Source organism: Cyprinus carpio, chromosome B11 (assembly GCF_018340385.1).
Source record: "Cyprinus carpio isolate SPL01 chromosome B11, ASM1834038v1, whole genome shotgun sequence".
Lineage (NCBI taxonomy): Eukaryota > Metazoa > Chordata > Actinopteri > Cypriniformes > Cyprinidae > Cyprinus > Cyprinus carpio.
This window is the reverse complement of record NC_056607.1, coordinates 16,261,966-16,517,795: the sequence shown is the minus strand read 5'-3', so window position 1 is coordinate 16,517,795 and position 255,830 is coordinate 16,261,966. Positions and strand designations below refer to the sequence as shown.

General features: G+C 37.1%; 4 protein-coding genes and 2 long non-coding RNA genes across 13 annotated transcripts; 1 reads left to right on the top strand and 5 right to left on the bottom strand.

Moving 5' to 3' along the window:
• Positions 1–4,778: 4,778 nt before the first annotated feature.
• On the bottom strand, positions 4,779–34,170 carry LOC122138927. The gene is made up of 6 exons (XR_006155905.1): positions 33,929–34,170; positions 33,546–33,830; positions 32,959–33,108; positions 27,156–32,590; positions 5,621–5,712; positions 4,779–5,538 (listed from the first exon to the last, which is right to left on the bottom strand). It is a non-coding gene; the product is annotated as an uncharacterized LOC122138927 (long non-coding RNA).
• Positions 34,171–48,942: 14,772 nt separating this feature from the next.
• On the top strand, positions 48,943–91,049 carry LOC109060889 (leucine-rich repeat neuronal protein 2-like). Its single transcript, XM_042734228.1, has 2 exons — positions 48,943–49,380; positions 86,851–91,049. The coding sequence occupies exon 2, from the start codon at positions 87,164–87,166 to the stop codon at positions 89,321–89,323; it is 2,160 nt and encodes a 719-aa protein (XP_042590162.1). The 5' UTR covers positions 48,943–49,380; positions 86,851–87,163; the 3' UTR covers positions 89,324–91,049.
• LOC122138926 lies at positions 77,973–82,113 on the bottom strand. The gene is made up of 3 exons (XR_006155904.1): positions 81,901–82,113; positions 80,862–80,946; positions 77,973–78,750 (listed from the first exon to the last, which is right to left on the bottom strand). It is a non-coding gene; the product is annotated as an uncharacterized LOC122138926 (long non-coding RNA).
• Positions 91,050–95,384: 4,335 nt separating the features above from the next.
• Positions 95,385–104,383, bottom strand: LOC109060890 (MDM4 regulator of p53). 3 transcript variants are annotated; one of them, XM_042734225.1, is made up of 11 exons: positions 104,228–104,383; positions 103,520–103,617; positions 102,806–102,880; positions 102,567–102,700; positions 101,078–101,127; positions 100,536–100,600; positions 99,204–99,309; positions 98,935–99,095; positions 98,607–98,795; positions 98,452–98,520; positions 95,385–97,626 (listed from the first exon to the last, which is right to left on the bottom strand). In XM_042734225.1, the coding sequence occupies exons 1-11, from the start codon at positions 104,358–104,360 to the stop codon at positions 97,060–97,062; spliced, it is 1,647 nt and encodes a 548-aa protein (XP_042590159.1). In that variant the 5' UTR covers positions 104,361–104,383; the 3' UTR covers positions 95,385–97,059. The 3 variants fall into 3 exon arrangements, with proteins under 3 accessions (XP_042590159.1, XP_042590160.1, XP_042590161.1); XM_042734226.1 differs by having other exon boundaries at positions 98,607–98,780; XM_042734227.1 differs by having other exon boundaries at positions 104,031–104,352.
• Positions 104,384–105,122: 739 nt separating this feature from the next.
• On the bottom strand, positions 105,123–224,964 carry LOC109060853 (plasma membrane calcium-transporting ATPase 2-like). 5 transcript variants are annotated; one of them, XM_042734221.1, is made up of 22 exons: positions 186,365–187,052; positions 153,906–154,390; positions 141,327–141,524; positions 139,927–140,184; positions 139,322–139,447; positions 138,182–138,307; positions 136,993–137,028; positions 134,050–134,229; positions 133,119–133,333; positions 132,709–132,951; positions 131,389–131,633; positions 130,778–131,006; positions 128,287–128,466; positions 128,119–128,206; positions 127,826–127,932; positions 126,843–127,034; positions 126,054–126,267; positions 124,923–125,134; positions 123,979–124,086; positions 122,371–122,553; positions 119,423–119,624; positions 105,123–111,307 (listed from the first exon to the last, which is right to left on the bottom strand). In XM_042734221.1, exons 2-22 carry the CDS (start codon positions 154,099–154,101, stop codon positions 111,303–111,305), a joined length of 3,543 nt encoding a protein of 1,180 aa, XP_042590155.1. In that variant the 5' UTR covers positions 154,102–154,390; positions 186,365–187,052; the 3' UTR covers positions 105,123–111,302. The 5 variants fall into 5 exon arrangements, with proteins under 5 accessions (XP_042590155.1, XP_042590154.1, XP_042590158.1 ...); XM_042734220.1 differs by lacking the exons at positions 119,423–119,624; positions 186,365–187,052 and adding an exon at positions 224,830–224,964; XM_042734224.1 differs by lacking the exon at positions 136,993–137,028.
• A 14,054-nt stretch (positions 224,965–239,018) lies between these two features.
• LOC109060871 (epiphycan-like) lies at positions 239,019–243,709 on the bottom strand. 2 transcript variants are annotated; one of them, XM_042734218.1, is made up of 7 exons: positions 243,539–243,709; positions 242,579–242,740; positions 241,805–241,976; positions 241,532–241,690; positions 241,143–241,345; positions 240,423–240,518; positions 239,019–240,336 (listed from the first exon to the last, which is right to left on the bottom strand). In XM_042734218.1, exons 1-7 carry the CDS (start codon positions 243,563–243,565, stop codon positions 240,166–240,168), a joined length of 990 nt encoding a protein of 329 aa, XP_042590152.1. In that variant the 5' UTR covers positions 243,566–243,709; the 3' UTR covers positions 239,019–240,165. The 2 variants fall into 2 exon arrangements, with proteins under 2 accessions (XP_042590152.1, XP_018933575.1); XM_019078030.2 differs by having other exon boundaries at positions 241,805–241,970; positions 243,539–243,706.
• Positions 243,710–255,830: the final 12,121 nt, after the last annotated feature.

Genomic DNA, 255,830 nt, shown 5'->3' with positions numbered 1-255,830 from the left:
CACCGTAGAGTTCTGACCTTTACCCGAGTACAAACAAACAAACAAAAAGACAAAAAAAATTGTTTTTTTGAATGCTTGTGTAATTCCTCATCCTCACCATTTCATTATTGTGAGGACCATACATACAAATCCATGTGAGGAAGGATGTTCTTGTTTAATGCTTGAGAAAAAGAATTTAATTGATTCTATTAAACAAACAACAAATATTGCTGTAGGGACACAGATAGCTTCACACTGTTCTGACCACATTTTTTTTTCACATGAAGAATGGAACAATAATCCACTAAGCTCATTAGTTTAAAATAAGCTCAGATAATAACACGTTTTTTTTTTTTTGTTGGTTTTTTTTTTGTATAAAGTACTCAAGTTACATCATCATTCACTCCTCTCTCATTTGCTAGTCATTTTTCGACCTAGGACTTTATCTATTAGGTAAGGACAGCGGGAAGTTTTTTTTTTTTTTTTAGTTAAATGTCTGTATTTTTTGGAAGTGTTCTGACATTTTGACACATTCCAACTGTGTGTATAATTTTGAAAATAGAAATAAGCACAAATCCTGCAGTAAACTCTCGGCCTGTAGCTCATTGGTATTTTCGCTCGGCTCTGAATCGCCTAAGGCACAGTTGAAGGGAAAACACATTAAAGGCCTTTTAAAGTAGCTTTTTGAATTCTATATGTTCTTTTTTTCCCTCTTGGTAAGCTGATGTGCTGATAGATACACACAGACATTTTTGAAGTCAGTTATACTGTATCTTTTATAAGCTATATAATACAGTATTGAAAGCTCTACAACAGCATAGGGGCAATATCAAAAACTACAGCATGGTGTTGTTGTCTCTGGTCTGTTTTCCCCGCAGTCAGACCTCCAGGCCAATCAAACCCAAGGCCTCTCATTCGCCGAAGCCTTGAAGTGCTTTACCGTTTCCATGGCAACATCTGCCTGTTTGGTAAATGGAAGACGGCGCCTAATTTTTCTTGCAATTAAGAGTTGAACTGCTGTACACAAAAGCCCTGCAGGCTTAGTTGTGAACTCATACCTCAAAGGACTCACGTTGTGGTTCACTGCTGCGGTTAGTCGACCAGACTTACACTGGATCAACACTAAAAGAAAAATCCACTTCATTTGGCTGTTCAACAGCAGCAGCAGCAGGTGAACATACAATGGAATGTGACAGTAAATGTGGAAGAAAGAAAGGTAGAATAATTTGAGCAGGTATGATTTTGAGTCTTGTTTGTACATGGTGAGAGTTTGTGTGTGCCGTGGCTCCCCCGCAGTCGTAAAAGAACCTGCCAGCCATCCGGTCTCTCCAGGGTCCCGTTATCAGTGGGAGAAAGCATCAGTCTGAATAAGTCAGCCTGCTGATTGGGCTTGTGGGACTGCTGTCCAGAACAGTTTTCTGCAACTGGTGCATAGATGAACACAAACAGTGCATTAAGTGTTATTGTGTATTTTTATCCCCCCGGAAAGGAACATTTTTATTCAACAAGGATACATTTCATTAGTCAAAAGTGACTTTTTTTTTTTTTTTTTTTAGTTAGCCTTTTTTATTGTAGTCTGTTTTTTTTTTAGCTAATAAAAATAACAAAACTGATAAATGTATTTAAAATGTACAGAAACAGCTGTGCAGAGATGTTTGCAAAAGCTGATATTGCAGGTTGGATACCAGCCGAATGTTGGCTGCGACCCAATTACACAGTTACGATATCACCTAACCATTCTATTACAGATAGATCAGAAGCCAGGCACTTGTAATTGTCAACATCTGAAAACAAATTAAAAACTATTCAAAATTCAATGGATGCCTGTGTGTCATTTATGTGCACTACCATTTCAACGTTTGGTGTCAGATTAGTACATAAAAAAAAAAAAAAAAAAAAAATTATGCTTTTGTGCTCACCAAGGCTGTTTAATAAAAATACAGAAAAAAAAAAAAAAAACAATACTATGAAATATTATAACAATTTATATTGTAATAAAACTGTTTTCTATTAGAATATATTCCCCTATAAAATATATTCCTGTTGGCAAAGCTAAATCTTCAGTATCATTATTCCAGTCTTCAGTGTCACATGATCCTTTCAAAAATCATTCCAATATGCTGATTTAATGGTCAAGAAACATCTTATTATCAATGCTGAAAACAGTTGTTGGCTTAAATTTTTTCTTGTGCATGCACGCACGCACACACACACACACACACACACACACACACAGAGACACTGTGTGGGTGTGTGTGTATATATATATATCTATATATATATATATGTATATATGTATATATGTATATATATATATATATATATATATATATTATATATATATATATAGATATATATTAGGGCTGTCAGTCTAATTCAATCTAATTAATTACATGGTGCAGCGATTAATGAATCTGATTAATTGCAAACTAAATTTGGCTGTGAAAATATCCACAAAAGATTATTTAGAGCTATTATTGTGTTATGTGAAAGTATCAAGTAGACATTACAAATAGTAGCTTTAGAGGTAACACTTTACAATAAGGGTACATGAATAATCATGTACTAATGCCTAAATGAATACTTAATTAATCAAATACTAATGATTATTAAAAGTGTTAAATAAACATGAATTAATGAAGAGCTATTATTAAATACAAGTGGAGTGGTATGGATTCCAGCATGAATAACGACAGCCTTAATTACTTGTTAGTACATGTTTGATAGTTAATGCATTAACATTTATGGGTAAACTAAATCAAGAAATGTTAAGCAAAATAAGAAGTTGGAGAGGGAACTGTTTTCGGTCCTGGCATTTCTTTAGGAAATGTTCTGTTCTTTGTGGGTTTTGAGTTTTTATTTTTATTTAGCTGATTATAAGTCACAGCAGGGTGAGTTTAAATGGAAAGAGAACAACACAAAACAGACAAAATCAGTCATAAAGCTGAAGATGTCAAAAGCTCAACTTATGATATTAAATTATTTAAATTAATTTAAAAGCCAGATCATTTCATATTCTTTATTAAAGAGGCTGTTTGATTTAGTTTACCCATAAATGTTAATTAATGCATTAACTATCAAAAATGTACTAACAATCAAGGCTGTCGTTATTCACGCGTGAATTCATACGACTCCAGTTGTAGTTAAATATAACTCTTCATTAATTCATGATTAGTTAACACTTTTAATAATCATTAGTATTTGATGAATTAAGCATTAATTTAGACATTAGTACGATTATTCATGTACCCTTATTGCAAAGTGTTACAGCTTTAGAAATAAATATTTTATTTGATTCAACATAAAACAACGGCCTAACATAAACTATGGAACATAAAAGAAGACAATTAGAGAAACATATCAGTATTTTTCACTGGTAATCAAAGCAGCTTAAATAACTTAAAACAATCTACACATAAACAAATAAATACCATACCTGTGCCCTTCAGCAAGTATAAGAAATACACAGAAATCGAATAAAGTTCAATCAAAACACTTAAGTTAAATTCAAAATTAAATATAGATGAATCCTTAAAGCTTCAAAAGATATTGATTTCCTCTTTTTTCCTTTTGTTCTTTGATTAACAGACATCACAGCAGCTGGGTTTTTAGGTTATTTGGCTGCTATTACTTTAAGAGCTGCCGCTGCTAAAGTGCAATTCACCTGCACTAACGCGCTAATTTTGACAGCAAATGTAATGCAAATATAAATGTAAATGTAAAATAAAACTATATATATATATTATAATACTTCATTTATTTCATTTTATTATCTAATGCATTAATAAAAATATAGTAACTAAGCTGGTTTGATCTGCTGATAACTGATTTGTTGCTAGTTCAAAATGGTCTTCCAGTTTGCACCAGATACTAATCAGTTTAGACATTCTAGAACCCAGTTTCGAAACTCTATCATCTTAAACTTAATCAACAGGCCAAGAGTGAAAAAAGCAGTGATGGATTAGAGTCCTAGTTGCAGAATAAAGCAGTAGGGCTGGTTGCACGTGTCACTAGCCACGGATAGTTGCTAGGCTACTGTGCTGGCAGAGGCCTGAGGCCTGCAGTGCTTCTGTAGATGGGAGGAGTTGACCTGTAAACTCTGGGTGATGATGAGCTGGTTGCCTGCTTTATTGCATTACAGAAAAACAGGCTGCAAAGAATCATTTCAAGAGTGATTCTAGTTTCTACAGTTGTTTTAGTCTGTTTCATTGTTAAAGAGGAATATAGGCCTCTTTTTTCTCATTCCACTTATGAATAAACAGGAAATATTCTATCATGTTTTTTGATGTAAAAATAAAGAGAAAACCCAAATAATGCTTTATTTAGTGGGCAAAAACACATACCCCTTACTTCAAAGATGATGAAAATCGGATTCATCTGATATACTGAATAATTTATCTGCTTATGTGTATCTGCTTGATTATATGCTTAAGGAAAAATTTCACATCACTGAAAGGATTTTACACTGATGCCACATTCATATAAAACAGGTTATAGCCAGTGTAATATATATATATACACACACACACACATACATACATATACAGTACATAGTTTCCACTAAAATATTAAGAAGCACGACTGTTTCCAATGTTTCAACAGCAAATCAGAATATTACAATTATTTATCAAAGATCATGTGAAACTGAAGACTGGAATAATGATGCTGAAAATTCAGCTTTGCCACCACAGGAATATGTTTGTGTCTGTTTATGAAGCAGCCAGTAACTGCTTGGAAAATAAAGACCAGCACAGTCTTTCAAATTCAATCCTCTGAGTTCCAAAAAAAAAAAAAAAAAAAAAAAAAAAAAAAAGTCACACAGGTTTGGAATGACAAGAGGGTGAGTAAATGATGAGAGGATTTTCATCTTCACACTCTTATCATGTGTCAAACAAGAACAGACAAAATAGATAAATAGATTTTAAAATACCTAAGATGGTAGATGAACGATGTTGACCCTTTTTTGAAGAAAGATATTAACTGTTTCCAAAAAAGCCAAAGTACCAAATGATATCTGAAGATGTAACAAAGGGAACTCCATGGACACTGAACTGAGCCTCAGACATCCCAAGAACAGAGAAAAAATGTTTTATAGACATTTACTTGCACAGTTGGAGGTTCAACGGACATGCAGTACCAAATATAATGCCCAGGGGGAGCTGGCATTCAAAGTACAAAGTGATTCAATCATTCTAGCCAATGCAATGGTGCAACATGTATTTGTGATATGCCTTATTTCACAGCTAGATCAAGACGAAGCACTATGGATAAACAAATGTGACTGCCATTTTACAGAGTAGCACAACTTCATCCACATCCTTGTTGATCAAGGAACAACAAGGTTCCAAATTCTCACAAATCAGATTTAAGTGAAAAGTTCAAAGTTGAGGAGTTCACAGCATTGCTCTTGGAGCATAAAAAAAAAAAAGACAAAACCAGCAAAACATTACTTTTAACTTCCAATGTTCTCTCAGTGTCACCTGATTGCACAAGTGACTTGTGCATGAAGCAACAGGACTTCTTTTTCAATTTCCCGGAAAATGGCATTACGCAATAGACCTGCAAAGACAAACCCAACACGGAGGTCTTAGATTGACTAAAAAAAACACTGTTTACTGCAATTGTCCTTCCTTATACTCACCCCTATAGCCATTTAGAAAAACACATCCTGCTATTGGACTGCAGCAGCCCCTCCACCTGAGAAAGATTCTCTGCAATTGCCATGGAAACTGTCTGAAAAGAAACCATCAGCATTAATACCTGTTGCCATTTTCTCTCCCTGCTACATCTACTGTACATCCACATAATGGTCAAAACGGCAACAACAACAACAAACTCGCATTGGCAGGCAAAAGCTCCAGGCAGCTGCTGCACGCCAAACATATTACACATATTAGGATCTGCGTATGTGAGGGGGTGGGCCCTGCTTTAACACGATAAGCAAATGCTCCGATGCTGGTGGTACATCCATGCTGGTAAATCCAATAAATGTTCTTAATAGGGTAAAAGAGAACTACGTTATCTTGCTTGAAATTGGGAGCAGGCAAAATTATTCCCAAATGTTTTGATCATTATGCGAACACATAATATATCTACAGTATGCTTGTGGCATGCAGCTACTTCCCGAGAAGATATAGTTCAGGGTTTCACCGCCTCATCTCCCTAATAATGTGAAACATTCATCTAATGCTAAAGACAGAACTAGCCCAATCCTCCTCCAACAGCAGCTTTTATTTTATTATGATGGAAATGCACCTCACTGGAATTGGTTATTGGTTATTACTTTAACTGTTTACTTACTACATGGCACTCTGGAATACTTGATTCTGATTGGTCAGTTGTGGCATTCAGTGGTCATTGCAATGCTCTATCAAATTACTGGAACTTGCACTGGTTTCATGTCTCTCGTAGTGTATCACACCATGGACGTGCTCCCTCTTGTTTCATACAAATGCAGTTGATGGTATCTTGCACCTCATTTATCATAGAAAAAATATATACTGTAATAAAGCTGCTGTAGACTATTTTTGAGTACACTATTTTGATAGTCCACTTTAGACACTCCACTAATGGCTGAAATATACTATCTGAACAGATTTTTACAACATTAGGCATCATACACTTACCGACTCTGTAAATAGTGACAGAGGACAACTGGCCATCATACACTAAATGCTGTTTTATAACAAAGTTCGGGAGGAACAGTCGCAGTTCATTAACCTGATTAACACAAGTGGAGACCAATCAGTAATCAACTCACGCCAAGGTATAAATAACAGCAGAACCTACCTCTGGTTCATTGACAGGTTTCAGCATCCCTCCTCCACCCCCCATTTCTCCTCACTTATAGATCCATCTACTCTTACCACAACCGGGGGGAGTACTCTGGGTTCGGGCCACATCCCGAGCTCGGAGCCCTCCACCCGGACAGCACGCCAAATACGCATAAACTTACAGTATTAATATACGTAGATGTGAACTCGTGAAATGATTGAGGATCACAAACTTCCAGACTGTTAAGCTGTTCTGATCACAACAAACTCAAGGAGAAACTAGAAGAACTTGTTGCTAGAAGACACATGGCAAATGAAAACAATATGTGTTTTAGAATCAGAGTCTGAAGCTAAAAAAAATCTGAGTCGGTGACCATTATACACTACAGGATTTTCTATCAAATCTGTCAACTCAATTCTGTAGATTGGCTCTGACTTAGCATCAGCTTCTCAAGACAGTAAATCGGTGGAAAATTGGAGCAAAAATCATGTAGTGTATTCCAGCCTTAAAGGAATAGTTCACCCAAAAATGAAATTTTTGTCATCATTTACTGAACCTCGTGTCATTCCAAACATGTATAAGTATCTTTCTTATGTTATGTAACACAAAAGCAGAAATTATGAAGAACCAAACAGTTGTTGGTCCCAATTGACTTCCATAGTAAGGAAAGAAATGCTATGGAAGTCAATTGGGACCATCAACTGTTTGGTTACCAGCATTCTTCAAAATATCTTCTTAAATGATGACAGTTTTCAGTTTTTTTTTGGGGTCTACTTACACTCTAACTATGTTGACTATATTCATATCCATGTACAGTATTTATTTGTTTTGGGAGTAGTAGAGTAATAATTAAAACAACGTACAGACAGTACAAACAAAATTCAGGGTGTTCAGGACCATGATATGGAGCTGTTAATGACCGACTGACTGTACATGATCCCTGACATATTAAATCCTATAGGGCAGTGTTTAATATTTAGCATGTCCTTATCACATCCTTTATCAACTGATTTTAAGCAACTCAGTATGTAGGGACATATCCTTATCACTTATCTACACTCTCACAAAAATGTGCACAAACTGTACTTTTAGGGGTGCAACAGTTTGTCAGTGGGGCAGTACTCTTAAAGGGACATCTTTTGGCCTTATTTACCCCAACAGGTTTAAAGTAATATCTTTAGGGAACATATTACTACTCTGAGATACTAATATGTCCCTTTCAGACAAAGTTGTCCCTTCAAGGGTATCGTCTTAGTGACAAGCTCTTTTTTCTTACTTTCGGCCTGAAAGGCTGAAAAATATAAGGACACTTTTTTTTTTTTTTTTTTTTACACAGAACTTGCCCAGGACAATTAGTATTTAAAGGATTTATGTGCTCATAGGATTTTTTTTAACCTACATTATCTCATGTATTGCCTTCATTCTGTTTTTGAAATGCTAATAGATGGTAATTATTAAAATCAGCTAGTGGTTTGGGGCAATTTCAGAGCTCAGTGTGTGCAAGCATTTTGGCTTGGCGTGATATTACAAATGAGTGTTTTTGGACACAAGTACAAATGTCTCTGTATAGGTCAGTGATGAAAGGTCTGATCGATGGTGTCCACATGTCTCATCATCAAGGCTAAACTGACCAAAATTCCCACAGCTTAATAGCATACACAAATGCCATAATTTTCATTTGGGTATTCCAGTAGTGTAATATTTTTTTCATAGAAACCATCTCATAATGTGTTAAGGGTCCACAGATCTATTTGTTATGATCTGAGCTTTCAGTTCTCAGTAGCACTTTCATTTTCCAGCAAATGTGAGGTAGCTGCTTAAATTAAATGAACAGAATGCAGATGGTTTCATGAGAATACAAAATGACCTCTCTGCGTCCATCATGTTTATGAAAAATAAGCATTTGATTCACTCAATTATTTGAATATTTTAGGTTAGTAACCTTCCCTGCAAACCATCGGCTGTATCATTCTGATATTGCGCAAGCACAGCTGTTGAAGGGTCTGATTTGTCAGACAGAACTCTTGACTATATGGTTTCCTCGTGTGCGTAAAAAAATTCTAATTTTAAAAAAAATATAATTAGTTGGTGCTTAGGTGGGGAACCACAGTTCAAATCCAGCTGGTGTCATTAAAAAATAAATAAATAAATAAATAAATAAATAAATAAACTCCAGATGTTATCTACTTCCACAGTGCTCTTTTCTATTCTTTCAACTTCCTAATAATCCATCTGCTCAATTGATGATTTTTGAAAAAATGGGAAATGAAGGCTTGGGCTAAATGTCATCTGCATATTTTATCTAAAATTAAATTGATGTAAATTAATAAATATATGATAGACTATTTAAATAAAAAAATGTAGTCAATAAATAAAATAAATACAATTTTTAACTAATAAATGCTGTCAAACAATATAGTTTCATATTTTAAATAGTTTATTTTAGTTATTAAAATTATAAAAAAAAAAAAAAAAAAAAAATTCTCTATGACATCCATTTTGTAGTGCATTTTTTATTCATGCCTTTTTTATACCAAAAAACAGATTACTGTGCCAGTTTGTGTGGAACGCCATCTATCAAATGGAGGCTTGATCAGGTATATGGATCGATTCAATTCACTTCCATGCCCTTGTTTCAGTGACCTCCATGATCAAGAGCTTTGTAGTGTAGCAAACTCCATAATACTGTGAGCAGCTGTAGCTTCAAACACTTTATCATATCAGCTAAATTACACAGCAAAATTACTGGGTATCCAAAAAAACAAAAACAAAAAAAAAAACAAGTGCAGCCAATGTTGTAATGTTTTGTAAATACAGAAAATATATTCTCTTTGCCTACTGTGGAAAAAAGCACTGTTTGTATGAATGACATAAAAAAAAAAAAAAAAAAAAAAAAAACATTTTTAACTTATTGGGGTCCAAAAGACAACTAGTAAACTGCTTTTATTTTGAATTTAGATATTTTTTTAATGTATTAATAATAACAACATGATTGAAGATTTTTATTTATTTATTTTTTTATGTTGAAAAATTTACATGGATTTAAAATAATAATTTTGCTTTGACAACCGCAGTAAGTGACCTTCAGTGGAAGGCAAGAATATCTGACCTTCTGTAAAAAAGTTGTTATTGTCAACTAAAATTAAAACTAAAACTAAATTGTTTTTGTAAATTTAAATAAAGCTGAAATAAAATATAAAAATTAGATGAAAATTATTTTAGTTAACACTTCTTATTTTTATGTTATTTTTTAAAATGACTAAAACAACAACTGAGGAAATAAAATTAACGCTATATAGAAATACATTTTTAAAAAATAATTAAACGCCAAATGACTACAACTAAACCTGAAATTAAATTTTACACACACACACACACACACACACACACACACACACACACACACACACACACACACACACACACACACACACACACACACACACACACACACACACACACACACACACACACACACACACACACACACACACACATATAAAAGCTAATTAAAACATTAATGCTAAAATAATATTAAAATAACACTGGTCAGTATGTATTTGATTAGTGACCTAAAAATCTTATCTTAAACATGTCTTAGTAGTATTACATAATAACATTTCATTGTTTCACATTTTCAGTAAAAGCCTGACTGAGACTTTGAAGCCGACTGCATATATGTCTAACCAAGATGGATGGTGAATCTCATGAGCAAGAGCCAAGGCAGTGTCTCAACTACCCTAAATCTTTCTCTGTCCCCCTCACATCACCCCTTCCACACCAAGCAGCTTCAAGTCTGTCTATGGTGTGTGAATTAAAGAGACAAGGTAGAAAGGGACCATTTGAAGTTGATACATGTTGCTCTTGTGGAAACGCCACCCTTTTGCAATTTAGCATAGAAAAAAAAAAGAAAGAGAGAGGAATAGCAGTACAAAAAGCAGAATACATTTCCATTTAATCTGTCGATATAGAGTCATCTCTCCAGGGGAGCCTTTGATCTGAGATGCAAAGCTTTATTTCACTGTCAGTAGGTACTGTGTAATGCTGTCTGGATAGTTTGCAGTGAGATTCAGACAGGACACACACAGGAAACTAAAACTTTTTTTTTAAATACTCTTCCAAAATCCAAATAAAAAAGTCCTGTGACTTTATTTTAGAACAATACTAGATTCTAAAAATACCCATTTACATTAACAGGCAATACTGTACCAGCATGAGTCACCAAAAGCCTGTCAAGTAAACTGGCGATGGAAGATTGCCAGACTTTTTGTCTGTTTTTATCTGTGTTGTTTACACTTACAGTAATGGTGGTGGATGCTGCACATTGGTGGTGCTTGAGGGGAGACCCCCTGATATGATTGTATAGCGCTTTGGGTGTACAACAATACACAATAAAGAGCTATATAAATCCATCATTCATTCATTCAGTAATTAAATTAAATTAAAATTAAAAACACTTGGTCATCATCCAGTGTGAGGCTCAACAATATTGTGGTGTACTGTTGTACATGCTGCACTTATGTTAAATAGTTACCCAATGTTTATGTTAAATAGTTCACCCATGATTTTATCAGCAGTTTGAACACTCATTCTGATGGCACCCATTCACTGCAGAGGATCCACTGGTGAGCAAGTGATGTAATGCTACACTTCTAAAAATCTGTTCTGATGAAGAAACAAACTCATCTATATCTTGCATGGCCGGAGGGTAGTAAATTTTCAGTGAATTTTAATTTTGGGGTAAACTATTCCTTCAGTCTTGATGCTTTTGTCAGTCTTAAAGGCATGCTCAACTAGATATTTTACAAACTGTGATTGGTATCACCAAATAAACATGTTCATTCTACTAATCTAACATTATTTTATTGAACGAAGCCACATATATGGATCCACAGCGGCATTTCCTATCCTGATAGCATCTGTGACTCTGGCCATTGTTCAGTCATCTATTAATCCATTATGCACTGAGGAGCTGGTGATTGAACTTTTAACAAGGTCTGAAATCACCCAACTAAAGCCATAGCGAATTCCATCAAAAACGTAAATTGTCCTGAGAGTGGGAATATGCTATTTGTGAATGAGACATCTACCACAGTAATCTAAGCAGACACAATTGGAAATTGAATCGTAAATTAACAAGATGGTTTAGAGGCGCACAGCTTTCCAATGCATGTTGAAGCAACAAACAGCAATACATTAGAAACAGAAACAAATAAAACTCCATCGACCTGAAATCTTAAAAAAAAAAAAAAAAACTGTTTGTAGCAACTAACAGAAATAAAATGTAATAACTATGAAAAGCAGACAACTCTAAGCAGATATGAATAATAAATGTTGTTTTTTAAATTACATAAACGTATAATCATTATATATTATTAGTATATATTATAATAAATATTAAAGCACATATGAAGTATTAAAAATACATTCTATAAATGTTATGCCATTGAATATATTAATTTCATTGTTTAAATACAATAAAATTAAACCATTAATTTTATGAATTAAATATTACATGAACCTAAAAGGATGCAGCTTGTTCATGCATAAAATGTCTATACATTTTAGATATTTGTAATAACTTGTCTGTGGTAAGGTTGGAGCCCCATTATCTAGCATGGTTTTAGTATGAATATAAAACAAGGTAGCAGGAGGCAGCTGATAATTCTTTATGAAATTTGATGTATTCAGAAAATGGCCTTAATCAAGTCATTGTACTAGTTGTGCGTAAATTCTCATTCCTGAATTCTGAGAGGAGAATCTGCAGATTATTAATGAAGTGGTTCACGTATTGGTCACAGTATAACTCATGCATTAAATCACAATGTAAGCAATGATTCATGGCTAACATAATGGCATGAAAATTACCCACAAATCTATGTAATAGAAGAAGCACACTCTAAACGCTTTGCATGGGCTCTGTGGTAAATCAGAACGTGATATGTGAAATCTCTTCTCTTGCCTGGGGCATGAATAACAAGCCTTTTTCTTGACCCAGAATGTGGATGCTTATACAATATATATAAATGCCAACATGAAGAAAAAGATGCATGAAAATTATTAAAGTAGCACTGTCTGTACAGGAACAGCATCATGAAGCAATAAGTCATCCTCAACACAAACTGTCTGTTTTAAAGCTGAAGTTTAAAACAATATCTGATCCACAGCTATGCAGGTGTGCAACCATAAACTGGATGCTCCTGAGAACACTATAGTAATTTAACAATTTTAAACAGTTCAGTAAAGTTATAATACATTTATAATCATGCTTGCCTTCATTTTTGGGGGTAAACAGTATCTTGTATCCAAAGTTAAAAAGTACAATAGGTACAATAGGTTACAATAGATTATTATGTACAGTAATAATATAGTAACTTCTTTTTGATTGTGCTCTTTCACTAATGTTTTATTCCTAGAGGAAGTCACAATGAATTAATCAGTGTCTTAAAGGCATCTGTGGTTCTGTTCGTTTGCCACTGTACTGGATTGGTGTTGGATTTACAATAATAGTAGCATGTGCTACCATATGTTCACATATGTCTTTTACAATGTTTACTTGATAATCAGACATGTTCAGATGTAACAGACGGTGGTGACTGAAAACCATTAGCGGTCAAAGAAAGTGCTAAACTGTGCCATTTACAGCCAAGGGGAAAAAAAAAAGTGTTAGACGTGTTATGTAAGGACCTTTATCACTGGATAACTGAAGAAGAGTTTTTCCCAACATTGGAAAATCATTATGTTTGTTGTTCCCATTGCTATTTAACATTTAGTGTTATGGATTTTAACAACTACGTTCTATATTCAGGCAGAGATGGAATGGTATATCTTTATTTTTTGGTATGTTACAATAAATGGTCACAGATGGTCTAATTAAAAACGTATTAAACTGATCAGATATTCAGTTATTAAGATCCTAACAACAAGCAAGTACTTGCGCCTTGTCACATATCTACAGCCAAAGAAGTTCTAAATTAAATAAAAGTTAACATGAAAAAATATATTATCAATAAAATATAATAAAAAAGGTAATTCTTTATTTTAAAAAAAAACTTATATTTTAATGTATCTTACAGATACACTGACCTATATGTAAAATATGCAATATTAGTATTATTATTACTACTATTATTATATGTAATAATCATAATAATATTTTGTCATTATGTCATCTTGCCCTCCTCTATCATCTATTTTTGGTGTCAATCCTTTACCATGTCTGTCCCTGAATACAAAATAAACAAACAAAATAAATGTATATTATAAATTACTATAATATAAATTATTTTTTTTCTACACTAAATATTGCACTACAAGTTAGTATGCACTATATTTCTACTACATACATAATGTAGTGTGCAGCAGCATAATACACAATGACACATTTGTTAGTATCCATTATTTGTTAGTATCCATCATCTATAAAGGCCTTAAATGCTGTTTACTTACTGCACATTGTTGAGCAAACAAAACATTAACACAAATAAGCTGCCGCATGCACTGATGGGATGAGAAAGCATCATATCTGAAGGCCTGCCTGAAGCTTAATGTTTCACATGCTCTTATTAATTCATTTATGTTCTAAGTGCATTAAATTAGTAAAACCAAATACTCTAACTTTGTAATATGCTATCTAGATGTGGTGTAGGACAAATTAGTCAGAAAACAATGTGATATTGTGGTACATATTGTACCGCTTTGAAAGCACCTAGTAATAACCGATCCAAACTTTCAGTTTAAACTCATACGTTCTAGTCTCATAAAACAGAGGATTTTCCCCTCAAGGAAGTTCAAATTAAAGGCTCAGGTGAATTAGTACTGAACTATGTGTGATGTTAGCACTTCTTCTCATGTTCGTCAGCTCTGCTTTCACATCCCCCACAATATATAGTTATTCTTCTGGCATGTGCATTTGTATTCTGTGACTGTCTGTTTATGATGGCGTATCCTGGCAACCGTGGGCTGGCTGGCACCAGGAGAGCAGTGTGCTGGCAGAGGCGGCTCTACTGCAGCACAAGCAGAGAGGAGAGCACTTACCTGCACATGAGGTGCTGTTAAATACGCCAAAGTGTGCAACCGAGCTAGGGCTCTGTTTGCACATGGGTATGTTTAGCACATAGCCTGCACAAAGGTGACACACTGACTCTGGCATACAGTGCGAATGGAAAATGTGGCACTGGTGACAGCAGATGTGCAAATCTGGACCAATTTGCATCTCAATTCAACATGTTGAAGTGTGCTTTAAAGTATTTAACCAAGCACACATAATGTATGCACATTAACATGTTTGTAACTTTAAAGTTCAAGACTACATTTCCAAAAGTGGATTTTCTGCATCAATAACTTCAAAAAAAAGTTATGAAAGAAAAATAATATGAAATATTTAGGATTCTGCACAATTTCATAATTTGTAATACAAAGTGCAACATTAAAATGTAACTATTTGTAATTTTACTGTATACATTATTGTATAATAAAATGTAATACAATATTCATCACAAATTTAAATTCAATTAAAATGTAAACAAATTAAATTCAATCTATTTTAAATAAGCATTAAATAGTTAACAGGGTAGTTCAGATGTCTCCTAGTTGTAATGTTTTTTAAACAGTTTTTTTTCTTTTGTAATTGTTTATTATATTAACACAATACTTAATATAACATTAACACAATCATTTAAAACAAATGTATTCACATCAAATTATAGGCTTAATTCACTCCAGAATGACAATTTCCTGATAATTTACTCACCGCTATGTCATCCAAGATGTTCATGTCTTTCTTTCTTCAGTCGAAAAGAAATTATGGTTTTTAAAGAAAAGATTCCAGGATTTTTCTCCATATAGTGGACTTCAGTGGGAGCCAATGGGTTGAAGGTCCAAACTGCAGCTTCAAAGGGCTTTACACGATCTCAGCTGAGTAATAAGGGTCTTGTCTAGTGAAATGACCGGTCATTTTCTAAAAAAAGAAATAAAAATGTACATACTTTTTCACCTCTTCTTGCACCTGGTCTGCGTTGCGTGTCCACGACTTCACGCTTTATATAATCACAATGGAAAGGTCACGTTTTTTTTCCCTAGTAGAAGAAATATTTTAGGTTTCAAAAGATTTAAACATCCAGGATATACACATGAATGGACCATTTTAAACAATAAGTTGATACAAATACATTAATATGTGTCATTCAACATTTTCAACATACAACTTTTGATTGGTCCTCCTTCTCCACACTTGTAAACACTGGGTCAGTACTTCCGCCCACATCAAGTGTTACCTTTCCAATGTGACTAAGTAAAGCAAGACAAGCATTTGTGGTTAAAAAGTATAATTATTATTATTATTATTATTATTATTATTATTATTATTATTATTATTATTAATATTATTATTATTTTAAATGACTGATCATTTCATGAGATAAGACCCTTATTCCTCTGCTGGGATCGTGTAAAGCCTTTTGAAGCTGCACTGAAACTGCAATTTGGACCTTCAACCCTCTGGCTCCCACTGAAGTTCACTATATGGAGAAAAATCCTCCAATGTTTTCCTCAAAAAACTAACTTCTTTTTGACTGAAGAAAGAAAGACATAACCATCTTGGATGACACGGGGATGAGTAAATTATCAGGAAATTTTCATTCTTGAGTGAACTAATCCTTTAACTATATTATTGCAATGAGTTTTAATAATAGGGACAATTAATTGCAATTAATTACAGTAATCTAAAAGTAAATCTACACATGAATTTAGTACATTAATTTTGAATGTATTTTTTAAATATAAAATCCTTACCATATCTATTCACTGCATGTGCCCTCATTTAATAACCAACAATCCTACAGGGAGAATCTCTGCCCATGTCCTCATTCTTCTCCAATTAAAAAAAGCATTAACCACTGCAACCCAGTCACAGCCATAATTGTAGGGGTTTTACAAGAGCTTTACAGTCTGCATCCCCCAGGTAATGTGCAGCATGATGGTAACAGGACCAAACTACAAACTGAACTACAAACTGAACGGATGCATGAGCTAAAAGTGACGGACATGAGCTGGAATAAAAAATCTCAGAGAGCTATAGGCACCATGTACACTAAAATATTTATTGTGGTTTTTAATTTTATGCTTTAAGCTTTTTTTTATGCACTAAAAATCTTTTTATCTGCACTGTTTGTTCACTCTATCTGCCATGTGCCTTGCACTGCTTTTATTTAACCTTATTTTTATTTTATTTTTTCTATTATGTCTTTTTTACATTCCCTTATTGTATAGTTTTATCTTATATTTTATATTTGATCTAGATTTTTAGGCTCTACTGTTAGTGTTATCTGTATGCACCAGGGGTCTGAGAGTAACACAATTTCGATTCTCTGTATGTATGTACTGTACATGTGGAAGAATTGACAATAAAGCAGACTTGACTTGACTTGACTTGACGACTAATTTTGCTTCTTAAAATAATCATTTAAATATTCACTACAAAAAATTGTCTGTTTGGTTCCACACATTACAAATAGTTCTTTTAGCAGTGAATATAACTTAGAGCTATACAAAGCAGCCATATTAAATCTTATGCAGTTAATACTAACAAGCTTAAAATAACTTTTGAAAAATAAATAACAATAGCTACATAAAGTATGGGGTTACTGGGAAGAGGCGACTCATCATTATACTGACATTTTTCAGCAATTGCTCTATAATTATACCAACATATAGCATAATCTGCATGTATAGTAGCCCACTTTCAACCTGAGCACAGGTTCCACTCTTCACCACATTCTTAACCCCAAAATCTCCAACATAACAGATACTCTAAACCCCAACAGAATGTAAAATATGAACAACTGATTTTGCTCAAAAAATAACACATAACAAAAAAACTAAAACACAAACATTCTTTTTGGCAAAGTACAACAGAAATCTGGCAGAGATTTTATTTTTGTTAGCGAATTGTATTCAGTGCCGGCCTGGCTTTCATAAACAAGTGAATTTACAATTGAACAAAGCACAGAACAATGTGAACTTGCTTTAATGTTTTTCTTCTATTACCCTTTCCAATGATGTTTGTTTCTTTAGAGTGGTGCAAAAATGTAATTTTATTTTTTACTAAACTCTCATTTCTATCTCAAATCCTCTCTTAAATTACAATATTTTTGTGAAGGGTAGTTATATTTTAGCTGTTTCATGAGTTATTTTGTGTTTCGGAATTATTTTACAGATTTTTTCAGCTGAAAAGCACAAACACAGACACTCACACAATGCAATTTAATCAAAGAAAACTGCTTAAAAATGGGCTTTTATAGTAATTTTTCAGAGCTGTAATATGTGTAGATTCTAAAACAAGCCGTTTTGTCAATTGTGACAACATGCCCAACCTCATTTAGTAGATCATATATAGAACTAGTAGACCTTTTAATTATTAAAGACTCGCAGTCTAGTCTAGACAAGGCACCACACACATATTCCCCAAAGAAATTACAAAACAGATAAAGACCTGTGACATCTCTCAAACAGCTGTCTCTGTCGGAGAGACCAGAACATGTCAGATACTTCATCTCACCAAGTTCATGAAATGTCAGAACAACCTCCACTTCCAAAATGTAATCTCAGAATCTTGGTATTCTCTCAGCAATCTGTCAATCACAGCCATTGTGCCTGACAATGTCTCTTGTGTGCATCTGTACCTTGAAATCTTTCCCATCTTCAGACAGTAACCTCATGCCCCTCGTAACCTCAACAATATATGTTGGCATTGTTTCCTCAAAGAGTTTAATTTACCTTCTGATTCTCTGTCAGTTCACTTTATTAAGGGGACAAAAAAGAAAAGGCAAGGATACATTTATTGACCAGTCGTCTACCACTTCACAATATAACCACCTATCCAGCTCAATGCAGAGAGAAACAGTGATCCCTGTCTGAACCTCTCAAATTCAAACAAATGCACTTTTCAAATCTGCACATATTATACGTGAATGCAAACAAGGTCAATGGGTCTTGTCATTTCGTATGAAAAATTCCAAGAGTCATATACGACCAACATACTTGACAAGTGACCCAGAAGAGTTCCCATCTGCCTTTATTAATCTACTGGAAAGTAACGTGGTATTTCAGTGCTTTACATCAAAATCCTTATACAGTGCTGTGAAAAAGTTTTGGCCTCCTTTCTGTATTTTTTATTTATTTATTTTTTTGCATATTTGTCACACTTGAAAGATTCAGATCATCAAACAAATTTTAGATAAATGCAAGTAAATACAAAATGCAGTTTTTAAATGATGATTTAATTTATCAAGGGAAAAAAGCTGTCCAAACCTACCTGGCCCTATATGAAAAATTAATTACCCCCTCTTGTTAAATGATGAAAGAACTGTGATTAACCACATTATTTTAGAAGGCTGAGTTAAATTTCACTAGCCACACCCAGGCCTGATTACTGCCAGACATGTCGAATCAAGAAATCACTTAAAAAGAATCTGTCCGACAAAGTGAAGCATGCTTAAAGATCTCAAAAAGCTGCACATCATGCTGCGATCTAAAGCAATTCAAGAACAGATGAGAAACAAAGTAATTGACATGTATCAGTCTCATACTCAAGCTCCTACTCAAACTCAAGCACACTTGGGTTATGCAACAGAACAATGATCCCAAACACACCAGCAAGTCTACCTCTGAATGGCTCAAGAAAAACAAAATTAAGATTTTGGAGTGGCCATGTCAAAGTCCTGACATAAATCCAATTGAGATGGCATGACCTTAAACAGTCCTTTCATGCTCGAAAACCCTCCAATGTGGCTGAATTAAAACAACTCTGCAAAGAAGAGTGGGCCAAAATTCCTCCACAGCAATGTGAAAGATTCATTGCCATTTATAGCAAACGCTTGATTGCAGTTGTTGATGCCAAGGGTGGCACAAGCAGTTATTAGATTTAGGGGGCAATTACTTTTTCACGTAGGGCCAGGCAGGTTTGGACAGCTTTTTTCCCTTAATAAATGAAATCATTATTTCAAAACTGCATTTTGTATTTACTCTGGTTATCTTTGTGTAGTATTAAAATTTGTTTGATGATCTGAATCATTCAAGTCTGAAAAATGTAAAAAACAGGAGGGGGCAAAAACTTTTTCACAGCACTGTAGCTGCACTTTTACTAAACATCCAGCTATCAAGGTTAGTAAACCAAAGAATGCACCTAGCTAATTTCCTCAAAAAATGACCTGTATTAAGCATCTCACCATTCTTAAACCTGCTATAATATAAAGCTGGTTCAATCACCAAGCATCTAAACTTAGGTATTTTACCACTGTAGGGTATCTGCTTTTTTTCTGAGGTATTCTGAGGTGAAAATCTCTTTTAGTGTAGCTATATTTCATTAATTGATGTTATATAAGCCGTCACCAATAAAGCTGCTTTGTGTCGGTCTGCTTAATCCCTGCTGGCTTCCCATCATAACCCAAAAAGAAATTGTAATTGAAATCAGATCATGGAGCCCGTGGGCATATATGTCTTTAAGAGAACCCCACTGTCCTTGTCCCGTCTAAAAGCTAAAGGAGGTTAGAGCCAAGCTTATCTTCTGAGGTAAATAAGAATTTGTTTCAATTCAAGATAAAGCAAAAGTCAGCATGAAAGTTTCTGAAGTCTTCTGTTTCTCTGTTACATTTAAGGAACACTGACAGACTTCAGCCTTAAGTGTTTCAAAATGTGAGTTTTTTGAGAGGATAAGATAGGGATACGATTAATTATTTAGGCAAATAACTCTACCCCTGTGAATTCAAATCCAACTATTGGTGATCTTTCAAAAGGTTTTTTTCGAAACGCCATTAAAATTCCCTTTAAAATAAATCTGAACCAAAGAAAGGTACATTTTTCAGAACTATCTTATAAATACTGTACATGTATGAAAGCTTTACTGAATGTCATGATGAAATTAAAACCAGTACATTTCAGAGTTATAGTTAATTTCATAGGATGAATTTAACAACAATCACTCAAAATCTTGGACAAGCCTATTAATTTGTCTAATTATTACTGTGCAATATTTTACTGCGCAAATAATCCAAAATCATCAAAAATATAAAAACCACAACAGAAGCGCACAAATTATGTAGTGGGAAAAAAAAACAACTTCACAATGTACATTCTGTAATAAAATAATAATCTAATTAAAATATTCATAAGCATGTTTGTCTACAACACTATAATGAATTTAAGCATCAGCTTTAAAAGTTCAAAACGTTTTGTAAGATCATGATTATTCAAACTTGTTAGTCTACTGGTGACTGGTAGTATATATTCTTGTCTCATAGCAGTGCTGAGGTGACTCGATTATAACAGGGACAGACCTGTGGGAGGTTGTAACAACCATGTAAACATCGATATGTGGCTTGCTCAACGGCACACTGGTAATAAAGCAGGATTTTGAAAAAAGTAACTCTGACCACACCTAAAACCTCTACTCATGGTTACAAATAAAAAATAAAGTCTTAGGAGTCTTGCATCACTTGCTCATCCTCTGCAGTGAATGGAAATCATGAGATTGAGAGCCCAAACAGCTGATTAAAAACATCACAATAATCCACACTTGTATTTAATCAGACGGTCTGAGGTTTAAAAATGTACTGATGTATTTGTTTCTTAACAACACAACTTTTTGCTTCACGGGAGTCATGTGGATCACTTGTGGATTATCTGTGATGTTTTTAATCAGCTGTTTGGACTCTCATTCTGATGGCACCCATTCACTACAAAGGATTCATTGATGAGCAAGTGCCGTAAAGCTAAATTTCTTCAAATCTGTTCTAATGAGGAAACAAAATCATCTAGATCTTGTATGTGCTGAGGATGAGGAAATTGTAATTTTTGGGTGAACTGTTCCTTCAACAAAGTTCAGCAAGCAGCAGATTATTCTTGTTGAGGTATGGACTGAAATATAAAAATTAACTCCACACAGAAGGGGGAAACAGTAACATTAACAAACCACAAAGATAAAAGCGAGTAAAGAGAGGCAAGCAGACCATAAGATTTGTCCAGCGTGTCTGCAGGGCATGTCAAAAACTACAGAAAAGAAGAATGATGGCTCATATAGACATGGGAGGTGTCTTTCTGGCACACAGGCATATATTTTAAACATGTGCCATTTGCTCAAACATGTCAATCGCAAGTGTGTCTTTTGCAATATACATGCAATATGGAAACATACCCGTCAGGCACAGAATGCTGCTGAATAATGTACCATCAGAGACATGCATGCTTTAATTTAAACACTACACTTCTTCCCTTGATGTACAGTACAATACAGTGACCGGCTTTGCCAATTTTTTTTCTCATCAACCAAAGGAAACTGGAAACTCCACGCAAGATGTAAGAACTAATTTACAATCGCCCATGGAAATTGAAGAAGAAAATTAGCATGATTCATAGAAAAAGTGCATTTTTGTTACTAAACCACCAGTTATTTAAAGTTAAAGTTTAGCTTAGTCAGGTCACCCGTAGGCACATCCCGTCCTAGTAAAATGCAAAAATAGCTAGACAAATTATTAAAACTATGAATTATTTGGCTTGCCATAAAATATTTCTAAGTGTCCTAGCAACAAGATCCTATAGGTAAGCGTTTCATTTATAATGTGGCTAACCAGCATTCAGGTCAAACCTGAATGCTCGAGGATAACAAAGCTCTATATAAAATATGATTATACATAAACATTTCTCAACATTTCTTTTAAAGAAAACAGGTATGTATATAAACCCATATCAGGTATAGCAAAAATTTATACATAAAACTTTTCTCAACATTACTTTTAAAGAAAACAGGTATGTATATCAACCCGTATCAAGTATGGCAAAAAATTGTATATCAATGACAACAAATTAGTATACAACCACAAATCATTTGTGACCTAAAATTAAATTAGCTTGAGTTGGGATGCAGATGTAAATTTATGTTTATTATCAAAAACAGTAGCATCTTTAAAAATTGTAACAACCTCATTTTTATATGATAAAATTAAATTATTCTGACTGTTTGACTGTTTGTTTTATTAAGATTAACCATTGGTCTTCAATAGTAGCATACATTTAGAATATGATACCCACAGTTAATCCACACATATAGCACCTCAGTACCATGGTAAAATGTATCTATCTAGTCTAAATATGCAAAAATGCTGATCGAAAAAAATATTGTAATTATATTCCTCCTTTAATACATTTAATACATTAATAATATAATAACATGTGATATGAATAGCCCACATTTCTGCCATATTACCATTGTGCAGTTAGTGTTATTACAGTAAATTGATAGTAAATGATTGTGATTTGTACACTGAAAAGCCTTCTGACTGTATTGTTGAGCAGTGTTTCTCCTGTTTCATCTGGCTTTAAACTAATTTAAATTACCGAGTCATTTGTGTTCTTTACTGAAATCAAGCGCTTCACACAGCTCTTTTTAGTGCTCGTGCGACCAAGACTGATCAGCGAGTAAACACATCTGCTCCAGTAGGCTTTCGTCCCACTGCAATTTGTACTTTGAACTGAGCGGATAAACGGTCTGTGTGGCAATGGTAACTGTGTTTCATTACACTTTTGGTGCATAAACATTATATTGAACATTTATCAAACTCTTGTTATCATTTTATCTAGGAAAATTTTATCGCGATAATTACCGTTGTAATTTTATCACCCAGCCCTACTGGAACCTGAAAGTTAGAAACTCGTAAGTGTAAGTTTACTCAGAATTCAGAGGAAATAAAGTCAAAATTGTAAGATACATAGATAATAATAAACATAATACATAATAAACCCAGACACTACTGACAGCATGATCAAGAATACATGGAAAACTGGACATGATTTCCTCTGTGGTTATTTTACTGCAAGCGATAACTGAGACACTAGATATCACAAGTTTCTTATGAAACATGTATGAGTGCGTCAGTGGTGTGATTTGAGAGCCATGAAAGTATTACAGAAAATGTACAGAATTTGAACATCTTTTATTGCTATAACATGCATATGATGCTGCAAAAACAGTCAAACTTGCCCATGTAGAAGAAAAAACAAAAAAGATAAATCAATGCAGTAGAATCAAAATGTATTGTGTGACCAATCAGAATTTAGTATTTTAAAAAGCCACACAATAAATACATGCCACAGCAAACAGCCTCCTCCTCCCAGTATGCAAATCATATGACCTGCCCTTCAACTCGATATGTCAAAGGAAGACCACCATAAACTCTGTGCAGACAAGCAGACAACATGTCTGTTCCATTATGGGAATACGAGGTTCAATTGCCTCATACACCCTCTCCCTCACCTGTTACTAATCCGTTTGTCTGCATTAATTAGGCATTCCCATTCCCCACATTCATGAGCTGTCAAATGAATCAACTATGGTGTCACAGAAAGCAAAGTAAGCTGGGTTGACATCAGGTACAAAAGTGTTCTTTAATTTCTCTGGATCTAATTACAGCACATTGCTTGCTACACTTACAAACTGTAGTTTAATAATACCTAGAAAATTATCCAAACGAGATTAAATTTACAATGATAACATGAGCTTAAGCAACTGATTCTTTGCCCTTTCTCCCATTTGAAATCAATTCAAGCTTCATAACACAAGCGATCCCGCTAGCATAAAGGTGGTGCACAAACAATATTTTGTGTGTGGGCTGCACTTCAGCATTAGCACAGACCAAAGCTTCAGTCCTTAACAAACCTCCCTCTTTGGAAGTTTGTCCAACCTTCCTCTCGAGAACACTATGTTCAAATACATCGCAATTGAACATGCCAATCAAATGAAGGGAAATCATGCAGTGTGATTCTGTAGTTATATGTCAACCCATGTACAGCTTCCTCTGTGTCATTTTCCATGAGCACATGCATTATGCTCTATTCTACTCAGCCTCCTGAAACTGCAGTGGCTACCTAGCAACCCGTTGCTATTAGATACTGCTGGGCCAGTCACCATGGCAGCAGATTCTCACTCATTTTCTTTTCCTTTGCACTGTAAACCCTTGCTCTCTCTTCTATGAAATGAAAAATGAACAGTGCGTGTGTGTGAAATGGGGATATTCTGCGAAATCATGTGGGCATTCGTTGCTAAAATACTGACATTCAGCATGTGTATGATGAGGCCCCTGTGATGCTCCACACAGTCAACTAAAGTGATACTGCAGTGTGTGAGTATGGACACTGTATAATCCTCAACCATTACTCTGTTCCTTTCCAAAATTACATTTCCAACTGGAATCTCCAACAAATATAACACATTTTAAATGATAGGGCTGGGTTTTGACACAAATTTCTCAATTCGATTCAATTCAATATCAATTATTCTGGATATATATCAGGTACAGTACATGCTAAATTTACGAATGAGTATGAATGCTGGAAAATATACATGAGAGTCAGTTGGTATTGAAGGTTAAAATTAACTGATTTATATACAAATACCCAAATTACACTCAGGTAAGTTTTTAAAATAACAGTTAGCTACAATTACATAATTATATTTCTACTGCAAATCATTTTTTGAAATATAAACATTTGAATGGTGGCTGTCATAAAAACATGCTGGATTTATTCAAACATAAATTAAACACCGAAGAGTAGTAGAAGTTATATAACAATTATGTATCAAGAATATATTATATGGTTCTGTTCGTTAACTTAAAACAGGCTAGACTAATTGATTTTGGTATATTTTCGTAAAAATGAGAATTGAATTAAAATCGAGAAATGTATATTTTTCACTCACCCCTTGTAAGTGATCATATACAAACTTACTGTATATACCAGCTGAATTCTAGAGTGGCAGGTCCTGTGAGATGCTTTACTAATTCCCTGAGAAATTAAGATGACATGAATAGCATAATATGATCTCTGTGAACTTATTAAGTTAATCTCAGTCTCCATTCAGTAACAATATTCCCCAAAAGTAAGTTCTGTCAATATTTATGTCCAAGTCTTGTGTTAAATCATTGTAATTGCATTAACTATCACTAAATTGCATTAAAATCAACACTCCTTGGAAAAAAAACCCCACTTTTTTTGCAAAACTCCAAAGACGTTCCTATACATACACTGCAGTTTCCAAAAAAAATAAAAATAAGACTGGTGGCAGTAAAACACCAAAAACTTATATTTCTTTTTAAAGAAATGATGATTAAACAAGCAAAAGACTTTTTGCATGGCTCCTTGCAAAATACTGTTATGGCCAGAAAACACTTCTAGCAAAGTGCATGATTTGTAAATGAATACATTTAGATATTTTCATTACATAACCAGCTCCATATATGTGAATTTTCTAACATAGTAAAATTGCTCTGCAACTCACCTGGTACAGAGCACCCAGTCACATGTCTCATGAAACACCAGTCATGATAAAAGAGCTCAGAGACTTGTAGAAGCAAGCTACAATGCATTTTTATCTCATGCTTGCTTTTGTTAAACATTATCAGTTAGGTTTAGGGTAGGGATTAGTCTAGGAGGTACATTATTATTACTTTTTAGTGCCACTCACCAGACATTTAATTTCCAAACTGTTGCAATATATACAGCAACTAACAATAACATATTGCCAGATTCACATTCATAGGTTTTGAATAAAACTAAATACACCTTTAGTGCCAGAACTAGAATTTTAAAAGCCTAAATAAGCTGCAGTGAACAATCAGAACAATTCGATATATAACACAACAGACAAATACACATATGACCACACATCAAACTGCAATGAGTCACTGAAGCACAATTACAGTTTATAATCACGCCTCATTAATAACACAATATATGGACCTTGTCATTATAATAAGAAAAACACATTTTATGCCCATTGTGTGCTTGAACATTAATACACAAAAAAGTAATGCTATTAGGGAAAGGACAGCTGATTATGATGTTTATGAATACAGAAAATTATCCATTATCCTGGGGTAATTTCTTCTGAATTGTAAATAACACATTATCTAATATTTGGTACGATATAAAGGACAACAGTCCTGTTAAAAAAAACAGATCCCCTAAGAATGGGGAAATTAATTAAAAAAAAAAAGTTTGAACAAATTTCTGTTTGTAAGCCAATTTTTGGGTGCCTTTAGGCAGTGAAAAAAGGATATAATGTATAGCACTCTAACTAATTAAAAAGTTTATAATGTTTATCAAAGTGATATTCCACCCCAAAAAATAACACATTTTGTCATAATTTAGCATATAAATTTTCTTTAGTTGATATGCACCAATAAGACCGGCAATTTTGTTTACTGGAAACAATTAGCCTTGATATTCTGCTAAACATTTTCTTGTGTGGTCTATGGAAGGGAACAAAGGTCATACAAGTTGATGAGAATGAGCGAATTAAATATTTGGGTTAAGTATTCCCTTAAAATTTGCAGATGCTTGAGCTGAATTACCTATATTTGGCTCAGTCAGTGGTGCACCCCAAACAGGTGTGTGGATCCTACATCCTGGCCCTTCTCTTCACTTGCTGGCAATGTCAGCTTGACCACATGGAGGTCACTAATGCACAGATGGTCAAATGGGTAGAGGTCTGTTGTTTTTCTTCTCTGGCATCCCCCCTGGAGGACAAATATAGAGTCAGCTTCATCCAAATTCAACGATTTTGAATGGAGCCCTGAAGGTTTAACACCAAATTCTCAGCCAAATGCCCTCTTCTGTCCCTAACCCTTTGCTGGCCAACAATCTTCTCTGTCCTCCCCATTACCTCACAGTTTGGAAATGTAGTCCCCTACAGTGACAGCTGCTGACAAATTTGACTGCCACTGACAGCGTCAAGGTCAGAAACAGCACTCTGATGCTGCCCCAGGTGAGGGCTCCGTGCACTGCCATATGATTGACAGAGTTCATGGGCAGGTTAAAAGTTATTTTTCATTCTCTGTGTAGACTTCTCCCAAATGAAGGTAAAAACATCTACTGTATCTACAGCAGATTGACAAAAAGATGTCTTTTAAATGACAGAAGCTTAGTTAGAAGTTATAACCTGTGTGTAGTAGCTGATGAAGCTAATCTTTCATTCAGTTTCACTGCAGAGAAAGACACAGGGGAGGACTGAAACTCAACATATCTTCTCTCTAATTTAACCCTAATTTGATTGGTTCTCTGTGCTTTGCTGGAAATCAACTCCTCTGGCACCTAGCCACTCTCATCAAACCTTTGACTACATCTCAAATGCACATCTGGGCTCCTCCTAACAGGAACACAATTAAGCAATGGTATACTCATCTATCAGTCTGCTAACATTCCCTGATGAGCAGTTTTGTTGCTTGTTTCTTTTTCGTTTCTTCCGGCAAGGAATAACACTATACTGGACCCTCTCTCACACACTCTTTAGCCCATAGTGTTTGATTGCTATTGTTTGTTGTGCTCGGAATCTTTCCAAGCTTAAACGAGGCATTACAGAGAAGCTTGTGTCCCCTTCGCCCTTTGTACAAAAACAACTTTTCATGTATTTCCTTTTCAGCTCGAGTTCTAAAGATCAGTTTTCACTGTAAAAATTTTGGAAGAGAACTTGCGTAGAATGGTGTTTGCAAAATCTGTCGCTTTAATTCAACAGATGAGTGATCGCTAGGGTGTTGGTTGCTAACTGGCCAAAATCAAAAGTCTGTGATACTACAGTCCTTACATTTGGCTTGGGTCCCTCTTTCTAGTTGAAGCAGGTTTTTTTATTTGTCTGCTGGGCAAAAACTTTAATCACTTACAAGAGAAATGGCCTACCTCAAGCTGCATGTTGTGAGGTAAAAAACAGTGCAATTACACACTGAAATGTGATAAATTAAGGTGAGAAGTTTGTTCAAATCCCTAAAGTATTATGCCTTAGCAAACAACACTAATAACAACATTAAAGTACATTTACATTTATTTATTTAAAACACGCTTTTATCCGAAGAGACTTGCAAATAGGGAAGCAATTTGTCGTAAGAGCCAATAATACACAATGCCAAGTTTAAAGTACAGTGTAAGCTAGATTAGTGCACAAACTAAAGCACAAACACATTTTTAATTAATATGTGTTTGTTTTTTGCAATGAGTAATAATAAACATAAAATAATAAATAATTTAAAAGAAATATTACAAGGTGGAATTTTCTATAAGAACACATTCTAGCTTATAAATGCAGCTATATGTGTCGTCTTCTAGTCATCTCTGTCAAGAAAACAAATAATTCATAAAGAATCTCTTTCCTGTTGTAAAACAAGGTCGGCAGATACATCTAGCTGCTTTTCCAAAAAAAAAAAAAAAAAAAAAAAAACAGTCTCATCTCTGGCTGACTGAGAGTGTTAGCCTTCGTCTGCTTGAAATCATATCAGAAACGGATTAAGCTGTCGCTCTGTTTACCTGACTGCGGACAACAATCCCAGCAGCACTGGTAAATGGAACCAAAGTCACGTCTTAAAGAACAGCTTGCTTGCACTATACAAGGTACTCTGGCTTGTAAACTAGATCAAAACATCATGACTGATTAAGGATGAACAAAGCTCCTTCATCTACCAAAAATGCATTTGGGAGTCTACAGCAGCAGCGGGCATTCCCACGTGACAGGACGCAAAGATAAAATGTATTTCAGTCATATTTTTATAGTTTTTACCTATTCTCAGGAATTTGTTGTTGGGTAAAAGCTTCCAGTAATTGTCCACCGAGGATGTTGGCTTCACATTAGATCCCTCCCTATTTCCTTTGGAGTGAAAGTGCTCTGAGCCTATGGGATAATGGGACTGAAGTATTATGGTATCATGTTACCTGAAAAGATGGCAGAGAGCCTCAGATCTTTCCCAATTCAGGCTTCCTGCGGTGCAGTCTGCCAGCATCTCCTGTCACCTGCCTTCTTTTCTACTTTTTCCTCTCTATTTCAGTCAAAAAGCTTGATAGGTAGCCTTCTTCAAAGGCATCTCATCATTTCCACCTCAACTCTAACTTCTTTGACAGGTATAGAATGATGACTAGCCCTAATTCCTCAAAGCTCAAGAGTTCGCCTTTTTATATGAGAGAACCTGCAAAGGTGATGGGATGCTCTGCCTGAAGTGACACTAGCTCCCGTAGTAGGATATGCTCCTGTGTAGATTCTCACTGGACAAACTGTCAGTTTGGAAGTAAATGATCCATTTTGTGTCAAATTGTAGAGGCAATGTGACTTTCTGTGAGAGAGGTCCAGGGAATCACTTTGGGACAGTGAAAAAACCCAGGTAAGTCAACTGCAGGGAGACCAAATGACAAGTTTCAGAAGAATGACACCAGTGTTGTGAAGCCTCGGTCTTCAATCCCCACTCTTTTCCACTGCTCAGGTCACGGCAAGAGTTTTGGCCCCGTCAACTCAATGAGACAGGGGCCACTGCAGGCCTTATAAATGAATTCCTCTCACCTCACAAAAACAAAGATAAAGATCCAATTTTCTCTGCAATATCCTGTTCCACAAGGGGTTTTCTTTGAAATATGATCAGGGATTCAATTAAAACCAGAGTGCAAAACCATGACAACTTGCCAGAAACAAAGTACATGGCCCAGAGATGCTGAATATTAAATGCAAACGTACTGTGAAACTGGTCTGATCAAAGAAAGTGATATGTTATACATTGAATCTTTTATTGAAAAGGGCCATTAAAGATTTGGGAATAGAAACCGGACACTTGTTGATTTATGTCTCCGATTAATGATTCAAACATTCTTTACAATAAAGAAATGTGCACTTATGAAGAGCAGAAATCTCTTTCAAGAACTTCCAGATGCAATTAGCTGTGTCTTGAACACAAAGTGCTTAACGTCGGCAGAGAGAGACGGAGGGAAAAGAAAGGAAAAGCACAGCCAAAGGGAAACGAAGGGGAAACAGAGATAACTCATTCTCTCATTTGAAAAAGGAACACTCCCCTAGTGTTGCCATGGAGACATGTCCTCTCAGATCCTCGTCGACATAGTTCTCGGCCTCAGTGCTTTCTAGCCTCCAGGATCGGTGTTGGTGGGGGCAGGGGCACTGCCATCCTGAATGAATCAGGCTAATGAAGGAGAAAGTCATTAGAGATACAGAATGCACAACAGAAGTCAGTATCCTGGCCCTTGTTGCCTCAGGGACGACACACATTCAGAAGGATAGAGTTTACGGTATATTCTTGAGCAGGAGCCAGGTGCTTCAAACGTCCTCACATCAACAGTTGGACCAACGGCATACAGCAGATGACCTGGTTTAGATGTTTGACGATTTCTTTGTGACTACATCTATTCATCTATTCACGTTTTGGACAACATTAGCATAAATCCTTTAGTAACTTGCACATGCTACTGAAGATCAACCTTAATTGTTTGCTTCTTGGTCAGCAATACTTTACTGAGTGTATGCAGATTAAATAGTACACAGCTTTTAAAAGCAGCTTTACAGAAATTCATGAGGTTACTGTTTGTAATACCTAAATATCTAATTCTCCACATTAAGCATTTCAGAACTACACTGTTGCTCATAAGTATGGTAGCAGAGATTTTTTATTTAGAAAGAAATCAAGTTTTATTCAGCAAGGACACTTTAAACCGATCAAAAGTAAAGAGTGTGTTACAAAACATTTCTATTTCAAATGCTGTTCCTTTGAGTTTTCTATTTGAAGAATTGTATTTCAATATAGTGAAAAATATTACTTTATATAAACACCTGTTTTCAATTCTGAAAATAATAAATGTTTCTTGAGCACCAACTCAGCATATTAGAATGATTTCTGAAGACCGGAGTAATGGCTGCTGAAAGTTCAGCTTTGCCATCACAGAAATAAATATAATTATAAAATATATTACAATAGGACCCAACCCAAACTTTTGAATGGTAGAGTAAACTCTAACATACTCATTCATATACTTTAATTTTTATACTTTTACTTTTGGGCAAATGTAAACATTGCAAACTGTTCTGTGTTTAATCAGTTATTTTCAATTAATTTAAATGCATAGTAGTACTTTGAGAAGCTGCTTTTATGAGCAACCCTGCATGTAGACAGGAAAGAAACAGATCGAAGTATCCTTTATGTCACTTACATCTGTGCTTCCCCACTCTTCAAAAAGCACCAGCCACGACTAGTTTGCTGATATAAAGTGCAAAAGATGGAGTTTAAAGAAAGCTGTTCCACTGCAATTAAGGGAACTTTAACTACGATCAAAGAATAAGAAATGTACAAAATTCAAAATTAGGTTTTACAGACTGCTACATGATTAGGGCTGGATGGAAGGAACATGACTACTGCAACCCTCAAGATCAAGAGAAATTAAACAATAACAGCATGGCTCATTAACACCACCTAAAGAGCCAGAGACATAAGCATTTTAAATGTGTCTATCTCTTTCTTGTCAGATAAAAAAAAAAAAAAACAGCTGAAAAGAGCAGACAACGGCACAATTTTTTTTTGTCTTTTGACTGAATGTCAACATGCTTTTAAACATGCTCGGTGACACAGAAGACCAAGGTAAAACAAAGGATGGATTCTTGTTTTATTCATTTTTAAGAGAATTGTTCTATCACTCTCTTTTTTTGAAAGCTTCTAGTCCTGTATTTCCTACAGGGCAAATTGAATGACTGGCCCCGCAGACCTTTCAATAGGGGTCAGACACGTCCAAAATGGGAATCAGTACCTCCCCATGGTTCATCAAAGGGAGCGTAAAATACAAATGGAGGGTGAAAACAGCGAGAGAAAGTGAGAAAGAACTGTGAGAGATATGTATCGCTGGCTGAAGTGGATTCAGCGGTGAGATAGTGAAAGCGAACAAACCTTTCAGATGGAAATTAGGGCACACCATACAAACCAAGGCCAAGCACAGCCTGTGCATCGTCACCATGGCAATCCACTGCGAAACAGAGAGGGACCTGTGAAATAGAACCACAAAGAATCTCAGAGGGCCGGTCTCATCGTTTAAAAACTCAAAGTCATTTTACTTATTCAAAAGCTTGAGGCAGTGTAGGAGTCATGGAGCTGCCGTACTGAATAATCAAGGAAACTGAATAATTCTGCATATGTAGCTTAGAAATGGCTGTAAATCCATTTCCTCCTTGTTGTTTATTAGGTTGCAAGCCACATAAAAGAAACCTGTCATTTCAAGACACATCAAATAATGCACAGCACTTTTTTTCCCCTGTGAACTCATGCATTGAGAGAGACTGGAGGTAAAACTCTGAATAGACAGCATCTCCGCTGCCTTCGCTAATGCATTTCATTTCCCATTCTTTCGTCTTACCCTCTTTCTCCTATTCTGCAATGTCCCACTGAGTTCAGTGACCCTAAAGAGAAATCAATATGCTTTCTTGTCATGTCAGTGAAGCCATCTCCTCTGGTGCTGTTTCTCTCTCCTTCTGTTTTCCTTCTTGACACACTTGATGTGCTTTCCCTGTAGTTATAAAAAAAAAGAAGACCAAAAAACATAAATGGAAGGCTTGCGGCTTCAACAGCATTAAATAAGTAGCCTCGCGTCTCCCTTGTACCTGTCCAATAAAATGCATCCTTTTACTTTTACCTAAACTTACATTAGGAATTTGTACATCTTTACAAGTGATACATGACTCAAATTGATATGTATTTCTGGTGCTTTATTTTCTTATGAAAAAGAGAAATAATAGCTGAAATGACCAGGATTACCTATCTTTATTTGTAATATTATTCACTTGACTATGACTTTACAATTAGTTGCAGCACTCTGTCATGACATTTATCTGGCTATTGTCTGTATTACTGATTTATTAAGCCATTATGCATTTTAATAGATAACACACACAAAATGAAAATGATCTGACCAAACACCATGATACGAGAGAGATTAAATCTTACCGTATTATTAAATGGTCCATTAAAGACATGGGAGTGAAAACCGGACTGATTTACGGCTTGAGTCAGATCAGTACTCACAGTCAAAATAAAGAAATATGTGATCACAAAAGAGACATCATAATTATTAATTTGATTATAACGATGATGTTAATATTCTCTCACCATTATGCAGCATTTTCCCATCTGTCAAGAAGTGGAGCACGCAAGTAGATTCGCATCTTTCTCGGAGAATTTTGGCTGTATTCAAATTGCGCTGCAGTTAATTTCCAGCTCACTGTTTGACTTCTGAATGTGATACAAATAGGAGAAAGAAAGTTTGTGCAATTCTGTAGTTCAAAAGACTGTCAACAATGGCATGCGAATGGCTGAGAGCATAAACATACAGCACACAGTGGAGATCCCAGGGGTTGTCAAAGCTTGACTTCAAAAAGGCGAACCATGGAAAGTGAGAATCTCTGGGAACAAAGTGAATGCTACAGCCTCCATGTGGAGAAGGTTCGGGTATACTGTCATTCAAGGTAAAGTGACAGAGAAATGTTTGCAGTGGTTGCAGACATGAACCGCTCAAATGGTTGAGATTTGGTACTGCTCTCTTGGAGACTGTGTGAATAATTCAAAGCCTCTGGGGATGCCAATCCACAAGAGGAGCTCGGGGGGAAGTCACTGTACTGCTCCACCTGCTAAGTCTACAGGTAACACAACAGGGAAAGGCAGCCTGAAAACACTAAAATCTTCAGCAATGAGAGTTTTTAATATACTCTGAAAAAGCATGGATGCTCCAAAGGATTTGAATGAAAAATACCACTGAACCGTGAATACAAACAGTGGGATCCAAAGTCTGTCATTTTAAACCTTAAAATTATGCCAAATTTAGGGTTTGGGAACAATAAACATTATAACATTAAAAATTAAAGAATATTTAATATACACAGATGCTTTAAAATCATGACACGATCATCACATCACACAAAATGCTGTGTGACAATTTGGCAAAAAGAACCCACCTCTATCTAATACATCCTAAAGAGCTAAACTAGTGCGAAAGATAGTCGTGCTATATAGGTTGAATTCTCTGTTGCGCTCCGCTGTGCTCATCTGGAAATCAAAAGCTCAGAATACCAAGGGAATGACCTGTGTCAAAGAGGCAAAGAATGAAATCATCAAAATGGAAGCAGAAGCCAGCTACACTGTACTGACATCTTCCCTTGAGAGACAGGTTGGATTCCTGCAGGACATGTTCCATCTGATGAAAGGCTGATCTTTGTCCCAGAGAACACTGATTGAGTGTGGTATGTGTGCTTGGTTCTTGAGTCTGATTCACCCTCAACGCTACAGTCATTACAGTCAAGCACAGGAGAAAGCAGCCATCCACTAATTGGTTTGATTCATGCAAAGGCACTTGCGAGGTGATCTGAGTTGAGCTAACAAATTTCTAATGTCTTAAAATCAGACAGAGTGTAATAATTTACGTCCTTTGTGAAGATGGCAAATGAAAAAAATGACAGCAGACTCCTCAAGGGGCTTTCTGAGAAATAAAATCACCATAAACTGTCAACTACATAAAAATAGGATTGCTAAAATTGAGCAGGGTTTTTTTTCCACCTTTTTCCTGTCAAGCCAATACTGTAGTTAAGCAAGTTTGTCATGCAGACTATAGCAGGTGCTAGAAGCAGAAAGCAAGCTATCGCCTGAAGTTACGCACAATTAATAAATGACAGAATTATACATACACATGTGTATTTATGCTTCCAAGACCTGCCTGGTGATTCAGATCGCCTGAGGGGAAAAAAACATCCCAGAAACCTTGAACAGCCTTGCTCTTGGATGAGCCATCTATGTTTGTGAAAACAGCCACATGCTGAATTTCACATGGCAAAGCATTACTTGTTGTGAAAAAGGCAGTCAATTAAGTCAGATATTAATACAACCATAAAATCTTAGTTTAATGCATACTGCTAGAAATTCTTCAATATTTTGATACTGTTTTCAAGATTGTTCCTCAATATGTCCCTCTAAATCACAAGGGTATTTTAATTTCACCTTGAGTATCTATATAACCCCAATTAAAACCAAAAGAGCTGTTAAAGTTCTGGCTTGATTTTAAATTAATTAATGTTAAGCGGCAAAATAAGAAACTTTTCCAAGAGGCTAATTAGTTCTCTTAATGGTCAAATTAAATAATTAGTGTGAACAATAGGGAATATTACAGAGAATAAATTTTAAAAGCAGTCCTTGAGTTTAGAAATGAGTGTTTGAAAGCACGTGGAGGTCAGTTGGAGTCTCGCTGCCAGTTTTTGGATCATTTGAAATGGTAAGTGTAAAACAGTCTGACTCCAGGCAAGAACTGAAAGGAATGATGGCTAAAATGGGAAGGATTAGATTAAACCTCCAGAGATGATTCGTGGGCTTAATTCTTCTCTAAATCCTTGAAGTTTACAATTTGTGTGGTGCAGGAGAGGTAGATCTCTCTAATGAGGTTGGCACTGGTAGTCAAGGGTTGGCGTTTGGAATGCCGTTTGGTTCCAGACGTGGGCGCATCATTTGTACGTATCTGAGATCAAAGCACATGTATGTGCTGACAGTGTTCTCAAAGCATCTTAATTAAGGCAGTGATGCACGCTGGGACTCCTCATAATTCACGCCAACGCAAAATTCCCTTGGATGCGAAAAAAAAAAACAATGAGGAGTTCTCACAGGTTTGCCAGTTCCTACCACAACATAAGGAGCTGAAACAACGTTCCTCATCTGAGAAATAACTTCTAAAAAGACAAAAACAAACAAAGAAAAGCTTTTTAAACATGGAAAGCGTTAGCAAAGATTGTCTTGGGACGCAATCCCGTATGATCCATCAAAACTGTGAAATCTTTGAAACATGAGATGCGCTTGGCTAGATATTGCTGTAGTTAATGACTGCTGGTTCATTACAAATGACTTGAGGAGGAAAAGGAAGTGAGACTGAGGCAGAAAACCCTTTTATTGACACACACGTCTGTTGGGGGTTGCTAAAGGTTCTCAACATAATGGATCTTCTGCTGTGATTTCTGGTGGGAGAGAAAAATTGTTCTTATCTTTTCCAAACTGCTCACAGTTGCTCGCTAGTCAGGCAGTTTCCTCATGGCTTTTGACTGGTGAAAAGTTTTTCAAGCCAAAATAATCTCTGTCCAGATACAGTAGCATCAAAAGATGAAGATTTCTCTGCAGACATATTTGTGAAGCTGCCCTAAACCAATTCTAGCTAAGCTTCCATTGTCAGCACGTATTTACATCACTTTCTTTACCAAACAGAGTGTGAATAGTGAGGGAAGTCTTCAAACAGCCAGACAGACTGATGGATGAGAAGAGAAATGCGTTCGTCAAAAACATTCTTGCACTTTTCCAAACCTTAAAGTAATTCTGAAGCCCCTTTCTGTTTCAAAACTCTTTTGCTTTATACTGTCATTGTGTCAGTCATTCTTTACTAGGAAGCTTTGTAATAACTTCCTGTTGGATCAAAAAGGGCAGCATCAGAGAGCTGTATGACTGCAATCTGCTCTGAGCTCAGCTCCACTGCTCATGATAACAATAGAAAGCAAGAATGAGGATTTGCAAATGTGTCAGATGCGTCTGTTAAAAGTATCAACTCCTAATCTTTTCTGCTGCTCATTTTGGTTTCCGGCTAATCCTCCCAATATTACACATTTCTGGATTTTGATAAATGCCAAAAAATGTTTTTTAATGTTTCAATTTTTTAAATGCAATATTTAAATGCCATTATCCGCTAATATCTGCTACGAAAAAAATATTTATGGAGATTTTCCGCACACTGGTATTCTGCAGCTATTCTAAATGTTTTAAGGAAACTTTGACATATTCTGAACTTTTCCATTTTTTTGTAAATGTAATTAAACATACATGTAATTTTGTAGTTTTCTTTCTTATGTTGAAGTATTCTTATTGGAAAATGATGTTTGCTTGCAAAACAAAACAAAAAACAAAACAAAACAAAACAATGGCCATTGCTTACATTAAAGTTTTTTTTTTTTGGTCCAGGCACTCCCAGTGAGCTTTAGGTAGGTCTGTGGTCAGCTGAAAAAAAAAAATAATAAATTCATAAAATTTATTAAAAAAATAAGGAAAAAAGCAAATACATATGCATTTTATTAAATGCTTAAATGTAGCTTCAGGAATGGGGTCCTTTGCAAGGGGACCATCATATTGTCAATCTATAGGGTATCTGACACAAATCTGTGTAGTGCAGGATTCAATTTTCCATAAAGAGAAAAAGTTTACATTTTTATATGTACAGTATACGCTAAAAGTTAATTCTGTAAACTAGCTCATATATACATGGGTTCAAAGGTAGAATACATGGACTAACCAAACAAACTCTGATTTTGATTTAACTTCTGCTTTTATGTAAAAAAAAACAAAAACAAACAAACAAACAAACAAAAAAATTGGCAAATGTGAAAGTGCCTGAGCTCTGTCCTGTGGCAAACCACCCTTATTACTAAAGTACATCCAGAAACATTTTCACTCTTAATCTAGGTCCAGGGATTAGTTTTTACCCCACACATTCCATAATGATTAAAGGGCAAATGTATATAGGGCAGAAGAGAGATAAAGAAAAAGAAAGAGACTAAGACAGCCATTCTGAAGTAAAAGGAGGGATTATCAATGTCAGACCTTTAAAAAGTGAGACTGAGGATTATTTCACCTTCTCATGGAGGAATGCATAATTCATGTGGTCCTGAATCCTCAATGAGTGTTAGTGGCTTCCTCCACATTTCTTCTATATCATCTCATTCTGTTCTTTCGCTCCTTCTGGACTGGTGATTTTTCCCCCAGTGTTAAAGAAGGCTGCTTTATCTGCTTGTCTGCAAGGAACATTTTAATGTCTGTTGAGCCTGAATTCCCCCTACTGCCCATCAGCTTATATCTTAAAACTTCTACAAATTTTACAGTTCTTGCTTCACTGCCCTAGCTTCTTGATTCTGTAAAATATTTTACAGCATTTTTTAATTTGCACTTTCCTGTACAGATCAAAGCAGAAGGTTTGATGCATATCATAAATCCTCATGGCTAAATGAAAATATTGCAACATCAAATTTCTTAAGGAAATGCAGAGGAAAAAACTGAGAATGTCGACCTGTTACAAAGGGGGCCCACTTAGTTAATCTATAGCAAACTTTTTGATGGCAAGGTCCCCAGGATGTCTTATTCTAAAATATAAAGGGAGTCATACATTTCCATTAAAAGACCCATTAAATATCATAGATATGTCTATATTATGAATATTATCTGATATTTTCTATTAAGTTTCTATCTTTATTATAACTATCATTTCTCTACCCATCTTTTCTCTATATCATGGTATATTTATTTCTACCTGATGGTAAAGCAGAACAACATGCCTTTTTAAATGGAATCTTTATGTTTAGCATAAACAGATGGATAGTATGATGCAAACTGTCCGTCATCTTCCCAGTATCATGCCTATCACATCAATTTTGCTTCTAAATAATTAAACAGTTAGTGTCAGCGCTTTGTGTATTATCCTTTCTTGTTTCCCTGTGACATTTCCTGACATCCTGGCATTCTAAAGCTGGAGATTTCCCAGTGAGACTGCTAACTGCTCACCATAGCATCAGCTTCAATGGGAATCGTATACAGGTTCCTGTCCAACATGTCACTTGTAATCTACCAAACAGTATCAGTATCAGGAACACAACAACAACAAAATAAAATAAAATGAATTAAAAAAAATAAATAAATAAAAAAACAACACAAATGATGTAAATTAATAATGTGTGGTGCAATGTTATCTACAGATTACATTAATGGTAAACCACCTACAACTGTATACTTTATATTTACATCTATAACTTTCAGATGGAAAGTTCTCTCCAGACAACTCAGGCTGAATCTTTTGCATGGCCCACTTGTGTTTCTGCAAGGTTGTTTTTTTTTTTTCTTTTCATTTTTTCCTCCTGAAGAGAAGTTTGTCTTCAGTATTTATTGTGTAGTATATTTGGAGTTGCATATTTTTCTAAATTGAAAGAGGCATTACATATCAGGGACAAAAAAAAAAACAAACAAAAAAAACCGCTGCAATCATTTGTCACTTGCCTTATGTAAATGAGAAAGTGGATGAGAGAGTGAGAGAATTAACATTATGTATCCTGTGGATATAACTGATCTTCAAACAGTAAGATTCATTTGAAATTCTGATTTGGGTTCTATTTTTAGGCAGGGCTGTGATGAGCGCCAAATAATGGCAGATCCAGCTGTTCAGTCTTTTTTGTCCCTTTTACATCTGGGTCCCTCAAGGCTGAGGCCCAATGGCATCACTATAAGTTTTGTCATTAATCCATGATGCAATACATGCTCATCACAAATCTGGAGTTTGTCCAAAATGTCTTTTTTTTTTCTTTTTTTTTTTTCTTAACTGCTCTTATCTCCTCATGCTGCCTGAGGGCTGGGGTTTAATCTTACAAAAAGAATCAATAAATAATAGAGTTGTACATTTACTGTGTTTGGTTAAATAATTATGTGTTAATAAATCACAAGCAACAAGCAAGACATGACGCAACAGCAAAGTCAAGTCCATCTTCATGCGTACATTTTTTAAAAAAAAGCACAGCCTAAAAACAATAAAGCAAATTTTGTGAACAGCCCCCAAGTCTAAAGGTTAGGGATATGTTTATGATATGGAATTAAAACAAATGTTAATGACTCCTAAATCCACATTTCTCTAAAATGAACCCCATTTGAGATCTTTTCTCAGCAAATATTTATACAAAGTAAGAATGTAATCACCCAAAAATGAAAGTAGCTCACCCTCTGGCTATCCAAGATGTAGATGAGTTTTTTCTTCTTCTTCACTGGAACAGATTTGAAGAAATGTAGCATTACATCACTTGCTAACCAATGGATCCTCTGTGGTGAATGGGTGCCATCAGAATTAGAGTCCAAACAGCTGATAAAAAATTCACAAGAATCAAGTAATCCAAACAACTTCAGTCCATCAATTAACATCTTGTGAAGTGAAAAGCTGTGTGTTTGTAAGATAGAAATCTATCATCAACTTTAAACCACTGCTTCTGATGAAAATAGTTCATATTACATAATAAGAGTCACCTGTTCTCCTCTTACATCAAAATCCACCAGCATATTTTTTTAGAACCGTTTTTGACTGTTTTCACTTGTAAACAGTGCTTGGTATGTGCATATTTCTCCTCTGATTTAGACAAGATGACTTGTGGATAACTTACATTACTTGAGGGATTTATGTAATATTTTTATCAGTTTTTGAACTCTTATTTTGACGGCACCCATTCACTGCAGAGAATCCATTGGTGAACAAGTGGTGTAATGCTAAATTTCTCCAAATCTGTTCTAATGGATAAACAAACTCATCTACATCTTGGATAGCCTGATGGTGAACTATTCATTTAATGTGATTAATTGATCAGCATATATAATTAATTTAAATAAAATAATCAATTTATTGACAGCCCTGATGAATAAATATAAAAAAACTTAATTTGAACTTTTTGTACAGTCATATTCTAGCAAAATCTGCTTCATCATATTGTCCCATATCAGAAATAAAAAGCTGTTTCTGTTCTTTCAGATAAAGGCAAATACCACAGCATTTGCAAAATTACAGAGAGGTGACCTTGTCAGTGTATCTTCTTTCTGTTATTTGTACTCAATCTCTTGAGGTTGTGTAATAAGTGATATTTTTGGCATATTTGGGCTACTTCACACAAGTGCCTCAGAAAACTTACTTCAGTGTAAGAGCACTCTACAATACAGTGCGTATCCTTGTCAGAGAAGAAAATACTATCCAGTCGCATGAACATGAAGAGCTGTGGTCCATTTTTAAGAGCAGAAAAACTGTAGAATTATGAATCACCAAGTGCCAGCATTGATACGTCATGTTTTAAACATCAGGACTTGGTAGAGAAACAACAGATACAAGCCACGTGCAGATAACATAAAAGCAGTTGGAACCAGATCTTGGCCAATTAAACAGTAGGAGGTGGGACTGTGTGGGAGCAGAGTATGATGGAAGGGGTGGGTTTGGGGATGTCAAGGCTACAAAATTACCCTCATTAGTCTAGTGAATGGGTCAACAGGGAAAGGCCCTCTTCAAAGGGATTTTAAACCGCAGAGGAAGAACTGAAGGACGGAACGCAACTCACACATCCAGGGCTTCTCGACATCCAACACGCTGCTAATTGCAGCCAAACTCCTGATGTGTTTTGATGATAATATTTCTCTTAGTTACCTATTTGGGTCCCAAGGCTGTATTCGGTTTCTGCATAGGCTTGATTTTGAGCTGCTCGGTCTGATGGTGTGTTGAAAGAGTGAATCCTGCGGGTGCCTTCCAGCCTCTGAAATACACAAAATGGCTTAACTGAGAGTTTTCTTTCTCTTATATCTCTCTCATTCACACATGCTACTGCGGAAGAGAATATAATGTCCACTGACACACATTCTTTTTGGAGAAGGAGGCTGAAACGACAGACCTACAGTTCGGAAAGGACTAATGTAATTAATGGAGCTTGCTGGGCTAGGCTGGCGTGGGACTGATCCAGCTGCAGTATGTGTCACCGGGCAATTAATTCACTTGACAGGTCCTCCCAAAAACTGCAAAAGGTCAGGAGCCCAGATCTGGACCTTAGCTAGCAATAAAGCCTTGAAAAAGCCATGTAAAGTTTCTCACCCAAGGTCTCAGAAAGTTCATACGCTGTTAACCTGCTGTGTAGGACATTTCAAAGTTTTTAATGTCAGGGCCAGTTTTTAATCTAGAGGTCAGACGAGGGAAATATAATTTAAATAAAGGATAAATAGAAAATCATACTGGCAGACGTCTCACTTTTTTGGTCCAATGTAGCCTAAATTCATATTTATTTGACACTATTACAAAGAAAAAGATATGTAATATAATTTACCTCACTTGAGATTGTCAGTAAGCTAGTATCATTTATTAAAACCCAGTCACATCAAAGTCTCATCAAGTTGCATTTTAAACATGTTTGCTTCAAAATACTTTTACATAACAGTAACAAGAATATTTAGTCTTTTATTTATTTAACTGTTGCTCAACTATTTTGTTTATATTCACCTTATTAGCACCAGCAAAAATGGCTGCCACTGCTCCAGGTGTGTGTTCACTACTGTGTGTATGCACTTGGATGGGTTAAATCCAATACAATTTCCGAGTAAGGGTCACCATACTTGGCCACACTTAACTTCACGTAAAAACTTTCATTCCGGAAGTGAATTAATCAATAATGACTCACTCTTTGAGAAAGCCATTGGATGCGGACGTGCCTTGATGCCTTCCTACCTTGGAATGCATACTCCGTAGGCAACATTTTTCAGCTTTTGGACACAGCAATAGACAGTGAACGAATTTGGAATAGCACAGTGATATACTACTCTCAGCAGGTTGATTGAATGAATCAATGACTCACTAGCTTATACTTGTTTTGTTCCTGAAGGAATCAGCGGTTGTGATTCAATCGCATGAGTGAAAGATTCGAATGACTCACTCATAAAGACACTTGTCACCACCTGGCTACTAGAATAATGATGTAACCTGCATGTAATGATATGATTGTACAATCTTTTGATACCTGTTATATAATGTCCTTTATCTAAACCTGCTATTAATAATATATTAAGTTAATACTGCTAAGTTTGCTGTTGCCCTTCTGTGAAGAAGATTATCTCCTTATGTGCCAAACACCCATGTACTCAAGGGTCCTTTTGACATCTCTTGACCTAAACTAACCCATTATTTTGACATCAAGAAAACAGCACGTCTCAGGGGAGGCAAAATCTACCCTTGTGTCTGTTCTTTCTGAGTCTGCTGTAAAGATCGACCTCATAGTTGCCGCACTCAAGCGCTTGTAAACATGTAAATAATTTATGGATAATGGCTCTCAATTTACTGATATGGATGTAGAGACAACCACATTTTGTGCCTATGGGATTCAGGGAATGCGCATAAGGCTGCCTTTGTTCTTCTTTTGTGCAAACATACATTCTGTGCATACCCTGCCCTGAACAAATTTAGCATGGCACAAACATTTAGCATAAAACAAAATAGCATATTCACACAAAGCAAATGTCATCCATCTTATTCACATCACCACACTTCAAAAAGATCGGCAATACAATGGGAAAGTGATGAAACACTGATGTGATCTCCTAATATAGAGAAAGAAACAATAATTGTAAATTCAGACGAAAAAAACAAAGTGTGCCCACGCAAGTAAGGAAGCGAGGAAGAATAGTCTGAAAAAAGGCAAAAATAAAGCAAACCACATTTTAAAAATAAATACAGACAGCACCAACAAAATAAACTGTATTGTCAGGTGCAATAATTATTAGGGCTGTCAAGAGATTAAATCTGTGCCAATTAATTAATCAATCTAATTGCAAATTAATCGCACATCAATTTTGGCTGAGAAATTACCTCCCAAAAGATAATTTCAAAAGTCATTACTGTGTTAGATGAGAAAAGCAATGAGCTACCAAAAAAAAAAAAAAAAAAAAAGTCTTTAGAAATAAATATTTTAATTTCAACAATGCTTAATAATGATAATAATAGTGATTAATAGTATTGTAATAATAATGTTTTTTTTAATGAATATTAAAATAAGAAGTTATTAAAAAAAATATATAATAAAAAAGAAATAGGCTATAATAGGCTACTAAAACCACCAGTATGTGGAGACAAGTCTTAATGAATGTCCTTCAGTTACCGATTCATTTAAACGATAATTATACATATGCGACAGGCAGGTTCTGTCATGTTTAATCCACATCTGCTATGTATATAAAGGTCTATGCATGTGATGTTTATTACACATGGCCAATTTTGAGAACATTCAAGAAATATTTTGATGAATTATGATATTTCTGTTGATTATTACACAATCACATTTGTAATATGCTTATAGGCTTTTTACAGATCACTCTCAACCTTTTTTTGTGTAATGCTTATTGTAGGTGAGGCTAGATAACACCTAGATTCACAGGAGCAAATTACTATCACATTTTCACAAACGGCTGACAAAATCTAACCCTTGAGCTACTGTAGCACAGCATGAGTATGTGTGAAATCCTGAACTGCCTAAAAATGCTGTGATACATATGGTAACTGCACCGTGTGCATATTCTGACCAGGTATGCAAAAAACAAAACAAAAATGCATTGTCAGAAAAATGTTAACAGTATAATATTCCAAAGAACACTTGAGCCATTTTTTTATCATCACCATTAGCTGGCCATAAATGTGGTTTTACTTTCACAGTTTCACAGAGCTTACGGAATGCATGTAATTTTGCATGCAATTCATCGCTGAGGCTACTTTTGGAAGGATTCTAAAGTGCTGTCTGTGAAAGAGTGCATGGCCTGCTGACATGCCTTGGGGCAGCAGATGAGCCCTGCAAAACGACAGTGTATGAGACGGTGGCAAGATCAGTAGAGCTGTGAGCCAAATCGGACAAATAGAGCAGTCTGGGGTAGAGGAGCTTGTTGTCACTTATATTTCTCAAGGTTGTTTTATTTTTTAAATTGGTTTATATGTAGGCATATACATTATGAACTGAACTATAAAACAGCTACTGAACATTTCTGAACAGCTACTGCCTAGAAAATGAGTATGTATACACCCCATTTAAAAGTCTGAGGTCAATAAGATTTTTATTCATTCATTAATTTTTTTTTATACTTTTTGTATTCAGCATGAACTGAACTGAACATGAACTGATCAAAGATGACATTAAATACATTAGTGTTACACAACACTGGTATTTCAAATGTTGTTCTTTTGCACTTTCTATTCATCAAAGAATCCAATTATTTTAAATTGTAATAGGAATATTTTTTCACAATATCACTTACATATGAAAAAAGCTCCAAAACCAAAACCAAAACCACCCAATTACCTCAAATAATTCTACTTTCTGTGTCAGATCATTTAGAATTTTTCAAGACATAGAGAAACATCCCAAAATCTGAAGTGTGAAAAGAGTGTGAATGACTTTCAGTTGCAGACATCTGTGAATGTTTATACACAATAACAAGTCTTTAACGAGTATATTGATTCAGCTTTGCCAGGATCAAAATATCATCTTTGCAATGTAGCAAGAAGGTTGCAGTATCCGGCTGAAAGTCTTTTTTTAAGAAACCGAGAGCATCTTCCTCACAGTATGATCAGCATCAGCAGCCATAACCTAGGATGCATCTTCAGTGAGAGAAGGAAAAGCAATCTGAACTGGGCCATGAGTAAAATGAGATGGCTCTTTTATCTTAGTCACAGAACCTAACCGATACCCCAACCCAACATCACTCAACCCAGCACTCAGTCAAGGAGGATGATTGGAGAAAAAGCAGCTTTATCCATCATGCAGAAGTTGCGGGCTCTCCAGCCACCGGCATCTCTGATGCATGAGTTCTGTCTCTGCCACGCTTGTCCTTCCAACCCAGAAGAAAATTTAAAATCAAAAGTCAACAGAGGGAGCAGATTTGAATCCAGACACTTTCACTATGGTGTCATGCCTGTAAAGGCAGAGAAAAATTATGGAAATGTTTAGCCACAAACAAATATACACATTTGTTAATGTTCCCATCACTAAACCTTTCTTCAAAAACTCTCTAATTTAATTTTTGTCAGTGCTTAATAGTGAACTTTTTTTTTCTTTTTGTATGCAGCTAACCATTTGCAACAGTCCAGTACAAATAATTGATCATGTGATATAAAACTGAACCCGAGAGTTTGGAATTATGTAGTTCATGAATATATACACTGTAAAACTAAATAAATAATAATAAAAAAATAAACAATTCAAGCTGTAAATAAAACCAAAATTATTGGAGTATGTTTTTCAAGAAAATACCATTTCAGTCTTTCTACTTCAAAGTTTTACATTTAATGTGTTAGTTGCTGTTTCTTTGTAATTAATTGTGATTTTACTTGAAATTTCTAAGTGAAAATTGTTTTTACAACACTTTATGTTTACAGAAAAAAAAACATTATGACCAGTCCGTATGTAAAAAAGCATTGCATATTTTGAAAATGTTCACTGCTACATAAAAAGGCCCGTCTTCCCATAGCTTACTGAGACTGTTAGCCATTGTTGTGCAAATGACCCATGTTCTCTTCTCTGTCATGTCAGCTATTTTGAAATGTGCCCATGCGAAGCAAAGGTCAACTTGACTATTAAGAAAAACAGCATTTCAAAGATGTGCTCAGTCCCACTTTTTAATTGTATGTCTGAAAAATTGCCTGCTTTGCTTCCTTAGGGCACCATATCTATCACATTTAATGTCTGCCATGGCTTTCTGCCCTGTCATTGTCATCTCAGCTTGTCATATACGACGCTCTGTTGATTGTTTTTATGTGATATATATCCAAGCGCTGAAATTGGCACAGACTGGAACCTCAATCTGCTGTTCATGCTACGTCCGTAAGAGCTTTGATTACTAAGCCCACTGTGTTGTTACAAGTTTTGAAATTACATGCTCGAGATGATAGCAATGGAAAATGGGAGCCACGAGGATCGCAGACAGCAGTTTAGCCTCATTGGCCCCCAGAAATCATTTTCTCCTGTACAGAATCATGATCAGCCGCTTGACCACTTCTAAAATGTAATAGCAAAAAGGCCAGGCCAGTAGCACTTGTCAAATAATAACTGGTTTGAGCAGCATCTGCGCAAGCAACAAGCAGACATATGGTTATAGGAGAGCCCTGGGTTAAAACTCATCCACTTCAAGAGCTTGGCCCTGGATCCACTGCCATTCAATTTCCACGCCCTTCAGTCTTCAGACTCACGCTTCATATTACACCCTCCACCACCTCGTTCTCTTTTCTTTGCCTGCCTCCTCTCATCCATTCAAATAGACATCAGAATAATGATGGCAAGGCATGGGTTATCGATCAAACACTCACACTCAAACAGGCACAGGACAAATCATTGTGCCATTTTGGCCACAGAAAGGGACTTAGTGAACTGTGATCCCTCCCGCGCTCTGATCCGGCCCTCCCGGGTGATGTGTCCTCACGGAGACGAGCATTTGGCTGCTCCACATGCCCCTGAGCTGTACGGCTGTTTAATTGATGTCAAAGCTGGTCGTGTGAGCATTTTCTACAGCGCGGATCCAAGCGTCGTGTCACGGAACCGCATAATGGATATTCCTGTAGACATGCCATAGACACATCCATTCATCATGCCAGAGATGGCAATAAAAAATTCATTATCACAAGAAAACTTGCGAAATGCTTATAAATTGAGAAAGGCTCCGCTCTATCGCTATCTCATTGAAATTTAATACAGCATGCCTGGTGAAAATATTGTGTAGCACTGACTACGTATGGCTCATATAGACTAACGCAGTGCCTGGATTTAAAACTTAATCATACAGTTGGTCGGCATGCCTTTATACTGATAGAACAGTATCTTGAAAAGGAAAATTCATTAAGACTTGCTTCGAATGTTGACTTGACAAAGTCTTACCTAAAAGAAAAAAAAAGGGAAAAAAAATCTTAAATGTTTAATGGGTCTACAGGACTTTTTGTGATTTTGGAATTCTGCACTGGAAAAAAACATAGGCTACATTTGATCATTAAAAATGTTACAGCACAAGTGAAGTCCGAAATTCTCCAAAAAAGTCTGAAAAATAAAAATAAATACGACCTTATGTTGTGTCAATCACATTTACACACTGCCTCCGAAACTTTAGTTCATCATAAAAAAAATCCGATCAGGTTCAATTTTCTGCATTTTCACATCCGTAGCAAGCATTTTGATAGGAAAGGATGAAGAATCAGGAAAAAAAAATGAAAAAAAAAAACGCATATTAAAACTTTGGCCAGATGTGAGTTGTTCCGAATTTAATTGAGAATGCATTTAAAAATTCAAATTCTACACTATTTTCAACTAGGAAGTAATTTTGACCTTAAATTTTGCCTGACTGATGGGCAGAGATAAAAATTAACCCCAACCCCCACCTTAAGTGAGGCATGAGCTAATCGTTTGAAAACACACAAATGGGATAGTACAGAAACACCAATTAAAAAGCTCTAACCCAGTGGTGCTTAATTCAATATGGCCATTAAATATGTCGTCCATTGTCCACGTAAAACAGGAACTGTCTGCAAGGCCTATGAAAGCATTCCATTAACTAAACAAAATCAAAGTCAGGCCTTCACATACTAGGGTTGCTGCAAGGCAGGAGCCCATCTTACTGTATAGCTGCACTTTTGACTTAGCAAGTGACTATACTGCTATACAGCTGAGTTACATGATAAAGTGACAAGAAAATAAAAGGTTTCATATACTGTTCTGACTGTGAGAAAGAAATGAAGGAGAGACAAAAAATAGAGCAGTCTGCAGTGGGGTTGGGGGCAAGAATGGGAGACTTCTAAAAGGAGGAGGTGGGGCTATGGTAAGGGCAGAGAGAGAGAGAGAGAAAGAGAGAGAGAGATCTGCCTGCCTCCACTTAGTCTCTTGCTCAAGTACGCAAGCCACTGACATCAACAGCCACACACAGACAAAAGAGAGAGAGAGAGAGAGATCGGAGAACACACAGATCCGTTCTCTGTAGATCGCCTACACAGTGTCAGAAATAGAGCTGAGTTTAAGGCAGGTGCGTACAAAGCGTCTACAAGAGACCCTGAGCGGTGAGCTAATACACAATCTAAGAGAGGATACAGGTTGATTGACTAACGTCAAGAAGGAAAACGAGAAAAAACGTGACGACAACAAAAAGGAAAGAAGAAAAAGAGGAAGAAGAGATCGAGATGTACATTGAAATGGCCCATCTATCAACGGTAGGGAAGTTTATCATTTTCTCCCAAGACCGAAATTTTTACGCGTTGCATTTGAACGCGCACTGCAGATGCTTTTCTAGTGGTGTTGACACAAGAAAGGGCAGAAAATTATTCCAGCAGAGAACAACCTGTCAGGAATCAACCTAAGCAGGTTAATTCTTCGATATTTAAGAATTAATCGAGTGGTGCTGTGTCACAAGATCTGGTGTCGATAGTTTGAAACGCGGCTCAAGTTGTGCGTTGCACTGACAGGTCGAGACTTTTCCACGCTGCATGGCAGTTATGGTCAGCATGCAGAGCACATCGGGATAGAGTTGCACTGACTCACACATTAGCTTGGCCGAGGAGAGAGAGAGAGCGAGCGAGAGAGAGACGCTTCATGTCGCATTGAAATTCCACAGCCAGAGCTTTGCGAAAATAAGGATAACGCAGTGTGCGTGCGCGTTTGTGTGAATGTGGGGGCACGCATCTGTCATTTCATTGAAGTGATCAGCATCCAGAAACTCTCCCTCCCTCTCTTCCTCTCTCCTCCTCTTCCTCCTCCCTGCTGTTGCTATCCGTGGCCGTGCCGCTGTCGCAGTTGAATTTGCAGAAGCTAGCGTGCGCGCGCTGCTTCTCCACAGCGAGCCTATTGTTGTTGTCCTCCTCCACACTCTTTCCCCTGAGGAGTGTCAGCTAACGGTGCTAATCCTTCTCTGCCTCTTCATGTGTGGGGAGGAAGCGTGCGCGTGTGGGTGTCATCCTGGAAGATTGGACCAACACACGTGAGAGTGTTGGCAGGTGTCCGGTGCATTATGCGGCTCCGAGAGAGAGAGAGAGAGAGAGAGAGAGAGAGAGAGAGAGAGCGCAATGAGGACAGATTGGGTGTGATAAATACATTAGATGATGCTCATATGTATTTTGTAAGAATGTCTGTGTGGCTGTTGCTTGTTTGTGGATAAATATAGAGTTCAACTAAACCAGTTACTAGGGACCGCTAAGGAAACGCACACGTTTTTAAAGCTAAGGTGAAGAGCAGATCACAACCTGTTTTAGGCTAGCTACTCTTCAAAGGAGAAATGGAGCCAAAAAAGTTGGAAAGGAGGGTTTGAAAAAGAAAAGGACCGAGGGACTTAGTGACGTCAGCCGAAAAGGAAAGTATTTTCAGTTTCAGAGGCAAGTTTGCTACATGCTTTAAAATATTATGTAATTTGAAAAAAAAAAAAAAAAAAAAAAAAAAAAAAAAAAAACTTCCAATGATTTGTGCAAACTGAGACCAGGAACGTGCATTAACAAAAGCTGACGTTGACTTAAATAACTAGTTTTTTTTTTTGTTTGTTTGTTTTTGTTTTTTTAATTTTATATTAGTCTAATATTTTCGTCCCCTAAAGATACACATTTCCCCGTGACTCCAAAAATAAATAACTAAATAAATGAATAAAATAGCCCTAAATGAGTTTTGGACATGGGATGTTGATGAGAGTGAATCACGATCCAATTTGCGATGAAAAATATTCTGACAGCTCATAAAAATGCACCCAGACATCAATGAATAAATTCTTAATAAGTCGTACCAAGAAATTAAACACATGACTTGTCAACTGACAACTAGACTGGAAAGATAATTGCATAGTTTGTTTATCGCAATGTTGATTAGCCCTCAGTGCTGTGTATGGGCATGATTACTGAATGCAAATATACTCTTTTTCTTGCATGAGGGAACTCTACGGTCTCTGACAGTGCATCACTGTAAACATTATTATCTTTACAGTTCCTCATCATTTAGTGGCTTATATAGTTCCTAACTACTCAAGATGTCCTTTTTATGAGGCAAACTTAACCCAACCCAATAGAGTGTGTTTACCTACAACAATAAATTTCGACGCATGGCTTTTTAAATTTAATTCAATGAAAAATACCATGACCCTTGAATTGCTCCTAATTAATGATTTAGCTAGACTGACAGTCCCAATGTGCTCTATATGCAGTAGATAGTAAATTATGTTCTTTCTTTTTTTAGTTTAAGTTCTTTTGCTCGTTCTGAAATCTCATTTGTTAAACTCACATCCACTCTGAATCTTCAGATGTCTTGATTTCATAATGCTTACAGCTACTGTTCTCTAAGTCAGCCTTTATCATGCTTAACATCTCATCTAGATCCAAAGGCAATCTAAATGAGATGCAATTTATTTGAGCTCAGCTCATACTCTCAGTCTCCACGAGAAAATAAAAAAATAAAATAAAAATGGATCCAAAGTGGATTCAAACAGTGAGTCTAAAGCTAAATAATGTACAAGTAGCAAGAAAAAAGTGAGAGTTGCCTATTAAAATACCAATCACTCACATGAGCTATGATTCATTCAATTAGTCTCAAACTCACGAGTAACTAATTTGAATGAAGCTGGTTTATTGAATTGGTTGGAGTGGTTCCTTTATGAGTTACTGACTGGCCAAGAAATGATGCTTTGATAAATCAAGGAATATATTTAAAACAAAAAAGCTATTAATCCATTTATTCATATATTTTTCTTTCTATACACATATGATCATATCATACAAAAGATATGATTCTAAAGAAAATATGTTCAGTTACTCTTCGAGAACAAACTGTAATCACAAACACTCCTACTTGACATGTTCCCTACTGATTCCACCTATAGAATAACACACTTGACCACTGCTGTCTGCTCATATTTGCCTTTTAAAGAGTCCATTCCAATGTTTTTCAATGGTGACAGCAGCATAAGTCCAGACCTACAGAACAGTGTCAACAACCACTTCACGTTGAGCATAAGACAAGACCCCCCGCCGCAACCGAAGGGCGAAACGCTGCCCACCTCTGCTTTCTAAAAATAAAAACACTAGGGGCTGACTGTACAGCTGCAAACAATTAAAGGTTTACCTTGCAAAAACAATGCTCTAGCTCCTCTGCCTGCTATCCCACCGCTTTGTGCTGGCTTTGAGGCTTGTGTGGTCTTTTAGCAGGAGTTTTGTGATCTTGTAGGTCTTTGAATGTCTTCATCCTGCAGGTAAGTGTGAGCTTGTTTGTCATAAACATCTGTTAAATCCTCCTTGTGTTAGCATCGCTAATGAGGCGAAGGGTGTGACAGAACAGATGCTTCTGAGTGTGAGAAAGAGATACAGAGGCGAGACTGTGGAAGGAAGGGAGAGAATGAAAGGGTGAGTGATGGGAGAAAATTTATGCAGCACATCCCTCCGTCCCCCTACAGATGAGTCTTCAGTGAGGGCAGATGTTTCTATCATTAAGAAGTTGAGACAGGAGAGGTGCTGCTTAGCAGATATATCTGCTGTTGCAAAGACATGCCCATTTGACTATAACGGCAGGGTCGATTATGTTTATTGATCTGCCACAAAGGAAACAGTCTTGTGCTATTTACCACATGCAATTGGCTCTCGTTCCATATGGTTGACAATGACATGCAAGAGCCTCAAACCAAATTAAGACTTGTGCGTGTGACGTCTTGTTTAACTTATCATCATTCCATGAATGTCCCTGCCATCTAGCTGCAGTAATCCCCTTTTATTATCATGGATTGGCCTGTGAACAATTTGAGATAATCCCTGTTAAACTGGCCTTAATAAAAAATTATAGCAACAAAAGGCAATGGAATTGATGTGAAGAGTCTTGGGGGGGGAGGGACTCCTAAAAAAGAAATATAAAGTTTATATGTTGTACATGATGACAGAATGGAAATTTTCCCAGGGTTGGGAATCAAGAACTTTTCAGAACTGGAAAAAAAGTTTTTTAAAACAATACCGGAAATGAATTATTTTTACAATCTTCAATCTGTTATCTAATGGTTACTGAATGTCAGAAATTATTCATATATATATATATATATATATATATATATATATATATATATATATATATATATATATATATATATATATATATATATATATATATATATGAAAGAAAAAAGATAGTATTTTAGTTTTGAGTTTGTATATAGACATTTATAATGTTCCAGAAGATTTCTTCTTCAAATAAATGTTTATCTATTCAAAAAAAAAAAAAAAAATTCTGTTCATCAAAGAAATCTGGAAAAAAGTATCACATTTAGCACAAAACAATCTATATTCACCTTGGCCATCACAGGAATAGGCTAAATTGCATTATAAAATATATTCAAATGAAAAACAGTTGTTTTATATCATCAAAATATTCACAATGCTTCTGATATTTTTATTTTAACTGTATTTGTATCAAATAAATGCAGGCTTGGTGAGCATAACAGACGTCTTTAAAAACCTTTTAAACCAACCTTTTAAATAGTAATTTATAGTCTATATATTTATTATTATAGTACTAATGGGTTGTTCCATATTTTTGGGGTAATGTACTAAATTTATGGATTTAATAATGAATGGAATGATTAAGTGATCAGAATAGATTTTTTAGTATAATTCCCAACCATAATGACATGCACACAAGGTCTGTCCACATTCAAGTTGATTCCCAGTTGCTTTTTATGTGCATAATCTCACAGCAGGCTAGACATTCATCTTAAACTACCCCTCTCCATTCCTCTTCCCTATTCTCTCTCTATCTAAAAAGCAGGCTTGACTCGGTCATCCATGGGAAAGGGCTCACTCCTGACCACTGGAAAACAGCAGTACAGCAAATGAGCCACGTGTATATGTGCGGATGTGCACAAATGTGAGTGAGCATATGCGTAATAGGGTCAAAAGGGCTGCTGGACTTCACCTCTTGTGCTCGCTGAAGAGGGCAGATGAACTCAGGGCAGGAAAGATCACAGACATCTGTCTCAAAGAGAAAGAAAAAATTGCACTGTCACAACACAGACCATCACCGCACATGCACCCAGACTCACTGCTCTGTCTGTGCACTGCATTTCTGTAAGCACATATACAAACAAATCAGCGAAAGGAGCTAAGAAATCAAATTGAATCAAAGTGAAAGCCAGGACCGGGATGTGATGTCTCTTCTGTGTAGCTCATATGAATTCATGGCCTTACAGGCACCCTACATAAAGACAAATAAGAGCAAGTATGTTGTGCATCATATCTGCATAGGCATATAGTACGCACTGCTGTCAGAAATGAATATGTTTTGTGCTGAGAGTGGTACGGATACGTCTGAAGAAGGAGGAGAAGACAGAGCACTGCTCACAAGCCTCAAGGGCATATCTGTGAATAAGCAAACACATCAGTCTGCCATCTTGCAGCGTGATGATGAACGCAAACAGTGACAGTAAAACAAACTGAAGAGATTTATCAAACAGTCGGCCATTAACATTTCATTTTGTAGCTCAACACAACAATGTTTTTTTGTACACTGTAGACTTACCAGAAAAGAGCAAAACCTTAGGTCTGTTAAACTATTCTTCATCTGACCGTTTTCTTTTTTCTTTTTTGACACCTGAAATGAAAATGGTCATTAAATATTGCTCTTTTAGTATGTATATTTACAAGTATTTGATGGTTTCAATATATATTTGAATAATAAAGCATGATTTTAATACACTTTTTTTTATTAGGACAGTAAATCATTGTTTTTAGGGAAATTTAAAAGATATTTTTTTTGTGTGTTTGATGTTAACACACCCATTACACTGACTTAAAGGCATGAATGTAATTTTAGAGAAAGCACAAAATAAGAAAAAACACAAAATAGCAATGACACATCACTCTGGTTGAAAAACTTTGATTTGACAATGAGTTTTTAATCTTATCCTGTACTGCAGCAAGCTATAAAGATTTTGAGCTGTTCTGTAGAAAATTGTTTACTCTCACTGCTGGTTGAATCAAATCTTTTATGACTTCAGTTTTCTACTCACAATGCTTGTTGTCTGATTCACACTGTCATTTGTGAGTGTTACATCTGAACTCATTTGGACATACAGAAAAATGAATTCGCCTGTACAAATGAGAGAAAAGAATGTTAAGTTTGTGAGAACATACTTTAGCAATGTGGTTCAGAACAGAGAACACCAAAAAGACACGCTGATGAGTGATAAGAGATTATTATTATTTTTTTTAAGAAATTTGTGTCTTTCTTAATGAGGAAGTCAAAAGAACTTTCTTCAATAACCACATTATGCACACTTTCCCCTAAATTCTTAAATATATCCTTGCTTGCCTATAGCAATAGAACAGTTCATTAAAAAGGCATGCCGCTAGAAAAAAAATACAAAAATAGTTTGCTTTGTCCTGCAAAATTTCTTCCTGTCTTCTCAAGCGAGCTCGGTTATGAATACTAAGGCATCTTTTCTCATTAATTGCTCTCACAGCCAGCTTAGCCGGGGTCATCGCTGCATTTTTGACTCAGTCCAATTAATAATAATCACAGCATCAGACTGGCTGAGCGAGAAGATTGCACTGTCAGAGCAACTGATCATCTTGGAAATTCATTAACAAAAGAAAGAAAAAAGGAAAGAAAGACAAAAGTGGGACTCTGAGTGGATATGGCAACCTGGTTTTATTTTTTGGCTTTCAGCTTTCAAAATGTTTGGACAATTTGTCATTAACATTCATTAAGGTGCCGGTTCCAGAAACAAACCAGGACTTAAATGAACAGATGGACTTTTCCTTGTAGAATGGCCTAACATGGACGAGTAAGACAGACTGGCTGCTGTCTGCTCCAACGGCTCAAGGCATTTGTGAAATATCAGAAGGTATGCAGCTGAATTATTTATTAGGTACCCCAGTATATTAAATTAAAAGGAAGTGACTCATAAACAGAGGACAACATGATAGCAGATCAAGGCTTATGCAAAGCAGAGCTCAAGACAATGATTTTTTTTTTGTCTACTGCTGGCTCGGTCAGACATGATGTGGTCTGCTTGCCATGCAAATATATTTTCTAGCCCTAGTAAAAATGCTGGCGTTTATGGCATTTATTGAAAAACAAACAAATTAATAAATAAACTTTGACATGATTTAGTGACATACTGTATGCAAATCATCACACATCCTGTAAGTGGCCTGAAACCATCACACACCATCAGGCCATCCTTTCATTGTTGAGCAATGACGGCCTCCATAGAGAGCATATTTCTTAACATCCACTGGTGAACAGATATGCATGTATTTGCATCCCTTCATGGCAAGTAGTCACTTCAAAATTCAGCAATTTAAAGAAAAAAAAAAATGTATAAGCATAAAACAGTTTACTTGTACAGACTTACCCTAAATAAAACATATGACTTTCTGCCTATATATACAGGCGCATAATAATGACAATATTTGTACATGGCATCCTGCCAGGTGCATGACTATCCAGAGCTGCTATTTTAGTCTACGTCTTACTCAAGCATAATGTTCACATCCCCTCCTATTTTTGAGCCAAAGTGGAAAACATGCATGTTTATTACCACATTCAGACAAGCCCTCGCCCAACCATAGAAATGCAATTATTCCCACAAGCCAAGGCCATTTAAGTCATAATGGTCACACTGATATCCATAAATTGGATGGCCAGTCTTACTTCGGCATGCTGAGTTTTCCATTACTGTGTTAGTCACATTTCAAAGTTGCCATGCGTATTATGATATCAGAATTTGAAGGGTTTTTTTCCCCCTCGTGAACCATTGCTTCTCTTAATTTCCTGATAAGAAACATAATTGTAGTATTTACTATAAATTCCTCCATAGTAGGTGACATTTAGCAGGAAAATTACTGCAAAATACTCTGAAAATTAATATTTCATAAAATGTATAACTGAAATGTTGTGACATTTACATAAGAAGCTCATCTTAACATACACCATGCTGATCTTATAGTGTCTTTAAATTGACAAAAAAGCCCACCACCTGCCTCCAGATATTATTATATAAAACGATAACACTCTGTACCCAATCAGACTGTAACTGAATATTAATTCTAAAACCGGTTTTGCCAGAAGACATGCTTAAGACACACAAATACAGCGAGAGACAGGATTTAAGCTGCACTGACGGCCCCAAGGTAGGCAGTCAGCTAAATTTATCCACCGCAAAAATGTTCACACCAGAATGAAAACCAAGTGGACAGTGCTAAACGCCTCCCTAGACAGCAGACAGTTATACTTAGGTCTCCCAGAACTTGGGGCCACACGCTCTCACCTTCATGCACATGCTGTCCTCTCACTTTGAGGGTGGCATTTCTTTCTGAGAACGATACAAATCTTTCTTATAAAGATGAGTAATTCCCATTATTGCAAGCAGGAGCGCAGTGTGACCCTCTGCAGAGTGTCAGTGGGAATAAAACGCTTAATGAGTGACACAAATTGAATGTTGTTCCTCTCGGTGCAGGAAGGTGGAGGAAATTGAGGCAAACCTAATGAGCAGTCCGATCCCTGCAGCGACACCTGACATCGATGGCTGGTGACAGGTCACACGGCGAGCGGAGAAGAGCAGGGAGGGGACACCTTGCCCCCATTTCACCCGGCGCCATGTGACATGATCCATCCTGCCACGGGCCATCTGCGCCCAGTGAGAGACTAAGTGGCTCTCCTCCCTGCATCTCCCAAAGGAATGGATGTCTTTAATCACTACCATCAGCATCATTGCACGCACATACTTGTGTGCTCGCACAACACCTCATCCCCTTGTGGCCAAAGAGCATGGATGAAATGGAAGAGATGGGTCGCTGTGCATTCAGTGAGACTTCTACGTGCAAGAGCAGTAGCACTTGTTTGTTAGCCGAATGCATGTTTACGTCCCCACAGACCAACAGACGCATGCCCATTAAGCTTCTGGCCCAAAAGTGTAAACAAACTTACGTAACTCTGTTTGTGCATGATTGAACAAATGCAGATATGGACTTTACAAGGGAGTGCAGAAGCTAACATCTGCATTTCATTTTTCATCAAATATTTAGGTGAATCATCCAGCTTTAATATCCTCGACTGCCTTATAAGATGACACAGTGGCCACTGATCTAAGGCCATCACTCCTTTACCTAAAAGAAAAAATATATATATTTTTTATCCAGCAAGGATGCACTGAATTGTTCAAAAGTGACAGTAACAAATTTTACATTGTTACAAAAAATGTTGAGAATTCGTCATTTTGAAAAATTTAACATGGTTTCACGTTTCTCATTTTCAACATTAATGATAATAAGAAATGACTCTAAAGCACCAAATCAATATAATTCAATATTAAATAAATAAATAATTATTCTTCTTATTTTTAAAACTGCACAGAATTTAGCATAAAAATGGAAACAGCACACTCAAACAACATGAATGGTATCACGATAATACTTACTGTGATACTTCAGCTGTTTTTGTACCGCAAGACAAAATCAAAGTATCATGACAAGCCTATTGGCAGCTAAAAGAATTAACAAACAGAATAATGATTTAATGTCCAAAGGCACAGGGGACTTTAAAAATTTTATCATGACTTTTCCTATTCTGTGGAGTTTCAGTTTTAATCAAAAAGTGTTGATTTTACAGTTCTCCACAGAGGAAAGTGGAGCAGTCCTATAAAGGGAGATACTGCGATACATCTGTGGTTGCAAAGCGTGCTGGTGTTGATAGGTAGCACATTGATTAAAATGACATGCCTGATGCTGATGTCCCCATATTTTACACTCCCACCTTCCTCCACTTCCATTTAATTTCATGTGCCATCCTTTGCCTCTGAGCGCGCTACCCTTATCTGATTCATTGAGCCATTTAAACGAGAAATTAAATTATATTCTTCAATACGCTTGTTTCCCAAAGAAAAGTTATGGCCAGGCCATTTATTAAAAGGAGACAGTTCCCTTCTTAAACTTCCTCTGATTTACGGAGACTCATTGCCGATAAAAAGCCCAAAATTGGATCAGCGTATTCCCACACTTCGCAAAACCTTTATTTTCTCCTTGAATGTTGAGATGATAGAAAAAGCCCTCAAAACACAGCAGGGTTCTGTAATAAGTCTGATTACATACAGGAAGTAATTGGAAGGATCTGGATGGATCCACACACTAATGCAAACTAATTTGTCATTTGGGGATTGTGCCAAGATAATTTCCCAAACACCTTTCTGCAATTAGAGTGAAGATGCAGAACAGTCAGACTAAAGGAAGAAGGAAAGAAAGAAGACTCTACATGTAAGCTGATGCGATACTGGTTAGCATTTTGTTTGTAGGGGGCACGACCCACAAATTTTACTGAATGCTTGTACACCATGAGGCTGTCGGCAGAGATCTAACCAGCTTTTATTGATGTGTAGACAAATACAAGCAGGGTCAGGGCTGGAGCATTTTACTGTCGTCTTTATGGGTGGACATGTGAAAGGATTGAGGAGCTGGGAACTTTAATGGCCTATCGTGTAAAAGGCAAGTGTTGAGTAAAATAAAGAAATACATACTCACAGGTTTGTCAATTGAAATGAGCCATACATTCGGAAAAATGAGAAAACAAGCTAAATACTAACCAAAGACTTTTAGAGACTTAGCATTAGCATTCCTGCTAGGCTAACGTATACAGCCACTGAAGTACCTTTTACTAGCAAGATAATGCAAATGTATTCTGGATATAAGTCTCAAAAACAATAGCAAAAACCAAGTACTTCTAGCATTAGCATTCCTGCTAGGCTAGCTCATAAAGCCGCTGAAGTAAATAACAAACTTTTCCTAAGCAAGATATGCAAATGTGTTCTGGAAATAACTCTGAAAAACAATGTAGCCTGTGTCTGCATGTATTTATTAATGAAAACAAATACTTCAGAAGAGTTAGCATTAGCATTCATGCTAGGCTAACGCAAAAAGCTGCTGAATAAAGGTTGTGTCCCAAATGACGCACTATACACTATGCACTCATACACTGTATGAGTGTATGAATGTACTTATGCACTATGTACTCAACCATGTAGTGTATGAATAATATAAGGTTATTTTGTTCATAATCGGAGTCTGATAGCCCCTCCCCCTTCGTTACGTAATTAAAGCTGCGACAGTTGAGTGCATGAAGTGTCCAACATTCCACACTTTGTTTTTATTTATTTATTTTTTTCAGTTTTTTTTTTTTAAGTGCATTATCCAGGTGTTTAAAATGCTATTTTTCTTTTTTGTAATTTTCAGTGTGAATGCACTACTCACACTACGGGATTTGGGACACACCTAAAGTAAACTTTTCCTAGCAAGCTACACAAATGTATTCTGGAAATAACCCGGGTTATTGAGGCCTCAAAAACTTCATGCGTACATTTTAGCGATTTATAAAAAAAAACAAAAAAAAAAACACAAGCCCAATGGCGATATAAAATGATATGGCAACAGAAAAATGCATTAAAATTAAAATAAGCATAATTGTATCCCAATTTGTCTGTTTAAAATAAAGCTTTTAGTCATACTGACAAAATGTGCACTCATGCCATTCATGTAGGACCATACGGCGGGAAAGATTTGGTCTCACTGCATATTTAAAAGCAGCTCCCTCAAGCTTAGCACACTAATGGCTATTTAGGTCTGCTACTTCTTTCTTTACCAGCAGTCGGGGAGGAGGACAAACACACTGACACGTATGTAGCTCTGTAAGCCACCATGATGAGAAAGCAACTCCTGTCTCGAATCCAACACTTTTCTCTCTCCCTCTTTATCATGTTCTAATCCAGCATCTTCATGTGATTCTTGCTGCCTCTTATTCACAGAAGTGGTTTAGAGATTAAACACCCTCCCACTCCTATTAATATTCATAGCACCCCGTCCTCTAAGAAAGAGGCACTTTGTTAAATGGTATAAATAATTTTAGTACTTCAACTGATTTCAGTTAGTTTCTACATTTCTAATTTTCATACAGGTTCTGTTCATACTAGTTTTTCATGTAACATATTATATTTTTGTTTAATTTCAGCTTTATTTCAATTATTGTTTTTCATAGTTAACAACACTGTTTTTGACCTTGTATCCAGAAATTAAAATTGTAATTATTTTTTGTCATAACTTTGACAGAATTCATTGAATTGATATTAAATGGACAATGCACGTAAGCACATGTAAATGTGCCAGATTTAGCAATAAAGGTTAATTTTATTCTTTCATATCATGCTTTGCATTAATTGTTGTAAAAAATGAATTGTTAATTATTAAGCCAATTTAATTACCAAAACATTTGATCAAAAATAATGATTTTCAGTTTTTATTTTTAATAGTTTATAGTTAACAATAACAACACTGAGGTCTTAGACTTTCCTGATTGTATCAAACAATTGCAATTAATTGAATAGATATTATCCTTTACAATTATTATTGTAAAAACATTTTTTTTTTTTGTTAATTTATTTTAATTACCAAAACATATTTAATGGTCTTAAACAAATAACTATTGTCTCAATTATTAGACAAATAATCAGCTTTTTCAGAATGCCAACAGCCCCTTTCACTGACTAACTGGTGGTAATAATAATAATAAGAAGAAGATTCAATAGTATGTCAAATAAACCCTTTTTATTTGTACCCTAATCGTGTAAAGTGCCAGGAACATACATGTATAGATCTAAGCTTGCCATTTACATTTCTGACTTGAGACCTCATCAAAAATTCCTATGAAGGCCATGGTTAAAAGCAGATGTAATGGCAAATTCCCATATGTCTACTGTTATAAGTATTACTAATCGGTGAGGTTCTGGCAGGTCAGTACGAGTTTGCGGTGGGTCAGTGCCCAAGGTTTTCTTCGCCTAAAACACACATATACTGGACTGGTGTCCTCTTTAAATCCAGGAACTGCATCCATAATATATGAGGAAGCAGTAAGCACAGAAAATGAGCTATGGGCTTTTACGTTAAAAGTTTTAACCATTTTTTTTTTAAAGTTTAAGTTTTCTAGGAGCTGGTGGAATTGGTTCAATAAAGTGAGAAATAGGTCAGCAGATTGTTCGACTGTCATTTCTGCCAGCAGTTATTCAGCAGGGGGATTAAATGGGAAAACAGATTTGAAAAATCACATATACTACAGCACTTTGCATATTAGTAATGCTGGTTAATCTATGTGGCACACAATATGCACACACAAGAAAAACAGGGCAGATGCTGTGAGATAGGAAATATTACCATCAGATTACTCCACTTTGTAACATTATTTAGTCAGCGATCTTATGAACGTTCGGCCTTCTCCCATCATGCCTCCACGAAGCCCCTCTGTGAGCTAACATTTCTATAAACCTTCCTTTTGGCATGTTTTGTACTATGGCCAATGGAAAGTAGTCAAATGTCCCTTTGCATAATAGCTGATCAGAGGATGGAGAAGCATCTGAGTGACAGCTTTGACATTTCTAGAGAGCACTGCGAGAGAAAGAAAGACAGATGCAGATAGAGTGAGTGAGTGAGAGAGAGGGAGCCCTCAGGTGCCCCCTCTCACCGAGCACTGGAGAGGAACATTTGCATTTAATTGAATGCTGCGGACATAAAGCGGCCTCACCCCCATTCACCTCCCCTTTTTTCTTTGCCATCTTCATTTCCATGTGGAGTCCCACTCAAATCGCACTGAATAAATCTCCAATGCTTACCATTAGCAGGTGGCACAGAGAGCTATAAGCATTAGAGTCAGGGAGAACTCCTCTAGCACGAATGCTGCTTAGCACAACAGATGAACATTGACTAGGGTTTGGCTATCATTACCAAATGACAGCATCAAAAATGTGATTGAGCGAACGGAAGGTTTAATAACACAGAAAGCGATTTTGTTTAGTAGATGCATAACAAATCTGATTTTACTGGTTAGTTTGGGATCACTTTGGCGTAGTGTATGCTTCCTAAACAAACATTTATACACAAAACCTCAAACTCAAAATCTATTTTAGAAATTGGCAATCTCTTTTTTAATTATTCTTTTAATTTATATGGTGGAAAATAGTGGATAAAGTAAATGGAAAATAGGAATAGGGAGCAAAAAATATATAAAATATATAACATTTATAATGAATATAATTACTACTTATATATTGTTTATGCTTGTCAAAGCTAAATTTATTATTAATGTGCATTTATAACATTACATTGTGTTCAGTATAAATAACTGAAACCATTCTAATACTCATTTTAATTATTATAATTATTTTAAAATATGTGTTATTCATTTAATGTAATTATTACAATTATTATACCATAATTATTATTAGGAAACATTTATTATCATTATAAATGTTGAAAACAGTTGCTGTGATTTTTATAGAAACCATGATACATTTTGGGGACTCTTTCAAAAGAACAACATTTATATGGAATAGAAATCTTTTTAACATTATAAATGTCTTAACTGTCCCTTTTATTCAAGTCACACATTCTTGCTTAATAAAAGTATTAATTAATTTCTGAACTTCTGAATGGTAATGTACAAAAATAAATAAATAAATTATATAAACACCAGTAAAAGTGCAGCAAAACCAACTTGCAAAATCCATCTTGTGATTGATAAAATGCGATCTATAAACGTTTACCATCATAACCAATTTGAAGCTGCTGTTAAGCATGTTCTGGATAAAACAAGTTATTTTTACTGAAAGCCCGCAATCTTGCTCTAATCGATGTGAATTTGCAGAAGGTAGAGTTTGGTTTAAATCATAGTGTTTTCTGAGTCACATTCTCTAAAAGCACTACCCTCCAAAACTCACCCTCTGTGCAGAATGAAGGAATGAAGCACATTGAAGAAACAAATTGTCACCTCTTGCACTCTGTTTAGTGAATCTTCTGACATGGTGATCAATTTGCCCAAGTTAAAAAAAAAAGAGAGCAGAAATTACACTGTGAGGAATCCCAGAGACCTTGGCCAGCCTATTACAGAAATGCCATCGATCCCTGTTTCTCTTCTGAGGCACAAGCCATGAGGATGGTCCTTCTGGATGGGTATAGATTTTTCTCCACTGGTTTTTCCTTCTTTTCCTCCAAAAGATGGGATTAAAGGCAATGAGAAAGGACAGGCAAGCTGGCTCACTGGAGGCCGGCCCGTTACAAGGTCTGATAAACAGTGCCATTACACACTGTCGGCCAAGTCACACTTACAGAACTAATAGTGTGGAAATAGACACCCATATTCCTACAGCTTTTATGTTATTCAAAAGATACATTTCGCAGCATGACTGCGGACAGCAGGTCAGTCGTAGGTGAGACATCTGCGGGTGGCATACCACCCTTACTTCAATTAGATCTGCCCTCATTATCATTATCTGCAGCACCACTGAACTGTGAATAGCACTGATCCAAGTCCAGGTCCAGCTTCCCTGCTTAAAACTGGAGTCCGTTCCAAAAGAAACAATAAAAATTAAATCATTGTAAATTAGGGTTAAGGATGCACTTGCTTCAGGCGAGTGCGTCACATCTATCCTTGAATAAAGGAATGCATAATGTATTATAATGAATTTTAACATTTTTAAAGCAAATGCACTCGTTGAATAAAGACCAAAGTGTATTTTTCTTTCTATACTATGGCATATCCAAGTTGAGTGTTGTTCTGGATGGTTCTGGGCTAATATAACCCCTGGGCGTTAACCATTTTACAGAAAGATCAGTGACACATCAATGTCGTAAGATGTTACATTACGGATCATTAATCATCAGTACCTCTTAATTCAGAACGGTCTTTGAAACAACGATTATTACATGGCAGTGGATACGTTCCAGGAAGCAGTCCAGTATCTTTCAAAATAACTTCTGATTCAGGTTTATTTCATGCTATGAGTGGTAGTAAACAGGGAGATACTATTGGTAACCAGCATCAAATCAGCATTTTAGAATGATTTCTGACCATTTAGTAAATGCAGGGCGCGTGTTTAATTCCAGAGTACATTTTAAAATATGTTGCCACTCAAATGCAAAAAGTCATATTAGTTTTAAAATGTTTTATCTTTTTAAACCATTGTGTGTGGTGGCAGTTAAGACTAATCTCCTTTCTTCCAGAGAATGTCAGCTCATTACTGGGCAGTCATGGTAAAATGTAATGCTGTCAAATGTTGGAGGCTTCAGACAGGACCATGTGCGGCAATCCAGCAGCCTTCTGTGTAATTTCAGCATGATGCGGGAAGGATTTGATTCATCTTGTCGAGAACTGCATTGGTTGAACATTTCTGCTGCAAAGCCCAACATGCAGTAATGATTAATAATTGTGTTTAATTAGCCTTTGACGGTTAGACCTCATATCTTGGTGAGTTGATAAACACGCTTGCTCTGGCCCAGACAGATTTCTTCATTAATCTTCCATGGACCATGTTGTGTGAGCCAGGTGACGGCTGGCAAGTCGGAAATGTGTGTATGTGATATGCTGCAGTGGCAGACTTACCTCAACAGTGTCACGGCAAGGTGAAGCTCTTCTCTCTTTCATGCTGGAGTTACTCAGTCTCAGGACCATTCCTTTGCCATTTGATCTTTACAACAAAGCAGCCAAAAGCTCCTGCAGACCTGTCACCTGAAACGAACCACAATGACATTTTTAAAACCCACAGTGGTGTTGTGACATCCCATGTGGCCTCCTACCATGCTTCCAATTTTCAGCTCCAAACACCTTAAACAGAATTGATCAATAACGTTATTTGTGATTACATAAATTTTATCTGTAATATTTCATGTGATTTGCAACAGTGCTATAAGCGATTTTAGTTTTATGTTTGAGTTGTCCTGAATACTTCCATTCGGGCATTGAGTTGAGCCAGCTTAGAACCCCAAAGTGATTTGGGGACAAATAAAATTATTGATCACTTCTGTTAAAGGTGTTTAGAGCTTGAAAATAGAGAGCAACAGTCTGGTTATTTTAGATGATAACGTATAAACCTTTAAGGTAAAATGACTTGTTAAACGGCGGTGTTTGCTTTTGCTGAAGCCAACAAACTATTATTTCACATTATCTTAACAGAGAAATTCCTGGTGAAAATGACATTACCTATGATTCTACACCAATCAGTAAATGTGGCAAAAGAACTCTTCAGTGCCCACCCACTCAAATGCTACTCCAACTACTACCCAAAAATGACAATTCTGTAATTAGTTACTCACCCTCATGTCGTTCTAAACCCATAAGAGCTTCATTCATCTTCAGAACACAAATTAAGATATTTTTGAAGAAATCTGAGAGCCTCCATAGACAGCAAGGGTACTACCACATTCTAGGTGGTATTCACATTCTCTCTCTAAAAAAAAAAAAGAAGAAAAGAAAAAAAAATATCTTAGAAAAAATTACATAATAGAATAAAAATTAAATAATATAAAAAAAACCAAATACCTCACAAACATCCATCTACCAACCAAACCACCATAACACAACCCACCCGCTATAATGCAATCCTACATTACATACAGTAGGCCTACCGCAGTCATTTTACTGTTTATACAGGCCGATCATTATAGTCAATAGTATATATTTTTGTGCTGCATTACAAAACGTATATCAGCATTGGCCTTTCATATTCATGCCCAGGCCTGCTGAGTCTGGATTAAATCTTTTAATCACCACTTACGCTCTTTTATCTCCACAGTTAGCCAACAGCATAGCTGACAACAGCATACAATCAAGCATCGAGGCAATGCAGTACAACTGCTCTTCCTCCCAAAACCAATCAACATGCTCTCAAACCCTCACTACATCTCATGAAAGTGAATTACTGCACTTTACTCAAAGATTAATTCAATCATCGTCATTAATTCAAATATGTTTAATAAATTGTTGGCTGTAGGCTTCTTAGCCTGTGTTCCTTGGAGACTTATCAATATTACAAGCTCCAAGAAATGAAAACTCTCCGAAGGTTTGCTGTTTTGCTCAAGAAAATCCAATTGCATCTTCTAAAAAGCTATCGGTCGCTAATAGGATCAGCTCATTCGAAGATGTCACAGATCAATTTAGACCTCATTAAATGCTATTACGGTGCATGCTGGTTTATGTATTCGATGCGTTCCACAGAAATACATCAGAAGTGCCCAAATCACAGCTGGTCTTTACATAAGTAATGTATGCATGTCAGCTTTGTGTCATCGTAACACTTCTGCTGGATATTTGGTAAAATGACAGTCACCATGTTTTGGGGCGAGGCCAGAGGGTCCTCGTGCTTTGTTAATTCTGGCAACTCAAAGCTTAATTGGGCCGTGTGGTCATAGCTGGCCTGCATGTCAGATTACTGCATGCTTGTCAGAGGAGATCCAAATGACGATGTGCCACGGTCTTGTGGTCATGCGTGCCGAGGTCGTACTTACAAAAGGGGGTGCAAGTCATCTCATTTGCTGCTTCAGCTCTGATTAATAGATGTTACATGATAAGCAAAGACATCTCATTTCTGATGAAGCAGATGCATTTTGATGGGAATGCAGTAATGAATAGGCTTGCTGGCTTTCTGTGGTGCCATCTGTTCTCATTGAATGATACCCTAAATCAATATAAGGCCTATACAGTGTTTACTGGTAAGAATAAGCATTGCAGAAGAGACTTCTGGGGACTGAGAGAGAGGGAGAGAGTGGATACACCCAAGTCCATGGCTCTGTCATCTCTCTAATAGCCTCGTCCTTGTGTAGATAGATGACTGCAGCTGAGCAGTGGGTTTTTACTACTGCACTCCTGTTTTTGTTTTTTTATTCTCACTTTCTGAGTGTGGGGGGGGGGGGGGGGGGGTCTGATTTATAACCCTCTCTCTCATCTTCACAATCTCTTCTCAACTTCAGGCCATCCCTTTCCCTTTCCTCATTTGTCTGTTTCTGAGTCTTATAAACAGCATGTCTTGATACACCACATTGAGGGTCACATCGGGCTACTTTGTCATATATAATGTGACATGTTGACCTTAAAGGGACAGTTCACCCAAAAAGAAAATGGGGATCTGGGCTGTTGAGCTCAAAACAGCACCATAAAATGACAAAACCGCACCAGACAAGTGGTCCATATGACTTGTGCTGTACGTCTTCTGAAGCCATGCGATTGCTTTGTGTGGCTAATAGGCTAATATTTATGACATTATTCACAAAAAAAAATACAAATAAATAAAAAATACAAATAAAAAATATTTTTTGGATCTGCATCCATTCCAGTAAAGAAGAAAGATATCTATGGATACAATTTCTGTAAAAAAAAAAAAATAATAATAGTAATAAAATAAAAAAGAGGTATATTTTGACTATCTCACGATTGAGATTTTATTTTATTTCAACTTTACAGTACATCTCATATTTGTAACTATAATTATCGTAATTGCAACTTAATATCTTTATAATTTCACAAATCCAAATTCATTTCTCGCAGTCATAACATTATAATTCACAATTCAACCTCATGTTTAATATTTCCCAATACTTTATATTTCACAAATGCAACTTTATTTCTCACAGTCATCACATTATAATTCACAATGCAACCTTATGTTTCATATTTCCCAATCTTGCGATGTGACTTTATATCTCACAAATGCAGCTTATTTCACATTTCCCAGATGTCACTTTTTATCTTGTGCTGTGACTGTATCTCACAAACACAACTTTATTTCTTACTTTATAACTCAAAATGTGACTTTATATTTCACAGCTGCTACGTCATATCTCACAGTGTGACCTTTTCTCTTATTTTAAACTTTAACAAGCTTTAGCGAAAAGGTGTAAGAGCTACAGTGGACAGGAAAAATGACTTCATTTTGGGTCTGTTCCTAACACAAAATGATCGTATGGCTTCAGAAGATCTTGAATATGAAGCACAAGTTGTATTTCCACAGATATTTGTAAATGTATAGTGTTTATATAGCAGGGTATAGTATTGAAAGTAAACCGAGAATGCAAAGCTCATTAATTTCAGATCAAACACGAGCTGACATGCATGCACACAGAGGATCCATGTCTACACAGAGCTGTAAACACACCTCAGAAAGCCCCACTGGGTGATAGCGATGGCTTCATGCCATCTCTTTCTGCTTGCCCCACCCTCCCCTCTCTATCCTCCCACTTCACCTCTCCTTCACCTTGAGGGATGAAATCTCTCTAAGCCTTGCATTGGATTTTCTGGTTGATGCAAATTGAATTTTGGCCCAGTTAGGCCAACGGGGCAGCACTTACAGCCAGCAGTACTTCTCTTAACAGCGAGAGTGATCTTGCGGCCTTGGCAAGGTAACAGACAGGAAATGACACCTTTGCTAATTCATCTCCTCTGCTACTCCTGGGGCAGCCAAAGCCATTGAGCATCTGTCTGCAAATGAATGGAGAAATATTGGAACTTGTTAAATTAATAAATGTTTAAGCATTTGTGCCGTTTTGGGGAGTAACTTAATAAAAATAGTGATTAATAACTAAAGGGATAGTTCACCCCAAAATGAAAATTCTGTCATAATTTACTCAAACTCATTTTTGTCCAGAAAAACAGATACAATATGTAACAATATGTAAATTGTATCTAAGAAAGAAAATTCATGGCTGTTTAGCACCACACGTACACATTTATGTGTTAGAAATAAATGTCTCAGTTCTGCTTAGTTTACTGTTCTATCGCTTTAGTTTCACATATATAGAGGGTGTGTTTATTCAGCAGCTAATGGGTGCTATAAATCATTTCATTGATGAAATGCAATTACCACGTACGTCCAAAGCTATTTGAAAGCCCCAAATGGAAGTAAATGCATGATTTCTTGTGGCTGTGACAAGCAATGTTTAGAGCATAGCTGAAGATGAATGGTATTGATGCTATGATTTATTGCAAAGCAATTTCGGCCCACAATGTACCTGCCAGCATGTCTTTAGGCCGAGTCATCACTATTTCAGAGGGGATACTGTGCATCACTTCAGCACCAAGCAAGAAGGTATATACTGTGAAGGGAAGAACATGAATTCATAATTGCCCCTGAAATCTACTGAATCACCTAACAGCCAGCAGCAACAAAAGTGCAACAGAACTGTCAGAGAGAGCTCGCATTTATGCTGGCATCCGCAGATTTTTGGAAACGCAAAAAAAAATGATCAAAATGAAAGCTGCATGTCAGGCAAGGGCCAGGAAATAATTTACTGTATGTGAAGCAGAAAAGTGCACCTCTTTTTCAACCTCGGAGTGCCTGTTTTAGTTTTCATGACAATTTTCTAACTTCTTTCTGACTGTTAAAATTAAACAGACTGTGCCTTTAAGAAACAACCCCTTCTTATGTGAAATGAGAAACTGCACTTTTACTTATGAGACATGGGTTTGTCAAGTCCAATATAGCTTTAACTGCTCCATTCTTTAAAAAGCCTGTAAAACATTGTGACAGATTTGCACAATATGCCCGATTTTACCTATTTCTACTTATTTAACAGTAGTTCCTCATTACCTCACTATTATTGGACTATTGTTAATTTTGTTAGCCTTTTTTAATTTAGTCTTTAGTCTTTGTTTAGTTCCCAGATTGCAAAAACAGCAGGTAGAAAATGTATCCTTTTAACAGAGAAGCTTTGGTTTGTAGATTTGTACTCCTGATATCTGGCAACCACACACATGAAAGCTCTTGTAGTAGAGGCTTGTACAGCAGTCCTTAATATGTTGTCTCCTTTTTTTTTTTTTTTTTATTTGATGAAAATAAAAAGAGCCTTTGGTATGGTTTTTATTTCTTAAAATACATTTTAGTCTTGTCTTTTATCTTTAAGTATATTGCATGTTGGTAGAGTAACTGGTATTGTTTATTGACCTTATTGTCGTCTCGTCATTGTCTCCTTTTAGTCATGGAAAAAAAGCTTGTCAACTAAATTTTTCATCAAAGTTTTGAAATTAACACTAGATCGAGCCGGCAAGATTCAGAACATTATTCTTTACATGTCAGCAACACCTATTCAAATGTATTCTGCATTACACCAGAAAGTACAAAGTCAAAGTTTTTGCAGCTTATTTTTTTCATTCACGTTTTGAGTTCTGAAATTTACAGAATAATTTTAATAGTACAATGAATCTTATCTCAAAAGACTTCCTCATAATATGACTTCTTTAATTTTTGTGTATATGAAATAAACCAAACTTGCATATTCACACAATGTTTAGAATCTGCACTACATTGCAGCTTTTCACATGGCACTGAAAAGGACCTAATACTGTTCATGAAAAACGGCAGTAAATAGTGTTCTGAAAAGCAAACAATGAGCCTTTTACCAAATTTATGTATGACTTGATAAATGCAATAAAAGCATCATGAATTGACAACACATCTTTAAAGCTTAGATCCAGTCGCATTTATTGCGCTTTTTATGCGCTTAATTAAACAACACTCGACTCAAAAGGGACACAACAAATGCATTTTCAAAGAACAGAATAATGTTCCAGGTCTTTTATCAACCATTATCATATACACTTAAGTATGCAGAGCAGACGAAAGCTCATTAGCAACATACGTAATTAAATCGCTCGGTTATAGACGTTAACTACCCCAAGGCTAGCATAGGCTTTTGTCACCTTTAGCTGCCAGTCGCTGAAGTTACTTAGTGCAGGCGCCGTGAAATACCACACAGCATCACAAGCTATCTAATGCATAATGAAAACCAACCAAGGGGGTAAATCAAATAAATATAAGCGTGAAAAAACTAAGTGGTTTTACTCACAAGTGACACTTCTAGTTACTATGAGCCTGCTATTGTTAGAATACTGCGGGATCCACTGCAGAATACATTAAAAAGACAAAATGCAGCTCCTATTTCCTTGTACTTGGTCTGCCTATAATTCGCCATGCTCTGTGTTACTTCAAACTGTCCTATTGAGCGAGGCACATTGTTGCCGTTCTACACACAAACACGCTGTTAAAGGGCTGAGAGAAAAGTAAATGGAAGCCAGTCCCCCACACTGGTATTATTATTGATTTTTCAAACAATCTGTGAACAGATCGACCCCCATGGGTTGACACTGCTTTTATGTGCTACCTCTAATTAACATTATAGCACATAGGCTGCTATCTGGAGAGCCCTGGATTAAAAGAGCAGCTTCAGCAAGCTAACTTAATTCATCCTTGGCTGGGGCAAAGGGTTGTCAGATCTTCTGGTTCCTCTCTGACCCTCAGTCTTTTACCAGGGGGGTCGGACCGCTATCTGTCAGGCTTCTCAATCGATGACCCATTTGCAGATCACTCTGCAGTGAGCTAAGCGAAGGTTATTTACTGGAGAGCTCCAAGAACCAATCTAATTAACAAAGGCACATCTTCACTAAACGCAACAGCCAAAAGCATTAACATTTAGAAACATTTGCCACGTTGAGGCTTTTTCCTTTATCTGTGCTGAATCTTTTCCTCTGCAACTTCAATATCGACAGTCAAAAAGAAAGGGAAAAGAAAAAACCTACAATGCATGGCTGATTCACAATTTGCATTCTAAGGAGGCAAATGCCCAACTTCCAAAAACAAACAATATTTTTTGCATTTTATTTAAATATTTAATAAAACTTAAAGCATTTAATTCAATATTTACTGTATAAGTCACAAAAAAAATAATATTCAGAAATAAAACACACACACACATATATTTTATTAATTTATTATATATATATATATATATATATATATATATATATATATATATATATATATATATATATATAATAGGGTGGATACCAGTGTTATTAGTATCTTTAAGAATATATTTATTTCAAAATCATTTAAATTAATATTTTAAAATAAATATAAAAAAAAATATTACCTCAACACCAATCTTAAATATTTTTGTACATCAAGTTAAACTAAATAAAACAACTAGCAACTAGCTGAAATCATGTTTTTTCCCCTATTTTATTTCCAAACCGATCTCGCGACAATTTGTACATATTTTACGAGGTAGCTAATTCTGGCTCGTATGAATTTGTACGTTTCGTGAAAAATCATACATATTTTACGAGGTGGCAAATTCATAGGAATTCATGCGAATCACCACACCTAACCTACCCCTCACAGAAAATGTATAAAATCAAACGACTGAGGTCATACTAATTAGCCACCTTGTAAAATCCGTACGAACTGGTCATGAGATACCGCTGTTATTTCAAGTAACGGAAATGTTTTCACACTATGCAGGATGGATAGTTTGTGATTTCAGACAGCTGAGATAACTTAAAAACAAATTGAAAATAACTACTTGAATGAGCAGCATTCTTCCGTTATGGCCAATGATCATAAAACATCTGCTTGATGACTGACAATATGGCTTCTTGTCTCAAATGTGAGTCTTCAGTCTAGCATCTTGTCTATCTTCCCCTTAAGGCAGCCCAGAGAGAATTGAGCCTTTAAGCATTACCAAAGAAGGCTGATATATGGCTTTGTTTCAATTATCTTAGGTGATGGGATAACACACACCCTTGGTCTCGGAGGACGCATAGAAACAGAGACTGCCAGGAGGGCAGCAAGCAAACACAGACACGGACTGATGAAGAGATTTTCTCAGGGCATAAGGAGGATTCAGTTTCAGTTCACAGTGATTTTAGATTTATGAGAGAGAAAAACTCAGCTCTGGCCAACAGAAACAAAACGAATTAACCAATAATAGACGACAACATAAGGTGGGGTCTAGATTGTCATTGTAATGTTCTGAAGATGCATCGGAAATAAAGAAAGCGATAAATGAGTGCAAATTTCCAATCGCACAATAGCTGATGTTTTGTGATGCTGTCGCAGTTCTCTGAGATTCTATCCCCCGTTGTAAATGAAAGCTGTCTCCTCTGAAGCTAATTAAAAGTTTATTAGTGATAGCGCGTGTCTGCTGTGCGTCAGTGCCTGGAGGTGAGAGAGGACCATATTGCATGCTGGGATTATTGCCACATCACTCCGTAGCCTACTCCAAATGGGCACTGAAAAAGAAAAGGGCGTCATTTACTGGAGGGAAAGTACAGAGGGTAAGGAAGGGGTCACCAGCCTCCAAGCACTAGTAACACGTCATCTAAACTTGGGGTATTCTACAGGCCCACATACGCTGCTTTAATGAGCCTCAACATGTTACATCCTACTATAAATTAGTAATGGCTCATAAAGATCGACTATCATTATCACTTCATTATTTTAGCACTATTTCTATTATGGTATTTATGAACATTTACGGGGAAGTCGTGGCCTAATGGTTAGAGAGTCGGACTCCCAATCGAAGGGTTGTGAGTTCGAGTCTCGAGCCGGAAGGAATTGTAGGTGGGGGGAGTGCATGTACAGTTCTCTCTCCACCTTCAATACCATGACTTAGGTGCCCTTGAGCAAGGCACCGAACCCCCAACTGCTCCCCGGGCGCCGCAGCATAAATGGCTGCCCACTGCTCCGGGTGTGTGTTCACAGTGTGTGTGTGTGTTCACTGCTCTGTGTGTGTGCACTTCGGATGGGTTAAATGCAGAGCACGAATTCTGAGTATGGGTCACCATACTTGGCTGAATGTCACGTCACTATCACTATCACTACTATCACTAACATTTGAATGAGCTTTTATTATTGAAATTAGCTTTTTAATATTTTCAATTTTCATTTTATTTTTATTTTATGTGCTTTTCACATTTTTAAGCTATATTTTAATTTCAGTTTTACTTTTAATAACATATTATATTAATTTCAGTTAGTTGCCAAAGCAACAAATCTTTAAAAAAAAACAAAGTTTTTCATCTAATTTATTTTATTTCAGTTTATTTTTTAACAACAGTTTTTTAATAGTTTTAGTTAACACTAACAACACTGATATATATATATATACTGAATTAATAAAACAATACAACTGAATATTAGAATTAATATACATTTAGGAAATTAATGTACATTTACTACTTAGCCACAAAAAATTATAATATCATATCACAAACTTACACAATTAGATGCTAAGCACTTCATATGCAAATATATTATGCATATATGTGACTGAAACTTACTGAACGTATTATTATGAAATGAACAAAGTCTGTCTTGTATAGGGAAAGAATGACCATCTTTAAATCAAGCCAGATTCTAAAATGAACAACGACACTGTATATTAATGGCACACAATATATAATGAACAAATAATCCTCACGGGACAAGGCACATTAAAACAGTATGTTCTAGAATACATAATAAGCTGCAAGAAAACAACAGCATTGACTGACTTTGCTTAAGCGGATAGATAAAAATGTGAATAATCATCCACAAATTTCATAAGCATGAACTTTATCAATTTAAAGCTTCATTTAAAGAATTTATCTCGGAATTACAATGATATAATTGTGAGATATCCGAGGCGGCTCTTGTGACACATTGGGTATTTTGATAGTCATTAAAGTTGATTAAATTCAATGCATTTATTATTAGATCAATGCACCACAAATTTGCTGAAGAACGACATCCTGAAAAAAACATTACCCCAGAAGCGTCGAGGACTCTTACGGCTCTTGAAAACATGTTTCAGTCATGGACTGTGATATCCAGAATGAGCCAAGCGTCTCATATGTCTTCATCCAAAGTGGTCTTCTCCAAGCCAGTTTTGCCTTGTACCCACATTGTGTTTCCACACACACTGCCAGGGAAATCACAGCCACTGGCATGTATGCACAGGCAGTCTATAGCTGGCCAGAAAAAAAAAAATAAATAAATAAACAGTCCTAACATGATACAAACTAAGAGTTTGAAATGTAGACTGCTGTATTTTAGAGTGCAGGTGAAATATATTGGGTGGTTTTCAGTCATTGTTGTAAAACCAAGACAGATGCACATAAACTCTCACACGCATCCTGAAGGGTTTGAAAGATTGTGTAGGTCAGTAAATGGCTGACTGGGGCTCATTGCACAGCAGCGGAGGAGTTTGGCTCTCCTTGGCCTGCAGGAGGTTTTAGTTAATCAAACTTAAACCCCTGCACCGAGACCATTGGTTTTGCTGGGCTGAGACTGAACTCTGTAAGGAGCTTTAGTGTATCCATCAGCACAATGGAGAAAACGGGTCATCCATCAGTGTCAGCCTCGATCGATGGCCGTGGCTTCTGGAAGCACCATCTGATTTTATTACCAAAATGAAAATAAATACGGAAACAAAGAGCGCAAAGTGGGCTTGTGAAGTTGTGGATGAAGGGATATAAGCTTAACTGCATATATATAAGTAAAGCTCGTAGGTGGTGATGAAGTTGAGACCTCAGCAATAATTCGGTCAAGCTAAACGACTGCCAAAACAACCATGCAGGCAAAACAAAGAAGGGTGAAGCACTCTTAAAATGAGGCAATCTACAATGCTGCTACGCTTGTAAGGGAAAAATAAATACTTACCCGGTAACTTGCAAAAAAAACAACAACAACAAAAAAACAATCGATCAGTCTCGTTCATTGCTGACCCTCACAGAAAAAAAGCTCCAGCAGGTTAATATTATTCTGCATATTTGATGCATGTTTTGCCTCTGGTGCAATGACATTGTGTAGCCTAGATTTAGAGATTGAATTACGTCAGGTGGGAAGGCAGAAGCCAAAACACACAGAGAATCAGTTGTAAAGTAATGCAGTAGCAGGGAATTTAAAAAAAAAAAAAAGCAAAAACTGCTGAAATTTAATATAAAACTGTCGGGTGTTTTGTGTGTGTGTTTGTCTGAGAAATGTGGGGACTGAAGCTTTGTGGTGGAATGACCCAGCAAGCACAAAAAATTATTTTTTTTTTTCTTTTTTTTTTTCTTCACAGTATTTCACAATGTTGCGCTTTGGTTGCAGTGAGATTGCATTGCAGTACAGTGTTTTTTTAAATGCTCCAGAATACAAAAAAAAAGGATGTAAGCAAAACATGACATCCTGTTTACCTATTTGGATCATCAAAAACGAAGTAAACTTCAGCTATGAAAAGTTACATTTCAGAAAAGTATTATAAATAACTCCGTACAAGTGTTAAACATTTCACTATTTCTGAGACTGAAAGTGACTTTTCCAACTGTCACACAAGATATAATATTCAAGTTTCTCACTTGTGAAACTAAAATAAAATTAACACAAAATATGAAAGTAATGTCTTAACATTTTAGTGTTTTTACAAGTTTCAGGATTTAATGTAGAGTAAAAAAAAATAAAAATTAATGACAAAAAGATTGAATAAATGAAGCAGTGGTGAGCATGAAATTTTCTCTTTCTTTTACTAATATTGTTTTATATTTTTGGTAAATAGGCTACTTTAGTTGGACTTGGTAAAGAGGTACATTACATATTTCAAAAGCACCACCCCATTAAAAACGTTCCTGCACCATTATGATTTTTGTTTTTGTTTTTTATATTAAGGACATACAATAAAATGTATGGAGTTTGCTTGCTGGGAAGACAGATCTAGTGGAGGGTGCTTCCTTGACGTCTTGCAGTCCACAGAAAGCCGTGTTTAAACTCACAGCAGGCTCATGTTAATACGGCAGGCGACGGTTTGCACATTTCCTGGATTTAAAGCACCAAAGGAGAGCGTTTCTGTTTCGTCTTTTTCTGAGTGTGACAGCAACAGTAGGGAAGGGATTGTAGGTAAAGAGGAAGAGAGTCTACCAGCATGAAGTAAAGATAATCCGTACCCCTTCTCTCAGTTCTGACCTCTCTGAAGCTGATAGGGAACGTGGATGTGCGGCAGAGCCCTGCTGCCTGTGGTCACCGACTGTAGGTCCCAGACTGACGATGGGAGATGGATGACTCTTTCTGTGCAGCACACGATCACATACGCATGTACTGTACACAATAGTACACAAATACTGATAACGTAACTGCAACAAACCATGTAAACACACAGAAAACACACACCAAATAGACTGTTTCTCTTTTTAAAATGGACTCACAAAGTTACAGCAAATTAAAGTTCTGTCATCATTTACTCAACCTGTATGACCTTATTTCTTCTTTGGAACTCAAATTTGAATAATATCTTGGCCCCTGAGGAATATCCATCATCGGTTCTTTGCTTGTCAAATGGCGAGTAAATGATGACAAATTCAAATTTTGAGGTGAAGTATCCCTTTAAGCAATTACCTTCCAAGATCAATGTTTTCCTCCTCCTTGCCCTAGTTTTCACAGATAAAAAGGGCAGATTGCAGGCAAACATGTCTCGGATGATAGTCTGATTAAGTTCCCTCTAAGCTAAGCCACGGCAGGAAGATGAGGAGACTGGGGCAGACAGAGGCAGAGATAGCAGTGAAGGCCTCCCAGGAGCGGACAATGACATTGATGCTTAAAGCCAAGTGCTAATGAAGATGAATGTAAGGACCACAGGCAAGCCTCTGTCAATATTATTGAGGGCGGTATGACAGAAGGTCACTCTGAGCATGAGTCATCCTCTCACCAGCAGGGGACCAGCCAGAAGACTTAACCAGCATAGCTAGTTTCAGAGGACGCTTGAGGTAGCACAAGGATAGCCTCTCATTCTAAACAATCTGCAAACAGCCCAGACTGATCCCTTTAAAGCAATGAAAGTGTCACATTCGGTGAGGTTTGGTAACGGCTGTTTAATTGTGCTGCGCATTCGATTGTATCAGCCACGTTGTGTTTGTTCATTTAATTTGTCCCCTTCTGTACGCTGGAGATGGATTTATCCTTTCCTCACGGTTTTGCCTTTGTCCTGGGGAAAACAAAAAGAACGAGAGAAATTATGGAGATTTAATATAAATACTAACAAATAATAAGTGAAATCACTGAAGCTTACATGATGCATATTGCTGTAGTGTATATGATTCTGTTTTTTGACGTGAACATATACACTACCGTTCAAAGGTTTGGGGTCAGTAAGTCTTTTTTTATTACTGCTTTTATTCAGAAATTAAACTGACTGTAAACACATTTATAATTTTTTTAAATAATTCCTGTTCTTTTGAACTTACTATTCATCAGAGAATACTGAAAAAAACAATTTATAATTTTTTTTTTAGTGTTGCATATCCTGTTTACTCAGAATATGTCCGATTATGAACAAACCTGTAAACACATTTTAAATGCTGTAAACGGAAAAAATGTGCTGTCTCATAATGACCATAACAACATGTTTATCTGAAAATTACAGAAATGTGAATAAAAAAAACAAGACATTTATAAATACGCTTAAAAATGATTTTAAATAACTGCTGCTCTTTTGAATTGTTATTCATCAGAGAATCTTGAAAAATTAAAAAAAAAAAAAAAAGATCACAGTTTCTACAAAAATATTTAGCAGCAATATTCTGTCTTGCTACTTCAAATCAGTGGATGTTTATTATAAATGGGGGCATTTTTGCAAATTTACTGGAATGGAAAACTGACTACCACTGACTAGAGGTTTAATGTAATGAATTTTTTTTTTTTTTTTTTTGAGTCAGTACACCCATTAAATGGTGATTGAACACTGTTCTGGTTCTCTACAGCTTAATTTAACCCCTGATTTATCCTTTATATATACATTTCACTTTATTTGGCATATCTATCTGTCTCTCGATAACACTACAGACACACTGAAGGAAATGAGATCAGAGTCATTAACACATTTTCAAAAATACACAGTGCATCAGGTTGCAACTATTCACATTTGGCAAGAGTTACTGTAATCAAAATTAAATAAATAACCAAGAAGTACAGAAATGCTGATCAAGAATGTGCATCTAGTATTCATATTCAGGAATCACTGCAGGGCTTTCCTGAAATATAAAAGATGAAATACAAGAGATGTATAAAGAGCTGATGTTTACTCCATGTGTGAAAGACTTTCCCATTAATGAAAAACCTCAGGCCAAAATTCTTTTGAAACGGAAATAAATACTTATATCTTTGAACTAGAACGAGATGAGAAGAGTTATAACCCATGTTTCATCAACCAGAAAATTACAGAAAAAATTTCAGTCTTACATTTTTGAAGTGACAGTACTTTTGATAGGATAAACTGTCTAATTTTTGCCTGAAATCTTTTTGTTCTAAAAAAGTTGCAGGGAGGAAAAAAGTGTTTGATAAGCCCTACTGTCATTCTGCATCTCCATCCAAGATTTCTGCCTCTTTTATGCTTGGAAACTAGTGGTTCCTCTGATGAAAAATGGCAGTTTAGGTTGTCAGTTATCTGTCATCACACATTGTTAGGTATGAAGTACAGAATAAAATCTGTCCTTCACAACATCTTAATGTTTCAGCAAGGTAGACAACTACATGTGGATAGAGCTGATAGATTATGTATTGTGTGGTTACTGCTTAATTAGTTTACTGTTTAACTTAAAATCAACATTTAAAAAAATGACAAAGGGAGCACTGTCAGTATTCATTGAATTGGTCAAAGGTGACAGTAAAGACATTTATAATGTTAGAACATATTTTTATTTCAAATAAATACTACCTATTCATAAAAGACTCCTGAAAAGAAAAAAAAAAAGTGTAACAACACTTTGAAATCTACAATTTTATAATGGGGACTCCGATTCATAAATGTTCCCTGATAAGCAAAATCCATGCCCTGTGAACAGGTTTTAAATGCTATAAATGATGGACAAAATGTGCTAACTGTCTCATAATGACTATAATAACATGTTTATCTACAAGCAAAATGTTAGGAAAAAAAAAACAAGACAATATCTATAAATATGCTCATAAAAAAAAAAAAAAAAAAAATTAAAAAAAAAATAACATCAGTATGTGTTCAAATGTTTTGCAGTATTTCATCAGTCGGCTGTGTGAAGGAGCAAACCTGTTATGCAGAGCTCCTTCAACTTTCACACTGACCTTGTGAAACACGGAGGCAGATCTCCATGGCAACTCTGCAGAGAGCACTGCAATAGCTCCTTCCAAGAAATAAATGATGGTGGCTCTGCAGAGGGTAACAACAGAAAGAGAGAGAGACAGAGAAAAAAAATATCAACTTTTTTTTATTAGCAAAACGCATAAGATGCATTTAAACACACAACACACAAAACACAAACGGCTGGTCTAGTTTGCAGATTCTTTCACTCTGTAAAGGGTGAACAGCTTCTTGTCCCACTCTGAAAAAAAGCAGCTAGTCGCTGCCGCAGCACTCATCTAATTATTACAAAGGTCAATATTCCTCAGGAAGGTGAATGAGAATATACGACACTCTCCTGAGACGCAGGCGGGGGATGCTGCGGTAAGAATGGAATAATTCTTGTTCATATCCTAGTTTGCATCCATTTGTCATATAAAAACTGCTTCATAAAGAGCAATGTGATGGACATATGGGTATTCATATTATATAAAATACAGGTAATATGCAGCACTGTCAGTTGGTTTTAATTGATGGAAAGTGGGACTGTCAGACACTTATAATATCTATTTAACCTGTCGCATATAAAATGTGGAGAATTTTTTTTTTTGTGTGTGTGATTTGATGAGCAAACCAGTATAATCTGAAATGTGTGCAATTCTTTAAAGCTTTTAAGGACGAATTTTTAATTCACTCTCTAAATGACTCCATCATGTTCCATCAGGTGCATTGTAATTACACAAAGAGGCTTATGAAACACTATTAGGGGTTGTTCGCACAGGACGAGCTCTTGCTTTCAAAAGCTGCTGAAACTGAACAAATGCATCATGGTCAAAGACATCCATGTAGTATATAGTAAAAAAATAAAAAAAATAAAAAAATTGGCCCACTCATTTCTCTTCAAAAGCAGGTGGCTTCGGGAGCCTCCTCCCAAGTTGTGGGTCTTATCAGAGTGTCTTTTTTATTTATTAAAAAAAAAAGGCAGTGAGGACCCTTTCAGGCTGTGAAGTTCCTTTGAAATCATGATAATACAAGAGTGCTCACCCTTCCATTCCCTGGAGGAATTGCCCAAAGCCTTGCAGACTCACGCCAGGCAAAGATAACAAGATGAAAATCCCCAATCAGATTCCATCTGTGGCAATGGCGGATTAGCCTGGCTTTGAGTCACCACAACACCAAGTCGCTGTTTATGAGGCAGCAGCCAACGTTGGACGGCCTGGGGTAAATGCAATGCTGGCACACTCAAGGGCCCTTCATGTTTTGTATCAGCCTCTTCTGAGAAGAAAGAGGAATATTCAATTAACTTGTGCGGTTGCAGCTTCAGGTGTTGTTCCCCTTGTTATTATTCAAAAGCTTTCTTCTTTGTCTCAAGGGTTAGTAAAACCAGGTGTGGATCTCACTTTTTGGCATAAACCAAGCTTGCGTATGCATAAATAATGTGTGTGCGCATGCACGTACCTAGAAAACAAACAACTCTTGCAAAGACTGGGACAAATAAGGATTACTTGCAAACAAACACAAACAGATGCTCAAAAAGCAGTGGTTTTGGATAATATTGAAAATCTGGTCAATTTTGAACAGGACATTAGCATAGATGATATTTTAAGTCCACACCTCTTTTGTCATGGCAGATTTTGTCCCTACCATTTTATGAATTTATGATTTTGTTATCTAATACGTAGCAAGCATCTCCAATTGTGGAGCAGGTTTCATTATGTCAGTGTCGCTTATGAGTAGTGATATGGTGGTGGAATTTATTATTTTTTTAATGCTGTTTGGTTGTTATTAGGCGAGGAAAGTAACAGCAGCAATATGTTCTATCGAGCACACACCTGTCAGACTCCAATCAATCTTTTCCAATTCCCTCTGCAAAAAATAAAAATAGAATAAAAAAAAATAAAACACAAATGTGTTCAGCTGCATTATCAGATTTTTACAATGAAAGGTTCTATTAGGGCCAATTACACCATGTCTACAACTAAAGTCTGTCTACACTGGACATGATAAAGTGACCGTTGTGAACCATTTGTACTTTGTTTCAGTACGTCATAAATAGAACGAGGCATCAGCTACTGTCAGTGATTTGTCATCTCGCATCACTAATTATAATAAATTGTACTGTCTTTTGTTGCGTCGCGCCTCTTGCGTCTGGTGTAGACACTGTGTTAGGACCCGAATCCTCACAGTCAAAATGAAAATGTTACTAACAGACCGAAATGAGCATTTATCTAGTGTTAGGTATAAGAAAGCATCTATCTTCTGATCTATTAAAACAGTAATAATCATGTTACATATGCATCACCTAATTTATGAATAACACAACATTCATGACTTAAGTAATTTTGTGATGTCATAACCAGCATGTCTGTGCCCTTTACTCTTTTTAAAATGAGATGCTGATAGACTTCAGGTAAAGTGAGGGCCACTGGAAGCTAGAGGGGTCAAACTGAAGTTTTGAAAAGCAGAGAGACACAGTATGTGTGGCAGTAGAGTCAGGTTGTGCTGTCAGAGCTTGATATTAGAGTTGGCAGAACATAGGCTGGCAAGGTCAGTGCAGGCGAAAGCAGAGGGAGACAGACAGTTAAGTCATTTCACTGAATTCCAATGTTACAGACACACACTTACAGAAAAACACACAAGATGACAAGCTACTATTTTAAAGGTATTTTCTATCTAAAAGGGGCTGCTAATACAAGGATAACAGTGGCTACCACTGCAACGTGAAACATTGTAATTGACGTTCAGTGGCCTTAATAAGTATTTGGACATTTAAGCCACACTTATGCACTGTATAGAAGTCATTGCACTGCACAATAAAATACAAAAGCAAGTGGCTTTTATTTCTGAGCAATATATCAAAAGTAATTAAAAAAATAATTAAGAAAGAATGTTTGAGAAAACCATTATTTGTTTGCAGATGCCATTTGGTTTTTTATATTTTGTATCTAATGTAATTGCACGTGCAGTGTTATAATGACTTGCGTGTCCAAATGTATGCAAATACATCTGAGGGTCAGGAGTTTGTGGTAAGGTATTCTTTTTGAGTCTTTTCAAATTATTTCAGACTTTCGGGTCCATCGACTCTTCATAGTGGTTTCTGTATTCAGGTAAAAGATAAGAGGTCCTTTACATCCTTTCATTACAATCCCATAACAATTTATGGATTCTACATTGATTCAGATATTCCTTTTTATTTCATAACCTGAAGCATGCTTCATAAATTATGAATACTGCCAGTCAATTCAGTCAATTGATGAAAGATTAATGAGCATGCACTATTTTTTATTTTTCTAAAAAAAATGTCTTGAATAAGAAAACCATGGTAATACAAGAGGACAAACATTTTTTGTGATGGTATGGGTTATCTACTGGACTATAATGAGACAAAAGCATGCAAAAGCAAAGGAATTAAATAAATAATGCAGGTGTGAAGTTATTGCTGTGGCACAGAATAAACAAACATATATACTGTTCGACCCAAAACAGCCGTTAATGCAATGTGTAAACCCACCTTTGAGGACCGGGTAATCATTTCCAGGTGTGTGTAACCACAAAGAATTATTCATAGAGCCTGGCAAATCGGCCTTACTGCTATAGTGCAAACAGACCTTTTTTTTCTTTTCCACTCACCGTTAAGCTCTGAAATGAGTCGTTGAAGGAGAGGACAGGAGGAGCTTTGGCACAGAGATCCAGGCATCAGCATGCAGCCAGAGGTGGCTTGTACACTCCCCGATCAGCGTTCATGCCGTGAATGAACATCAGGCCCGTAAGGAAACTGACAGTGGCAAATTCAGTTAATCCCTGCAATCTGCAAAGCAAATCAAGAACATAAATTGTGATTAAATTGAAAACAAAGCACTGTTTTATTTTTGCATGAAAAGAACTTGACAAGAAAAAAGCTTTTGTAGGGATGCATTTGTCAAGGGTAGTGACAGGATACCATGTTTTACGGGTTAAATCACAGGCTGGTGTCAAAATAGTCTTTCAGCAAGTCTTTCCATTATATTCTTTGTTGCCAAGATAGTAGCTTGTACAATCCATTGTTAAGGTCAAGAAAAGAAGATTATTTTGAACAGGAAGCTTTCAGAGTGCCATAGAAGCATGTGTCAGATCAATTCACATTTGTGCAGGATTTTTAATTAATCAAAAACATACAGCTACAACTACGATAGTTTCAGTCACAAACAAATTATTCTTTTGAGCTAGTCCTTTTAATTAATCACTGAGTAATTAACATTGGAATAAATCAGTCATATCCTTTAAGGAATGAACTCCATTTCAGAGAATCAGTTATGATTATTATATATAAGCAAAATGGAAATTATAACTGAAATATGCCCAAACGAAACAGAATCAATAAGCTTGTGGCACCAAATTGAACTGAATAAGGAAAACTATCAATACCCAGCCCTAATGGCAGCTAAGAGATGAAAACGCATTTATTTAGAGACGAAAAATGCAAGATGGGACCACTTGCTGCCTGGCACCACAACAGCTGTTTCCTTTAGGAGGTAAATGAAGGTGCTCATCATTGGCCTCCTGCACTTATTTTGTCTTGCCTTGTGTGTTTCTTTCTGCTCAAAGTGAGAGCAAAATTCAGTCAGAAAAAAATATTAGTTGGTGAACCTCAGCAAATGCATTATTCAGTATGCACAAGTGAGCAGCCCACATGCAAACGTCTCCATTCACCTCACATTAGGGGCACTCAAGGCACCCTCACAACTCATTACGACGCAGACAGGGAACCGACAGTATGCAACACATCCCAGGACCAGCTGGGCCAAGGTAACAGGGTGCAGCATGAGGGCAAAGCTTCTGCTTGAGAAGGTGACTCTTTGAAAATGATCTTGAAGGTGAAGTGCACATGCTGATGGCTGGGAGGGGAGAGCTCAGGGCTGTGCTCACATGGGCCTGTTGATAGCTATGGATCGTTCTTCTATCCCTCCATGCCAGTGTGCATATATGTGAGAGGAAGTATAAATAGTCTCTGAACCGGCAGGTAGACCCCTGGGGGACAAAAGAGAGACAGAGAGAACATTAGAACTAATTGGGCATTCAGGAGAAGGATGGATTACCATGGCAGAGCTTTGAAGAAGGGAGGAAAAGGGCGGATGCTACAATCAGAGCAAGTACTCCTGTCATTCTACTTTTTCGATGTAGTGTCTAATTGAAACATGAGCACTGCATCGCTGCTGTGATGTTGTCTAGACTGATGTGATCTCATAAACCCAATGAAGCAAAATACAGCATGGTGTGCCATGTAGGTAGAACATATACTAATAAAAAGAACTAAACCAGACCATGAAGCATTGCAATTTATATAATAATACTGCATTAACTCCCAAACTGGTGTTCTGAAAGTTAAGTATGAAAAAGGGTTCAACTCCTCTCAAAAAGTATAGAAGCTCTAAATCCAAAGTAGACAGCTGAAAGATTTCCTCTACGCACCGTGTCACAAAGTTTAAACAAAGTAGGTTAGACCACAGTCAGAGTTTCCTCCCTTAATGCATTTTTATGTCCCCTCTGAGTTCACGTCTTGTGAATTTAGCCAAAAACATGTCATATTTTCTCCATTCCTTACAAGCCCCCAGCATATGAGTAATGCCAGGTCCCTGATTATTTGCAGAGCTAAATCCTAAGCCATGAATTAGACTCACTACATTTCAGCCTGCATTTCTCATATTTCCACAGTAGTCATTTTGCTTCATGTACGAGACCTGAAGTGAAATTTGGCTGGAATGTCCTAGAACAAATTTAGAGGAGCTCTTTACAAGAGAAATATACAAGCTGAGATGCATGCAAAGTGTTTTGGTTATTGAAAATGACAATTGTGAACAAAGTTGTTGGAAACAAAGTGAGACAGAATCAATAAAGCAGTAGTCATCATACACAGCATGCATTGATCTAACAAAAGAAGTTAAGAAATTTCATGATATAATTCTTGGGTAATCTCTCCTGTGACTAAGTGTTGGAATTTTTTTTTTCCTTTTCCAGGTGTGCCCCTAAACCAATCATAAAACCTACTCTACTGTGCTAGGATGTAAGATCAATGGAGTGAGACTGAAGAGAATTACATCCATCCGAAGACAGAAAAGGGATTTTGAGATACTCGTGCGACTGCTTCACAAGACAGGATATGAAGAAACAGAGCATGCTTCATCTTTGAGACAAATTCTTTTTCAAAATTCAACTAAACCCTTTGTTCTCCTGTCACATGAACTTAAGAGATAAGTGAGAGAGTGATATTAATAACGGACTGAATAGTCTACATCCCAGTGAATCTGCATCAAATTATATCAGTTTAATTATGAAAATGGGACAGATTGCAATATTTCTTCTGCACACGCATCTGCTGCTTGGAGTTGGAAGCTCCCTGGTCACTCAGTCCATGCCCTGGAGAGTGCCCTGCCCTCACCAGTGTGTCTGCCAAATCAAGCCCTGGTACTCTCCCCAGTCTGTGTATAGAGAGGCTCCTACAGTAGACTGCAATGACCTGCTACTTATCCAGCTGCCCACTTCCCTCCCTCAAGAGACACAAACCCTCCGGCTGCAAAGTAACCTCATCAGTTCTGTCGACCAGAGTGAACTCCAGGGCCTTGTCAATCTGACAGAGTTGGATCTCTCCCATAACAGCTTTACCAGTACTCGCAACGTGAGGATAACTGACCTGCCAGCTCTTCTCAGCCTACACATGGAGGAAAACCAGCTGAGACACCTCCCAGAAGCAGCTTTCTTTGGTCTCCCTAGCTTGCAGGAGTTGTACCTCAATCACAACAGGCTTCGAAGCATCTCCCCTGGGGCCTTCAAGGGTCTGGATAAACTTCTAAGACTTCATCTCAACTCTAATCGATTGGTTATAATTGATCGTCGCTGGTTCCATGCTTTGCCACAATTGGAGGTTCTCATGATTGGTGGAAACCCTGTGGACACTATTCAGGACCTAAATTTTAAACCGCTGAGCTCTTTGCGCAGTCTAGTCCTGGCAGGCATGGGCTTGCGTGAGATCTCAGAGCGAGCTTTAGAGGGGCTTCAAAATTTGGAGAGCATTAGCTTTTATGATAACCATCTAATAAAAGTTCCAAAAGCGGCATTGCAAAAGTTGCCAGGTCTAAAGTTCCTTGACTTGAACAAGAATCCCATTCAGCTAGTGCAGAAGGGAGACTTTCGAAATATGCTTCACCTGAAAGAGCTTGGCTTAAACAACATGGAAGAGCTGATCTCTATTGAGCACTCAGCAATGGAAAACTTGCCTGAACTGACCAAACTGGAGATCACAAACAATCCTCGACTCTCCTATATCCACCCTCAGGCCTTCCAAAAGTTGTCAAGTATGGAAAGTCTAATGCTGAACAGTAATGCCTTGAGTGCCCTGCATAGCCAGACAGTAAGGTCACTGCCCAGCCTTCAGGAAATCAGCTTGCACACCAATCCCATTCGCTGTGACTGCCTGATCCGCTGGGTGGGAGCCGACAATGACAAGCCGGTCCGTTTCATTGAGCCTCAATCCACATTCTGCTCTGAGCCTCCTGAGCTGAAAGCCAGACGAGTTAAAGAAGTCTCATTCAGAGAGATGGCAGACAGCTGCCTGCCCTTGATTGCCCCAAGCACATTCCCCTCTTACATTGAAGTCAAACATGGAGACAACATAGCTTTGCACTGTCGGGCACTGGCAGAGCCAGAGCCAAGTATCTACTGGGTCATTCCCCAAGGTGTGAGACTGACTCCATCCAGCAGCTACGGGCGTTATCAGGTCCTCACAGAAGGCACGTTAGAGATTTTTGGAGTCACTGCTGAAGAGGCCGGTTTCTACACTTGTGTCGCGCAGAACCTAGTGGGAGCTGATACTAGAAGTTTGACTCTACAGGTGGAGGGAGGTGACCTGCTTCGTGCAAGTACTCAAAAGACAGAGGACAGCTTTGAAGTTCAGGATGTCAAAGAAAGGTATGCCTTACTAACCTGGCAAGCAAGCCGTAACGTCCCTGCTGCACATTTATCATGGGTATCCAACGGCAGTCTGGATGCCCATCATAGGCACAGCACTCGAATTTTAGCTGGCACCAGGAAATTCAACCTCACCCATCTGCAACCAGGCACTCATTACAAAGTTTGTCTACACATGGGGCCAAATGACACCTCATGTGTCCATCTAAGGACCAAGGAGGTATCCATGCCAGATCCTTTACCAGACCTAACCCCAGCAGTCCTGCTGGCAGTTTCAGCTCTGCTCCTTTTATTTGCGGCCAGAGCATGTCATGGGGGAGCCTCATTTGGTTGGAAAGACCACATGCTGGAGCTTGAGAAACCCCACACCACCATTCTGACCCAGGAGGCGAAGGCTTTCATGACTCCTACAGTACTAGTAAAGCACCTGAATCCAGACAAAGTCCTATCAGACAGCAAAGGGGAAGTCCTCAGAAATGCTTCACTGGGGCAAGATGCTCGGGGGCTAACAAAAGAGGCATGCTGAGCAGAATAAAGAGTTCAAGAAGGATGGACAAGAAAAAAAAATCCCTGGAGTATAAGTTTCACAAAGCTCACTTTACCAATCTGACAGTCAAAACTACTGAACGTCTGAAACATACAAAATTAAACATTTAAGTGGCAGACCCGCTTCACATAACAGCGACCCCAGTTTCAAAGTATAGTATAAAAACAAAACAAAAAAAGAAAGAAATTAAAAAAAGATATTTGTATTTATTTTATAACAAAAAACATTCATCAAATATATGTATATTAAAAGCATTTGTTCATATATCCACATACAGTATATCAAACTAGGACACTAAAGCTGTGCTGCCAATCATAAATAACAGTTCATATAGAGTCTGTTTATATGCAACCTCCCAACTTTATGAGTCTGTGTCACAACAGGCTAAATGGTTGTAGAAAGATAAGCACTTATATATTTTTAATACTGAAGAAGAGACTGACTTGACACAGGAAAGCAAAGAACACAAATATCAAGGAAGCCTCTAAAGAACTCAAGAAGACAGAATCGAAGTCTTCTGAAAGGCATTCTGCAGGCTGCGGGCAACAATTCACTTTTTGTTTTTGTGGTGAAAAACCAAACTGACTATCTCAAAGCAAGCATTATGAAAAGAGCTGATATAAAGGGAGGTGTCTTAAATGTTGTATAACTAATGTTGTATGTACTCTCTTTAACAGTGTGTTAAATTGTGCTTTGTACAAGGACCCCAAAAGAGATTGCTCCAAAGTTAAGACCATCCCAGAAAAATTTAATGTTTTTGCGCATAAAAGAAAAATCTTTTTCTTCCTCAAAAATGGATCGATCTATATATCTGACAGGGGCCACAAACTTATGACCTAAAATGCTCAGAATGGGATGTTTGCCTATTTTGGTCCCCTTGTTCCTGAAATATGACAGACCCTTGCTTCGAAAAACAACTCAAGTGAACAGACGTTCTAGTCTTGATGGACGTACTGCCTAGACATATGTGTCGGCCTCTTTGTTCAGACATGTCAAAAAGAAGAGAGGGTCATGGAGAAAGCATGTGGAAAAGCCCCATGATGCCATCCTTTCCAGCAAAGACGGCAAACATTTGGTGACAGGAAAGAGGTTCACGTCTACATGCACACTGTTTTGTACAAAGTGAGCACGTCAGAGCTCCCATCTATTTCAGTACTGATGAAAAGTGCGGGTCCTGTTGGGCTGCTAATGGGACATACTTCATGGAAAGAAAGTTTGTCACGTGAATATTCAGTGAACAGCACATGAGCTCTGCTCTGACTGCTGGACAGCTACACTAATGAGAGACATAACCAGTGAAAGAGGGGTCAGAGGGCACCGGTGTGCCCCTCTTTTATCCGGGAAAGGAAATAAAGCAGCATTGGTGATTGTTAACTGTTCTCTTATATTCTCAACTATGGGGAAATCCATTTTTTAAAGGCTGTCATTTTACGCTAATTTGTGTGCTTCGATTTTTATTTTTATTTTTTAAGTTTGTGGTTGATGTGCCCTCCTGTTTCAGTGATTCTCTCTCTTTAACTTGACTGTCTTGTCCTCAAATTGTTTTTCTTTAATTATTGTTTGTTGCTCATTGGTCTTTTCCCCACCCCAAAGCTGTACATACGTCAATCTGAATTTCCTATTCAACATACCACTTTCTGAAATAATTTAGATGACTGTGTGTTAAATTCTATTTTGAGCTATTATTAAAACATTTTGGACTGATCTCAAGGTTTGATCGATTGCAGGACACCAAGTGTGTTTACATGCACTTTGAAAATTTGATTTCAGTCGGTCTTAAGCAATAATTCGTCTTATTTTAAAATGTCATATAAACATTTTCTAAATGAAAAAAAGTACCAGTCTGGTTTTTGCAAAATCTCAAGACAACATAATTTGCTCAGCATGTATACACCTTAATCAGACTACAAATTAGCCTCAGCATTTTGCACTTAATCCAAAACACAGTGAGCGATAAGCATTTAATCTCTCAAACGCATTGTGGACAATTTTTCACTGTGCATGTAAACATTCGTAATGGTATGGGCGTCATATATTACCCACAATGCATATAAACTGTAATTCATGCTCTTCCTTAATCGGGTTCTTGAGTTATGTTTCCTTCTGTTGTTATGTTATTGGTCCAAAAGGGGCATAATTTCATAGAACTGCCTTGCAACATATCCTCCAATTATAATGGAAACAAATATTCATCCTTTTGAAATGGAATCACCACAACGAGTTACTCCAGTTTCTAGAGATTTGAAAAACAGCCCTCGGCTTCTTAAATTTGCTAAGAAAAGAGCCTCAGGCTGGTGATGCTCTTCCTTTCAGCAGCAAATGGTATATCCATCCCCCAGTACTCCCCCTCCAGTGCCCTCCTTACATACTTCACAATTAAAGAGCCTGTTGTCTAAAAACAGTAACTTTGAGAGAGTGATTGGTGCCTGAAGAGAAAAAAAGAGAGAGAGAGAGAGAGACACGCATGTTTGGAAGGGGGCAGTGAATTGAAGGCAACATAATAGTGTTATGCTTCTCCACGGAAATCATACATAATTGTGAACAACTATAATTGCAGATTACAGTTATTTTAAGGAATATCGAAAGTGGGACGGCAGGGTTCTGTTTCATAACACTTAATGCCATCCTTCACACTCAAGTGGACCCTCTCAAATCTATCAAGCTTGGAAATGCCAAACTATAAGGCTCAATGCACCACTGAACCGTAACTTTGCCGTTTAATGGAGGGGGAAAAAAACATTTTTTACAGTGCAAGATCAAAGGAATATTACAACCAAGCAAGCTCAACTACAACACTACTGCAGCATCTATAGTCAAAGTGCATAAATGGTAGGTTTGCTGAATAACGATTTAATAAATGACCTTCTCGATTCAATTTTCTGATCAATGAGAGATAGAAGTACACTTGATTTCATTGCCTCAAGCTTGAAAATGGTTTATTTGGTTTCAGCCCAAATCAAAAAAACATAATTCACTATTAAATGGTACACTAGTCATCTGATATAATGTGACATTTGACTATTATTGGCTCAATCATTAAGATTGATTTAACTTGATTTTACTGAAATAAAAATACCACACTGACAAAAGGAAATGTTCCACTGAAAGAAATATAGAGTCCCTGTGATGCACAAGCTTATGGGTTTACATTATTGAAAAAAATTGCCTTAATGAGGATACAGCTGCTTTATAATTGGGCATTCTGTCCAAAAACTTCACAGTTGAGGAAACATTACTCACTTATTGACAAACCAGCGGGCACTGCTAGTTAAATAATCATGAAGCAGAAGCACCATCAAAGCACCCAGGCGCTGCCTGAAAATGACTGTCCATCAATCTCTGCTCTTCTTTAAACAGGATAGTTGCACAAAAAATATTAACAACAGAGTAGATATAATTACTTAGAAAAAAAATATATATATATTATTTTAACGGTTTAAGTTTCACTTTTTGTACATTAAATAAAAAAGTATAATTATTAAAATTTAAAATAATGGTTTCCTGTTTTACTATATTTTAAAATTGTATGTATTCCTGTGATAAAAAGCTGAGCCATTACTCCAGTGTCACATGATCCTTCAGAAATCATTCTTATATGATTATTTGTTGCTCAAACAGTTCTTATCAGATAAAAGCAGTTGTGTTGCTTATTATTATTGTGGACACTTTTTTTTTTTTTTTTTTGGATTAGATATTACAGAAATAATGACTAGAACAGCATTTATTTGAAATCAAATTTTGATCAATTTAATGTATACCTGATGAAAATAATAATTTATTTAAAAAAAGAAAAAGAAAAAACCTAACCCCAATTTTTAAGCAGTATTGTATAAACAATACCAGCCCATGACAGCAAACTGGCTTATGGCAATACATCTTTCAATAGTGCACACACCATTCACCTAAAACTTTTTTCGATGCAATTCAGACTACATACAGTGAAAAATACATACTAACCTCAGTCGTTCAAGACAAGACCAGCAGGAATTTAAACACTTTAAACATCCTGTTGCTCTCTTTTTCCATTCCTTAAAAGCGTTCCCATTTTTAAAGCCAGGAAGCAGTTTTGTGGAACGATGATAGAAAAATTGATTGTGAAATCTATTTAGTGTGGCTATCGATTTCCCCATAAGGGGAAGGAAGGCAGACCGTGTGAGTAAGATAATGGAATATGGAACAGGGGAGCAAGAGCCCAGAAATGGGAAGTGACACTGGTTAATGGAGTAGAACTGGGCTGTTTTAGGTGGGGTATGAGAGTGTGTGCACATACATCCGTGTGAGAGGTCCCCACAGCTACGATAACACTCCACAGTTTGCTCTGCATTTCAACTCATCCATTTTAAAATGACAGCTGATGCAAAAAATAAAATATGGTCATTATTAATGCAATCTAATGTCGTTCCAAATCAGTCAGCTGTCATTTACACAAAGAAAACAAAATGAGCTTTTATTTCAATCACAGTTTTTATCTGGGAAAACTGGTGTTTTAAGCAACACAACTATTTTCAGCAATGATAATAAGAAATGTAACCTGAGGATCAAATACTATATAATATATTTAAGGATCATGTCACACGAAGAATGGCTGCAGAAAATTTAATTGAATGACATTTTACAATATATTAAAATTAATTAAATATATGCAGTCTTGGTGAGCATATTGGCCCCTAAGTTTTAGCAACATATGTGAAAGGTGGATTCTTACCACCTGCAGGAGCATTGTTGTAAAATCACCAAACATCTTACAATTCCTGTTCCACATCATTGGACAGACACAGATATTGGAAAGGAAGGAAAGTCGGTCTGGAAGAAAGGCTCAGAGCAGTGAAAACGCACACAATATTGATGAAACAATGAGCAGCTAGACAGTACTGAACACATCACTGCTACAAAAGTGACTGTCACTTCATTTAAAATCATTCACAGTTATTTAAATAGCCTGGCCATAACTACTGTATAATAAGTGAAAACAATGAGCTGTCATTCCTCCTGTGTGACGGGTCTATGACTCATTGTACATGCAGAGCTAAGCTGTGCCATTAGCAGTCAATGCATCAAGCTATTTCAGGATTTCTAATAAGTATTTATCATTGGGGGAATCTTACTTAATGAAATTCACATTGTCTCTGCATACATGACAGCAATGGATGACTATTTCAGCCTAGCTGCACCAAAAAAAAAAAAAAAAACCTTGCAAAAGCCTGAAAATGACGGCAACCTGGACACGTGGTCAAATCATTCCTTCATGCATTGTCAATACCAGTTTCTCAATCAACACATCTTTCTTAGAGCTACATATTGTAAACAAAGGTGGAGAAGTACAAATAAACCGTAGAAAGACACAAACTGTGTTTTCTTCATCATGAGATCAAAAACCATGACAAATGCAGAGAGCATGTAAAACTGAAGCTTGAAACACTGAGGGCATTTAATGGTCTCGTCCTTCGACGAGGACATTGAGCTGTTTATGTGTGAACCTCTCAGTGACCAGCTACTGTCAGTTTAACAGATCTAACCTGATGGTAGGCCCATTACGGCGAAGATCTGAGATGGTGAGAGATTAGAGGTGTGATTAGAGGAAGAACCCAATTATCCCTCAGCATGAGACTTACCCCTAGAGATACTTCCGTTATTGATTTCCAATTACATCACTGCGTCTTCCATTGGACAAGCCTGATAGACAGAAACAAGCAGAATTTCATGTAGACTTCACATTATCACAGAGACACATTAAGCACATGAACAATGGATTCAATATGCATTATGAACAAACTGGCTTTTATATGTTGAGAATAAACTATTTAAAGAAAGGAGGGTTATTCAAAAGATTGAAAGACCATAGTCAAAGGCAGCAAAGCAAAGAGATTTCAAATTATTCTGAAGAACTGAAAGGCTGTTACTGCCTCCTTGTGGTAGAAAAAAAGTTTTTTTTTCTTTGGTAACACGAAATGACAGTAACAACTGGTGCAAAAGTCATTGATTTAGCCTCTGAAATAAATTGTCAAAATAAACTGTGAAAATACTGCAAAGAAGCTGCAAGTAAAACTGAAAAACAGCATTTATTCCCATTGGTTACATTACTTATTTTACAGTTAAAAACAAACAAAAATGACTGTTCAAATTAAATCTGAGCAGAAAACAGGTTTGGATAAAACAAGCAAACAAACAAAGCAACCAAATAGACTTCATTATATAACTGCATTGGCTTAAGATTAATTTGTTTTCAATTCCATACTATGAGGCATATAATGGCAGTGAAACAGCAGTGTTTGTACCACACACACACAAAAAAAAAAACTTCCAAGATAAATTTAGATTGACATCCTCAAAAAGTTAAATAACAGCATTTATTAGAAAAAAGCAAAGCTAGTCCTATTGGTTTACGGTGTGTGAAAGCTCTTTCAACGTCTAATGGCTGAGGACAATAGATTTCCTTTTCAAAGAGTCCTCAATTGCTGCGCTTCATACACAACAGAGACTGAATCCACTTTGTTATGGAAACAACACAGTGCTAAGAAAAGCAGAGGACAAATACCCTAAAATCCCATACAACTCTGGTAAATTTTACTTAACACTGCCAAAATACAGATGACCATTTTAAGACAAAAAAAAAAAAAAAAAAAAAAAACACAATGGCAGTATGGTAGACTTTGTTTTTAAAATACATTTCCATAAACGCCACTTCATGTGGCAGTTCCTTAACCTTCATAAAACAGGCACGTGTGAAAATGAGAGACAAAATCCTGAACAGACAGAGCACAATTGTCCTCAAATCATAGATGAGATCTGTTCAGGTATAGAAAAACAAACAATGGAAGGAAAGAACTGAGCACCTTCAGCAACCAAAAGAAGAGTTAGGAAGTGAAAACCATGGCCATTGGCCTAACTACTCTTTTCTATTGTAGCTCCCATATATGAAAAGTTTAATACTTCAGATCTGTAATACAATTGGATTTCTTCACTACAGCACAGGAATGACATGTGACTGGTCATCCCATTTGATGTCATCAACCAAAACTAAGTTTATAAATAAATAAATATTCCCATATAATCTGCTTAAAGCACCTGTGTAAAGAAAAACCGTTCACCAGGTGTACTAAATATCATGCAGGAGTGATTCCTAGAGCTTTAGTCTTTAAGTGCCTGAAATCTGCAAGAGGGAAAAAAGAAAAATTATATTCTATTCTTTTACAAAAAAAAAAAAAAAGTTAAACCAAAGTCAAGTCAAGTACATTGAAAGCACTATAGCACACTGTCTGGTCAGTTTAAAGTAGTAAAAGTTAGGATTTGAATTATTCAAGCAGGCACAAATACTGAAGCCATGCATTTCTCCTGGGTCTAATAATATTTTTGACCCATGATTCACACCTTCCCACTCTCGGTAGTAAATCAAGGCAGCTAATCCTCTCTTTCACCTTACAGATGCTAAGCAGATGCAAAGAGATCATGTTTTGTTAAGCTAACAAAACAAGGGCGAACCAACAATACGAGGTCAGTTTCTTTAAATTACATTCTGTACATTATATATACTTGATTTGTACTATACAACATAAATCATCATTATACATACACTGTACTATTACACTGATACACCGTGCTTTCATTTTAGCCCAGAAATGGTTTGTCAGTCTCCCTGCCTTCTTCCATATAAGGGGACATTTTTAAAACTAGTAAGTGTGCGTTTATAACACGTGCATGGCTTTAAGATGTTTTGGTCATGCTATGAAGGTTTTAATGACCTTCTGTATAACCTGGCCACAGCCTGGGCAAGGAGCATGAAATTTGTGCAGCCTGCGGGCACAAGGGAAACAGGTGATCAAGTGAGCTGTGCGGCCGTGGATGATGTTGCCGTTTCGCGGTCGCACTCGGCACAGCTTGCAGGGTTCCAGTATGGCCTCTGGTTGGCATTCTGTCTCCATGTCCAGCGTGTCCTGGCTGTCTCCCTCTGAGCTCTCCTGTAAGTGGTGGTGAACCTGGGAAGGACCCTTTCCTTTAGATGAAGAGGTGGATGATGGGGGGATGTTTCTAACGACATGGTGCGAGGGGAGGACGACGGGGTCAGACACAGTCCTAAGGCAGTCAGGCATGTCGATTCCATCATCATCCTCCTCGTCTTCATCCCTCTCCGGACGTGAACTGCAGGCGGGGATGTCTGGCACGGAGATTGAGTGCACAAGACGAGGACAATCCTTGTACCAGTCTTTCCGCAGAGCCCAACAGCGCATACAGTACCTTTGAAGAGGGGTGTTAAATTTGCGGCACTCTGAACACTGCCACGCATCCTGCCAAAAGAAGAGGTCATTTAAATAAGACATGCCTTCCATGTACGTATAACTATTTTAGAACATAAACAATCATATAAAGATCACAAATATACACAAAGAGTTATTTAAATCTCACCCTTTAAATATTAAATTCATTGTACAAAACTGTTCGAAATTTGGGAGGAGTTGGACAGAAAAGATTTCTTAAAGGGAAAGTTCACCCAAAAATGAAAATTGTGTCATTAATTACTCACCCTCATGTCGTTCCAAACCCGTAAGACCTTTGTTCATCTTCGGAACACAAATTAAGATTTTTGATGAATTCCGAGAACTCTCTGACCCTCCCATAGACAGCAAGGATACATCCACGATCAAAGTCCAGAAACGTAGCAAGGGCATCATTAAAATAATCCATGTGACAGCATTTAACACCATTGACATTGCTGAATAAAGTTGTTATTTTTGTTTTGTTTGCGCAGAAAAAGGATTTTGTAGCTTAGTAAAATTAAGGTTGAACCACTGATGTCACATGGATTATTTTAACAATGTCCTTGCTACGTTTCTGGACCTTGATCGTGGTAGGACCCTTGCTGTCTATGAGAGAATCAGAGAGCTCTCGGAATTCATCAAAAATATCTTAATTTGTGTTCCGAAGATGAACCAAGGATCTTATGTGTTTGGAACTACATGAGGGTGAGTAATTAATGACACAATTTTCATTTTTGGGTAAAATATTCCCTTAAGTAGGTAGGTCAATATCATCATTGGCCATTTAAAAATAATTTAAAACCGGCTGATCACTAATAAAGAACAGCAATAGTACTATTTTTCTTATACGTATACCTGTGTGGAGATCTCAGTATCAGTGTCATCACTTAAACACTGAGAGTCATCATCCCGATCTTCTTGCATCTGAAAGTGAAAATGAATTGCATTTAGCTGATGATGAAGACTCAATGTTAAAAACGAAACAGTCAATAAAGAAAAAACAACATTACCTTCCTGTCATCTTTACTATCTTTCCGGGTCTCCTCTTCTTCATGTGGGGACTCAGCATCACTTCCCTGCTCCAGCACTGCCTCCTTCATCTCCACACTAACTTGCTCGCTCTCTGCCTCGTTCAGGAACCAAAGATCATCTGTGGTGTCAGAAACAATGGCCGTGTCCTCGTCCTGTCCGGGAGAGAGCTGTTTCCTCAGTCTAGTTGTGTGACAGTCTTACTACAATGACTAAACTCCAATAAGACTGAGGTTTTTTTTTTTTATTCTTGTATTTCTTCATGAAAATAACCATATTAATTATGTTCTGGTTATCGTGCCCTCTTACTTGATTGGTGTGAATATCTGTTGAACCGTTGCTCCGGCGACTGTAATTACTTCGCAGGTTACCCAGAAACCACCAGGGCAACCCAGAAAGGTCCCACTCTTCCAGAGTAACGTCCAGTTTTGGCCGTTTGCAAGCAGACCTGGGCAAGCCATCTGAGGAGTCTGTAAGATCAATATCTGATCTTAAATTACATATTACAATGGAAAAATTGATGGATAAAGATAATATTGATTACATTATCTAAAGTGTGTTTGGTGGTTCATGCTGACCTTCATCAGGATCGCGTGGCCTGCGTTGCGAGCAGCTCTGCGTTGCACCAGTGCTGGAACTACCAGCAATGAGAGCCTGTCCAGAGCTAATCAACCCACTGGAAACCTACACGGTAAGGGAAAAAAGGGAATCAGCACACAGTAATGACATGACACTCGGTAGGACAACAGTTCCTTCACAGCAGACGCCCGTGGGTGTGGCAACAAAAGGCCAAGTTCTCACAAGTTGTGGGAGGGGAAAAAATAGGAAATTTCTAAAAAGGTTGCTTAGAATGAGTCACAAATGATGGCGATATTAGACACCGCTGCAGCTGTAAGTGCAAATAAAGTAGCAACAATCAAGTAGACACCTTGTATCTAAATGACATTTCACCAATAATACTAGTAATGCGTAATTACTAGTAAAAAAAAAAAGAAAAAGAAAAAAGCCAATCCAAAATAACACCTTTTAAAGTTCATATTATTATAAATCACTCAAAGCCTTTCTATTTACATTCTAGCACAAATTAGCACAAACACATGACGGTACCAGGCACCTCCTCCCAGACTGCTTTTCCCAACTCCACCTAACTTCATTCCGCCAACTCACAACCGTAAACCGTCATGCCAATGGTGTTAAATGTGGATGGGCGTATGACAGAGGAGAAAGGGGAGAAAAGGGCCTGTGAACTGAGAAGGAAGCTGCAGTCCTTCCGAAAGAACCAACGACGCAGAGAAGGAAACTCTGAGCGACAAACAGAGACAGGTACTCTGTCCCCCAGCAGCCAGGCCCATGCTGGTGGCTTCTCCAGAAGGACCACCAGACCAAGCCGGCCGTGGGGAAGTACAGAGACGGTGCCACTCTGTACAGATAAGGCTGGCGGAGACAGCTGCCGCCCTCCCCTTCGTGGCAAACGGGCTACTGATCATGATGCAATTCTACACACAAAAAATGCATTGTAGCAAAAATCTGAGCAACTACAATGGTAAGGAAAAGATGTGAAAGCTTGAGAAGACAATTATGGGCATTAAAGTAACACTGATTAGAGCACACATTAAAAAAAATAGAAAAAGCTGACAAATGTAAAAGGCTGTAAGTATTGTATGCTTAAAAAGCACCCATATAATGACCTAAATCATTAAAAAAAAAAAAGTACAATACATTTTGACCTCAAAATGCCCTGCATAAAGCACTTTTGTCAGCCTTTCATTTACAAAGAAATCACAAGTAACAGAATTAATCAATAAATTAGATTTATCATGATCAGGATTTATTTGATTTTTTGATCAATTGTTTGCCATGAAGAGGAGTAGTGGACACTGTTTCTCCTCTGCACCATGCTTTAGTTTTACCTGACCAGGATCTTCACTTGGAGACTCATTAGAATCCTTGCCGACTGAAAGATTCTTTGCTGCATCTGTATTTCAAATAAGACACAGTAACAAAACAAACAAAAGAAAAAAACCTGCCTTTTATACACCAAGCACACCTCAAGCACACTCGGCCCAAACGTAATGCCTGAATCTGTGGTGGAAAATGGTGTTTCTAATAAATATTAATATTAATTTTATTATTTAATCTTTTATTTAACCTTGTCACGTATTTAATATGAACTCAAGATTCTGTATGAAGATTGCACAGTACACTAACCTGATAATACAATGACAAAGTTTGCGGGAAAAACATAAAAAAAAAAGGTTTTACATACCCACTGTAGCACACACATCACATTCAGACACACACACACACACCTCAAAAAGAAAGGTGGGGCTAATCAAAATAAAAGAAAGCAAGAGAGTAAAAGGGCTAAATGACAGCATGACAAGTCATTCAAGATCATTCAAAATATGCATCTTTGGGAGATCAAATTCAACAACAAGAAGAATAGACTTACCCGAATTATTCAAAATAAACAAATTCCTCTTCAACATCTCGTACACAGGGCTATGAAAGGCAGAAAAGAAAGACGTAAATACCTGATATAAATACCATATATATGTTTATTATCTCAAGGTATTCAGAGTTAGCTGTTAATGGGGTAATTCACCCCAAAAAAAAGACCACTCTGTTACCATTTATTCACTCTCATGTTGTTCTAAACTTGCATGACTTTCTCTCTTCTACCGAAAATAAAAGAAGGTATTTTGAAGAATATTGGTTTTGGTGACAACTGACTTCCACTGTATGGATATTTGTCCAAACTAGTTATGGGCGATATGGGCTTTAAAATGTATCATGATAATTTCTGATATTTATTGCGATAACGATTTCAAAGACGATAATTTAGGGAATCCTGTTTTTTTTTTTTTTTTTTTAGAGAAAAGTATTATATTTCCTATTTTTACCCAAAATAGGGTGTTGTGAGCAGTACACACGACTGTTTAATTCATACTGGAAGCCGGAGGGCGCCCTTGCGCAGAAACTCCACATATGCATAGCAGAAGTAATGCTCCAAAATAAAATGCAGATAGAGAAATCTTTACTGAGGAAACCTGAAGACAATAAACATGCGATTGCACAAAATACATGGTCTGTGTTCTTCAAGCAATCTTGGGTATTTGTAAAGTGTATTTATAATGCAATGGTAATCGACACAGCCTTTATCACTGTACATAATGCTATAAAATAGTATGATTTCTGCCTTATTCTGAAACGAAAGCACATCTGATCTCAAAAATAATTTATTTCAAACACTCGACTATGTTATGAAGTTAATATGGAGAAAAAGCATGTCAATGAATAATATATCTTTGTTGGACAGCAGGTTTATAAACGACTCATACACATGTAAAACTGTACTGCACATGTGCTACTGTAGTACATTTATTCAAGGCTCAGACCGATTTTTGTCGCATTGTACAGCATTATCCAAACCTGTTCCAGATTGTAGAAGGAGCTGCTCAATTTCACGTCCACCTTCCTTCACATCACTCCACACAGTCGCACACAGAAATATGTCAACAACTAGATTTTATCATTAGTATCACGGGAAGACTAATTCTTATCGTGGGGAGAATTTTTACCGGTATATCGCAAACGATAAGATATCGCCCATACCTAGTCCAAACATTCTTTTATGTTCCACAGTAGTCGTCAAACAGGTTTGGGTCAACATGAGAGTGAGAAAATGAATGTCAGCGCCCCCTTGTGTCAATTTGGAAACATACTAATAAATTATCAGTTGATAATGTACATATTCAGCTGTATTTGACTGCAATTTAAGTAAACGTGTGCGTTTGTGTGTGTGTGTAATTTATATTGGACATCAGCCAAACAACTAGCTGTCTAGATATTGCCAACAACTGAAAAACCAGACACAAATGAGAGACAACTTTCTGTTTTCTCTGCCATTTAAATCTCCTTTCTGGTAGTTATGAGCTCACCTGGGGTTCTTAACAGAAAAGCTCCCCACTTCCAGTAGCTCTCCAAGTGGGTCATCTTGACAGTGGACAATGTGCTGTCTCTGTTTGTCATACAGCTCCTTCATCATGATGTACTGACCCAGGTAGTGTATGACCTAATTAAAAACACTGCCATTATTAAATGTACCATATAAAACTGTTTAAAATCTTATCCAAAGCATGAGTCAATAAGCAGAGGTCAGCTCATAATCACTCCTCACCTCCTTCAGGGTAAACACCTCCTCCTGAGCACCTGCTACTCTCAGGATCTGCAGCAGAGGAGCTCTGGGGTGGACCTGCGGAATAAAAAAACCCAGCTATGAACTCTTGTTCATGATCTTGAAAGTGTATAAAGTAAATGTAAGAATAACTTGGTAGTAATATTTTAAAATAAACTTTTACTGACTGGTATACTGAATTATCCATACATATTTATTTATTTGAAAAAATCATGTTAAAATGTAAATACCAAATATGATATAACAGGCTTGTGATGAATGTTTATTTGTTCATCACTCAATAAACATTATATTGCATTATATGTTTGCCCCCACAATTAAAATGATTTAAATAGCATTTTAAGTCATATTATTAGAAAGACAGAGACAACGGATAATAAAATGCATTTTATATGTACAAGCTATCAGAATTTCATCTTACTAACTGAATCCCCCCAAATTGTATATTTTTACTCAGTTTAGGCCAGTTTGTTTTTTTTAATAGTGAGTAAGAACTACTAACTTACTACCTAGGCCTGACGTATCAAAATAAGACGCAAAACACGTTCATCAATTTTTTTAGAAATACATTTTGTCAACAACAAATATTTTTCTTTTTATCGTTTCATATGTCAGGCTTTACAGGGGTAAATTAACTATATGAAAACTTAAGAATGAGAGTTAATATATAATAAAAATGCATTATCTATTGCTCACCTGAGTCCCTTCCCCTGGAAGAGTCCTGCATGAAGAGCTTGACCCCGTTAACTGAGATGATGATGATGACGACAATGAGGTCATGATTGACTGAAGAACTGTCAAAAAACATATTTATATTCAGAACAACGCCAACGTCTGTTTTATTTAACGTTAGAAAACATATTTATATTCAGAACAACGCCAACGTCTGTTTTATTTAGCGTTATACCAACAAAGTGCTGACTTTCAAAACCTAGTGAGCTGTCTACCTAGACAGCATTTCTGGGCATCATAGATTGACAGCTCGATAGAAACGAAATGCATGTTAATAATATATATACAGTGCACTCGAGTGTTAAATATGATAAATAAGGAGGAAAAAAAGATAAATAAAGCTAATTTTTTTATTTATTTTTTTCTCGAGGGCGTCATAATGTAACTTAGCCATCAGCTAACTACAAAAAAACAATCATTTCTACACCATTTCGCGCGCACAGGACACGTTGGAGACGAAAATGACTTTACTTACCATTATCCCACTTCTTGCATTTGTATAATAAGGTAAACTGTGATAGTTGGCTGGATTAATTTCAATTCTCCGAGGTTGAAACAAGGATGCTAGGCTAACGTGCGCGAGCTATCAGCGTGCTACATTAATAAGCAAACTAGTCGTTATTGTTTAAACTAGACCTGGCGCGATCGTGCTGGTAGTACATTCACACTCACCGTGATATCTGTGAACGATTACATAGTTTCCAGTTTTTAAAGAATCGGAATTATTTTGCGTAAAGAAAGGGAGAGGTTTGGGGTTTTTTGAACAGTTGCAGTCAGTTGAAGTTGACGTGGTGTATGTCGTCATCGGGGTTGCCAGATCTTACGCATTTCCCTTTTTTGTGTCTAACGGGGGCGCTATAACGACCTTCACTGCAAATCCCATTAACCATCCTCATAAATAAATAAAAGTCTGGTGTATGTATAAAGCAGTGTTGGGAAGGTTACTTTTGAAATGTAATAGGTTACGCATTACAAATTACCCTATTTAAAATCCTTTCAAAATTAAGATGATAATATTTTAATTTTAAATCACAACCACCACAAAAAACTCCATTAACTTTGAGATCTCTGAGGTTAAATACAGATTTAAAATTATAAAATTATAAGATATAGTTATGATACAGTTTTTTTTTTATTTTTTTTACTCGGGGTTAATGTTAAAAAATAAAGCATATAAATAAACCCAAATAGGAAATAAAACAATTATTAAATAAGCATGTTTCCTAATGTGTCGTAAACTCCAGAAATATTAGTGTCTCATATTTTAAAGCAGTCAGCGCAGTTTGGTAAAGAAATCAATCAACATTTTAAAAAGTAAATGCACATTGTTATTTAGGTGGGGATTTCCTCATTTTTTTTTAATACTACTACTACATTATACATATTGGCTACACATAGGCCTACAATATATTTCTTATGAGCATTGTGAAGAAGTCAGCCAAAAGACTAAATATATCACATCATGCCACCTTTGCCTAGCTTTCTTCTTTTAACAAACTGAATGTTATCCAAAGAAAAAAAAAAAAAAAAAAACAAGAAATCACAAGAAACCAGGACATGAGCCTCATTGTATTTCAAATTCTAATGGCTTTATTTATATATATAGATTTGTATATATGTATATATAGTTTATATAATAACTTTGACTTCAATTGCTTGATTATCCTTTTTTTTTTCTTCATTTTTGTTCTGTTAGATTTAAACGACAGGACATAAAGAACAAGGCATTCCACATAATCATATATTACAAAAAATAAAGAAAACTTGAATGTGTGCACATTACACACATACATTACATAGATAATACACTTGTGTTAGTATAAATAATGAAATATGGGCATGACTGAATTCACTTCGACAAAAGAAAGCAAGCGTACAGAGAGAGGAAAAGAGAGAGAGAGCATTGTTATGACAGCTAAGAGAATAAATAATTCATATTTTAATCCAATGAATCTGTTGCATAGTTCGAAGCAAGCAGGACTGACATTTCTGCATGATAATGATTCTCACAACAGCTAAATGAAAGAAGGGCTCAACAAAATCTGGATCTTTTTCACCAATTAAAACACACACTGACTGAAGACACTGTTCGTGACTGTCAGATCAAGAATCAAGACCTTCTCCTCTAGCACACACACACACACTTTGGTGTCTGAATCCAAAACACATACTAAGCTATTTACTCCAAATGTGCATTGCCAATTAATGAAATGGCAATTTAGCTGAATATGGTGATTTTTCCCATTCATGTAGCAAGAAGATTGACACAGCTGGGTCAACTTTACATGAATTTAGCATTGATCAAAATGAGCTCAATGCACACTTTGACAACGGAAAACAAACCAAGTAAGTGTACACTACTTTCCGACAAGAATATTTTGAGTCAACTTCTCATCATTAGACACAGATTCGGTAACAGGTTATCCTCCTACTGTCACCTTATAGCCCTTAAAACTACATTACATTAGGTGAGCACATATTCTCTGGCATCTTAAAGAGACTGTAAACACATACATGACACTGGGATACACTGGGCTTTTTAGATTCACCAGTCGACATTTTCAATTCAATTATGCAAAATAAATGCAAAATATATTCACTTTCAGTTGGAATCAATTAAGGCCTCCACACTTTTCCAAAACCCATGATCAAAGACACAGTTTTCTCATTTTTAATCAATTACTCAGGACTAAATCAATCAGACACAGTGGTGCAGGTTGTCCATTGGCACTTCTGTGATCCTAGAGATGTAAAAAAAAATTACAAAACACTACATTTCTGTATCTGTAAAGTGACTGTAAACAGATTTTTTTCCCAACATTTTATCCTTCACTAAGCAAAGCCCTTGTCCTTCAAAGAGATTGTGTTCTGTAAAAGTAACAGAGAAACCTAATTTGAATAGCTTAAGTTATTAATGATATGATTCTGCTTGTGATGAGACTAAATGGTAATGATGTGTTTTAATCTTCCAAGGTGGGGTGGAGGGTGATTACCATAGAAGAACCATTTCTGGGTTTCCTGAAAAACCTTTCAATGAAGAGTTCTCAAAAGAACCATTTTCTTCCGTAGAGGCCACTCACACAGAATGCGTTTTAGCTTTGAAAAATGTGAGACACATGCAGTGGAACGGTGAAAATGAAAGGTTGAACTTACTTTAACTTGAGCACTGCATTTTTATAACACCATCTAGCAAGTTTACATACAAGAACAATGGGATTTAGTGCGGTGGAATGGACACATTCTATGTGAACGGCCTCTTAGTGTGAAGAACATTTTAATAATCCAAAGAAAATTTTGTGATATGGAAAGGTTCCATGGATGTTATTGAACCATATGCCAATGACCTAATTTTAAGAGTGTATTTCACATGCATTAATAACAATGATAATAATAATAATAAAAAGACAACTGCGTTTTTGGATTGAAGACTACAGATTCATTGGCTAATGGAAATAACTAAACCTAACTTGTATGAGTTTATTAAACAATGCTCTCTCTCTCTCAAAACCCTCAAATAGAGGAAAAGAGTAGGAATAAAGAGTAAAGGGAATCAGTGCATTTCAGGAAAGTGAGATGGGAACTCAAGTACGACTGTTGCCTACCTTGAAAACTTAAATCCTTCAGCTTTACTGCGCTAGCGTCTTTCATCTTTGATGGATCATGCATGGATGAGAGGGAGCTGTCTGGATGGAGTCGGTAACCCACACAATAAGGTGATGGAACATCAAAGCTCGTACCACTCTGCAATTAAGCAGTTCAATCGACAGCCACTGCTTATGGCTATAAAAGTAACGAAACAAAGCCAGAGCGAAGCGTAACTGGTAAAAAGACCAGAGATCGTTCAAGCCCATACTCTGGCAGTCATTCCCCAATTCCCACGCCCTAGTAATTAGGAAATTAAATGGAGTAGTGCTCTCTCGTGATGTCTAGACAAGAAACGAGATGCTTTCATCTCCTCGGTATGGAACGTTCTTCTCTGAAACAGCATCGAGTCAGTGTGTGTTTCCTTTGCAGAGTCTACTGATGTGCGAGTGTGCGTGCGTGCAAGTGTTTGTGTGTCACATTCATTCTGGAAACAAGTAAACATTTGGGGACGCCTCATTCCATATGTAATCATGCAGAACATTGAACACATATATTGAACAATTACAATTTTTTTCCAATGCAGTTTTTTTTTTCCCAAGTACAACATGGTTTAAGCTACACAGGACACTAAAAATACCAATCGCACCAGGTTGTACATATTGCTTTGAACCACCAATTTGTTTATAAGTAATGCATGCCACATCGATGATATTATGTTTATACAAAAATAACACCAGTATATATTACTGTTTCATATGAATTACAGAAATCAGATGTTCTATTGACTGCTTTCCCCGCAGCCAAATACAATTTTCATTTCACTCAACATCAGATGTAAATGGACTAAGTATATGCAAAATAAGTGGTTATAACTTAACGTTATATTCCAGTTTTAAAACAATTTTATTTACAGCTGTGGTGTGTTATTTCCTTCTGTCCCCAACCAAGCAAACAAGAATTGTCAGACAACTTCAGTAGAGTAGTAATGCGTTAAAATTCAAAGTTATTGCACGACACCTTGAAGCGATTCTCAGTTTATACAATGCAAGAAAAAAAAGAGAGAAAAACATGTGCAATAACAGAAATTGTTCTAAAGAGCTATTAAAGGGAACCAGAAAAGAAAATGAAAGACAATGGCTTTGATCATTTCCCCCTATTTTCTGCATCCATTCTGATCAAGTAATGAAAAAAATAGAGGTGAGTGGGGCATATTTTAGATCCTCATGGGAAAGAAATATTCAAATATTGATGAAATCCAATTATAAGTTATTCCAAATGAACAAGATCAAAGACATAAATCTGTACAAAGCAACACTTTGGCAGAATTTATATAAAGCTCTAACTGGAAACCGTTCGACTGCTTCCACATCAAGTCAAATACATTTGTACTTTCATTTAACAAACAGTATGTATGCTTCATTTATATCCAGAGCTGTGTATAACAAATGGTTTCACAAAGACAAAAAGTTAAATGATGTACGTACTGTACTGTAATAATCTCTATTTCCCATAGCTGACACTTTGCCACTTTAATGGGTGATACAGAAGTCTCACAGAAAATAAATTATGCTTCATCAGTCTAAAAGAAAATAGAAATTGAGTTCGAAAAACCTCAAAACCTTTAACATTTCCCACTGTAGTCCAACATTCTAATTAGGTGGCAAATCATAATATTTTACACACATCTATCTGGGGCTGCAGGTTTGGAGAACGCTTTTCAGGATAAGGCCATTAAATGCTCACTCTTCTGTTGACAACTCGACCAGACCCCTTGACTTTACAGTAAACACTTAACTATATATATATATATATATATATATATATATATATATATATATATATATATATATATATATATATATATATATATATATATATATATATAAACTGCAATATGTACTCAACTGCTTATTTTGCTCATTTGTCATGTCACCAAACTCTCTGGCCTATACACCTATATTTATATATTTTCCCAAAATATTAAAAAGTACTTAATATAAAAATACAGAACAATTGTAAAAAAGGAAACAAAACTGAGTTTTATATGAAATTCATGCATGCATCTGAACAATAACATACCATGTTCCACTTAAGCGAAATAACAAAAACTACCAGTAGGGGGAAGTGCAGCATCAGCCGACTTCTGTGGAACCTTTCCGTAAACATTAAAGTGGTCCATCTAGGTTTTTTTTTTTTTCCTTTTGTCTTTAGGCAGTGACTCTCTGTGTGTTTTTCGAATTTGGTTGGAAATACAAAATAAACTGCAAAAACAATGGAATATAAAAGAACAATCTATAAAATATGGCTCTGAGCAAGTAGAAAAAGGTGTAATTTGAGGAATCCATCAAACCTAGACTGGTATGAGCGGAAGGTCGGTCTATGGCAGTAGTATGTTTCGGCTAATAAAAAGCACATGTCGTTGTGGCTGCACTCTTATGAAAACAGTCCAATCTAGTTTGTCATCCAGGTTTCAACAGAGCTCACAGGGTCCAACAGAGGCCCTTGCTGCATGCTATTGTGTGTTAAAGTGTTTTCTTTCTTTCTTTTTCTTTCTTTTTTTTTTTTAAATAGCAAAAGCATGCTTACTACGTGCAGTATCCTTACCCTCGCAGGCTAAGTTCAGGGATGGGATTTTGGAGCTCTACCAGTGCCGTCTGAGTAACTTGGAGCTTATGTTGAGCACAGCCTGATGTTAGATAACAAGGAGAACACCTAACTGCAGAGCTGAGGTGAGAAAAAGACTGGATTTGAAAGTACACACATACAGAATCACCTCTATCGCATTTTTTTTCTAAAGAGGATACAAGAAAAAGAAAATCCTATTCATTAGTTGTTATATCCCATAAATGTTAGTAATACAATTCCCATTCCCATACAATCAGACACAGATGAACCTAAAGACAGATACATGCACACTATGATGAGGTGCTGTACCTTCGATAAAGTACTTGGTCAATTAGCTGGGCATTTGTTTTGAGGCATATGAGCATTAACAAGAGACTAGAGATGCCCACTGGGTGTGATTTCGCTGAGATGATGTGTAGGATGACCCTCCCTGCCCCCTTAAGAGCCAATCAGGTATTCTTAACTCAGCTATCCAATAAGTTTATTATAGGCTTTTATTCTGCTAACGTTCACTATAGCAGCCTTACATCTGTACATATAAAGTGATAGAACACCCAAAATGAGCCTAACAGCATCGTATTAACAATGTCTGAACACATGACATGAATGTAGTGTCTGAACCACTTAAAACGTCCAATAGAGCATAAAATCATTTTAAAAACTAAAACAACATGGGTAGCTTCACTGCCATGTTTTTCAAACCACCTTAAAACAGAGCAAATTGAGAGAGAGAATAAAGAGAGAGAAATCTATTCAAATAGCAACTGAGTGCATGAATATAATCGGCTGTATCAGCCCAAAAAAAAAAAAAAAAAAAAAAAAAAAAAAAAACCCGAGACAAAAAAAAAAAAAAAACACCAGAGTATGTAACAGAGTCCTGGGACAAATAACAAAAATGATTACAGCATTACACAAGACCAGAGATGTTGACAATATAAAAATGAGAAAAATCACAACTGTAGAAGAGAGAAAAATGCCAGTGACAGGCTGAAAGAGGGCGTTTGCCGCAGCGTCGCCCTCTAGTGTGTAAGTTAGGCCATGCGTCACATGGGCTGCAGCACAGCCACATGTACTTACAGAGCACTGCTGCTGCTGCCGACACAGTGCAAGTCGAGAGGGGCAGAGGGGTGGGGAGGAGAGGAGAGGAGAAAGGGATCGTAGTTGCCTCAATGGCCGCTGTAGGTGCTGCTGTCTCTCAGATGTGCATCAGCAGGGCTCCACCGGAGGAGTGGTGCACAGGTTTTAAAAACAAAACAAACAAAACAAAAAATCAGATTTTGGGGCAGAAGAACAATGGGAGGTTCACACTGAGAATTCATGGCTGTGAAGAGAGTGGCCTGGGGGCTCGCCGCCACCTTTTCTGGAAGAGGAGGGGAGCTGATCAATCTCTACACAGTCCTCGTCTATCGTGGGGACGCGGGGTTCCTCCTCGGAGAGGGGTACAAACTCAGGGTGGGACATGAAGTTATGGATGGAGCTTCTTGATTCTGGCTTCTCTAGGCCCTCGTATAGGGAGCTACGGAATGCGTTCACCACCTTAATCTGCAGCGAGGAGTTGGAAGACAAAAAGAGAAGAAGGAATTAGTGGGATCATATTGGCATGGGGTCCGCTTCAGAGTGGGATGCGCTGGATCTGGAGGGGAACAAAAATATGCTGGTTCATTTCATTTCAACAATAGCACTCAAGCTCCTTATGAGATATCAAACAAACAAATAAAAACCAACACAAAAACAACAGCACAGACAGTTGAATAGAGAAACGGGGATAAAATGGATACAAACCATGACTGTGATGCAATTTCCTATTTGGGGCAAGTGAATGAGGAAATCAGGCATAAGTGGGACACATCCATATCAATCACAAGCTTCAAAACAATACAAACAAAATGACCACAATCACAGAACCACTGCAAGACGAGACGGACATGCAACCAATGTTTGTTCAATAAGCTATTTAGGAGCCAAAAATGGCAGATGTTCAGCATCGCTTTTGGGTTTATGAAAGCTTGTCAGTAGGGGTGGGCGATACAGCTGTCGGAACGCTACACTGGTAGAAATAGTCAACTGCAGAAATAGAGTATTGTGTAAAATGCTGCCACATGGTAAAAAGAAATGTGCCAAATCACATTACATTCAGGAAGGAACGATGGGAAGTTACTGTTTCTAACTCAAGATTTCCTACAAATGTTTGTCTTAAACCATGGCAAGAAACAATCAGACTGTGTGAATTTTAATACAGTGAATATTAAATGACAGCTAGATTAATTGACTATTTATAGCCAATAAGTGCCACTAAAAAGGATGCTACACTTCATCCAAAATGTCAAACTGGGTTTATAAAAAGTTTACTTCAGAACTGCTTTTAGCTGTTTTTTGTTTGCATTAATAAAAGCAATGCCGAGGAGACTTCAAAGGGATAGTTCACCCAAAACTGAAAATTTGATGTTTATTTGCTTACCCCCAGGGCATCCAAGATGTACTGTAGGTGATTTTTTTTTTCAGTAGAACACAAACCAAGATTTTTAACTTAAACCATTGCAGTCTATCACTCTTATAAAGTGGATGGGAATCACGGCTAAAACATACAATAAAACAAACCAAAAAAAAAAAAACACAAACAAAACCACATTAAACCCTGTGGCTCGTGACGATACATTGATGTGTAAAGAGACAAAACGATCGGTCTGTGCAAGAAACTGAACAGTACTTAAATACTTTTATTTTTTTATTTACCTCTGATTCACGCAATGTCCAAACTGTTAGAACTCTCCTGAGCGCGTCCTCAGCAGCAGGCGCGTGAGGCGTAGTCTTCTTGCTTTATGGCGGATCGCAGACTTATAAGTGCATTACTGCCACCTATCTATCAAATGGACCATTGACACTCCTAATTGAGATTGTAGATAGAGTGTCAATGGTCCATTTGAGAGATAGGTGGCGGTAATGCACTTATAAGTCTGCGATCCGCCATAAAGCAAGACGACGACAACGACGCCTCAGCGCCTGCTGCTGAGAATGCGCATAGGAGGACGCGCTCAGGAGAGTTCTAACAGTTCGGACATTGCATGAATCAGAGGTAAAAAAAACAATATTAATACTGTTTAGTTTCTTGCACAGACCGATCATTTTGTGTCTTTACACATCATTGTATCATCACGAGCCGCAGGGTTTAAATTTGGTTTTGTTTGTGTATGATTTTTTTGTTGGTTTTATTGTATGTTTAAGCCATGATTCCCATCCACTTACATTATAAGAGTGATAGACTGCAATGGTTTGAGTTAAAAATCTTGGTTTGTGTTCTACTGAAGAAACAAAATCACCTACAGTACATCTTGGATGCCCTGGGGGTAAGCAGATAAACATAAAATTTTCATTTTTGGGTGAACTATCCCTTTAATAGATTTTTAATTGATTAATTACTTGTTGCATCACAATGGGCATTAAAATGTGGCTCAACTCACCTAAAAGTGTGCATTTTTAACAGAGGGCAACTGCCAGGAAAAATATCCCATTTATTTTCTTCACAGGGAAACTGATTTTGAACAATCACTTCTGAACTATTAAAGACAAATCTAACTTTTAATCCATCATCAAACAATAATTCAAAACTTTTTTTTTTTTTTTAAATAATCATGTTTAACATGGTAGTTGCTGGTCAAAACTACACTACTTGTGATTATGCAAAAAAAGTAACAAAGTCAGGTGCTGTATTCTTTCAAATGAATATTTTGCAAAAGAAAAAAACAAAATATCTATTGTTTTACATACAATCAATATCTTTAAGTCAGTTGTTTTATTGTTTATTGTTGTTTTACAAACCTACAGCATGGCTTTAGAAGAAGTCTCATGGACTACTGTCATGGTGCTTTTTAATTTCATTTTTTGTTTTTACGCCCTCCCCTACCAGCAGGAGTTCTGTTTTTGTAAAAGAGAGAGGTAAGAGCAGTGAAGGGGTGAAATCAAGAGGGCACGGAGAAGAGAAGAACTGTCAGGAGGTGGAGAGAGAACAGAGAAGATGCTGTCAAATAAGTGAAACAAACACGCATGTACACATATAATAAAAGCGCAGTTCCGATTCCTGGTTTTAATGCTTCATAAAAGCACTTGCTAATGAGTATGATGGTTCTAAAAGTCTATAGACTTAATATGCAGACCAATAGAGAGTATGTCAGCGAACTTTTGTGAGGTATGCTGCTTTGCATGAATGCCAACAGAACAGTTTGTCAGGTCATTTTGTGGTAATGAGTTTTGACAGGCCATTGTGCGTGCATAAGAGGAATCCTTGCTCAGCATTGTACAGTCAAGTTACCATTACCTTTGCTTAAGGATGTCATTTATTTTGATATGCATTTTGTGGGAAACAACATGGACATTTTTTTTAAAATGTTTACTAAAAAACAGTAAAATGGATTTTTTTTTCTCCCCAAAATATAAACTATTAAGAATACAAGTAGACAGAGCATTAAAATGCATAGCATGTGCATTCTGGGTCTGTCAGAGACTCTCTGCACTGTGTGGTAAAACGTCAGAATCTAATCTTGCTCTATTGCAATTTTTATGGCTTCAACCTTGAGAACAACCATAAAGACAGATGTGAATTGGAGTAACTTGTTTCACGAGGGTCTGGAGGATTTTCCCCTTGGTAACAAACAAGTCTGAAGAACCCTCTGACCTACCAGCTCAGCCAATCAACAATGGCTTGGTCTGTTCAATCCTTGTTTATTTCTCAGGTTTACATTCTAGTACCATGCAGCTATGTCAGTTATGATTTTTACCCTGAATGTCTAAGTTACTAAATTCCATCAGCCTGTGAAAAATGCAGGAACAGCAGGCTGAAGTCATTTGTGAAGCATCTACACTCTCTCCTCATAAATTCTCACAGACCTCGTCTTGAATCACTAATTTGGATAACTAAAAAGATGACTGTAGACCTAAAATTATATTCCTATGATTCAAAACTATAAGTGCTCACTTGTATGGTGGCAATAATAATTGGTTTTATTTACAACAAGATCATTACAGCAATAAATGTGAATCTTGAGGATTCCTCAGAAAAGTAACTTATTTCTGGTGTAGCGAATGCACATATGAGCCCTACACCCTTCCGAGTGCTCCCCATAGTGAGTAGGGGTCATAATGATTCTTTTTCCTATGAAATTCGCCCTCTTTTTCTCTTCTCCAGCTCTCACTCTCTCTCATTTTAACACCAGGCCTCTCCCTCTTTTCACAAGTGCTTTCACACACTCACTCACACTCTTCTCTTTGTCTTTCTCTCTTCTTCGTTTGTAGCCCCATTCTCACACTCATGCTTTCAGCCCCCTCATCACATCTTGTGTCTTCTTCTCTGACACCTTATACTCTGTCTCCATCTCTTTTCATTGATATTCTGGAAGGAACTATGAGTCATGGGCTGTTTTTTCCTGCTTTCCTTATTTAGGTTGCATCAGTAGTGCTTTTTGCATTACACATCTGAAAGTGTGTGTTCACGCTCAAGGCAGATATAGGGTCAGAGGGTTCATTTCACCATGGATGGGAGCAATCCAAATATAAAGACAGCTGGTAGGAAATAAAAGGTTCAATTAGGTTCAATCATTTTTAAAATAACCATGTGAAATTGGACAGATGCATTCCAGCTATATCCTGCCAAGCAGTGCATTAAAATGTTAACTGGGTTTTCTACAGAACCGGGAAGTGTTCAGAGGGGTTTTTAGTGTCGATATGCAGTAGCTAGGACGTTGGTAGGTGGTAGGCTCAAATCAGATTATATGAGAATTACAAAATATGTAATTAAATAGTAGTAGTATTGCGTGCACATACAGTATGGTTATAATACTAGCCATAATAACTGGGAATTACTGTAAATTTTCAATATATTATTATTTTTGCAATTAAAAAAAACTATACAGTTTTAATTTAAATAAACCTGAAATTTAATAAAATAATAATATTTTATAAATGAATAAAAATAGAAGTAGATATAGATATATTAAAGAGGTGGTTCACTGTTTGTTTTCTAGGCTTGATTGTGTTTATAAGGTCCAGTCTAACATGTGTTAATGCTTCGTTTAAAAAAAATATATATATTTTTCACATAATTTACCTTTATTCCACACTGCTCTGTCCCGAGAAACACGCTGATCATTTCCTGCTTTAATGAAGCCCCCCCCCTCAGAAATAGGCGATGGGCTCTGATTGGTTAGCTAGCCCAGTGTGTTGTGATTGGCTAAACCACTTCTAGTGCGCGTCTAAACGTCCCACCCCTCAGCTCAGCGGCATGTGCTCCGGTTGTATTGTAAACAACGGCGTTGTTAATATCACTTATCAGTTTGAGCCCGATTGAGAAGCAGAGGATATTATTGAAGAGGATCGTGCAGAACCTGTGCAAGTACAGCTTTTAATGGTAGGCCTAAGTTTTTTGTTTGTTGTCTCATACTTTTAGATACACTGTTATTTGTAAATGCTTCTGCTTATGTTAGCTTTTAATATACGGTTTTATCCTGATTAAAGCTTTATTAGAGTACAGCAACTGCCCGCACATCCGCATTTAACGCTTCTCACAGCTATGTGAAAATAAGTGTATAATTAGAACCGTTCATTGTTGGAGCTGAGCTGAGGTTTGTTACATCACGAACCGGGAAGTTACTTGTTGTAGTCTCTATGAGCCGTTTTTGTAGGCATTAAACTGACAGAATTTTAAAAGACATATCTTTGTTTGCATTGAACTTTCAGCTTTGTAAATTTGCAGATATCGTGTATGTTCAAACAGCAACATTACACACTAACTAACGTTAAAAAAGTGAAATCACAATCAACCACCCCTTTAAAAATGTTGCCTTGTCAATGAAATAGAATGTTTAAGTTGAACCAATTCAATACATTTACTGTTTATTAAAAAACTAAAATAAAATAAACTCAATCAACCTAACTAGCATGTAAAACAACCTAAATAATAAACAAAAAAATGAACTTAAAAAAATTTTTTTTTATACATTACTTTTAATAAAAACTATAATAGCATACAAAGAAAACTAAAATAACGCAGAGTAACTGAACGCTTAATCCCAGGTAAGATCTCGAATAGGTCTAAAAACCTCCTATTTACTTCTATCACATGCACCATTTGCCAACAGCCTTTTTAAAGGGTCCTCAGTTGCTCTCTTTTATTTGCAACAATCCTTTATGCGGCATCCCCTTCAATGGTGTAAAAAACACCATTTGGAATTCGTCCAGAGACAGGCAGAGAGTCAGAAGGGAAGAGTTGTAACGTGACTGAAGTACAAAGCATGAGAGTGGAAAAAACAGGAAGGACCGTGAATGGCCTGCATCTGTCTCTCTGTCGGCCGGTTCATCAGACAGTGAACGTGCCGTGCAGGTCAAAAACATAAAAGGTTGTGCGGAGATGCATCAAAATTGTGCATCAACACACAGACTTTACCTGGGCGGGCCGCCCAAGTATATTTGGTAACATGTTTTTGCTTTTTGTTATTTTTATCCTCTCACACTTTTTTTTTTTTTTTCTGTCCGAGATGATGAAACCATCCCGCAATCGATTAGAGGCCGTTCACGTCGCATCTAAAAATGCATAAAAAACGCCAGCCTCGTTCTCCATGAAGACGAAGAAGTTTAAGTTGAGGATAAATGGATATCCAACACCTGCTTTAACTCTACTACTAGATATATTTAGGGAGCTGAGAAATAATAATAATAAAAAACCTGTACAGCTATGATCAGCTGTTCGTCAATCTTGGCTGAGGTTTCGATCTCTATTTGAGTGTCTACATTTAAAATAACGTGCTTGAGCGTGCAAAAGATGAAGCTCCTATGTGTTCGGTGTGCGTGAGAACGGTTTACTCCCACTGACAGTCCCACATGCGCTGCAGAGACCCACAGAGACGTGGTGGATGTTTCACAGACAAACACCAGGTATGTTTGTGTGCCTGTGCATTTGTGTGATCATGTTTGTTCCACACTGCATTTATAAGAGCAGTTAGGCACATCCAGAAAAACGAATGGATCTTTATGGGTCTCTGCTGGATGTATGTGGTAATTTCACTTTTTTTTTTTCTAAAACTGTATTTTGATTTTTCTGTAACCAGCAGATGGCAGAATTCTGCCCCAAAACTTAGATCAATATCCAGAAACAACCAATTTTGATCATCATTAAAGTGTTTGTTTTTTCCATACAAATTAAATATTTCTAATGCATGCTAATGGTGGACTTGACAAATTTTGAGGTAAATGGATAAAAAGTACTTAATATCCCCCTAAACACAGCATAATCTGTATCAAAATGAATTTCAATAAATAAAAATATTGTTCAAAGTCACACAGTATGTGTTGTTTGTCACATGTAGTAGACCATGTTTGTGCTATGGGTAATAGGAGGATTTCCACCCGGCTACCACTGCAAGTATATTTCAAACCTGTGGGAAGCACTGCAAGGTCATCAAAAAGAAATGACTGTCCAGAGTAGCACACTGTGTCCTTTGGCATTTAACCACACTCTGTTCTAGCATAGGGATAAGCTCTTTTGAGTAATTTGATGCCTGCACTAAAAATAGTTTTCAGGCTTCAACTGATCATATATTCAGATCTAATGCTTCATTCCAACTAGGTGTGACATGACGAGTTTCAGGTCTCAAGTAATTTTTCAAATAATCACTGACAGCTAAATGCTGAGCAAAGTGGCAAAATCGTAACCAGAGCATATTTGATGTACAAAGTACATCTATTTAGAGCTGTACTGTATTCTTTTTCAAAATAAATTATAGAAAAGTGTGCACATCCGACCCAAATTGCAGGAAACATAAAATATCCGCACACTGACTTTATTGCTCCAACTACGATAAATAACACCAAACAGCAGAATTTATGAAACAAGCAGAAAAATTTCTGTGTAAAATGCTTGTAAAACATTTGCATAAATTGGTGCAATGAATTGTCACAGATTACTTAATAGAAAGACACAGATTTTAATTCTGATTGTATTTAATAAATGTGGCCAAATGTGTTGATATTTACTAGGTTTTGGCCAATCAGATATCACTGTCTGTGGTACTAGACAGCAAAACGCATCAAAAATTGTAATTAGCGTCCATCAAAATGTCTTGATGCATGCCATTGTTGATGTTCACAACTTTTACATGGAAGATTTTTTTTTTATTGGTATATCATTTTACCCTTCATTGTGTCAGGGGTAGTTAGGACACAGTGCTACTGTAAACTGGGTATGGATAAAACAAAACAGAATAAAGGAAAATAAAATAAAAATGATTTCTCCTAATGAAAGAAACTAAATAAATGATTTCGCCATCCTGAAAAAAATAAAAAATAATTGTCCTTGCGCTGATAACTTGCATGCAGACATCAACAAGGCTGTCTGCATTCAAATCACACACAATGCACTAGTTCAGGCATTGGAAGAAATGCAAAGTGAATGAGAAAGAGACAGAAATAATGAGCAGAAGGAGCTTTAGTTGGGAAATTATGAGGACAGACTAAAAAAAAAAAGAATGAAAATGAGGAAGAGAGATAGGAAAAGCAGTCTAAAAAAAGGTGGTTACTGATTTACTGCAGGATAACAGGCAGGTCATGAAAGCATTCAGCATTGCCATCATGCAACAGCACTGCTAGTTTGCCGGTGTGTTATGTGGCACTCACTGCCTGTAGTAGAAGAGGAAGCAGGGGCGGGCGCCCCAGAAGCCGCAGCAGAGTTGGCGGACAGGGAGGAAGAGGAAATCCCTACATGGGTGGGGCTAGAAACAGTTTTTGCGTCGTTGTGCTGGCTGACCACGGAGGGCTGGCGACGCAGGGCCCCAGGCACCGCCGTTTGGCCCGTCTGGAATGTATAAACCACATCCATCTGCAAAGAACAGGGACAGGACGAGGGGGGGGACAGAGGAAGAAAAGGAAACAGAGAAAGAAAGAGACCAAGGGGCCAAAAGGAGTGGTTAGAGCAGATAAATTTGTTATTTGAAAGAGAAAGAGAGAACATCCCCTCATCCCACAAATAAAAAGTTCGGTTAGTACTGAGTGAGTCTGGCAGGAGAAGGGCTGGCACAGGAAGATAAAAAGGAAAGTTTTATGTGGAGAACTATTTTTTTTCCAGGAGAAAGGAAATGCTGTGAATGTGTCCATGAAAAGAAAGGGAGCACAAAGGAAACTAGCTCTATGAAGTACTGATGAGTCTGAATCGTACGTGTGCCAATTATTTCTTTCTTTGTGTACCACTAACCATGCATGACAGATAAAATAGAAATCCATGAGGATTTTAAAAGTGGGGTGGTAGGGCGTTGGGCGAGGGGGAGAGATAAGAAGCTAATTAGTTGAGTAGTGTTTTTGCGGTCAGTTCAACAGCTCGTGATCAGGAATAAGAGCGAAGGGGAGGGAGGAGGGAAGGAGGAGGAGGATGAGAAGACTGTTCGGCCTCTTTTTCATTTGGGCTTGGAGGGAAGTCTGGTAGAATTAGCAGGGACGGTGATCTGAAACCACAGGGGGTCCGGACGTATCCAGGGCACATACACATTAAAACTCTCCCTCCCCTTTACACATTACTGCCCAATTATCTTACTTGGAAGACAAAAGAAGATTAAACAATGAAAATGAAAGTACACTATTTAATTCAGGCTAATATGGGAATATTAGAATAGTTTAGAATAATTTAAAATAAATTGGAATAAAGAAAGTTGGATAAAAAAAATACTCAAGTACTTGTCTTGTCTAGTAAAAATCTATGTAAAAATACATTATAAACATTTTTAAATAATTTATTTAAAAGGTTCATGCCATTGGCAAATAGCTTTTTTTCCTTGTGTTACGCATTAAACTCAAACAAATAAATAAAAAGAATATTTTAAGGATGTTTGAAAAAAATATTTTAAAATCATAAAATTAAATATGATTATTTTTGCATTGTAACAAAAATTAACTTGTTTTTGTTTATTTACTGATATGCTATAAGTGATCCCAGACTATTGCATAATGCACTACTAAAAAGATAAATTAAAACAGATGTTTTGTCTGTTATCTTCAAAACAACTTTTGCAACAACAAGTTAATTAGAGGCGATTAGACAAAGGGATAACCAAATGTTTTCAACATCACTTTGTAGGCTGTTCATTTCACTTCACATTCACTTCAAATCTTATTTTTTTCACTAACACATCAACATATTGATCTTTTACTCCAAAATATTGATTCCTAACACCCAAATGATATGATGAGAGCTGTAACAAAGAATTGAAAAAGAACAAGAACAAAAGAGAAAAAGATGATCCCATCTGGCAACATAAATTCTCCATGACTTGGCACATTGCTGAAAGGCAAATTACACATTTCTTAACGATACAAAATGAAAACAAAACTAAAACGAATGTGTTGTTTTCAGAAGTGACAGGAAGCAAATCTACAGGGATAAATCAGTGCCTGTGGAACACACTGACAATCTTTGGTGGGTGGTTTACCATAGTGTTTGCAATAGACCATTCTTAATAGGCACAGAACGTCCTCGCAGAAAGATCGCCCACCAACACACAGACACTCCTGGAGGATCCAGATAAATACATCTGTGAACCCTCTCACTGAATCCACTCATTGTTTGTGAGCTGCAACACTGTCATGTATGAAGGCAATGGTAAGTGAAAGGAGGTCCTCCCACACGGCCTCCGTCTACAGAGCTTAAAAAAAAAAAGTCTGTTCCCAGTCGTTTCTTCTGTTGAAAGCGAGTAAATGTTGCTGTACAGTCCCCAGTTATCTCTAGGCAGGTTGTGCATATAGTCAGAGAGACATGGGCTGCCCCACTGGCATTTCAAGAGTGTCATCTCCAGGGCATATACTGCTTTTCAACCTGGAAGACCTAAGCAGCTCACAAGTTTTTGCTTAGTCTTAAGGGAGATGCTTTTCCACAAATGAACCCATGGAGATGCTTGAAGGCCACTAGGGTGATGTCTACACAAAAACAGCCACCGGCAATCTAGAGTGTTCACTAATAATGGCGCTTTCAGCAACGTACATGCTGTTTGGAGCTGTAAAAAAAGTATTTGTTGTTCCAAACAAATTAAAAGCAAACCAATGAAATACTAGAAAGGATTGCATCACATTTGTTTTATGCAGGTCAGAAAATTCTGATGATAACAGATTGAATACATTACCCCCACAGATCATATTCTTTTATTTAGCTAAACAAATAATTTACTCTAAGTTTTTCAAATCTATTGCTGTATATATCATTTATAAAATATTACAATAGGAATAAAAATATAATTCCGATTGATTATAAATTGAGGATCGATACAAAATTGCTTGACACTTTGCTTTTTTCTTACTTTTTTTTTTTAAACAAATTATGGTTCTATTTAAAGTGTAGAAACAAAGTGGCAAAGCAACTGTTAAACATTAACAATGGATCAAAATAGATTAAAAATATCAGTAAACCACACATTTATTCAGTGAGCTGCCAAAGATCAAAGACATTTTCTCCAAAAAACATCTACAGTGGCAGAGTTGTTAAGAGTCACTGCTCTTGTATTTCAGCCATTTCTTATCTCTCCTGGCACACCTGCTGGAAGAGACAGGAAGGAACGAGGAAGAAGCAGCAAAGAAAAGCTTACCTGAGTCTGGATGCGGTTGAGACCTCTGAACCATAGGATCTGTCCCCTGCGCAGCTCCATCTCAGCAAGGTCAATTTCATCCGCACCTTCGGTTAGCACCTCTTGGGAGATGTCCCCTTTGGGGATGCCGTGGCCAGCCTCTTTCAGGAACTTGAGGCGGTGTGTGGGGATGGCAGAGATGAACTGGAGAATGAGAAGAGAGGGGGGGAAATAGGGTCAAGTGATGGCAACTGTAGCTCATCTAATAGTCATTAGCACAGCGGCTGTGATTATGGATGGCTTTCTGAGAACAGGATGCTGAGAATGTGGTGAATAAATGCAAAGATATTATGAATCATTATGGCATTTGACCGCAAGTTCTTTGTAAGTTAAAAAGCAAAAAGTCCCTTTAGTGATAACATGAAGCTTGCTTGATTAACCGCCAAAATGTTCCCCAGTTCTGGGATTAAACTATTCACCAAGACATTGATATATTACTGTTCAAAAGTCTGGTGTCATTTGTGGATATTATATTTTTATACAAGCAAGGATTCATGAAACTGATGAAGGGACTTACATTGTTACAAAAGATTTGTATTTCAATACACTGAGTCTAGATGCTAGAAAGGGAAGGAATAAATAAAGAGAAAGAGACTTTTTTTTTTAATTTAGGATACATTTTTATGATATCCTTATCGTTTCTGTGCCAGATAAATACTGTTCTGATTAGAAATAATATTTCAAAAGACATCCATTTAATTTCACACATTTAAGCCACCCATAGCTTACATGTAGATAAGTACTACTTATTAGTAACTTTTCTGGTAGCTTAATACTTTATTTGAAAGAGTTGTAATTTAACCTCTTTAATTTTTAAAGCTACAGTTTCAAAGGGACCTCCCAACATAAACACACACACAAGCCAGTCTCAACCACCCATGGGAGTTATTTCTGCACATCACTGAGACAACTTAATACGTAGTGGATAGAATGCACGCTGTTTCTCCTCCATGTTTAAGTTCCCAGCATCTGGTTTGTGAGGCTGCACGTTGTGTGTACATGCACAAACAAATGCTCGCATGCACAAACACCAGCTGAGAAACCCAGTAGGAAATGGCTTATGTGTGATGCAACTGCCAGAAGGAGCAGACGGCTTGCAGCTCTAAAGGCTTTATCCGTACTTGATAACTTCCCCAGCCTTTTGATGACCCTAACATGATGCATACTGAGTTTTAAATGTACCGTAAGCATGGATGTATGGAGGCAGAGGACCGACCTTGTGCTGCCGGGTTGATGAAAAAGCTCACAGCTCTCAGTCCTTTTTCTGAGCTGAACTTTGAGATGGCGGCAACTGCTCTCTGGAATTGTGTCTGCCAGCCTCCCTAGTTCCCTCCCACAGGTTTGAAATCGTACACAGCTTCACCTCCCCCTCCCCTGCCCTCCCAGTGGGATTGAAGAGAGAACTAAAGATGTTCCACATCACCCACGCATGTGCATTCTGCCATGATGTTTTCATTATTTCACCACTTCGAAGCTTGTAGATCTCTCTCTTGTGCTCATCTAACTAACTCGTTGTTTTGAGGTACTGATTAGTGATGAACAATGACATACTGTAAGGATTTGCCTTACCTGGCCCCAGAGCAGCTCACCAACTCCTATGAAGATACACCAGAGCCACTGATCGATGGTGAGGGCCGTGCAAGAGAACGGCTTCCCTCCAAACTGCACTATGATTATCTGTAACAAGGTGTATTCCATTAGTCCAGCTATACTGCAAAGAAATAAGCCACAAGAGACTGTTACAGCAATTTCAACATGGTTAAGGGGTGTTGTCTGGGCTACTTTAAAACAGTGTAGCTGTAGCGTAAATAGCTGCAAAAAATGGCCTCGGGTGGATTAGTACTTTTATAATACAGTAGCAACAGCAACCTGATAAATGATGGACAATCCAAAAAAAAAATAAAAAAATTTTTTTATGCATTTAAAGTTCATTAAATTAGATCACTATTATCTAACATAAAATTAACATTGCTTGAAAAGTATCTATCAGTGGCTGGTTGCATAAACTACGCAGACAAGTACTACAAGTTAGTAATAATGGTTTCTATTGTCTTTAATTCAGTTACGTAAAAACGGATTTGTCTAATTTGAACACAAAAAGTAAGATTGATTATCAGACAATTATCAGTTCAGTGTTTATGTAACCTAATCCTATAATGCATCAAATGTCTGTATCTTGAGGGTGACAAACAGCAACTTTACAAGACCATTTGTTGGGGATTTTTTATTTATTTATTTTTTAAATTCAAAGGCTTTGTCCCTGTTTTGTAGCCTATTTGTGGAAAAGCATCTAAACTTATCTAAGCAGCAACTTAGCACATTAATAAACTATTCAGTCGACATGCAGTCACGATTGCACATACGAACATTTTCTTTTTACAGTTTTTGAAAAAGTCAAAACTATCCCATTTTATAAAGATTATATAGTCATATACTTCATAAAGACATTGTGAGAGATGACACTTTGATAATTTTATGTAATGTATATTGCTACATTTTTTTTCTTTTTATACCTGCAGAGCAAAGGTTCCCAGAACAACGCTGCAGAAAATGGGGTTCCTGTAAATTCCCTCAAACACGTTCCTTTCTCCGTGGATCTTGCGGGCATTAATCTCATTGAAAAGCTGCATCATTACGAAGACGTTGAAGATTATGGTGTAGTGTTCAGATGGCGGGGAGTGCAGAGGAGCATTGCGGCCACTATCAATGTTGAAGAACTTCTCACCTTTAGGCAAAGAAAAATGGTGTCCATAAATAAGTGATGTGAAAGTTTAATATCCATTTCAAAATGTCACAGTATTGCATGTCAGGAGGAACACTGATCTCAATAAATACACGCTACTGTTAATTTAAAAAAAAAAGTGTAATGTCCCCTGAGACAGAGTATTCAAACTCTGCTGAATGGGGTCTTCTGTGCAGGTGTTCCTTAACCCAGGGGAACTGTAAATTTGTGATAAACAGTTGTACAACACGGGAACATGGTTCTTCACTTTGACATGCTTCAGGTAGTCTGTGATTTCATCTATTGCACTGTAGGGAGCAAAGACTAGGATTTACAGATATTTGGCCTAACACTGTCTTCTCTGTGAAAATTTTAATTGTGATGGAGATCTTTAACTCTTAAAATGGGGAAAAAAAATCCAGAAACCAAGGCAGTGAGCTTTTAGCTTTAATTATGGCAAGGACAACATTTAACATCAAAGCCTACGAAGTTGCAATAATGGTCTAAAATTTTAACTTTATTCACAAATGTAAATTTTATTAAAATAATATTTCAATTTTGCCAATAAGAACTATCTACAAGTCGTGTCAAGAGAGACAAACCCTCAGATCCATTGAGATTCAATACAAAAGGTTTTTGAAGGTTTCCCCTAAAATATCTAATACTGACATCTCATGTTAAAACTTTCGGGTGCTTGAGGCAAATTCTAATGCTTTGAATATTGCAAATATAAATACTAGTTGCTAAGCAACCATACATCCCATACACAAAATGCATTTAGCCACAGTCCTTTCCCACATGCAAAGTTTGATGAGTTTTCACTATAGTTCAAAGTGCCATTCAAATTTAATAATGATTATAATTATTATTATTATTGAACCAAATACATTTGGACTTCATCATGAATTCAGAATCCTCTTACCAGCAAAGAGAAGAGTAAATGTGATGACAAGTTGGTAAACAGCATGACCCAAGATGTTCTTCATCATAGTCCTGGAAATGAGTGGCTTGTCTCGTCCGTAAGGTCTCCTCAGCAGGAGCGCTTCTGTTGGGGGTTCCGTTGCCAGAGCCAAAGAAGCCAGCGTGTCCATAATCAGATTAACCCACAACATCTGAACAGCTTTAAGTGGAGAGTCCTGCAGACAAAACAAACCGAAGTGAGACTCCACAGAAAGGACATTACTACAGTATTGTCATACTTAATGTAGTTAGGCAGGGACACAATAAGTCTGGCCGGCCCCATATTATCCAAAGCCTGGCACCAGCACTAAATGGCCTCAGAATGTTTCTGTAAATACACAATAAAATACTTGGCTTGTAGAGTTCTGTTATTATGGCACATGAACTGTCTCCCACAATGCCATGCTTAACCACCAAACCCAGGAATTTATTTTTGTCTTCTGTAGTGGTTATTTCTCGAAGACTACATATACTAAAGTCTGAATATTTAACTTAAAGAGGACACAGTATTCACAGTTCTTTTTTTTTTAACCTGTAGCGTCTTTCCTGAATTTTGAATTTGATAAATGACCTGATGTGCTCTACATAGGACAAAATAAGTGTCTGAAATATCAAAATAATAAAAATATGAAAATTATTAGTAGATATCCTCCCCTCAAGATTTATTTTTTATTTCAAAACACTAAACAATTATATAACATAAACCTAAACGCTGGGTCCCAGAGGGTTAAGTCAAATGATGCAAATTTACCTGTGTGATGCAGGCTCCAGTGAAAGCAACAATCACAGCCACCACATTGACAGTCAACTGAAACTGCAGAAACTTGGAGATACTGTCGTAGACATTACGCCCCCACATCACAGCTTTGACAATACTGGTGAAGTTGTCATCGGTAAGAATGATGTCAGAGGCCTCCTTTGCAACATCTGTACCTGCAATACCCTGTAAGACAAAGACAGCAACTGCTTTTTAGAATGCCTTCATAAATATCAGAGCAGTCTACTTCATGAATAACTGCAGATGCAGGTTCATTCTTGAGAATGGAATGGTTCTTGTTAAAATGAAAGTTGAAAGAAAGAGAAAAACTCAAAAGAATATTAATTGGGCCTTTTCTTGGCTTAGGATTTGTTTCATATAAAGACATTTAAGCTGAATGAATTTTCAGAGAAACGACCAAAGTGGCAGTTATGTGGGTGCAAACAGCACAGTAAATTGACCCAAATTAAACCATGTTTTTTGACAGCTTCAGGGTGTCTATTTCTGAAATAATTTACTATGCCTGCCTTCATCCTAACCTAACGTCCTTCACTCGGCGGTTAGCACAACTGCAGCAACTACAGCTTTTGAAGCAGACACTCTTAGACTTAGACGATATATAATTCACTACATATAAAATGCATTTCTAAAAGCACATTAATTATATCATTGCTTAAGTTGTGGAGTCATCGGAGCAACAAGCAGGGGTCAACCACTTATCAGCTAGTACAGCATGTAGCGATGATGCCCTGAGGCATTCTGGCTTGGTGCAGAGCAAGAGATACTGGCCAGGGATTAGCACGCAACCTCTGTGGTTAAAGCAATTTATGCTACATTAGACAAAAACCATCAAAACTAAGTGGTCTAAAACAGACGATCAAAAATTGAGAGTATATGCACAATATGCTTGGATAAAACCACTATTTGCAAGAAAAGCATCAGTGGTATGATTATTTGGGGGGGGGGGCATGATTTACCATAGCAAAGCCAACATCTGCTTTTTTAAGGGCAGGACCGTCATTAGTGCCATCTCCAGTCACAGCCACCACCTGTCTTGTTTCTCCAACTGTGCTATCAATGATGCCTAAAAGACAACAACACACAAACTAACCACAAGATACGTGACATAGGGATCATAACAATTTGAGAAGACAGCAGATCCCCTCCAGTGGGGATTCAAACACTTTGTTTAATAATTATAGCTTAAACTGTGATGTTATCAGTGAAAGAGCAGACTAGAAGCTCACCCAACCATTGGTAAAGATCTTACCTTTAACCAGAGTGTGTTTGTCTGTTGGGGAGGAACGAGCCAGAACACGCAATTTTGGCCAGACCTTGTCCAGACGCTCCTGTTCGACCTAAAGATTAAGGCAACGCTGGAATAAGCACTTTCCATGTTGACTTGGACATCTGCAGATAAAGCTCTGTCGCTCTTTACCTCTCCTTTGTCATTGCGAATCTGTTGGTTGAAGTCTTTGCCCTCCAGGCAGAGAAAGTCCTCTCCAGGCTGCAGGATTCCACATTTGGTGGCAATGGCACGGGCTGTGTTGATGTTGTCTCCGGTGACCATACGGACAGTGATGCCTGCTCGCTGACATTTAGAGATAGCCTCAGGAACCTGCACATGGGAGGAAAAGAAGGACCATTATTTGGCTTCATACAAAGCATGTTGAGCAGCCTAACAAACACTACCATATCCACTCTGGTGTTGAATCTGGAGATAAACAGATTTGATAAATGGGAAAATATATAAATAAATAAAATACAGATCAATGCAAAATAGTCTGGATGGGCTTGGATCAAGCTATGTCAGAAAATCCATACCAAAGGATTTAGCAATAACTTATCAAGAATCCAATAATTTTCTCCCCAGTTGTTCGACAATGGCAAAATCTACAATAAACAGCTAATAATGTAATTCTCCCCATTTTAGTCATGTAATAAAAAAAAAAAAAAAAAAAAAAAAAAAAAAAATGCTCTTTTTTTGTATTATAGGCACTAAAATTATTACATTAATGTTTTCTGGACTATGTACAGTAAAATCATGTGTTGACTATACTCTTTGTATTAATGTTTTTCACTTCATCTTAACTTGGTGCATGAAAAAAAAAAACGCATGACTAGCGTAGTCTGATTCATGAACAAACGATTTTGAGCAGATTCTTGTAGTGAATCGTTTAAAAGACTCATCAGGAGCAGTTGTTTATTAAATTAATATCTCACTCATTAACACACCATCTGACGTCGTCACATTAAAAAAACACTGTAATGAATCATATTTAATGAGTGTTTTTATATACTAACAAGCAAGACAAATGTCTTCCTAAGTGTCATTGCTGGCCTCAGATCAGTGAGAGATGAGGACACTGCAATCACTCTTGGCGTGGCATCCTATCAGCTCGTGGTGTGTGTTAAGTGGTAAGGGGTAGCAAGACGACTTAACACATGAAGGGGCTGGATCCAGAGGTTTTGTGTGTGTATGCTGGAGTCCTATGTAATTATCCGCACTCAGTCTTGCGATGAATCACACCATACCCGTAATTAGAACCAATAAGCTCATTTATTTATAGATAATTAAAAACCTCCCAGTGTTTCCATGGACAGAGATGCTACACAAGTGATGCATGTAAAAACATGATGTATGATTCAGAGAAACTAGTGTGTGCATTAAAAAAAACTCTAGACCTGACTCTTGCCTTGCCTGTGACAGTAGAAATAAACTTAATCTACAGATGGCTATGATCATAACTTCAAGAGTCATTTTCAATAGGACAAAAAAATTCAAGCCCATCTTATTACTCCTACATGGCTCCATGACTTTCAAAAGCTTTTCCATTTCAAAGCTGTAAATGGGCTAGTGCCACAATCATGCCTTAACATAATATTGCCCTCGTCATCAATATTGCTTTTTTATCAGCTCAAAGTGAGTTTATTGTTAGAGAAGCAACTATGAAAGTCAGACAGACTCTAGTATTTAAGACTGGGTTAAAAACAGAGCGTCTGACTGTATTGTAAATGGAAAGAGGATGACAACTGATTCAGCAAGCAGCAACAGTTCTACACACCAATTATTTCCATGAATTTAAATTTCCAGGGCTTTTTCAGTTGGTTTATGATTACTCAATAAGGACTTTTAAATATAATCTAATATAAAATCACAAAATCAGTTTCTACATGATGAAATATTTACGATCACAGCAACTGGAAAGAAATTTCCAAAAGTTTTTGTTAACTTACATGACTCTATGACTTGTGACTTTTTCATGGTAAATTCCCTAAAAATCCCAGGCTAAAATTTACCAGCTATTCTTTTTGTTCCCCTTGATCCACTCATAATGATGCTTAGCCAACACGCTCAACAGAAAAAAAATAACCATACAGTCGTGGACATATAGAAAGGATGATTTTTAATCACACTGTGATTTATGATCACTGATAAAAATGGATCGTACCACTCAAAAAACTCCTGCAGGAATCATTTTAACCTAAATATCAGTCATGCATTCCATTATAAAATTATATATGCTACCTAATTGGAGGGAAGCTGACGTCAATGCTGCACTGATCCAATATCATAATCAAAAACAGCACAATCACCTGTCATGTACTTATTTTATCACCTTTAGTGGATTTAGGTCAGTTTATCCCTCCACCAGTGACGCTATTCCTGTCCACACTTTCACATAGTGCTTGACACTCTACAAATAATCCATCATCATCATATGATAATCACGGTCAATACAATTTCATTACATGAAATATGGCAGGCTGCCCCAGTCGCGACAAGCCACCCCCTAATGCTTGTCGTGTCTCATTATGAACGGAGGCCTGAAGTATACAAATCTCCAGCCCATGTGAAGCATGTAATTTTGGCACTATGGACAAACGCAATAGTATTAGCAAAGAGCAAACTGGACAATTTCGCTCACCTCATGACGAACAGGGTCTTCAATGCCCACAACGCAGATGCAGGTCAGGTCATTCAGAATGTCAGCCTCGTTGTCCCAGTCTGGCTCTGTCGTGAAGTCCCTCATGGCTATGCAAATGGTCCTTAACCCGTCACAGGCCATTGGCTCGATCACTTTCCGCACCATCTCATCCCGATCTTTGGCCTTGAAGACACGTGACTGGCCTGAAGCATCAATGATATGGGAACACCTGACAGAAAAGAGAAGAGTTTAAGAACCACTCAAAACTACAATTACTACATTTTGCTTTAAAGGAGAAAGATGCAACAAAGGAGAAAACAGGAGAAATGGAGAAAAGGATCATATCATTTTTTTCTATAATCTTATTCCCTTCACCTCTATTTATTTATTTATTTTTTTGCTGTTGTGCTTTTAAGAATCACACCCTTAATGCTTCAGGTTTGTGACATTAGAAAACCAATTAAAATCAGGACTTATTCTTACTGCAGTCTTTTCGTATTGAAAGTTATATTTTCCTAGTATATCAAACTCCATCTCTAAACAAAGGTGAAGTAAAATTGTATTTCTTATGATATGACCCCTTTAAGAGCTTGAGAATTCATTTAGCATACTTGCGCAGGACAATCTCAGAGGCGCCTTTGCTGTACATTCGGAAACCGGGACCATTGGTGTTCTTTAGAACGGTACTCATGCTCTTTCGGGAGGAGTTGAACGTGTAAACCTTATAAAGATTTTCCTCAGGAACTTCATCTCTAATAGGCTGATAGTCTCTCTTCAGGTCCAACACCAGACCAAGAAGGGCACACTCTGTCTTATTACCCACATGCCTTGGCAGACCTCCCTCCTTCTCTGAAGGCTATGGGAAAGAAAGATGGATTGTAAATAACAGGTAAGAAAAGTTCAAAAATTGTATATTAGATATTGTCAGTCAAAAAAAAAGTGAGGTAAACGGATTTGATTACATGACATGGCAATTATTTTATCAAATTAATTGCATTTAATCTCACACTTTGATATTTTCTGAGACAAAATCCCCTAATTTAAATAACTGAATCATTGTGGCAGAAGAGTAAAGCACTGAATAGACATAACAAAAATGGCTGCAGAAGTTCATATATTGTTTGAACAAGTTTTTCTCTGCCTGACTACACAATTTCGCTAACGGTTTGAGTTGTCCATCTGTTTGATGAAGCCTAGGTAGTTCACACTACTGTCATTTTAGGAGTTTTCATTTTAACTTTAATTTTTAGTAATGTCATATGCTCTTGTCATTTTTTTTTATTTATTTATTTTATTGTCTACAGTTAATTTATTATTTCAGTTTTAGGCCAGTTTTTGTTCATTTCAAGTAAATTTAATGCTTCAACAAAGTTAGTCAAAGGGCAACATTTCTCATTTTTGTGAAGTGTTTCATTGAATATATTAACATTTTATTTCATTTCAGCTTAAGTTAACAAAAATGATTTTAATATAGTAATCAACATCTGAAGTGGATCAAAACCTTTCATTAAAGTTGTCCTAAAACCAAAACAATACCCGTTCTTGTCTTAGGGCATCTTTGAATTACTTTTTTGATCCACTTCAAATGTTGACTATTGTAGTTTCAGTTAACGGTAATAACCCTGGTTCAGAATTGTTGCTCTATGTACACATGCAGACAACACACTAAGTAGTACAACTTGCTTCACAATACATCAAGTCCCCTGCGTTTGGTTCCATTCTGCTAAGCTCTGTCTAGCTGTCTAAACTCAAGAAAATGCCTTATGTGAATGACTCTTTAGTCATTTTGTGCTGTTTGCTCTTGGTAAGTGTGTTTGGGCTGGGGCTGACTGTGGACTTCTAATTTGACAACCCTATAATTAATAAATAAACAGAAAACAAAACAGATCATTTATTCATCTGTATCTCATTTGCGTACGGCTAATTCTTACCAGGATCTTGGTAGTGTAGGCTGAGTTTATGGAGATGCTGTTCACCAGTAGCTCTAGAGTCTCTGAATTAATGGCCTCTGGTTCAGGAATGCTTTTATAGTGTGTGTCACCCATGTAAGCCTGCACCACTGTCATGCGATTCATAGTCAGTGTTCCAGTTTTGTCAGAGCAGATGGCTGTGGCATTACCCATGGTCTCACAGGCATCCAGGTGCCTCACCAGGTTGTTGTCTTTCATCATTTTCTGTTGAGGAAAGCAGGAATTAATGTCGTTATACTTGAAGAAAGGAGTGTGCTTTAGCCCTCAAACATAGATTAGTACAAATGTAAAGAATTTATATCCACTTGAACCCCATCAAGACATCAACAAATTATAGGTTTGAGTTGGCAAACTAACCCAGAGGCCCTCACCTTGACAGAATAAGCCAGGGAGATAGTGACAGCTAGAGGCAGCCCCTCAGGCACGGCTACCACAAGCACGGTCACACCAATAATTAAAAACTTCACAAAGTATTGAATGTAGATTGGAGTGCACTCTGCCGTCCACTCACGGCCCTGGACACCGAACGTCTCAATGACAAAGTACAGGATGAGGATGATGACGGTCATCGAAGACATGATGAGACCTGCCGGAGGAGAGGGGGTTTCAAAATCAATATGGCACAGATGGAAACAAAACTTCCTGACTTGAGTTCATAAGAACAACAGCTGTGGCCTGATGTGCTCCATCTGAATGTTATTTGATTGGGTAACTCTAGGAAGTAGGATAATTAGATGGAACACAGCCCAAAGGGATAAGCCTGTTTCCAAACTGGGTGACACTGTTTCTTTAAGCAGTAAGTAAAACAAACCTTGGGAACCAAATGAACTCATTTACGGAAATGACGTCTGAAGAAATTAATGTGCTTTTGAACACATGGCTAATTCGTATAAATATTTTGCTTTAAAGCTGCACTTTGTTTGCTATGGCAAATATGGCAGTCATCTTCGAGTCATCTGATGTGGCTATAGATCATTTGAAACATGTTTTCCAAAGTTCTCTTGATTTCTCGGTTTAAAAAATACCTTTAAACAAATGCATTAAAATAGAGATATGATATATACAAATTTTTAAATTTCAGTATCTTAGAGCCTTTTAAATCATATTAAATATCACAACATATATTAGGAGGTATAATTTCAGCCTAACAGCTGTCTAGTAGATTCAAAATGTTGATCAATCAATGTCAAATGTGAATCAGTTTTAGAAAACAAATCCACAGGGGGAAAAACAGACTCAAACCTACCAACTCTAACATTGTTTCTGATACTGAAGTCTAAATCAGTTGTGTGGTTTTCTAACCTGCTTTTCCAATCTGAACAGCTAGCCTGGTCAGCTTGCTCTGCAGGACCGACTTTTCTTTCTTGGTGACGTTGACCTTTCTTTTCTCCTTTTCTTCTTTCTCCTCCTTCTCCTCTGACTCCGCACCTTCCTCGCTCTTCAGCGGTTGGATCTCCAGAGCAATGCCATCCTGGGTCTTAGCTGTGGAGGTTGATTTTTAAGGAGTGGTTATGGGAACAAGGGAGGAACATGCCAAAAAAAGATGGTGGGAGATGAGAGGCAGGGGGAATGGGGAAAAAGGGAAGAGGGGAGAGAATGGGCAGTTCAGTAACAGCTAGTGGGCAAGACATACAGTGGGTTCCTAGAGAATTATACAGAAGAACCATATCAGAAGCACTTGTTTAATGTTAGTTGACTTCGCTTGAGTGAATCTGGGCTGGTAAAGAGGAAACTTTAAATTCACAGAGCCATTCCCCGGCAGGTTAAAGTGGGCACGGTGAATTGAGTATGACCCAAGCAGCACACAAGACGTTTCCATTGGCACTGAACAATGAGCTACTCGTTTATAATACCATTATAAATATAAAATAAACTATTAGGTGTGTAAACCTCAAAAAGCAATGGAAATGTCTTCTCTATTTTATTATCTGATTAGTTGAAATTAAATATGCCCTTTATTTCTCTTATGGTTGTTTTACTGTGCCATCATGGCTCCTCTGGAGGTTGCATCTGTTGATGTTCAACTCACTTTAAAACAACTTACTGGACATGTGCAATATTGTACTACAATTAACTGCACCAAACTGAAATAGACATAAGGGAACTATGCATTTATCGAAAAAAGACATTATCAAGGCAAACCAGCTGCTAGTTAAAAGAAATGTTGGGAACTTTGATAGTTTTAATTCAATTATGCTACTTGCAGGGATAAAATGACATATTATATTACCCAATTTCCCACTGAAATAGAAACTTAATGGAGTCGAAGATCCAATTCAGCCACTTTGCTGTGGATAGACATTGATCCCTCACCCCCAATTCCCATTAAGTCTCCATGTTAAAAGATACAAAGAGGCCAAGTCATTTTCATTTTGCAGTAAGCCTATGTATCATCTCAAACATGGTGTGCAACAGGCTGAAACTCTGTAGTAGTGGAGTTTGAGAAACAGTTCAAGAGCCTACCTGACCACCAGTCACAACAAACAACTGACCAGAACTGACAGAGCTGACCAGAACGACCACACATGAATCGGAGATTGATGGACGGACTGACTGTCTGACTGACAACACGAACAGAGGCACGCACGACGAACAAGAGAGTGATTTACAATCAACTTAAAAACAGAAAAAACGGTCCAAACAGCCAGAAATACAACCACCACGAGAAAAACAAGGACCAAGAGGAAGACGAAAAAGATCAGAGATATTCTGGTTTATTTTTCCGCTCCCAAAAGAGAGAGTGCGGTACCAGAGAAAGAGGTTAAAGGAGAAAGAAAAGGTCAAATTTTGACCAAGAGAAGAGTGTACGAGACAGCATGAAGTCCTGAGCCACACCCTAGAAAGAAGCAACAGTGAGAAAAACAAAGAGCTAAAGTAAAGGAACAGACAACAACAACAATCCACAGCCGGTCCATTTTGCAAGGGTGCAACTCCCACATAAGCCACGCCCCTAAGCATTACATTCACATAATAAACCATCTACGAAGCTAGGAACACATTGTACTGGGCAATGTGCATCTGTACAAAAGCTCATGGATGCATATAAACAATAAGTCAAAGTGAGACCCTGTTCGTAACACACTGTTCTTGCTATGCATTTCAGAGTGCAAAAAGGACAATAAATATATATATTTTTAAAGGGTTGGACTTAATTTTATCCATCTAGAATTGATTCGAGTGTGAAAAGTGGGTGTTTCATACAAGACAATACCATAGAGCAAGACCTGAACATGATTAAATCTTCTAAAATAGCTTTTTGGCTAACACTTAAAGACCAGGGGAAGACACTGCATTCACATACTCAGTGTTAAACCAATACCAGCTTGTGTGCTTGAGACCAAGGGCAAAAGGAAGGAGATCTGTGCAGACAAAATGAGCAGTTCTGTCTGGAGCAGATGCTCAGTCCCCGAGCGCTAGGGGGTGGGGCTGGGGAGGAGTTGTTGGGGTCAGCCAGGGCAGAGTGGGCACACTCTGAAACACAGTACAAATGTTCACAGATGGCCCGGCCAAGCACACAGAGATAGTTGCCTTCTGAAAAGGAGAGGCACCTAAATGTCACATTAGTCAAAATTTAGATCTACAAAAGAAAAATTGATACATGCAATAATTCGGGTTGCCGATGTAAACATATTCACGTATGACATTATGCCGACTTTATCAAATCCAGTCCTTTAAATAAAAGGCATTTGAAGTTTTCATGGTGGAAATTAAATATTAACAGTATGTCTGAAATACTATGTATGAGCAGAAAACATTGCAGATAATAGGGATGTGTAGGATGGTCGACTAGCTGTCCAACCATTAACTACTCATTAAAAAATGAGAAGGAAGTGAACGCTGACTGCACTACACTGAGAAAACGTAAATAATTTAAAAACATAGATATATATATATATTTTAGAAAAAAAATTCAAGAATGACGTAAAAAACAAAAAAACAAACTAATTTTAGATTCATCGCGGTTATTTAAATCAACTGACGAACTCCGTATAAAGAGGAGCTGCAGAATTGCAAAGTCTTCTGGTTGCTTAGTGCCGTTTCCAGCAGGTGAGAGTTGCACCCTTTGATAGGTAAAGCGAGGCAAGAAGCTCCCCCGGGCTCAGCAGGAAGGGGTAAGCAACAGCGTGAAAGACAGAGAGAGAAAGTGAGCAAGTGAGTGAGTGGGACTGACACGAGACTCCGAGACTTGCTGCTGAATGGGGAGGGGTGGGGAGGGGAGAAGGGAGAGGGAGTGGGAAAGGTTACCTTTGTTGCGATTTTCAGGGGGTCCTTGTTTTTTACCTGTTTAAAACGAGAGAGAGAGGGCGGAGGGCTGATATAACATGGCTCAAAGTAAATAAACCAAAGACAGAAGAAGAAAAGAAAGAAACACAACAACAAAAGAATAAAAACTAGATAAGTAACAATACATTACATGAGTAAATGTGGGATTGGATGTGTCATCTATAGAAAAAGACAAGGACTGGAGGGGCTTTATGCAGGGTACACTGACGGCTCGGTCATTGTTTTTGACTGTGGCATACAGCTGACAAAACCTCATTACAATTTAGCGGTTTCACAAAATGTCCAATTTTTGTTCGCTTGGATCATGAACTATGATAATGCCAACAGGATTTGGCTAAAACCAAAAGACAGTTCTCTCAGTTTCCATTGGCAAACACATTCGACAAAGATATTTTTGAACATGAGGGAAAAGGGATAATTACGGCAATTATCTAACTAAAAGACGACTTGATTGTCATTATAACAAAAATAAAGGAATGGAAATATTCTAAGTTTTAGAGCTGCTCTTTTAGCTTTTAAGGCAGTGAGAGAGGAAACCATTTAGACCAGTCTGACTGCTGAATTATGTGTTGACCCAACAAACAGAAACGTGAAAATGACACTGAGCTGACTGAGTTGTTTTTTTTGTTGTTTTTTTTATTGGACATACCCTGGAGGACCGGGAGAGCCAGTGCATGCAGTAGGGACATACGGGATAAGACGACAAGCATGACTGTTTCTTTGACTGTTCAGATTATCATGATCATTTCAGTGTTATGCATGTAAAATTTATGAAAACAATTTTTAATACATTTAGTCAATTAGAAATAACTAGCTCAACTTTTGATTAAACTAACAGAAAAAAAAAATGGAGAAAAACATATCAAATAAAAACTAAGATAAAAGAGTTAGTACCACGGAAAGTGACTCTGTACGTCTCCACTGACATACTGTGATTATTTCCCAAATAAAAGTCGAATTTAAACCTTGGCAGAGGATTTTAGAGCAGCGGGAGCTTTGGGAGAGGAAGACAATTTAGCAAATCATGTGAAAAGCTCTTACCTTTGGCAAATGATGGTAGGGAACCTCCCAACTAGAGAGGTAGACTGTTTACTCACTCAAAGAGAGAGGGAGTTATCCAAATGAGAAGGAAAGTATGTTCGTTTCTCACCTTTCTTCACCTTCTTCTCCTCATCCTCACCGCCGGCGCCCAAGAGGGTGAAAATGATTCCAGTCTGAGAATTCAGGCCCACGGCAGAGACCACCATTCGGCCAGATCCCTCCATCACATGAGTTCCTGAGAGAAAGCAGAAGGAATGGTCGTGATGATACCAGTCAACAGTCCCATCATCATAACTAGCATAAAAACTGACAGTAACAGAATTAATTGGAATTACCAGCTTCAATTAAGTAAATTTATTTCGACATTATTTGAGCAAAGTCAGAGATAAAGCCAATTAAACTCAGTGAGTGGTTTAGTATTTTCTAGTCAGCATGACTATTTGATTAATATTAATAAACTGTGTGATTTTTAATAAAAAAAAAGAAGATAAAATAATGACAGTAGCATGGTAGAGAGAGACTAGGGGCTAAATCTAAAGTTAGGTATTAAATCTAACATCGTGAGTCAATGTTTCCGGATCTAAATGCTCTCCTGAATCCCAAAAGCAAACAACAAACAGTGCTAAAATATAGTCACTCTGTACTGTAGTACTACCGAATAAAACATGATCCTAACCTTCATCTCCATAACAAAAATCTCAGCTGGCAGAGAGTGATTAATCTTTTCTGATTCATTACAATATTGGTGTTTGGGATACCATGAGCCCAGAGACTGTACATGAGTTTTAAAGCTTAAAGGTGTGCTATAAATAAATAGTGCTCATCAACAACTTTTTAGAGAGTATTCCCATTTAAGATGAAGCCATCTTGGACCCAGAAATAGTATTGTCACACCCTAACAAGTGGTTTGTGTGCTCGAGCAAGGCACTTAACACCAAGGCTGCTCAAGGGGGATTGTTTCTGTAGTGAACTGTAAGTCGCTTTGGATGAAAGCATGTGCTAAATGACTGCTTACGTTCTAAATGAAAATACTTCAAACAAAAGCAAAGCAGCTGAGTGGCTTCAGAAAAAAAGAATAGGGCCTTCATGTCTATTCCACTGAAATGGGGTCCAAAAGTTATTTGATATAATTTCGAAATTACAAATTATATTACCAGAATAATAATTTGACAGGAGAACAAAAAACATGTTTGATAGTAAATGTTTAAACAAGGGGATGTAACCAAGGAAAAAAGACAATCTATCTCACCAGAAAGGAGCATGGGGTCCTTCTCCAGAGATTTGCGGACATGATCGGACTCCCCAGTCAGAGAGCTTTCATCAATCTTCAGGTCGTTACCCTGGATCAAGATACCATCAGCTGGGAGAAGGTCACCTGATGGAAAAGAAAATAGGGTGGTTAATGACTGTGGGATGACTTGAAGACAGAGGAAGAGAAAGACACATTGAGCAATTCAGCAGAGGCTGATTTGGCGACCATGACGACAGATCTCTCCTGTGGCTCTTGGACACCCCACGCGTCGCCCACGTTGCAGGCACCATGAGCAGCAGCGCAGTGACTCACGCAAGCCGGTAAGCATGAGTCATGAGCCATGCTTTGTGTCTCAGAGAAGACTGGCAGTCACATAAGATCCATCAAAACCGCTGGTGAATTCAATGAGGAACTCGCCTCTTAGGTTTAATAAAAAGGCAAAGGGTTCTGGGGGGGAAACTAAATGCCACAGCACTCATAAAACACAAATATGACAGAGATCGCTGGATACAGTGACGTGTCACATCTAGTTCCGTCACACTGTGGAGATAAATCAACAGGTTTACACTGTATTTCCTCTGTTCTTAGACGTGAACTCTCACCGTATTTGATTTGTGCAATATCTCCCACAACGATTTCAGACACAGGGATCTGGATAACCTGACCCTTGCGGATGACGGTGAACTTCTGTTCCTGCTCGATGCGGCTCTGCAGCCCACGGAACTGCTTTTCTTTACTCCAATCGTTGAAGGCGGTCACTAGCACCACGATAATGACTGAGAACAAGATGGCAGCACCTTCGATCCAGCCTGCCTGGGCCTCACCCTCATCCTCAACACCCCCGGATGCTTGGCCACAGCCTGGAATTACATAAAAACACCAAGAAAAAATTACTAAACTAAACATAACCTTCAAACAGGTTCATACAACCTTTAGAGACCATTAAGGGTCCAAGTAATAACAACAGCAGCTACACGCTCATGTTTTTATCAGAGTCTCCTCTTTGGAAAGTTTCCTCTCGGCAGAAACATCTTTTATCGCAAATTTACACTTTATTGACCTAATTTCCTCCTGGAGAACTTGATGACTGTCTAAGGTCATCCTTGTGGTTTGAGCCATATGGGTAATAGGGAAAGTCTGCAGTCGCAGCCAAATTCAAGTTCTCCGGCATTCAGAGCGGTGCTTTTGAACAAAAGTCCCAAATGAGGCCTTTATTAAAACATAAGACGCCAAAATGTTGAGTCACTAATAAAGTCGGAATCAAAATGAAAAACACTAGACTTCTTTCTGGAGAATACAAAAAAGGTCTTAGCTTTCCATGGATCATTAGAGTTTGTGATCCAAAGCTACCTAAACCTAACCAAGACTACTTTTTTTTTTTTTTTTTTTTTTAAGCTAAAATGCATATATCCAACCGGACAATCAGGACATTTATACATTTATATTCATCAAATAATCCTGAAAAACAATGCATCACAGTTACCATAAATTCTTAAGCAGTACAACAGTTTTCAGCATTGACAATAATGCTTCTTGAGCACTAAATTAACATAATCTGATTTCTAAAGGCTCATGTGATGCTGAAGACTGGAGGAAATTCAGCTGAAAATTCAGCTTTGATGTCACAGGAACAAATTACATTTTGAAACAATTTAAATTAAAACAAACATCTTCATTTCACATGAATTAAAAAAAAAATCACATTATTGCTATTTTAACTGTAAGCATAAAACACTTCTTTGAAAACCAAGAAAGAGCTTACCAACAAACTTTTAAACAGAAGCGTATTTTGCATTTTCAAATTTTAGTTTAGTTTAATTGGTTTTAACAATGGTTTTTATAAGATAAAGGTCAGTATTACATTTTTTTTTTTTTTTTTTTTAGAAATTATTATTGTTATTATTAGTTTAGAATTTTTAATAGGTAGTTTGAGAGTGGGAAAATAATTCAAACAATATTGAAACAAGACTTCTTAAAACCTCTGTTTAAAGCCACTACTTACTGTCGTTGCCTTCCCCCTGTGGGTGGTAGAAGGACAGGCCTAGAGAAATAATGGCTGCCACCTCCAGAATAATGAGGGTGACATCCTGCAGGGCCTCCCATACCAACTGCAGAAAGGTCTTGGGCTTCTTGGGGGGGATGAAGTTTTTACCGAACGCCGCGTGACGCTTTTCCAAATCAGCAGGGTTACCAGAGAGTCCTGCAAAATAAACAAACACTTATAGTTATTATAAAAAAAAACATAGTTTTGACTCTGAAAATTGATTTGATTATACCTGTTACTGTAACTCAACAGAATTTATATTAATGCAACAGGTCTACATTTTTATGTAACTGAACTGTTAATGAACACAAGTCTCACTGCTTTATAAATACACTTGGTCACCAATATGAGGTAAAATGATTGATCTCTCATCAAAAGAGGTATTTTGAATCATTGATTGAACTGTACACACTTGAAACAAGTAGACCTTTCAACCTACATTCAATGTGCCACCCTTATTTGTATCCTGTTTGCCTTTTAGACCACAGTGGTCACAGACAAATGAGATGTATTGATAATAGCCAGTGCCATTTGTTTGTTTTTTTTGTATACATAATTCAAAACAATCCTGAAAGAAAAAAAAAAAACTCAGAAGTGGCAAGGACAGCAGGCCATCTAATCACACACCCTGGTTCTTTTAATATGGAAACAATTAAGCATGCCTGGCTGGCACCTATGAAATTTAAAACACTCTCCATGCCATGTCAACTTTCATCAGTGCTTTCTGTGGTAGATGGTATTGGAAGAATCATCGCACACATTCATGGGGTTATTATTTTAACATACACACACACACAATAAAAGCAGTCAGATATTTCTGCATTTCAGGTGGATTATCATGGATATGCGTGTCAAGGTTTATAGGAGCAGCGGAACAATTAATCAGTGTTGAGAGCATGGAGTGCTTGTAGCCGATAAGCCCAGAATATTGAATGAGTTTTAGCCTTTGCTTTAATCAACCAGAAACTAGTACATGGGGTTTGGGCAAAATAGAAATTTCTTTAAATGGATTTAACTCCGAAACCATTTTGAAACCAGGTTAGTCATTTTTCCTCTTTGATCTGTCTATACTTGTGATTTCTTCCCCCACTTAGTTAAAAAAAAATTTGCCCTGGCAAGATGTCCTCTGCTCACAATTGATCCTCGTTCACAAATTGCAGATCAGATATGATGGACTGCTTTCTGCCAGCAGCAAGTCTTTGAAAAAAAACACTGAATCTTGTCAGTATCGCTAAATATATTATTATGCAACAGGGGAAGATGGGAGACGGCGAGAGCGTGTGCACATTCTTCCTCAGAGACGCAGCTGTTGACTGACCAGTCTGCTGATGACTGACACTGCAGCAAGGTTTCCAGGGGATAGAGAACAGAAAGCTAGCAGCTGAGATTTTAGATAAGAACCAGAGGATTGATACAATAAGAGCTTGGCCATGTGGAGGATGATCCTTATTGACTTATTCATTAAAGGGATAGTTCACCCAAAACTGAAAATTCTGTTGTCATTTATTCACCCTCATGTGGTCAAAAACATGTGACTTCATTTTTTTTTATATATGATGTGTTATTTCTTATAGAAAAAAAAAAAAAATGTTTTGGACCCCACTGACTTGTCATATGCACAAAAAAAACAAACATTGTTTAAAAAAATCTTCTTTTATGTTCCACAGAAGAAAGTCATGAACGAATTGGAATGGCATGAGGATGAGTAAATTATCATGTTCATTTTTACTTAACAGATTTCCACTTGTTCATTACATATTCATTGATTAAATAGCTGGACATTATAATTTGATTGTGCCTTTAGTGTAGCACTCTCAGATGTGTTAAGCAGTGGTTTAAAACCATTCTCCATAAAAATCAGCAACAAAAAAAATAAAACCAGCCTGTAGATTGCTTATAAGCATCGTTGTGACCAAATATTTCTCTAACAGCAGGGTCCTGTTTGGTAATCAAGCAATCCTTCTGTTTGCCCTCTACTCTAAACATGCTGAAGGTCAGAATTGATTTTCCAGAGATTGCCCCCTCTCTTTATTTCTCCCCATCTATTTATTTCTTGGTGCACTAACGGTCCATTCAAGGCCAGTCTGTGAGTGATTTGTATATGTGTCGACATTTACAGGATTGGGAATTAGGCCGAAAGCATCCTGGCCCTCCGTGTGGAATTTAAAGTCGGCGTGGCATTTATTTAAGCACTTCGAGGATCTTCTACATCATCTTGTGTTCTTTATTTAGGCTTGATGTTGTTTTTCATACCCGTCAACATAAACATGCGGTATCAGGACACAAACCAGGTGTATTCCCACAAAACTCCTGACTCACGTCAACAAAGACGACATCCGGCCCTGTCAACAGAATGGTTTCAATTTGGAAGAAAGCATTCTGTCATGCAAATCCGGTAAACAAAAGACCCATTGTGGCCTAAGGATGGAAAGTCGAGGAGCACTCTGGTCTCCAAAAACTGTGATGAAACTGTCCATCGTGATGCCTTAAAATCAAAAGCAAGAGAAACAAAATCAACAGTAATAATGTGATGATGTAAGGACTGACAGATGGAGGTCTCCATTCAAGAGATCATCAACTACAGGCACCCAAACATAATTCATGTGTTTATACGCTAGAGGCTTACAAGAGCTGACTGCCTCCAGACAACTGCAGTCACATCTATGGCTGGGAGGCTTTTGCCGAGGGCTGGTGTCAAGGTGACTGAAGCAAAGGCTTTGAAAGAGGATGCTGAGGGGAGACGGTTGTGATGGTAATGTAGGAGATCATTAATAGGGCCGCAGAGCTCAGCGGGGCCAGGCTGACAACCAAGCACAACAGGCTGCATTCCAACTCGGCAAACAAATGACCTCACGAGGGAAAGACATACAGATAGGGCAGCCTTTCATTTTGTTTATAAAACTACACTACCCACCTTGGTTTGCAGTATATGGTGTTTTAAATGGCATACAATAAATGCAACAGAAATTGAGAAGTGTGAAAGAGTTTGGAGTTGTTGTTTTTGTCAGCAAATATTTGCAGTCACAAGACATCTCCACAAATGGCAACCTTGTGAGGCGTCAAACACTTAATGGGCAGTACTAGTAACCTTGTTCAAACACACAAATAGAGGAAGGAAGGGGAGAGGAAGGCCATGAACATTATAAATAACTTTAAAGGTGTTGTATGTAAGTTTTTGACTCTACTAAAGCATAAAAATACTATATGTTTGCAGATATTTAAGAATCATGCTAAGTTAACATACTTGTTTATCTGAAAAACAACGCTACAGTCAGTTATTCTCCTTTGAAAATATGCGTTCCGGGCTGGAATGCCGGTCTTTAATTTGGTTTGTGAAACCTGCCCACTGCCAGTTTACCCAACTGTATTTCGGCACCCCGGATTGCCAGTTGGCAGAAAACACAGCGCATTTCATTTCATTCATCGTCAAGTGCACTCGTTCTTGTTGGTGTTGTCAATCTGCCAACCTGCGTGTGTTCAATCCTACATAGAGCACCTTTAAAAAGTGGTCCAGTCTGTATTATGGGATTCAATTCTTCAATTTTTAGATGCACAGACTGTGCCAAGTTACTGCCAGATTGACCAATTTGTGACTGAACAGATCGTGCAAAAAATTAAGATGTGTCATTTACTCATCCTTAAGTCATTTACAATGCACACTACTGTTAAATCAAAATAATCCTTCCTAGCAGCAAATACAAATTTAAACAACAGGAACAGAAATGAGGTACTAAGCAAACACTTTTGTGCTACCGCTTCTCTGCTGACTAATAAGCACTGCTAGGAATAAACAATGTAAAATGTATTCAAATAGAAAACTTTTATTTTGAATATTCCACAATATTACCGTGTTGTTGTTGCATTACTCATCTAACACATGAAGACTTGGCAAGCATAGGAGAATTTTCTAAAACAAATGCAAACAGACTCCAAACTTTGGCATGACAGTTTATGTCTGTTTATGCAATGAAAAATATTTTTCAACATTTGTTTTGGATTTTAGCATTTCCTGCAAGAGAAATCACATAAAACCTTTAACCTTGAATTCCACCTTAAAAATCCTGCATTTTGTTTTGCTCTCTTGGCCAGGATGAGAGGTGAGAGAGATCGTGAACACATGGACAGCATAAGGGCTGTGGCTGTCTGGAGGAGAGCCAGTCACACCCCCTACAGATACACCAACTCTCTTTCTCTCTGAACAACATGGCCATCATTTTCTCAGAAAACCGCCAACCTGAAGCACACAGCCTAGCAGTAAATACACCATGTCCTCCTTTCTTATGCGGTTTACTTCAAACCCACAAACTGTTTGTTTATGAAATCACCCTGTCTATAAATTAAACAATGAATCTTATGTTTAAGCTAAGTGTAGGAACTTGAAGGAAGGGAAGATTGCTCTGGAAATGACTTATTTTGGTTTCTTCCTCACATAAAGCTATCGAAATGCTTGCAATACATTTGTATTAAACGGTTACTCCATCCCAAAATGAAAATTTTGTCATTAATCACTTACCCCCATGTCGTTCCAAACCCTCAAAAGCTTTGTTCGTCTTCGGAACACAATTTAAGATATTTTGGATGAAAACAGGGAGGCTTGAGACTGTCCCATAGACTGCCAAATAAATAACAGTGTCAAGGTCCAGGAAAGTATGAAAAGCATCGTCAGAATAGTCCATCTGCCATCAGTGATTCAACCGTAACATTATGAAGCGACGAGAATACTTTTTGTACATGAAGAAAACAAAAATAACGACTTTATTAAACAATTCCTCTCCTCTGTCTCTCTTCAAATCAGTGTAGTGCCATTTTGGCAATTCTGAGCAGTACGCAGATGGTGTGTAAGCCACCCTGCGCCGATGCGTTGTTTGCTTTCAAACCAAAGCGTAAATACACGCAAAAAACATATCATTTTGGCGCGGCTGATACAGAAGAGCATACACCATCTGCGTACAGCTCAGAATTGTCAAAATGGTGCTACACTGATGTGGAGAGACACAGAGGAGAGGAATTGTTGAATAAAGTCATTATTTTTGTTTTCTTCATGTACAAAAAGTATTCTCATTGCTTCGTAACATTACAGTTGAATCACTGATGGCAGATGGACTATTCTGACGATGCTTTTCACACTTTCCTGGACCTTGACAGTGTTATTTATTTGGCAGTCTATGGGACAGTCTCAAGCCTCCCTGTTTTCATCCAAAATATCTTAAATTGTGTTCCGAAGATGAACAAAGCTTTTATGGGTTTGGAACGACATGGGGGTAAGTGATTAATGACAAAAATTTCATTTTGGGATGGAGTATCCCTTTAAGTCATACAGACCACTTAGATACTGGACCTAAATAAACACTGTCTAAAATCTCTTTTTGCTATCAACTAAAGGAAGGTTTGGAACAGCTTTTTCTGCTTTTAAAATAATGCATCAACAGTGGACAGGTAAATCATTTCATATTTAACGCTTGTCAGCTCATCTCTCTGCTGCTCCCCAGGGAATGGGCTTTTTATTTCTTTTAACAAAAAAAAAAAAAAAACTCTTGAGAAAAAAAAAAAAAAACAATTAAAAGTATAAAATCACAATAGATGTGTTTTAAATAATTAAAACATGACATGTGTGTTTCATTTCTATTGCCCACTCATCATCATTTGATAAAAGTAACACATTTACAGCTTGATTGCACCATTTTAAAGTTTTACCTTGAACTTCTACACTAAATCTCTTTTCTGCTGTACAGTGTGAGACTTATTTCATCGTGTCTTTGAACTGCTTAAATATATGCACATCAATTTGTTATTCAAACTGGCCAATCCTTTCCCACATCACAAAGCAATAACACCATAGTTTTTTTAAGTTGATCATATGACCCCACAGGCACTATAGAAGATTATTTGAAAGGATAATTTCTATTACAAATCAGCATATCTAACAGTATTGCGACTCTTGCCTTTGGTCCCATGTTGCTTAAGTATACAAAAATAGTTAAGGAAAGGACATTTTCCAATCTGCTGCTTTCTGTCTGGTTAAGGAAGTGTTCATCAGCTCTTAATGATGCGTTGGCTATGTAAGGGCTCCCGACTTGCCTGTGTACCGGAATAAAAGTAATAACCCATGCTAAAAAAAAAAACACAACGCTCTTGCTGTGGAGAACCACTTTGAGGAGAATTTAAAGAGTTGTGTGCTTAATAAAGGTCTTAGTTTGTCATGGAAGACTGGTCTCCAATTAGCCTTAACTTTTTTTGTTGAAACACTAGGGGCAGAAACGGCGAGAAAAATGCATGTCATTTTAATGTGTTTTTCCAGCTAGTTCACATCCCATGAAGAAAGCCCCCATTAATACACACCAGACCACACGCACTTATAGAAAACAACCTCCATATTTGTTTTTATTTATGTATGCTTTGCACTGTTAATTCTTAATTTTATTTATTTTTTTTGGGTGTCTTATGCCTTTATTTAGATAGGACTGTGCATACACACTGGCTGATCTCAGCCTGAAAAATAAGCTTTTTATAATGCTATTTGAGCAAAAAACAACATTTATGACAGTTATTGTCAGATTTCTTTGGTGATTTCAAATATGAAATTGAATCGTAAGCTTAGTGAACAGTTTTGGAGAATTTGATGTTTCCCCATTTAAAGAGATAGGAGTTGCACTTGCATGCCCGAGGAGAAGGGTATAACTGCAGCCTGGAGATTTCCAAATGGGGGCGGGACAAGCACTACACACATGCACAATTTTTTCCCCCAATCCACTTCAGTGCAAACTCCACCCCACAGCTGATTCTATAGATTTTATTGGTTGTGTCAATTAAAGTGTTGATTTCCTACACTATACTACAAAAAATGCTAACCCCTAAATCTACCCCACACCTGACCCTAACCTTAACCAGTGAAAATGACTGCACAGTGGGACTGGGACTGAATAGCTTCATAAAGAAAGATGCAGTTCAGGAGATAAACAGTTGATTAAGATTATGCGATATGAGACCGTTCCATAACTCCCCAACCAGACAACAACGGGCAATGGTACCTTTTTAGTTGCGCCCAGCATCACTATCCTCTCCTACCAAGCGAATTTCGAGCCCTGGGACGCCCCATTGCTTGAAACAAAGCGATAAAGTAAAATCTTTTCGCTGCACTGCGACGGCTCCCGGGAAAGCTTGTGGGCATTTCGCGTTTATATCATGAACCAGAGGTTCAAACTCCAGTCCAAACACCACTGGCCTAGAGCTTTGGGCTCTGCTCTCACAGAGAATATTTCTATAGCATATCTTATTTTAGATCAACTAGAAACAATGTTTAACTTATAAAGTGTTTTTTTGAAATGTATGTCAATATCAATTGGCTGAAGCCAGAGCCAATGGTGAAAGTCTTTGCACGAAGAAACCCCGCCCCATTTTGGAGGTTCTGCACACTTTTGGAGTTCACGCCCCATTTTTGAGATCTCCGGCCTGCAGTTATACCTTTTTGTGCCTGAGAGGAGTTTCAAAGATGGCTGCCTTAAAGGGGTCCTATAATGCTCTTTGAAAAGGTCTTGATTTTGTTTTGGGGGTGTACTAGAACAGGCTTTCATACTAGGTTGTTCGAAAAACATACTTTTGTTGTATTTTACATTATTACAACACCTCTCTCCCCAGTCTGGCATGAACGGCTGGAATAGTTCCTGCATCAGATGAAGGCCTGCCTTCTGATATACAAAATGCTCTGTGATTGGTAAGCTGCGCCAGTCTGTGTTGTGATTGGTAAGCTGGGCCAGTGTGTGTTGTGATTGACAGCACTCGGCGCCTGGTCGGGAAATGTCATGCCCCTTATCATAGCTGCCTGCTGTGAGCTTCAGTGTAAATATTGCATAAAAATGAAATCAATTTGACCACGATTTAAACCTCAGTAGTTTAACAGCACTAGTCAATGTCAAAATGACTGAGATGGCCAATCAAATCAAAGAAGGCGGGGTTTACAGAAGCAGAAGCAGAGCGTGAAGCGTCAGTTTAACATTAAAGAGAGCGAGGTAAGATTAAGCTGCAAACCATTTAATATTAGTCAACTTTTAACAATACGTTTTACGATAGAAATGTTAAATGAACGACAGCTATATTCAGTGATCCACTGAAAACTACTCAATTTTTTTTCTTAAATATGGACATTTTGAGAGAGAGAGAGAGAGAGAGAGAGAGAGAGAGAGAGAGAGAGAGAGAGAGAGAGAGAGAGAGAGAGAGAGAGAGAGAGAGAGAGAGAGAGAGAGAGATGTGTAAATTGTCTGCGTCTGTCTCTCTCTACAAAAAAATAAAGCTGATGAATGCAATGAAGCAATGAAGTAACAAAGCAAAAAGCTTAGCCCATTGAGATTTATTGTATGGAAGTTGCACTACATGTACGGTTCATTCATCAACTGAAAACAGAATTGCTAGGAAATTAAGAATTCTCTGTTCTCTTCATAAATAAATCCATAAGCCTATGTAACAGACAATGTTAAAATCCAACGCAACCTCTGCTATCTGGCCTGCAAATCTGGCAAGATTTTCTAATTTTTCAAAGTTACAAATTAGTTATTTTAATTTATTTAAATTTAAAATCATTTTAATTGGAATTATTTACATTCAAATTGGAATTCTACATCTGGTTTTCTACCTCAGTTTAAACTTATAAACTTAATTTAAGTTCAGGAACTCAATAGAATTTTAAAAGGCATTTCCTCTCTGAATAGTGCAGAACCCTTGATTTTATTGACCGTTGCCTTGTTTTGTCACACAACTCATCCTAAGGCATATTAAACAAAGCTGTCCTAAATAAATATTTGTTGATTAATGCCTCGTTCAGCAATCTACAAAGAAAATAGGCTACAAAGTTACTATGGATGGATCCTCAAGTCACTGGAGAGAAGGAGGGAGATGGCAAAGCTCTGGGGTCTTGCAGTGTGCATGGGGGACTTAAGGTACATCCTTGCCCCCTGCTTCCATTGCCCTTTCAAAACACCACCTCCAACTCTCCTCTTGGCACGCAAGAACCTCAGGAGGTTTCTGTACAGAATCAGTAGGTTTATTTCATATTGAACATATTACAACTAAGAAAAGGCTGCTTGAGTTTCACTCTCAACAGGTCTCATTAAATCTGCAGAAACTGAAATTATTTCATATTATCATAGTGCTGCTCACTGCGTAGATATAACCAGACAATATTACGGTGGATGTGAGACATGCTATAATCACAAATCTCAGATGCCGTATCACAGCTAAGGGAGGAAAGCGCAGAGAAAATTATATCTGCCATAAGCATTTATGCTCTCCCTCAATTTCTGATCTGTGATTGTTTAGACCTGTTGAATAGATGGATGGTGTTTTGGCTTTTCCATCAGGCTATTCAGAGAGGAGCAGAAAATATTCACATTAATTGACCATTCAAGTAAATCTATGCAGATATAAACCTGCAACTGGACTTAACAGTGGGCTGCGATATGCTTCTGCTGCCATGGCAATTAGCTATAGTGGGTATTCAAATGGCATGTTAACCAGCTAGGCTCTCATCCACTGCACCACATGTTCAATAAGCAAGTTCTTTAACAGCACTTTTGAGTTACATCTTAGCTTTGATACAGTGATATGTTCAAAAGTTTGGGGTCAATACATTTTTTTAAAAAATAAATAAATACTTTTATTAAAAGCAAGGATGCAAATAGTTGCAAACAATGTTCCAAAAGATTTCTATTTCAAAGAAATGCTGTTCTTTTGAATTTTCTATTAATCTGAGAGTCTTGAAAAAAAAAAGTATTGGGGTTTCTACAAAAATATTTAGCAGCATGACTGTTTAGAACATTAATAATAAGAAAAGTTGAAGTGCAAGAAAACTGCATCTTAGAATGAGCCACTGAAGACTGAAGTAATGGCTGAAAAATTAGCTTTGCCATCACAGGAATAAACAACATTTTAAAATATAATATAAAAATTGAATACATCCTCAAAGATCATTCTTTTATAATAACTTGTTTTGCAAGAACCAAAATAAGTAGCTCTTCCTGTTCAGGCCTTGTCGTGATTGGAACGGCTGCCAAAAGATTGTCTATATTAACAGGAAACAAATGAAAGGAAGTGATAAAACCCGATGTTAGCCATTCAGCCAAATAAACTAGGCATACCCTCCAAAACAAGACGACCGGACAACATTTCTCAAGAAAACGGAGCAAACAAAGTCCACTGAGAGCCATGGTGTGAAAACAACTTGTATTGATTTAGTGGGGAATTTGAGGAGTGGTTGAGTAGTATCTGCAAAGTCTAAAGGCCGAGATAAGAGATTAAAAACGTCTTTTGTTTTTATCAATGATTTAGGGTCGACCATATAGAGTACACATAAATGGCTGTTGAACCTATATATCTTGAATGGACTGTAATGGAATTGTGTTTAGCGGTCTGTGTTATGCTGTAATGCAAAAAGGAGAGGCTTGGATTTAAAAAAGAAATAAATAAATTACAGCAGACCAGTGATGATTCATTTTTCCTCATAAGCCAAGCATGCAACAAGAGCTTACATCGAGTCCAGTGCCAAGCTAATACGCCTCTACTGTCAATTTCAATGTTTTTGCCTTCTTTCTTTTAACAAATGCACGAAAGCAGTCAGACTCGCACGCCCCAGACAAAACACGTTTATGCTATGTGACAAGAACGATGTCAAAAGGACTCCACAGCACCTTTAAAAGAAATGCTACTTTGCTTTTTCCACCTGCTCTTCCATTTAAAGGTGAAAGAGAAAACATAATTATACCCCCTTCAATAAAATGAGTCATTTCTTGTGTGGGGAAGTCTGTACAGCTGTCCCTTCATTACTAAATGGAACAGAGCGATGATCTAAAATGTAATTAAGGACACGGTGTGGAGCAAATTTCAATGGTAGAATGATCCAACAGAGCCCATATGCTGAAGTGGAGATGAGAAGCCTGCTGGTGTTTGCTTAGCGGGATGACAGCGAAGCCTAATCTCACCTTGCGCTGACGGAGGTGAAATAGGACAGCCTTGATGGTGTGACAAACTGGTTTATGATAAAATATTACAATATTAAGGTCACTGGGTAGAAGCAATGTAAAGCCATTCTGTAAACTGGACTGCTTATTCAGTAAGCATATGTGAATTTCTTTCAAAGGTCAGTATGATGGTCTAGCTTTTCTTTGGATACCTTCAGTGTCACGCAAGTATCTTAAATCAACAATATTGTTCAAGGTTTGATGGTAAACAACCTTCCAGAGCCATAAAGCAAAACAAGACTGCATCCCGAGAGGAGAATTATCTTGTCACCAAGTGTCACTTCAAGTGATAATTACTCAAATCATACTGTACAAATATATAACACTTAATATTTAATATTTATATTTAATAAAATATATACAAATTTACAAAACTATTTAAGACAACTGAGATTAATACAAGATAAAACTTCAAAAATGAGTTTAGGTGATATCCACGTATTGCCGTCAAGACATATTTCTGAGTAAAACCATTGTCTGATTGCATCTAACGCAATGTATACTCTGGGTTAAACGCAAAATAAACTTAACATACTGACAACATCCGTGTTATGCTGTTGATTACCACAGAAAATAATTCTCATTAACCATACAGTCAACAAACAAGTAAATAAACAAATGAGTAAAAAAAAAAAAGGCAAATAAATTATAAATGTGTAAATCATTAAAGAAATTAAAAATAAATCCATAAATAAACAAGTAAATAAATAAAAAAAAAATCTTTTTAAGTGGCATAAATAGAGCTTAACTTGTATTCAACCCAAAATATTCCCATAAGAAATGAATTTGTATGTAGTGAATTTGAAGGTCAGCTGTAAAACCAAAGACTTCACGAACATTCCAAAAATGTCTGGGACAAAGCAACAAAAATGCTTAAATTATGAAAAGGGGACACTGTTGGCTGAATTATACAGCAGTAGAAACGTCAAATTATCAAAACACTGCCTAGAAAAACTTATCCCACAAGACTCTCCTCTTGAAAAGCACACTGGATATGAAACCACAAAGCAGCGAACAATCACAGAGCTCAGTAGACGAGCACAAAAATCGACCCATCTAAAAAGCTCTGCATTACGCTGGCACGTATGAGGGTGGCACAAAAGCATCCATTACTCTAAGGATCCATTACTCTAGGATCTTTGCAAACTTAGCATGTCTGGAGTTTGCCGCAAATACCCGCGTGACCAAGCTGTGACGTAAGAAAAGAGCTTGTGGTCAGATGACAAGATGATAGAGACTTTCCAAAGCACGTGTAAAACACAACACTTCCCACAATCATAACACCATGCCTACAGTGAAGTATGGTGGTGTGGAGTCATGCTGTTGGGATCCTTTCAGCTAAATATTTAAAGCTTTCGTTGCTGAAAAGGATATATAATTCAGCAACAGTTTTAGTTTTCTGGTAAATAATAGTTTCTAGTTTACATCAATTAAAAGTGTTTTTGGAACATGTACCAGTGCTTTCTGCATATGGCAGAAACTGCATCAAGCGGTCGTGCATGTGAAGGTGTAGATCTTTTCTGCTTCTTACCCTCGATAGGTGAGGTCTTGAGCCTGCGGCAGATCGCTTGCACATCTCCATAGCATTCTGCAATCTTGCTGACCGCCTCGCCACTGCGGAGCTCCATCAGCTCACGGAGCTGCATCATCGTGCAGCCAAAGTCCCCTTCGTGGTCGACCTCGGCGACCGAGTTCCCCGGCGGGTGGTCTGCAGTGTTGTTAGCCATTTTGACTCCTCGAAGTTTCAGTCACGCCTAAGTCAGGACGTGAGACTTCCGATGATCCGCTTGTAAACGTAAGACTGGGTGATACAGGAATGCTTCAGGTAGGTGTTACAGTTTTTCCAAGTTCAACAGGTCTTTCTGTGTGTTTGCCGGGACGTGATCAGTACTGTCTTGAGAGCGAACGAGCATCAGAGGAAGTGTTTCTGAAGGGAATGATCCAGGTCGGACATGTTACCACAGCAGCAAGGCATTAAAGGGATGCACTGTAGACTCAAGACGCACCACAGAACAACTGAAATGGAGAGAGAAACAGACAGGCTTTAAATTATTTTGCAAATCAGTGGAAAAATGGCCTAATTTCTAAGCTTGAACATTTTGTGACAGAACAGACAGGAAATGTTGACACCATCTAAATGACTAGAACCCCTTCTGCTAGTGAAGGGAGTTATAAAACAGTGGGGGAAAAGACAAAATGTTACAAAATACAGAGCTACTTCTTTCTTTTCCCCACACAGCAGTTCTAGAAACTTCCTCATGCGCTTGAACAATCACAATATACAGATGCAACCCATAAAATGTGCCTAAGTTTGCACATCTAGTGGGAATCTCCAACTCAGACACAGATTCTGTCCATCGCAGTCATACATAAATAATTAACCCCGGAGGAATCTATAGTTTAGGAGCAAAATAAAGTGTTTACTATTTTGCTTCCTGGTCTCCAAGCCCACAGAAAGGGGTAGGAGGAAAACACAGAGAGGTAGAAAGAGAGAAAGAGAGGGCACTGGGTATAAAATAAGCTGGGGAAGAAAAAAAATACTCAGAGATAAGGGGGTCTGTGTTAATGTGAGATAGGGGAGCTTCCAACTCCGTCGGGTTTTCTTATGCACATGGAATATGAAAAATAGAGGTCACTCTTTGATGTGTGCTTGCAGTGATCCGAGATGAAATTGTGGACTGGGATACATCTACCAGTGCTACGGCCAATTTCCCACTATCACACTCGTACAGTCAGTGATGGTAGCCATAAAAAGCGAAGCACTGGATACTGGAAAGCCCTGAGGTGAATTTTAACCCAGATTGGATTACAGTCCACTCCTCCTTCAGCGTCGGTCAAGCTTCAGCCTCATTTCACACTGAACTGACCTCTTAACCTCTAACAGAGGAGACATCAGCCCATGGTAGTTTTATTCTGATCAAAGTGACCCAATTCTGATGAATGGTTTAAACTGCTGAGGTCAATTATTCTCACCTCTCTTTAGTAATATTTTAACCCTGGCACCCAGTCTCATCATAGTTTAAAATACTTAAAGTGAGGTCTGATTTTAAAAACGTATTCATTGTTCTATGTATAAGTGTGTGTTTGAGCAAACCACATTAGTCAGGTCAGAATACAGCTTATTGAGTTTAGTTCTAACATTAGTACTAATGTAACGGATGTCTGTAAATGTCGAAATGTGTAAATGCTACATGAACAAGCGCTACAGTGTTTCCAAACAAATGTCATCCATTGCCCAAGGCATTGAGAGAGGCCATTACCGAGCCTTCAGATTAGCAGAGCACATAAAATGTTTGAGTGCTTCTGTGGAGAAGGAAAAAAAAAAGAAGTTAAATTTATAAAGCAATGTCACATGCCATGCTGAAGAGGACCCACCCAAGTTCATCTCTGATAACAGGAATGGAAGTGGAAATGGAAAAAAACTTCTACTTCCATGTAAATCACCAATATTCCATGATCTGATGCTCAAGAAATATTTCTTATTATCAATGTTGTAAACAGTTGTGCTACTTAATTTTTTTTAATGTGTTTTTAATGTTTTAATGCATTCTGCCACAAAGAAGAATTTGAAAAACTCCTGAAAAAGTTTGAATAAATGACAGAATTTTAATTTTTATGTGGGCGATCCCCTTTGAGTTCTCAAAACTCTCATTATCTGATAGTACCAAGACAGATGAATGCACTACAGGAGTAAGAGCATCTTCTTACAGGCAGGGTTCCTAAGACTGAAAAACTCCACCTAGCAAAGTCTGAGACTCATTCTCAGAAGACTCATCTGTTTAGTCAGACGTACAGTAAATTTCCACAGTCTGTTTCTAATCCTGCTAAACTAGCTTTCTTCCCATTCCTTTTCTCCACTCACACCTTGGAAAACCCATTCCAATGTTTACCAGCCCTAGACAATCAACCCAACACCCATCAACCAATCACCTGTTTCAATAATTTCTGCATATTGCACAAAATCTTGTGCTATTAAAAATATGAAGGAATTTATGTACACAATTTACAAAGTTACAAGTTTCAGTTCTTAAATCGGTTGAGTGGTTGCAGGCATGGAGAATTCTTACTGAATCAATTAGAAAAGCAACAGCACACCTCGCCTCAACAAGCTGCAGGAATTGAGGCATCATTCATGTCTGCAGCACAAACACCTTGGCTAAGTTACACAACACAGTTTAAGAAACTGTTTTAGGAGTTTGTTCAAATTCCTAAACCCAAGTATGAGCAATAGTAATAGTGATGCTTGCCTTAGCAAACACCACTAATTCAGATGCTTCTCACAACACAATTAGTTGTTGCACTGTATGACCCAGGGCAAAAAAAATGCTGTTAAATGATGCTTAGTGTATGCAAAGCTATTTTCCAAAAAGAAAAAAAAGCTAACATTGCAAGTTGAAAAGACAAAAAAGCCTATTTCAAGTGAACAGCATGTGACTGTGAATTGAAAAAAAAAAAAAAAAAACAGAAACCTTTAAACACTCTTTACACAAAACAGCAACCAAGGCAAACATTTTCACACCTTAGAATGCTTTTATTCTTTTGTTTCTCTACACAAGATTCGGTGAATCGAATATTACAAGGTCTCTTTCACACTTATTTAGGCAAGCATACTTCAATTCGAGCACTGAATAACACTACCCAGGGTGAAGTATAAAGCTGTCAAATTGCAATTTTCAGCAGTTGTAAGTCGAGCAATCAGTGTAGTCCGTTGACAAGGTGCCAAAACCACACAGCAATGCAAATCACTCCACCCTCAATCGTCAATCGCCTATGTAACATTGTTAAGATTCTCATGGCACCTTTTTAAGCTGAGACATCACCTGTGAAAAACCAGAATGAAAAATAGTTCTCCTTCCAACAATATCCTACTGGTGGTACATTCCATGAAAAATACAACAAGATAACTACTACCCGTTTGCCAAGGTCATACTGCTAAACCAATCTGACAACAGACCTTTTTTGTGGAAGCCTGACAGTTGCACTGACTTTCGCCTAAGAACAGTGCAATTTATCACGCAGTCCCTGAGGTGCATTTAACAAATCATTTTAAATGCTCTCCTACAATGCATTTAGAGGATGAGCTCAGCCCAAAGAGCCATTTGCATGCCTCAAAATCAAACAGCAGCAGGCTGGTGCAACAAGGCCTGGCATACAAAACCAGCATTTTCATTCTGGGTGTAGATTTGGTGAATGTGCAACCAAACAGGTCCAAAGGTTGTCACAAGTTGTCACAGTTTAATATATGTGAAAAGAAAAGGGCTACTATGGGCCAGTCAATGTGAGCACAACTTAAATATTAATTCTCTTTATTTAAATGATCACAATACAGTTTTTTTTTTCCTTTGAATCACAAACACAGCATAACCAGTGTAAACTGATTTAAAAAACGAATGACTCATGGAATTTTTTTAAGAAATATTTTCAAAATAAATCTGAAACACTGCCCAGCACAATTTGAAGCATTAACATAGAATTGTCTTCAAATTTCATATAACAATAATACACACAAACAAATCTCAAAAATTAAGTAAACTAGAATTTAATCATAGCTGGAAATGTACATCAACACTCAGCCCTTATCTATTTCTACCCATTTATATATATATTATAAATATAAATATATTTAAAAACTCAAAAATTTATTAGCATTCTTGATTATGCAAGCACTCATAATGCAGTTATACTGCCATGGCCTTTTTGTTTTAATCAATATGCCTTGACACAAATTCCACATAAAAAAAAATGCTGGGAATCCAACATAGTAAGTCTGACTTAAAAAAATAAATAAATAAAAAAAAAACATCAGCAACAACATGTCAAGGGAGGAGTTGAGTGACCTCTCTTCCTACAAATAAGGATTTATGTTTGCCTTCACCATGACTGCAGTCTCCATGACAGATGAAGCTACAAACATCTGACTGCAAAACAGAATAATGTTCTGGCAGGATGACACAATGGCCTTTACTATAAAAAGTACTGCCTATAGAAAGTTCCTTAGTAAACTGTAGCGAGTCAAATTTTCCAATTTCGAAGCTCATTTGAGTAGTGATGCTCCACATTAATGCATTTTAACCCTGCAGCAGTCCCCAGACACACGGTTAAATAAAAAGAGATGTTGGCGTCTGCTTAAAATCTCAGCTGTGGCGGAAGTGTAAATGGAGAAGAGGGTGCACTAAGTAGTTCACACTCCGCATCCCAGTGTGAGTGTGAGGAGGATGGTAAGACATTGAGAGGATTAAAGCATCTGAGCTCAGGCTGAACGTGTGGATCGAGCTGGAGAGGATGATGAAGGGTGGGGAGTGGTTGCAGTGGTGATGGAGGGGGGCTGCTGAGACACGGGGGAGTGCAAAAGTAGGTGGGGACATGCGGGTGAGTGGAAGACGCCAAAGAAAGGGAGAGAGGAAGGAAATAAGAACGAGGCACTGCTGTGAGATTAAAGCATTTGAGCAGTCGCTGGTAGGCAGCAGATGTAAATCATGCCCACATCTGTTTCCTCCACTGTCCTGCAGCAGCGGTGCCAGCGCAGGCCTTCAGGCCCCATATCCGCCTCCAGTCCGCTGGGGCTCTGCAACACCACAAACCCTGCGCTGCCTCGCCACCTCTTCGGTCTTTCTTTCTTTCCTCTCTCTCCACCCTCTCATTCTGTCTGTCGGGTTTTTATAAGAGTGAGTCATCAGTCTACATTGCATCTCAAAAGTTTGAGTAAAACATGCAAGTTAGTGCGCATCTAAAAGAAGAGAAAACATCTCAGTTCCCTGTAGACGAAGCCGTTTTATACTGTCAGTGTCTAAAAATTACAATAATGCTCTTCTTCAGTGCTGAAATGTCTGCCGAGCGCAGAGTCTCAGCCATTACCAAAAACCCAATAATGCTTGCTTTATCGTTTTAGACTGAGTGTGGTTGTTTTTATCTGCCTTTAATCAGGAAGTGAATTAAATTATGCAGCTATGTAATTCACCCATCAAAACTGTGTGGTAGAGAGCGGGACGGAAGTCTCAACTATTTTTTTTTTTTTTTTTTTTTTTTTTGTATTTTAACTAAATATGGCTACAGGGAGATGCAACGAAGCAAAGTAGGCCAGTCCAGGCCATCAATGCTGGAGGGGCAAATCAAACAGTCTGATGCACTCCCAATAATTAAAGGCGGAGCACCGGATGCAAACAGCTATTAAATTTCCCCTGAAAGGATGAAGTTCAATTCAGGTAAGGCGGAGGGGAAGCCGTTTAGGACGATTTATTTTTGAGCATCGGCTTCGTTCGTAATACATAAAAACATCTATTTGGATCAGGAAAACGGCTTGGAGGGCTCACAGACATCCAGCAGCTCCCTGGGGAGAGTGAGACAAATGGTGCGCAAATAAATAAACTACGCCAGCAATTTGTGAACTCTCATTTTGTAATGTTGGAAAAGCAACAGATGCCCAGAAATGACTAAGGAGTCATTTTTAACCCTATAAGAGAGTGTTGACCGGTCAATAGCATCTCAATGGTGGATGTCATCCCTATTCCCCTTTCTAACGGGGGCTGTACATTGCTGGACCGACAGGTCATCCGTCTTTGCTTCCCTCAGCTCTTAAATTTCAGCTTTTCATTCATCAGACGCCTCTGGGTCCCTGACAGGGAGAGCGAGAACCAAATAAGCTGTGGCTGAAATAGATGAGAAGGAAGCTTGATCGGAAAAAAGAATGATAGTGGATGTGCATCAAAGGAGACAAGGATTGTCTTTTTTTTCCTAAGGCATGGCTGCAAAGTGACTGCAAGAGACGGATGCTGAGACATTTTGGACAGAGAGGTGAAGACAGCAGGATGTGAGACAGTAAGGAAGGCATGCTGAACAGACAGATGGGGTGTACAGAAAGGAAAAGAAAAAAAAAAAGGACAGAAAATTATTGTGCTGGTTTGTGAGTGTGTGTGTGTAACAGGGGGGCGTGTAATTGGATGCAGCCGGGAGCGAAACACTCTGTCTGTGTGTCGAGGCGTCGGCCTTTGCCCACCATCCCTCTGACTGCAGCCACACCTGCCTTGCATACTAAAACGGCAGAATGCGGAGCCCTGGACCCAGCTGCTCGCTCTGCACCAATCCAGCCGACTCACGCTCACTTGCTGCACACAAAAAAACATTAACTGAAAGGAAGTAACCCACCACCACCAAGTTGCAACATGCAATTGAGACAGTAGGGCATTGAACACTCAATTACTGAGTTATGTAGCCCATAATGCAAGGAAGTAGTATCCACCTTATTTTTCAGGGTGGAAGCAAACCATTTTCTGTGAATGTGCGAGACATCCGGTTCATTAGCCGCTGAAGGAAAATAACAAGAATAAAGTGCAGTAAACTGTAAAACTGTTTGCACTACAGTGGACCAGTCTGTTCTAGTGCTGTCAAATGATTAATCGTGACTAATCGTATCCAAAATAAAAGTTTTTGTTTACAAAATATATGTGTGTGTACTGTGTATATTTGTTATGTATATATAAATACATGATCATACAGTATATATTTTGAAAATATTTGCATGTATATTTATATTCATATAATTTACATTATATATAAATATTTTTAATACAGTATATAAACAACATATTTTTTCTTAAATATATACATGCATGTGTGTATTTATATTTTTATACATAAATATACATAGTACACACATTTTAAGTAAACAAAAACTTTTATTTTGGATGCGATTAATCACGATTAATCATTTGACAGCACTAGACTGTGTTCATAATTAAGATAAAACATTAAAATAATGGTAAGACACAACAGTTTGCAATATCAAGTGGCAAAACAAGCTGTTTTTTACAGCTAAAAATAGCTGGAAGCGATTGACACCGATAGCCAGACACATTCAAATTTACAAATGGCCGTGCCCGCTCTTACTGGAAAAATAAGGTGGATACTAAATTCGTATATTGCAACTACTGTATATGGCAAGGAACAAGAGGGTAATATGCAGGTACTGCTCCAAGTTTCTATAAAACAACAAACAGTGGCTGACTTCTAGGAAAAAATGTTTGCCAAAGCACTATTTGTAAATGAGTACAACCACATTCCCTGTGAAACTGGAATGTATTTTTTTGCTAAATTAAGTTGCATGTTCAGCAAACAGCCCTCACATTAAGCTTCAATTCAACATTGTACAAAACTCTCACTCCCTCTCTCGCTTTATATTTCACATTTACACAAAATAGTATAGAGTTTTGTAAACACACATATACCTTTCAAAATTTAGTGTCAGTAACATTTAATAAAAATACAAAAATGATCAAAAGTGACAGTACAGAATATTACATAATTTCGAAAAAATACATTTCAAATAAAATGAACTTTCTTGAACTTACATTAAAGAATCTTAAAATAAGAATCTTGAAATAATATAAATTATAAGACTTGAAAGGAGAAGATAAATCCTCATATTTTTCTAAAGGATCATGTGACAAGACTGGGATAGCGGCTGCTGAAAATAAAGCCATCACAAAAATAAACTGCATTTTAAAATATATTTTACATTGTAATAAGATTTCACAATATTACTGTTTTTACTTTATTTTGATCAAATAAATGCAGCCTTAGTGAGCCTTATTTTTATAAATATAAAATATTATGTTTACATCTAATGAGGGTTAGAGATTAGAGAATGCAGCCACCCACCAAATGCCAAGAATTCCCTAGCAACAAGCTAGCAATGCCCTAGCAAGCACTCAGAGCACCCCAGCAAGTTCATAGTAACACATTAAAAAAACAATCAGAAGCCCTAGCAAGTTTTGCACTGGCTGGCAGCACTCACTTTCTTTTACCTTCCCTTCACTAGAAATGGACAACATCCTGTTTATGTAGACTGGATGGGGTGGGAGGAATGGCCACACCCATCTCTCCCTGTGTGTATACTGCCTGTGTTGGGGTGGTGGGGTTGGCATGAACACTGATTCATTGCCATAAACAGCTCGGCAGCCTTGAAAAGGCCACACCCTGTCTGCAGTCATGTGATCCAAGGGAAGTAGGAAATCCCTTACACAATCTCAGAATCTCTCATAGCTCGCCTAAAAGACCGAAGCACGGAAACATGGTAGAGAAAGAGAGAGAGTGAGTGTAGGGAGTGGGGTGGGGGAGAATTAAGGGTCTTTTGTTGAAAAGGAGAAAAAAACAAGCACGGTTACATCAAAAGATTCAGAATGCAGAGAGTGTGTCTAAGAAGAGAGTGAGCTGTTTGTGTGTTCTTGTCATTTCATGAGCAACATGCTGAATTCACTGAGGCATCGAGCACAGATAGCGAGTGCCATACCAAATCTTTGTGTAAACAAGCAGGTCGGCAGAAAGCAATTAAACCCACCATTAGCAGAGCGTGGGTAGCAGGAGATATCATGCCACAGGAGCGCAAGTAAGAATAAAGACACAAATCAAACATGGAAGAGAAAAAAAATAAATAAATAAAACCAGCCAAAAGGCCTGGGGGTGGAGGTGTAGTTGGAGAGGAGAGATGGATTGCATACAGGTGCAAACAAGGCAAAGGCACCAACTGTTTCTCCAATCCTGAACTCTGCCTGTAAAACTGAGAAAAGAATTTGTTTCTCAGTCTAACACCACATCTTAACCATGTCTTAACATGTTAAAATTTCAGCAACAAGCAAATCCATCTGTCCAAAATGCTAAGAGATGAGACCCAATTAATGTTTTCCATGACACTTATCCAAGTGTAATACCTTGAATTGTTTTCCTAGTGGAACTTCAGGGACTTGTCATATAATATTTCTCAGCTTCCACCATCAGGATCTTAACATCCATCTTATGCATGAGGAGTGGTACGGAGATTATGAATGCAACGATATTAAAATTGAGTTACCAAGGTTGCATTTATTTGGTAAAAAAATGGTACTCTAAAACATTGTTACAATTTAAAACAACCTTTCTGTTAATATTAACATTCTATATTATGTTTATATTCTATTAACTTTTAATATATTTTAAATGTAATTTGTTCCTGTGATGGCAAAGCAGAATTTTCTGAAGGATAGTCAGGAACTCAACTTGCCTTCAAACCAGTCCGAATGAGGTGTGTAGACAAAAACAAAAAAATTCCAAAAGGCAGAATACTTGAAGACAGTCCGCACAGTAAAGTATTGCTTTTATCTCTCATTTGATTATTTATTTTTTGGTAGAGTGGGCAGACTTTCTTCAAGTGTTCTACCTTTTTTTATGCTATATTTTATGGGATCTTTATGCTTTTATTCAGAGGGACAGTAGAGAGAAGACAGGAAAGCACTGGGTGGAGAGAGGGTAGCGTGAGATCGGCAAAGGACCACGAGATGAGATTCGAACTCTGGTCGCCGCAAGCTCAGTTGTGCTGTATGTCGGAGCCGATAACTTCGTAGTGTTCTACCTTTTAAAAAGTGAATTTTCAGCAGCCATTTCTCCAGCCTTCAGTGTCACATGATGCTTCAAAAATCATTTGAATATGCTGATTTGGTGCTCAAAAAAATCATATGTATTATTATACTGAAAATAGATGAGCTATATATGTATATATACATATACACACACACAGTGCCGTGAAAATGTTTTTGCCCCCTTCATGTTCTCTTTATTTTTTGCATATTTGTCACACTTAAAAGATTCAGATCATCTTAATTCAGATCATCAAAATGAAGTTTTTAAATGATGATTTTATTTATTAAGGGAAAAATGTTGTCTAAAACATGGCCCTTCGTAAAAAATTAACTCCCCCCTCCTGTTAAATCATAAAAGAACTGTGATTAACCACATTATTTTAAAAAGCTGGGTTCAATTTCACTAGCCACACCCAGGCCTGATTATATATTATTCAGACCTGTTGAATCAAGAAATCACTTAAATAGAACCTGTCTGACAAAGTGAAGCATGCTTAAAAGAGCAACATATCATGCCACGATCTAAAGAAATTCAAAAAAGATGAGAAACAAAATGGTTGACATGTATCAGCCTGAAAAGGATTATAAAGCCATTTCTAAGGCTTTGGGACTCCAGCGAACCACGGTCAGAGCCATTATCCACAAATGGAGAAAACCTAGAACAGTGGTGAACCTTCCCAGGAGTGGCTGGCATACCAAAATTACTCCAAGAGTGCAACAACGACTCATCCAGGAGGTCATAAAAGAACCCAAAACATATTAATTATGTATATATAAATACACACACATGCATGTATATTTAAGAAAAATATGTTATGTTTATATAATAAATATATTTATATATAATATAAATTATATGAATATAAATATGCATGTTAATACATGTAAATATTTTCAAAATATATACTGTACATGTGTGTCATATACACATACATACACACACACATAAATATACACAGTACACACACACATATATTATATTAACAATAACCTTTATTTTGGATGCGATTAATCGCTGTCCAGCACTAACATACACACACCTATGACCAATATTGTATTACTATTTCATGCATCCCTAAATTAGGTTTTAGTGTAGACAAGACTAACAGCTTTAATGCTGCAAAATTTAAACCCAGTGACTGACAAACGGAGCAGATCAGACCAGGGGCCGGTGCAAACAAATGCACCAGCTATGGACCGTCCAGACAAGTTAGCCTGTCATTTGCAAAAGAAGAGGGGCACATGCTGTGAAAAGAGAAACAAAGTCATGTACAATCATTAGAAGCATTAGCGGTAATTAACCTTATTAAAACTGCCATTAGAGTCTGCAGTATGTTTCTGTTTCTAGAGCTACAAAAGCCCCTTCACCAGCCCTTGAGAAGAAGTCTACCCAGAATTCAAGGGTCTCTCAGAAGAAAATATATTAATTTTCACAACAATAGCACAAGAGCTCATCTAATAAGCTCTCACTAGATGGCAAACACTGTGGTCCTTTCTTGTTTTTCTCCTATACCCACAGACATAATACAACCTGAGCCACGGGTCCCTCTGGATTCTCTGGCTGATGGAAGAACAAACAATGCTGAATGAAAGAAGAACAGGCCTCGAGAAAATGAACACCATTCTGCTGAGAGCAGGAGAGATGATAGTTTGTGCCACTTATATGAGCCGATGTTTTGGGCACCTTTTGATATCACAGATGGATAAGGACCTAGGCACACCATCACTGGTTGTTGGTGGGATACTCTCCTTTGTAAATTAAGTACATAAGAGATGGAAAAAAGGACAAAGAGAAGCAGAGGAGATCAGTCATGTTCATCGACTCCTCCCGGTACACAGCGCTGGTGTATCTTGCCAAATTCATGAAGCTTGTGACCTGCATAAGGCCTGAACGTGGGAGTGTGGTTTGTTTCAGAGGAAGCCAGTTTTGAGGAAAGAACAGGGTATTCTTTAGGGCAAGTATGCTCTGGAGCCAAGCATCAACATCTGACTATAATCCTATTAAATGAAATCAACTCTGTGATAACTTGAGTTCTTTCCACTCTCAATCATTAGGAGAATTCCTCAAAAGCTTCTGCTGACAGAGGAAAATTAAATAACTTTGCTTAAGAACACATAGTACAGCTCCTCATATTTGGCCATTTTGAGAAAGCAGCTTGGTCTGGTCAGTCAGTGGCTAAACATTCTTTTCATCAATGAATACTGATAAAATACATTATGGTTGCAACTAGGGCTGGGTGATATGGAAATAAAAATTAGCACAATAGAGATTTTCATATCAGTCGATATCGATAATTATTTTAAAGGCAGATTTTATGCTAGAGAGTAATTAGTGACAGAATTTTCATTTTTGGGTGAACTATCCCTTTAAAGACAAGTGAACAGTTGTGATTTTTCTGTTGTTGTGATATTTTTGGAAAGCTATTGGGGATAGCTATGCATTAGAGTGAAAACGCCCATGTAAATGTTCATGCAAAATGTGGGACAGCATCGCTTTCCAATCGGGGGCAGTGGGAAGGAAGGGCAAAGGCAGACATATCACCTGTTCTGGAGTCATGGGAAGTGGGGCATATACATGGGCTGGAGGTGAGCTATTAATAAAGTGATGAGTGTACAGGGAGGGGATCCCTGAATTACCAACTGCACTGGGTTAGTTAGACCATGACTCATGGCAAATACCAGTGTCCCATTAGCCTCTGGACGACTAGCACTACATGAGCATGCCAACATTTCTGTTTTTCAACAAGTATGTGCATGCTACACAGAAAATGTTCAGGATTAAATGGGTGTGTGAACATGCAGTCAGGTTTGGCCTTCTAGATTTGCATTGCACATGGCTTTGTGGTCTGCTACATATTTTTTCTAGCAAAACTGTGTGTGGGGGGGGGGGGATAATTACAGCAGTCAGAAGAGAAAAAGAGGCCAATATTACTGCTGCGTTAGAAAACTCATCACAGCAGTGTTTATTAGTTTTTCATAATAATTGCAAAGTAAATGCAACTCAAATTACTGTGACAAATATACTTTTTTATATATAATAGAGAAGTTTAGATTTATGACATTCATTTTGGAAATGCGACAGCAGTCAGATATCAATATCTGATATTCAGTATAACAGCTCTTTTGCTTGTAATGTTGCTTGGATATCTGTCATTAGCCACCCTGCACTAGATATCAGTTTTGGTTATTGGAAAACACTCTACCACTAATTATTACAGAAAAGTACTTCATAAATACAGCCTTTAAATCAACACAACTGTGTCCAAAAAATTGGTTCCAGTAAAGATGCTGCAATACTTGGTAAAGAGGATTAGCACTTTGTACAAATAAAGCACATTCCTCAAGATCTGAATCGTTCCCAACTTCGGTCACAGCAGATGTTACGACTGAAATAAAACAGCTGGGACTGTGCTGACTTGAGAATACTGGTGCTGTCTTTTTGAGCCTTACATTTTTTTTCAGTGGAGAATATTATAATTAGTATAATTGGCAGTGACATACATGCACTTCTTAAACAAGACAGGCATGTTTTGGCATCTCCGTCATGGAATTCTCTCACAGTCGCCTGGAACACCACTCAACAAATCTGGAATTGTATAGGAATTTATACAAGTACAATTGCGTGACAGTGTTTGTTGTAAGAGTTGAGCTCTGCAGACCCTAACCAAAGATTGAAATCAATCTTAATTCCAGGCATTCCAGTCCTGTCTTGCAGTTCAGACACCAACGAACACAAAGACAAGCAGACATATGCCATTCCAAACTATTAAAACGGTTCAAATTCATTCTATTACCACATTCCTGCAGTTCCGTTGTGAGAATTTGTTAAATTGATAGCTAACAATATGATGAGGAAAACTTTCCGCACACCAGCACGTTCTCTCTTCCTCCTTCCTTCCCTCTTCCCTCCATTCCATTTCTCCTCTCTGCAGTCTGGCTTTTGTATAAAAGCCACTCCTATAAGACTGCGTGGGCCCAGCCTCTATTTAAAAATGATTCCATGCAGTCAGCCGGCAAGAGAGAAGGCGTATTTAGGATAGAAGGAAAAAGGTGGGAAAATACTACCTACAGACCAAGGGAGAAAAAAGCGAGACGGGAAAAAGAAAAATTCCAAATGACTTTAGGGAAACTTCAATACACTGGAAAAGAAACACCACCCTGCTCTCATGTAGGCGGTGAATTGGTTGTGTGATATTTCTTGTCCAAAACCATATTTGTCAACCACCTACATGCTAATTGGGACATTTAAACCCAATCCAAGGCTCAGCACTAGGGGGAAAAAAACTGCAGCCGTGCAGATCGGCCATCCCAGTCGCTTTTATTGAATTAACATCTTGTCACTCTTGTGACCTTTGCATCAAGAGTGTGCCTTCTTGATGTGTACTTGTTACAGAAAATTGACTGCCAGACGAAGTGGATGAACTTCAGATTCATTAAACAAAAAACAAATCAACACATGCTGACATTCACATTGAGCAAGGGCTGAGCAGCAGTTGAGCTTTAAAATAAAATGCCACAACGAATGTTGCATAACCTTCTCAGCACCCCGCTATCCCTTAACTGAACACACACACACACAAGCAACAAGCCTCGGCAAGAAGCAGAGATAAAAGGCGTCTAGTGCAAATGTTTAGTATTTGATGAAATGGGAACTGAAACTGTTTACTGAGCATAGTGAAGCCTTCAGGAGCTATAGAATCTCAAACACCAACTGACGGATGCATTACTAAACTTCAGGAAGTGTTTGGATATGAGTTAAAGGCCAATCTCTTCGAAACTCCCGGGTAATAGTACTAACAGATGACTTGCATGTTTCGCCAAAAAGGATAAACTAACATGACCTAGTTCTCAGTGTGGCACTTTTTCTAACAGCTTGACATTGCGCCATCTCACTTGAATGACGACTATGAGAGCTTTGAAGTGAAGTGCTTTGAAATGTAACATCAGATGTGAGGTTTCAGGGGTTTTTTTTAATTGGCAAGTTGTGTTAATGAGCAGCAGGGTTCGCTGTGTGGTCTGTGCTCTTTTTATCAGGTCACGGGTTGGGTCTTCAACACAAAGTCAGGTAATCAGAGTATAGTCAATGCACTAGAATGACTTCCGGATGCTTAAGTGTGAGTTTGCATGTGCTGATTTATGGGTTCTGAAAGGCGTGAGGCAAAGAAGTCACCAAAAAAAAAACAATGAATTGAGGAACTGGGAGGTGAATAGCAAACTGACCTCAAAACCTGTATGACAGAAATGGAAATCAACAGAAATTAAATACAAGGAAATGAAATACTGAGAGTTAAGCATACACATGACCAAACAAGCATGTATTCATCAGTGGTTCTCAACCAGGGGGCCACAATCCTATAGGGGAGAGGGGTTCCCAACAAACTGACTTAAAGTTTTTTTTTTTTAAACCGATGATAAATCACTAAAATAAGCTAAAAGAACAAAAAAGGCCACATAATTTTCAGATTTTTTAGACCTGGAAAAGTCACTTACATCAATACAATCTTAAAACAACACCATGGGCATTCGACATTTTTATCGGGTAAAAATTGTAAGTAAACTTTTTTTTTTTTAATCCTTATTCTTAATCCTTATGCAGTAACAAACAACTGGAACATCTTGTAAATTGATTGGTTAAAAAGAGCAGGAACTCTGAAACTACTGTCTGGAATTAATTATGATTATTTTAGTTATGTTTTAATTTATAAAACCTGAGTGCGCCCACAGATTAAAATAAATCTTGGATACTAAGCTACTGGTAGGTCAATGGGGCAGTCAAATTCTCAAAAAAGCTGAGAACCAAAGGCACCCAGAATGTGTGCAGAACATTACAACATGACTAAAATGGATCACTTCCATCATAATTAATAGCGATCTATACTAGAAATGCATCAACTAGGCTATGTGCAGCAGTTGACAGCATACCCTGGTTTTCATTTTGACATGCACAGCATTCCAACCACTTCATTTAGCCTGTCCATCTGGAGAGAGAGAGAGAGAGAGAGAGAGAGAGAGAGAGAGAGAGAGAGAGAGAGAGAGAGAGAGAAAGAAATGTCTAACATGTGAACTGACCACTTAACAACTTCTAACCATAATGTCAAAGCCAGCTTGTGACACTTCTGGTCTCCTAACAGTACCGCTACCTGTCTGATCTAAAAAAAAAAAAAAAAAAAAAAATGGCAGGAATACAATCTCAGGCATTGTTACTCTGCTAAACATGCAGAACAGCACCCATAATAGCGTGAATACATTTAATTCAAAACTCATGGCTGTTAGGACAACTGCATTTGCTGTAACTGTTCAACTGGCCCCCGCAAGAAAACACAATCTGGCTCCTAACCACAGGTAATCTGGGACCCCTGAAATAAATGGTTTTCCAAATGTATCTGCCCAACGTAAGTGATTATTTAGCAAATAAGTTATTCATTATAAAAAGCAAACACAAATCCCTACCACTTAGCACTGAAGACAAACAGTTGAGTACAAAAAAATCAGACCAGGAATTACAGACATTTTCTGCTAATTGACCTATCGGTAAGCCCCGCCCCCCTTAGTTACTGTTGCGAAATCAGAATTGCTAACTGTCTTACAATGACAGCTGTCAGTGTGAAAACCTTGTCCCTATATCTTTTTGATACATTTTGGACACAGAAGGACCACCATTCAAGTGGGACTTAAATATGCCACGGAGGGATATATAAAAGATTTCAAAATAAATATTGTGGGTATTAATTTGGAAGGGAGGGTTTACAGATCACAATGCAAGCGGGAGAAGCCTCATGTTACACGATTGCAAATAACAACATCCCTGATAACACTGTTCATGTATCGCAGGGTACGATTAAATTAACATTTAACCAGTTAAATATAAAGAGAGTGAAATGTAGACCTTCGTTTATGTTTATTACATAAACATGACAATCAGAAAACAAACATTTTTGTCTTCATTGGGATTGGGGATGAATGCTTAGGGACATTTTGCTCCATTTTGTTTGAGTTTAGGAAATAGAATAAAATAAATTCCATTGCCTATCCTTTCAGGATATCTGAAATCACTGTTACAAGTACCCCAGGCATATAGTTTTTCCATTTTTAAGCTTAAACCCCATAAAAACGATGCAAGCTTTGGATCTTCCAGTGTTTCTCTATGGCGCTGAAACCTTAAGATGTCCGAGTTCCGTTTCCTGTGCAACTGATACTCGACTACCATTGGCTCATCTTAGGGCTGCACAATTAATCAAATTTCTAATCGCGATTACAATCATGGATGCCACAATTACATAATCGTTCAAAGTCCACTTATGTTATTCTGTGTGCTTCAGATGCATTTTTTTCTTTCTACATGTTATCTTAAGGGTCTTTCCCATTATTTTAATTTTAGTATAACATTATAATACCATTCATATTTTTACTTTTTTTAATTTAAAGAAACCAATTTGATGTATTGCTGGTTTTCACTGAAACACTGCTGAACAAATCCCAGAGTCATTATAATCACTTAATGTAGTCCAATAATGTTTTTTAATGAAGGCACTGATGCAACGTTCATATACGAGCCCCACTAATGGGCAAAACTGATATATAAGAGAGTCAGTGCTAGTGGTTCTCTACAAGTACAGCGGCATTTTAGCAGTTGATGGCTCAAACAGAATGACCAAAACTGTCTTAAGGCAACACTAATGCAGATATTGCAGAAAACATTCATAATCATGAAAAAATGCTATGAATCATGGAAAAAAGATTGCGCATGATGCTCCATTGGATTTTTCAAGAACTAAAACATTCCATTTGTGACATCTCAGCAGTTTCCTATCTCTTTAATGGCGATCAAGAAACATCGCCTGCTTTGCTCTGACGTGACATGCAAGCCCGAAAGCTATGTTTTTCATTCCTCCATCTATGTGCCTTTCCCTTACTCTTCCGCTAGCTTAACATGCCCTCTCTCAATGCAGAGCAAGTTCGAGACCACTACAGCTTGTGAAAATTATACCACCAGCAAAAACATGTCTAAACACATTGCAACATTGCCTAGGTTTTGTCTGTGCAATCAATGTGGCTCAGTTCATGTCAACAGTTCTGCCAATAACTAGAATGTCATGTGTTCTTGTCTAAAACTATCTCCCCCTCCCCCCATCTCTGCTCTGGCTCAACCCTCCCTGCCTTCCAGTTTTTCTCTGCTGAGCTTCTTTGAATTCAGCGTGTCTGTTTGGGCCTGAGATGGATGGATGGAGTCTTGACAATGTCTACAGATGTCACATTCAATACATGTAAGGCCCATTTTGCTCTGGAGGGAAAAACTATCCGAACATACAGCAATCTTTGTAGGGTTATCTTCACTGACTAGGCAGCTCCTGCTGAGGCTCCCTTTTATGCTACAAATTATTAGACAGCGACAGAGGCTTTTTAAACCAAATGTCAGCGGCTGAGAGACTCGCAGACAGACACACACCCTTGTGACTTCTCTGTCTTTTGTTCCATTCAGCAGGCCTATCTACACAGAAATGCTTGATTCTTGCTCTCAATGGACAACACCCAAAATGCAAACCCAACACCACACACAAATTACAAAAATGCCTGCCACTCTATGAGAAGTTTAACACCATGACAGCTTTGGATCAAAACATGAATCACTTCCTCTGAGGATCATCTCTACTGCGGATGGTCTTAAAAATTGTCAAGAACGAAAATTGTGTGTTAGAGCGCTGACAGTACAACCCCAGTGTATAAACTAAACATGAAAGCAGCAGCATATACGGCTACAGTAACTTATTAGATTCTTAAATTTTCTGAAGAAAATGTGAGTGGTACTTGATCCATTTCCTCCAATCGCTAGGAAAAGTAGCACATATCACTAAGCACACATCTCCTGAACAAACCACAAGATTGTAAAAAGATGTTGCTGTTTATTTTCCAAAAACTGTGGTTAATTATTTTTAACAGCAGGGTCAACAGTCTGATTGCAAAGTTAACAGACTAAAGTTTTTTTACTTGTTTTTTTCTTTCCCAACTTTTCCAACTCATGAATTTATTTAACCTTGAGTAATGTCAGTCTTACTAAAAATCACTGCTATTCTTGAATGTACAGTGTAATATGAATGTAGAGATGTAACAGTATGAAAAATTCTTATCACGATTATAGTGACCAAAATTATCCCGGTTATCAGAATTGTTAAAATGTGCTGGAAATGTTCAAAAAGTACTGACACAAATCATTTCACCAAGTTTTACATTTAAAATCACCAAACAACAAATAAAATCATTTTTGTTTGTATAAACACAAACAATACCATTACCAATGATGTCCGGAATTTAAATGACAACATGACCGACAACAGTTTATCTAATAATAGCATGTACAAAATGTTAAAATAAAAGGTTTTATAAAATGGTAAACCTCACATTTCAGACTTTTAATAATGAAAAGGGTTAAGTCAAAATGATAACTGATTAATAAATGATTAAACGTATTTTATCTGCTCCATAAATAATTCTAGATTCCTTATCTGAAATGTTTAAATGTGTAGAATCCACATAAGCTTGTTTTTCATCAACCAGTTAAAATTTACAACAGGGCATGCAAATTCGTTCCATTTTTTTTGGCCAGATAGAAACCACACACAGGCTGAATGTGAATGTAAGTCTCTGTAAATCCACTCTCTGACACCAGGTGGTGCTTACAGAACAGCAGAATTACAGCTGTTTCTCTCTGTGAACAAAGCAGCATTGCGATAAAAACACTATGTTTATTAGGTATTACACGGAGCTAAGATAAAAACAAAACGCCATCGAATCTTTATTGAAGACAGTCAGAACCTTCATTCATAAATTCATTCATTCACATAATAATTTTTATAATTCCCTTAGAACTCTTTTAAAACCCTTCCAGCTTTCTGCCATGAGTTGTTAAAATCACGGTAATCGAATATGGTTTTTAATGATATTTAACATATGAAATGGTAATACTAACTGTGGGGAATTTTATCATGATTTATTTTCAAACCGGTTATCATTCCATCCCTATATGAATGTCTTTTCTTTTTATGTTTATAAAAGCATACGCATTTTAAATAGTACTGCCTGACTTTAACTGAACGGATGGCTTGATGTGATGGCTTAGCAACTGAAAAGTTTCACAATAGCTGTCAAAGAAAGTCTGGTCTGTTTTGATATGGTAAGGGCCCTCCACTTTGTCATGAGGAGATGCACTCTAGTGGCGCCTGAGAGGGAGGAGGTCAACAGTTGACACATCTGATCTCTGTTGTCTCTCTCGCTCCGTCATGACTTGGGATTGAGCCGCAGGGAGCTTCCAAAAGACCTTAAGCTTGTTCAGTTGAAGGCCAGCTGCAGCCCGTGAGCTCCCATCCATCTCAGGGTTTGTCTTTGACATCTGCAGGGAAACTGGCTGATTGGAGCCTTGACCACAGAGACATACCCAATGTCAGCCAATGACCCTGTAGGAAATTCAATTCAAAGCAGTCCATCTTCTGGCAGACATTCTGTTCCACTGCAAAAGATCAAACTCAGAGCTACATGAAACATGTATCATTTGCACTACAATGAATTGGGAAGGGTTTCACAAATTTGGCGGAGAGGTTATAAATGCTCAGATGTCTGAAATAAACCATGTGGTTGAGAACAAGGCGCCTTTTTCCCCCAGAGATGCTCCCCTTGCACAAATGCATGTCACAAGATGCTAGCACATGCACATGTCTGACCACTTAGCAACTTCTGCACAAACACAGAACATTTGGGAACCATAACGGGGCTTTTTTTTTTTTTTAATGGAGTAATGGAATTTCTTGTAAAGCCCCTTTTTTTCAGTGGTGATGAGGACTGAAAAAACACAGAAATTCTTGTCCAACGCTAGGCGTATCTTACCACATTCTCCTATGCTGCTTGTCACACACAAAACCACTTTAACAGTAGGTCTTACAAGCAGTGGAAAAAGTTGGGAAGGAGCACGCAATCTACAAAGGCTCCTTCTTCCACTCCTCTCAAGACTCCCACTGAGTCTTGGGACTCACATGGTCCTTACTACAGCCGGTCTTGAATACTGAGAGTTCTTGTGTAAAGAGTCAGCGTGTGGGTTTCGGAAAATTGTGCATATTTGACCCATTTAACCCTCCCTGTGCTGTCCACAACCTTCACATTCACTACCAAACCATGAATATATTGGGTGTGTCACACTGAATGGAACAACATCATGACAATTTCCACCCATGACAGAGCTAAGATAGATGAAAAACTTCCCGAATACCACAAGAGGAAAGTGGCTAATCATATGATGAAAGAAAAAAATGTGGAAAATAAAAAACATTCCATTCATCACTCTGCTGAATTTTGGAAAGAAAAAACTGTTACTGTGGAGATTACCTGTCATCGATCTGTCAAACAATGAGGTTTCAATGTAAAATGTCTTCTGTAAACACTGAAAAGAACAACGTGTGTACGCCACACCCTTGTCCACTGACCAAACAAGCTATTCCATCTCTGAAACATGATGTGGCAATGTACGTCACGGACAGGCAAGAAGGCATGACACAGTATTTTGCATTCATCATAAGGAACAGCATGAGATCAACAAAACAAAACAGTCTCAAACAATTCTGGTTTTGATGACAGAGACAGATATCAAAGTTTCATACACCTGAGGGGAGTCAAACTTCAGAGCCATATTGTGTATTTTCACAAGTCCTTTTTTAATAAAAAAAATGAAAGAAAATTTCCATAATATGAAAACGCTGACTTAAGAATGCAAAAACTTACTTCCCAATGAATAAAAACCAAATCTAACCAGCTAAAATGTCTCATATTTTCTGCATGTAGCTATATATGCTTCAGAAGACAAAAAGGTTATGAAAAACCTAAAATACGACTATTTTGGCACACAAAAAGCTATACTGACTGTAGGTGGACCTCAGGGAAAAACAATTAAGTAATAAAAAAAATTCATGATATGACCTCCATGTTTTGCAGCATAACTGTTATGTTAACGAGAGGCTAGGTAAGGACAGGCTTCTACTGCCATCAACAAGCTGCAGTGGTCAGCAGGCGGCCTTCAGTTCACACAGATCCTAACACCGTAACCCTGCAAAAGAGATCGGGGAGGGCCTCGATAGGAGGCATCATGCCCAAGAGTTTCCCACTTGGCACAACGCCCAGCAACTAAATTAGAACTGTGCCTCTGGCACCTCTAAGGCACAAACAACTACAAACAACTAAAGCATGGCAAAGAATACCACAAACAACAAAAATAATAATAAAAGTGAAACTCTGCAAACAACATTTTGTTGTCTTGTCATAGAGAAAAAGACAGAACAGCAAAGATTTATTAAAAGCATATATGATAAGCAAGTTTTTCTTATATCCACAACCAACCAGTCAGGTGGGGTCTTATCCTAATTTCTGCTCCACATCTTTAACCTGCAATCTGTTAGGTTACAATACAATTATCTTCTGCTTTATAGCTTCCGTTAGTGACTATACACCATTGTTTGGCTTCAGACAAATATCAAATAAATGAACCATTTGAATAATGCAATCATTTCTTTCAGAGACACTTCAGATGCACATTGTTCACCATGATGGTTTTTAATTGCTTGCAATATTATTGAAATCATCTAGAAAAGGAAAATACAGTTAAGTGCAATGTGCAAGGCAAGTCTCTCTTATAGGCTACATAAAATTATGAGAACATGTGCTGTAAAATAATGTTTTAGTGCATTGTTACGGGAAAACGTAAATTCTAGATGCACTTGGCCAAAAACCGAAAATGCTTTATAATGATTATTTATTATTTTATTAAATAATACAAAGTAATTTTATAAGACTTTTTATTTTAACTCATTTTAATGACACTGGATTAAAAAAAAAAAAAAAAAAAAAAAAAAAACTATTTACGGAAAGTAGCAATAAAATTGGACAGAATTTATATTAATATTAGTAATTATTAATCTTAATGTTAATTTCAACACTTACTAATCATTTTGTGTGTATGTCAGTTGTTATAATATGTTTTTTTACATGTATTATGATGCTTTACACGCAAGTAATGCAGTCCAATGACTTGTTTGTATTAAGCATTATTTAATCTATTTGTAAGGCAATTATTTTTGATAAAGAAAGTTAGTAATAGGAGTTAGTAATCTGCTGTACTGTATATGTTTGATTTATGTTGTTTGGGACATGGCTTTTCATGGTAGTGCTTTGTAATCAGGCACTCAAAAATGACATAAAAAATTGGATTTAAATTTATCAGCCAACATATTGATTATTAACTTTCAAATATAAAGAATTATCACATCGGCCATAATTTTCATATTGTTGCATCCCTAATGAATACCCCTGACGCAACTCAACCCCAAGCTGTCATATTTCCCTTATGTAAACGTACAAGTCAAAGGCTATCTGTGAAGCATCGGTGGTCGCGTGCTGTAGTCAACCTGCAGGACTGTTTATTCCAAAGACCCTCAATCGGTTTGGTAATTGAGCGTTCCCTTACCCTTGTCTTTTAAAACATTTAAAGGCCAGAGACAGATTCCTCACCGAGACTGAATGGCTGATGAGGTAGTTAAATCTTGAGGAATGGTGTTTGTGACAGTAGATAAGCCCATGCTTATCATTTCACTGTTTTCTGTTTGACTACAACAAAGCCAGCACATAAAGTAATTCTCTCTCAATACAAGTGGAATTAAATATGGGGCAATAAAACTGAAGATCAAGTCATGACAGTTCTCACATCAGGTTTGCATGGGCCTGCAATTACAGACAGTATAAGTACACAAAGTGCCTTTGGCTGTTTCAGCTGCCCTTGAAGAGTGTTACCTCTAAGGCTCTTGCACATCTGTGGCTGTTAGTACAGATGGCCATATCACTAACTTGCCTACCCCAGACTAATACCCCATTCAATTAGGACATTCTCTTCCTTAAATATAGCACAAGTGGGAACATGATGCATTTCAAAACGACAAGCTGAATGCAATCTCTGTAAGCTGCTTGTTTGGGAATATTCTCTACAAGCCTTTGCCACTGTTGTCAAGGTTTTTTTTTATTTTTATAAAAAAAATTCACATTCGATCTTCCACCCAGGCTCAAGTTATTGACTATGCCACCCACCATGGCCCACAATACAAGGCCAGCAGTGGAGGTTGAACGTGGGACCTGTTGATTGACTCTAACAGTTGCGCAGAGACATCAGTGATCATTATGTAACTGCCATTGCTGCGTGGGCTGCAGGAGCAGCGCTATCATTCTGATAAAGCCAGGAAGGCTGCTGTCTCATTGAGCTAAGGCCAGTTTCTCTCAGTGAATTATAAGATACAGCACCAGTATAACAAAATATTATAAAAAGGTGCATTTGATCTAACAATGTTAAAGTATACACTGCCTTCGAAGGCACTACTTTGCTTGGAGTATAAAGTAGGTCCTTAAAACTTCCTTGTATGCTTTGTGCGTATCCAATTTTGTTATTACACTAAAAGTTGTGGGCCATCGTGGCCTAATGGATAGAGTGTCGGACTTGTAACCCAAAGATAAAAAGCTTGCTTGGCAGGCTTTTAATAATGTATGACAAAAAATTTTAAAAAAATATTTTAAATGCATGTCAATCATCTTTATGATAAATGTATTCATGATACAACTAGGGATGGGTGATATCTTATTGTTTGCGATATACCGGTAAAAATTCTCCCCACGATAAGAATTAGTCTTTCCATGATAATAACAATAAAATCTAGTTGTTAAAATATTTCTGTGTGCGACCGTGTGGAGTGATGTGAAGGAAGGTGGACGTGAAATTGAGCAGCTTTTTCTACAATCTGGAACAGGTTTGAATAATGATGTACAGTCGAAAAAAAAATCAGTCTGAGCCTTGAGTAAATGTATTACAGTAGCACATGTGCAATACAGTTTTACATGTGTATGAGTCGTTTATAAACCTGCTGTCCAACAAAGATATTATTCAATGAGATGCTTTTTCTCCATATTAACTTCATAACATAGTCGAGTGTTTGAAATAACTTATTTTTGAGATCAGATGTGGTTTCGTGTCACAGAATAAGGCAGAAATCATACCATTTTATAGCATTATATACAGTGATAAAGGCAATGTCGATTACCATTGCATTATAAATATACTGTGTTCAAGCAATATAAATATATTGCTTGAACACAGACCATATATTTTATGCAATCGCATGTTTATTGTCTTCAGGTTTCCTCAATCAAGATTTCTCTATCTGCGTTTTATTCAGCTACAGCGATCACTGGATCCACCTTTTTCTTCAATGCGGAAGTAAGCCTATGGATGAGACTTCCGGTTCATTAGCCATTATAGGTAAATAACGAGGAGAATAACACGTGAACGGTAAAACTGTTTGGACTACAAACCAGTGTGTTCATAATCAAGATACATACATAAAAATAATACAAAAAAACAATAATTGTCACAATAATATTATATAAATAATATTTTTCCCTCGATAGAACAATAACAAATGTTCTATTAATCTTCGATATAATGTTAATGCACCAAAAGCAGAACAAAACGTTAATGGCACCACATGGACCAATTAGAAGCTTGGCTCAAATGGCAGCGCAGCACGAGCAGAAGCATTTACTCGCAGATTGGTCTCTCACTGTGCCATGAACATTCAATTTTACTCATGCATATTCACTCAGGAGATCTGCCTTTAAAAGTGGGGGGGGGGGGGGTACAATGCTGTTTCAGGCATTCAAAGTTGTTTACACTGTTAACGTTTGATTCTCATGCTAAGCATGGACAAAGTTTCAAAAAAACAATGACGGAGTATTTCTGTACCAAAATTTTTCGTACAAGATTATGAGAGGTTTTTTTTTTCGATCGTGGCTCTTCATGACGTTAACGAGGTTGGAACTCCGTATATGGGCATTTCTCCCGGAAGAACGCGCCTGTGCGCACATTAGGGCTGCACGATGTGTCGTTTAAGCATCGATATCGCGATGTACGAATCCACGATAGTGACATCGTAGGATGTGCGATGTAGGCTGTCGTAGTTGATCCGTTATTCATTAACCGTACGGGCCAGCTGCTCCCCGGCCCTTGACGAATGTGATTCGCGGATTAATTGCACAGTTTAACCATCATAGAGTGAAAGTTTATCATTTGCATGGGTTTTTAAGTCCTGTCAGTTTAACAGGGCACATATAAGAACGAGCAGAGAGAGAGAGAGAGAGAGAGAGAGAGAACGAGAGAGCCCCGGTCGCGCGCGCTCAACTTCACCGTCTTCAAACAACACGAGCGCGCTGTCTTTCTCTCTCCCTCGCGCATGTTAATCAAAATCAATTGACACGATGGTGTCGGAAAAAAAATAAAATAAAAAACCTATCCAGTGATGAAATGTTTTCTGTGTTGTCAAATCTTGTGCGATATCCTAAACTGCCGAGATAATTACACAACACGTGCCGTACACGTCTGATTCGCGAACTAATGATTCCTTTGAACCGATTCAATTTAATGAAACTGACCTGTCCAACACTGAACTCACGAGACGTCTAAATCGGTGTATTAAAAAAAATCTGTAACACTTTACAAATAATGTTCTATTTATTAAACTATTTAACTACATTATTTAACATTTACTATTACTAAACTGCACTTCTACAACATTGTTAATTTCAACATTTAGGCTATAGCCTTCATTGTTGAAATCAAAAGTATTTGTTAACATAATTAATGCACTGTGAAGTGACATTACCAAACAATGAACAGCTGTGTTTTTTATAAACTAAGATAAACAAAGATTAATAAATATAGTAACAAAAGTATTGCTCGTGGTAAGTTCATGTTAGTATAATATGTTAACAATTCAAACCATATCCTAAAGTTACAAACAAATAATTTACTCTAATTTAAATAATACTCTGATGTTTAAATCATTTAAAATGATAATGTAAGTGTTCTCACCCCATTTTTGTTTGTAAGAAAAAATTAGATTAGATTTCATATCGCAATATATATCGCAGAAAAATAAAATATCGCAATGTAATTTTTTCCCAATATCGTGCAGCCCTAGCGCACATCGTCCAGCGCAAGAACGTGCCCAACAATGCGCTTCATCCGGCGGCAGCAATGCACGGGACTCACTAGGAAGAATGTCTCCAAAGAAGTGTTTTTGGTTGTAAGGGAAAAATAACTTTGTTCAGCTTCCTCCAGCGTTATGCAAACAGTGGATGCAGTTTGTTTTTCCGGTGCAGCAATGAAGTTTCACAAGTGTGTTTGTTGACAAACATTTTATAAACAAGGCCCAGTTAGAAACTGTATTTGCACATCGTTTGATACTGAAAGATGGAGCGGTCCTAGCTATAAAAGATCCCTGTCATGATTCAGAACTGCAGATGGTAAGTGAAACGGCATCAAATGTCTGTTTTGTTGGCAATCAGAGCTCAAGTGCTCATCACTCTTTAGCTCCGCCCACGGTGTGCCTCCAGGAGCTCGGCTGTTTCCGGAGAGAATCATAAAGCTGTATCTTTTATAAATACGATAAAACTAAAGACTTTTTGGAGATACGAACGATGCAGTACTACTCTATAGGTACTCAAGATTAACATGAGATTGGGTGAAAACTGTGTGTGTTATGTCCCCTTTAAACAAAGATTTGACATTTATCATAATAATGAAATTATAATGAATATTTTATTGTGACAATTTTGGGGGGAATATTGCCCAGTCCTAATTATCAATGATGAAAACAGTTGTGCTTCTTAATTATTTGTGTGTGTGTGTGTGTGTGTGTGTGTGTGTGTGTGTGTGTGTGTGTGTGTGTGTGTGTGTGTGTGTGTGTGTGTGTGTGTGTGTGTGTGTGTGTGTGTAAAAACAGTGATACATTTTCTTTTGTGATTCTTTGATAAACAGAAAATTCAAAAGAACTGCATTTATTTGAAATAGAATTTTTGTGAAAATACATTCAATCGATCTAAGTGACAGTTAAAGCTATTTTCCTTACTGCCATGTCTAATAAATTGAATAAATCCTTGCTGAATAAAATTATTAATTTGATTTAAAAAAAGAAAAAGAAAAAAAGACCAATCTCAAACTTAAACATGCAATGTGTCTGTCTTCATTTTTTTTTTTTTTTGGAAGATACAAGAAATTTTGCAAAACCTTTAAGGTGAGGCTGCATCCACTTTGCCATGTAATGCAGTACCTACCCAAGCAGCCAATTTGTTGCACTGTGATTACATGCAGAGCAGAAGCGGAGACTTGGAAACTCATCCTCTATGGAAACCCACATAGGTACACGGTAATCGTATCTGTCATGTACACAAACACACACTTAAGAACACACACTCTACGCTTACTAGCTAATGTTGATGCAACTGCAAACACAGTTAAAGACTGTTGAATCACCAGCAATCACGCACACTCAAACATCATTGTACACACAAACACACCCCTAGTATTGCAGCAAGAGAATAATGCAGTGAGTGAATGAAAGCAAGAGAAAAAATAAGATGAAAAAGCAAGAGAGCACATCTTTAGACTACAACTAGCTTGAGAGTGGGTGATTTGGGAGGGGGGCCGAAACCATCCTTCACTAGCTCCCAGTGATAACACAAATGTTGAAGCTCGCTGTGATTGGAACATACAAATAAAAAAGCATGTTTGTTTTTCCAGACAAACGAGTATGAGCATCTGTTACAGGGAGGTCCCTCTCATTATCTCAGTCAGCAGAGAACGTTCTCCTGCCACTGCATGCCGGGCAACCTCACATCCACATGCATACACGCTCCACTAAACCCAACCGCTAATGCAAAATTACTTATTTATGCCTTTATTTGCGCATTCACTATTTCATCCAAGCTGAGCCAATGTGAATTGCGGCATCCCTGCAAGGCTCGTTGATCGAGCTGTTCTGCCATCAAACCCGAGAATGCCGCCACCCTGCCTGACAGGGGAGAGGAAAACAACACGCAGATGCTAAGAATCACCTGACCTCTGTAATCATTACACTACCACACTTAACCCTGGTACAAATGTTCTCCTATTTAGCAGTGCTAATGTCCCAAATACAAGCAAACTACAGGAAAAACAATGCAAAAGAAATCTTTGTAACATACTGCTGGCAGGGAATGAAAAGCAGCATGCATGAAACTTTCTTTGATGCAAGATGATGTTAATGTGTAATAGAAGGGCAATAGAGTATCTCCCCTAATTGTACAGAAATGGCTAAGGAAAAAAACACTGGTTCTTTATTCCTCTGCCAAAGATATATTGCTGCAAATATTTTCATTTGAAGTCTGACTGGTGGCCTGTTTAACCTAAAAGTTAATGTGTCAATCTCACAAAATCTTTTAAGAAAATGTCCGGATCATATTTCAACCGATAATCAAAAGGAAAGAAAATGTCTGGTTCAAACTTCCTTTCAGAATTTTTCTTTAGAATTTAATCATTCAAAGCTCAACACGTCAAATATCACAAGCAAATCACCAAGAGAAGTGCACTGTTGAATAATTCATGCTAAAAGTGTCATTGCATTTTTGCTAATTACACATAAGATCTATTATTTGAAAATAATTGCTATTAAATATTTTAATCAAAAGTTCTATAAATTATATTTTCTAGGGCATTGTGATATTAAAGTTGCCATGAAATCAAGCAGAATTAACAGTTCTTATTTTTTTATTGAATATTATTGCACTGTTTATTATGAATGATTTATCCATGCACTTCATTATTTATTCATACGACCTCATAAACTTTAATAAAGATAACCAAGTGTCCTCCTCTCACAACCAATTCTTGTCCACTTTGATGTTGTGTGCACTAGTGCAAAGAGTGGGACATTAATTTCTCCCCTCCAGCAATCTACAACTTACATTAGAGCAATTAACAAAGATCCTACAATCCAATCAACTCCCATTGGACTAAACCAAGCCCTGCCATACATTTTTTTTTTTAGCATTCTAAAAGCCGTTTTACTTAGATATACATCACAATATCGAAGACAATCACAAAATCTGACTTTAAAGCGCCCTCTGCTATTCTCAATATCATACTGCAGAAATTTATGCTGATTTACAAAAAAAAAAAAAAAAAAAGGAAAGAAAATAAAAGAAAAGAAAATCAAGAAAATCCAGTAATCAGAATACAGTAAAAAAATTGGGAATGATTTGGGAATTATAAAACGTTTAAACATACAATGCTAATTAGCATTTGAGGGGCAGCAGTAATCAGTTGTAATTAATGTCAAAATACTAAATGTTTTAAGGGTGCCTAAAAATAGGCTTGATTTCCTTTTAGACCAACTGCAAAATGCAACTCATTCCTTCTTCCATGAAATGTTACCAGAGCATGTTTTGAAATTTCACCAATATATGACAGCATGCAGAAGCTTCTACTCCTACTAACGAAGGCCTTATTTTCCATTTTAGCCCAATTCAACAGGTACATCCCCCTCACTGTTTCACGCTAAACAATCCCCCACAGCTCATTAAGTGCCTCTAGTCATGTTTTCGGCACAACAGTCTGAGCTAGTAGATATAGCTTTCCCATTTGTTTAGTCACACCAGGGAGACCAGAGTCACTGTATAGGCTGATGTTACCACCAGTGCCCATGATCATGTCTGAGGAGGGAGGCTGAACAGTACAATTCTCCCCTAATTAGAGGGAACAGATGCTCTGCAGGGTAAACACAGCTTGATATGCACAACAATAAATTGCATCAGTCGGCTGGAGTAATCACTAGAGAAGAAAACTTCTCGATAGCTCCAAACACCCCCACCCTGCAGGTTATGTAAAGTTTAAAGCATGCACAAGCACACCCACACACATGATCGCGTACACAAGTGGTATTGTTCAGTGGTGATATCTGCTTACTGATGTCTTCAAGAAGGTTCTTCACCATTACTAATAAACTCCCCTGAAACATGAGCGGTATTTGCACAAACACACACAACGCTCCACATTTAAACACGCAGAGTGTAGGCTACTGTTTGCAAATCTATCGCATAACACTGTGATTTCTGTGAGTTTCAATCACTCTCATTTGGTCATTTGGTCTCAACAGTCCTTCAGCCTTGGGATGCATTCTCCTGGATTACAGTGGATCTGCAGGGATAAGCTTAAATGTGATCACAGCATATTTCATAATGACTGACCTTTCTCTTCTGATTATTTTGTGGGCATACCAAACATCTCTCATAAATTTCCACAAAATGAATCATCCTCACACCAACAGAAGATTAGCTTGTGAACAACCCCTGTGGGCCGTAAAACAAAAAGGTGGCATTCCAGTTTCCACACAAGGAGACTTTGTGAATGTGACATTGTAAACAAACTAATTGCTATGATTTGTGTCACAGGACTATCAGCCCTCCAAAACATCTAGATAACATTTTTGCCAGGGAGGAAAACATGTTGAAACCTAAATAATAATAATAATAATAATAATAATAAACAACCTGACCTTTTGAGGGTCAAAAGTCCTCAAGAGGCCCTCAAGATTACCATGTACACAAAATATACAACTTCAGCTTCAACGTCAAATAGTTAATCCAAAAATGAAATAATTTCTCGCTGATGCTGTGCAAAACCTGTTTGACCAATTTTCTTATGCAAAACAAAGGATCTTTGTCAGAATGGCAGCCTCACATTCACTCTCATTGTATGGGAAAACATACAATGGAAGTAAATAAATACTGACTGTATTCTGCTTAACCTTCATTCACAGGTGAATTACTTATTTAATACTAAAGCCTGATGTTATAAGGGGGGCTTACACCGTTTTTGACATTTTAAAGCTTATTTCTTCACGTTTCGAGATGTTGCGCGACTACAGTCGCCGCTTTATCACCCCCCTCACGATCACAAGACGCCTGACGCTGACGGAGAGCTTCAAACCGTCGATATCGCACATGAATCTTCATTTAACATTCATAGTTTAACATAACACAAACCAGTAAGCTTATGTGCCTCGTGTTTCTCTGTTTCTGACACAACTGGGCAGGCCTAGCTCTCCTCACAGGACAGCGAATCGAAACAAATTGCAGGGTTTCCCCTTCGACGCAATAGCGCGAGGACACACCCAGAGAGGCTCGGTGGACGTTACCCGAGGGGGTGACGTCAGAGGGATCGACTGATTACCTATTTATCAATCAGCAAGAGTGCCTCTTTACTCCCGACGTGAAATGTACCCGTTTATTTCTGCGCATTAAAAGCCCCTATTAACCAGTAGTTCAAAACATGCATAACCTCAACGTTATATGACTGCGCTGACAGGAATGATGAAATGGCACTAAAATACGCCAATGCATGCATAAATAACGAAATAAAAAAGATAAGGTTAGCGTTTACGTGAAATAGGCAGTTATAATACGGTACTGGAATACCACAAAAGCGATTTTCATCGTCAACTAACAGTAAGTGTAATATCTGTAACCGATTAAATCGCTCACTGAAAAGCTGTGCAGAAATGATTACTTGCAACAGGCATAAACAGGTCTCGTGAGCAAATACTGCGTGGCTCTGAGGAACGTTTACTAGATGGAACGTCCACGCGCAACACCTGTGGATAGGAAAATAAAAGTGAAGGAAATGAATAGAAGAAAACAAGAAGGAAAAAAAACCTACCTTGAGGCTGAAGGGTTGTCAGAAAGAGTGAAAGCCGCACATGGGACGGTTCTCCTCATTCAGTGCATCGAGAAACAAGCCCTGCTCCTCAAAAACAAGCCTTCTCCTCAAAACTCCCAATGAAGAAAGACGCAAAGGGTCTCTAAATAAACGCTTGGGAGGATAGACAATGTCTTTCTTCGCTTGCAAACCGTGTTTGTTTATCTCTGCATCTGGAAACTAACTTTAGAATTGGTGCCAGTCAACCAGCAGGATGGAATTAGTCACTTTTCCTACATGTAAAATGTGACCTCCGCGTTTAGGCTAAAACATGTATAAACTTCTTTATCGCGCCGCTCAGAAGTAAGAAGCCCGTCTGCTCGAGCCCAATCCAACAGCCTTTTCTCGTCCCGTGAAATGAGGAAATAATCACAAGAGGGATTGAGATATGTTCCGCTTTGGTTACGGAACGCAAACGCAACAGATCCAAGTTTTGTTTGGTTTTCAGTCTTGTTTTCTACGTGTTAACTGCTCTATTTCTTTAATCCCCGTTTAACCGCCGGGAAAAGTGCGGATAAACGCAACCTTTCACCGCGCAACGAAAAAGACCGTTTAAATCACTGGTTGCCGTGGCTGGAAATCGAAAGAGGGAGGATAGAGAGTCCGTCTGAGGGTTGAGAGAGCTGCGGCGAAGAGGGAGGGACTTGTGTGGGATCAGTCATTTAAGGTGGATCATAAGGAAAATTGAAGCAAATGAATGGTCAGATCCTGGAATTCCCAGCACCTAGAGTTGCTTAGACAGGGTACATTGTATAGCGAGATATGTAACTATGGACGCAGTGGTGCGACACTGTGTGGAGCAGGGATGTTTTTACACGATTTAAATATTTACATATGGTTGGAAAAGAACCAGATTTTAGTCATAAAGCCAGTGGTGTAGCTAAATAGAGCTGTTTAACTAGTAGTCCTGAAAACAAAAGAGATTTAGCATTTCTAGTCAGGACTTTTTTAGCCTATTTATTTTATACTATCTTGATTTTTACAGCAGCTTTGAGTTTATTAATAAAATAGTTTTGTGCTTGACCCTACTTAATAACACTTTGTTCTAGAACATCAATTAGCAGCATACTTCAAATTTAAAGCTGTAATTATTGAATTTAAAAATAATAAAATAAAAAAATAAATAAGTTACTAACAAGTTTCTACAGAAGGACTACAACTACCACAAGTATGTGTGTTCACCAGTTTGAGAAGTCAGAGGACAGTTGTAGTCCTTATATGGCAACATTGCGGTTTCAAAATTCACATCACTCCTGTTCAGTAGACAATGGAAATGCATCTTAAGTTGGTTTGCCAATGTCTATTAAATATAAATGCAAAAGATGAAAGACAAAAAGAACATTTTGGATTTTAGTATGTTTATTTCAACACAGTTTTAGCTATTGGAAAGACCTATATTTGGCAGATGCTCAAAATACATATTTCAAAATGAGAAGTAGGCTATTTTAAACTTTATAACATTTCACACCTCTTTTTTGTGACTAATGTAAGGGCGCGATAGCTAAGAATTGTAACATGATGCAGTAGTCAGTTTGGCCTACATAGTGGTGAACAAACACCATTTTTATTCTTTGCAGACATGCGATCTCATCAATGTTTTGAAATCACTGGCATCTTCACTGAACCAGTAGCCCACAAGTGGCCCATTACTGTTTGAGAGCCATAGTTACCTATATATTTCTGCCATTATTGCATACTCTTAAAAGGGTGACTGCACATTCATACTGTAGATGTTTTTATTCCTTGGACAGTTATGTGACTGTGGCACCTATAATGAGGCTGAGGCCTTATTAGTTTCACAATTATTGCCACTGTTTGGTTTACATAGAAAAGCTGTAATCCTGTTTAAAAAGAAAAACCTCTGCCTTACTGAGATGAAAGAGCTAAGAATTTGATATCAGTGCTTAAGAGAAGATATGAATTGAAGCAGTTAGACCAGAATGTCACACAGATTTAATATGAAATTCAGATCTATGTCACATGTAGCGTAGGGCACATAGTGTAGAGCACAATGCAACCAAAATAGATTAAAAAGAGTAAATCTTCACACTGATATCATTATTCCAAAATTATATTCATTAGATGCCCACGGTTGATGATATTGCAACATCAGTCATGCAACACTGTGCAAAGTCATCATTTATTCAGATGCCAAGAAGAACTTAAACTATGTGTCGTAATCCTCTTCTCCTTGCATCTTGAGGCACCGCTTAAAAGTTAACAGGTTGAATAGAGAGTCGCAAAACTAATATCAGTGTTCCTTCAATGGCATATTGTAAATCATCATGTGGCTCTATTTGATTTTCTGTTGTTTGTTTGTCTACACTTCACGTCCAAATGGCTATTTTAAATACCATTATTTACACAGACAGGGTGTCAACAGATCTGAAGGACTACATTAAGAAAGTGTAGACTTGCAAAACAAATCTTCCCCCTGGAGAGCAGAAACTTGACATGTATGGTGTGAAGCGTAGCAAGACACTCCAAAGGACAGTGTGTGCCTTATTTTTGCTCCAATAACTCATGTATCTGACTTCAGAATGGCATATTTACATTTGATACAAGTGGTGTTGTGGCAGCAGTAGATGGTAGAAGGTTGGAGAATGCAGCCGGCAGCCAAGAATAAACCGTTGATTGTCCTCCTACCAAACACAAATGGGATAGATGATGATGTATGAATGCCACAGTACAGCCACATTGTCAAAGATGTTCTTTAAAGTGACGAGTGCAATGCTTTCTTATGATGTATGGACCGTCACTGCTAATTGGCTAAAATATGATTCATCCAAACCTTATGGTTCATCTCAGCTGTGCCACAAAATAGTCTTGTCTCTTTTAGGTCTTATGATCCAGCTCTTCAAGGTCAATTAAATAAACAATTAAGAAAAACAGTCTTCGCTCTGTTATAGTAATGATATTCATCTCTAATGGAGTCTTTTAAACAGAGCTCTCAAATAAACAGCCTGCTTTTGCTTGCGCTATTAAAGCACCCAAATGACTCTAAGATGCACCAAAGGACAAACGTGTTGATGAGAGCATGTTCAAAAACATCTTTGTAGATTTCTAAGTAACCTAAATATGGTTTTTGTTATGAGCTGCGGAAGCTGCGGGAATCCCAGAATGGCAAAAAAGTCCAAGGGCAGAGTAAGCAGGCAGCACATCCAGAGACAAGGGGAAATGTTTAGAAAAGTGAGAAGAAATAGTCTGGGTTGCTTTTCAAATTTTAATGTTGCAGAGCGAAGGCAAATGGTAAATGAGATGTCTCCTTGCAGACTGAGAGATAATGCCTGAAGCCTTAACGGCTTCTCTCAATTTTAATTTTCCTTTGTGTTTTAAAATATTGCCTTTTACATCCTCATTTGCCAAATATTAGAGAGAAAATGGGCTGTAACAGTGCAGGGTCATAAGTACTGAACAGCAGAACATAAAATCCAGAGCAGTTGAAATGAACACTGTATTTTCTACCATTATGTTCTCTTGGTGTGTTTTTATCGCTGTGGGTTTATTGCAATATTCAACTGACTGCCTAAAATTAAAATAATATTTAAATGATGTGACTGGGCTATTTTTATTTTTTACTGAAATTCTTCATACACGTATACTGGTATTTCCATAGGAAATGTCACAAGCAAAGCCTAATGTAAAACATGTGCCAATTTATTGAATTAAGTTATTAGTAATGTACGTTTTGTATTTATGTTTGATTTCAGTGTATTCACTTATCTGGTGTAACCATTAAATAAAATTTCAAAATATTTTCTGTACATCTTACAGTATACACACATTTTAATCTTTATTACTAAGCGAACATGTTTTAAAATATATTTTTCACTACATGACATTTTACATCCAGAACTAACATTTCCTTCAAGGTCAGACTCACTGACCTTGACACACAGTCATGAGGGTCTGCAGGGTCAGCACTTTTATTTGACGTACAATCGTTTTTTCAAAGATTAGTAAGCTGTTAAGTAATTTTTTAAAAATATATATTTGTACTTTTAAAGAATAACAATAATAATACATGACTATGCAAAATCCAAGAGTTTAATTGTTTTAATAAGAGTATTCCTTATTAATAAGGTTATTTAAACAGTTATTCCTTTATTCATTTTACTTTCCCCCAAAAAAGTCACAATTATTTTTAATTCATTAAAATGAAAGCATGTGCATTATACATAAGGTGTATTCAAGTCACTCTAAATATGAACTGTATTTTTAATGTTTGTTTAAATAAATTGATAGATATGATGAAAAAAAAAATTGAGCATCATGTCATTAACCCACATTACATATTTTGTCAGTGCATGCACAGTGTCAGATATAAGGGTGATTGCAGAAAGCAGACACACTGTTTATCTGTCAGTGCCAAAGCACTGTAGTTTGTTTTATTATTTATGATTTTTTCTAGAGAGAGTCTTCAGAAAACTGGGCTCTTAGGGTTTTGCCTCCACTATGCAGACACAGGCTGTGGCATGATTTGTCTCACTTTAGCTGACACCCTACTGAAGAAAGCTGCCAAGAAAAACTAAAATGCTTAGCCTTGAAAATGTTTTCTGAAACTCTTTCCTTAGATTTAAAGATATCTTTCTCAATCTGTCTACTGGACAGTTCATGGCATTTAGCTGCTCTTTGCTAATGTATCTGTGATGGTTTTAGATCAGCTGGTTGACGAAGCAGACCTGCCATCCTTTAGAACTAATGTTTCCATCAAATCATTCCCAACAGCACTTTGCACATACTGAATGACTTTACATAATGTAAACATGTAGTCACACAAATAGAATGCATATTATCTCTGCACATTTTCATAGAAAAATGGGCACATTTGCAGTCTCTCTATTGCAGGTGTATCTTTATTTTCATAGTGCTTCTGTTTTTGAGGGATTTATTTTCTAGATTTATTTCACAAACCTTGAAATCTTCAAAGTACCATACACTGCCATATTCATTCCAGTTCTTCTTGGCAACTTTTTATTTGCCTAACAAATTCATGCCCCTAACACTAAAGCACCACAGCGTGAAGCACATAGATACACATACTAGTTTTGGCCCAGATTAACACCCCACAGAGTGTCATCCGTGTGGTGTGAAAGCTTCAAGGTTAAAAATTCCCTCCATTAACACCCTTTCTCATATCCAGTTTTCATATGAAAGTGTAGTGTAGTGTAGTAGGCTATTCACAGTCTACAGAAATCATTTTACAGTTTTATTGGATACCATGGGACTAATGTGAAATGTTTTATTAAACAAACACGCAGGGATAGCTGTTGTTAAGCATATAAAGAATCTGGGTTGCTAACATGAGTTCTGCAGATTTCAGTACTGGTTTACTGGTGATTCTACCAGATAAGGGCACTCAGGTGGGTCAGTAAGATATGTTCTCATCAGTCATACTCTGTAGAACTTTAGCTTTTATACTTAAATTAATTGACTTTCAGGCAAGTTGCGGACTACCATGAGCAGAAAACTAAAAAGCTGGAAAGGTAAAAGTAATTGGTCACAGTCAGGACAGTGTGTCGGAGACTCATTTCCTCATTTAAAGCTTCCACTAATCAGTTCCAATGGGCATGAGGTGCACCTCATCACTTCACACCAATTTTTGGATTATGCTTTGTATTTTACTATTATATTTGGTTGCACTTTAGAATAAAGCTCAATTTATTAATATTTCTGCTAACATTAAATAATGACCAATACTTCTACCGCATTTACTAATCTTGGTTAATAATGTTATATGTAGAAATTAAATTTTAAAGTTGTATAAATGATCATTAGTTAATTTATTATGAGCAAACATGAATTAACATCCACCAATATGTCTGTTACTTTTAATTATTCAAAACTGACATTCACTTAGACCTTACCATAATAAATGCAATAAAAATTTCTGTTCATTAAAGCTAAAGCACTAACTGATGTTTCTGTTCATTAAAGCTAAAGCACTAACTGATGTTAATAAATTAAATTGTAGATGTACAGGGCCGTCGCTGGTGGGGTGAAAGATGGGGAAGATTATAGGTGTCCATGGCTGGGGGAGGGATGGGGGGTTCAACCAACTGGCCGAGGCCAGGCTTCTTGCTCTTGAACCAATGGATACATACAAATTTATGTCACATAAATAGTATGTGTCTTTGCGACTATCTTTGAAAAAAATTGTCAGTTATGTATTAAGTTAAATTAAACAGTTGAGAAAGATATCTATCGAATGTGTATCGTTATATTGGATGCATTGTCTCTTAAAGTAACCTCGCCCAGTTTAGCCTACTAACTGCTGTAGGTTTCCTTTATGTTAATCCAAGAAATGGAATGGGAGAAAATCACTCACAGCCCTTTACTGAATTACTCTGTAGTTTTATCAAGAATTAATCAATATTAATTTATAGAGTGGAGAGTATGCAATGCTATTTTACATTTGATTATTCAGTTTCTGTACCTGGACACCGACAAACTTGAAAAAAATCTTAAACATTGTTTAATTTGTATCTTTGTTCTATTTATTTATTTGTGCTATTTACACAATTTCAATCAGGGTTCAAGGGCACAAGCTGCCCCAGGGCCCCGCAAACCCCAGCTACAGCCCTGTTCATGCATATATTTTTGTCAGATTACATTTTGATTTTGATCTAGATTTTGACAGATGCATCAGATTTCATTAACACCCATTATATCTTTCCTTATCAATCAAGTAAATGTTAAAGACATTTTGAGCCAGTGGTTGTGATCATATAGTCTATAATTGTCAGTGTACAAGTGGGTGTAAGTGTGTGCACCCAGGAACGCGTGCAGCAAGTAGTCTCCATGGCTACTTTGACAGGCAATCTATATTTCTCTCCTGCAACATGCTATGCACGCTTTAACCTATTAATGATTGTGTGTCAGGATGTTTGCTGAGGTTTATCTCAAGAAATGAAATCTAGTAAAGTGACGAAAACTGATTGATATAAAATGTAAAGCATGCATAATAATAAAAGGTGTGGAGACAAAAAACATTCAACAATTATAATAGTAATATAATTAAATGTTATTATTTGTTAAATCAAAATAGTTCACACAAAAATGAACATTTGCTGAAAATGTACTTGATTTTAGGCCAATTAAGATGTAGAGGAGTTTGTTTCTTCACTGAAGCAGATTTGGAAAAGTGTAGCTTTACATCACTGCTTACCAATGGATCTTCTGCATTGAATGGGTGCCATCAGAATGTTTTTCGCAGCTGTTTGGAGTCTCATTTTTACGGCACCCATTCATTGCAGAGGATCCATTGGTGAGCGAGTGATGTAATGCTAAATTTCTCCAAATTTGTTCCAATAAAGAAACAAACTGCTCTACATCTTGAATGGTCTGAGGGTGAATAAATTTTCAGCAAATTAACATTCTTGGGTTGACCATTCTTTACCCCAAACCCCCATTCTATACCCCAAACCCCAAATCACTTGTTCCAAACCCTAAAAGCTTCGTTCATCTTCGGAACACAATTTATGATATTTTGGATGAAAATCGTGAGGCCTGTGACTGTCCCATAGACTGCCAAGTACACTGCGTTCCAAATTATTATGCAAGTGACATATCAATAGGATTTCGGTACAATAAAGAGTCAGATTTTTGTTTGTGTTGTTTTTTTACATCTTTTTAGATAACTGGTATCAGTCTCAGACAGGTTTGGTCAATAGTTTGCCAGGTCTTCTTAGGTAAATGGAAACCCTACGTAAAGAGGTTGTTCCACATTATTAAGCAAGTCACTGTTCTCATGAAATATGGTGAAGAAGAAAAATCTTTCTGAATATGAAAAGTATGAAACAATGCAATGTCTTGCGAAAGGCATCAAAACAAACAATATTTCGCGAAAAGCAAATAGAAATTATTGAACTGTCAAAAGAATTGTGAGTGACTTAGAACACAGAAGATCTTGGTCAGATAAAGATTTATTAAGGAAAGTTTCTGTCAAACAAATTAACTGTATTGTAATGCCAGCAGTAAAAAAAGCTACTGCAGAGTAGCAGACAGGTGTGTAAAGCTGCATTTCAGTCACTGCTAACCAAACCTCACAAATAGAAACCTGCACAGTGGCTGTAGAATACTCCATCTGCCATCAGACATGCAATCTGGGTTATATGAAGTGACGGGAACACTTTTTGTAGGTGAAGAAAACAAAAATAACAACTTTATTCAACAATTCCTTTGTCACCAGTCTCCTCTGTGTCTCTCCATATCACGGTATGCTGCGTATGCTCTTTTGTATCATCCACACCACAAGGATGTGCTGTTTTCTTTCAAATCAAAGCTAAATACACCTAGAATCAGCGCATCATTGTGGCGCGGATAATATAGAAGAGCATACGCAGCATACGGCGATGGAAGTCGTTTTTTTCTGGGGGGGGGGGGTGGTTTCACTTAACAAAAAGTGTTCCCGTTGCTTCATATAACTCAGATTGCACGTCTGATGGCAGATGGAGTATTCTGATGATGTCTTTCATACCTTTTATGGACCTTGACACTGTTTTACTTGGCAGTCTATGGGACAGTCACAGGCCTCCCGGTTTTCATCCAAAATATCTTAAATTGTGTTCGGAAGACAATCAGTGATTAATGACAAAATTTTGATTTTGGAGTGGAGTATCCCTTTAATGTGCAAAATTCACAATGAACCTCTTACAGTTGGTGAGTTAGAATTTAAATTTAGTTGGAATTTGTATTGACCACAACAAACAGAAAGTTGGAACCTTCAGACTTACGGCATGTTAAAGTCCAAATTATATGATATATTCTAGACAAAAAATATATATATACAGTTAAATGTACCCAATTCTACATTCTTGTTTGCTACTCTGATTCAAAGTGAATTAGAATTCAGGAATTTATTTATTTTATCAGAAATTTATAAGGCACTCTCAGTACAGTTTTAAATGATTCACAACTATGAATATCGTATAATTTTGCTGAATAACATATTTGTCATTTGTGATTAAAAGCAATATTCAGAATATCTATACTAGTAGCTCATAATGCATCTAGTCTTTAACCATAAAAGGTTTTTGTTTTTTTTGTTTGTTTGTTTTTTAGAAATCTTTCCCAATTTGCAGTGTTGACTCAACTTCGAAGTATGACATCCTCAGAGGAATATTTTTTTCTGACCTGCAGTCAGAATGGTTGCTCTAACCTTTGGCTGCTGGCAATACAATTATATGTAGTGCCAGGCTGATTTTGAGGCTCAGAAATTCATGAGCTCTGCGGTGCAGCTGTGACAAAGCTTTTTCCAAACAGACTGCGTAAGGACACTTGGATATAAGCTTTTGCACAAAACATCACCTTTAACCATGGTTATATCCCACAGAGTCCCTGAGTCTTTCCTTGTGAGGATGCTGAACACTAATTTGAAATGCATGCTCATTCCTCAGTTCATTGACTATTGAGTGAATTGCAATCTACCGTGAGAAGAACACCAACAGTGTGGCTGAAAATGAGCGAGTGATTACAGTCGGGACAGTGTTTCAGAGACTAATTTCTCCTAATTTGTACGCTCCTCTCTTATCAGTTCCAATGGGCATCAAATGCACCTCACACACTTCCAGCAGGACTCCGCTATTATGCCCCTGCGTTCGTCCACCCATCCATGTCATGAGCATAAGCATGAGCTCATAGGTTCATGTACAAAACTGTACTGTTGTCATACACTTGAAATTGCTAGTAAACTTCACAAACAGTTAGAAAGAAATGGCAAGAAACATTGTAGATTAACTCAAAGAACAACTCCAGTGATCTTAGTTTTAATTTACTAATTTGAAAAAAAAAATTTTTTTTACAGTGATAGTTCATAGTTGATTTGACATAAATTAATTTTGGCCATTAACATACATTTATATCCAACTGAGTACATTGTGAATAAACATTTTGGCATTAGAAATCCTTCATATATGAAATACCTTGCATTTTTAAAGCCATAATACGAAATTATGGGGCATTTTGATAATGACTGTCATTTTCAGAGGAATGTGTTTTGGAACGGCGAGAACAAAAGCATTTGGATACATTAGCGTTACTATAGCTACAGAAGAGTGCAGGACTATTTCTGTCATCATGTTCCAGTCAGGAAAAGGCACAGACATTTTATGTGATTCATGACAAGCATATCTCTCGTTTTATGAGCTTGCTGAAAACAAAAGTGACCGTTAATGCTGGTAAATCAGTAAAGCGGCAACCTTCTCCATTTCTGACCCAACAGCTCTTCCTTATGGTTGATCTTATAGTCATATTCTGCCTTTAAGTTGAAGTGGTTGAGACTATGAAATGTGAGAAGACTCAAGAGAATCCATCTATATATATTTCCACTCTTAGATGGGACCCAAGTGAATCCATCTATTTCTTTGTCATGATGATTCTCTGTTGCCGTACTGAAGCTCTTCTCATTCAAGTCTGTTAAACGACTGAATAACAATCATTTCTTTTGTCAATTCTGAATCAAATCCTCTGGTTTATACAGCTGAAGTAAAATGTGTTTGCAATACGGCATATTTAGTTTGAATTATGATATGCTTTTTGAAACCAGTAATCCTAAAAGGAAAGTGTGAAATTGTGTTTCTGCTGCTGCAGAGCCTCTCTTGAGTAACGTCACCAACGTGGGCTGTGTTAGACCTTTTTCCCTCTCTCCCACGCTTGGTACCACTGCCTCATCATTAGCATTCAAGCCACAAACACTCACACACACATACAATCCTGTACCCAGGCTTTCACTTCAAACACCGGCATAGTTTCAGTCCGCATGCATCCGGCAGCATCAGAGCCCAGGATGCTGCAGTTAGGAAACCATACCACATTCAAAACATGTAAAATGCATGTTTGCAAATGAGGAACTTATACATAAATATAAACACGTTCAATTAGCAAAATCCACGTGAAACAGATAAACATGCTCGTTTGAGCATGTGTGTAAGAAACCCACAACAGCCTGTGGCTTCGACTGTAAAATTTGAGTATACAAACACATAGGTTCCAATCATTTTCATGAATCGTGCTTTTCTCTCACAAATGCAATGTACCTCCCGAACCATTTACATGCTTGAGTTTGCCAGTGGCCTATTTCACATGGAGCTGCTCGGAGAGAATTCTATTGCAGAATTACTTTTAAACATAATAAGTTCACAGCGCAGAGGGAGTAAGCCAAAAAAACACTCACTTAATATCAGCCAGAGGGACACAAGAACACAAGCTCCTTTATATGCTAATAAGACTCTGCCGCTGTGCAGTGCTTACATTCTGCCATTCCATCATGCACTTACTATATTTTCACATATTTACTTGGTTCATAACCTCAGCAGCACTCTATATTCAAAACGTGCTGTCTTGGCAACCCTGTTACCAAAATTTGGGATACAGAATTGTGGCTCTTTTAAATGAAACTGTTGTTCAATAGTTGCTACAGTAGTTACCAAATGTTAGTTATTTATAACTTGAATTTAGTAAAATATTTATTTAGTGATTTTTCTTACAGTATCAGTGTTGAAGCTTGAGTTTGTAAATGTGTTTACTAAAATAGATCCTATAAAAGTTGCAAAATTTAAAATAAACATTTTGGGGTGTTACAACAGAAAATGTGGAAAATATATTCATTTCCTAATAATAATAATAATGTCAAAATCCTGACGTTGTATGGTTTTAATTTTTAGTCGAAAAGGTCAAGACCTTGGTGGGGCAGACTAAAATAAGCAGGTATATAGACATCTGATTTCCATGCTAGGCTAATTTAATAATAGTTTATCAAAGGTATCTAATAGTTGTCACTAAAAACGTCTCAGGTTACGAATGTAACCATGGTTCCCTGAGTAGGGAACGAGACACTGCGTCCTCTAGGGGTCGCTATGGGGAACACCTCGTTGTGACCCGTGTCTGAAGCATACAAATGAAAAAACACCAACGAGTTGGCTGGCGACAGCCTCTGACGTCACTACCGGTGCGACTATAAAACAGGCACCGGGAAAACACGTCATTCACTTCTTCGTCTGAAGCTTGCGTCCGAAGCATGGCAGGGAGCTAGAGGACGCAGTGTCTCGTTCCCTACTCAGGGAACCATGGTTACATTCGTAACCTGAGACGAACTGCGTCCTCTAGGGGTCGCTATGGGGAACAGTATACCCACGCCGCCATGCTGAGGGGAGTGCAGGCCAGAATCATGGCGAACACTAAGTACCAACTCTACCATTTCAATGGGAGTTGCCCCCGGGACGTTTAGACGGCTGTCTGTGACAATACCCCTTACGGCCAAAGGCCTAAGCTACATACCCAACTTAATTGTTAGGGCCTCGGCCCGGTGGTAGAGCTAAAGGCTTGGAATCATGAAAGATTCCTTTAAAGGGATACGGCTAGGAACCTAGCATTTTATACTAAGTCTTGCCTGTCACACAGAGGCTACAGCTTGCTTCCGCAAAAGCTTGCTGAAGGAGCTGTCTCAACAGATCTCCAGTAGCAACACCCTGTTTAGATAGGTATCCGAGAATACATGGGTGGAGTGGCGCCCAAGATGAACGGGGCTTTTACCAGCTCAAGAAAGGGCACGAAGCAACCCGCGCGAAGCCCTCACCATATAGGATTTTAGAAAGAACGCAGAGTACTAGCGTGCGAACTTACCACAGTGTGGATTTCAGAAAGTGTGCAAAGACTTCACGTGCACACTTACCATATCATGGATTTTCAAATACTGTTCTAAGGAAGGGCTCTTGTGGCACTCTGATAGAGCAGCTCATAGATGAAATGGTTTTGCATTTCAAATACACCTGGAGCGCAATGGGGAAAAACAGCGAACTCAATCTCATATGAGAAGAGAACTCCGAATTCAGAGTAGCGCGCTCATAGGCGTCCCTTTTTGTAAACTGCTAAACTACCACGAGAATCGCCCAAATAGCCCCTCATATTGAGGGGAGCGATGCTTGAAGTGTATAAACAAATACATACTGGCTGAATGGAGCCCAAGGAACCAAGGTCTAATCATCTCAAGAAAGGGAATGAGGCGGAGCGCGTAACCCTTACCGTACAGGATTTTTAGAAAGTGCACATAGTCTTGCATGCACACTTACCACTTACGTGGATTTAGAAAGTGTGCAAAGTGTTCACGTGCACACTGACCACCATGTGGTCTCCAGAAAGTACACAGAGCTTAGCGTGTGTACTTATAGGTTCCTAAGCATCGCAGAGGCGCTGAACCGTACGGGAGAGGCAAGCTCGTTAATCTTGTACACCTCTGGCGAGGGGAGCATCACCTGAGGCAGTGTATACAGGAAGTCTTCTGTAACTATCACCTCCACTTCCCGCTGGATGCGACAACACCACTAAGCAGCCAGGAGGCCCCTCAGGGTGACCTGGCTGGACATCCATGAAATTCCCTGCAGTGCTGTCTGATGATCAGCGAGGCTCCCGCAGAAACCTGTGACCTCGGTCGCCTAAACCAGAGCACAAGGCCGGACGGCCGGTGCTGACGAGTGTTTAGGACACGCCGTAACTGCTTAGCACTGTAAAGGAAACTCACAGAGTTTATTAGTAGACACATAACCACCAGCAATTTTTCATAAACATATACAGAAGGGTACATACTCACCCACCCTGCTGTACTGGAGCCCTGCTCAAGGGGCGCCTCCTTTAGTCCGGACCATCAGTAAGGTGGTTACTATGAACATAGAACCAGCCAAAACATCATAGGTCCAGCATAGGAGACTGTTATGTTCGAGAATTTTCCACCTAACCTCGATCAGGTGGAGAGAGCTGGTGGTTACAGGGGAATTAGGCAGGGGAGGATAAAAACAGAAATGACCACCCAAAGGGAATAAGTAGCTACCTAGGTATCGCTCTGATTCGGACGAGTACGCTGCCTCGTCTGAATCACATCCCTCAGGTCCTGCTTATGTCCTTGTGACCCACGATTCCTCTCACCCCTACCCGCAGGCGGGGGAGGAGCGCGAGCCGCGACACTAGCCTTCTGCGCCTGTCTTTGATCCTCAGACCGAGACAGGCCAGGACCCCTATGTTGTTCGGGCTCGGACCTGGACCTTCGTGGAATGAAGGATTTAAAGGCAGCCGAGCGCGTCCTTGCCTCCCTGAACTTCTCGACCACCGTCTCGATGGAGGTACCGAAAAGTTCAGAAGGCGAGACCCGGAGCATCGAGAAGAAAGCCCCTTTCCTTCCTCCCGATGTCTGCCAGGTTCACCCACAGATGTCTCTCCGTTACCACCATGGCTGCCATAGACGACCCATGGCGGAGGCGGCCTGCTTGGTAGCACGGAGAGAGAGGTCTGTGGTGCGGCGCAGCTCGGCTACCTGGTCAGCTGAAAGGCCCTCGCCTTTATCCAGGTCCTTCAGCAGATCAGCCTGATAAGCCTGAAGCACTGCCATTGTGTGCAACGAAGCCACAGCCTGACCTGCTGCTGCGTATGCTCTGCCATTTAAGCGGGATGTATCCTGTAGGGGCTTAGATGGCAAAGAGGGAGGTTTAAGAGAGGATGTTTCCCCCACAGAGAGATAGCTAGCCAGCGTCTCTTCTACAGGGGGCATCTTCTCATAGCCGCTTTCGCGCATCCCCTCGATGTTGGCATAACTCGTATGCTGAAACCGATGGATGCGAGAAGAAAACGGCCTCTTCCATTCTTTTTCAATTTCTGTGTGTAAATCAGGCAAAAATGGAAGGCTCACCTGGGCTGGAGGGCTATGGTCAGACAAATAACGCTCGTCGAGGCGACCACGCGGCGTCACTTTGCTGGCACGCTTCCATGGCAAGTCCAACTTTGCCGTGGCGCGCTCCATAACCTCTAACAGCTCCGCATACGCAGGGCAGGAAGATTGAGAAGGCTCAGCCTCAGCTTCTTCACCCCTCAGACATCTCCTGATCTTCCTGGGCAGAACCCAGCAGAGCACTAACTTCAGTATCAGAAAGTGTTAATGACAACACATCTTCTTCCTGAAGTTCACTCTCGTCTGCAGCCGAAGAGCGTGAAAGGGAAAGTCCCTCTCTAAACTCCTCAGCGAGATCCACCTGCGATCCCCACGAGCTCATTCTCCTCCGTGCCTCAGCAGCGGCGGGTCCTGAACCGCGGAAAGCAGATGGCTGTCCCTCTTTTCTCGAAAAGAGAGACAGACGAGAGCAGAGCTTTTTCATAGAAAAACGCTCGCAATGCACGCAAATCGCCCCCTCAAGGACGTCGCGTGCATACTCTTCGCCCAAACAAAAGACGCAAAGACTGTGTGTGTCATCAGGTGTCAAATAACGCCGACACAGATGTACACACTGCCTAAACGCCTTGCTAGTGGATGCCATGATAATTACAGAGAAAGATCGCTCTTACCGTGGTCGTTTCTCAGATGCACGCTTCAAACAAAACAGTCAGTGAAGACGAAGAAGAGAATGACGTGTTTTCCCGGTGCCTGTTTTATAGTCGCACCGGTAGTGACATCAGAGGCTGTCGCCGGCCAACTCGTTGGTGTTTTTTTCATTTGTATGCTTCAGACACGGGTCACGACTATATATACCAAACAAAGAAAACAATAAAACTAAGTTCGAAATTCAAATTAAAGGGAACATGATATTTTTTGCTTCAGTTTTTTTTTTTAGTCATGGGGTGCTGTATTTGTTTAAAGTACTGGTAAATATGTGTAGATCATGTCCGCATGCATCTTTAATGTTTATTCCCTGTCTCTAGCTGTGCACTGTCGATACTGTCTTAAAATGTTTTCACACCATTCACGCTTCACCTTCTGTCTGTTGCACCAGATCAATAATATATATCAAACTATTATGGTTCTGCTCAGGTCTGTGTAACAGAGGATATTGTGGGGGTTACCACAAGCACTCGAACTTGTTAACAGCTGTGATCCATGTGGCCCTGTATGCATGACTAACAAAATAATGGCATGCTCTGAATCGCATGCCAGGCCCAGATCCTCACAGGAAGCCCACTGTGTCACTGCCCTGTTTCGCTCCAGTTGCCATGGTGTACTTTATAGTCATAAATGTAAATGCGGCACAGTTATACAATCACAGTCTATTGCAGACATGATGACAGATGATTTTCTGGCTTGGCAAATCACCCTAGTCATATGAACTGGTCTAAGAGTGGAGAATGATGCCCTCGGGTGTGAGAAGGAAAAGGAGTGCCTGCTTTACAAATAGTGCTTCTATTGTGACTGTACATCATGAAAGATAGTTAGAGAGGAGAAGAGGTTACAGAAAGAGTTTTTTAGAAGACTCAATCTCTCTTGTGTTTACACCGAAAGAAAGAGGAGCGAGAGAAACACTCTTTGTGGATTAATGTGCTTAGTGGAAGTTCAGCTTCTGAAGGCTACTGATGAGGTGCAAGAGTGTATGGCATAATGCTGTTGAGGTCTGACAGAGAATCCCACAATTCCTGCTGATATGTGTCCACTCTTTCTCTCTCAATCCAATCATAGTAATTCACAGGCCTTCATAAGCCCACAAAATCCAGAGGTAACTGTATATACAATGACCTTTAGAAGCTATATTTCTCTTGTAGATTTCCCGAATAAACCTCGGATAATGGTTTGCTTTACTGTGTGGAAGAATTTTCTATTGAAACCGAAAGGTGGGATGACACATATTGAAGTTCTTGTTCTTTTTTTTATAGTCAAAAGCCTGGTAAAACCACAGTTTTCTGTTTGCTAGTGAGTTAAAGATTGTATCAGAGGGAAGAGATGTTTTAGTCAATTTTACTGGACAAAAATTGTAGGCCAATAACAAACTTGTGACATTGCATATCAATGAACCCTAACCCTATGAGTCATAAATATGTTTTGTGGAAGAGGAACACCAAGGGATCTGTTGATCATGTTTATTTTCAAGAGAAACTTTGTCCATGTTGCTTTATTATAGGATTTCTTAAACTAGGGTTTGTGAGTGAACTGCAGGGGGTTTGTAAGCTGAAGATGAAAAGCTACTAATTAATTAAATCATAAAAATGTAAACTAACTAAAAAGAATAGCCTACTTACTAAAAAGAAAGATTTATCACTCCATTTGTTTACTTGCATTTGACTATTAACAAACATTAAAAACCATGAATATGCAAGTGTTTTTAAATTATAGAATTTTTTTATTGAACTTATTTAATTTGAACTTTTTTTAGTGCATGCTTTCAGGCCAGTAAGCTAGAGAGAGGGAAGTTGCTATGGAAAGCCCTTATATAGACATGGTTTGTGCACATTTTATGCAAATTACTAACTGCAGGAATGCACTCACTCATTAGAACAAAGTTAAGAACAAATTTATGAGTTCACACACCTGTTGTGTAAAGTTTTGCGTGATAACTTTGTGTGATGACTTCACGCATTTTATAATGGCATTGGGAAGGTCACGCATGACGTAGACAGAAGTAGTACCGAACTCCGACTTCAAAATTGTCCAACATCATTGTTTACCCTATTTTATAAAGGGCGTTTAATTTGCACTGGGTCGGTACTTCCGCCTACATCACGTGTGACCTTTCCAACATGATTACATAATGTGTGAAGTTATGGACACGCATAGCAGAGCTAGTGCAAGATGAGCATTTGTGGCTAAAAAATATATATATATATTTTTTTTTTTGAAAATGGCAGATCGTTTCACTAGATAAGCCACTTATTCCTCAGATGGGATTGTGTAGAGCCCTTTGAAGTTGCATTGAAACTGCAACAGTTTGGACTTTCAACCTGTTGGATCCCATTGAAGTCCACTATATGGAGAAAAATCCTGGAATGTTTTCCTTAATTTCTTTTAGACTTAGGAAAAAAAGGCATGAACATCTTGGATGACATGGGGATGAGTAAATTATCAAAACATTTTTATTCTGGAAGTGAACTAATTTAAACTAACACATAAACGACTTGTAGACATAAACTCAACATCTCGCACAACCTGTTGAATGGCACATTTTAGTTCATAAGCAAGTAGAACAAGATGAATATGATACGTGTGAAACAGCCAACATATTCAAGTTGTATTGTGCTCACCGAAGTTCAGTTCAGTTCAAGTCTAGCCATGCCTTGCAGCAAGCAAGAAGGTGTGAGAAACCGTAATGCCACGACTCCGTGGCACATACAACCCAGGGACATCTCGGAGAACAGGCGAAGTGACAGTTATCCAGGCTATCAATTACTTTGACACATTGCATGCCTGTGGCGTTCATTATACACTCACTGGCCTGAAAGGGCTGCAGCCATTCATCACCACAGTGCGTGAGTCTCAAGGCTGATGTGCGAGCCGCAAATGAGATTTTCTAATTACTCCTGCAATTTCTTTGATCGAAAGGCAGTAAACCGAGGGCATTAATTGGAGATCGCGTTCCGATGGATGGCTTTGTTTATTTGACATTTGTGATCATATGAAGCTCATATAAAGCTTGTGCACCAGTAGAGCGCACCGTGTCTCAATAAGAAAAAAATGCAAGCTTGAAAAAAATGTAAATACTGTAAATGGACGCAAATAAAACTCCTTTGTATGCTATACACAACAGAAATGTCAGTAAATACTGCTCGCCCTGTTGTATTCTGGGTAATTGTAACCAGAGGGTATACTTCAAAAGAGAATAGGCGGTACACATCAGTACACATCTGTTTACCTCTCAAGCCTAAAATTAGATAAAAGTGACAGTGCAAACGGTTACTGGACGAAGGCAGGCATTAGCATGCAGCAATCTTGGATTTATTGAATTACAGCAGTGCTTTTGGCTCATGAATCCTCACATTAATAAACCCATTTGCAGGTGCACCTTTTGTAGAATCTGAACCCTCTGGTGACGCCTTGTTTGTTTGTTTGTTTTTCATTCTTTATTTCCTCTGCAAATGGCACCTAACTAGTTTATCTCACCAGCGAGTTAACTTGCCCCTCAGCTTTGTAGGATCATTTGCTTCCCCTGTCATTTTTTTTTAGTTCTATATCAGTATCTACTTCTGCTATACTACTATATCTACTTTTTAATATCGCTGCAATCTGCAGCTCAATATGAAGTCTGTATTTGTCACATTGTCCGCAGCGCCCCACTGTCGTCCTAAAGCTGTTTTGCTTCCAAATGTCCAACTGTTGAAGCTCAGTGCCAGAGAGAGAGAGAGAGAGAGAGAGAGAGAGAGAGAGAGAGAGAGAGAGAGAGAGAGAGAGAGAGAGAGAATGAGCCTGCCAGGAAACAGACTGAGTCAGCATGGGGAGGGGAGTCATCGTCCCTTGAGCCTGGAGCTGGTCCAGCACTTGCCGAGGTATGACGATAACAAGAGAGATGAGAGCTGCTGGGAATCCCTTCAGGTGATTGTATAACAAAGCTAGAGAGACACATATAACCATAAAATAGATGATCTTAGTCTGTTTATTTATTCAGATCATTTCTAGTTGTTTTGCATAGGGCTTAAAGTGTTGAAGGAGTCATATTGCATCAGACAGACATAAGAGCGGGAAATACATGGGTCTTCTAGGTCAGGGATATTCAAACTTTTCAAAATCGCAATGAAATGGAAACAGTAACAGATCTTTGCTTTCATATTAGGATGTATTGTACATCTGAGTGTAACCAATTATGGATTTATATGTAAAAACCTGATGGGAAATATTTTGAATTCAATGTATTTCCATACTGCTTTTCATGGGAAAATGATATAGAAGCTTTTCATTATCATCAGTAATTACAGTAGAAGCAGAAGAACACCCAGTAAACAGGAAAGGAAGGGTCAGAAAAAAATGTAAGATCGCTAAGATTAAAGATACAGGCGAATGCAAATATAAATGAATAATTCTGGAATGTTTTGTTATGGTTACTGGTTAAATTATTATTTTTTCCCTCTGAAATGTCCCCCTAGTGCCCAATTGTGGTCTGCAATCCCCAGTTTGTAAACAGCTGTTGAAGTGTTCTTTGCATGCAGAAACAGTCTGTACTTTAAATAGCAACTTTTATTTAGATGGACACAATGTGCGTCAGCTATGGGGGAATTAAGCCCAATGGAAAAATCAATGCAAAATATGTCAGCTGCCATCTAATACTGGCAAGTATTGATCATTTTATAGGTGAACAGAAGTTCAGTCTCACTCTTAAATGATAAAAACAAAAACAGATCTCTGGGAGTGTCTAAAGCTTAAAGTCAACATGAAATAGCATTTAATCAACCTGTAATCTAATGTAGGCATTACCAGTTGATTAAATGGGATGAAAAAGTAAGATGGATTCTTGACATTAGCTGAAAGTATTAAGGTTAAAAGTATTTGGCTAAAAGATTATGATTTCATGCTAGCTTTGAACATTTTGTTACCATTATTCTTCTGTATAACTTTACATCAGAGGTCTTTGAAATGGGATTTAAGACATACTTGTATAAGAAATCTATAATAATAACAATTAACAGACAAAAATGTGAAAAAAAAAACATTATTGACATTATTATACTTGTAAAGCTGAATTAACTAACCCACAAAAGCCATCAACCCCCCTGTCATGCTATATATATAATGAAAAACATTCAAAATAATAGCTTGACAGCTGTCTTCATCACTTTAGGGAGACAGGTTTTCAAAAAATCTTCTAAAACATTGAGAACACAGAGCTTGTGTATTATCTATAATACCTCAGAAAACCCTGTTCTTGATATTATTTAACCTCTGTGATCATTAGCTTCTGTGCACAGTGTTCTCAGGTAACTGAAGATGCTATACGCAAACATTTCCTACCTTTAAACGTTTGCATTTGCATGCAGAACCCGTTTACACTGTTTTCTACGGTTGTTCCTCAGCACCATCAAAAATGAATATCCTAAGCCTCAATGACCTAGAAAGAAACTGTGAGACCTTTTACAGGCTGCTGTCGTGAACACCACTCCTTTAAGTTCAAATTGTGGTCCTGTCTCAATAAAAGAAATATGGCATAAATTGATTGCATGCCTTATGCCTTGTGGGAAGAAGTCTTTCATTTTGGGTCCAGGGATATTTGAATCATTCTATAGCCAAGAAGTGAAGCAAGTAAAAAAGAGCTCATTTAAAGTCTGTGTTCAAAAGGATTCCACTCCCTGTTGTGTGTTTATCATTGTGCATTTCTTTTTTAATTGCCTGTGAGAGACTGTAGCTGATTGTAGCAACCACAGTGTGCATTTTATATTGATTTGCTATTAAAGTCTTATTAGCAACTGATCAGGTGGCAATCAGTTCCCCTTGCTTTCAAATATAACGAGTACTCTGCTTAATGCATCTAGTATCTAAAGAGCTATGAAGCACAATATGAAAACTCAATATGTGCTTAAGCTGTTGTATAATGTTTAGGGTGCTTTAAGGTTGAAATCAAATCTCAGCTGCTCTTATTAATTGTAAAGTGAGATTTATTCATCCCTAACCTAGATTAAAAGGACCTACACATTTTGCTCAGCAGTTCCACTTCAAGGCACCGACTAATCCTGTGGGAGCCAAGCATATGCTGGATTTTTATGTTTCAGGCTGCTGTAAATTTATAATGAGGATGCCATTACACCTCATATTCATAAATCTCAAGCAATTTTTGAAATCACATCCACAGTTAACAATACTGAACCTTAGAATCATTTATTAATTAACATACAATTTTGTGTGTAATCAAGCGAGCATGCAATGGATCAGTTCAACAACTTTAAATACATAAGGCACTTTTTTTTTACACTTTAAAATTATTGCATGCAATTTGAAAAATTATTTTCTTGATTATATAATATTATGCAAGTATACAAGTTAAAAATGGAAATATTTTGTAGTTCATTTTCAGTTCCCAGCATGCACTGGGGATATTAATAACATGGTGTCATCACTTGCCAGTTTTATCTAGAATTAATTATTCCATAAACAGAATCATTCAAAACCATGACAACAATAACAACATGATGAATATCATAAATCTGGATAACATTCATACTATATAGAACCTACTTTTTTATCACTCACAAGTATGCAGTTTTGGTAAATTTATATTTAAGCAACTGAAATCTTATTAATATAATTGTTTCAATAATGGCAGATTTTGATTAATGGCAACTTGATATTTAAGTCAAGCCATCTTCAAGACAAAGTCAAAAAAAACAAAACAAAACAAAAAACATGTAAACTGACGGTTTCTTTTTTTAATGTTGCATTAGCCCCTCATTTTACCCTGTTTTGAAAACTTTAAGATTTTTATATTAAAGCTGAGTTTAAATGCAGTCTCACGGACCGGTGTTGCTTATAGTATAAATATAAACGGTAAAACAGTTTAAAATGTGCCAAGTCACTCTGGCATTGTCCTATCCAAAGGTGGAACAGATCATATCTGCTTACCCTTATTTTCCCCTTTTCTGACGTTCTCTCATGTCAGAAGAGAAGATATTATCTCATTCACAGACACAAGCTTCCCTCAGTGAAATTCCAGATAAGACGGCAGCAGGGTTGTTGAAGACTATAGCATTTTCACACTAATTTTACTTAACCAAATCAATCAGCAATCCCAAATCTACCTTGTGGTGGGAATACAACTCATCTTCAACTCACAGTCTACATTAAAAACCATTTAAACAGCCTTGATGAGTCATTTAATCCATATTATAGCCTCTGAGAGATAAGACACTTGCAGGACTTGCGGTTTGGCAACTATTCATCCAAACACAACACATTGCAATAATCTAAACCCTCCTGATGGAAGAAACTATTTCAACACCAATTTAAATGAGCAGGAAACTCTTCTTGAGATAAACTGAACCGTTAGTTTATAGTCTGCAGAGCTTCATGGAGCACCACACTCAAGTTCCAGTTTCACTTTTTGCTATAGTATTCACATCTATACCTCTATACCACTGCTCGCTAAAGATCAGAGAGAACCTCAATTTACCATTTGACCCAAATTAGAGTTAAAGGTGAAAGGTGAGCATGTGTGCTTGTGCTGCTATGGCGCTCATATTTTATCTCTGTCCATCTATTTTTTCCTCTACACCAGTGGCAGCTCATTGGAAATCCATGTAGTAGTTCTCTCCCTGGCATTCGCTCTATTGATTATGTGTCCGGATAGCTAGCAAGCAGGCCTGTGTGAAGTGGTGCAGAAAGAGAGGAGAGGAGAATGAGAATGAGAAGGGAGGAGCAGGAGAAGAGGGTAAAGTAGCTGTTTGAAATGTTTGGATTCAAGAGTGAAGGCTGTAACCCTAAACTCGCCTGCTATTTTACAGAATGGCGTTTAAACTAAATATTGATGACCACTCTGCACTTGTGTTCCTGGTTCTCATGAGAAACCCAGATCAGAAAATTTCCAATTTCAGTGCTAATCAGCCAATCAGAGCTCACCACTACCACTTTAGATGCAGAATGGATGTATAGCTGTGCTTGAAGGGAGAGTTCATGCAAAAATGAAAATTCTGTCATTATTTACTCACCCTCATGTCATTCCAAACCTGTAAGACCTTCGTTCATCTTCGGAACACAAATTAACATATTTTTGTTGAAATCTGAGAGTTTTAAGTTTTTCTGGGGATTTCCTCACATGTTTGGAAATTACTTTTGCCAGAATAAAATAGACTGAGCAGTATCATCTTTCCTCTTCATTTCCTGACGATGTAATTTATTCCTATGATGGCAAAGCTGAATTAGTCTTCAGTGTCACATCTTTCAGAAATAATTGTAATATGCTGATTTGGTGCTAAAGAAATGTTTATTGTTATTGTATTATTATCATCATGTTGAAAACAGCTGTGCTTCTCAACATTCTTGTGTTAACTGGGATACCTGTACATTTTTTCAAGAATTTTCAATGAACATAAAATTCAAAAGCTCAGTTGCGTTCTGTGTGTGAAGAACAGCAATTTTTAGTCACTTTCAATCAATTTAATGCATCCTTGCTACATAAAAGTAGTTCTTAAAATCTGCCCCAAAGGCTAAACTACAAAGTTTACACACTGAACTAAATTAAACCAACACACACTCACAATAACAACATATAATGATCAGTTCTTCCTCCTTAATTATTTATTGACATGGCCTCAAATTGGAATGTCTGGGTTTATGGAAAATCAGCAGTTGCCAACTGGTAATTATATCTTTATGGTGGCATTCATGTGCACTTTATTTGTAAACACATTCAATCTGACATGAATGCAACATATCATAAAGAGAGGGTCCCAGAAGTAATTCCAAGATTTCAGCTATAGCTTTCCCTCAAAGAATGAGCTGTTGTGGCTCAGATTCTAGTTAATTTGTTTTAAGAGCTATTATTAAGAGGTTTTTTTTTATTTATTTTTTTTTATTTTTTTTTTATTTGCTGTATTTGATTGCACTTTATTTTGTCATTTTAAGAGATGGAGAGTGTTAAACAGATACTGCAGCATCTGTTTAATAGGGTCTGTCTACAAACGCTGACATGCATGATTTATTCTAAAAGAGCAAAAACAAAACAAAAACATTATTCTTTATTGATTACTGCAGGAAAATATCATTCTGTTGAAGATGCATGTGTTTGTGTGCTGGTTTTAAAAAATGATAAACAAGGGAGAGGAAGAGAGAGCTGGGAAAAAAAACTGGAAAGACAGGCAAGAAAAGAAGCAGAACGTAACTGATGACATTTGTGAAAATGCCAATGTAGCTGATGGATGGAGGTTTCACTGGCAGGCGGGAAGACTCCTCACGGCAGGTGCCCAACGACACCAAAGAGGACACAGTCAAAGAGAATCGGCAACCTTCTTAATTATCACCACAACTGAATATCATTAGGCCTTTAGTAGGAATGTTTATCCATAATTAACTCACTACATATTAATAATAAATACACTGATCAATTTTTAACAGCTACATACTGCTGGAACTTATCCAAACAAATATATGGTGAGCGGGACAAAATGGTGGATCCCACACAGAGTGAATGTAATGGAAACAGCCTGTGAAAGTATCAAAGCAGTTCAGTTCATTTGGCTTAAATTTAAAATGATGTACCTTTTATGGGACTGAAGAATATGCCTTTGGAGCACAAAAGGTGCACTGATCATGAAGTAAAATGTAGCTTTTGACCTGATGAAACAGGGTCTTTCTTCATTAAGAGCAATGGTATGTGAAAAGGAACGAGTGCATAAATCGGTTCCTCCATTTTCTGCTTGATTGCTTAACACACGGCTCTCCTTGTCTCTCTTCCCCCTCCTCTATCCTTTCTTTTTTCTAATCCCTAATTAATTTTCTGTGCCCCTTAACTTCATTTTTATTCTTCCCTACATCTCTCTCAGAATGAATGCAAGACTCTGGATTCTCACAATAATTTGTGACATTGGGTTTTTGGAAGCAAAGATCAAAACCGCCGAGACAAATTCAGCCTGTACATTGTAAAAATCTGATGAAGAGTGTTTAGGCATTTGAAATTTTAAAATTTAAAGCACATTATTAAACATTGTTAGTTTTCGCACCTCATTCCCATAAATAAATGAATAAAACAAACATAACAATTATTATAATATTAATTGTAATATAATAAATATTCCCAATATTTGACCAAAATCAGAACTGTTTACTTTTTAAAGTTACTCATCATTAATCATAGTTGCACCTTATTCCAAAAAAAAATAGCGATAATAAATGTTATAATTTTAAATGCCATATAATAAATAGTCCTAATGATTTACCAAAGTCAAAATTGACCATATTTAAAACACATTACTGAATACTCTTATTTGTTGCACCTTATTTTAAATAAAGCATGCAATATTATTCAATAATACTCAAACATTAAATGTAATAGGCTACTATGAAATATTCCCAACATTTTACTAAAATCAAAATTGATCATTTTTAAAACATGTTATTAAGCACTGACCTTTGCACCTTATTCCAAATAAAAAAAAATATATTATTAAATAAATATTATCCTATAAAATATTAGATAATAATTATCCCCAAAGTATTTTATCAAAATAAAAATTGACCATATTTACAACAGTTTACATGAACACTGTTTGTTGTTGCACCTTATTCCAAATAAAAAATCAATATTGATCAAACATTAATATTAAATGTTATATAATAAATAATATCAATATTTTACAAAAAAACAAAGTTTACCATTTTTTAAAACACATTATTGGGCATTGTTTGCTGTTGCAGATTATAAAAAAAAAAAAACAATAATTCAATAATAAATATAATAATATATATTTTTTATATAATAAAGATTGAAGCGTCTTTCTTTTTAGATGACATCATCCCGTCTTCAATTTCATCCCCTCCCTTCCAATTTAATAAGGTCTGTTTTTCATAACCTGTCAGGTCCCAATGTATAAAATTCTTCCCATCCTACAATTTTTCTCATTGAATATACATGGTAATAAATCATATTACAGATGTAAAATGGGGTTGTGATGCTGTTTTAATGCAGTACTTGGCATACAGACATTCACGTGCCCATATCTGTGAAGACTGTTGTGTCCCATTTATCATTTTATGATTCTTAAGGATGCTCACGAGTGCTGCTGTACACCCTCAAATAGTATCACCAAAACATGACACATTAGGACAGGACACGTTAACTCTTAAAAAGTATTTGAGGTTTTAGTTCATAAAACATTCCTGCAGTATTTTTGACAAATTGCTTCAGCTGTAAGCCTCCATGATTCAAACACTGCTGTCAGCTTTACAGCAGCGCGGTGTCAAAATAACAAAGCTGTGTTGCTCTTCAAATTAAAGCAGGGAGAGGTGATAAGGACAGAGTAGCAGCACTAACAGATGAGGCGATCAACCTTCCATTTATATCTAAATTGAATCTATTCCACCACCATCTAAAGAGCACCACAGTGTGTCTTTTGAGAAAGCACAGACATCAGAAGACGCCTCCTGCACTTCACGCAGATGTAAATATTTCAGGAGATAGATATGATTTGGATTCAGTAGCACATATACATGGTCCTCTCATGACCATAATGAGATATTGTTTTCATTTTCTCATGATAAGTTATTCATTCTCTCTCTCGAGCACGCTTGTTTGCTGTGGTGAGGAGCAGTGAGGTTCTGCTTGATGAGAGTTTCTGTGTTTGCTGGCTTTGTACCCTCGTACTATGAATAAAACACCAGACGCTCAAAAACTAAACAAACACTAGGCAGGAGTGCAAAGTAATATGTCTAGTACTCAAAATATGTTAGTATTCTCACAAACATACTGTATACACACAAAGGCTAACATGTACAAATATTGTATACGTGTACATATATCCAGAAAACACTATCGTCTTATGTATACTGTTTGACATGTACTATACTTCTGAAAGATCTCCTGTGGTTGTTATTAGCTCTGTTCCAAAACCAAGAGAGCTGCCTGGCTGTGCTCTGCCTACACAGACAGCTGCCTTCTATGCGCAATGGAAAGCACAGGAGCACAGATTCTGAATGAAGGAACTACCTTTCAATTAATAAGTTGGAATTTTAATTAAATTTGACCATACCCAGCAGTTGAAATATTCTATTGTTCTTACTATCATTCCATATATCTGTAAAGCCTATAAAGTTACAAACTTCAAGGATTTAAAAAAAATAATAATAATAATAAAAAATAAGATTTTCAACTTTTTAAAAAACTTTCAAACAAGGCTTTGTAAAGTCAGCCTTCAAAGTCTCTAACTTTACTTTTCTAGTTAAAGTACAGTTTATACACAGGAGTTTCAATTCAGCATTTTTCTCAATTGTGCTGTGCCTTGTTGTTTGCAAGCAGAAGACAGACACTGTACATAAAACAGTCTTCGTAATCATGTCGTAAACAAGATGTCGACTGAGATGATGACTTGCAATTTTTTTGCCCAGCCTTATTTGAACCAGAATATACAGACGATGTATTAAGAGAGATGGTACTGTTGTGAACGCGTGTCGAAGACTGACATGGAAGAGAAGAAAAATTGTTGAATAAAGCCGTTATTTTTGTTTTCTTTGAGCACAAGAAGTATTCTCATAGCTTCATAAAATGATGGTTAAACCCTTGATGTCACATGGACTATTTTAATGTCCTTGCTACCTTTGTGGGCCTTGAACATTGTTGTTCCATTGCTGTCTATGCAGGGTCAGAAAGCTGTCGGATTTCATCAAAAATATCTTAATTTGTGTTCCGAAAATGGTTTGGGTGAACTATTCCTTTAAGTATGTGATGCTGCCATAAAATTGGGCAAAAACATTTTCAGAGGCTTAATTAAGTTATATTTTGAAACACCCTTTGTATAAGAAGAGTGCCTGTGATGCCTTAAAATTCTGCCTACAGAGACAGCTCATTAGGTTTTGGAACAGAGCAACCATCTCCAGCTGTTGGTTATTATGAGCAAAGTCTGTTCATCTCTCAAGGAACAGAACAGTTACCCTATACATTACAGTAGTAAAAGCTGTGGTCTTTAATAACTGTGATTTTTGTTTTAGTACACGATGGGGAACTATGGATAAATATAGCACCCAAGTAAAAAAGGAAAACTGTATGCTAAATACAAAAAGAATAGCAAAATCTATTAGCTGAGCCATTGCTTGCTTTGTGAACCATGCAGCGAGTAGATGATTTCTGCCCATTCTTGCTGGAAGCCTAGGCTTGATATGAAGGATGGGGAATTAGAAAAGCCTCTCCTTAATCTCCAACACTATTGCAGATATAAATCCTTCCACGAGTTCTTGGAACGAGATGCTTCCGCTGGTGAGGGGCAAAGTCTGATGGACAGTCCAGCCTGCTTTTGTTGATGACATCCCCAGATTAACGGCCCATGTGCTGCTATTACTTCAGGCTGGGGGACCACAACTCAATGTGTCATCCTGTCCACCAGCAGCAGTTGGTTTGTATATGGCTGCGTACACAGCTCTCCCAACTGTTTCCTTCATAGCAAAAACCGATATGCAAATCCCCACATATACTGCAGTATGATTTACCACAAGGAGGTCTGTAATACCAGGAGAAAGCTATTTGGTAGCATTCCCATTCATCTTAATGGCAGTTCCTCGATAAGAACATAACTCGTTTTACACTTCACACTTTTGAGAGCCCTCAAAAATGGCACTAGCAGAACACTATACATCAATGTAGTACATTTTCATTTATATACCTGGGTATTGACTTAATTACTTAATTCATTTTACTTTTAATAAGCCTTTTTCTTTATTGTGATATAGGATCAGTTGTATCACCTTGATGTTTCTGACATTCTAATTAATTTTAATTCAGAAATTAAAAACATGCTCATCCCAGAGGATGTGTTTTCATGTCATTACAGGTAGGATAAAAAAGGAGCATCATGACACTCCTTTTTTACCACAGGAAAAAGATGTCTTGTCTACTTAAGATGTATTAACAGCATCTACCAGGGGCTAATTGGCCCATGCTAACAAGCCAAACCTTGACCCCTGGGTTTAACAATATGAAGCTTATTTAAAATACCACTTCCTGAGGTGTCAACAAAAGTTTGAAGTTTGAAGTTCACACAGTCATCGTTCTGACACCCGATTCCACCCTCAGGACAAACCAATAAGACCAAAACAATGAAAAGTGCTCACTCTAGCATTCTGGGCATTTTCTCTAGGATTTCCCCCTGGTTTTTGTTTTTGTTTGCAGTTATTCATTGGGCACGAGCACAAATGTGCAGTCTGTGAAGAAATTTTTTTCCCACAATGTTCCTGAAATGAAGCCATTTAGTGCATATTCTCTCTGCTTGGTTTTAGGTGCTAGATCTCCCCCTTCAAGCTGCCACCATGTTATTGTTCAAATTGAGAGAACAAATTAAGATGGGTGATGTTGGCGTAGTTTGTAATTAGTATGATTAAAATTATATCACATTTCACACACCCAGACACAAGCTTGCACGCAAATCGCATAAATAGAACATGTAAGTAAGAAGGGGTTGGGTGAGAGGAGGCTGGTTGTGACTAAGGCTGCGTTACTGTACGTGTGAACACTGACTGCAGCAGTGCAAGAAAGGGAGGGAGAGAGACAGAAGGAGAGAGGGGTGGGGTGGGGTTGGGGGGTGAGATAAAGGAGAGTGAAAACAACAAGAAGCAGGGAGAGGGGATGCGAGATACAGGCTCACATGTGCAAGAGCTCAGAGAGGGGGAAAATTCAGTTGATTTAAAGGGACAGTTCACCCTAATGTCATTCCAATGTCATTTGCAGAACACAAAAGCTGAATTTTTATTTTTAATAGGAATATCCACAGAATATTTTAAAGAGTAAATGTTTCATTGTATAGGGGACTAGGTGATAATATTTTAAAAAAATGCTATATTCTGCATTTTCTAAAGGCATTCAATAACTCAATAACAATAAAAAAAACAAAATATAATCTTTTATTAACTTATGATAGCAGTAGCGATGTTTGATTTCTGTTATTTTAGTATTATTATGCTATTGTTTATTAAAATGTTTTTTCTTTTTTTTTCTTTTTTAATTGTAGTTTTAGTAATTTTGTTATGCACTTTGGTCATTTTTTAAATTTACTTTCTATTCTATTAAGCTTTATTTTTATTTCAGTTTAAGTACTTTTAAAACTTCAGCTGTTTTATTTTTATTAATTTTTTTACATTGTATTTTGACTAATTTAATTAAATAAAATGTTTTTCAGTAACACTTTAGATCATAATCGATCATTAAATCATTTTAGGGAACACAGGGAATACAGGTATTCAATATTAATTAAGAGTTTTCCCTCAAACTCCTAATTTGCTGCTAATAGTAAGGTAGCTGTTAAGTTTAGGTATGGAGTAGAATTAAGGGATCTAAAATATGGTCATGCAGAATAAGGTAAGAATATGTGTTTTATAAGTTCTAATAAACAGCCAATATGCTAGTATACACATGCTAATAAGCAACTAGTTAATAGTGTCAAGCAGTAACACTTTATTTTAAGAACTGATCCCTAAACTAAAGTATTACCCATTTTTCATAGCTTTATTTAACATTAACAACACAGGTCTGTTTTGTGAACAATCCAATAAATATTCAGTGAATCACAAAACCTCACTGGCAGATTATCAGTGAATATTAACTTGAATTAGAATATTATCAGTGAATAAATGAATTAAATGAAAACTCAGATGACTCTGGAAAATTTGGAACATTGTACATGAGTCGTATAGCCTACTTTGTGTATTTGCATGCTTGAAGCTTGAAAGCTTTGGCAGATGATTATGTGTTTCGAACAACATGAGGGTGAGTAAATGATCACAGCATTTTCATTTTTGGATGAACTATTCTTTTACTTTGACCTCCATGCTGTTTTGTAAATGAATAATCTCTTTATTTCATAACCCTTCTGTTCTGTCCGGATCTTTTTTCCTCTCTGTCTGTCTTCCTACTCGCAAAGCTAATGAGAACTGGTCACACTCCAGGCCCTATGAGCATACGTGCTCTGTTCTTCATCAGTCCTCAGTTGCATTGAGGTGCACAGTAGGAACTAACACAATTATCCGCTATGACCTTTCAGCAACTCCCCCGGCATCGCATGCCTATCCTGAGAGACTCCGGCCGGCCCTGAGAGAGTAGGTACGTATGTGCATATGTGTGTCTGTGTCTCCAGAAGGACATCAGAGCTGGCGAGGACATGTCGGTCCCGCCCTGTGATTATTTTGTGCTAGTGAGCACACCAGGCAAACTGGGAGTCGCTCCAATCAGCATGTGGCTTTTCACATTTTGTAACAGGTGGAACGTCCGTGGGGATGACAACCTAACATTATGATCTAATAAAACGCTTCACATACTCTTGGTCTTGATCTTATCACTTCCAAAAAAGTGGCAGAAAAAGAACTTAGTTTCACTAAAAAATGTATGGAGAAATAAATGTAGTCAACATGGTGAAAATCTGAAATCTGATGGGAGCCAAAAAAAATCGAAATACTGAGAAAATCGCCTTTAAAATTAACCAAATGAAGTCCTTAGCAATGGATATTACTAATCAAAAATTAGGTTTTGATATATGTACGGTAGGAAATTTACAAAATATCTTAATGGAACATAATCTTTACTTAATATCCTAATGATTTTGCTATAAAAGGAAAATCGTTCCTGTTTGTGTCATCAATCTGGCAACCTGCGTGTGCGTCAAGTCTGAGGAGGAGGGGCCAGGTGAAAAAAACCTCTCCAATATTTTGAATTTGAACTGCAATACCTAGTTTAATCACTCTGTGTCAATCCTACATACAGCACCTTTAAGTACTGCACTGCTTTTTCTGCAATGTTTTTGTAAGAATAGAAAGTGCGCCCAGAAATAACACCCATGGCGACAGCCCTGGTACTTTGCATAATGAGTTTCTAATGATTAAAAGGGATAATTAACCACAATTGCTCTGTTTAAATATAAATAGCAATATACTCTCATAGTAATAGAAAGAATGTTTAATTTTATGCATTTGAAATGTATTTTTAATTTATACGGTTATAAGCAGAGACCCCCACACTGTAAAATCTGTAATTTTCTGCCTGGTCATTATCCGTTAAGTTTGTGAACATTTCCTTTAACCCTAAAACACAACACAATATGCAATGCATAATTCAAAATATGGGTAAAACAACTGGGTAAAAAACTGAAAATCAATGTGGAATATTCCTTTAAATTAACACAGTACATTGAGCCTTATTTTTACAGACTTTTCTTAGAGTGCACTCCAACCACCATCATCACAGACGCCTTTAGACTCCTGCAGCAGCACTAAACAGTGTGCCATTAAATAGAAAAAAAAAACGCCAATGCAATTTCTATGTAAATGCACAACAGAGCCAGGCAAGTGACTAGAATAGAAAACACTGTGGACGTTATTACACTGACAGAGAGCAGCTACAAATCAAGTTGGGATAAGAAAATCTACATGACTACAGCCTACTTGTTTTCTCTCTGACCCTCTGAGCAAAGCTGGGATTTAGAAAGGATATTTGCCATTTACCCCTTACAAGACTGACCTTTTTCCCATTCGACACAAAGGAACACACACACACAAGCAAGAAAACACACATACATACCTGTACAAAACAGGGTCCCCACTGCAGCTCCAACCCACTGCCAATGTTGTCAAGCTTTTTTTTAGCAGAAGGTGGACCGCCTATAAAAGTGTAATTGATGGTTGCTAGTGAATGGACATTTCTTTCCCTCCCTTTTTAAGAGTAGCTGAGGAAAATGAAAGCACACACAAACGCCTGGCTCATTTTATGGCACCATGGAATTCTTTCTTGGTTCCACATCTCTTTCAGAGAATGTGGTCTCCATGGGAACCAAAGTCCGAACTTCCATGTTCTGTCCAGTAGACCCTTCTGCCCTAATGACCATATGCTGTCACACTGGAATTCTCACAAAACACTGCAAAATGATCAAAAGCAAAATAAGACAATGTGAATAATGGACCCGGTCTTCCATCAAAGTCGGGATGGCTGCCATATATTAAACAGCTCCCCATAAAAAAGGAAAGGCCACATGGCAGAATGGCATCCCTCGGTGTTGTAAAAAGGGAGGCTGATGTGTAGTTTAATGTCCGTTGGTTGTTGAATGGTTATTCATAGTGCTTTGATGTCCTTCATAGAATGTATCTGCTTACCTTTGTGTAGTTGACTTCATCTAGGAAGCTTAATCGCAGCATCACTTCCACACATGCCGTTGTCTGAGATCAACTGCAATTTGATTCCTGCAGTAATGCAGGGTTTGCATGACAAATGCTGAAAAATATAAATATGTAATGGGTTTGCTCAGATGCTCACTTTAGATTGCAGATTAAATCTGCCAAGTGTAGTTCAGTTACCTCAAGGCAGAGCAAGGGCACATCATGAAAAATGTTCTTCAGTTTAAATAGTCCAGTCTAATTAAAAAAAATATGGTGATTTTCTGATTTGTTTTGAATGCAGATTACATAGCTAATTAAATCAGTAATGTTCTTGTGAATGTTACTCATCAAAGTATCAGCAATTTAGAATGATTTCTGAAACTGAAAAAGGTCTCTTTGTTTATTTGATAAATAAATGAAAAGTAAAAATAATACAATATAGAAAATTATATTTTAGTAAAACATAAAAAATGTGAATTGTTTACTTTTTAAGATTAACTATATTTTTATGAATTTTCAGTCACATGATCCTTCATAAATCATTCTAGAACACTGATTCTTTGACACACACTGCCGTTAAAAAAATTACGAAAATAACAGTAATATTGTGATATATTGTTGCAATTTAAAACAAAAACTTTCTATTTTAATTTAATTTAAAGTATCATTTATTCCGGTGATGGAAAGCCGAATTTTCAAAAGTTTGAAAATTCAGCTTCAATGTCACATGATCCTGCAGACATCATTCTAATATGCTGATTTATTATGCTGTTATTTTTAACTTTTTACTCATCAATGAATCCTGAAAAAAAGTGTCACAGATTCCAAAAAATATTAAGCAGCAACTGTTTCCAACATTGATAATATATCAGCATATTTGAATGATTTTTGAAGGATGTGACACTGAAGACTGGAGTAATGGCTGCTGAAAATGCAGCTTTGCATCACAGAAATAAATACAATTTTAAATTATATTAAAATAGAAAATTATTTTAAACTGTAAGAATTTTACTGTTTTTTCTGTATTTTTGATCAAATAAATGCAGCCATGATGAGCATAAGAGACTTATTAAAAAAAAAAAAACTACAAATATTACTGATCCCAAACTTTTGAAAAGCAAATTCTTTCATGTAAGCTAAATAATAATATCCTTTAGACAGCGTTTCCTGAATATTTCAATTGTTTTCATGACTGAATGACCCTGTTACAATTTACCTTTCACAGCTTTTTCCCCTACATTTTTCCATTCAAAGGCACAATATCAACTATTTAACTACTTGCCATTTTAGAAAGGTCAAACTGTTGTAAAACATTAAAAATGCAAAATGGATCAAACAGAGCCATTTCAGCAAACAAAAGATAATACCTTAAGAAGTTAACACTAACATCACTTCTTTCAGTTACTGTTTGACAATATATATGTGATATATTATCTACATTATTTGTGGAGATTTTTTTCCAGAGTATCTTAGCAATTTTCTGAAAGCGAGAACAGCTGTAGATAGAGAACACTGGTCAGTGAAGGGCCTGTCCATACAGTCTCCACTCTGACCTTTGCGTAACCAGCCCAGAGAGCAGATCAATGAATGAGCGCTGCCGCTATAATGAGATCAAGCAGGAACCAATGTGCTGGGGGAAAGATGTGAGTAGAGAAGGCATCTGTGATGTGTCTGTAATAAATAAGGGCTGTGAAATGGGAGGAGAGGGAAAGATGAAGGTGAATATTGAGTGGGTTTAATCAACATACCCAGAGTTCATCAGCACTAACACATTTCACACGCTTTGTTGGATATGGGCACAGCGCCACATACAAATAGATTATCAGCACCATAGGAAGCCAAGTGAGTCTGAAGGGCACACAACTCAAACACCAGGATGATATTGCTAATTTTTCCCCAAATGACGATGCTTTGTGTTTTAAAGAGTCCACTCCATTAGGCTTTTATTCACTATTAGGGTTTCCCCAGCCGCCGGATTAGACGGAGTGCTGTCAATGATTTCCCATTGACAGCTGTGTGTGTATGATGAAGGGTTTGAGAGTGAGAGAGAGAGAGAGGAAATCCATTTGTAGGCATTGTAAGGTATGTGCGCAACTGGACTAGAGAACATATTTAGATTATTAGAGTAAAGCACTCATGAGAGAGAAAAAGTTTTCCCTGAGGAGGTTAGTTTTAAATAACTATTTTTAGCTGATGTGACCAATAAAAATTACTTTTGTTTGTGTAATGTAATGATTTAGACTTATTAAATACATTGACTGATTAAAATCAAACCATTTTAAAGTGTTACCACTTAAATGATTTTATTTTTACTTGACAAAGCAATTTTTATAGTGATGCTTTGTCATTTTAATTACATCTAAATTGAATATGTCTGTCCAAAAATTACAGAGCAAATTATAAAGTGCAATAGTCGAAAGTGAAAACACAATTATTATTTTTTTCTGTAGGGAAACTGATTTTTAACAATAACTTATAAAGCTTTAAAGACAAACCTACTGTACTGTGAACTATGAGGTTGCTAATTGATTGTATGCTTTTGTTGAAGCTGTCCGCTTGCATTATTTCAACTAATATATATATATATATATATATATATATATATATATATATATATATATATATATATATATATATATATATATATATATATATATATATATATATATATATATATATATATATATATATATATATAAAAACAACAACACTTTAAGAGCTGAATTTGTGGCAAAAAACAACAACAACAAACAAACAAAAAAACTTACCCATAATGCTGCTGCACAGAAAATTCCAACACTCAGAATATTGTTGTGAGCAATTAACACTAAAGAAAACTTGCATGAAGCAATGCAAATGACATAAATGAGGCGGTCTCACTATGCTGTAAAAATACTTGAATATTTGTTGATATATTGTTTTGAAAGGTAGCAAGGACATTGTTTTTGTTTTCTTTACACACAAAAGGTATTCTCGTAGCTCCATAAAATTAAGGCTGAACAACTGACAACTATTTTTAACAATGTCCTTGCTACCTTTCTGGGCCTTAAATGTGATTGTTGCATTGCTGCCTATTCAGGGTCAGAAAGCTCTTGGACTTCTTAATTTGTGTTCTATAGATAAACAAAGGTATTACAGGTTTGGAATGACACAAGGGTGAGTAATTAATGACAGTTTTTAGTGGCAGCTCGTGGGTTTTAAAATAGAGGAGGCATACTATTGGTCTGGGGATCCCTGCCGATTATTATTATTATTTGCACATACAGCAAGATAAAATAACTTCACTTACCTGGTCTGTCACTTGAAGCAAACATCCATCCCTTCTTAAAAGTCTGTGTTAAAAGAGAGCTGCCTGTTGTGCCATTTAATTAAACCGACTGCTGTAGCCTATATCCATCTTAGGCATGTTCTCCCTTTATTTTTAATTTGTATATACTGTTTGAATGACAGCTTGGTAAATCTGTTGGCAATCAAATATTCAATATTAAGTAATTATTAAGTACTTGGTACATTATCATCGCAGCACGAGACATTCAAACTAATATCATGCAATTTACATCTCTATGATGATTGGTTGATATCAGAAGGGATGCTAGCCTCCCTTGCGAGGTTTCTTTTCTCAACACTCCTCATCACTGAAAGTGAACTCTTGATGCTGATTGGCTCAGTTTTTTTTTTTTTTTACCAAAGGAGGCACGAGAGCTCAGCTCTCCCCAGGCCTCCCCCTTTCCTTCTCTATCATTTAGCAGTTGTGATTACTTCAGCAGATTTGGCACATTCAGAATAGAAAAGCGGAGCTTTCCAACTTCAGTACCATGTTATGGTATTACAGCTGTGAAATTACAAACAAAAATACACATTCTGAGACCTGAACTGAAATAAATTGTTAATTTTATTAATATTAATTCGACCTCCTCCCGTTTTCACCTCAAAATTTTGGGGAAGCTGTGCCTCCCATGCCTCCTCTGACGAGCCACCACTGACAGAATTTAAATTTTTGGGTGTACTATCCCTTTAATGATATACTAGCTAGTAGCAAGGTGGTTCTCTGATTAATTCATTCCTTTAATGACAACCATATTATAATTGTATAATAAAACACATAAACACACACATTTAAAATAGCCTACATGACTTTCCATAACAGCCACATACAGACAATACCTCAATATAGATCCCAATCCTAACCAAATCTGCGTATAAACTGACGTCAATGTTAGTAACTATTACTCCCAAGTCCTTTTAGAACACTAATCCAAATAATGTTAATGTATTCATTAGACGTATCTGCTGCAGTACGAAGAGAGAGCTCAGGGTGCGATTTGTGAAAAAAACAGAGGGGGGGATGCTTTTGAAAAATTTTATGAACTGTTTTTAATACGACGAAAATTGTATTTAGTGTGATCTCAGTTTAATTAAAACATTGTAAGCCTACGTTAGGCCTATTAATTGTAATGATTTAATGTCCACGGTTATTCAAACAACAAATTACATAGAGAAAGCGAGCAAAGAACACAACGGAGCTTTTTGAAACTCCGAATCAGTTAAACCATTGCGTCGCAAAATGATTCACTGTTTCGAAGCGCTCCAATCGGATCGCGTATCGCGAATCATTTGATTCAGATCTGGACGTCAGAGCGTGTATCGCGCATAGACAGACAGTAAGGTATCGCGAATCATTTGATTCAGATCGGGACTTCAAAGCGTGTATCGCGAATCATTTGATTCAGATCGGGACGTCAGAGCGGGTTTGCATGATGTTTTTATCCCCACCGGGGATAAAAAGTTATTCAGCAGAGGCAGGGTCTGCTGCAGTACGAAGAGAGAGCTTATACTGATAACCAACAGTACAAAGAGAGACTCATGTATGTCATGTTAATGTATTCATTAGACGTATCTGCTGCAGTACGAAGAGAGAGCTGATTATGGAACCTACCAGGCTAGTTTGTCACTTTGTATCTCTTTGTCTCACTCAAGCAGTTAGGAGTCACGCCTGTAGGAAGGGCCTCATGTGTGACAGCTTTCCAGACACCATGTCAGTTTAACTCCAGGGGGACGTGGCCAGACAGCCCCGGCAGCCAGTATTCCGCTCTCAGCGGATTGCTTATTTACAAAACACCCTGTTAGAATGTTGATGAACACTGCGCTCTCACGCCTGCTCACTACTGACCCCTGTAGCCCAGTGGTTTAGGTTAGTAGTAGAGTGGGGCAAGAGGAAAATACTGCTGATGATTGATTGGCATAACAGGAATAGTCTGATGTTTAGTAACTCAAAAGCAGTTGGTTTACATCAATAAATGCATGAAATTATTTTTTGATTTTGCTAAATTTCTCCTTTTGTGTTACAAGTCATTCCGGTTTGGAATGACATGGAGGTGAGTAAATGATAACAGAATTTTTTATTTATTTTATCTATTTATTTATTTTTGTGAAATATCACTTAAATTGTCAAACACAAATAAATATAATGAAATATAATAAAAAATAATAAATTTATGATATAACAAATGAAAGAAATATAATGCACTGCTTTAAAAAAAGATTCTGTTGCAACATCTAAAAACGTACAATCTTTAAAAGAAAAAAAATCCCCTGAGGATTTACAGAAAAAGAGGCAGTTTGGATTAAAGTCTTCCACTCTTATAATACTTGAGAATTTAATGTTTAAAGAAATACAAAAGACACAAGAGAGATTTAACCTTGATACATATTTAAATGTCATTTACAAGTAGTTGTTAAGTTTGGTTACATACATATTATGCAGAATTTCTGTAGTCTTAAGTTATTTCAGTTGTAGAATGCAGTTCTCACTCCTGTAAATGATGTGTGTGTGCAGAAAAATATTAAGCACTAAAAAGTGAATTGACACCCGAATTTAGCAGCAGCGTGTATATGGCCTCAGAGCCTAATCCCATTCTGTAAGTGTAAAGCTTGATTTATGAGAACAGTTCCTGAAAAGTTTAGGTAGTCACAACCAAATGTCCAATACATCTGCATACAAACTAAGTTGTTAATGTAGTACCACTGTGAATGGAAAAAAATCTAGAAAAACAGAAAAGGTAATAGTTATTTTCTATCAGTACATTATCCGTCAAGTTTATGGGCATTTCCTTTAATGAGATTTTTCTGGAGGACACAAGGGTGTTGCAGAGACAAAATAGACTGTTAGTTACAAACAGGCTATGAAAGAATGCTGGAAAATGGGATATGCTAGAAAGGACCAACTGAATTTTGGGATAATAGAAAAAATATCCACAGAGGGTGTGCCACTCTCATTTAGACATTGACAGATCATTTGAGATGACACTATTTTAGAAACAGCTGAGGTTATTGCTTGTAGTTAGCTACTCATAATTGGGAAAGATTTTCATGTTTGCTTCCAAAAACAACTCTGGACGAAAGGTCCAGAAAGTACTCGATTTACTGCAGTTCTGTCAGTGAGATGATGTAAGCAACCTTAGTACAGTTACTGGAAGACTTCAGGCTTAAATGCCAGGGGAATGGTGGGTCAGAAAACCAGGAACTATATGGTTTGCAATTTTATCTCTCTTGAGCTGACAGGTGAAAATGTAGCTGAAACAGTAGCTGAAACTGTAGAGGTAAGAAGAGAGACTGAGTGCATTCAGGGTACTGTTTTCCTGATGTTCAGCGTGATTGCTAGTGTCTTTTGCATGAAGATTTCCATTAGCATGGAATGCATGGTTATTTTCCAGGCTAGAATCTAATTCCAAAGTTAATAGAACTCAAATTCACCCATTCCTTTAATGTTACTTGGTGGACCATAGCGATTTCTCTTTGCCTCAGAAGCCCCAAGGACATTGGGTGGAGAATCTTCCAGACTTTTGTGTGGTTTTACACTCAGGGGAATGCAGACTGGGAAGCAGGGGAAGTTGAATGGATGGGTCAGATCTGTTAAGAGGCTGAGTGATGGCCTTGTCAGGTCCTCTGACTGTAATTATTGGATTACAGGCCAGTCACTGCCTTGCTAATAAACCAATGGCACTGTCACATTAATGATTATGGTGAAAAGGGTGGTACAGTGTCTTCATCTTGTTGTGTGCTTTGAAGAATTTGTATAGACATGCTAATATTAAAACATCTGCATGATAAATGGCACTGAAATAAAAACTAATGAATTACAACAAATAACATTTGGCAGATGTTTTTGTCCAAAGTGATTTACAGTGCATTCAAGGTATACATTCTATCAGTAGATTTCTAAACTAGTTTTATTTATTTATTTATTTAAAGATATATTAATTTGGGCTGTCAAAAGTAACATGTTATCTTAACCTATTTATTAAATATCATTTACACAGTGTGGAATCGATTTAAAGAATGTGCTTTGGGAACAATATTATTGTGAAAAGTGCTATGCAAATAAATATGAATTGAATTGTAAACACTTAAATTCAGGTTTCATTCTTTCCACTATTACATTATTATATGTTTACGGCTTTAATGCAGTGACAACACAAAAATGGTTGTTGTTTTTTTTAATTATAAAAATATAGCTGCATATATATTTTAGGAATTGATCATTTCATATGGAGCATCTTGTAACCTGCATGGATGTAGTACATTGCTAAAATTCGAAAGTACATGTTTAAAGTATTCAATTAAACACTGAATCATGAAACACAGAAATGCAAGAAATGCATCATTTAACACTTACAATTACGCTTCTACCGTCATTATCAGACACTCATGTTAAACTCATGCAATTTGTGGAAGAAATCTAGAGCAGGCACACCCATTATTAAAAACCCACAACCATTTTCAACTTCACATCAATGTGCTGATGGTGCGACAGAAACATATATTAACTGATGGTCTCTGACTGCCTGTCCTCTACACTCTCTCCTAGGCAGCCCTCCAGAAGTCATATCTGTGGGATCAGTTCTGTCACCACAACAGCTAACCGCTTTAGTAGCTAGCAGCCCTCCATCTGCAGTGTTTTATTCAGTGACCATCTCCTCATTGGCCATGCTGAAGTATAGATTAATTCAGTTAAATGCATCTCACAGTAAAGAAGCGCCTGGTGATGCTGATTACTAAGAGATAAAAGTCTTCAAAGCTTGCAGCACGGAAAGGATTCATAATGAATACTATAATATTCTGCAGAGATAAAATTGAGATGTGCACGTTTTATGTTTGACTACCCTTGATAAAAGAAAATGTCTTTTTGCAATCCTTTGAGACAGCGCATCTCAGGACCAAAGGAACAAATTAAGAATTTAACTGTGTTGTGTTTTTCACTAGATGAAAGATTCTATATAATTGTGCAATTAGCAAGCATGAATATATTTGTAAGTGCAGTGTCTCTTCTTGTTGTTTCTGTTGAGCAGCAGGTGAAAGTTTATGAACAAACCTGACAGGGTTCATAGAGATGAAATCTGTTTTGATCACAATCTCTCACCTGCTCAGTCATGCACTTGCTGGGAAACCATTTTGACATCAGACAGTGTGTACATGCCATGGATGTTCGCACACACAGCTTTAAGCAGCATCTTCTGGTGTTCGATAACTGTCAAACAGTCTGTCAGCCTCTGGCCAACACAGACCAAATTCTTGAGAAGTTATTGATGCACAGAGCATGCATCTCATCTTGTGGCTTATGAAGATCTACACACATATACATCAAGCTTCAAGCCACCCCTTTAGCTATTCAGTAGGTGTCAAGCACAACATCTGTAGTATTTTTACTATGCAACAGTTAGTTCTGATCCTCAAATTTGATTGGCTGAGTGGCACATAATCTATAAGGCTTAGGAAATGTGGCACTAGGCATGTCAAAATCATGGTTTGTTTCCTAAATTGGATTATACCTTGAATGCATGAAAGTGTCTGTTAAATGCATACATGTAATTGTGTCAATCATTCAGAATCCATTTGCATTAATCAACACTATCAAATAAATTAGCACCATGTCTAAACTGGCTACCTGACATTGTGTTATACAGCTCTGCAAACAAATTCTTATATACTGTAGTGTGTCCAATGCTTAATGCTCTTTTGATTAGGAAACTTGTCAATAATGTCCAATTACCAGAATTACGTTTTGTTCTCCTTTTTAAATGATTAAGAAATGAAAGAGAGAGATGGAGTAAGAGAGAGAGGCATTTCCCAATACTATCACATTGATCTTTTTGTTCCAGCCACAGACTGGATAACATCTCTGACTGGAGTCGATGAAATGATAAACCTTTCCTTTCTGAAGGTAAAGAGGATCATGTCATTCTCTGAGAAACTCAAATTAAAGGAGGGAGAGATGGTGGGAGAAGGCAGACAAACAGCTTGCTGTAAACCTTCCTGTCATCGTGTGAGTCTGATGATGATTGGACCACATTGTGCTTTCAAAGAAATGTTGATTCCATGCATAGACGGATCACCTGGGCAGATTTTTGGTTTATGTTAAAATGCAATATGATTTATTGTGTTTCTGGACACATGAAATCGATGTTCAAGATTTATTGAATGCCTTCTGAAAATAATATGTAACTCTCATATTTTCTACTGAATGCAAAGTTTTATTTGCAATGCTGTTTGAAGGGGCTTGGCTATTACGTTTATATATAAAAAAATGTATATTCAACCTACTACATACATTCAGTATCCACTGAGCGCAAACAGCTCTCAGAATGCATCGAAAATATCTTAATTTGTGTTCCGAAGATGAACGGAGGTCTTACGGGTTTGGAATGACATGAGGGTGAGTAATTAAGGACAAAATTTTCATTTTGGGGTGGAGTAACCCTTTAAAGGGGAATGATGCAAAATAACGCCAGCAGGGGTCACTCATAATTCAATACATATATAATAAAAAGTTAATTTAGCTGAAATACATATTAGAACAGTCTTAAAGCTATTGATGTTGTTGCTAAGGGAGTTTATCAGTGATACACAAAACTGCTAGGTGAAGCGGTAATAGCCGTGCTTTATCATGAATAAAACACAGCTGTTGACCAATCAGAATCAAGGACTGGAACTAATCGTTTTATAATTATATATACAGAAATCACAAGTTATATATATTTCATTATCATTTTAAGACTGCTACAATAAAAATGTAATAATTTCACTGAATTTTCATTTAATTAATTAAAAATCTAAATATAATTTGACTATATATAGCTATTTAGAATGGTACAGTATCCATATATACATACCACCTGGGTTAACATGATTAAAATTTACAGGGCTAGTCCAGCTATAGGATTCAGTTTAACACTTTTACCTAATTGGAATATGACCAATGTCTTATTAATATTGGAATATTCTTGTTCATGCAGTTCACTTTAAAATGCTTTAAAGTAAAATAGTAAGCAGCTCTTCTTGTGGCTATATGCTGGCTCAAACCTTCCCTTAAATGGTCAGGCAACATGCTTACTCTATACAACAATCAGTGGCTTTGAAAACAGATGTCTCCTCAGAGAAGGAGGAGAATGGCTAGTTGCCATACTTGGCTATGAAGGAGTGAAGGGGCAGCATGCTTTTGGATCAGGCTCACTCTGTCCCTCTTAATTTTTTCTACTCTTCCCATCCTGTTACTCTCTGGGGGAGTGAGTATCTTTTCAAAGGTTGGCCTCTGCTCACTGCATACCTCTACCACAAAAGGAAGAGCGAGTAGCAGGATCTTGTGGACGTTCGTAAGTTTCCATGCTTTTGAGACAGCTGTCTCCACACGAATTCGGTTTGTATTTATCATCCCAGACTTGACCCTTTTTTGTCAGTGAAATTTTGTGTTTGGCAAGGTATTGAGCAGCATTTTATTTTCAGGGGCATGCTAAGGGAAGAGGCATTACACCATTTTGAATTTATGTGACCAGAATCAGATGTCTACACATTTTGGCTCAGATTCAGATTCATAATGGATGTACAGTGACACTGGTACAAATGATGAGTGTTTTCATTTACCGAAGTGTTCTCATAAAACACAGAGTGGTGTAAAGAAAATGGCCTCAGAATTTATTTCCATCTCCATCTCTGTGCCACATTAAAGTGAACTACTGCTATATGTGCTTTAATTCACTGTTCTTTCTTTCTTTCTTTCTTTCTTTCTTTCTTTCTTTCTTTCTTTCTTTCTTTCTTTCTTTCTTTCTTTCTTTCTTTCTGTCAGCAGAACGTTCAGTTATTGATTGCACGCCCACTCCAGCCCTCCAGTGTTCCTGCCATACAGCTATTTCTCTCTGTTCGCTCTTACTCTCTCTCTTTCCCGTTAATATTTCTCATACTTTTAGTTTTCATCTGTTTCATTTTCCCTCCTCCTCCCTCCATCCTGCTACAGCTCAAACGTCACTCTGCTCTGCAGTAGAAACAATGCTTTGAAGTTTCAATGGTTTCTCCTCTCTTTTGTCTTTACGCTGATTAGGACCCAGCTGTCTATTATTCAGACATTTTGAATTTGAGTTTGAGGGCTGGCGTGTGCATCTTTGATTTAATCATTCAGTGGGGAGAATGGGGTAAAATATGACACCCCCTTAATCTAACGAACTGTGCATTATATTTTAGAAAGACTTTTCATACCCAGCAAACTTACATTATTGTATGTAACTAACTTCTTCTTCTGGTAGTCCATCGCATCCGATGATGACCTTCCTCCTCATTTGCGGTGTATCCTTTGATGACTAAAGAGCCCTATCCTTGATCCACAAATTTTGTTACAGGATGGACAAATAAATTCAGAATTTGTTGGGGCAGACATGACTGTTTGTCTCCTTAGTCTTTTTTGTTGTTTCCTTTTATTTCTCTCTGATTCCAGCTGCAGTATTCCTGCATGACAGAGCTGCCTCCAGGTGGTGTGATTTGCTGCTAATTCTTCCAGGCATGAGGGATTAATTTGGCACTTCCTTAACGATGTTTTAAGATGGTCTTTATATCGCTTTTTCGGACCCCCTGAGGAACAGCGGCCCTGATGGAGCTAACCATAAAGGATTAGACGTGCCAAACGATCTTGAGGTAGCCTAATAACGTGCCCAAGCCAGTGTAACTGATGCTCAGTGATTGTGGCTTCCATGCTCTTACAGTTTGTCCTGGCAAGCACTTCAAAATGGGGTATGTGGTTGTAGCATGTAATCCCCAAAATTAGCTGCAAACACCCTATATGGAAACGCTCCAGCAACCTTAGGTGGCGGCTATATATAACCCAGGTTTCACAGCTGTAAAGAAGATTAGTAATGCAAACAGCTTTATAGATGGTAACTTTAGTAAGCAATTGAAGGTGCTTATTTTGAAAGACCTTATGTCAAAGTCTGCCAAAGGCTACAGAGCCTTGCTTTATCCAATTTTCAGTTTTATCATCGAGATTGCAGTCCTGTGATACAATGCTGCACAGATACTTAAAGAATGGCACTATTGCAGGTGGTTGTTTTTCTATTGTAAAAACAGGCATAGTGGGTGGAGAGCTGAGCTTCCATTGACATATCACTTCAGTTTTAGCAGTATTGACTGACAAACCTAATCTGCTGTATGTCTTCGCAGCAGCAACAAGGATAGTTTGCAGGTCTTCTGGTGTATGTGTCATTGGCATACTGCAACTCAAGAACCTGCATTGCTGAGACCTTGGTAAAGGTCTGGAACCTTCAGATATTAAAAAGGTTTCCATCCAGCCTGAAGTCAACAGTGATCCCACTGCTGCCTTCAAGTTTATCATGCAGGAGCTTTGTGACACATTGGAGGTAGATGTTAAAAACGTCCTTTGGGAACTAAGTCCTAACATTCTAGGAATATTCTTATTAGGTTTTTATTTTTAACATTTCCAGAACATTCTGGGATCCAAAATTAGTTAGCTGGGTATACAGATGCAAACAAGAAAAGCAATCAGTATTGTTATGCAAAGAATATTCATTTGCATGTCAAAGTGCATTTTCTACTTGGCAGGTAAAGTAAATTTTATGTAAAAGCAAATTTATCCAAGTCTAAAAAAATAGTTTATACATGTTGCTGAGTTTCCACTATACTCAAGTGGAATATAGTATAGTACATATACTACATGTATAGTATAGTATAGTATAGTATAGTATAGTATAGTATAGTATAGTATAGTATAGTATAGTATAGTATAGCATAGCATAGCATAGCATAGCACAGTATAGTATAATTTAGTATAGTATAGAATAGTATAGTATAGCACAGCATAGCACAGTATAGTATAATTTAGCATAGCACAGTACAGTATAATATAGTATAGTATAGCATAGCACAGTATAGTATAGCATAGCAAAGCATAGCATAGTATAAAGTGGAGTATAATATATCCAAAATACTCAAGAATACTGAATATTAACCTTTTGGTTTATGAAAATGCAAATGAATTAGATAGCCTAATTAATATTACAAAAACTATTAATTAGCAATTTACATTAGTAACTGTTTACCCACACATTTATGTGCATACTTTTAATTAAAATTGAAAAAGTTACATGGGGATTGATTCGGCTTACCTGTTGACATAACTTACACCAAATATTTACACTTTTCAGTTTCAAAAATGGTTTACTTGGCAAGTAAAGTGTATTTTTTTTGTTTGTTTTTTTTCAGTTCTAAAAAAATGTTATATATGTTGGTGAATGTTCAAAATATAAAATACTGGCTAATTATTTGGCTCAGTATTAGTCAGCAATTATTAAAAACTTGAATGCTGTGCTTTGAGGTAAGATGTGCTTTTTTTTTAAACAAAAATAAAATAATATTTATTTTTGTTGATTAATGAAATAAAAATTTATTTACTTTATTCAAGTATATTGAATATTAAACCTTTAATGTGAAGCAAATTAATGTTATAAGTAAACATCCCAAAAATATAACTGGTGTATTCGTTTTGTCTCTCTATGTCTCTCACTTAAAAAATAAGTGGCACACAGTGTTGCCAAGTCTGCGGTTTTCCCATAGAATTGGGCTACTTTGTTTTTCATGTCCACGGGTTGAAGCTACCCCAATATTGTGATATTTAGTCTCTGGAAAGCCAATTTTACCAGCTGGAAACCCCGACAAAAATGTACTTTACCCCCCAGAAAGCACCCCTCAAAACACAACCCCACGAAACACTATTGGGCTAATCCTGAGTAGTAATTGGGCGGGTTTTGTTGTGAAAACCTTGCAACCCTGGTGGCACATCTTACCCCGCTCTCCCTTATATTAACTGCATGGACAGTGGCGCCCCCAGAAAATTTTAATAGGGGTGGCCAGATGAGGCCACAGTAAATCTTGGGGTGGCACATCAAAAAATAAATAAATAAATAAAGGGTTTGCAATATTGACAAAAAAATGATATCTCTGTGATTTCTGGGATTTTATCGATAACGAAAATTAACAATATTTTGCTGTGTGTGTTATTGTGCTGATATCTTATTTCTAAGTGTGCTGACAGCTGAGGCTTTTTTTTTTTTTTTTTTACAAACCTTTACGCCATTTTTTTCTAAAAGTGTGCACCATCTTTTAAGTCAGACACTTGCATTTGGGCTGTTACCAAGCAAATGCAATCAGTATCAACAAAATTGATCTTTGCAATACAGAGAAAACAGAAAACTGCATCTGAAGTGCCATTTAGATGTTTTTACACACTGTTTAATGGAGCTCTCAGGGACATGGAATACTTTAACCTGGAGTTACAAATTAATAAATAATGTTTTGATATTTTAAAACATAAAACATTGAAAACTGATGTTTGAAATTGTTTAAAAAATGAAATGGTACCTTAAATGTGTAATTAAAACAGCCAGTAGGTGTCAGCGAGTCACTGTTAATAAGTGAGTCGTTGTGATTGAACCGAATCATTTAAACGGTTGATTCATTCAGGAACGAAACACTATCATGTTGCTCAGAGACGCAAAACAGTGGCTGTGTTTGGAATGATTTTTGTTTTTAGAAATAGAGCGCAAAAACTGAATATGTTGTCTAAAACGTAAAACTCTTGATATTAACTTCTTGTTTATGTTGTATAAAATCAATGTCACATTTGCAATTATGCAGACTTCTGGAGAAAAACGTCACTCTTCGTGTGATAGTAACTATATTAAATGATATATAAAATTATATAGATCTAAAATTAATAGATTTAAAATAGATTTAAATTAATAGTAGCCACTGCAAATCATCCTAGGGGTGGCCACAGGGGTGGCCAGAGTTTATACTGGCCACCCCTTGGGGGCGCCCCTGTGCATGGAGTGACCCTGCTTAATAGAATGCAAACTACTTCCCTCAGAGATTCAGATATCACAGCAATGAGTGAGTTTGTCTGCATGTGGGAGGCTGGAGAGAGCATTTGTGTGTGTGTGTATATCTGTATATATCTTTGTGTGTGTGTGTGTGTGTGTGTGTGTGTGTGTGTGTGTGTGTGTGTGTGTGTGTGTGTCTTGTTCAGGTGGGGGCTCGACTCAATTATTTGATGGCTCTGGGCGGCTGAAAGGAGGATGGATGCGTGTTTTAAACATTCCTCTTGCCTTAGACCCTCTCCTCACCAACTACCTACACAAACACACAAACACGGACTGCTGATATATACACCCCCACTGCATATGCACCTATCTGTGGCCCCTCCCTTCCCTGAATTATGTGGGAGAGAAGCCCGCAGGTCCTTTCAGTGATGAGATCAATGGATGAGCTCAGGCAGAATGCAAGGTCACCTTCATGGACCCAGCGCAGAGCGGGAGAGAAACAGAGAGACGGCGATGTAGAATCCGTGACATTAAAGCAGGTGCACGCTTAGCCCTTGTCGCAGCAACCCGATTTGTTTTCAAAATCATTGTTTACAAAAGCGCTTTATTTCTTTGCTTTCTCATCACAGACACTCCTGCTTTTCTTGTACCAATTAGTCGTTGGTAGTGTTTGGGCTTCAAACACCCCTTCCCTCCCTCACCGTAAACGTTCCTGCAGCCGCAGGGAAGGGATCGAGTTTTCTCTCTTTATTCATCAAGTGAGTCACTGGCAGCGGCTGCCTGGAAGAGGTTAAAAAAAGAGTTATATGTGACAGAGGAGAGAAGGGATGATATAAGCCCTCGTGAAAGCAAATAACAATGGGAGGATTATTCGGGTGAGGAGAATTGAGCAAAAAAAAAAAAAAAAAAAAAGCAGAGGAGAGGAGAAGGAGAAACTGTACTGATCGTAAAGCTTGTCCGTGCTGGGAGATTAGCAGCGCTTAGCCTCGCTCTCTATCTCTCTCTATCACTGATGGACTGCAGACCAGTGGCTTTCAACTAGTGGGCTGTGAACCAAAAATGGGTCGTGGGCTTGTTCTGACAGAGTTATGAATAGCAGGGGATCTGAATGCAATAGAAACGGTTTCAATATATTTTGTTTTTGATGTCAAAGGCCACAAATTTATCTCTCGCTTTTAGAAGCTATACCCAAATTATACAGATACCGACATGAACAGGTAGCATAACATACCTTCATCCTCAAACCATGAGCAAAATGACATGTGAATGATATAAAGCTATGAAGACAATCCTGTCCAGTTTTTCATAAGGAAATAATGGGGCCTGAACACTGCAATCTTTAAAAAATGAATACTATAACAATAATTTATCGAAAATACAGTTTTCCCATTTATGCTGTTTTTTTATGCATGCACAAAATTGTTCATTTAAAGGGACAGTTTACCAGAAAATGAAAATTCTGTAACCATTTACACACCCTCATGTTGTTCAATGTTTTTTTTTTTTCTTTTTTTTGGTGAACAATTTTTAACTGTTTAGTATATTTTATGTTGGGCCTATTCATGGTAATTTTAAAGGAAAATATTGGGTTCAATTCAAGTTAAACTCAGTCTACAACATTTGTGGCATAATGTTGATCACAATAATTTCTACTCAAAAATCAAGATTACAGTGAGACATTTAAAATGGAAGTGAAATGTATGGAAGCAGATTAGTCTCAAATATAATTCACGCAAAAAACACGATTCACACATGCGTAGACAATTTCACATGCATGAAACCTAATTCACGTACACACAAAAAAAATTCACGTGCGTGAAAAAAAAAATATATATTCACAAAAAGCAATTCACATGCGCAAAATAAAATTATATATTCATAAAATACATTTCACAAATGCAAAACACAATTCGTAGATATACAACTGTGCACAAAAACCTTTGAATGTTTAAAATGTACAAGTGTCTGAATGTACAAATCGTCATTTACTACGAATCCACTCGGATTTGTGTGTGTGTGTTTTTGAGACTTTCCTGGCAGAGCTCTCTTCCCAAAGGGGGTCTGTCGTACTCTTTAGCCAATCAGATGCGAGCTTACCATTCAACCAATCATATCATAAGCCACTGAGAGTGCATTCAGAAGCTCGCAGGCAATCGGGGAGACGTCAAGAGAGAAGCCCATAAAAGCCCTGGCGTTACATTTTAAAATACTATACAAAATAATTAATCAGAATACTTACTCCTGCTCACTCACGCCAAAGAACTCCCCGCTCAAGCTCGCCGTCTCTGCAAGATTAACGATGGCAGTTTGCACGCACAGCTACTAGAAGATTTACATCTGTCAGACAGGTTGCTGACGTCATCAAGCTTAGTTTGAGTCTGCGCATCAGAAACGGAAGTGCTAAAAATCGCTAAAAAATGGGCTTCACTTGTCTCAATTGAGTTCCAATTGGGTTGCTGTGTCCATTTCTTTTACTGTCTATGGGATTACTGATGTAAAGGCTTAATTTCCGTTCTAATTAATCATATTGCGCAAAAGGTGCGCAGAATTGTTCTCCTTGAATGCACTCTCAGTGGCTTATGATATGATTGGTTGAATGGTAAGCTCGCATCTGATTGGCTAAAGAGTACGACAGACCCACGTGGGAAGAGAGCTCTGCCAGGAAAGTCTCAAAAACACACACACACACAAATCCGAGTGGATTCGTAGTAAATGACGATTTGTACATTCAGACACTCATACATTTTAAACATTCATAGGTTTTTGTGCACAGTTGTATATCTACGAATTGTGTTTTGCATTCGTGAAATGTATTTTATGAATATATAATTTTATTTTGCGCATGTGAATTGCTTTTTGTGTGTACGTGAATTAGGTTTCATCCATGTGAAATTGTCTACGCATGTGTGAATCGTGTTTTTTGCGTGAATTATATTTATGGATATTATGGATGTTTTAGGATTTTAGAAGTCACACTGTCATGACTGTCATTACAAACAAGTTTGTAAAATTGGATAAAACTTCACAGAGAAAGTGTCAAGTGATTTCTTTATTTTTATTTTTTACACTAAAAATACATGCAGTTTACATCTTGGGGCTTTTTTAAACAGTATTTTAAAATTGCTTTGGCCTCATTTTGTAAATACATTATAAGGGCAGATATTTATTTTTGTCTTTATTTTTAAATGCAGGACAAGTTGTTTTTTTTTTTCATGGTAATCAATATTATTATACATATGCTGCAAATTGACCTTAACTTGTACTGAACCTGGAATATTACCTAAATTACTGTTTGATTTTAAGGACAGTTTTGTTTAATTTTGTGCAAAAAAAAAAAAAAAAAAATATGTTGTTATTTTGCCAGTTTGCCTATTTGTAAGGTGTACTTATAAAGAAACAAACCATTTGAGACCTACCGCTGTTGATCTCAGTGCCATGAAAGAGAGCCAAACTTTTTAATTTAATATATGGACAGATATCTGGGCTTCGTTCAAAATGTTAAATGGATCTGTGTGGGATGTTTGCAGTGAAGACCTGTGCGACACTTTGTCCAATTGGACATCGCGCTTATGGCATAGCTTTAAAGCTGAAAGAATGAGCTCACACATTTTGGTGTGTGAAAACCTGTTCATTCTCATGGGATTACATTTGTTATGTCTTTACAGGTGCTTAACATCCAGTGCAAATAATCTAGGAGTATCTTTACATTGTGCTCATGGGTAAATGTCAAACTATAAATATGTGACAGTTGCTAAGTAACCTCAGAAACCACCTGCAGTGGTACATGAACGAATTGATTTAAAAATAGATGCAGCTGAGTTGTCACTGTATATACGTCCTGAAAACTGTTGAATGGGAAACAGAGATAGAGCAAATCAAGCAAACGTGCAGCATCATTAATAGAGAACAGTGCATTCTCAAAGACCATTAGCATCATTAGAGTCTAAGATTAAATGACAAAAAACACCTGACAGATGGAGCTGAGTGTTTATAGAAATGCAGAAATTTGTTACAGCATATGGAAAGTACTGTAGAATGGCGCCACATTGTGGTGAAAACTGAAAATCAGTTGTAGTTGTACACTGAAAAAAAAAATGTTTCATTCATCCAATTAAAAAAATTTAGGGTAGTGATTCACATCTATATTTTTTAATTTGAGCCAATGAAAAATAAATAACTTGGCCTAAGGGCAAGTTTACTACATCAGAAAGGTCATGCACATAGAGCTGGCTGTGTGACGCAAATGTCAAAATGCATTAGTTTAAATCAAGTGCTATGGCAAAAGTATTTTGTGGTGATAGAACTGCGCACAGTCTCTATTTATTGATAATCTTTATTGCCATAGAGTTCCTGTGGCTCAGTGTTAGAGCATTGCATTAGCAGTGCAAAAGGTTGTGGGTTTGATTCCCAGCAAATGTACATACTGGTAAAAAAAAATGTATAGCTTGAATGCACTGTGAGTTGCTTTGGATAAATGCATAAGTGTAAGTAATCTGCCCTGTACTCATAATTTGTGTAAAAGGAAAGTTGGAGTTTTACTGCCTCTAGTGTTCATTTCAGCTGGAAACAGCAGTGAATTTGATGTATAACTATGTTTTTTGGAGTTTTGTAGGTAAAGGTTGAAATAGTTAAACTGATTTATACATGACTAATGAATTGACTATTTTACCACATATTTGTGTGTGCTACTTATTTATGGTTATCTGACTAACAGTTCATTAGCTTAGCAACATTCTAACTGCAAACACTGTTAAAATCAACTGAGTTGTGTCTCCTGTTTTTGCAGTGTTGCTGCCTATGACGGTTGCAAATAAGTCACTTATTTTGTCTTTTCATTTAGGATTATGCCTATGGTAGCTCACTGGATTTTGAAATAGAGCCTTGGACTGTACTTGGACTGTAATGAGTGCAGTGTCACTAAATGCCGACCTAGCGTGACTGGCTAAATAAGAACTAACTTGGAATTTAAAAGATAGATATTGATTGCCTAGACATTGATATGTTGAAGTATTTGATCTTTTTGCTCCAAATTATTTTGCTGTGGTCACAGAGGAGTGTTGAAGTTCAGAAAATACACACATACACACACAGACTGCGGAAAATAGGGGGACGCTGTCCTAGACTGGAGTTCCTATAGGTAGTCGTGGTAAGCAGACATAAGCATTGGCGTAAAGATTGATGTCCACAGGGTTGCCGTCAAGCCTGATGTCCTCCAGGGCTTTCCGTATGTAGTTTATGTCGTGGGTGTTGCAGAAAGTATCTTGGCCTATGCTCTGTATATTGTTGTTCTGGAGGAAGAGAGAGAGAGAGAAGCAGCATTAAATCTGAGGATATTATTTGTTAGAGTAGTGAGAGTAGCAGGAGTTTTTTTTACCTGCAGGTGGAGCACTCGTAGGCTCTCAGGGAGGGGTACAGGAATGTCGTCTAACTTGTTATTTGACAGGTACAGGAACTGAAGTTCCTTCATCTTCTACTCAGGAGAGGAAATGAACACAAACAAGATAAGATTATCAAGTTCCATGTGCTGTTTGTAATTTGTCATTGGAAACGTAATTATTTGGTGAGGATAAAAAAATGAAATAAATAAAAAAAGGCATAATGTCATGGTTTGTTTTTAGAGAATGTATCTCCAATATAAGCAAATTATGGTTTAATACATTGGCAGGTTTTTTTTTTTTTTTTGGTGTTTTTTTTTTGCCAGTACAGACAAAATTGGCGCGTACACTCTACTTATACACTTGTACAAATGAGTTTAAAAATAGTTTTTTTTTTGTTGTTGTTGTTGTTGTTTTGCTCTTAAAGCAGAATGAAAATTACCAATCAAATGTTTTTATTTTTTTTTATTTTTTTTACTTTTATTCAGCAAGGATGCATTAAATTGATAAAAAGTGACAGCAAAAGACATTTATAATTTATATATAAATGTTCAAATCTTCTATCCCTCAAATAATCCTAAAAATGCATCACAATTTCTACAAAAATGTTAAACATTGATAATAATAAGAAATGTTTCTTGAGCACCAAATCAGCATATTAGAATGGTTTCTAAAAAAATTCTTACCAACCCCAAACTTTTGAATGGTTGTGTACATACCATAAAGGCCTCTGCATGCATGCCTGAACTCCTCAGCTGGTTATTGCGAACATCAATGTGTTTGAGGGTAGCTGGGAGTTCTGGAAGGCCCTGGATGTTGTTATCAGCCAATATGAGATCCTGAAGCTGAAGCATTGAACCAAAAGCATCCTCGTTCACTTTACTGATCTGGTTTCCACTCAGGTCGATCCTTTTTAGCTGATCTGAGAACAGCATTAAATGCAGTTTTCTGTAATTCCATTGTATTCATAATACAATTAAGTCTTAAATCTAGATTATTCATTAGCTAACTATCTATGCATTTTATTCCTGATGTAAACTGTGTAATACAACATGTGTTTGAAAAACCACATTTGTATTTGCAAGAAAGAAGTCTCTTCGAGTCTTACTGAGATTGATGAAGTCTGTGGCCCTGATCTCCGTGATCTTGTTGAAGCGAGCGTAGAAGTGTGTGGTTTCTTTAGGGAGAGGGGGAATCTGATTCAGATCTGAGTCATCACAGTACACACTGCCACTGATACACACACACAGCAGGCAGGAGGGCATGCCTGCAGTAGAGAGGGAGAAAGGAACTTATTATGATGGTTTACACCACTAGAGGGCGAAGATTCGCAATAGAAAACACAACATTTTTATCTCTTTCAAACCAATTATTCATCTACCTAAGCCTGTGTCAGGCCCAAACAGGCCCGGACCATGGAAGTCTAGAGTGGAAGGGACAACTGACTTTGTCGGACGGGGCGGCAGTGTCACTTCCTCCACATAGTCCTCTGGAGGAACTATAGCAGGTGGCTGAGTGACTGCTGGAGGAGGAGCCAGCGTCCAAACCTCAGTCAGTGAGAAGAAACAGAGGTCAGACAAAATGAATTCACAAAACATAACAACATTCATAAACGTGTTCATAATGACTCTTTCTGAAAGGGATAGTTCACTCAAAAAACTACAAATTCTGTTATTGTTTACTCACCCGAAAATCTCTCCAAACCTGTATGACATTCTTTCTTATGTGGAGCACACAAGATGATATTTATTTTAAAAAAATGTCTCTACTTTTTTGTCTATACAACCAAAGTCATTGGGTTTAAAAGCTTGTTCTTCTGCCACACAACATATATGCCGTATAAATGAAAACATAAAATCGTAATATATTTCCGACTCTCAGAGCAGCTCTGGAAATGAAGTTCAGTTACTTTAAAAGTTAATTATCAATATTATGGTCAAATAAATACCAATATTGATACCTACTTGGAATATATGTTACTTTTTACTTGCTTTTCTTTTACTTATTTAATTTTATGGTGTTCCACCTAACATCCAAACTTTCTTCTTTTGAGCTCCGTGGAAGAAAGAAAGTCATACAGGTTTGGAACAGCATGGTGATGAGTAAATGACGACAGAATTGACAAACTGACAAAACTATTGAAACCTCCCCTCACCTCCTCATCCAGGCCTTCATAATCATATGTCTCTCCATACGTGTTTAGATTCCATGTGTCTGAGTCATCATAATTATCCAGGTCATATGGTCCAGGGCCCGAAGTAACTGGAGGGGCACTTAGACTGAAGCCCATCAGGGTCCAAACAAGGTACAGTGCCATCTATAGTAGACAAAGTGAATGATCTGTGTAGATGTACTTAGTACATCTTATTTCTTACTATCTGAAAAATGAGCTTTCATTTTGTGGTTTTGGCTATGTCCTCTTTTTTTCTCTCAGGGATTTTATGACTGTTTGCAGGAGCTCTTTGTCTACAGCCCTGTGTGCCTGTCACACCAGTGTTTGTTTAACCTTTAAGGTCATTCTTTCTGGCTGCCTAGACACGTAAATCTTTAATAGCTAGAAACATCATACATAATGACAGCATGCAAGTGCTTACACATTAGACCCTCCACGCATTTGAAAACATGAAGTTGTGTGGCTTGCCACATTCATCTATCAGACGGCTGTATTTGGATATGGAACGTGGCCTAACCAGAAGAGTTAAGTTGTAAAGAAGGCTGTTTGCTTTAGTTGCTGACAAGGATGTGCAAGCTAAAGTATGGGTTTTCTGCATATATATATCTTTATCAGTAAATCCTCTGGAGTCGCTCTGCGAAAAGAATCTAAATAACCTACCCAATATAACATAATAAATCCAAATCATGTGTCATCCTCCATACTGAATCAACACAGATGGAGTATATAATGTACATCTACATGGTTGTTAACGCTGTGCAATCAGGGGATGACACCAACCTCGTCTTCCCATAAACTCCTAACAGCTCCAGCCTGACAAATCAGTTTTCAGAGGTCTCCTGGGCCCATTCAATTATTCACACAACTCTGTTCTTAAATATTAAGAATGAGACCAGTTACCAAGAAGTCTTCACGCAGCAGGAAGGGGAAAAACAAACCTACCTTTGATGTTTGTCTGTGAACAGCCATGGCGCAAGAGTGGATCTTAGGGGAACAGTGGTATGGAAGCTGGCCCTGTGTTCTTCTGAGGTTTAAACAATGAATAACTCACTCAGGATTGAGGACACGAGCAGGTTAGGTGAGGGGGAGAAGTGGGAGCTCAGCTGGGGGATGGCCAGGTCAGTTTGCTCAGCTGTCACTAATTCTACCCCTATTAATAGTGTAGTCTCAAGACTCAGTCTGGTTTGGTAATTTACCACTTCCTACCGGCAGGTTGTTATCATCATGTGGTTTTCAGACATGTATCCTAGGGAGATGTAAGGATTCCTGTTTTTGGCACTATGTTTTATAATGTTTTGGTGTTCCAGAAGACCATTTCAAATTACTGGAAGCACCTTGAATTGTTTTGGGAGCGGCCAGTTCACCCTTGTGGTTTCCAGTCTATTCAAACCTACACTTTTTTAGACCTCTTAATATAATAGTGAGAACTGAGAAGAAAAATCTGTGTCCTAATTGTTTGACTCGATTTGACTGAATACCCTTTAAAGTCTGATTTCAACTAATGGACTTAATGTTATGTCATGCTGTATTAAGCAGGTCGGTGAGGTCAGCTGTTTGTGATTTGACTCGGACTGATGTCCAATAGCAAACTTAGTGGACGACCTTTGACATCGTCTGATTTTTTACTGGCGTCTGCCTGACGAGACACAAATAGGCACTCCTTCTAAATTCCTTTTTTTTTTTGAGAGAGAGAGAGATATTGCGTCACTTCGCAATTAGCAACTGTTTCAGATATCAGACATTCCTCTGCTAAATACTTTGTACAGATGACGAGGATTCGAGGAAGGAGCTCAGGAGGAAGCACTGAGGTGTTTTTGAAAGAAATGTCTTTTTTTTAACAAGGCTTTATCAAATATATAATAAAAATGGTATTATTGTGAAATATTCATGTCATTTAAACTATTTAATCCTTTCAACTATTTTCTAATTTAATATATTTTAACATGTAATTTATTTCTTTGATGACAAAGCTGAATTTTCAGCAGTCATTACTCCAGTCTGCAGCACCACATGATCCTTTATTAATTATTTATAAATACATTTTTAAATAATAATAAAAAAAAAATAGTTATTGTTTTTACTACAGATATCTGAATTAATTCAATCATCACTGCAGTAATATCTGTTGCCACAATACAGTGCAACATCAGTGTGCAATAAATTAAATCTTATATAATACTCGGGGAGGAAGAAAGTGTTCTTCTGTTAAGCTGACTGATTTTAATGACAGTTGTTAAGTTTTGATATCCACCTGCTGGGGGAGCAAGAGTGCTAAGCTGTTTGTCACATTATACAGCATTTCAGAAAATAGTTTCCATCAGCCACCTGAATAACATTAGTCAAGCCATGGAGGATGTATAAAATTACAGAAAGCTCAGTAGGATTCTTTCTAAGAATGGGGACGATATGGCCACTGTTGGAAACTGGCCTTGACTTTATAAAGAAGCATTTAGCTGCTGTAAGAACTATTTTAGTATTTAGTGTATAATGCTGCAATTTTAGAATGAAAGTCCATGTGTTGTTTTGGACAACTGGCAATTGAAACATTCTTTCAAATATTTTCTTTTGTGTTCCACATAATAAAGAGTGGTTTGGAATGACACAAGAGAGAATAAATGATTAATTTTTTACAATCCGTTTAAGAAATAATAACCCGGCAAGACATGACAAAGCAAACAAGAGTTGTTTCTACTGAGTAGTACTAATGGAAAAACAAGATTATTGAACAAGACACACCTGGGAACATGACACTGAACAGAAAAACATGACCAAATAGACACATGAATTTACTGTAAATACTCCACACCCCATTACAACTGGTTAAAAAAAAAAAAATTCTTTAAATTGTCTAACTACCAAAAAAATAAAAAATAAAATACCATACAGTCTTTTGATTTCGTTCAGATTTGTCCTCTGATTTATTTTGTTTTCTCTAGGTTCCACCATAGGTGAGTGTTCATTATTTATTTGCAGTGATTTATTCAGTCAGCAAATTCAAAAACATGTTTTTGTTCAAAAGGACCAAGCTAAAACTACATTCTTTCCTTTCAAAAATTAAATAATACCATCATCCAAGCCAAGTAAGTGAAAGTGTGGATTCTATTGGTAACAACAACCTCTGGGAAACAGTGCAGTTGGCTAGTAGGTAGGATTACTAAATAACCAGAGTTTTTGAGAGCATGACTAATTGCTCACTCCTTCATTAATGTTCTTGTGTAGCAGATAGTAATGATAAAATCAAACCGCTCTTGAACCTGGTGGGCTGAATGTCTGTGCATCCATAACCCAAGTTTAGAGAAAAAGAATGAAAACTGTTTCTAACCACAACAGCCTTAAAATGAAGGTATAGAGTATACAATTGAAAGTATACAGTTAACACGTTAAGGGCTTTTGTAGACACAATGTAGTATCTACTTACATGTTTTTCTTCACTGACTTGTGTATGTTTATTCTTATGAGCACACAACATGGTGTCTGTTGTTCTTTTGCCACCATGACAATGTTAAAAATTCACTTGATTTTCATACACATATAGCTTATGAGAATGGTTTATTTGTTTTTTGGGGAGACCATGTTCCAGAGTTTCTCTGTCTCTAAAATAGCCAGAGGGTATTGCAGATGATTTATGAATTGTGATATTACAACCAATCTGCAATAATGGTACACTATAATTATATGGTTGGCTTTACATTATTGACCGAAGTGGATAGATATCTCACTTTGACTGTTTTAGTGATGCATCACAATGGCAGAACATGATAAACAATGCGAGATGCTGCAATAGTCTACTGACAGGACATTTCATCTGTTTTACAGTCACAAGACTGTTGTTTATTTCTCGACAGAAGAATTTGATTGGTTGCAGGTGGTAAGATGACAACTTTTTGAATCCTCATAGATGTCCTCATATTTATTCACATTTGTTCTCACAAACATATGGAACCAACTTGTGAAGACATTTCAGCAGTGCTATTTTATACTTTTATATATATTTAATATTTGGAATTAGCTTTTTTCATTTTACATGTCATATTTTAATTTTAAATTTAGATACAGTTAGTTTTAGTAATTTTGTGTGTTTTTTATTTATTTTTATTTTTTGGCTATTTAATGTATTTTTATTTCAGTTTTATTTGTTGTAATTTTAGTACTTAAACTTTCTTATTTAGCTGTCAAGGTGAAATTTCTTTTTTTGTATTTCATGTAAAATGTATATTTTATTTCAGATTTATTTAAATTAACAAAAATGACTTTAAATAGATTAATTTTAGCAAACTTTAACAGCTTCAAGTGCTTCTCACTATTCGGAATGATACAAATAAACCAAATCATCACAAAACAATGGTTTAGTGGAGGTTTTCCAAATCTCATCCCTTCTTTATGAAGCATTGTGAGATGTCTTCACTAATAAAGTGAATATGTAACGTGTGTGTGTGTGTGTGTGTGTGTGTGTGTGTGTGTGTGTGTGTGTGTGTGTGTGTGTGAGATTGTTTTGAGTTTTTCTCATGAAACGCTGCTGAGAGCCACAGCAAACCTGCTGACTACTGTGCTATTGTTGAGCTGCTTCCAAAACACACTGCTTCTGAGACATGGAGGATACATTTACATCAGCTTATCAAACACTTCTTGAGAAGTGTTTCTTAACTTCTTTAAAATGGATATTGTTGCTTTTTCACCATCTATGTATTAGGGATGGGCATTCCAAGCAAAAATTATATTCGAAAATCGCTGGGTATTATTCGATTATTATTACTAAAAAACGATTCCAAATAAAGGGAATAGATACGAGATGGGAGGAAAAATATATTTCAATGTCTTCTGTCAAAATTGGGTAATTACAATGTATATAAACTGCGGCCATCAGGGAGCCGTTATTAATATGCGGGGCATTGAAAGTTCTTATGAACGCTTGTTTTTTCCTTTCATATTCTAGATTTACAATCACATACGGAGCAGCACTGAGCAGTACTTACCACATTTTACAAGATTAGATGTTTGTCAGTGCTGCTCAGGATCTGCAAATCATTTGCCATCATCCTATCAGTCATCTCTCCTGACTCTGTTTATGTGGTAAGTGAAATGTTATGTACTACAGGGTTGCCAACTTTTAAGTTCAGCTTGGAGTGGGAGGGGGGTTATTTCAATTGAGTGCAGTTGAATGCCTTTTTAGCACCATTTTAAACTTTTAAGTATTTGCCTGCTTTCATTGTAATTATGCAAGTATCATTATAAAAAAGATGTAAGTTATTAACTTAACTTAAATTTCTCATTTAAAAATCCAGTGTTTAATCATGTCTAAATATTTATTTAAATTAAGAACTTAAAAATAATTAAGTGGGTATGATCTGCATTATTCTAGATATATTTAGTAAAGAGCCATACAGGTACCTAGTGGGTAAACCATGGCATTACAAATGAAAAAGATTTTTTTTTTTTTACCACAAAATGACTCTAATTTGCCTCTTTGCTTAGGAATTTAAAACTCTATTTTAACCTTAAATACAACACTAAATGTAATATAAGTAATAGAAATATTAGAAAAAAATATTTTAAGTCATTAATGGACCATAATTATTGCGCAAATATTATTTAGTACTAAAAGATCTCCTCAAAATATTAAATAAGTAGTATTTAATAATGAACTAAAATATACAACACTTATTTAGCTTAAAAATAGTTAAGCTGTATGGTCACATTATAATAAGCAATAGGCCTACCTGAGGGTTAAGACAACCAGAATAAAGATGATACTGTAAATGTCATCGATGTAATAATCTATATAATATGCTGTAATGTTTACCAAAAAATGCTGCAAATAGGTGTATAATGAAGCTGTCGTCTATCCTACTTAAAGGGGTCATATGATGCTGCTTAAAAGAACATTATTTTGTGTATTTGGTGTAATGAAATGTGTTTATGCGGTTTAAGGTTAAAAAACATTATTTTCCACATACTGTACATTATTGTTTCTCCTCTATACAAGGCTTATCGCTCTGAAAAGCGAGGTGTGCTGTGATTGACCAGCTATCCAGTGCGTTGTGATTGGCCGAATGCCTCAAGTGTGTGATGGAAAGGGTACGCCTTTTAACATATTGTGATGCCTTGTCCGGCTGGAGCGACGAGACATAAACATAAAACCCGTTATAAAAATTATATAAACACGATTTCTAGTGATGTCTTCTTTTGGAAGGCCAAACAAAGTAGTTTCGCTTTCTCAACGAAACAGCGTCACACACCGCGGCCTTGAGTGAGCAGAGGCCGGAGGCCTAGAGTAATCCACGGGTGGCTTGAGGCGGATTCTACGAAGGAGCGTACCTTGTGCTTGCGGCAACCACATGTGAAGACCCCGGGCTGGACTCCGCTTCATCCACGGTGAAAGCTGATTCGGCGATCCACGGTGCAAAGTTGATGTTTTTTCTCAGCGTCCAGCACGGATCAGCTCCAGGCATGATGAAGCAGATATCCTCCTCTTTTGGAAGGACTAACAAAGTAATTTCGCTTTCACAGTGAAACACACAGCATCTATACGACATGGTGGCGGCAACAACAATACTACAACGAGAATAAAAGCGTTGTACGCCTTCTGTCTTTGCTTGAACATCTGGGTGGCGTTATGCAAATCTTCCCACATAGTGACGTAGAGATGTGGGGGCGTGTTAGAACGAGCCGAGTCTTAACTTTTATAAAGAATATCTCTTTGGATTTGAGACTTTAGTCTTTGCAACTTTACAGATCTTCTTTATTCACCAAGGGCTTGTAACACTCCAAAGAGAAAGGAAAATTTTAAATCGCATCATATGAACCCTTTAAAACCATTCAACTGTACTGTGTGCGGGTTTGTTTATTGAGCTCCATGAAACACGTGACCACGCAGTGACACCGGCGAGATCAAAGCTCATCGCAACCTTGTTTTTCAATGGCTCTGGCTTTAACTGAAGTGCTACATTTTATGATTTATGCCACATTAAGTGCGCTAAAACTGTATTTTTTGTTTGAATTTAGTATTAAAACTTACAAAATTTGAAAGCTGATACTTTGTTCCACATCGCAAGCAGGGTTGCCGATTTGGCGTGAGATTTACATGAGCAGAGTGAGAGCATGAGGCAGAGCCTGGAAGCGTGTAAATCACGCCAAATACGTGAGTTCTTCTTCTTTGGAATTTTTGGCGTATTCTGCACCATAGGCACATACCGCCACCAACTGTTCTTATTCATACATGGATGATAGTCCTGCCTCTATTCAGATTTTATTTATTTATTTATTTATTTATTTATTTATTTATTTATTCATTCATTCATTCATTCATTCATTCATTCATTCATTCATTCATTTATTTATTGATTTTATTTCAGGTTCCCCAAACTGTATTTCTGGCTGCTGCGTGTTCAGCTCCCATGCCAAAAAACCCAGCTTGTGTGTTCCCCTATTCCTTTGCTTGCTTTCTTTCTTTCTATCTTTATTTAACTATCAAATCCGTTTATTTAATCCTGTTTCTACTATTTATACCATTACTATTCTTTGAATAATACCTTCTTTTAATCCTTTTCCTAATATCCAATTTATCTTATTTTTTTCTTTATAATTACCTTTTAAGTTCTTTATCATTTTAATTCTCTCTATATTATATTTCCCACATTTTAATATTACATGTTCAACAGTTTCTATTACCCCAACAAAAAGCACAATTTGCTGTAAAATGTATATCTATTTTGTATAGTGATGCATTAAAAAAATCACCTCATCTTTCCTACATCTTCCAAAATTGTATACTTCTTTAACTGATGAATTAATTTTATAATAAAACCTTCCTGTATCAGCTATGTCCAACTTCTTCTGCCACTCTTTTTGAATATTTGATTTAATAATTGATTTAATTTCTCCTCTTCTTAATGGGACTTCATTCTTGATATATATATATATATATATATATATATATATATATATATATATATATATATATATATATATATATATATATATATATATATATATATATATATATATTCTCTAATGGATTTATAAGAAACCAAACTATTTAGCGCTGACATTGAGTCTGAACATATAATTACTCTATCTGGTCTAACATCTTCTATGTTTTCTACATGTCACCCCAGATTCTGGTACCTTTGATACGTCTGTAAATATCTGTAAGTATGTAAAATAATTAGTTTGTATATTCTCTATATATACTTTAGTATTATTTTCATATATTTTTTTATTTTTGTTTAAATTTATATCTACCTTTGCCATAGGAAATAACCATGGTGGGATTATTCCTATTACTACAGACGGTCCTAACACTATTTCCGATAATTTATATTTATCTACTTCACCTTTTATTGTCCACCCAAAACCCCTTCCTGGATTTATTTGATATTCCCAACAGTCTTTAAGTATTCTAGTTTGATTTTCTTGTTACTACTTTCCAATATACTCCAATTTGCCAGAGATACTTTGTTTCTTCTTTTATCTAGTGGTAATTCTTCTGTTGCTATCATTAAGGCATTATTTAGAGTATGTCGAAATGCTCCAGTACATACTCTTAAAGCTTTAGCCTGTATTATATCCAATTTTTTTAGGTTTATGCACAAGAGTTGGCAACCCTGATGCTATATGTTACAGGCTACCATTAGCAAGCGGCTAACCATGTCCTTTTAGTGGCTCCATAGAATGCATAGAATACGGATTCAGCACACCTCTAACCAAGTCGGGGGAGTTTGTGGTCCACACAGCACTCTTATTTGACATCGTCCCAAGTTACTGTAACCATTATATGCTACACAAGTCTTGTTTATGCCACGCAAGTCTACAGTGTGCATGTGAGACAATGTGCTCTTCTGTTGTCTTTGACAACTTTTAGGTGCATTATTGGCAGCACCACATGAACACGTCACCATCGCATAAGCACGGAAAACATGGGGAATTTTTTAAAGACAATAATCACACAACCTATTCGATATTCTATAATTAAAGGGATAATCATCCCAAAATTAAAATTTTGATTCAACTGTAACATTATGAAGCGACGACAGTACTTTTTTGTACATGAATAAAACAAAAATAACAACTTTATTCAACAATTCCTCTCCTCTATGTCTTTAAAATTCAGCTTAGCGCCATTTTGACAAATCTGACTAGTACGCAATGCGGTATACCACAAATATTATCTGTAGATGTTAAGTTATAAATAACCCAGCATATTTAAGAATTCATTAGTAGGCTAGTACACAGGAATAAACTTTAAACTGTTTCATGGTTTTGTCAATTAAACAAATATTGGCTACATATCCTGTTGCCTGTTTATCTTTTCCAAGGATGTTGATTAATTTTGCATAACTGAAGCTCCACATTTGATGACCACATGTTCATCCAAATTAGGGACAGATGTCGTGCTATATCCTTCTACAGAATCTCATCCATTTAGACTCTACAGTCAGCCATTGGTAATGACTCTTTTTGTTCTTTAAATGATGAAAATATTGTAATAAACACTGATAGCATAAAATAAGAGCATGCAAGACTGGCAAGCTTTTCATTTAGCATTATGCTAAGCTTGTGAACTAGGCTGGTGCCCCACTGTCCGATTGTTTTTCAGCTGATGATCAAGTTGTAAGTTTTATTTACATAATCGTTGACGAATCAGCAGGAGTAGATGTATGTGGTCGCATCTTTCAGTGTGTGCATGGCGCTAACAGCCACAGCGATTCAGCTTCCTGCAGAGTTAATGGTTCTGTCAGCTCAGTGTTTGATATTATTGCTGACAGTCGGTGGAATGGTCAAGCCGTTATTATGCTCGGAAATGATCCAAACATTTTCCCCAGCGAATGAACAACCACATATCGTGAACGCAGATTGTTATCCATTGTGTAACCAAGCTTTTGGTGGTCTTTGAGCACTTAAATGACATTCACATGTCCATGGTAAAATAATTTCGTGAACTGCATCCTAATTTAGTATTTTACCCATTTTTGTGTTTGTATTATCTAGTTTCAATGTTATTTCATGTCTCAATATTTAGGCACTGAATTGCAAACACATAAAAATTGGGTTGTTTTTAAGCAAAGCATAGCGATGTGGGAAAGCAGTTCTACAAAATATTTTAGGAATGAAAATTTTTAAAATGTCTTGTGACCTGTTTGTCTCCCTGTGTTCAGGTAAATCAATTCTAAATTCCATTCTTGTTGTCTCACTCAGAGGGACATTTGAAAAAAGATCATTCTCAGAGGATTTTGTTTCAGCGTTTCATCCTCGCACAGTGGGAAGGAGACTGGGATCATCTGAAACCTAAAACTTCAATGATATTCTATTCACCCCTACAGATGCACTGCAGTCAGTGCATAATCCGTTTTGTAAGCACAGTCTTGGTTACTTAATCATTTCCAAATGACGTTGAGCTCTTTGTCGAAAGTGTTAATAGATGGATTTCAAAATCCTAAAATCACTGCTGGAAACGATAATATGCAGAATATGCTAGAAAACTGAATAATGTGGAGGATCTGGAATTTTTTTCTTAAGAACAGTAGGTAGGTAGAAGTTTAACTGCTCAGGACAAAAAGGGACTTAGGAACAATTATCGCAAAACACAAAAACAGTCGTTGATCATTCAGGTAACAACACATAGTAGATTGAAGATTCAGGGGTATGTAAACTTTTGAACTGGTTTATTATATACATTCTATTTTTATTTAACCTGTTGCTGATGCTTTAATTATTTAATTTATTTTTCTGTAAATCTTCCAATTTTGTAATAAATAAATAAATAAATAAAATAGTTTGGAATCATTAGAGACCATTCTACCAAGAACATTTATTGTTTTTATTTTTTTTAATGACAGCCATTTAAATGATTATATCTTCACAGCGGTTTGGACTAGAAACATAATTACTTAATTAGAATTTTTTTTTTTCATTCATTGTTAAGAATGTGTTTTCTAGGTCAGAATGACCAAAGATGATGAAGCATATTTGTCATGCAAGGCCTCACACACATTCTTAAGTGAAAAAAGGGTTTTCTTGAAAATCTTGAAAGAGCCTTCTTATGGCTGTAGAGATATCTATGGGAACTCTGTGGTTGTGTTTCTGCTTTCAAGTACATTCAGGTGTGAGGAAAAGGCTGAGAAATCTTTAGACAAGGGGTGGACCTTTTGAAGAAAGAGACAGGGAAGATAGATGACCAGATGTACCAGATGTAGCTGTTGCCAGGTTGCAGTGTAGCTTGTTGAATTCGTTGGGCCCAGAAAAGGGTGGGCCGGGACCCAGACCCCCTACACTAAGTGGCGTAAAGGCACGTTTAATGGGATCCCTGCATCACAGGTTGTTCCTACCAGTAACGGTCCTGTGTTGGGATCTTACACACATGTGGAAATGATCTAAATACATAATTTAGTTTTAAGACCAAAAGCTGTAAACCCAAAAAAAAAAAGAACAAAAAAAATGACCATACCAAGCATTAGTCCTGCAAAAGCAAGACCTGACTACTGGTTAAGGAAACCAGAGAGCAGAGCTGGGTAGATTACTTATGAATTGTAATCAGTTACTGATTACAGATTACATGACAAAATTTGTAGTCAGTAATATAATCTCTTAGATTACACATTTTTGGTAACGTAATCTGATTACTTTTGGATTACATTTAGATTACATTTGTGCTAACCCCTATTTGATATCACATATATTGAATTAGCCTAATCTTGTACTTTTTTGACAGATACAAAGAAAAAATATATTCCAAAAAATATATTTAATTCACCAACAAGAGCCACAATAACTTATTTTTCAAGTGCAATGTATGGACAGTTAATACTTACAAAATACTAACGCTAATGTACCTTGCTGTTAGTGTTTGCTAATAACACTAAATAAAACAAAATCACATCTAATGATTTTAAAGGATATTTACTCATAATTAAGTAAATTTAGAAAACAGCTACATTACAAAAACCAATATTGAAAAACATAAAATTCACAGCAATATCACTGCTTGGTCAAATATATAATCTAATAAAACACTAGACGTGTATATGAATGTATCAATGAAAAAAATAGCTACATAGCAAACATGAATTTTGAAAAAGACAATTCACACAGCAATGCAATTTCTATCCATCTCAAAACATTTTAAGTGCAAAGTAACAATGAGGAAAAGACAAACAATATTACAAAAATGAATAATAAAGAACATGAAACTCACAACAATAACATTGCTCGTGTATATATTAAAGACCATATCTATATATATATATATATATATATATATATATATATATATATATATATATATATATATATATATATATTAAAAGACCATATCTAAGTTAAATATTGCATCTCAAAACATTTGAAGTGCATAAGGTAGTAACAATGAAGAAAAATCAACATTTCAAAAAATATATTAAAGAACATATTAAAGGCTATGTTCCCCTCCATTTTCCATTATCTTGTTACTGATTTCTTTTGAGCGCTATTCTGACACCCCTCCCCCTCTCCGCTGGAAAAACTCGAAGAATCACGAACGTATATATGTGGAAGGTTTAACAGGAAAAAATATACACGTTAAAAAAAAAGGAAATTTAGGAGAATCAATGAATTGTGAACAACTTATTACCATTGTGTAAATAAAATGTAATCATGTAATCCATAAAAAAGTAACTGTAGTCTGATTACGAGTATTTTAAAAAGTAGTTTACTCTAATTACAAGTACTTGAGTTTTGGAATCTGATTACGTAATCCAGATTACATGTAATCCGTTACTACCCAGCTCTGCCAGAGAGTATATATTCACTAACTAACTCAAACAACACCTGCACACAATTACATGAGGTGACACATGCAATCAAAATCACTCCCTATTCCCTATATAGTGCACTATATTGGATGCGGGCCATTCTGTAGGGTCATCTAAATTCACTCTTTTTTGCACTCAGAATGCAGTCTGATTTATAGTACAGTATAAACCTTTCCTGTAGCTGAACCATGGATTGATGAACATAATCACTTATTCACATGGTTGGTAGGTTATTATTCTATTATACTGAATTAACTATCTATGAACAAGTGAACAATTTATTAATTTATTTTCATCTTAATATATATTTAATAACAAAAAAAAAAAAAAAAAAAAGTGTATAGTAAAAAAAGTGAAAGTGACGTGACATACAACCAAGTATGGTGACCCATACTCAGAATTCATGCTCTGCATTTAACTCATCCAAAGTGCACACACACAGCAGTGAA

Coding starts and splice junctions, on each gene's coding strand:
- LOC109060853 (XM_042734220.1), bottom strand. CDS start 154,101: ATGGCTAACAACACTGCAGACCACCCGCCGGGGAACTCGGTCGCCGAG. Junction 141,525..153,905: donor CAAGACCTCACCTATCGAGG/GTAAGAAGCAGA, acceptor TTTATTTTGCAG/GACTCTCTGGTAACCCTGCT. Junction 125,135..126,053: donor ATTTACTCTTCTCTTTGCTG/GTAAGAGGATTC, acceptor CTTTGCCTAAAG/GTGAGAAGTTCTTCAACATT.
- LOC109060890 (XM_042734225.1), bottom strand. CDS start 104,360: ATGACGACATACACCACGTCAACTTCAACTGACTGCAACTGTTCAAAA. Junction 98,796..98,934: donor CAGATATTCACACCAATCAA/GTAAGAGGGCAC, acceptor CTGAGGAAACAG/CTCTCTCCCGGACAGGACGA. Junction 97,627..98,451: donor ATACTGAGATCTCCACACAG/GTATACGTATAA, acceptor TTCTTTTGGCAG/GATGCGTGGCAGTGTTCAGA.
- LOC109060889 (XM_042734228.1), top strand. CDS start 87,164: ATGAAAATGGGACAGATTGCAATATTTCTTCTGCACACGCATCTGCTG.
- LOC109060871 (XM_042734218.1), bottom strand. CDS start 243,565: ATGGCTGTTCACAGACAAACATCAAAG. Junction 241,691..241,804: donor TGGGCCTGACACAGGCTTAG/GTAGATGAATAA, acceptor TCTCTACTGCAG/GCATGCCCTCCTGCCTGCTG. Junction 240,519..241,142: donor TGCATGCAGAGGCCTTTATG/GTATGTACACAA, acceptor TCTCCTGAGTAG/AAGATGAAGGAACTTCAGTT.